The sequence below is a fragment of the Engystomops pustulosus genome, chromosome 6 (assembly GCF_040894005.1).
Source record: "Engystomops pustulosus chromosome 6, aEngPut4.maternal, whole genome shotgun sequence".
Classification (NCBI taxonomy): Eukaryota; Metazoa; Chordata; class Amphibia; order Anura; family Leptodactylidae; genus Engystomops; species Engystomops pustulosus.
Genome location: NC_092416.1, coordinates 83,772,040 through 84,060,397, shown reverse-complemented (window position 1 = coordinate 84,060,397; position 288,358 = coordinate 83,772,040). Strand labels below are relative to the sequence as shown.

The following is a 288,358-nucleotide window of genomic DNA, read 5'->3' as shown; positions in this document are numbered from 1 at the left end:
CATTCCTGGAGAACCTTCCTGTAGAAAAAAGAAAATAAAGTAAGTTTATCTGTGTATATGTATGTAATATGTATATGTATGTAATGAGTATATGTATGTGTATATGTATGTAATATGTATATGTATGTAATGAGTATATTAATATGTATATGTATGTAATGAGTATGTGTATATGTATGTAATGTGTATATGTATGTGTATATGTATGTGATGTGTATATGTATGTGATGTGCATATGTGGGTGTATATGTATGTGATGTGTATATGTAGGTGTTTATATGTGTATACATATATATATTATATATATATATATATATATATATATATATATTCTGTATGTATTTTATACTACATGGCGATAAGCTGTACGCATTTTATCATACATGGCGGCATTCTGTATGCATTTTATACTACATGGCAAATTCTGTATGCATTTTATACTACATGGCAAATTCTGTATGCATTTTATACTACTTGGCGGCATTCTGTATGCATTTTATACTACATGGCAACATTCTGTATGCATTTTATACTACATGGCGACATTCTGTATGCATTTTATACTACTTGGCGACATTCTGTATGCATTTTATACTACATGGCGACATTCTGTATGCATTTTATACTACTTGGCGGCATTCTGTATGCATTTTATACTACATGGCGACAAGCTTTATGCATTTTATACTACATGGCGACAAGCTTTATGCATTTTATACTACATGACGACAAGCTGTATACATTTTATACTATATTACGTATATGGGGGGGGGGCGTCTCTCTATGGCTCGTTTTCTCAATTAAAACCTTGTTATTCTAGTTAAATTTTTGTGTTGGCACTTCACTTCAAGTCAGAAGGGTTTGGGTTGCATTTTGGGCACTCGGCCTCTAAAAGGTTCGCCATCACTGCCCTAGGGCTATTCATTGAAAATAGCTATACCTAAATAATTATTCTATCCATTTATTTGGTCTATAACACATAATAAATATTAACAATAACAACAGTGTTTTAATGCAAAAACAATTATTTAAAATGATAGCAACTGTAAAAATGCCAAAAAGTTTTCTAAAGATAACAGCACTCTGGCATAGCTAGAGCTAGATTAAGCTAATTTTGAACACAGGAATTTTAGTTTTTGCCTGGAATGCAGATTTTCCATTAATCTGATGTATAAAAGGTAGTCCCAATTTCACACCTTTTGCAACTGCTGAAGGGGCAGAGCCTCCAAACTTTGTTCTAGCCTATGGGGGTTATTTATCATACACTGGCGCACAAGCTATGATAGCCCCGCTGCTGCAACGGCACATACATCAAGAGGCTTCAACCGCTATGCTATGAAAATTCCCACAAACAAGGGATTATCTGCTGTGGACATTTCAGTAAAGGGGGGCATCTGCTGTGGACATTTCAGTAAAGGGGGGCACCTGATGTGAACATTTCTGTAAAGGAGGACTCTGTTGTGGACATTTCTCTAAACGGGAACTCTGCTGTGGAAATTTATATATAGGGGGACTCTGCTGTGCACATTTCTGTAAAGGGGGCCTCTGCTGTGGACATTTAATTAAAGGGGTATTCCCACAAAGACAAGTATCTGATTTAAGGGTGGGCCGCCATCTTGGATTAAGCTGTGCTGCTGATATTTCTGTCTCTCTGCTCTGTGCCTGTAGTCCCAACCCCTGCAGTAGAACATCGTGCAGAAAGAGAAGATGCAAATTAGAAGCAGATAAGTTATCCAGGGAAGGGGGAGGCAGGCACACCTGACAGTGTAAAAGTCTGTCAGCCTCTGTCATGCCTCTGTGTAATAGGCATCATTCATCTCTCATCTGTCTCATCTCTCTCTATGTGTCAGTACAATGTCAGAAGCCAGTTAAAAGTGTATATACACCTGTACCCTGATAATCTAACCACACTGTCACCTCATAAAACTAGATGGATAATACAGTAATGTGTCTGCTTATAGAAGCCTACACTATGGGATTTTACACTGACCAGCCTAGAGAGCTAAAACAGCAATAACACGGAGTAAAATTGTAAAGTAAGGGGTTAAAATTATCTTTATTGTGTAAACATCACTAGGGGATTGAGATTTGAGAATTTTCTTTTGTGGGAAAACCCTTTTAAGGAGGGCATCTGCTGCGTGGCTGCTGCTGCGCAGTTTATTAGAGTAGAAGCTGCATTTCCTATACTCAAGTCAATAACTTTTCCCAGTTTTTTGTGGTAAAATTAGGAGACTTGGCTTACATGTGAGTATTTACAGTATGGGGAGGGAGTTCAGCTGCAATGCGCACAGAGGCCGGGCCAGCCAAGGGTAGCATTCAGAGCACCAATTTGGCAAGCTCTGTGCAGCGCTGCATAATCGGTGTGCGCTATATAAATATGTCACGGGTGCTCCCGTGACCCACGTCTCAGAACGCAGGCTCACCCGGGTCCCTCTCTGTGGTGGTGCCACGCCACAACAAGTCCAACCCACGGCGGCCTTTGAAGTTCATCAATAAATTACAGTACAAGATTAAGGATATAGAGTAGTACTTAAGTCCTAACATCCAGACATAGGTTGGTTTGGCCGCTGTGGGGGCCCTAGTTGTGTGAACAGCCTGGCGCCAATGGGACACTTAATTGCCACTGCTGGAGAGGGTACAACGAAGAGCCATATGGGGTATGGAGAGTCTCTGTTATGAGGAAATCAAAATAATTTAGATTTATTTATTTAAGGGAAACACGATTAATTTATACAAATATATAATTGGTTCATAGAAAAAAAGACAAGGGGGCACTGAGCAAACAAGTTTTAATCACTGGACATGACAAGACTTTTTACTGTGAGAACTATAAATCTGTGGAATAGCCTGCCTCAGGTGCTGGTCACAGCAGGGGTAGCAGAGAACTTCTAGTAGGGTCTAAATGCCTTTTTACATCTTAATAACATTGACGGTTCTGTTATAATATAATTTTGGTTTTCCTTACATCCCTTCCTCATACAATCCCTTCCTTCCTTGCTTAAACTTGATGGATATATGTCTTTTTCAGCCATATTAAGTATGTAACTTTTCCGAGTCATAATAAATATATAGATAAATATATATAATGCACACACAAAAAGAATCAGACACTCTCAGTTTCCAAGATTCTTTATAATTAAACTACACAACTATTTATCTCTCTAAGGGGTAAGTGGCCTAACCCCCAGGTACTATGCAGGCTCATCTTAATTTGGACCAATGAGGAAACTAAAATCCTGGCAGCTGCAGGGCGCTCCCTCCCTTCTACGTCTTGCTGTGCGCCCATAAAACAAGTTACGCCCACATGTACTCAGGAGAAATTGCATAACAAATTTTAAGATGGGTTATCTCTTTTTATCTTTTGGAAAGTATAAATTTAGGGCTAAATGAACATATAACCGACAAAATTTTACCATTCTTAATTTCATCTCCATTTTTATTTAATTACTCAAGGGGTTAACAACCTTATTAAAAGCTGTTTCTAATAGTTTGATGGGTGCAGATTTGCAAATATGTTGATATATAGGTTATTTTTTAATGTTATAGATTTAAAATTTCATTAAAAACAGTAATTATCCCCAATAGTCAATTCTGAAAATACAGAAAACAGATATTCGATTTGTAAGCCGCGTGACATCAAAATAAATTATCCAGACATTTTAAAAATTATGAAAATGTAAAGCAATGTAATTGTAAATGTAATAACTGTTATTATTTAACCAGACAATTTCAGCCACTCACAACACTGATTTATCATTAATCTGGATCCCAAAAAGTCCCTCTTTACATAAACCTCTAAAACAAACACTCTTTACCAGTAAAAGTTAAAAAAAAAAGAGTTGTTGGGATTAAAATCCCTCATAATGAAATGAAAGAGTTACAGTTAATTGTAAATCACACTTAGACTTGTGTACTCCCCTGTGGGGGGCCACTGCCCAGAAGCCATTTTAATCTGCAAATGAATAAGAGGAGATTAGCTGAACATAGGAGGTCCTCTGAAGAGTGGTGGGTGGACCTGATTTATCTATATCAGTCAGTCACAAGTCTGTGGTTACCTACATCAATTGTTCAATTCATCGCTGCTTGTCATTGTAAATAATTAATGACAGAATAAAGTCTATGGAATGTGTATTAAATGGAAAGTGGTTGAGGGGCATTTTGTTAGTGTTCCAATAAACAAATGTATTAAGGGGATTGCTATCATATTGTAACAAGTGTGTACAATGGTGAAAGCATTAAAGTAAAGGTACCATCAAAGTCCAGCATGATAAACCAGGGACACCTACTTATAGATGCAGGCACAAAGACTGTGGTCATGTTCTTATATTTGTTATCCATATCCTCCTTCCTTCTAAAATCAACTATGCTAATGGTCCCTGTCATACCAGAAAAGGCAACGACATATATATCAGTGTACAATCTTTGAACCCAGTATGATCAGAACCCTGTAGCACTGGAACAGGAGTTCTTGTATCAGGTAAATAAATCTACTGTGCATGGGTAGCTATAGGGATATATTTACACATCTGTGCTGTCATATGACAACTTATGGCCTGTTCAACGTTTAAGACACAAGTCTCCTACCAATAGACAAAGCCATTGGCAGAAATAAACAATCCACATGTGTTATCAATGGGTCCCTGAAAGGATGACTGGTAGCATCATTTTAATAGCATACTTATATTTTAGGAAAAGGAAAAAAATGGCTCATAAAACAAAACTATACATTGTGAAGTATGTTCATAGTACCTATAGAGCTGTGAATGGAGGGATTGTGCACTTCCTCCCTGAAATCATAAGTTCAGGGACTACTGAGTGGCCTGGAATCCTTCTGAAATTAACTGGTTATTCGAAGTATAGGAGGTAAAAAGTTAATTTTACAAATTCATAGCACTTTAAGGGAACCTGTCATAAGGCTTAAGGCCCACAAGCTGTCACCAAACTGCTATGCAGGACAGCGACAAGATCAGACTGATGTACAAGTAGTCCCCTACTTAAGAATTCTAGACTTACAGACGACCCCTAGTTACAAACGGACCTCTGGATGTTGGAGATAAACTGGACTTTAGCCTTAGGCTACAATAAACAGCTGTAACAGTTATCAGAGGTGTCTGCAATTAAGCTTTATTGTTAGTCCTGGTTCTTATGACAATCCAACATTTTGGACCAAAAAAGATTTTGCTGGGGCTACAATTAAAAAATATACAGTTACGACTTGCATACATTTTCAACTTAAGAACAAGCCTACAGAACCTATCTTGTACGTAACCCGAGGACTGCCTATACTACGCTATTCTAGGAGATTCAGCATTACACAGATAAAAAAAAAAAACTTTAAAATGACCTAAAGAATCCCAGGGGCAGGGAAGACTCGTCCTGGCTAGACTAATGTGCTCTTGGACGAATTCATAGGACTTGTGATGATGTACAAAAACTATGGGACATCAATTAGGTCAGAAGGGAACATCCTAGCATCATACTTTCTTCTCCACCCTGTGACTCTTTACAGGTCATTTAAATACAGCAGTCATAGATCTATAACAATAATAATTATCTATTTTTGCATGAAGCATAATTTCCTAGAATATAGAAGAACATCATTGTGATCAGGTACACTTTAAATATATTCGTAATTATATGATTTTTTTAGGTTGTTGCATTGCCCAACATTCATTATTTAATTCCCTATGTAAAGTCCACTGACAACCTTGCCCTTATTATGTACCAATAAGAGTTCTAAGTGTGGGCTTCAGAGGCCATTGAGACCACTTCAATGATTACAAGAAACCCTGATTATGTACTTATAGGAATTTTAATATTGATTTTATATCCTTAGAATAGGTTAATAATATGAAATTGGTGGGTTGTAACATCTGTATTGAGGATCTGTTAACCCTATTATCAGATGCCGCGATCCCAGGAATTATACAAGAGCCGATTTATCATGCCTTTAAAGGGGGTGGCCCCTATACCTCATGTGTGTACAAGTGTGGGGGATAGGGTATTGGATAATTTACCAATATACATCTATTAAAAGTTATACACTAATTTCTTGATAGTATGCATGAAAAGTATCATAAGGTCCTGGTAGGGCGATTGTTCATGAACAGACAGATCACATGACCCTCCATCTGCAGCCATTTTATGGACAGGAATGTCTGGCTGATGAGGTAAAAGGCAGGAGGCTTCACTATACATATCAAGAAAGCGGAGCAGAACTTTTAATAGGTGTATATTGGTAAATTACCTAATATCCTGCCCCCCACACACATTACAAAAAACATGAGGAAAAGCGGCCAACCCCCCAGATAACTAGTGTACAAGGCATGGGAAAAAAATAACACATGTAGATCAATTTGGGGGGTTTGGGGTATTATATGATTGTTTACTATAGCCATAAAATAATACAGCTTATGTGTGATGTAATATGTGAAGACATATGTGAGGTGATATGCGTGGCAGGGGCGTAAATACAGTGGTAGCAGCCATAGCAGCTGCTATGGGGCCTGTAGTGTCAGGGGGCACCATCATCCCAACTGACACATTTAAGAGTGGAGGATGTGAACCATTATATACATATTATTCTGAATATTGAACAATATAATATACTATATATAACATATATGTGATGTATATATGTTGCTGCTGTGATGTGTAAATGGTGTATATATAGTGTGTATATACTGTATGTGTGTATTTATATTTTGCATATTTGTATATGATGCGGTGTGTGTGTATATGCTCTATATGTGTGCACATGAGTGTATAAATGAGTGATTGTAACTTGCATGTGTTAGTATATAAATATGTATAATTTTTCAAGTGGGAAAAGGGCCCACTTCCCTTAGTTACGTCCCTGATGCGTGGTGATATGTGAAGTAATATGCGAGCTGATATGTGAAGTAATATGCAAGGTGATATGAGGTAATATGTTCTTAATGATGCTTAGATCATCTGTTATACTCCAGTCACATCCAGAGCTGCAAGAATATATCTACAGTTAGAGCTTTAGTGCATATTGTACGGAGATGGGAATACTCCACTGTATTGAGGACAGGTATGGTTACTACAGCTCCGCTCATATCCACAGCTGATCGTGGTTGGTGCTGATGTTAGACTCCAAAGGATGTGTTATTTATGAATGACCCTAAAAAAAGTGATCAAAATCCTAAAAGGATTAAACTAGAATATGTTAGAATCTGTAGCAATGTCAGGACAGGGTAAACTGCCACAACTGTAGAATACTATTGTTATACCTGCCGGTACATCATCCGCCAGCCACCTGTGTGAAAAATAAAACGTAACAATAAAGAAGACATTGTGATTCTCAGGAGATCTGAGTCAGCGCGATATACTTTGTTTCTCAGACAGGTGAAGCCTGAGCACACTGACAAAACTCTTCAGGCAATGCTGCAGATCCAAGAATTTACCACTGGAATCTGAAGCCAACCCCAGTAAATCTGTCAGTGTCACGGCCATATTTCACCTGCCTTAGTGGCATTCCACAAGTAGTATTTTACTCACATCCTCCCGTAATTATTATCAGGAATCTTTCATAGTTTATTAGAGATTTCCATTATGATGTATTTATACCTCTGGGATTTAACTAATTCTTTGTGTAAGGTTACAGTGTATTAAAACATTCATATATATAATATATATTTACCATAATAATAGATATTATAACAATATTTTGCAACCCTTAAAAGTCACTACACAGAGAATGTTTCCAGCTGCTTTGTACTAATATAGAAACATGTCATAGACTATTTGGTAACTGCAGGTTTCCACGTCCAGACAAAGGTTTCTTTGCGAAACACAGGTTGGGTGTGTTGTAGGTCTCCTGTCCTCTAGGCTGCCAGCATTTTTCAGGTATGCTGCAGGCATGATATGATTGATATATATCTCTTCATTTGTTCTAGCTCTGGAATGAAGTTGTTTATTTATTTTAAGCATAAAGCACTTACCAGGCTACCGCCACACAAACATGTGCTGTTCTTGGTGGACTAACAAAGGATCCTGGTTCATTTCTACAGTCTGCATTTCATCCATATGTCATCAATTTTTGAGGGTCCACAACCCTTTGAAGGTTCACATGACTGTGTTACCTAGCAAGTGGTCCACAAATACACACCTATATTTTTGACATTAGACTTCTATGTGAAAGAGTGACCAGGGATAAGACCTAGGGCTCATTAACATGCGACCAGATAACTGCCCCCATAGATCCCTATGACTCCCGGTCACTGCACAGTAAGCACCAGGTCCATCACCACACCGTGACCAAGCCGGGTGCTCCCCTTGCAAAGTATAGTTCTTGTCTGCCTATGGAGGGAGGAGGGTTGAAGAGCACTCACCCCTCACCACTTCTCCTCCACACCCTGTGTTCGCCCAGGATCTGGGGGTGAGCACACGGCTGTGGGGATGAAGCCCTGCTCTGACTTTTCTACAGGCTCTTTACAGATCAGTGAAAAACATAAATTAGCAAACAGAACAAAACAACATTAGGGATTATAAAAAAGATCACATTTGGCTGGTGGTGTATTAAAGTACATTGATGTCAACGGGATTTTTAACTGAAAACTTTCTTTAATGGTGGTAAAGAACCGAGGTTTGAACAGCAGTGTGAACTTGGCCTAATACTTACCTCTCTCTGCACTCCTGTACACCCATGGCGCTAAGTATCACTGCTGGACTCTATTTGTATACATAAGCCAGTGATGGCGTCACTCCAACAGACACTGTGGATGCTGCATCACTGCCGGCCAAAGTATAAAAACAACGGCCAGTAGTGATATGATACACAGCGGGTGAACTGGAGTGGGTAGAGTGGCAAGTATAAGGCCCCTTTCAAACTTGCGGTGCAGATCACATCAGAGTCTGATCAGGTGCGATCAAGGTTTGGTCAGTGAAAAACTAACATTTTTCATCAGAGTTCAAACAGTTTTCAGTCAGAGTTCGTTCAGAGTCTCAGTTTTTCACGTATGTTTTTTTTAGTCTTTTCAATGTATTTTCAATGCATTTTTCACGCACAGATAACCTGAAAAAGAAACAGAACTGAGCTCTATCTTTTCTATGGCAAATGATCAGTGAAAAACACATCGCACTTGCATTGGACTTGCATGTGTGTCAGAGTGCAATGCGTTTTTGATGTGTCTCCATAGACTTGTATGGTGCGTTTTTCACGGGCGTGACTTGCAAAAGTAGAGCATGTCGAGATTTAAAAGAGTGTTTAAAAAAAACGCATGTGGATGAGGAAAAAATGCTGAAAAAACCATTGATTACAATGGGCCAGGGGGCAATGCAAGTTCTGCACATCAAAAGCACGCGCAGAACATGCATGTAAAAAAACGGAAGTGTGAAAGGGACCAAAGAGGTTTTTTTCTACTACACCCCCAGTCATCTTTTTTTCAATTCTGGCATCCAGTAAGAAACTTATATTTTTCTTTGTCCCAAACAAAGGCATTAGATTTTATTCTAATGCTTGTTATTATTCTCTAATCTGTGTATCATAAATGTGTGTTCAGTCCATATGGTTGGGACAAACATGGTATTACTATGGGTTGTAGTAGTACGTGCAGATTTTTTTCCATATGGATTAGGCATTAGGCTGCCTGCACACAAACATCAGCAATATTGTCTATATAAAACTTATTTTTTTCTTTAGCAGTTCTGAAAAAAAGATGATTATTACAGTCATTCAGTAGTGTATTAGATGCAAGGAGAGCATTGTCCCTTTTTTCCAAGTAACCATTGACTTGTATTGGACAACGGGTCAGTGATTAGGTCTTTTTGATTGAATTAGTACATAGTTCCTTGAAATAATGGTCATGTGCATTCTACCGTTAAAAATGATGGTATATAGTGTAGCTATTTTCCTGTCAAAAAATCACACAGCCCACTGCTGTTTTTCACAGTTGCATTCATCTGCCCTTAGGCTCAGTTCACACTACTATTCAAACCTATGCTTCTTACCTTCATTAAAAAAGTAAAGAACAAGGTTTAACGTATTAATTAAAAATCCCATTGTTGCCAATGTAAGTTATGTCATGTGTTGTGCTCAGTTAGGGTAAATTCACATGGCCGTCTGCGGGGACGTCTCCATAGATGGCAATAGCGGCATGGCGGGGATACTGTGCCACACATGTGTGGCACTGATCCGGGCCGCACACCGCAAAAAGATGAAGCTTGCTTTATCATTCGGCGAGTGTGCGGCCGTGCGCCGCTATTTTCTATGGAGGGAGGAGGGGCCACCTCCTCCTCCTCTCCTGCACACGGTGGTATGCCTGCACGGCTGGCATACCACATGTGAATTAGGTAGACATCTGTTATCAATGCAGTTTTTTGACGGAAAAAAATATGGTGGCTGCTGTTTGAAAAAAAAAAAAAACACATGTATAACAGATACCTGCCAACTACATTTTACATGAAAAATAACAGGATTTTTAAATGATACGTTAAATCTCGATTCTTCACATTTTAGATGGGGGTATGGTGTGAACTGGGCCTTTGTGCAGTGCTTTGTACACATGTCTGTCAGACAGACACACAATCGTGTATTCTAGAAAAGTAACTGATGCATCACTGGATGAGAATATACACAAGACAAACTCTACTTCCATCAATCCTGTTTTGTTGTTGCAGTTTTATCTGAACACTGGGGAAGAAACTGTCTTGGCTCCTTATACACAACCTCAAGGCATGAATCACAAAGCAGATCTCTCAATCTGGAAGAAATTACACTAAAAACAGTTTCAGGAAATACCAACAATGGTCTTTAGGGCAGGGGTCGAGCAAGACATGGAGGAATTTCTATCATTTCCTCTATTATTTGACAATCTGAATTTACACACATTTTTGTCCTTTCACATCACATGACAATGTCCACAACCTCTTATAGGGGCACAAACAGCCGATTGTTTTCTTGTATCCTCTGTCTGTTCTGCAGACATGCTGCCAGCTCCAACCAGAAAAGTTAGGAAACTTTCGGGATCAGTGACGTCATCCCGCCCCTTTAACTCTTCCCTGTGCTTGGTGCAGGAAGGGGGAGGAGAATGAGGAGTTTAGCTGAATCTGAGCTCGATGTGGATTGCATTATCCTCCCGTATGTCCAGGGTGACACAATCTCAGAGGTGTAGGCAGCAATACACACGAGAGGCGGCAAATGTGCCCGCAGAATGGACTCTGATCCCTACTGAATGTCAGGTAAATCCAGATCTGATCATAGGATTATACACTTAGTGGATTTTATTCCCTCTGTACTTTATGTTTATAGATGACTTCTACTATGTAATCTTGTAAGTACTTGTATATTATTGTATAGTGTGTATAATTATCTGTAGTTACAACGTATGACCATGATAATAAGGATCTTAAGTTTTCTAGTTTAATTTGTTTTATATTGATACTTTATTTTGTACTTTAGCCTTTACACTTGGTAACTAGAATATAATTGTTATTTTAACCATTACTTGTGGGATGAGTACATTAGGTCTGTGTCTGTTGATAACCCTTCTGAATTAGTTTTATCTGCTGCTTTTAGTAGATGTAGAATTCTCCTTGAAGCCCCCGCCCCAGTGATCAGGAAGAAGTAGAAGAGGGATATACTAGGCGCCTCTGCTGCTTGACATACAACACCCTCTGAAGAGGACACAGGCAGCTTGTGTTGGATAAACTCTTCTTATCTGAAAGCCCCTGGGAGTGTACAGACCTGGAATCCCCTCTGTGAGCTGCTGTTTGATCCTTGGATTACTAAAGAAAAGAAAAAGATTGGGATATCAAGATCAACCAGGAGTGAAATTCTAATAATAATTCCCCTACATTGCAATACTCTAGGAAAGGTGAGTAGGACTTCTAGAGATTTCTATAAATACTGCTTGTATGCACATAAGAGGAACCTACAGGTAAGGCTACCTCTGCAAGCATGTGTACAATGGTCATGATAGTGTTAACTATTGAAGGTCTTGTAGGCTGTGACAGCAGTTATTCAGGGTGGAAACCTCATTAGAATATTCTTTTTAACTCCTTCCTTTCCATAGTTTAGAAGAGATTGACTGACTATTAAAATACCCAGTGTGTATAGCTCGTGCACAGATACTCCTAATATAATAAATGGGGAGCTTTTTGGACCATGTGATGTCCATTAAATTAGTCCTGTTGTATTTCGGTGTAATAATCACATCAGCTCATTGTTGGGCCCTATGGGCGGCTCTGTGATTGCAGCCAGGGGGCTTCCTGAGTTCTGCAGTCTGGTGGGGCCCCACACAGGGAGTCAGACTGGGAGATCATTAACACAGGAAGTGAGTGGTGACGCGTGGTGCTGGGAATTGCTGATGCTGAAAGGGGGTGTAAAAGGTGTAATGCTATCAGCATCAATGGCTTGTACTACATGTGCCTCTAGATGACTTATTGTCCCTAGACTGGTCATGGATTGGCCCATCACATCCACGTAACCTGCATTTCGAAATGTTTTACTATGATTGTTAATGAGTAAAGACTGATGGCTACAATGATCGTAAGTCATTCTCAAAGTGAAACACATTTATTTTTCCCACTATGTTTTTTCAAGTTAAGTCCATGGAGTGACTCCGCATATTATGTAAAAAAAATGGTATCGGCTCACATAGCCAGATAATAGATACCTGTGCACGGAATAGCTGAGCCCGGAATCCATGGAAAGGGAGAAAGTAAATCCAGCAACCAGACAAAAATTGTCTTTAAAACTTCAATAGGTGATTTTTTTGCCTTGTTCTAATTGTATTGTATGTAGCAGATCTTAATGACCTGTTGATACAGCAAAGAACAAACTATCATTTGCATTTGTATCCTCCGTCTCCATCAATATCAGCCGATGTTATAGGTACACAGTGATTTGCACAAGGGTTAGGAGATAATGTAATTAAATCTATGCATAATTCTGGACTGGGTGACTGTTTGTTTTCTGTGCCCCAACTTGCCCCCATTGGCAGATGCCTGAGGGGGGGGGGGGGATTGGACATTATATAACACAATTGTTCCCAACTGAGATAAACCCCTGCCAAAGTAGTCTGGCAATGGCCTGACTACCCTCTCCTACCTGAAAACACATGCACACTTGGTTTGTAGGATTAGCTCTGTGTTAGCTGAGGCATATGTGCAGCTACAGTCCAAAGTCTGCTTTTAATTGCATACATTTTATGAGTGTTCATACAAAGTTATGCATAACTGTAGGAATTCCATAGGAACTAATAGCACACGGACCCTTCCTGCCAGTCACAAAGCAGAAGATTTTCAGCTTTTTAAAGTGTCAGACTTCTAAAAAGCCCTGAATCCTGCCCTTGAGATGTAACAGCCTGACTGTCGCCTTGAGATTCCTGTGCATGGTCCCATTGAAATGGAGATGAATTAATTCAGTGAATAAGCATATGTACATAAAGCAGCACACAATAAAACTGCACTGGGTGCGACGTGGGCTTCTTAAAGGATGTGCTTCCAGTGTATTGCTAGTCTGGCAGATGTTGGCATCAATGCATCTGCATTCTGGAGAGCTATAGAAAGTTATTGAGTCGTCCTTTTCTGTCAAGTTGGTAAAAATTCCATTCAGCCCTGATCCGGGCCTTGTACATTTGGCAGAACTGTGGCTGCTTCATGCGTCTCCTTATGATGCTGCATTACATGTATGCTCCACTAGTTGCATCAGATATCTCCAGAATAAAAAGAGAAAAAAATGGTTTTATTTTGTCATGTCCTTGTAACGCTATTGGTGAACGTTTGACCCTAAATTAGTCTTGCATAAATTTAATCCTTGACAAATGACATCCTCCAGAAAGGGAGGCTCCTAATCTCAGTGTAATTATTTGCTTTACTTTACCCTTCACACTAGTATTGCGTAAACTCGCTGAGATGAAAATGGTTTCCTGGATCCTTTTTATCAAAGTTTTCACTTTGATATACTTGCTTTTAGAAACTTTTAAGCAAATTTTTATCGGGAAGCAACAATTACATTTCTCCTAATAAATTAAGCAGCACGTCAAACATCTGCACTACCATTCACCATAGCACTATGGAGCTATATACTCAAATAGTTCAAATCCAATCCAAATTTCCCTTTAAGGGGCATTGGAGGGTAGCTAGGCTTTCAAGCCTAGCTACCCTCCAATGCCCCTTAAAGGGAAATTTGGATTGGATTTGAACTATTTGAGTATATAGCTCCATAGTGCTATGGTGAATGGTAGTGCAGATGTTTGACGTGCTGCTTAATTTATTAGGAGAAATGTGCTCATGATTGGTGGGGCATCCAGCAAGCTGTAGACCTGGTCATAGCATCTGATCACCTAGGCTTCTAGATGCTGAACCATAAGGTTTCTGATGATGAAACTAAATCTTCCTTTGCATAATAACTATCTATAAAGAAGTGTGTATATGGAAACTGGATGTCTTTATGTGACAACTCTATTAACCTAGATCCTGCAGCTGCTATCAGTGCGGAGATGAGGGGGATCCCTATTTATCCTTTTCACTCTTTTTCAACATAAACCCACAAGTAATACAATTGTGTGCTCACAAAAGAAGGGAAGCAAGGGGTCATGATTCCTTTCTATCCTACAATGGATGCATTAAATATGGCAAAAATAGGCCATTCTCTCTGAAATTTAGGGGTGAGTAGTAATGTGAACCTGAATGAGAAGAAAGCCCCATTTTGACTTTTGAAAAATAGTGGTGGCCCCACAGTCAAAGAGCCTTGGGTGGTGGAGGTCAAACATTTGCCATGTGGATCAGCAATTTCTTGGTCGTATCTTAGTAAGGTTTATTACAAGCCTTATAAAGCTTCAGAATCTATGTCCAAACTTGTATGAGCGTTTATGTGATGTGGAAGTGACACATGCGTGGGAAGAGTGTGTTTATAGCAAAGTGATATGGATTCTTTCCTAGTTGTCTTTACGTGTTCTAGTTGGGATTAAACCCAGTCATGTGTGTCAGTAAAAGGTGCATTTTCCATTGGTATAAACTGTTCCCATGGTTAAACCTGCTGTCATTGTGTATCATATAAACATATCTGTTGTGAGTTATTGCTCCCAGGATATGCTGCCTGCTAAGAGTCCCATAAGGAAACATTGTAAGGAGCATGAAAGCTGGGGGATGTTTTTCTTAACTATCTGAGTGAAACTTCTACCATCTGGCCAGTAACGTTTCATGTGTACCAGAACATGAGAAAGGAGCGATTGTTTATCATTATTCTGCCACTTATACTGATGAAATGAATGCAGATCCTCTTCCATGGGAAACATCTGATCTGAGGGAGAGCACATGCTGGGGTTCTCAGGGGTAGCTTTTATCTGGATGTGATTTAAATGCATTGTCTTACTAGTCAACCCTATTAGATTAGCGCCACTACAATAAACTGTTGAGCACCCCTGGTTCAGTCCTCGGCACCTTTTGGTGGATGGATGATTCTGCTTGTGTGAGCAACAATCATCCAGAAAGTTTGGCGCCTGGTTCTAACTTAAAAAGGAGGATCCTGAATCCTGGGTCCGCGCTTTGACATCCGTATACCCTAATGGAGACTATGGCTTTGAGGGCTAATGCACATGGCCTTATCATAGTTCTGTAAAAAAAATGATAGGACACCTATTACTTTCTGATTTATCCCTCTATACATATTGGTATGTTCCATCAGAACCCCTAATGTCAAGCAGGACACTGTTTAAATAATTTTATATAGAGGAAGCCAGACAGATTTTCCAGGTGCAGTGGTCTCCATGTACCGTATTTTTCGGACTATAAGGCGCACCGGATTATAAGTCACACCATCAATAAATGCCTGATAAAACAGCTGGGCTCATATAAGGCGCACCTGATTAAAAGGATGAATGACCAGCTGTAGTCTGTGAGGACAATTCATATACAAGGCGCACCTTTGATTTCTGAGAAAATCAAAGGATTTTTTGTGCACCTTATAGTCTGGAAAATATGGTATATCATTCATGTGGTTCAGGGCTGAGCTACCATTCATCCCAGCAGTTGGCTGCTGTATTCACGTGAATGATATACAAGAATTTCTCACTGCATTATTGGCAATTAGAATGAAAAGCCCCAGCAAACTGATCTGTTTGTCAATGCCAGTATCACCAACTACTTTCTCTAAAGTGCTTCACAATAAATGGAATTGTTTCTAAGTCATAGTCCGCTTGGGTTTTCTGCAGGTATCCTACATGGCATTTCCGTGCTGCTTCTCAGTGGTCATGTATATTAAGCATTGCTCTCATCTTAAAGCCTTCCCACTTTTTATTCAGAAAGGCCCCAAAATAACACATTGTTATACAAATTCCAACTCCATCTGTTACAGAATGCATACTCATTATAGTTAGTGAAATTGATTTGTAATGTTGGAGATTCACAGACCATAAGAGTCATTCACTTTGAAGAACACTAAGACGAGGGCCAAGACAGATCTGTACAAATCCTGAAATGTTGTAAATATGTAGGATACATGCAAGCACTGCAGTAAACGCTAAAGACGAGTACAAGTACTGATATATCTCCTGGTTGCCCTACTGAGTATCATAGATAGTATAGGTGTCCATAATAAATCCAGAGATTCCAGTGTACTGTGAGAACCCCCGAGGGCCGGCAGAGTGGCGGTGTGGTATAGCAACAAGGGGTCAAAGCTCAGGCTGCCTGATCTCTTATAGCATTGTCACAGCTGTCATCACTGTTCCAGAGGACTAGCTACAAAATAACCATAATAATATCTGCTTTAATATGTCACATATGCCACTCCTGCATACAAAATGTATCCCTTCCCTATGGGAAAAAAAATATTTGAAAGGGTTTTGGGCCTTCCAGATACTATACACTAAGCCAGATGCTTTTTATTCTCTTATACAACCCTAAACACTTATCAGTGCCTCTACAGCAGTTGCCTGGTGTAGAAGCACTGAAATAATCACAATTTCTTGCACACTACAAAAAATGGCGATTAATCCTACGACTACACCACCACAAGGTGTGGAGAGGTGTGGCCGCGGCAAGGGACGTTTTTACAGAAAACTATGAGGGGCCAGCCATAAGCACAGCACGGCCAGCAGGAGGTCTAAGCACGGGGCGCTTAATGCATGTTATATCATTATTATATTATTATAAATTAACAGTCATAATATATTGTATTCATAACCTGCAGAGTGGCAGGGAGATTACACAAGGTGCAAAAAGGTGCTTTCTAAGGAGGTGTTTTGTATAAAAAAAAAAAAAAAAAAAAAAAAAAAAGACTTCTTCTAGAAATCTGGAATGCCTCCACAACCAATGGATAGGCATGTGACTTTTTCTAAAAGACATTAGCAGTGTTTTCCATATTATGTCCAATGATTTCATCTTTTTTTTTTTTTTTTAATTATTATTGATTTTATACTTGTTGATGTAGTTCTAAAAGAGTTGACTTTGCTTACCTACATTCTTTGGTCCCTTAAATGATCAAGACACTTTCCTTTATTTTTCCCTGACTCATTACATCTATGTTTGGTGGTTCCTCCCTGTCTCCTATCTTCTTACTTATGCTTCCCTTTGAACATACTAGAACACTCAGCAAATCCTGTTATCTAGTGTGCAATTACCTTTAATCCCTGGAGTTGCTTAGTAGAACATATCTTCTATTATCCACAACACAAACTGAACTGAGCGACACTAAGTACCTGTATTACTTCTGATGACTGTACTAATCTCAGCAATGTCAAACAATATGTATATTTCATCATCAATATTGGGTCTGTAGGAGCCCTAGTGCTGAGGTCTCTCTTACATATACTAAAAAAGGGTTTTTTTTCACTAGTAAATATTGGTGATATCTTTGTTCTCATGATTGGGTTTGGTTTTTTTCTGTTCTCAACATTGGGAGCCATTTATATTAATGCTGAATATAGGTGCAGCTTTTCTGGGTAAGTATACTTAAGCATTGGGAGCTAAAGAAGTTGACATCTGCTATAGAGGATTACAAAGAGCTTGTACTTCAGAATTCCACACATACAGTTTATATTTTGAACCCCTATAAGATAAGGCTGTGTGAAATGTTTTCTAGCAGCATATGTCTGCACCCTACCAGAGGAGCCAAAAGCTTATGGTCTATGGCTGGCTAAGAAGCCAAATGCTACTCATGTGCCAAAGCAATATTGCTTTTTATTAGATGGCTTAAGTTGCTTCTAATAAGGGGTTGATGTTCCACCATCAGGATGTAGTGAATGAAAACAATGGAGCTAAAGGAACATTTTTGGTTTTCTCTCCTTTTGAAAAGAAAGTAATCCAAAAAGTTTGGTGTTTTAAGTACATTATTCAGTATTTTGACAATCGGGCTCGGTAAAATGGCCCAGCACCACCCTCAACAATACAAAATGTAACCACATATTAACAGTAGGGAGAAATGCTCTTTTATGCCACATTTACATGGACCTTTTGTTTTCTTGTTCCACTGTTCTTATAATCTAATTAATGGGATAGGATATTGGTTCGGACTATATTCTTTTAACAGAGGTGCTAATTCGTGAACTACTTGCACTTCAGAAGGGGTTATCAGACGCTAATCCCATTCCCTTAGCATAAAGTGTATTCCATGTGTAACGTCCACTAACAAAACTGCTAACTTTTGTTCTTTCATCATATAAACTTCTGATGCTTTTTTTAAGTATTGCTAAAAGTACCCTTGCACTGTGAGTGATTTTTGTAGAGGGTGCTGACTTTTGCTGATATCTGACAAGCGTAATTTGAGATGGTGGGGAGGGAAGCTGATCAGTTTCCCTCCTAAGTACAAGACACAAACTGTTTAAAAGTAGCTACTGAATTATTTAGATACCTGTTACTTTCCAGACTGTCATATTACCGTGTGTTACATAAAAGGTCGTTTTACTAGTGACATTGATGATATATTGACCAAAGTGTTTTGTGAATGTAATGTTCTTTGAAATGGTATTGTGCTGGGGCATAGTTTTTAATGTTTCTTATGTGATATATGAGGTGACCATAGAGTTTATATGTACTGTGTGTAATGCTAGGGCAGCAAATTTAATGCTCCCGTGTATTAGGTAGTCTCTACCTTCTACTGTAGCTGCTGATTTAAAGGGGTGGCCACTTTCCATATGTTTTTTTGTAATGTATGTGTAAGTGTGGAGGGCAGGATATTAAGGAATTTACAAATCTACATCTATAAAATGTTCTGCACCACTTAATTATTATGTAAAGTGAAGCCTCCTGTCTACCTCATCAGACATTCCTGACCATAAAATATTGGTCATGTGATCTGTGCATGAGCAATCGCCTTGCCAGGATCTTGATCTTGTATTCATTAATACTGTCATAAGGTCCTGGCAGAGTGATTGTTCATGGACAGACAAAGATCACACGATCCTCCATCTGTGACCATTTTATGGTTAGGAATGTCTGGCTGTTGAGGTACACTTCACAGGAGGCTTCACTTTACATATCAAGAAAGTGGTGAAGAACTTTGCATAGTTGTATATTGGTAAATTACCTAATATCCTGCCCTCTACACTTACTCACACATTACAAACAACATGCCGTATAGTAGCCAACCCATTTAAGGTGGTTTCTATAATAAAGTAGTCTAGGTTACTATTATCAGATTTGTGTTGGACCCACAGCATCCAGCTGTTTGAAGAGACGGCAGTATTTGAACAAGTGCTGCAGACTCTTCACTAAGGAGAGCAATGCATGTTTTATTGTGGTTGTGCTTGGCAATGCAGCTTGGCCCTGTTCACACTAATGGGACTGCGCTATGTGACCATTGGATGTGATGTCATTGTTCTGGGAAGCAATAGGGCATCCTAGTGAACCATTCCTGATTTTAAAAGCTTGGTGTTGGAGCTCCCCAGTCTTGTAATATTAATAGTACTAAGGATTTGTTTTTATTAATTAAAAAAACACTTTAACAAAAGAGTATAATCAACCAATTGGATGATGTCCCTCAGGAATCTACATCTTTTTCAAATTTGGGAATGTCATTGTCAGGAAAATCTATTCTGGACAATCACTTCAAGTTTCAAGTGAAGTCTTGGACACCATTTTAATACAATACCTTACTCATGGAAACATGAAAAATATGAGAAAATGAACATTATGTCATCTCCACTGATGTCCAAGACAAAGCCTCAAGCATGGAATAAAAGATGACGCACTGGCCAGCCCTTAAATGCCACCACCCCTTCCCTGCTCCATGCCACTCCTCAGCCTTACTAAGTTTTACTGAGACAGTTTAAAAATGAACTGTAATTCTTAGATAAGTCATGGCAGGAATGATAAAGCTGCTCGACAGGTTCTGGTGTTGGCTTCACCTGCTTTCACTTGTGCTTCCTTTGTGTAATACATTTTTGTGTTGACTTTGCTAGAGAAACGTGGCATGGAAACAGAAGAATATGATGTGACATGGCTTTGTGTTGTTTCTCAAATCTGGTCAATGAGGAATTCGAGGATTGTACAAAATCCAATATTTTTCAAGTTGTGAATCGTTATTACAAAATCGGAATGTCAGCAGTCTCGTAAATGACCACTAATAGATTTTAATAAAATTATAGTTCATGTGTTTCCTTGGACAAGACAGCTGAGGAACAAAAATCACTGCTCTCGTTGGATTTGTAGAGAAAGGAGCAAATTAAAGGGCCCTTTAGAAGTTGGATACAACTGTGGGAAAAGCTAATGCATTGGGGTGTTTTTAACATGCAAAACTGAATTTTCATTTTCATACTTGCCAGTTTGCATGGCTTAAATTTTACAAAACAAGAACAATGATGGTTATGTCCATATAGTAGCTGGGTTAAAAAAAAACAATAATTGTCTATTGTTTTAACTGTTGTATGATTTTATAATTGGCCAATTGCTTTCAATTACAGAATTTTTTTGAAATGGTTATTCACACATCTAAAGGAGTAACTCTTGACTCCTTTTAGAGTCTCAATTTATAAAACCATTTGGAAAAATGCATTTGGAATGGTAGTTGCATGGATACTGAAAAGGCCTTTGTACGATAGGATAACTGCCATAAGAATACATTGATTTCATATAGATTTTGAGTCCTTCTACATGTGCCGGTTTAGTCTAGCTTTGTGTAGTTTGTACATATTGGTGCTTTGTTTTTATGTAATGTATGTGAACTAATTTTCAAATCTTAAGAACCTTGCAATTAATGGGATTATTATGTCTGAAGATTCTTGTATCTTGAAATTGTAGTACTAGCATTCTATACAGGTAGTCTTTTAGGTTTGTTTTTAAGTTGAATTTGTATGTAAGGCGGAACTGGTATATTTTAGAATCATAGCTATTTTAGAATCATATATTTTTTTTTTTTCCCAGTGACAACTGGATTTTCAAAATTTTTGTTAGCTGTCTTGGGAACAAGAATTATCACTTAAAGGAAACCTACCACTTAAAAGTGGTAGGTTTAGACACATATACATGGCACCAGCTCAGGGTGAGCTGGTGCCAGAGCATATTTTTGTTAGGGGAACAAAGCCCCTATCGCCGTTTTATAGGTTATATTAACTTATAACTCGGCGCACCGCACTTGGGCACGGCGCACCATGCGCGTGCCCGTGCGTGCGCCGGATTCTAAAGTGCTGGAGAGCCGGTGACGTCACCGAGCTCTCCGGCACACGCGCGCCTGCGCAACTTAGCACGGCCTGTTTCCCCGTGCTAAGTTGTGCAGGCGCGCGTGTGCCGGGGAGATCGGTGACGTCACCGCCTCTCCAGCACGTTAGAATCCGGCGCACACACGGGCATGCGCATGGTGCGCCGTGCTCAAGTGCGGTGCACCAAGTTATAAGTTAATATAACTTATAAAACGGCGATAGGGGCTTTGTTCCCCTAACAAAAATATGATCTGGCACCAGCTCACCCTGAGCTGGTGCCATGTATATGTGTCTAAACCTACCACTTGTAAGTGGTAGGTTTCCTTTAAACTTCATTACAAACACCTTACAGCTGATTGTTGCAGCCTGGAACTAAAGAAAAGCATCCAGGGATCTTCACCAGAGGTCATAGTGGGGAGAGAGGTCTGTCTGTAACTAGAGGTCATCTGTAAATTGTGTGTCCTTAAGTCGGGGACCACCTGTATATGAAATATTGTTTAATGGTGAAAAACAAAATTCAAATGCTTATTTTAAAGTAAAAATCAGATATAGAGAAATTTAAATTGGGCATCTGTGGACAAGAAAAGGATGAGAGTAAGAGATTATTTACATGAACTTATTCTGATAGATTTCTACATTCCACCAAGAATTATAGTTAAACGTGTTGGGTTTTTGCTTTCCCACTGTATCACTAGACAGGATAGAAATGTATGTATTCAGCACAGTGCAGTTTTCCTGGTGGTAATAAGGGGACTCATTACAACTACCATGCTTGGAATCCTGTGTCTGGTCTATTTGTGTTTCATGGACTAAACACATTAATGAGAATAAGCTCTAAGCCCGTAGAAGTTATGGGCCACTGTATTCATGAACTGAAGTGGGGAGGGCTTAAAGCGTTGCTCTGCTTTCTCATCCTTCTCTGTTTCTCCACGTGGTCTGGTCTGTGCTGGTCTGGGTTCTAGATATGCCATCCATACTAATATTTTTTCATTTCTATAGCTGGGTATAAAGGAAAGTAGCTCATGTCCTAAGCTTATTACTAAAGCCCTACTTTAAATATGTTCTTGATCTGGGCAGCTGGAAAAGCTGCTGCACTCTTCCTTGATTTCCCAGGTATGCGAATCAGTATTATATGTACAGTTTACAGACAATAGCATGAACCACCATAAAAGAGCAACTTCACTGTTAATGTTTTATTTACTACAAAGCTGCTATAAATATCTGAATATTTTTGTGTTATCCAGATAACACATATATAGATAAGTATGACTTGTAACTTATAAACATTTAAACATTACTGTGTTCTAGGACCATTTTGGTAACACAGCATTAATATTTGTAAGCACCGTAGGGAATTGTGAAAACATCACTGTCTGTATCCATCAAGGAACAGAACTTGGCATAGTATGTCCTCGTTATCTAAAAATGAACACATTTGGCACATCTTATTTATGGACGTTTGAGATTAAGATCAGCTCAAGAAACACCATTCTTAATAAATTCCCCTACAGATATTTAACTGACCTTCAAAGCAAGAGTTCCTCTGTACTTAAGATGGTGGGAGGAAGGGTGTGATGGCTTAAAATACAGCTAGAACTGAGTAAACTTGTAAATTTATCATTTGAGTGGTTGTGCACTTTTTATGATTTTCAATAAATTCCTATTGTTATGTCATAGTAAAATATATAGGCATACAAAATAAGACTGCAAAATGCCAGCAGTGATCTACTACATTAAGAGTATTCACAGATAAATAAAGGCTTTAAACAAAATGCCATAGAGATTCTTCTGGTAATCTCATTGCTTCTGAACATGTGCTGTCCTTAATTTGGCTCTGTGGAGGCAGATTAGCATGTCTTTGAAGTTATCCACTTGTAATGATTTATACTGGTCAACTTTAACAACATCACATACCCCACTGATGAAGTCCATCAAGCGTGGCAGACACTGGCAAGCCATGTGCCAAGCATTATCACTGCACTGTTTGCTCTAATGATGGGTTCAAAAGCATGAATCTCCTTGTTCCAAAGGATCCTTTAGTTACCAAACCATTCTGTGATATTATAAGGATTTATTTATTTATTTTTGTTATTCCCAAAACAATGGATAACGAATCAATGGCTGGCAAGTACTAGCATGGAGCTGGCCAAATATTAGGTCATCAAAGCCCACCTGTACTGTAGCAAAGATATTTTCTGCTTGGTTTTCTACTCTGCTTGTAAAGCTGGTCTGCCCTGAACATCAGCTGTTGAGACTAAAAGGAAATCTGTAATAAGGATCTGATTAACTACTGCCCTTCCTTCCTTCCTCTCTCACTCCATCTGGACCTTAGATGTTCATGTAATACTGTAAGGCTTCATACTGAGCAGATACAGACCAAAAGGACTAAGTGATTGCATTTAAAAGGGACATACCCTACCCCTAATAAGGACCCCTTAGAGTAGTCATGTAGCAAAAATATTGCATTAAAAGGGTTATTCTGGTCACAAGAAGTTTCTGATCAGTGAGGGCCCAAAAAAAAATCTAATCATTTTATACACACCATATGGTCCCTTTATAAGCCTAGCTGTTGGGCACTGTAGACAGTCCCCTTAGTGTCATTTTTTGAACAACCCCTTTAAATTTAATACATCAATATAAAAAAACCTTTGGATCTTTTTATGTATTTTTGGTCATTGAAATTTGTGTCACTTTGACCTGCTGAAATTTTGTGATATGTGTAGAGTAAGTCAAGTATTTTCCAGATGACTGTTTGCCCTCATTTCTTCCAGGCATCAGCAAGAACTGATGACAAAAGCCATCAACAATTGTTTTAACTCCCCCTCAAGGGCCATGATTGTTTAACATGAAGACAGTGAGGGCCACCAGTCTTCTCCTCATAATGTAGAGATTAGCATGTTTTTTTTTTTTTTCACCTTTTACATTTTGAGCTACTTTTAAAGTTACCATGATTAGTACTTCACTCCTTGCCAGAACATTTAAACATTCTTCCAGTATAAATAATCTTTCCCCTTGAAGAATTTGAAATAGGATTCCAGTATGTCTTTCTAGCCATGGTTGACGTAGGACAGATGATTAATGCAACAAACTAGGAACCATAGTAAGGTATTGTATTGTCATAGAAAAGTAGACAATATAAATCTTCACTTCTACTTTAATAAATTAAAGAGGTTTTCTGAGATTTCATTGTATTTTTTAACTCCAGTGATTTGGCTCTTTTAAGATGCATATAAAAAGTTCATACAAGGACCCTCAGTTGAAGCTCTTTCGGCTGTATGTAAACTCTATGTGGCCTGCTAGAAGAGTCATACTTGGCAACATCTACACATGTTTGGCTCTATTCAATAATGCTCAATGCAACCACACTTAAGATAAGCTAGGGAAACGGGTGCTCTTTAATATTTGCTTAAATATTTTTCCAATAGTGACACAGGGGGTAAACAAGAAAGCAGCTCCCTCCCTATGGTGCTTCGAACCAGCACTGTGCCTCAGGTCGCCACCAGTCTCTGTATTTACACAGAGCTTTATTGTTTATCCAGTTCACAAAGCTGGTCTTAGAAATATAATTTTTTTAATCAAGTTTAACAGAGTTTAGATAAAAATAGTTGTTTAGCTATTTGGTAAATGCATTGTATTTCTATAGTTAAAGTCCATATTCTCCACAATATTCCGGACATCAGAGACTAAATCTCTTACACTTTCCTATAGTTTTGTTTCTAGCATAGTTTGATTCTAGGTTTGTCTGGAATTGTGTTTTCCAGCTTATAAATGCTGATCTGAACTGTTATACATGCCTGTAAGCTGTATAGATAGTAGTAGCCAAATGTTTGTTTGGTTGGCAGCCATCTTTACTGACTTCCATTACTGAAAAGTACTGCTAAAAAGAGTAAGGAGCCTGACAAAAAAAAAACATAATGTGTATATAAAAAAAACTATTATCCGGCTTGGGGGGTGGGGGGGATAAGTGATACAATATGCATACGAAATTGCTCAGTTTGTTACTGTGTTGTTTTAATCTACATGGAAAATGTATAATACTAATGAAAAGATTCGGATTATAGTTGATGGAAAGAGAGGAGTGTTCTACCCAGAGAGGCTACACACTTATGCTGGGAAGGGGATGTTGTCTCATTTCTGAGAATAGAAGAAAAGGGGGGATTCGGGTCTCATCTGAAGTTGTAATTCATGTGCCAAAGCCAGACAGAAGGAGCTTTGTTCCCTATTCAAGTGTCAGACACTATTCTGCAGCCAGAATCTGTTAAATATTTAGTTTTGGGGTGGGGGGAATTTTATTGTAACCGTACAGAGCAAATGGTGCTAACACAGATCTGTCTGATATACTCTATGTAATTATAAAACTTTCTGATACCTGAAATTCAGTTTGTGTAAATTGGGGAAAAAAGATGTCAGGGATTTATCATAAAGCAGGCTTCTTGTAATAGATTTTAGGTTTTTAGGAGCTTTTTGTCAGATGTATCATAGTGGCCTAGACTGGCATATGAGATATTAATGTTAGTATTCGATTTTTGGGTGAAAATAATACTGATTCCTAAGAATTACTTGCGCTAGGAGACAACTGGAGTAAATTTGCGCCTAAATCTGTCTTCCATATCTGGATTCATTTTATAAATCTGTTGTTAGTAGGTTAAAGTGAAAAGTGAAGTAGCTTGGCAGATGACACAAAAAAGACTACTTTTATAATCTAGAAGTTGTAAGTCTTCAGGTGATCATATAGTCAGCGGAATTCTGAATGGCTTATTTTAGGTATATATGTATAGTCCTATAATATTAAAGGACATCCTACCACCCGGATCAAGGCTTGTAAATTAACCACACTGAACTGTTGTTGTGTGCCCCCTATGGCAGGATATGCTCTTCTGTTAGCTTCTTTTGCCCTTGTTTTTACAAATAAAGGCTTAAAAAAATTCTGTAAATTATGTAGCTGTTAATGGGGCCAGGAGCCCTTGAGGCTCATTTGCACAATTTTTAAAGCCTTTAAGCTTCCTATGCCTTTGCGTGAGGGGGCACATAACAGCATGTCAGTGTACTTGGTTTACTGTTCTTGAAAATGAACACTCAAAAAAAGGGTTCTGTTCAAAACAAATATTGCCACACTTTTGTAAGTAAATAAAACAAGTTATTCAACTCCTCACAATTACTTTTATTTTCCACAATCACTTGAAAACACCTGAGGGAAGAAGAAGAGAAAAAAATAAAGTACCGTAATATTTGCTGTGCTCCAGCTCCCCATTCCCAGAACATAACGTCCACACTCATCAGGGGGGCATATATCCTAGGATTTTCATGACTTTTTGCCATATAAAAAAAGTGTCAAAAAAACAAAATAGTACCCTAAACATTGAACCACTGCTTGTACAATACCGTGTTATGGAAGATTTATGATTTTATTTTTTTAAATAATTGCAAAATCACTCCTTTCCCCTCCTGGCTGCTGCCTGACAAATCTGACAGGCAGCTGAGCTCCAAAGGTAGCCCTAAAACTATTGCAGGGAGCCTGCCTAATATAGGCAAAAGTCTTCCTATAATCTGGTATTTTCAGAAATGCAATTTTTATCTTTTGAAGTTACTAGGGCTCAACTATGATATCGGACACAGACAGTAGTTAGGTTTTCTGGAAAAAAAACAGCTTTCCATTTTTTTTCTAATTTTGGACACCTCAGCTGTTCTGTATTAGATCTGTGGTTATGTATAAAATATAATTCTACATATTATACTCATTAGGTGAGGTCCAGATGATTACATCAGTAACATGCTATTGTGACTGTGCATTTCTGTTCTTTCCTTCTATTTCTGCTGTTACCTTAGAGACCTCTCCTTCATTCCTATAGAATGCCTTGCAGTCTGCACATACTTAGCACATGCGTCTCACATCAGATATGCTCTAAATATGCTGGTGACTCACTTTAGGAGGTTACAGCTGTGGTGGAGGCTATGATAAATGAGCTATTTTCTATGTCTGTTCTACGTTCCATGTGGTTGTGTGTTTTTTTTTTTTTTTTCCCAATTGGTGCTTCATAAATTTTGCCCCATAACTAGAGGAAAATATTGAAACCTTCAACTACTGAGTTATTGGTTGATGTAACCTAAGAACACCTAAGGCCATGTCTTACTAGTAGTGTGAGCGGATTACCCAGATAGGGGAGTAGACTTGTCAAATGCTCTCGGCAGAGCTGCCTGGAGTGTTTAAAGGAAACCTACCGCTTGAAGTGGTAGGTGTAAGAAGGAAATACCAAAGCTGCTTCGGCTATAAAGTTTAAAAAGTGTTTTAAACCGCGATACAGCGGTTTAAAACACTAACAAAAAATAAGCTCCGGCACCAGCTCACCCTGAGCTGGTGCTCGGTATTTCCTTCTTACACTTACCACTTCAAGTTTAAATTAATGTAGCGAGTGGAGGATCATCGCATGCCCACTGATGTTTGAGGCCGAACATGCAAAGTAAAAGTATACAGTATAACAATTTGTTGACGTTAGGGACATTACGCATTATTGGGATTGATTATTGCAGTGGGCAGAATATTCATTAAATATACTATGTGTACATATATGTGTGTGTGTGTGTGTGTGTATGTATCATAAAAAAGTAGTCAGCACTCCAAAGATTTCAAGTGTAAATGTGAGTTTGTATATTTTCCTTTATACAGGCAGTGGTTGGGACACTTCTCAAGCCTTGATAATAATAATTATATTCCATTTTTTTTATGTAGTCCACCTGTGATAATCCTATGCATTTCCAAATCATACAATATACTCTTAATGTAGTATTTTATGTAGAAGTATAGAATAAGGCAATTTTGTCATGGTTGTACAAATACTTTTTAACATTGGGGACTACAACATCCATTGATACTTTTTCATGTCCTTTGAAGTAGCTTGTTTTTGAGTTGGACCTGATCTCGCAATTAGAAGACGTGTAATTTGTAGAGAGAACACATGGATTACATAGGTAGGGCTTGAGGCTGTACTTTCAAGGCTTTACAGCTGGCATCATTGGAGTCTTATCCTTGTGTTCCAGCCAGCCGCAGCACATGCTATTTATTGTAGGGAAAACTGTGCACATTATATAAGAGGAATATGTCAGATATACAGGATAAAAAAACTTTTCAGTAAAGTACCGGTGTTTTAGGTGATCCCAAACACATTTCACTTTTCTTTTTTCAGGCTGCGTGCTATCTTCCTATTTGGCAACACTGAACCTAGAATCATTGAACTGAACTCTGCATGTCTAGGTTTGGTCTAGGTAATCCGGCAAGTACACATGTTTTTCAGGCCAAACTCAATTGCAGGCAACAGGTTCTAAGGTGCTTTGTTAATGGGATATTGCCAAATTTATAACTTGCCTATGAATAATATAGGTAATAAGTGTCTGATGTGTGACATCAACTAATCACAAAAATAGGGTTTAGTATTCCTACAAAACTTAGGCTTGAATACTGTTACATAGGCTTTGGATGGCCTGAAAAACATCATGTGCTGTACTCCTGAAAATAGTTTTTATAGAGGACTATGGTGCTATACAAACCCCATACATTGCAAAAAAACAAGCACAAAAAGTAAAAATCACACAAAAGTAGACTGAACTGGCACAAGTAAGAGGAGGACCCAGACCATGACAGCGCACAATGGAAGAATCATAGAAAGTATGGAGAGGTCTCATTGTTAGTGGGTATAAAATATTAAAAGAATGTCCGTAGCGCATAATAAACAAGGGGTTTCCTAATGACAACAGTGTAAGCACATGAGAGGAGGGGGTTTCAACAAATGATCATTCATTCAAAACCTTCTGGAATGTAGTGACAATGTCAACCAATTGACTTACTATATGAACATCTGGCACTTATTAGGGTGCGGTCACACATTCGGTTGGCAATGCGTTTTGAAATGCAAATGCAATGCAATCTGTAAAGGGAGAGGCTTGTGCCAATCGCATGTGATCAGTAACTAGCAGCACGTGTTTTGTGTCGTTTACATGCAAAATGGGACCTCTGCTCCTCTGAAACACAGATGTGATTGGTACAAATCTCTCCCCTTTCTGACTGCAGAATGCATTGCTGAAGAAACGTGTGACCTCACCCTTACAAATAAACTTGCTGGTTCCTTATGCTGGTGATGTTTCAACATTGTATGTAGATCTTTAGATTATTCTGGAATGTATGATTGTATGAGCCAGACTCTTAGGCCGAACTTACATGAATGTACCATATTTTTCGGACTATAAGGAGCACCATCAATAAATGCCTGCTAAAATGTCTAGGTTCATATATAAGGCGCACCGCATTATAAGGATAAATGACCAGCAGGTGGCAGACCTGTGCACAGTTCAAGGCAGCTGTTGTCTGTAAGTACGGTTCATATTTAAGGCACACTGGACTATAAGGCGCTCCTTTGATTTCTGAGAAAATCAGAGGATTTTTGTGCGCCTAATAGTCCAAAAAATATGGTATGCCCGCCGGGCCATAGCCGTGCGGGCAGGAGAGGAGGGGTGACGCCTCCCCTCTCTATAGAAATGCACAACGTACGGGCCGACACACATGGAAAGACGGGACATGTTCTATCTTTTTCTCTTGTACGAAGCGGTATGGTGCCACACGTGTTCTCCGTGTGGCCAGCTTGTGGCCGTACATACGCCCTCATACAGCCATGTGAATGCAGCCTTGGGGAGATTTTTCAGAAATGTCTGAGAGCTCAAATATGATTTTCTCACAGCTGATTATAAAATTTTAAAGCTGAGCTCTGATTGGTTTCCATGAGCAATTAGAACAGTTTTATCTCAGACATTTCTGAGAAATCTCCCCTAGTAAGTTTTATCAGTCATTATTGACTATCTCCTTAAGGGTTCATTCACATGGCCGCAAATTTGCGGCCACATGTACGTCCCCATAGACGGCAATAGTGGCACAGCGCCGATCCGGGCCGCACACCGCAAAAAGATTGAGTATGCTCTATCTTTCTGTGAGTGTGCGGCAGTGCGCCGCTGTTTTCTATGGAGGGAGAAGGGGCCACCTCCTCCTCCTCTCCAGCACACGGCAGTATCCCCGTGTGGACATACTGCGTGGGAATGCACCCTAATTATCTGTGTTTGATTAGTTTTTATTTCAATTGCTTAAATGGTTTAAAAATATACTTGTATTCTATTTGTAATCGTGTATTTAATGGATTGCCATTAATGCAATAAATGCATTATAAAGAGAACCTGTCACCAGGTGTTAGTCCACTAAACTACTAGTCCCCCTCAGATAAGGTATTAAATGAACTTTTTAGAAATGTATCTTTTTTATGTGAAATCTCACCTGTTTTCCTACTAAAAATCTCCCCCTATGTCAGGTAAATATGACTCTTCTAAACTCATTCTCACATGAGATGAATCAAGTTTAGAGGCTGCAGAGACAAGGGGCTTATTTATAGTTGGTCTTTTTCTGTTTTGTGTTGCTTGAAGTATATAATAAGCATACTTGGATATTACCAGTGTAGGACACTGACTGTATTTTACTGGTAACAGAAAAATCGGACTACATAATATTTGAGACTCTAACTGAGATCAATTTGTGACAGTTAAAGTGGTAACTACTAATAATTTCTTTCTGTGTTTTTCTTATAGATTTCATCTCAAGATGCCTATCCTCAAGCAATCCAGCTCTCACTCCAAAAAGCGAACCCGCATTGATCGAGAGATGATCAGTGCCCCATTGGGGGATTTTAGACACACCATGCATGTTGGAAGAGGAGGTGATGCGTTTGGGGATACCTCCTTTCTCAGTAACCATGGTCCTTCTTCCGCCCCACCAGTAGAAGTGCCAAAGAAAAATGGACTCGTGAAAATGGCAGGTGACCATGAAGAAAACAAAATGGCAGATTCTTTAAGCCAACTCTCACAGTCCTCAGGAATTGGCTCTGGGGCAGGAAGTGTTTCCTCAAGTCCTGTCAATAATGTATCATCTAAAGAAGACAGTTTGTGGAATAACAGCAACACTGTAAAAAATTCAGATCAGTTTGACTGGATTTCCGCTGGTGACTGTGGCCTGAAACATGCAGAATCCATGTTATCCTTCCACCTTGATTTGGGCCCATCTTTTTTGGATGATGTTTTAGGTGTGATGGACAGAGATCCTCCAGCTTCTGAGTGGAACAATGACCAGCGAGATTTGGACTTCAAATTTGCTTCAGTCCATACAACAGATGGTGATAAATACACACAATCCTCTGGAATAGAGCCACAGGCAAACCATTATAACCTATCCAGCACACTACCTATGACAAATCCTGAATTTGAAAATATTTCTGTTGCCACTCCTAGCCATCCAGAAGGAAACAGATCACTGTATGAAGATGATAGTGAAGAAGAAAAACGGTCCATCTATGAAGGTATTGCAGATAGTCCAGAGCAACATGATAGCAGTCTACACATCAGCCATCGCACAGGGGTAGATGATGAGGACGACAACGATGATGATGATGATGATGAAGAAGAAGGTCAAGGTTACACATTTGATGATGACCTTGATGACGAGATCAGAGTATAAGAGTAGAACGTACAATGCAAAAAGAACTTTCTAGTGTCCAAAATGTACTTGTCTCTTGACCATAAATTGAGGGTTGATTGGTCAACAAACAGATGGTATAAATGTAATATAACAGACTTTTTAAGAAGAAAAACAGAAGATCACAAAAAAGAATATAAGACTCCTAGGTTATTCAAATATTCAGAAAACATATACTGGTTACAGAGGCAAAGTTATGTATTTGATCTGCTCCCACAGTAAGAACTCTACATTGGACTTCAAACGGAAGTGGATTAATTTGTTTTAGTTGGACACGGCATGAGAAATTGGGGATTTTTAAAAAAAGACATTGTAAATGGTTTATTATAATTGATCTGAGGAAGTGAAATTGTCCAATGTTGTATGTCCTTTTTATATTAAAAGGTAATTTATAGCGTTATTATGATGAGAATGGGTACATCCTACATACCCTAAGCTAAAGAAATGCAACTTTGCAAAGCATCAACTGCTCTTGTAGAATGCACACGGAAGTATATATTAACTGTTTTTCACTTAATATTTTTAAGAATACAATTTAAACGAGATCTACCAACAGGATGAAAGCCTGTATGCAAATGAGCCTGAGGGGCTCCAGGCCCCATTAACACGTATGGAGCCTAGAGCCCCTCGGGCTCATTTGTAGACAGTCCTTCATCCTAGTGGTAAATGCCCTTTAAAAAAAAGTCTGCAACAAAAGTTTTTTCCCTGGAAAGTGCCTTGTGACTGTTTATTCCACATGTATCTTATATAATAATTCCTCCTTTTAAGAATGTTGTCAAAAAAGGTTTTGTAATTGTTTTTTAAATAAATGAAAAGGGTTGTAATTTTTTGTTCCTGGGAATTTTTCAAGTAATCATAATATTAAATGTACATAGTATTTTTCTTTTTGTAATTCTTTCAACACAAGGTTAGACTACATATCCACAGTTAGGAGATACCTCCTTGTACGATGTGTTCTGTTGGGGCAAACATCATACTCTGCATACGGACACTATGCCTCGGTGGATATCCTGAACTATACTTTATATTTCCTACATTCATTTGTTATTCTTTTGGTGGTTGCTTGTCTTATTGGGATCAACCAAATTGATTGATTTATTATTATGTTGACTTTTCTGTTCCACAGGGATTGACCAGAAAGTATTTTCTATGCAGTACAATAGAGCTTTATGTGCTGTGCGTTCATGCATGTGACTATGCTATTGATGAAAAAACTTGATACAATGGTGGACTGACAGCTTGCAGATTTCTTGAGGAATTTGGTTATATAAATGTGTGTCTTGGTGCCATGGTCAATATTTCTTTGTACACTACAGGTGTTTCACATTATTTGCACTCTTTCTCACTCTGAATTATACCCTTTGTCATTTATTTCAATAACTGATGTCAACATACCTAAAAAACTGGTGTCCTGTACCTGCAGCCTGTTTTAACATGTAAAAATAAGCAATTTTTTTGTTTCTTTTATTCTATGCATTTCTTTTCAGCCTATGTATAGTAAAAAAAAATGCTTCACAAAATGTATTTCATATAGTATAATTTTTATAAATATTTTTCTGCAATAAACTAGTTTGCAGCCTTTTCAATTTTGATTGTGTTTGTTTTTTTTTTCTATTTGTACAATGGTTTTGAAAGATAATTTTTCCTTGAAGCAGCTGTTATATAGGGGGATTCACCTCACACTGGATAGGGGCTTTTAATTGTGTATATTGCCCTGGACGACCTGTTGCCTCTATGCTATGTGTTTTCAAAGAAAACGGTAGAGCAGCACTTTAGAGTTCCTCCACACGGTTGCTTGCAATAAAAACCTTCTTTATTGAAAAAACATGGATGGATGCACAATGGACCTACGCGTTTCAACGCTATCGCGTCTTAGTCACAACTAAGATGCGATCTCATTGAAACACGTAGGTCCATTGTGTATCCATCCATGTTTTATCTGTAATAAAGATAGGTTTTTATTGCAAGCCACCGTGTGGACGAACTCTAAAGTGCTGCTCTACCGTTTTGTTTGAATACACTTTTGGATCGGGAGTCTGAGGATCTTGGAAGCGTGCACCCCCCACACGACATGGACATTAAGAGGAGGAACAGCGTGATTGGGTTCCCTATGTTATGTGATCCTACTATTAAAAGAATTTTTTCATCTTATGTATTGTTTTTTATTTTCTCTTAAATGGGAACTGAGCTGCAGTTACACAGTCTATCCACTACACAGAGAACGGAGGTGTTCGCTGTGCTGCTTCTGAAGCTGGAAACAGAATCAACTGACTCCGTTAAAAAAAAGCCTTTGTGTGAAGCTGGAGCACAGTGTGACTACATGAGAAGTAACACAACTAATGTTTCAACAATCTGTAACGGATTATTACATTATGGTGTTGCTAAGGGTGTATGTATTCAAATATAACAAAAACTATCAATTTGGTTTCTACATGGTCATAATATGCATAAAGACTAAAGGGTTAGTGCATCACATTGTGTAAAATATTTAGTTTAGCAGCATGAAGCCTTTCTGATACATGGCCTTGGATAACTTGGTACACAATTAAAGACAGGATCTATGATCGATAGTGTATGAAAATAACCTGTTTGCCCTGACCAGATTCCAGTGGGGTCACACATTCCTGGCTTAAAGGAGCGGGATCAAGTACTTCACCAGTTCATTCTATGACCTTGTAAAGAACCAACATTGAACAATTACTTTTAAGGCTGTAAATACAATTGACTCTTCTGTCTCTATTTTGTCATTTAAGATCACTGGAGGACATTCAGAAACTTAGGGAGACTTCGGATAATGTTTGCTGGAAAAAATATACACTTCTTACAAATATGAGATAAAACTTTAGTCACATTAAGGGTAGATATTAAGCCCACTAGAAACCATCAACAAGGATGTTGACAAATACCCGTAAAGCGGCCCTAATTATAAGAATGAAGTTGGCAAACCTGACTTATTTCATTGGGTCCAGACGACTATCCTGTGCATGGGGTGTGAAAACTCTTCCTGACATATGGTGCTGAGGGGCAAAATAATCATGTTAATGTTAATTTCAACAGATCAGTACCACTTGTTTTCACAGGAGATAAGTCCTCTTTAAAAGATGTCTGGCAGCGACTCTTTCGCCATTGGTAAGACATGTATGCTTGCTTGAACTAAGTGTGCATGTGTATGGAAGATGAGCTGGACTTATAATTCTAGAAAAAAAAAGCAAATATCTAGCACTTCTAATCCTATTTAGAAACATATTGTAGCACATTTACTTACAGGGTCACCGGTGTTCACTGAAAGTGCATTGTCCGTCTATAATGCTGTGTGCAGCTATTCACTAAGATTGTGTGCCTGAAATCATAAATGTGTCACTTCCCCGCTCAGGTCCTACAGATTTCAGCATCTTTTTTGTGGTGCGTAGAGGATGCCTTCTTGTCCTGCTCACAGCCCTAGCTATAACGTGGGTTTTTGGTGCACGCGATCGGATTTTGGTGGAATCGCGCAGACTTTCATGCAACACAAATCTGGGGGTGGGGGGGTGGCCGTCGGACTACCCGACTGATTCGGACTAAGCGTGGGATTTAAAATTCAAATTGTGTCGCAAGACATGCACTCACATAAACCGGGAAGAAGATGGTGAACTCCGGCGGACCTCAGCAGGTAAGCGACGCATGCAGGTTTCGGGCACACAATCTTAGTGAATTGCGCCGGACTTCATCCTCATCGGACAATGCATCTCGGGGATCTGGACAGGACCGGGTAAGTAAATGTGCCCCATAGAGTTCCTCCCATTGCATCATATAAATATTTGCAAGTAACCGAGAAAACTTGACTCCTATAGGGGCCACTTGCACATCAAAGTGATCATCAAAAATGATGTTCCAACAGGAATTTGGTTACCATCACAATATATGCCTTCAGAGCTGGACTATATGAGCTAAACATATATAGATGCCTTGTAAATAAATGAATACCCAAATAACGAGGTATAGAAGGATACAATGCTACTACATCACACACGGCTAGGCTACAATCTGTGAGCTGCCCACATAGCTTTTTGTTTTGGAACTTACTTTGGAAACATAATAGGATATAGTAATTTTAGCTGTGAGATTTTCAGAAAGCTCGTGTTGCCTTGCTATTGCCATTAAATCAGATTAAAATAAAACCTAACCTTACATTTTGTCACCTCAGATGATTTAGGGGTCACTTATTACTATTTGTTTTCTATGTAATAGCTTTATTCATTCCCCTATAGGCATCGCTCCTTGCAGTCTGTACCTGCTATAGTTTTTATAGGTCTTTTGTACTACAAATCACACACCTCATCATTACTTACTCATAAAGCAAAGTACAAAGCCTACTTAGCCTAGCATAAACTGCCCTTTACAGTAATTGATGCTGGTTTTAGGATATCCTTTGTAATGTGGTTCCCACAGCTGGAGCTTTCTTGTCAGAGTAGATTAGAACTATTTTCCCCAGTTTTATGGAAGTTCACATTTTAGTAACCATGATTTTGTCGTAACTATACTGAGTGAACGCTACTCCACAGGTCAATCTCACACTCAGCTCAAGCCCTTTAAGGATGACACACAAACCAAACTGCCAACACCCAGGAACACCAATTTTGTCCCCACTTATTCACTATAGGTGACCATAAACAATTTACTTACGGGTACAAACTAGATGAACAAAACAACATTTTTACCTCGCCTGAGAGCAACAGGACAAAACGACTTAGGCCTTGTCAGGCACCAGGGGTAGTGGACCCCCTGGACCACCGTGGACGATGACGTAAGTCGACACCTGGGAGCGGAGTCTAAGTGGCACCCGGCTTTCACCAGAACCTGCCACAAAGCGGGTTGGACTTGCTGCAGCGTGGTACCAGCAGGTCGCTCCACTGGCGCGACTTTGTCTGTGGTGGCGGCAATGGCCTAGTACAAAGTCGTAAGGCAAGAGGTTGAGACAGGCAGCACAGAATCCAAGTTGGAACATAGCAGAAGGTCAGGACAGGCAGCATGGGATCAATAACAGAAGTCAATAACAGAACCGGGGTCACAACAGGAATTTCAGGATACTAGCACAGGGCATCAGACAAGCTTTTTCTCTAGGGCTGTGAGGCACAGGGGACACAGGAAGGGGCTGGAAATTTAACAGAATTGGCGGCAGGCCAGCTCCAATTATCGGCCACTGTGGCCTGTGATCATATCCAGCTTCTTCTAGGACAGGAATAAGACCTGTGTGGATGTCACACATAGAAATGGACCTCGGAAAAAAAATGGCTTTGTGCATGACTACATTTATTAACTTTGAATTGTATATGAGAAGTGTAAAAAACTGAGGCTGAGGAAGTTCAAATAAGAACTGCTTGCGGCGGTGAGAGTCCTGATGGAGGGCAAGCACTCTCAGGGGAGACAGCCGCAATATACTGCCAGTCTCTGCAGGCTTTGTGTTCTGAACTCCACGCTTAGAATGATCTGTAAAATCTGCCAGAGGGAATATTTATAAACTTCCACTCTGAGTGGAATCCAGGATTCCAACCAATGGCTGACCTTGCTGTAGAGAAGGATGAACATATTAGATACATTTATTATAAACATGGTAAACTTTAACCCTTCCTTCACAGGAATATGGAAAAAGCAGCTGCAATAATGTAAATCGACAGTAAATGACAATAAAGACTAATGAATAGTTCCCTAAAAATAGTGAATTATCCCTTTGATCATGTACATAGGTGCTCTACCTAGTATATAGGAAACTAAAGGAGGTTTAGTTTGTAAGGCCATTACACTTGTCCTTTGTTTAATATAATTTGCATCACTGTTTCTATTACAGCATTCAAGCAAAAACTTGCTCTAGATATTCTAGCAAATATTAGCAAAGCGCTATTGTGGTCTAAGAATGGACCCACCACATTGCAAGAAGGCCACAGATCACCTATTTTCCACTTTTTGTTATCTAAAAGATAATAACATGCTTTAAATACTTGTGTTACCCAAGGGTTAAAGGACACCTGTCATCAGGTTTCTGTCACTAGTCCTGTCACCACTACTTGTTTAAGCAGCTCACAAGGATCCCATCCCAGCCTTTATCTAGTCAATTCATACATGTATCATTCTAAAATCATCTTTTCTTTATTATGTAAATGGGGATGGGCACATGGAGAGAGAAAGCGATGTCACCCCTGTTAGCCCTTCCCTCTGTATGTAATATATAGTAAAGCATTGCTAGTGTCTGTGCTTTATCTGCTGACATGCTCTCCCTCCTATACACATGTGTGAGGCACAGACATCAGCTACACAAGTGCCTGACATGTCCTGCTATAACATGCATCCTGGAGCAGTTGTATCTTTAGTATACACACAGGCTGCAGGGGGTGTGGCCACCTACTCCAGGAAGCTCAAAGAGGAGCCAGCACCAGGAGTGTCACATCATTATACAGGCTGTCAGTCATGTGTATAGGAGTATCTCATACACATGCAGGCTGCAGGGGGCATGTCCGCCAGAACCAGGAAGCACATAGAGAAGCCAGCACCAGGAGCGTCACATCATTATACAGGCTGTCAGTCATGTGTATAGGAGTATCTCATACACACACAGGCTTCAGGGGGCATGGTCTACAGCACCAGGAAGTATAGAGAGGCAGCACCAGGAGTGTCACATCATTATACAGGCTGTCAGTTATGTGTATAGGAGTATCTCATACACATGCAGGCTGCAGGGGGCGTGTCCGCCAGAACCAGGAAGCACATAGAGAAGCCAGCACCAGGAGTGTCACATCATTATACAGGCTGTCAGTCATGTGTATAGGAGTATCTCATACACACACAGGCTGCAGGGGGCATGGCCTGCAGCAACAGGAAGTATAGAGAAGCAGCACCAGGAGTGTCACATCATTATACTGTCTGTCAGTCATGTGTATAAAAGTTAGTGATGGGTCATTCGAGAACAAGCCGGCACAAAAAGCCGGGCTCCTTCGTGTGAAAGACAGGAGTCGGCTCCCTGCAGTGAGCCGATGACTGACTTAAGTCGCCCCTAAACAGCTCACCACGCCCCCTTTAACCTGATAATATGGGGGAAAAAGTGGAGTGGCATGTGGTAACTGGCTGGACTGAGGCACCCTATTGCATATTTAACTAGAAGCCATTGAGGAGCCAGAAGAGCCAGCTCTTCTTAGTGAGCGGAGCCGAAAGATCAAGCTCACTAAGAAGAGCCGGACTTCCCATCACTAATAGGAGTATCTCATACACACAGGCTGCAGGGTGGCATGGCCGCCAGAACCAGGAAGTACATTGAGGAGCCAGCACCAGGGGGGTCACATCATTATATAGGCTATCAGTCATGTGTATCTCATACACACACAGGCTGCAGGGGGCGTGGCAGCCAGCACCAGGAAGCACGTAGAGGGGCCATTACACCATTATATCGGCTGTCAGTCAAGCATTGGGGGGTGTCATCTTCTCAGGTCATTTGCATACAGCATTAGTACCTGATTGCTTATAGGAGTATTCCCATCTAAGCATTCACATTTATTTCATTTGCCATATGTAAACATTTTTTCAATGATGTTATTAAAAAAAATGTTCCTGTGTGAAGATAATTTCTCATAAATGTTGTCCCTTAAAAATAATATAGCTTTCTCGGATACAACCACTGGCAGTGGTGGCCAGATATGCACTATTGAGTCCTGCCTGACCACTTGGATTCAGCTTTCTTTACCATAGGACAGCTATAGGATATGCAGTAACTCTCTGACATTTAATATACAAAAACATTTTGTTTCTTTGTGTAATTATGCCAGCAGAGGTGGTTGTATCCAAGGACACAGTCTTGATCTAAGGGGCCATATAATTACATTTATTAGAAATTATCTTCACAAAGGTAAATTTTTTAAATATCTTATTAAAGAAATGTTTATATATATGGCAGATTAATGAAGATGAATGTGAATGCCCAGACGAGAATACCCCTTCCCAATGGCAGTTTATGAAAATATATTTTGTTTAGGGTGTTAATTTGCCGGAAGGGTTTTCTTTAAATAAAAAACAGGATGTGATACTGCACTAATGATTCACAATACAGTATATCAAAATATTTAACAGTGTATTCGTTTTGTACAACCTTATACCGTATATGATGTTTATTTACTGATATACATGTCTTATGTACTTACTTGGTTGTGCAATACCTGTTTGTAATACTTTGGTAACACTGTTGTATGTAATACTTACAAAGTAAAGAATGCACCTGTTCAATTCCCAAGGGATGTGGAAGAGTGTGGTTTGAAGTCAGGAGAGTGTGAGACCACGTTCAGCCGTGAGTAAGGTTTAAAAACCAAAACATCTTTCTACCATACTTTTATTTACCAGTGCTGAACTATTTCCAATGTTTTTTAAGGGATACGATAAAATCATAGAAGTTTTATTGTTTTCTTAATTGGAGTTGCTTTGAGCTGTGGCCCATTAAAGGGCACCTACCACCACAAATCTACCTATAAAGGTAGATCGGGTGGTAGGTGAATCAATGGGACGTGAGGATAGCCCTTTTAAGGGCTAATCCTCACGTCCCCGCACTTTTTTGTAAACTTTTATTACCCTAATATGTTAATTTTGTTATGCGGCTACTTGGGCGTGGAGTAGCCGCATCTGAGGTTACACGAGGCGGCTACTCCACGCCCCGGTAGCCACTTTACCCCTCCTACTCACCATGTTCGGCGCGCAGCTGCTCGTAGCTGCGCGCCCTCGTCCGCCGATCCTGCCGTCTGCGCATGCGCAGAACAGCAGGCCCGCGCCTGTGCAGCCCCGGCTTCGGAGCAGTGTCCGCGCAGGCGCGGGCCTGCTGTTCTGCGCATGCGCAGACGGCAGGATCGGCGGACGAGGGCGCGCAGCTACGAGCAGCTGCGCGCAGAACATGGTGAGTAGGAGGGGTAAAGTGGCTACCGGGGCGTGGAGTAGCCGCCTCGTGTAACCTCAAATGCGGCTACTCCACGCCCCAGTAGCCGCATAACAAAATTAACATATTAGGGTAACAAAAGTTTACAAAAAAGTGCGGGGACGTGAGGATTAGCCCTTAAAAGGGCTATCCTCACGTCCCATTGATTCACCTACCACCCGATCTATCTTTATAGGTAGATTTGTGGTGGTAGGTTTCCTTTAAATAAAAGACATTAAATAAACAGGCACATAACCATATCATTTCAACCATGTAAATGGACATTAATGCTGTATGTTAATTTAACTATTCATGGAATTATAAAAGTTATTTATTAATTAAAAACCAAAGAAATTGTTGTGAATGTTATGAATGTCATACATGTTGAACCTTAAGTAATTCCAGGGATGACTACCATGCCACGAGAAAGGGTTAAAGAGCTTTGAACTCCCCAGAATAGTAGTCTCATTTCAAAATGCACTTGTTGTAGTCGATCACAGTTCACACACTTTTGTCACTTAATGACTCTCCCAGATCTCCCCTTAAAGGGGTTGTCCAGGCTTTAAACTATTTTCAAGTGTGGTGTGGGGGGGTGTGAAAATAAGAAAGAAGCTATACTTACCTCCCTCTGGGGTTGTGGCCCAGCACTGAGCTTCCCACCACCGTTAGTCTGTATTAACAGGAAGGCAGTGGTGACGTTATTTCCGTAGTTGGCACCTGCTGCAGGTAATGGTTGCTGTTTGTGTAAGCAATACTCAGTGCTGGCTATGGAAATGATGTCACTGTGCCTTGCTAGATATAGTATATAAACTACATGACACTGACAGTCATACAATGGACACTCTTTAAAAATGTTGGATTTTTAAAGACAAGTGTTTAACTAAAATATGGGGGAAAAGTGAAGGAATGTAATCTTAAATATAATCTATTGCTTTATGTTTCAGATGAGTAATGTCACTGCTAACATTATTAGTCACCATAGAGCGTTAGAGGCAGGACCATATGGAAAACATCTTCCAGCTGCCATCCATCAGAAGCCAACCTATTTAATAGTTCAGGAGTGAAGAGTGAGGACAACAGCTTGTACTGCTTGTGTCCTACAGCCCCTATCATGTTACCCTTTACCAACAATAAAAGGAAGCCTACTAACCTAATTAAATATAATAATCCTCAACATATATTCACTTTAACCGGTGCTTTAGTGGGATAACTTTGAATTATTTCAGAAGCCTTAATAATAATAGAATTGGTAGTATTTAGTAAAATTGTAAGTCAAGGTGTATTTGGTTGTTTTGTACCTTTGATAGCCAAGAAAAAAACTAAATTGGAGGGAAATAAATTATATTAAACAGTATACAGTGTTTCCAGACCCAACTAAACAGGTATACAAGCCATGATAATATTAATAATAAATAATAATTCCTTTTATTTATTTGGTGAACACAGATTACACAGTACTAGACAAAGCTTGCCAAATCAGTCCCTGTCCCCAATGGGGCTCACCTTATAATCAACCTACCAGTGTGTTTTGGAGTGTGGTAGGAAACCCACGGAAACACAGAGAGAACATAGGACCCCAGTGCTAAAAGTTTTAGTTTAGTTTAGTTCTAGTTGCAGTTCTCAGCACAGAGCCGGAATTGCCCCTATTCCTCATCCTACCACTCTTGGGTTGGGAGGGGGCAAAACTTGGCCATGTAGTGGGGCGGTAGCAATAGCAATATAGGCAGTTTGGGTGGTAACCCAGGACCTAAGCCTTCTACCAACCACCTTCTATCAAGCACCCACCATATACTATACTGAGAAGGTCTTTATCCATGATTCTTGGTACATCTGTTCCTGCTGTCAATACACATGTACACCAATCATTTATGGACCTTTGTAGGTCCTCCAAAGGTCCTCAAACCGCAGATTGGAAAAAGGCAGAAAAGATGCATCCTCCATTCCCAAAGAAGCTTGATTCTTGTACCATATGTAGGAAGTAAATTCCAGATGTGTAGGGGCTATAATAGTTATACAGCCCAGAGCCCATGGCAATTAATCTGCCCCTGGATGGAAGCATGGAGCAAGTATTGTCATTACCATGATAAAAGAAGGTGATAGCATCAACCAAAGTCCAACGTTTCCTGCTGTCCCTTGGGTCATCTGAAGCTGTATAGTACAGTGCAGGGCTGTAACTATGGTGATAGCAGGCATTACAACTCTTATGGGGCCCACCGTGTCAGGGGGCCCAGTACCCAACCTGCCACACTAGAAAATGGAGATGTATGAGTGTATACCTGTATGGATGTGTATATGCTGTATGTGTGTGTAAATGTGATGTGTATATCCTCTATATGTGTGTGTGTGTATGTGATGTGTATATGCTGTGTGTATTGTGACACAGTCAGGGGTTTGTTGCTGGATGGGAGGTATTATCCTCTCAGCTTGTGTTGCTCAGAGTAATGCAGCAAGCTGAAATCAAGCACCGGACCAAACTTCAAGCACCGGTCCAAACCGGGTTTTCAGGGTGTTCCAGCTAACAAAGCTGAGCTGGAAGTGTGCACAAGAGTGTGGAGTGAGCTCTAGTCTCAGAGGGAGAAGCTTGTTCCAAGAGCAAACACGTGTCCTGTCTATGGAGGACAGGTTGGCTGTTTTGGACTTTAAATGGACTAAGTGCTATGCAGCAGTTTCTGCAAGGTGTGAACATACACCAACAATTTGGACTATTTGTGAAGACCCTGCTACTGGGTGAGAAGGCCAAGCCTGGTCTGTATGTTTATGTTTTAAACAAGCATGAAGACAATGCTGGATTTTTGTTCCATTTGTTTTGTGGTGTGAATAAACACTGAACTGATCTGAGAACTGTCTCTTTCCCTCTGTCTGCGACCGCTACCTAGCTTATACCTGAGCAATACCCCACAATTGGTGGCTTGGAGCGGGCAAAACGCAGTGAGGGTGGTGCAAAACCGGAGTTTCTTTTTTTTTTTCCTGGGCACCATTGCATGTCGTGGATTAAACCTGCAAAGTTTCAGCTAGCATCACCGGACAAGATGGAGGAGCTGATTAAACAACTTGTGCAAGCTAATGTTCAACAGCAGATGGCACACTCTGAGGCTATGCAGGCCCAGCAACAGACTAACGACTTACTGCTACAACAAATAAAGGCGCTGCGTGAGACTCCAACAGTGGTGACCCAGCTACAGCCTGCGGCCAGAGAGAGAGTCCGAACTGCGCTGAGAAAGCTGACAGCGGAGGATGACGTAGAGGCCTTCCTGGCGGTGTTCGAGAGAACGGCAGAGCGTGAGGGGCTGCAGCCTGACCAGTGGGCTGAAGTGGTGGCCCCGTTCCTGACTGGCGATGCGTTAAAGGCATATTTTGACCTCACTCAGGAGGATGCCCTGGACTACAAGAAGTTGAAAGGTGAGATCCTGGCACGCATGGGGGTCAATGTTTATGTGCGGGCCCAACGTGTATATCAGTGGGGGTTTGTGGAATCCCGAGCTGCCAGGTCTCAAGCTTATGACCTACTGCACCTGGTAAAAAGGTGGCTTCAGCCTGAGACTTTAACCCCAGCCCAAATAGTGGAGAGGGTGGTGGTAGACCGTTTTGTGCGCACTCTGCCGGTTGCCATTCAGCGCTGGGTAGGTCAAGGTGACCCAGGTAATTTAGACCAGCTGGTTGGTCTGGTGGAACGTTACATAGCCACCCAGGACTTTGTGCGGGACTGTACCCCTACACGTAAGCCACCCCGTCCCTCACCCCCACTTGCAGTGACTGAGGAAAAGCCCCGACCTTCTGCTGGGAGTAGCTCCCCAACGATGTCCAAACAACGTTCCACAAAGATTCGTGAGGTCCCCACACTCCGCTGTTGGCGCTGTCATGTCCTGGGACATGTGGCTGCAAATTGCCCCTTGGCCTCCGAACCTATGGACTGTGGGTACACTCGCCGTACTTCCTTCTATGCACGGCCTGTATGTACCGCTGACGTCCTGGATGCAGATAGGGCACCTCCCATGTGCCCAGTGTCCGTTGATGGGTGCAGGGCTAATGCACTACTTGACTCAGGGAGCCTAGTGACCATAGTACGGGATACCCTGGCGCTACCCTCTCAGTTCACTAGTCGCAAGGTTCGAGTATTGTGTATTCATGGAGACTTAAAAGATTATCCAACCGCACTGGTGGTCATAAAAACACCTGCTGGGAGGAAAGTCCACGAGGTGGCAGTAGCATCAAATCTGCCCTATGACCTAATTATAGGAAGAGACTTTCCATTATTCTCTGCACTATGGCCATCGTTACTGCATGTCAGTCCCCAGGGGTCAGGGAGAGCAATAGCTGAAGGTCATGTTCCAGACCTAGAACCAGAACCTTGGGAACCCGAGGCGGAAGGGCCAGCGGTAGGGGTGACCGCCACTTCGGTGGATGATGGGAAGACACTACCAATGAATGTAATGGTTGGGGAAGTAGAGGACTTGCCGCCAGGCCCTGAATTGTCAGACTTAAACGTCTCTGGTGACAATTTTGGTACGGCGCAACTCCGGGACCAGACTCTGTCCCGAGCCTGGGGGAATGTGTTAATGGTTGAAGGTGAGCCACAACAACCAGGAGCTGAGGCAGTTTTTCCTCGTTTTGTGGTTCACCATAATTTACTGTATCGGGTCACCCAACTACGGGGTGAGAATGTTGAACAATTAATAGTGCCTCAGGCATATCGTAGGATGGTACTGGATCTTGCTCACCAACATGTTTTAGGTGGACACCTTGGGCCGCAGAAAACCCAGGACCGTATACTGCAGCGATTTTACTGGCCCAGTGTGTTCAAAGAGGTGGAAGAGTTTTGTAAGTCCTGTCCGACCTGTCAAATAACTAGCCCCCAGCAGCACTTCCGCAGTCCCCTAGTACCCCTCCCAATTATCGAGGTACCTTTTGAGAGAATTGCCATGGACCTTGTGGGTCCAGTACCTAAATCTGCTAGGGGTCACCAACATATTTTAGTTGTCCTTGATTACGCAACCCGGTATCCAGAAGCAGTGCCACTGCGTCATACCTCTGCCAAACTTATAGCTAAGGAGTTAATGGAGATGTTTTCAAGGGTTGGGATACCTAAGGAGATTCTGACAGACCAGGGGACTCCCTTCATGTCGAAGGTCATGAAGGAACTCTGCAAGTTGCTGGGGATTAAACAGTTAAGGACTTCAGTTTACCACCCCCAAACAGACGGCCTGGTGGAGAGATTTAATCAAACTTTGAAAAATATGCTGAAAAGAGCAGTGTCCAAGGATGGAAGGGACTGGGATCTGCTTCTGCCCTATCTTATGTTCGCAGTGCGAGAGGTGCCCCAGGCCTCTACTGGGTTCTCGCCCTTTGAATTACTATATGGCAGACATCCCCGAGGTTTGCTGGACGTGGCCAAAGAAGCATGGGAGCAACAGCCCACTCCGCATAAGAGTGTCATTGAATATGTCACTAAGATGCAGGAGCGGATGGAGACAGTGTTGCCCCTTGTCAGGGAACATATGGAGGCGGCTCAGCGAGCCCAAAGTCAGGTCTACAATAGAGTAGCTAAGGTACGGAGCTTTAACCCAGGAGACAGAGTCTTGGTTTTAGTTCCAACGGTAGACAGTAAGTTCCTCGCAAGGTGGCAAGGCCCTTACGAAATTCTGGAAAAAGTAAGCAATGTAAATTACAAGGTACATCAGCCCGGGCGGCGGAAGCCAGAGCAGGTCTACCATGTCAATTTGCTAAAGCCTTGGAGAGATAGGGAGACCTGCGTTGGGAGCACCCCGCAGCCGGTATGTTTAGGGGAAGGGAAACCAGTACCTCCAACTGTTCCCGGGGAAGCGGCTGCCACAGTGCGCATTGCTGACAGCCTTTCCCCTAAACAGGCTCAAGAGGCCAAGGAGTTCATTAGTCGGAACACGGACGTGTTCTCTGACCTCCCTGGACGTACTTCCGTAATCCAACATGACATTGTCACGGAGCCCCAGGCAAAAGTCCGGCTAAAGCCGTACCGGGTGCCCGAAGCTCGGCGACAAGCCATCACGGAGGAAGTACAGTTGATGCTGCGGCTGGACGTAATTGAAGAGTCAAGAAGTGAGTGGGCAAGCCCAATAGTTTTGATACCCAAACCAGATGGGACGCTACGTTTCTGTAACGATTTTCGTAAACTGAACGAAGTGTCCAAATTTGATGCTTATCCCATGCCCCGGGTGGACGAGCTAATTGAGCGCTTAGGACAGGCCAGGTATTTTTCTACCTTGGACCTCACTAAAGGGTACTGGCAAGTGCCCTTGACGGAGGCTGCCAAGGAGAAAACTGCCTTTATCACACCTGAGGGACTATTTCAGTATAAAGTGTTACCCTTTGGCCTGCATGGCGCCCCGGCCACGTTCCAGCGTTTAATGGACATTGTGCTTCGTCCACATCGGCGTTACGCGTCAGCGTACCTCGATGATATTGTCATTTTCAGTGCTGACTGGGAGAGTCATCTGGCAAAAGTGCAGGCTGTAGTAGACTCCCTCCGTAGGGCCGGGCTAACTGCTAACCCAAAGAAATGTGCCATAGGGCTAGAGGAGGCACGGTACTTAGGCTATATCATTGGGCGTGGAGTCATCAAACCCCAGATGAATAAGGTAGAGGCAATACGGAGTTGGCCACGGCCTGTCACCACCAGGAAAATAAAGTCATTCCTGGGGATGGTGGGGTATTATATGAGATTTATTCCCCATTTTGCTACTGTAGCAGCTCCATTGACAGGACTCCTGAAGGGACGTAAGACAGTGATGGTTCGCTGGAATGACCAAGCGGAGAAGGCTTTTTCCGCTTTGAAGTCGGCCTTGTGCGGGTCACCAGTCCTGGTGACACCCGACTTCAAGAGGGAGTTTGTAGTACAGACCGATGCCTCTGAAGTGGGCCTCGGTGCTGTACTATCTCAGGAAATTAATGGGGAAGAGCATCCTGTTGGGTTCCTGAGTCGCAAGCTCACCCCAGCCGAAACCAGGTACAGTATAGTGGAGAGGGAGTGCCTAGCCATCAAGTGGGCACTCGAGTCTCTCCGCTATTATCTGTTGGGGAGGAAGTTCCGACTGGTGACTGACCATTCACCTCTCAAGTGGATGAGCCAGGCCAAGGAGAGGAATGCTCGGGTCACCAGATGGTTCTTGTCTCTACAGAACTTCAAATTCACAGTGGAACACAGAGCAGGCCGGCTACAGGGGAATGCAGATGCCCTGTCCCGGGTGCACTGTCTGGCGAGTGTTCATCCCCTCAAGGTTGAACAAAGGGAGGGGGTATGTGACACAGTCAGGGGTTTGTTGCTGGATGGGAGGTATTATCCTCTCAGCTTGTGTTGCTCAGAGTAATGCAGCAAGCTGAAATCAAGCACCGGACCAAACTTCAAGCACCGGTCCAAACCGGGTTTTCAGGGTGTTCCAGCTAACAAAGCTGAGCTGGAAGTGTGCACAAGAGTGTGGAGTGAGCTCTAGTCTCAGAGGGAGAAGCTTGTTCCAAGAGCAAACACGTGTCCTGTCTATGGAGGACAGGTTGGCTGTTTTGGACTTTAAATGGACTAAGTGCTATGCAGCAGTTTCTGCAAGGTGTGAACATACACCAACAATTTGGACTATTTGTGAAGACCCTGCTACTGGGTGAGAAGGCCAAGCCTGGTCTGTATGTTTATGTTTTAAACAAGCATGAAGACAATGCTGGATTTTTGTTCCATTTGTTTTGTGGTGTGAATAAACACTGAACTGATCTGAGAACTGTCTCTTTCCCTCTGTCTGCGACCGCTACCTAGCTTATACCTGAGCAATACCCCACAGTATATACTTATGTATATGCATGCTGTATGCTATATATATAATTGTATAAATGTATATGTGTGCGCATGACTATATAAATGCGTGTGTGATTGTATAAACATGTGTAAGGAATTGGGTGCCCCATGAAGAAGTCTGATATGGGACCCAGCCTCTCTTAGTTATGCCCCTGGGAGAGTGATAGCATCATAGGTCACAAATCCTTCTACTATACATGGACATTGTTGGAATACCTACTGAACTACACCACTCGGCCACACACAACTCCCACTCCGGTGTGAACGGGTGCAGATACCTGGCAGGTGAGGTTGGCCAAAACGCACAGCTCAGACTGGTGGTGCTCTGCTGGAGCAATCCAACGGCATAAAACAATGAAAAAGATGAAGCGGCACTCACCGATGGCGTGCAGGAAAATCTTTATTGCCGTTTCGCGCTCATCTAGCGCATCATCAAGCCAAAAAATATTTTTTGGCTTGATGATGCGCTAGATCAGCGCGAAACGGCCCGTCGCCAGGCCCCGCACTGCCTATGTACACCGCAATAAAGATTTTCCTGCACGCCATCGGTGAGTGCCGCTTCATCTTTTTCTACTGAACTACAACATACACAAAACTTTCATGCAGGTCAAACAAGGCCATCTGGCTAATATTTTGGGGTTCTGGAGGCATAGTTTACCTTTATTCAGATTTATTAAAAAAATAAGCAATGTATTTAACAATGTTCAGGATTAGAGATGAGCGGGCCTGACCTTCCCGTTCGGGGGTTCAAAATTCGCCCACATGACCCAAATGTATTGCCTGATTGTTGGATGAACAGCAAATGTTGCATGGCTAAACCCGAATGGGAATGTCGGTTCTGCTCATCTATATTCAGATGAGTTATTTCACCCAGATTCACCCTCATAATGGCTTCAATAGGTAATTGATTGACTGGCCCTATTGCCTAAACACTTAATTAACCTTTATAAATCCCATATCATATGTTTAAATTTCCCATCCGTTTATCATCTACCTTTGACCTCTTATTACATGTATGAACTTTTTCTGCTCGGACAACTTGTTTGCTTGTACATAGTACACTAAGTGCTACCCTTCAATTTTTAAAAATACCTTTTGTAACCCATCTCTATAATCAAGGTTCACTGAAGAAATGTAACAGCACCAGCATGACAAGTTCTAACACCACACAGGACCGGCCTCTACTATAATTAACTAAAAGTGCATGTGAAAATAAAGACACAAAAACTGTTGCACTTCACTTGAAAAGAAAAAATTCAGGGCTACATTTACCATTTCGAGCCAGCTCTGTGTTCAAGGCTGTTAAGACATCACCCCAGTCTCTCTTAAAGGTCACTAGACAGAGGAATAGAAAAACATGTCTACAGTCTCTTATCTTAGCGCACAGTTGAAGGCTGGTTCATAACCTGCCCTGAAGATGAATTCTCCTATATCTTTGATTAAAAAGCTGCTTTCATGGCTCGTAGGACATTTAGAATAATAGCTTACGATTAACATCCTTAGTTGTCAGGTGGATGACACAACAAAGACCTTTTTTGTTTAGTGACATGACATTAGGTAGCTTTGTATAAAGTATTTTTGAGCTTCAGATCCCCTGGACAAAATGTGTGATCATCTACAATACAAGCTATTACATACATTCAAATCCAGTTCATTTCTTAATATGCAATATCAGGGAATAATTCAGTACTGAAAGTATTTTCTATATAAATAAAGATTATCATTATTAAAAACACAGGTTATACTGCAGGGGTATTATGCATTGTAAAATGTCAAATTACCAGTCTCCATTCTCATTTCCATCTCTAAACTCTTTCTAATGTCTCTAATGATCCTCACTCAAAATCCAAAGATGACTATTCTCTCCACATTCTTCTGGATCTCTCAGCAGCATTTGATATCATGGACCATCTCCTCTTTCTCAGGAGGCTTTGCTCTACTGGCTTTAATGACATTGTACTCTCTTGGTTTGCTCTCTCTGACTTTTTAGTATTTCTTTTTCTGTAGCTCACTCTTCTCCTCTTCGCCCTCCTGCACACTATCATTTTGTCCAAAGGTAATATGGACATTTTTTTTTTTGCGACTGTTTAATGGGTCCATGTATTGCTACTGGAATCCTCAGCACCATGTCCAACCCTCTTAAAGGAACCTGTCACCCGGAACCTGTCACCCGGTGGGGAGTGACAGCTGCAGCCTATGTGTGCCTATGTCCCAGTCTCCTCTCTTCCACATTTATGCAGCTCCTTCACACCTCCCCACTTTCTGCCATGTGCATTGAGAGAAGAGAGGGGGATGGTGAGGAGAAGAGGAAGAATGCATGAGGAGACACAGGCTGTAGCTGCTCCCTTACCCCCTGGGACTTACTACATGCTGCTGGCCGGTTGGCGGGTAATGTAAATCAAACTATTATAAACTACTGAATTGATTCAGAAAGCTAACAAAGTCATTTTTAAAATCAGCATAGGCTACTGGAACCTGTTACCAGCTAAAATGACATTCCTGGTGATAGGTTGACTTTAACTTAACATGTAACCCATGGAATAGAAGAGTCCGTAGGAGCACCAAAGGACCTGAGGTGACAATTACATTACTCATACAGACCAATGAGCAGGTCCCACACCTGACATATACTTCACTAGATGTGCTTCCTTTTGGGAGTAGTCTTTATTAAATATGTGTTATAAATATAACACAAATATAAATATAAGTGTATATATAGTGCATGCATGTTTGCATGTATGTGTTTGTATGTGTTTATGCATGTAAGTATGTATCTCTCTGTATATATGTGTGTTTGTACATATTAATGGGTGTGTGAAATAATTTGAATGTGTAATTGTAGGTAATTTAAGATTATATGGGGATATTATTCTCCCATATGGTCCATTTTTTTATATTTCCACTGTTTTATGTTCTTAGATAGAAAGATTTCATAGTGCATCTGTTCTTTGACTCTGTTACAGACTATATTGGGGGACTTTGTGGACCTCCAAAGCTTGGTGATGCACAATCTCGCTGCTATAAAGATATGCAACATTGGCCATCTTACGGATTAATCAAAATTCTCCATTCCTATATGCAGTAATGCTGTTGTTGGAGTGGGATCTACCTTCTTTCCTCCTATCAGGGAAATTAGGTAAAAAGACTTGGTACCAGAACATTCCCACCATACATGCATTGTTGCACCCTTCCTTTGGCACCCTTATTATTGAATAATTCTCCGCCCCATTTGATATCCTGTCTGGACAAAGGTACCATCTGGTATGTACATTTGCATACCACTTCCTCAGTGTCAGAATCCTCTGAACAGGATTGGGTTTGAGGCTTTTGTGCTTGAGAACAACTCAAAGGGCTGCTTTTGATTGACAGCTGGCTTCCAGGATCAGTTCTTTGGGGAAAGTTAGGCTGTCATTTTAAGTTCAGTTTGATGTAGATTGAGCGATGAACAGCAACTGGGGTGGTGTCTAGGAACTCCTTTACATATATGCCCAATTCTGTTTACAAGTGGCTGGTTACTTCAGTCATCTGACACTTGTTGTCTATCCCCTGCTATTTCTATTGCTTTTCTATACTGTGTAACTGACCTCTGCTATGTTTATTTGACCATCTCTTGCTTCTTAATTTTGCACCTTGCTGCCATCTTGATTTTGACCTGGTTCTACCTGACTTTGCTTGTCTGTCTTCTATGTTGTTTTGTCATTCAGTGTTGTATCATCTTTCCTGTGCACCCATTCAGTGTAGGGAATGTCCACTTTGGCATGTATTGGACTGGCAGAACCACAAACATGGCCAAAAAGAAGACTTTCCCCGATAATAAGCCATGAAGCTGAGGAATCCTGGAATCATTAAGAATTGCAATTATTTCCCCCTTATGCACCTCCTTGCCATAGACATAGCCATAGACATAGAGGGGAATGAAGGGGGCTCTAACCCTCTGAACTAAGCAAAATAAGCAATTATCTACTCAAATTAGCTATCTGCAGGTGTTCAGTTGCTAGCAGAGGTTTTACCTTGTCCCACCAGCCTAATCTCCATTTGCCATTCTTCCCGGTAACCATGGAAAACTGTATAGGACAGCTAGAGATGAGAGGAGGCTTGTTGGGAGGGGCTGTAGGAGATGAGTGCAAGAAAAAAAGACCTTAAGTGATGTCACAAGCTTGTGACTCATCACATGCTTCAAGTCGTCCACTTACTAACATGCTGTCCTGATTCATGTGAAAAACCTTAATGTTCTGGCAAAGGACCTTAAGTGATGTCACAAGCATGAGATGAGTCGGCCAATTACAGACATGCTGTCCTGATTTATATTAGTGATGGGAATTCCGGCTCTTCTTAGTGAGCTGGCTCATTTGGCTCCACTCACTAAGAAGAGCGGCTCCTCTGGCTTCTGAACGGCTCCCTATTAAATATATAATAGGGAGCCCTAGGCCAGTCAATCACCCCACATCACTCCACTTTTAACCCAATTGTATTGGGTTAAAGGGGGCATGGTGAGCTGGATAGTGCCAGGTTTAAGTGAGCCATAATATTTGCCTAGGGCCCTATATCTTAAGTGGGCCCCCTGCAGGTGGACTTTTGTGCGCAGATGATGTTTTGCTCCTTTAATACCTCTTGGTTGAATGCCCGGTTCATCTCTATATATCTGTCATCTATCTGTCTAGTTATCTATCTCCTATAATTTGTCTATTTCTTATATACACTCACCGGCCACTTTATTAGGTACACCATGCTAGTAACGGGTTGGACCCCCTTTTGCCTTCAGAACTGCCTCAATTCTTCGTGGCATAGATTCAACAAGGTGCTGGAAGCATTCCTCAGAGATTTTGGTCCATATTGACATGATGGCATCACACAGTTGCCGCAGATTTGTCGGCTGCACATCCATGATGCCAATCTCCCGTTCAACCACATCCCAAAGACGCTCTATTGGATTGAGATCTGGTGACTGTGGAGGCCATTTGAGTACAGTGAACTCATTGTCATGTTCAAGAAACCAGTCTGAAATGATTCCAGCTTTATGACATGGCGCATTATCCTGCTGAAAGTAGCCATCAGATGTTGGGTACATTGTGGTCATAAAGGGATGGACATGGTCAGCAACAATACTCAGGTAGGCTGTGGCGTTGCAACGATGCTCAATTGGTACCAAGGGGCCCAAAGAGTGCCAAGAAAATATTCTCCACACCATGACACCAGCACCACCAGCCTGAATTGTTGATACAAGGCAGGATGGATCCATGCTTTCATGTTGTTGACGCCAAATTCTGACCCTACCATCCGAATGTCGCAGCAGAAATCAAGACTCATCAGACCAGGCAATGTTTTTCCAATCTTCTACTGTCCAATTTCAATGAGCTTGTGCAAATTGTAGCCTAAGTTTCCTGTTCTTAGCTGATAGGAGTGGCACCCGGTGTGGTCTTCTACTGCTGTAGCCCATCTGCCTCGAATTTCGATGTACTGTGCATTCAGAGATGCTCTTCTGCCTACCTTGGTTGTAACGGGTGGCGATTTGAGTCAATGTTGCCTTTCTATCAGCTCAAACTAGTATGCCCATTCTCCTCTGACCTCTGGCATCAACAAGGCATTTCCGCCTATAGAACTGCCGCTCACTGGATGTTTTTTCTTTTTCGGACCATTCTCTGTAAACCCTAGAGATGGTTGTGCGTGAAAATCCCAGTAGATCAGCAGTTTCTGAAATACTCAGACCAGCCCTTCTGGCACCAACAACCATGCCACGTTCAAAGGCACTCAAATCACCTTTCTTCCCCATACTGATGCTCGGTTTGAACTGCAGGAGATTGTCTTGACCATGTCTACATGCCTAAATGCACTGCGTAGCCGCCATGTGATTGGCTGATTAGAAATTAAGTGTTAACGAGCAGTTGGACAGGTGTACCTAATAAAGTGGCCGGTGAGTGTATATATCTTCTAATTATTATCTATCATATTCCTCTATTTAACTATCTATCCATCTATCTATCCATCGATCTTCTCTCTTTCCTACTGTATCTAAATATCTCTCATATCTATTTATCTATCTCCTATCATCTATATAGCAATCTATATATAATCTACTTTATATTTCAGCATCTATAGATATATCTATCATCTATCTATAAATCTATATCATATTTCATTTTTATCTTCTATCATTCATCTACCTATCATCTATCTTCTATAACAGTGGTGGCGAACCTATGGCACTGGTGCCAGAGGTGGCACACGGAGCCCTTTATGTGGGCACCCTTGCCATCACCCCGGGGGATGGTTCGCCAGACAGGACTCAAGGCCTCTTGCAGTCCCAGGCAGCCCAGGACCCTAGAAGGAAGCTACAATGATGATCCAAACTTCTTCTCCTACTTTCTACTGTATTGGTGTCCTCAGGTGCCTATACAATTTAAACCTGTGACAGAGCAGGGAGTAATAAGTTACTGCTTAAATTGTGGCTTTGGCACTTCACGAAAAATATGTGGGTTTTGGTTGTAGTTTGGGCACTCGGTGTCTAAAAGGTTTGCCGTCACTGTTCTATAACATTCTCCTACAGTCCCATAGAACAGATTGCTTTACCATACTACTGTTTGTAACTATAAAGTGTTATTATCGTGCAGGGCTATGACTGTGACTGCTCATTAAATAGTTTTATTTTGATGCCCCAATTTTGTCTTTTGTCTAAGTTTGTCTTAGTTTTGCCTAGGGCCCACCTTTTCTTAAAACCGGCCCTGTCCATTCTCACCCCCCAATACTTTATTAAATGGCAGTCCTCTTGCAAGGGTATATAGTGGACATAAGGGGTAGAGGTATTTTTAAGAAAATATTAAAACAGATAATGAAGTCATACTTCTCAACTCAAACCATTACTGGGTCTGTAAGAGTTAGGAATCCTCATTAGGATCCTATTGTTTGTGATGACATTCTAAATTCTCATGGGATTATAACTGTAAGTTTATTTGTGTGCATTTAAATCTCTGTAAATATACGCTGCAAATAAAACAACGCCTAACTACAGGAATGACTGCATATGCTGTTAAACAAACACATACACTACTCAGGATCATACTGTCATGGATCATTGCGCCAGAAAGTTTTTGAAAAACTGTTGGAGTCAAGTGTCTAGCTAACAAAGCTGACAGTGAGACTTCTTTCACTTTTAAAATATGTGATAATACTAAAAGATGACAAGGAGAAGAAATAGTTCCTCAAATGTTAAAATGTTATGTGGGGAAGTAATGGCAGACAATGCTCACCTGGAATTGTTGTGCTATGACAGTACCCATCCTTGTGTTCATGTTCAGATCTTCTTATATATAATTTGCCCCTCCTCTTTCTCCAATGTAGGCCCTTGTTGTCAGCCTTAGGCAACCGTATGGGTGCCTGTGATACTGCTTCACAATTTGCACAGCTCGCATAGAGGTCCATGACACACAATCACAGTGCGGTGAGCACACAGAATCTCACTGCTCCGTTATTATGGAGAGGGGAGCAATCACCCCGTCCGCTCCTGGCTGTGTGGTCACCTTGGTCACGGCCTGGGCGAGCACACCTGCAGACCAAAGCCTGTGACCTCTCTTTATGCAAGATTAGAGTCCTATCCCATATATGTTTACAGATTCATGTCATTAAAACGTTAAACTGCTATGGTTGCTGGTGCTCATTGCGCCGTTTTTTATAATTCCCCCAACTGCCACAGTGGATAGAACATGAGGCTTAGGCTACATTCACACGAACCTATGAGGGACCTATATATGGCCGACGTATAAACGACGTTTATATGTCCCCCACCGTAATGGCCTCGTGGCGCCATACGGGAGCGGTACGGTGCCGCACACATGCGGCACCGTACCATTCCGCAACCCGTAGAAAGATAGGGCATGTCCTATCTTTCGACAGAATACGGTGCCTGGCCCCATGTTACTCTATGGAGAGGGGCGGGGGTGAGCGGCGCACTCCCCCTCCTCCTCTCCACTGCGCAGATGTATGCCCGCCGTACTACGCTACAGAGGGCATATACATCGTGTGAATGTAGCCTTAGACATAAGAAAGTACCTAGGCACGGGGCAGGAATACTCTGTGGCTGCCCACTCCGCCAGCGGCTGTTCCTTCACGCTCCCACCACAAAATTAATCACAATTTCTTGCAGTGTTTACAATTATTTCAGTGTTTCTACACCAGAAAACTGGCATAAAAGCACTTATAAATATATTGCATAGTGTTTTGGACCCAGATTTTGGAGTGTTCTGTGTCAGATTCAGCTAGTAAAGAATTTATCTGCATAATAGAGTTCACTTCCTTCACACCAGTAAAAAAAAAAGTTCTAAAGTTTAGTTTATGCAGTCATTTTTCATTTTTATTCACATAGCATTTTAACCATGAAAATATCTTCATTTCTGTGGTTTAAAGGAATGTTACCACAGAATAATACCACAGTTGCAGTAACTTAGTATGAGAATGTGGTTCTCATTATAGTACAGTAGTCCTTATACTGCTTCATCTATAGAGACATTTCATGGTTGGCTGTGACAAAGTGATCCCAGCTTCAGTATAAAGGCAGAAATGTAAAGAATGCAAATTGGCCACATACAGAAGATCGGACCCACATCCCTGCTGAATGTTGCATAAAAGATCTATGTAAAATCCATTTTCAGCACTTTTTTAGCTTTGTGGCACTACATGTTTTTAATAGCTTAGTACAAAGCTTGTCATTTTGAACAAAGTGTACCTACAGTACCTATGAAAGAAAACAAAGATTATAGTTTAGTTCCTCCAATTACCTAACGATAGTTGCCATGCGTGACAGAAGAAAATATTCTCTGATGGACTTTCACCCCGTACATAATAAACTATACATTTACGTAATCACTGGGAGGTAACACAAAAATTCTATGTATGTTTTTGTTTGTTTAAAAGGAAATCTACCGCATGGGTGCAGTGCTTCTAAGCCAAGCACACTTAGATGCTGGCATATCCCTGCTGAAACAAGATTCATTAAAATTATGCAATTGATAAATTAAGTATTTTTTTCATATTTTTAATACCTTATTTTACGGACCCCTCAGGATCTATCTGAAAACTGGCTCATCATCCCGTAGAGGTAATGAGCATACCTTAGGGGACAGCCTACCACCAATAAACTGGTAGTCCTTTAAAGCGTCCCAAAACACTAGCCCATTTACCGACCCGGAATTGTCGCTAATGTATTCCCCAACATCCCTAGGAAAAGTATCGGTATGATGCAAAATTTACAGCCAAAATGGGTTCAGCTTCCAAAAGCCCCCCTTCCCCCTGTGTCTGCAGTCAAAACTACATAACGGCGTAACTACAACTGCATAATCAACACAGGAGAGTGATCAGATACACTGCTCAGATTATAATCCACGTCCTCTACCAGTCTTATCATGCTATAATTTCCCAATAGAAAGAATTTTCGCAATAGAAAGTTGCAGGAGAATGAATAGCATGAGAATCGTCTGATTCAACACATCCGCAAATCCAACCTCCACTAGGACCCCGGCATAAAGTGTATTGGGGCTATTTGGTGCCATAGAGCCCCAGTGGTATTTGTCTAAATACGGGTTTATACAGTTATTAAAATCCCTGATCAGAAGTATAGGAAGGCTGGTGAACTCCGCAGTTAGCGCCAGTATCTTATTTATCAACACAGAGAAATATGCCAGAGGGATATAGACAGCTACTAAGAGCAAATCCACCAAATGCATTTTGCAGTGCATATAGATTGTCTAGTATCTACCACACTGCAGATACACTGAAATGGGGCCAATTTGTGAACTAAAATGCTGACTCTTCTAGAATGAGAGAAAAATATTGAGTGATATGCGGGAGTACACGATCCATTGGCGGGTGAAGGTAAGTGCGTGTCCACTTACCTTTTTTTTTTTTAAATGCAGCGGTTTCTCCAAATCCGTCGGGTTTTCGTACAGCCACGGCCCCCGATTTCCGTCGCGTGCATGCTGGCGGCGATCGCGTGCGCGGAAATCCCGGGGCAATACAGGGAAAACTGGCGCAAAACGGAAAAAGTCGGTTGACCCGACGCAAAAACGCGAATCGGGCCCTTAGTAAATGACCCCCAGTATATTGAATGCTGCACTGCTAGTAGGTAGAAAATTGAGATCCAGTGCTCGGGCAAACTTCTAGGCAGGACACCACCACCGCAGGGTCTATGCTGTTCCTGTGCTCCACCTGCTCAGATGCGGCCATGTTCTCCTCCGGCACAGCCATCGCCCTGTAAGAGCTGTGGTGCGTATAGAGAGTTGGAGAGGGCTCCATTTTGTTTTGGGCAGGGTGCAGGATAAGATGGGGTGCTAAGTGTACATTGATGAGCAAACAAAAATAACTTTTTTGATCTTGCCAATTGTAATGCATAACATCTTATCAATTAGGGAGGACTGTGAGGACACCCCACTGAATAGGGCTGTCACAATCAGGGTTAGTGGATCCTCTGTACCACCGCGGGCGATGAAGAAAGCCGACACTTGGACCGGAGTCTAAGTAGTATTCAGTTTTCACCAGAGCCCGCCGCAAAGCAGGTTGGACCTATTGCGGCACGGTACCACCAGGTCTTTCCACAGGCACGAATTTGCCCAAGGTGGCGGTCAAGGCTTCAGAATCGTGAGGCAAACTCGTGGTCAGGGACAGACAAGAGGTCAAGACAGGCAGCACAGGTTCAGAGTCGGGGACAGAGCAATAGGTCAGGACAGGCAGCACAGAATTGGAGTCAGGAACAAAATCGAGGTCACAACGGGAAATCTGAATAAACACAGAGGGCTTGAAATACAGTTTTCTCTCAAGGCATGGAAGCACAAAGATCTGGCACATGGAATATCAAGTATTCAACTACTACATAATATTATAGGCAGTATTTCTGTAAAACAACCAGGGTGAATATGGTAGTTATTAACCCATTCTCATCCCTAACTATGTAGTTCATAATCAAAAATTTCAGCTTCAATCAGAGAGGCTATATTTAGAACAATAAAAGGGTATCATAAAGAGGAATGTATGTAGACTTTTTGAATCTCAATAGATGAGTATATGTGTATATATGAGGTCTATAATACAGAGAATGTATAAGACATATAAAAAACATGTAAGGTAATGATTTTACACCCAATACTTTGTGCACGACACACTGACATTTGAAAACCATAAGAAGTAATGTAATGTAGCTCAAAGAAACATGATCATGCCCAATCTATCCCAACCCAACAGGTTCAATTGCTTTAGGGTTTGCTCCATGTTCTTAATGTTAGATTTGTCATGAGTGTGTTTCTTTGAGCTTTTTAAGTATCAAAGTCTTTAAAAAAAATTGGGTTCACACTAGTATGCATTCTTGAACAATAATGCATTGGGCTGGAAAATGTGTAAAATAATAAAGTTACATGTAGTATGGTTTTAAAATGCCAGCATGTCGTACATAGAGTATTGGGTGTAAAACAACTACCCATATATGTTTTTTATGTGTGTTATATACATGTATCCCTTGTGAGTACATGCAAAAATAAACAATTTTTTATATGAAGAATTAAAGTCACCTTAAAAGGTGGCCAGTAAGTAGGCGATAGTCCCTACCTACACTACAGTGCAAATACGTAAGAAAACAAACACCAAAAACAGAAGAAAAGTTGACAGCTCTGGTCACAACAGAGAAAAGAAGTACCAAAAATGCAGATGCAGAAGAGTAGTCTGAACAGAGCCGAAATCAGAATGCCAAAAACACAATGAACTAAATCACCAACAAGAAAATCAATCAGACTCTCTTCAGTTGCATATCACAGACAGGGCAAGATAGAGACACATGTTAGACCTATAATCTAATACAGCCTTATGACTACTGTAAACACTACCTGCTAAAATGGATGTGTCACTAGGCTGTCACCAGCAGATGATATCACTCTTTCCTCTTCCCAGGACATTGTGGGAGGGTATACATACACAAAACCATAAAAATGCAGCTGCAGAGATGCAGGATGATGGAGGAGACAGAGCACACACAGTTAAATAGTATTCATCCTGGGTATCATACTGTTAAGCTAACCCTCCGCCCTTTTCTTCAATGACCCAACTGTAGTCTTGTCAAAGCCTAGAGAGAAGTGGTTGGTGTGCACATCAGGCTTATGGATGAAACTCTGCATACTACATTCTTCTGTAGACTGTCCAGTTATCTCCTGTTTCAACCTATGGATTATTCTTGTAAACCAGAATGCAGGGCTGACAGCAAAGATGTTAATGCAGGCAGAAAGCTGAGCTCATGTGTAATAAAAGCACTAACTATAAATCTGGTGATAGATGAGGTCTTTAAGTAGAGAATTTTCCTTTTCGTCTTATTGTATATCACCACCAAGTCAGCTTCTCTCGGCCATGACTCGTCTCTGCAGATTAATCAATATAAAACACACATACTTGATACTGTTCTGCTCACAGAAACAAAACATGAACAAGAGCCTCTTAGTAGATCCGGTTGGTGTAGCGATGATGGGGGAAATTTTAAGACTTGTCTTTAAAATGTATTAATAAATGCCCTCCTCTGTCTCCAGATGTTACCTCTATAACATTACAAACACAATTTAACAGGATAATAACTAATATAGGAAAATACTAAATAGTAGTCGTGGCAAAGGGCTAAGGAACAGACAGTATGGAAGAGATAAGAATGTTTACAGTATGAATCACCTCTCTGAGAAACATAGTCATAAAAAGGCTTCACTAATAGAGCATCAGGTCAGACTTTAACGGCTTTACCTGCATATAATACTAATGAATCACAAAATATTTGTAAAGTTCCAGTAAGTTGAAGTAAACATCATAACTGGATTCCATGCATCTTACAAACAATGCATAGGTGATTGGAAGTTATCGTCATTCAGGCATATGTCCTGAGGCTCTGAAACCAGTTCTTCTTCACCTTTCAGTGACAATTACATAACCAACATTTGTAAATCATAATTTATATGAATAATCATGACTAGATGAAATAAATTCCCCTTTTTTCAGGTTAAATAGAATTCTACTGAATGTAGAGAAATATGTCTAGTTCACTGGAGGTTTATTAAAAGATATATTTATAGAATCACATAGCCCACTCTAGTAATTACCATATAAGATTATAGAATTCTATGACAATATAAAAACTTGGATAAAAGATTTCTAGACATGGCAATTTTTTATAACAATTTAACCCAATAGTAAAATGTATTTTGCCATAGACTGCTAAAAAAGGTTTTAAAAGTGTGAAATAAATGAAAATAATAAATGAAACTAATGAAATAAATGAAACTAAGAATGTACTCACATAATTTTCTTGAAAGTAACTATAGAAGACATTGGCACCCTTCAGTCCCCATAGGGTATAGGACATACACTGCCAAAGAGTTTTTGTATAAAAAAAATAGGTGTTACTAAAGCCTGGAGCCCCTCAGGCTCAGATGCGTAATTTTTAAACCCTTTTTTTCTTAAAAGCAAGGGCTAGGGTAAGGTAGATGTCCTTTAATGCAGTAAACAGTAATATAACCAATGTTACCACCAGAAACAAGTTTACTACATAGATACTACTGGAACCAAACTTATGACATAGATATGTTACCAGAACTTATTTTACTACATAAATACAGCACCAGAAACAAGATCACAGCATACATTCAGCACTGGAACTAAACTTACTACAAGTATATGTTATTGAAACCAAGCTGCCTCCATAACAACAGCATCTGACACAAGATTACAGTCGGGATCAGAGGTAGTGGACCCACTCAACCACTGCGAGCGTTGATGTAAGCAGACAACTGGGAGCGTAGTCCAAGTATCCCGCCGCAGAGTTGTGGTCAGGCAGAAGGTCAGGACAGGCAGCACAGAATCGAACTCAGGAACAAGAATCAAGGTCACGATGGGAAATCACTATAAACACAGGAACAACAACTGGAAAGCTTTCTCTGATGCAAAAAAAATCCGTCAGGGGACACAGGAAGAGGCCGACTATCTATTGCTGGGGCGAGGGAAAGTTAGAAATGCTGCGACCGGGCTCCAGAGACACATGGAGGTACACGGGTGCGCCCGCGACCCGGGACATGGGTCGCAGAAGCAGCTGTGACAATTACTACATAGATAAGTCACATAGAAACAGAACCTGAACCAACAGAGAGTGACAGTGCGGAGGAGATGCTGCAGTATTGTGAGCTCATGGGTGATACCAGCACTTACTATAAGTCTGAGTCTAAAGAATTTCTCCTTTTCCCTTTCTTCCAGCCATGACTTGTCTCTGAAGATTTAGAAGTACAAAAACTTTAGCAACTTCATATTAACCTCATAACAAATTTGAGTTTTGCTCATAGGAACCCTGCCCGCACAATAGCCAATATAGTTACACAGGTCCCACCAAAGCAGACATAGTAACAGTGCCCCCACAGTGGCCAAAAGTCACAGTTCCCTCCCAACAGTAGCCAAGTCACTGTGCCCACCACAGTAACCAAACCACAGCATATGGTATTATAATCAAGCTTCTTGGAGAATGCAGGATTTGTCACTGCTTCCAATCTGCAGTTTCATGCTTGTGTACATACAAAGTATTGAGAGCATAAACAAATGTGCAAGGATTTCATGTGTGAAGGTAAGGTACAGCACACCATTTTTGTTTTCAATAGTCAGTGAAAACTGGAAAGTTAGGCTCCTAGTTAAATAGGGTTTGTCAGATAATGAACACCTTTGTGACCTAAGGTCATTGGTGCCTGAATGTCAAGGTCGATTATTGCACTTCTGTTTCTTTTTATTCTTTTTATTAATACCATTTTCCTTTTTTTTTTATAGAATTAGCAGACAAATTAGTATTTGAAAAATAAACTTTTTATAATTTTTCGCATTAAAAACTTTTAAATAAGCGATTAATTTTATAAAACCTTACCAAAATATGTAATAAATATGTTCAGTGTCAATCAATCAGCATTTTGCAGGTTCGGAAACAGAGGCAGAGGAGTTATTTATCATTAGACCAGCTCTATGGGGCAGATTTATCAAGCTGTCTAAAAGTCAGAATATTTCTACTTGCCCATGGAAACCAATCACAGCTTAGCTTTCATTTTACCGGTGCTTATGAATATTTTAAAGTGGAGCTGCGATTGGTTGCCATGGGCAACTAGAAATACTCTGACTTTCAGACAGCTTGATAAATCTGTGTATTTCTGGAGCTTCTCTGCCCATCAGATTGGCTTTCGCCCTTTAATAAAAGTTCTTATGGTCTATTTTTTTTTTCAAAAAGTCTCAAAATGCAAAAAAAGTCAAATCACATAAACCAGCAGGGGACGTTTTAGTAAGGTTGTGACTTTTTAAGATACTCTTTGCAAAAGTCTCAAGTCATGAATCTGGCTTTGCACGTTGTTACACTAGCAGTAGTTCCGTGTTTAGGCCAGATTAATGATGAGGTGTATATAGTCCTGTGAGACCTTTTAGCAGTGAATATAACTACTTTGAGAATTTTTTCGAACGGTCATATCTCTGGAACTGTCATACCTAGAAACATGTTTCTGATGCTAATTTAAGAACAGAATCTCCCCTTTTTTATGATATAAAGAGTATCTATCTAGGTCATAAGAAACTCGAGATATCCACTGTTAAACTTACAGGAATGAAGATCTGTTTTTAAAAATTTCTAATTTTTTTATTTCAGCTTTAACAGTAAATATATCCGGTTCAGTTTCACTTAGAAAAAGAATGACATTATATTAAAGAGATTTTTCCCTTTAATATGATGCCATAATTGTGTTTCTAGGTGCCACGGTTCTGGAGATATGATCATTCAAGACCAGGATTTTTTCAGGTTTTTGCCTTTATGTTTTATCACTTTCTCCTCCTCAAAAGCCCTTTTTCCCTCATTTACAGAAATGTATGAGGAACAATTGTACTTGGAACAATTTGTACTTTCTAGTGGCACCATTTTATATTGTGTACCATGTACTGGGTAGCTGAAAAAAAAATTAAGTGGAATTGAAAAAACTATTTTTGCCATCTTGTGGATTTTCTTTTATGGCTTTCACTGTTTGGTTCAAACAACACCTCCCCTTTATTATTTGTGTCAGTACGATCAGTACGATCACAGAGTTAACAAATTTATATAGTTGTGTTTGCAGGAATGCGTTAAAAAAAACATCTTTAAAGGAAACCTACCACCACAGATCTACTATTAAGGTCGATCCGGTGGTAGATCCATCTAATCTATAGTAGGATAGTTGTTTTTCAGGGCTATTCCTTTAGTCCCACGTATATTTTATAATTTTTAATTGCCCTGGAATGAAAATTTGCCAAAGGGGCTACTGGGGCAGGGAGTAGCTGCAACTGACACAATACGGTGCGGCTACTCCATGCTCCAGTAGCCTCCACCTACAAAGCCATCTTCAGCACGTATCTATGAGGAGTATGAAGGATCCGGCTTAGCTGTCAAGTGCATGCAGCATCCTCCGTGTGCTGAAGATCGCTTGGTAGGCTCGTCCATAATTGTTTCAAATGCTTCAGGTAGAGAACGTCCTACTTGTGACTTATACCTGCAGCCAACGAGCTCCATAGTATAGAGCCAGCCAGTCCCCTCCCGCAGCATATAGCCAGCCTGTCCCACAGTATATACCAGACAGTTCCCTGCCCCCAGTATATAGCCAACCCCCAGTAGTATATAGCCGGCCCCATAGTATATAGCCGTCCAACCCCATACTATATAGCAAGCCAGCTCTCAGTAGTATATAGCCATCTCCCAGTAGTATACAGCCAGCCATTCCCCAGTAGTATACAGCCATCCCTCAGTAGTATAAAGCCACCCCCATTAAGTATATAGCTAGCTCCAAGTAGTATATAGCCATCTACCAGTAATATATAGCCCGCCCAAGTAGTATATAGCCAGCCCCAAAGTATAAAGCCAGCCACAAGTAGTATATAGCCAGCCATTTAGTAAATAGCCAACCAGATTCAAGTAGTATATAGCCAGCCCCCAGTATTATATTGTCACCCACAGTAGTTTATAGCCAGCCCCCTGTAGTATATAGCCAACCAGCCCCCTGTAGTATATAGCCACCCTCCAGTAGTATATAGTCATCCCCCAGTAGTATTTAGCCAGCCCTCTGTATCATATAGCCAGACCCCCTGTAGTATATAGCCAGCCCCCAGTAATATATAGCCAGCCACCTCCCCAGTAGTATACAGCCATCCTGCCCCCTGTAGTATATAGCCAGCCAGCTCCCCAGTAGTATATAACCTGCCTCCCCATAGTATATAGCCCCCCTCCTGTATTAAATAGCCAGCCAGCCCCTTGTCCAAAGTATATATCCAGCCTGCCCCGTCTGTAGCCAGCCAGCTCCTCGGTAGTATATAGCCAGCCTGCCTCCCTGTAATATATACTCAACCCCAAAGTATATAGCCAGCCCCCATTGGTATATAGCCATCCTGCAGTAGAATATAGCCATCCCCCTGTAGTATATAACCAGCTCCCCATTAGTATATAGCCAGCCCGTCCCCTTATAGCATATAGCCAGCATCCCCTGTAGTATATAACCAGCTTGCCCCCTGTAGGATATAGCCAGTCTGCCCCCCCTGTAGTATATAGCCACCCTGTCCCCCCTGTAGTAGTCACTCCCCTTTATATTTTGCAAGCCTGCCCCCTGTAGTATATAGCCAGCCTGCCCCCTGTAGTATATAGCCAGCATGCCCCCGTATCATATAGCCAGCATGCCCACCCTGTAGTATATAGCCAGCCTGCCCCCCGGAGTATATAGCCAGCCAGCTCCTTAATAGTACATAGCCAGCCTGCCCACTGTAGTATATAGCCAGCTAGAACCCTGTAGTATATAGTCAGTCAGCCCCAAAGTAATATATAGCCAGCCTTGCCCTCTTGTAGTATATAGCCAGCCTGCCCCCGTAGTATATAGCCAACCCCCCTGTAGTATATCGCCTGCCTGCTTCCCCATAGTATATTGCCAGCCAACCCCCCCCTGCAGTATATATCCAGCCCTTGCAAGAAAAATAAGAAAATAATACCTAGCCGCGATCCATGCAATCGCATGGTCTCTCCCACGTCTTCTCACTCTATACCCAGGCGGCGCTGGCGCAAAAACAATGAAATTGGCAGCCATGCACCTGGGTCATAGAGGGCGCTGGGTGTGTACAGCAACCAGCAATATGTGTATCTCAAAGATACACATATTGCTGATCGCTAGTGGTGGCCGAGACTGCTTTCCTGTCCTGTGTTCCACTGTTAATTTTTAATTTGCAAAGTAAGAAACCCCCTTGTAACTCTTTTTTTATCCTTTGCTTGACACATCCATGTAATGGGAGAGGGGTAAGTAATTCATCTGAACTGTCAGCCTTATTGGCCATATCAACAGGTATTCCTCACTACTTACCTCCTGGGAATGGACTACTCCTTGTGCCACATTGGAAGAATCGGTTTGGACAATACATTTTTTTTTAATTAGAACTGTCCGGTTCTACCATATCACAGACTTGCTTCCCTTAGTCAGGTCATTAAAGGATTTACTGATGGTAGATATTCCAAACTTACAGGCTCAATGGTGCACATTTACTTACCTAGTCCCTGCACGATCCTCGATCCGGACTGTCCAACGAGATTGTGTGCCTGATTTCCTGCATGTGTCGCTTCCCTGATCAAGTCCGCCGAAGTTCACCTTCTTCCCGGTGCATGTGATCGCTTCGGTTCCAACCAACTAAATTGTGTGAAAGCCGGCGCAATTGCAGCACAAAATGATTGCGTGTGACACAATCCCCGAAGTCTGGAAAACTGACGAAAATGCAGCCGCAGGACCCTTAGTATATAAGCCCCATTACGCCTGTCAGGGGACTTTGCTTTTGCTATTTCTAGTAACAACCACAATCTTTTCAAAAAGACTTTATTAAAATATTCAAATTAGCTGGAGGCACTCTGTTCTATGTCATCTGAGCGCCTCTCTACTCCACCTAATGCGGATATATGCCACCCCCTCCTTGTTCGTGGCAGCCTGGCCCGCTCGCTGATCTGCTAACGTCACGATTGGTGGGCTGGACCAGGCTGCCATGAACACGGATGGCGCAGCTTATATTAGTGGCCTTGGAAATGTGAGGCGCTCCAGTGACTCTTTTTTTAAAAGAATGTGGCTGTTCCTGGAGATACCAAAAACAAGGTCATCCCCTAATCGATGTAACAAGTGTCAGGATTCGGGATGTGTGGATCCACTGGAAAACCGTGGGAGGTGTTACTAGCTTACACCTGGAACCGGAGTCTAAGTGGCACCTGGTCTTCACCAGAGCCCGCCGCAAAGCGTCGTTCCACAGGGGCAACTAGCCCATGGTGACAGCCGAGGTCGAGGTACCTTAACGGAAGACAGTCTTGTGGTCGGGTCCAGGCACAGGGTCAAGGCAGGCAGCAGAGATGCTGGGTTAAGTCCAATACGGGGTAAGCAACGGAAGGTCCAGGCAGATGGGAAGGGGAACACAGCAACACGGAGGAGCACTGGTAGCACGGCCACACGGAGGAACACTAGTAACACGGCAACACAGGACTCAGGAGCAGGAACACAGGAATACACAGGAACGCGGGAATACACAGGAACGCAGGAATACACAGGAAAACTTGCTAAGAAGCTTTCTCTCAGGCTGTGAGGCACAAAGATCCGGCAAGGGTCACAGGAAGGGGCAGGAACTTATTGCAGGATAGCACCAATTATCGGGGCGCTGGGCCTTTAAATCTTCGTGAGCCAGCGTGTGCGCCCTAGGAGACGGGGACACGCACACCGAGCTGCGAGAGCCAGAGAGTCCGCCGCTGGAGCCAGGGGAGTTAAGTTGTGCCGGGCTCCGGGGAGACACGCTGGGACATGGATGTTATCGCTGGAGCACCAGTGACAACAAGCAAGTTTGGGACATCTTCCATCAGTAGATCTGATGGTAGATCTCCTTTAAAGGACACCTGTCATCAGGTCTGTGTCACTAGTCCTGTCACTACTACCTGTTAGAGCAGCTCACAAGGATCCATCCCAGCCTTTATCTAGTTATTTCATACATTAGTCATTGTAAAATCATCTTTTCTTTATCATGTAAATGAGGCTGGTCACATGGTCAGAGGCAGTGATGTCACCCCTGTTACCCCTCCCCTCTCCTCCCCCTGCTCATGTCTGTGTGTAATGTATAGTAAAGCATGGCTAGTGTGTGTATGTCATCTGCTGACATGCTGCATCCTCCTAATACACAGGTGAGAGACACAGACATCAGCTACACATGAATCTGACATGTTCTGCTGTAACATGGCTGCCTGGAGCTGCTGTATCTCTCCTAAACACACACACATGTACACACACGCTGCAGGGGGCGTGGCCACCAGCACCAGGCAGCACATCATTATACAGCCTCACATCATTATACAGGCTGTCAGTCATGCACTGGGGGTGTGGCTGTGCCTCCCACTCATGAATAGAGTGGACAGCTTGAATATGCTAATGCTTCATTGGACATTTCACAGGTCATTTGCATACAGCTTTAGGACCTCATTGCTTAGGTTTACAGGCATGTAGAGGGACAATGAAGGGATAGAGGCAATGCTCTCTAATGGTAGTTTATGAAAATATATTTAGTTTAGGGGGGTTATTTTGCATGACGGGTTCTCTTTAAGGGGACCATTATACTAACTGTTAAAACCTGTGGTAATACCCAACAATTCCTAGGAATGCTCTAACCTGTGTTTTTGTTAATGACAATTTTATTGACTTGGCTTGATCGCCCCTCTTCCAATTCTGTAGCCTATATATTGTGTTTCTTCTAGACCTATGGAACACTTTTAGGCTGTTAACCCCTGGCCCTGAGGGAATTCAGCATGGCTTATATCTTTGGCAGATGGCTTTCCCCTTCCGCACTGAAGATAATGATATTGTCCAGATATGCAGAAGCATACTGATAGTGTGGTAAATTGTCCATCTCTCCACAATCTCTGCAAAGCTTGACTCCTCTGGCTGTAGCCACTTCCCCATAATCTGACCTTCTTGACTGTCCCAACGCTGAAATTTAGATAGTAGGGAACGAAGGTACTTGTCCAACACAACTCTCTCCACAATCTCTGAGAAGCTAGACTCCTCTAGCTCTAGCCACTTTGCCACAAGTTGAATGAGGTCATACATTTGTGATTAGATGTTCAGCAAAAGTTCAGTTTTGCAACACACATTCATATGGAATATCGACTGTCAATCTGTTTGCTTCCATCGGCAGAGTGATGGTCTCATGACTTCCTCATGCACTCTTTGCTGATTTTTAGAGGCCGTTAGCAGAAACATGCTAACCTCTGTCTGGTCTGGAGTATGATACTTCACAAGAAAAGTCCATGGGGCAAGTGTTTCTTGAAGGAAATCCTTACACCTGTGAGCATTTGGTGATCCTCCCAGTCCTCTTGAAAGTGCAAAAGGATACACCCTCTGGTTGCAGGGTGCTCATCGATTTTATATGATGATTTAATAAAGAAGCAAGAAGTGTTGGATCGTTTTAATCTTTTTCATTGTATGATACTTCACCTCTATAGAGTTTCAAAAAAAGGACTGGCATGTGCTTTATTAACTCATCCCTGACCGCCCACCGACAAAAGACATCAGCGAGTGAAGGTCCTTAGTCTGCAGCAACGTCTTTTGACGTTACATCAGTTATCTTCTTAGGGTGAAGACACACATGGCGTTTTTGGGCCGTTTTTACTAAGTGCGTTTTCAGATCGTTAAAAACGCATACGTTTTTTGAAAACGCATACGTTTTTTGAAAACGCATGCGTTTTTGTCCGTTTTTTAATTGCGCAATTTCGGAAAAATGGACAAAAACGCATGCGTTTTCAAAAAACGGATGCGTTTTTAAAAAACGGATGCGTTTTTTAACGCATACGTTTTTAACGATCTGAAAACGCACTTAGTAAAAACGGCCCAAAAACGCCATGTGTGTCTTCACCCTTAGATGTGTAGCACTTAAATGCACATTTCACTGTGGAAATGTTCTTAGTGAATAAAGAAACAATACGCTTACAAAGAAAAAAAGTTTTAAAAAATATGTAAATTAGCCAGAGGCGCTCAGGCTGACATCACCTGACCGCCTCTCAGCATCGTCTGCTTTTAATCTATTAATTCCCCGCACTGAAGAAGCACCACCTGCTCCCAGCCGCGGAGCTATAAGAGAGCTTCTGCCCTGATCTCTCCAGGCACTGGCTCTCTGACATCAGGGCCGGCTCCTAGCTCCTCGGGTGAGAGCAGGCAGTACTATTACAGGGCAAGCAGTGAATAAATTAAAATCCAGGGATGCCAAGAGGCACTCAGGAAACATCGGCCTGAGTGCCTCTAGCTAATTTACATATTTTTTAAAACTCTTTTTCTTTGAAAGTGTGCTGTTTCCTTATTCACTAAGAACAGTTCCACTGATGGTAGATGTCCTTTAATTTTATTCTTTCTCTGTGCTACAGTCATTGCTGTTACCTAATTATGATCATTAGAATTTTTTGCAAAATAAAGGTTCTATGTTGATATACTTTGGTAATTTTATAAAACACTGTTCTAGCGGCAGGGTGTTGCCATTTAAATGTTAAATAGTTAAATGATAAATAGAGATTACATTATTTTGGAAAAAATCAAGTTATCATAAATTGTTCTCTAATTTTGATCTCCAGTGTATATTTACATCAGCAGTGGTGGATTAAGTGTCCTCGTTGGTCTGTACTGTATAATGGGGCGCATTTACTTACAGGGTCACTGGAGTTCACTGAAAGTGCATTGTCCATCTATAATGCATCATGCGGCGATTCACTAAGGTCGTGCGCCTGAAATCATGAATATGTACCTTCCCCGCTGAGGTCCAACAGAGTTTACCATCTTTTTTGTGGTGCATTTTAAACATAGGGCTTGCAACACAATTTAAGTTAAATCCCGCGCTCAGTCTGAATCAGTTGGACTGTCCGATGGCACTCCCCCTAATTTGTGTCGCATGGAAGCCAGCCAAGCCGCACCACAATCGCAGCACACACACTGAAATACCTGTGTAAGACGTTTTAGCCCTGAAAAAGGTGCACTTTCCGACAAAAGAGCGCAGTGCAACATCCTAAATAAATGAGCCCCAATATATTTAGCCTTGGGCAATTGGGGTGACTATGGCAATGTTTTTTAGAGTGTAAAGAAGTATTTTTTAAATTTTTTTTCTTTTTTCTTACAAGTTTTCATCTATTACTGAGTCAATCACGTGACCGCTGGCACTCACTGCAAAGTGCTACGCTACGAAAGTAGAAGGTAGTGGATAAGTGTTGGGAATTCTGGCTTTTCTTAGTGAGCTGGCTCATTAGGCTCCACTCGCTAAGTGAAGAGCAGCTCTTTTGGCTCCGCAGGCCAGTCAGGCGCACTGCACCACTCCACTCCACTTTTAACTCAATATTATTGGGTTAAAGGGGGTGTGGTGAGCCGGTTAGGGGAGGGGTTTGATGAGCCGTCTCCTTTTTTTCATGCGAATGAGTCTACTCTTTGTGCCGGCTCGTTCACGGACGACCCATCACTATAGTGGATCTCTCAGACTGGAGTATGACTGCGCAATGCAACCAAATTAAGATTTGCAGACTGCCAGTCCTTATTTTCAAGTATGCCAGCGTTCAGGAATGAAAATAACAATGCCCTCCCCTAGACTACACAACAAGCAGGTAAGTTACAGGAGATGACCATCATAATGATAGGGGGTGAGGGGCACCAATTCCTTGTCTGCCAAGGTAACCAAAATGCCTCTACCAGTCCTGATACCACAGATTGAAGACCATTGTCTGTAGGGGATACAAGAAGTGTCTGGGAGCAAAACTGTATTTGCTTATGGCAACCAATCAGAGCTCAGTTCATTTTCCCACAGCAGTTTATATAAAATGCAAGCTGGGTTCTGATTGGTTGTTAGAACAGTTTTGCTCTCAGAGGCTTCTGATAAGTTCATTTTTCGTTCTTTCGATCTCTCCGCTCTCTCTTCCCCCTCAATCTCTTCTCTAACATCTCTCCTTCTTCCATCATCTCTCTCCTTCCTCCATCTTTTCTCCTTCTTCTATCCGCCATCACTGCTGCTTGTCATGCGCAGTTGCGCTCAGTCCTGTAATGTCGTAAGGCCCCACAGTTCTCCGAGAATCTCCGCCCTTTCCCGTGACGACATCGCGAGAACGACGCCATCCTAGGCACGATCTCGGGCGCAGGCCTGGCACTGAGCGCGGCGCTCCTGGCATCTGAGTGGTCAGAGAAGGCTTCGCGCCTGGTAAACACGTTATATCGGCTCGCATCGTCCACGTTTCCTGGATGAGCTGTGCGGCTGAGGTTACTCCGCTGACTACACGGTAATGGCGGGCAGGGCCCTGTGTAGGGAGTGGTAGCCTGCTGCTAGATGTAGATGGCGGCTGCCGCCGTTGTGGCTGTGGTGTTATGACGCGTGCACTGAGAGCCTCCGTTACCGGGGCCCTGTGTCCCGGCCAGACATGGCTGTACGGTAATGTGGGGTCAGATGACAGGGCTCTGCCTGCGGCCGCTGTGTGAGTGGGGCTGTAACATACGAGGAATATAAATATCCCACCTCTTCCTTCCTGCCCGCGATGGCGGCTGCAGCTCTCTAGTCTTTGGGCTTGTGGTTCTGCAGGATGGCAATGTACATTGTTCTGACCCAACATGAGCCCCAGTACCCACAGATCCAGCACTGTCTGGCAGCTTTGTCCCATTCAATTGACCCATCATAGCAGTACATGGTGCATGTATTATATACACTACAAATAGCTGAGGATTGGGATGGCCCTGCAGGTCAGATAGTGATGGTTCCCAAAATTCTCATCTCCCTTACACTACAGATTGTGTAAACACAACAGATTCCAAAATCAATAGAAGCACCATGTGCTGTATCCAGGGCAGGTTGTCACCCATTACTTGTCTCAGGGTTTTCTATTGCACACTATCAGGTAAAGCCACCCTAATGACCTACAGGTCGCAAGCTCTGGTTGTCCTGACCAATGTGCCACCTTGTAAACTTGTAAGTACCATAGTCAGTCCTACAGAGACAAATGGGGGTGCGCGTGCCTCCGTGACCTGTCTCTTCATTTATATTGGGAACACTGGCCTGGGCTCGTGGACCCCAGTAAATAGTTATGGGTAAGAACGTATGAAGTTGGTCCAAGCTCTTTTGAGTCCTCAGGATATAAGTGGATGACTTGTCATTTCACATCAAGAGGATTGGGGATGGCTTATTTAAGATATAGGTGGGAAACGCATATCTGTACTAGTCATATCCAATGACTTGTATGACAGTGAAAATTTTCTTGGAATTTTGATTGTGGAACAGTTAGAAGATGTTTCCTCTTAGGCACGGTCACACGGTCCACTAGCATTGCGTTTATAATGAGACGCTAGCACACAGGGTGCGTTTATAACGAGACGCTAGCACACAGGGGCAGGCCTCGGCCCGATTGCGTATGTGTTTCCAGGAAAACACATGCGATGGGTAGCCAGGGCCCCAGTGTCTTGTGTTTAAACAACACAAGACACTGGGGCTTGATTACCGACTGCCTGCTTTTCCCTGGAAATGCTCATGCGATCGTGCCGAGGCCCGTCCCTTGTGTGCTAGTGTCGCATTTTGAACGCAATTCTAGCAGAGCGTTTTTTCTTCGGCTTTAAAGGACATCTGCCATCAGTTTAGTGATGGCAGATATGTCCTAGTTAGTAAGAAGCTCCTGAGAAACTTCGTTCTTTATGACTTATTTTATTATATCTCCGTTTGCCCTATATTCAGAGCAGAATATGCAATAAAATAGGACATTTTATCAAAATATTTATCAACATGTAAAGGGACGCAAGGTTTTTTTTCGTTTTAAGTGCCGCCGGCGACAAAGAAGAGGTTAATCGGGTGATGGCGATGGGTCTTTGCTACAATATTCAGCAAAGTCCATCTCTGTATGAAGCCCTCTGAGCCCGTGAGCCCTCTTCATACACCCTTCATAGCTCTGCGGCGGATATATCCGTCGCAGAGCGTGCAGGGGTTAACATGCCATGAAGATGCCCATTTGGTGTTTATAGGAGGTTTAAAGTGTGTCATCAGCTTACCGCAAAGTTATATAGGGATTGTATATGTCTGAATTGGCAGTACAATTGTGTGTCTGTGTGTGAGTATGTGTACTTGTACGGAAGTGTATGTTTGTGTATGAGTTTGAGAGCGTTACCACAATGGATAAAACTACTTGTTTCGTATGTAGAGAGGAATATTTCTGTTATGTCTATGTCTAATGTTGACTCTTCTATGTACAGGTTACACGTGAGCGCTGCAATGTCTAACAACCATGGAGACCAACTGAACCCTGAATGGTAGGTGTTAGGTGCTCTTATTCTCTTCTATATTCTGTTCATGATATATATATATCTTATTATATCTCTGTGCTGTACAGGGCTCAGCAGTACAATGCTGGGAGAGAGGGCGGTTTAGAATCCCCAATGCATGAGAATCCAGAATGGGAGAAGGCACGGCAAGCTTTGGCAAACATAAGTAAAGCCAATGCAGGAGCTGGTAACAAAGGATCAAATGATGGGCAAGCCAATGCACAGGTAATAATCAAATTCACCTTTACTTGACCTAACGTTGAGGCATTCTCTACTCCTAGAGGAGAGGCCGTTCTACCATTACCGTAGACAGGGATTCTTTACTGTAAGAGCAGTGAGACTGTGGAACTCAGTCGCAAGGTGTCGTAAAAAGCAGTACAGATAGTAATGCAAAGCTGCACCACTAGTCTAGTTAAAACCATGAAGTGTTCTTTATTCAACCCAGGGCAGCATTATGAATGCCTTTGAAATGTTGCAATGTATTTTGTAAATAGTTGATGTCACTACAGGGAATAATTTGGACTGCCATATTTGGGAAGGAATTTTCTGAATGCTTCAATTACAGGCAGTCCCCGGGTTACATACAAGATAGGGTCTGTAGGTTTGTTCTTAAGTTGAGTTTGTATGCAAGTTGGAACCGTATACTTTATTATTGTAACCCCAGTCAAATTTTTTTTGGTCTCTGTGACCAATTGGATTTTAAAAATGTTGGATTGTAAAAAGAACCAGGATTAACAGTACATCTTAATTACAGTCACCATTGATAACTGTTAAAGCTGATTATTGTAGCCTAGGACTAAAGTACAGTAAATTGCCAAAATCCAGAGGTAACTAGGGGTCGTATGTAAGTCAGGTGTTCTTAAGTAGGGGACCGCCTGTACTTTTCTTTATTACACTTTTTTAAATGGAAGTCCAGTAAACATTTTTGCTTTTACATCATTGTGGAGTTACCTTCAATATATGATTTTGGGTTTTTGCCTTCCTTTCTTTGTAGTCTAGGAAAGTAGCCATAACAACTGTGCACCACAATTTTGCAGTATTGTTCTGGCAAAACCAAGCCAATTTATAGGACATATCAGGTTAGATTGTATGTATAGTTTTAACCTGTGCTAGATTTATCATCCAGCATCACACTGACCCATCTGATGCAGTTTAACTTGTAATACTTTTAGATACTATTTGCCAATGTACCTGAATGTGTGTTATATTAAAGGGGTATTCTGGGAATATGAACGTCTGACACAAGAACCCATGATGGTATAAATAAATGAATATAACAATACTCAATGTCATTAGTCACAAAATGGAGCTGAAATAATTTTATTTTATGATTTACAAAATTTATGGCCTCTCTAAAGTAGGTGGAGTTATCACTAAGATGGCCGCCACTGGAAACTACAAGTTCCATGATCCTTTAGTTCTCAGTAACTCCTCCTCCCTCTTATGCTCTGCTCCCAGTGATGATGTAACAGGTTTCCTTGCTCTGTTACCATAGTAATGATGTGTAACTACCATCACCACAACACTGGCCATACTGGCTGCACTGCAACCAACAGACTACAGACAAACATAGTGGTGATCACATGACCTGCCCAGGCAGGTGCAGGACATGTGATGTGGACATGTGACCAGCGGCCATTTTCTATCCTGTGTCTTCTCCGCAACGTACCGCGCAGAGGAAATTAACGGACTGATTAAAGGACCAGTAGTATTTTAATTCTTCATTACAGTCTATGTCACCAGCATTTTCAGCTAAGGGCAGCAAAATTTTAAATAACTAATTACATATTAGCTTATATTTTAAGGACCCATTTGTATATGAATTATGCTGATTCCTGGAGTAAGTGCATCTACAATGTTATTTCACTATACTACTTTTATCCTTTCTTTGCACACTGTACAAGTTATACTTTCTTGTTCTTTTCCAGTATTCAGCATCACCGAATGATGCAGCGATGCAACAGCAGTATTATCAGTGGTATTCACAGTACAATTACCCATATGCCTACAACTACTATTACCCTATGGTAAGTATAAAGTTTAGTTTACCATTTGTGTTCACTTTTTTGAACTCTAAGGCTACATTCACACACATGTATGGGGGACGTATATACGGCCGATATACGTCCCCCATACACTTCTATGGGCTCACGGCCCTGTACGGGAGCGGTACGATGCAGCACACGTGCGGCACTGTACTGCTCCGTAGCCCGGGAAAAGATAGGACATGTCCTATCTTTTCCTGTGATACGGCTCCGTGCGCTGTATCTTCCTATGGAGAGGGGCGGGGCTGAGCAGCGCTCATCCCCTGCTCCTCTCCGCAGCGCCGATGTATACCCGCCGTGCTACAGTACGGCGTGAATGTAGCCTAAGGGATTGTAGCACATTTCCTAACAATAGGTGTGTAACTGTCTGAACATTGGGGGCTCCTCTTAAATGTACTCTTTAATATTAAATATTTGTATATGTGCTTTATGATTTGTGAAGCGCTGAAGAATTTGGCATTGTATAAAGATTATTATTAATTGAGGATATCTTAAGTTTGTGCAGTGCTGCTTTAGTCGTTTCTACGGCAGGGCTCGAGTGGAGCTTCTTGCTCTGCTTTACAACATTTTAATTTTTTTCATAGAATGTGTATGGTGGATATAACAGCCCGGGTCAGTATGGCATGTCTGGCACTTACCAAGGACCAGCATCACAGCAAAGTCAACAAGCTGGGCAGCTCCAGGGAACTCTAAATCAGGTATGGTGGATTCTTCATCGCTGTATAAATAAAGATGCAGTATAATTTTTTTCCATAATGTTAGACGGGATTCATAGTGGTGCCCATTTTATTTATTGTATGCTGTTAAACATTAATTGAATTCAGTTCTGTTATCTCTTCTCATCACTAGGTTATGCCTTATATTATTGATTGTTGGGGTAACAGTGCAGTTGAACTGCACCATATGCTTTTGATTTCAGAATGGCTTTTTTGCAGTTCCCTGCTCTTATGAAACTACATTTAGCAGAGCAAGGGCTCATTTGCAACCAGATTGAGGCCCCTGTAGATTTCAATCGGTCATGGCGGGCCAAGCACAGGATGCTGCCTTTGGAGGGGAGAGGGGGTGACAAGCACTCTCCCCTCCTACCACCTCCTCCTGGCCCTGTGCTCGCCTAGGTTCTGCTCCGGGCGAGCGCATGGCAGTGTGAATGAGCCCTAAAATAGTGAGAGACTCGGCATTGCTGCTGTTTCACTCAATACTTGAGTAGATCCAGTGGAGAACCCTCAACAATACAAATGTCATAAAATATGAATAACTTTTTAGCCTGCTGCTGATCTCTGACTTTGACAATTTTCTTCCTATTGTAGCCTGGTGTTCCTGGTCTAGAGGATGGGATGCCGTACTCTAATATCCAGTCTCAAGTTTCTTCCCCCAATAACCAAGCAACATCACATCACCAGCACATTGGCCATAATTTGCCACAAAACACAACAGCAAACACCCAACCATCTCCCCAGCATTCATCTAGCAATGCCAGCAACTACAATCAGCATTCTTACCATGAATCTCCCAAGCCAAAGAAAGGCCAACAACTATGGAACCGTATGAAACGTAAGTTGTCACTTCTTTTGTGCACATCTTTTCATTGTTGAATGAACACTAAAATATTTAAACTTAGTTTCCCAACGTGCATGTTGCTGTCAAGTTTTCCAATGTGGATTTTGACTGACTTTCCGTTATTTCAAGCAGAAGGCGTCTGAAATGTTAAGGAGGTCAGCACTGCACCCTGCTATTGATTTCCGTTTTTGTAGGGAGATTTTACCACATTTTTTTCAGGAAAAACCTGTAGTGTGAACAGTGCTTAAACATAACGCACAGCCTTCCATGAACATAGAAATCAGATAAAAGGTTCTATTCTGAGTTGGTGCAAATAATCTTGATTTCATACATTGCTTTTCACTTTTTTACAAATGGGATCTATTTTGCCACTTTATTTTTGTTCATAACATCTATGTGTAGTTATACTTTTTAACACTGTTTTGCAGAAGCTCCTGGAGCTGGTGGTCTGAAGTTTAATATCCAGAAGCGTCCCCTTGTGGCATCTAATCAGAACTTTGCATCTAATGAACAACATGGTAACAAAGTTGGGCTGTTGCAGCAAGCACGCATGCACCACCACATGCTGCAGCAACCGCAAGCAGAGAAGAGCCATGAGCACAGGTATATCTTATTGTCTATGTTGCGCATTTCCCTGTTACATTAAGGGACTACCTTAGGCTACACTTATAATTTGCACTTTTTAGTTAGTTTTTTCTTTTTTTCTAACTTGGTATATGTTGCCGGAAGCAGATGACTGTAAATTGTGTAGTGTCCTGGCTGCAATATTGTAGTTTGTCTTGTATCAGAGTTTATAGAGCTGTCTGGTTTCTATACCTTCTAAGAGAAACCAATCCTTTTAAATCTCCAATTAATGACTTATACTAAATATTCAAAGTTGTTTTAAACTAAAGTCCCCTAGTAATCCTAACACATGATACAGAGAAGTTTTTTACTTTGCAATTTTACTCAGTCTTATGCTTCTATTACTGCTTCAGATCACTGTAGCATTCAGCTCTGTGGGCATTCATTGAGAGACCTGCTCTGCTCATTGCAGCAGTCTTTGCAGCTGCAGCACTGAGGGGCGCTGGAATTCCTCCTCCTCCCCCCCCCCCCCCCCCCCCCCCCCAAAAAAAAGCCATTCTGGCTCATTAGTAAAGCTTTTAAAGTTTACTTTAGAAGGAAGGAGACCATGGGGAACAAATACAAGAAGATTACCACACTCACAGTGCCTAGATCTTATGAGTAAGTTGTGGTGTGTGTTTTTTTTTTTTTTTTTTTGGAGCAGTAATCCTTCCAAAAAGCCAGAGGATTGGCCACCAGCCATGAAAGAATATGTCCAACGTTGCTTTACTGCCTGTGAAAGTGAGGAAGACAAGGATCGAACTGAAAAACTACTAAAAGAAGTCTTGCAAGCCAGATTACAGGACGGATCAGCCTACACCATTGATTGGAGTAGGGAGCCTTTGCCAGGGTATGTTCCTATAGAATATTTCAAAATTACACCTAACCATGCTTAGAAATGATTGTCGTAGATTAAACAGTGTAAAGTCACAAACAAATGTTCGTCTTGTATTGTATTACAAAGTGTGACAATGACCAATGCCCTAACCCCTAAATGTCTTAGCCTTTTTTTTAGTTAATATCGTGTGTGAATTTGAAATTCTTTTCGTGTGAGCTCAATGGTCTCATTTTTCTAGGATGGAGGTGCAACTTTGAAATTCTTTCCTTTTTTTTTTGTCTAAATTAATGTGACCTTTTTCCTAGCACCAATTACATCACTGGTCATGAAAGGGTGGTCTGATACCTGTGGGAAACTGTCAAAAATCCCTTGTATACACTGACAGTCAGATGTAACACATTAATACGCACATGGTTGAATTTATCTCCGGTGTGGTTGTTAGAGGCTGGTGTAATATACATCTGACATCCTCCACTTGTTAGCTAGTGCCAAAAGCATGACATAATAGTACTGCATGGGTAAGGAAGTTGCCTCTCTTCATGCAGTACTATTACACCCTGCGTCTGGAAGGTGTTAAATAGTTTTTTGCTGTTCAATGTTTATTTTCTGTACCCTTAAAAATGAAACTAAAGCTGGGCATAATTTAATTTTTTGCTCTGTATATTTTTTTAATTTTCAGTAAGGATAGTGTAAAGGAAAGTCCAAAGAAAAAGCGCTGGGAGCAGACTACTTTGCAGTCTTCGCTTGGCAGCACTATAACTGTCACGCAGCCTTCACGTGTTGGTGTCAGTAACCATACAAATTCTCTAAGAGGTCGGGGTAGCGGGTTTCCAGCAAGATTTTGTAATAGGAATGTGTTCATGAAAGACTCCAGCTCATCTTCAAGTGCTGGTTCAAGGTCAAGATCAAGGTCATCCTCACGCTCTCCCCACAGAAGGTTCCACCGCAGGTAAGAAACCACGACTAGATCCAGTGAGGATGGATTTTCTGTTGGAGATCTGTACTACTGTAATTCATCTGTTGTCTTTTCAGTGATTCAGACTCTGAAAGCAGTTCTGGAGGTGAAAGTCGAACAGGTAGTCGCAGGAACTTTCAAAAGGGACGTGGACGAGGAGGACATACTGAACGTGGCCGTGGAAGAAATCAGCGAGGCAAAAGGTGTGTAACGCCTAGGTATCTGTGTTTTAAGTTAACAGGTTATTAGCTGATATAACTTACTAAACTATGTTAAATCTCACATGCACTTGCACATGTTAAGTCCCTTGAAGAGGCACTTTAAAGGACACCTGTCAACAGTTCTGTCACTATTTCTGTCACCTCTACCTGTTGGAGCAGCTCACAAGGATTCCATCCCAGCCTTCATCTAGTCAATTCATACATTAATCATTATAAAATCATCTATTCTTTATTATGTAAATTAGGTTGGTGACATGGTCAGAGGCAGTGATGTCACCCCTGTCCCCCCTGCTCATGTCTGTGTGTAATGTATAGTAAAGCATTGCTAAAGTCTTTATCTGCTGACATGCTGCATCCTCCTAATACACATGTGTGAGACACAGACATCAGCTACACAAGTACCTGCCATGTTCTGTTATAACATGGCTGCCTGGAGCTGTTGTATCTCTCCTATACACACAGACTGCAGGGGGGTACCAGGAAGCACATGGATGAGCCATTACACCATTATACATCACACCAGTGTACAGGCTGTCAGTCAAGCACTGTGGCTGTGCCTCCCACTCATGAATAAGCTGAACAGCTTGAATATGATAATGACTCATTGGACATCTCACAGGTCATTTGCATACAGCTTTAGGACCTCATTGCTTAGGTTTACAGGCATGTAGAGGGACAATGAAGGAATAGAGGCAATGCCTGACAGGTTCTATTTAATTTTAAAGAATAGTTTATTATCCTTAGTTTTGTTTCTTATTAGTGTTGTGGTGTGTGTGTTTGTATTTATTTACTTAAACACCCAGTACTTTTATTCCTTTAGGAATGAACAAAACCAGAACAAACGGAACCGCAAAAAGAATATGACTATGGATTTTGAAGACCCAGAAAAAGATTTCAAAAAAGAAAAGCGAGCTGCACGCTTCCAGCATGGGCACAGTCCTAAAAAGCTTCGTATTGAACCTTTAGTTCTACAGATTAATAATTTAGATCCTAATGATTCAGGGAATTTGGACTGGAATGAGCTGAAGATTGTAGGAACTTCACAGGAGATTACAAAAACCTACTTACGATTGACATGTGCTCCAGATCCATCAACTGTTCGACCAGTTTCTGTAAGGCTTTAAGTTTTTGGGTTTGCAACGCATATTGTTTTGAACCTGGAGAATCTATATAGTATATGTATATCCAAATTGATATATACGGGCAGTCCTCGACTTAAGAAAACCTGTCTTGTGTACGATTCCTAGTTACACATAGATCTCTCTGGCCACTGTGACCTCTGCTGAAGGTCTCTAGGTGCTATAAATTTGCTGACATTTAGTTCCAGCGTGCAATGCTCAGCTGTATTAAGCTTTATTAATCCTGGTTTCCTTTACTACCCAAAATCTTGAAAATCATTTTTTCAGTCCTCATGTCCGACTACTCCACGCCCCAGTAGCCGCTTAAAAAAATTTACATATCCGCTGATTAAAGTTTTCTTAAAGATAGCCGGGAAGTGAGGATTAGCCCAAAAAAGGGCTATCCTCACGTCCCATTCATCCACCTACCACCCGATCTACCTTTAAGAACAGCAGTTTTGTAAAAATGACAGATCATATAAGAATATCTTTATTGAATAAACGTAAAGTACTTTTAGTAGTATGAGCATTTACACAACCTTTTTTCATTTTAAGGTTTTGAGAAAATCTTTGACAATGGTGAAAGGACACTTTAAGGAGAAACAAGACTATGCATTCGCTTGTGAGCAGTTGAAATCAATTCGTCAAGACTTAACAGTATGTACCTATAAGTTCTCCTTCACAACCTTGTTTTAACATTTTAAACAATTTAAAGAATGAAAGGGGCAGCAGTACTCTCCAAAATGCCTTCGACTACCCACCGCCACCAGTTTAATATTGATGGCCTATGCTAAAGTGAGGCCATAGGTTCTAGAAAGACTGAAATCTCATATTTTCTGGCCCCATTTTTTTTTTTCTTAATTTTTTTCCCTTTAATATGTGTTCTTACAGGTCCAGGGCATTCGCACAGAGTTCACTGTCGAGGTGTACGAGACCCATGCGCGCATTGCTCTAGAAAAGGTAAATTTTTATGTTAAATTAAAATGATTGTTTGGATACTAAGTTTTGATTGTGCCCAAATTAGTGGATCTGTATGAGGGTGGCTTGTGATGGAGGAGAAACCAGGAAACAAATGGCCTATATTAGAAAATGGAACCGCTTACTCTGTCTGCAAGCCTGCGTGGTGTGAGAGTGGCAAAGCGGGCTCAGGCTTTCTTTCTATATCAATTCTAAAACTAAATATTATAAAAGGGTCTTTTAAACTTCGATTAAAAACTCAAGAGGTGGACTTGGGGGAAGGGTGGTTAAAAAAACCCGAAACTGTACTTAACACCTTTGCCGCTACCTGTTTCTTGCACCGCCATTTCTCAAAGCTGTGTGCCTCTTTACAGGGTATGGCACCTTCTCTCCGACTTCTTCCGCCTGCCTGGCATGCCCAACCGTCCCATGTTCCCGCACCTGATACAGAGGACAGTCAGGTGACGTTGGCCAGGAACGTTTGGAGCAGAGGTGCCATATTCCTGTAAACAGATGCATGGCTCAGATTGACTGTGGAGACCAGTAGCACTGGAGAATTGTAATAGGCCCCAGCCCACCTCTACAGTTTAAAATTGTTCTGCCTCCTGTCCTGAGATGGAAGACCCAACATCTGCATTGTCATAATTAATTCTGTGTATTTACGTTTCTTTTACTTCCCTTGTAGGGAGACCATGAGGAATTTAACCAGTGCCAGGCCCAGCTCAAATCTCTCTACGCAGAAAATATTACTGGAAACGTTGGAGAGTTTACGGCCTATCGGATTTTATATTATATTTTTACGAAAAACACAGGGGGTAAGAAAATACACAGCGTCCACTTGGCCACTGTACACCCCATGTTTGTTGAGACATGTTTAGGTCTTCTACTGCTATGTTTGTTATGGCATATGTCCAGCTGTGTTGAGGTATCAGTAATCAAAGTCCGACTCCTCTGTTTAGTTACACACAGCTTCAAGTTTTGACATTTTCTCTCTTCTAAACATAATGTGTAGATTGACAGAAATTAACATTATAATCTAGTCGTGCTAATGAAATGTTTAGTTCCACAACTGCCCTAGTTTAAGGGGTTTTCCATGTGGTTTGGAAAACCCTAATATTGTAGTCCAGTACATTTCTGCTGACTGAAACAGAACTGACCTGATGTCTGCAATGCTAATATGGTTTGAACTGTCCTTTTAGACATGTTTTTAGTCTTTTGGCTTTTTTTAAAAAAAATTCTTTTCTTCCCTCTTACAGATCTAACGACAGAGCTGGTATATTTGACCAAAGAGCTGAAGGAAGATGCTTGTGTTGCACACGCTCTTGCTCTTCGGAGTGCTTGGGCCCTTTCAAATTATCACCGTTTTTTCAAGCTTTATAGAGGCGCCCCCCGCATGTCTGCTTATCTCATCGACAAGTTTGCAGAGAGGGAGAGGAAGGAAGCCCTTAAGGCCATGATTAAAACGTATGTGCAGGTCGCCCAAGTAGTCTACTTAATCCAGCCTTCTCTTTTCAGCTTCTTTGGCATGCGTTATTTGTCATCTGTGTTTGTAAAAGTAGGTGTGCACAGGTAGAGACCTGGCAATGCATGGAATCATCGCTAACCATGTCCTAAGCATTGTGCTAGTGATGGACACAAGGCAAATCTATTCCTCACTAATAACAAGATAATTTACATACAGAATAAATCAAGGACCCACCCTAGGGGTGATACTATTCTCAAAGAAGCTGTTACCTGGGCCTGTAATAGTATGACTTTATATGCCATGATTGAGAAATATTCAAGTTCTTGAAAGTGCTGAATCGTATCAGAAATGATTAATTAGTTCCACAATACCTAAGAGGTTTTGTGAGCAAAAAACTCTTGAGATTATCTAGAACATTTCTTCTAAACAGATTTATTCTCTGCCATTCTAAATATTGATGAGATAAATTCAGATGTGAAAACGTACTGGAATAATTCCCCAGAAATTTTTAAAACCATGTTTTTTGGCATGGTTTCTAAAACCATGTCACTTTGATCCTTTCCTTTGATAATGAGTATTTGTGTGTGTGTGTGTGTGTGTGCGCGCGCGCGAGTGTGATTTCTTAAGGGATATTTTTGATATAAAGGTAAGTTGTTACATGGAATAGGATTGTGTACAGTTACTTCTCTATAAGAAAGCATTAAGGCCCCTTCTAAAGTCTTCTGCTGGGCAAGCTCCTGAGGCATGCTGTTCCATAGTTCTTATTGTAAAATAATCTTTTTTTCCCTTTTGGAGATTATCGAACCCACCACCCCATAAAGTAAAAGATTGCTCTATTGTATTTTTGGGGGGAACTTTAGATCATGCAGCCTTGAGCCACATATTTAGTACTGGCTATTTCCATACTTGTATCACTAAATGATATCCCTCTAAGTTGTATCTGCTCTTACAGAGTTTTAATTTAAATCTTTCCTAATTGAGGATTATTTATATTTGCATTTAGCAAGTGTGTATACTAATTCGTCAAGTGCTCTGGGGGCATTGCTGCTCTTTTACAGTCTCCCTCAGAACAGTGGGGGGAGTGCTTCTGCATAGTGTAACAGCCTGTAAATCAGCAGAACGGGGCTGCTGTGGTAAGAACCTCGGAGCACTTCAAGCTGATTAGCCTTAATTTTAGAGCATCGAAGGCCATGGATAACAAATCCTTAGAATAATAAATTTTTAAGCCTTAAAGGATGTGTACAGGGGTTAGATAGCGCTGAAGGGTGTACAATCTTATAGGCAAAGAAACCTGAGAGAAGTCTGAGCTTTGCCATTTAACCCAGAATCGTATAACAACCACATTATCAGTCTAGTTGATGTGATCACATAGGAAATCAAAGCATCAATATGTTGTCTGGATGTCTGTGGTGTATGGACCACCAAGAGGGACCATATTCAGGAGTGTCTAGCACTCACATAGCAAATCCAGTGGAAATCTCATTTTATTAAATACATTTAAAACCTGCAGATAATGTATCCTGTAAAATGGGAGAGCTGCTTCAGAAAAAAAAGCATGCCTATGTTCACATCTGCTGTCTTTATTTTCCACTATTAATGGGAAGTAACGTTCTGTACATTGAAGTCAATGGGGCATGGCTGGTAAACAGAAAATTTCCCATTCGCCCTCCGTTTTTAGATTTTGCGCTTTTATAAAAATGGAAATTGTAATGAAAAGCCCAGCTGCAGTTGTGAACTAAGCCCTAACCCTTTTGCCCTAGTCCCAGGTACCTACAGCATAGGAACATCTAGTAGTGCTCTAATAGTTTAAGGAAATGTCCTCCTAAAGTCCCCCAATGTAGAGCTATCTAAATAGACCGTTACTTTTTATTGCTGCAGGTCCCTATTGCTCAGGCTTGTCCAAGTGTAAATGCAGTTTTTCCAGACTGAGACCTGCTTAATATTGACAGCTTTGAATATATTAATCTCTTGGTGCTTTGAAACCCCTTTGACTACAGGTTGTGAGTGACTACTCTTCCAGTGTATAGAAAGTTTGGGGTTTTGCTCCGTTCACTTCTGTGTTGTCATTTCTGGTTTTCTGTTCCACTATGGGGACAAACTGGTTTATCACTGGACATACTGTATGTTAAGTGTTTTACTGGTAAAAATAGCTGCATGCTGGTAAATGTAACTGGATCTGCGACACAGATGAGAACTCTGCCTCAGATGTTGGCTCCAGGTGCGTATATGTTCTTGTGGTTATCTGTCTGAACTGTATATTGTAAAGGTAAAGTCAATGTTATCATTACTGTTCTAACATGTCTTTTTTCTTTGCTCCTTTTTCCCTCTGCTGCTTTTTTGTTTTGACTTATAGTTTTCGGCCGGTGCTACCAGTTTCCTACGTTCAGTCAGAGTTGGCCTTCGAGAGTGAGGAAGAGTGCCAGAGTTTCCTGGCGTCTCTGTCTATTGTGTTTGCAGGGACTGACGCCAGCAAGATTGACTGCAAGCAAAGCGTAGCAGTCTTGCCTAACTTCTAAAGCAGGCACCTTTTTTTTTTACCAGAAACTACCAATGTGTTTCATGACACATGATTGCCGCTCACACTGTGTGCATGTACAGTTCTACAATTCTCTATTGGATCTGTTTGTTCCGTATTGAATGCCTCTGGATCAGAGGGTATAGGACAAGACTGGGCATCCCAAACAAGACTGTGTTGGGGTTCTCCGTTTTGCCTGAATATGAGCAATTTACATAGCCACATAACGTCAGATATTGGCGATTTCCTTTGTGGTGTTGACAGATGTGCTATCTTAGTATTTGTATATATATTTATATATAGCACTTTCAACATGAAATTACCAAACATAAAACGACAAGAAGTCGTCAAAAATGTTTAACTTATGTTCTGGATGTCTTGGGTTCAGATGGAATCTACAAGTAGCTCTAGGAGACATGTGGACCACCACCTTTTCAGAGCACTTGTCAACAGTACATGCTTGTCTTCACTCTGTAACTAGAATATTAGATGTCAGATGGGATGTGCAAGCTTTTTAGTAAGATGTGTATATATGTGAATAGATTCTTCATTTTGAAGTGGGCACAAGGGATTTTTCTACTTGACTTTGTTGTTTTGTTCAGCCTTTTGACATCCTGTTATAATGAGAAACTAACAATGTCTCAGTTTCTTTTCTCTTTACCACCCGTGCACAAAGCTTCTGTCCACATGCTGCACAAGACACAACATCTATGTGGCTCTGGGGAGAAGGCACCAAACACCGGAAAAGTCAACTCAAAAAAATGGGAGAAGTGACACAAGCTCCATATGCTGCTCTGCCTTGACAGAAAATTGAGAGACTTTGTAAAGTAAAGAACTTTGATTTTTAACATCCTACAAGTCTAATAAGTGAAGAAAGAAGCTCACAGTAAAGTAGAAGAGAATCCTCTGCCTGCTGCTGGAACCTGTGAGAAGATGTTTGTACAATTACTCATTCATTAGAGATCTCCCCCCTCCCCTCCCCTTTTCATTTTCTTTTTCCCCTTCCTCTTGCTGATTTTTTTTTTTTATACATCAGGTAAATATTAGGTAATAGTTATTTGGTCCTGCTTTCCCCACATTTTTCCCCTTTCACTGGCTCTTCTGTTTTTTGTTTTTATTTTATTTCGTCTCCTTTCACCACCCATCTTCAGTCCTCCTTCCCATTCTTTTCTCTCATGTTGAGGATGTAATAGTGAGATAATGTGCAATAATGAGCAGTTGTCGATCAAGTGCTCCTTTTTGTTTGCAGATCTTTGCTTTTAATTTTCCTTTCTCCCCCAAATAAATACATTCTTTGAGTTGCAAGTCACTTTGTATTCTGTCATTTACGTTCATTTTCAGACTATGAGATTTGTCCCATTAACAACTTTACCCTTATATACAGGAATGCCCCTCTTTTTATATGAAGGATGGTGAATGATGCAACACAAATGGGTGTTCCATTTGACTCCTTGGGATTAGTAAAGGTTTTAGAGTACACAATTTTGCTGTCTTTGTCAGTCCCATAGATGGTCAATAGAGTAGCAGCACATTTGGGAGACTGAGGATTGTTTCTCACACATCGTGATTAGCTTGTGATCCTGATGTATATTCCTGTGTCATTGGCTGACCACGCTGAAGGAATGGGATTCCCTGCATCCTATTGATTTGATGCAAGGAATCCCCTGCTTCCAGTTAGTCTTTGACAACGCTGTGTTAATTTGCGCCTGGGCTCCAGATGACAAACAAGAACAACAGCAAATTTAAAATGTATCATGTAATGCGTATCCTATGACACGGTTGGGACAGGAAGACTGATAAGGATTGAGAAAGCTAAATGGAGCAATATATACTGAATGAAACCATAATGCTGTGGGATGAAAGTCTTATCATAGGTCATGACTCAAAGCATAAAGACACAACAACATATTTGCAACATACGGAAACTGAATGTTCTTTATTGGCCAAGCCAGTGTCTTTAACCAGGTCAAACATCCGTGAAAGGACCACCTAGAAATGGCTATGCTCTGATGGTCCATAACCAACTTGAGAACTGCAGTGAAGAATGGCAGAAATTCCCTCCAATACAGGTGTCCAAACATGTGGCTTCATACCCAAGGTGATGCATGTTAATGTAGTACAGGGACTTTACTTCAAATTAATTTTGGCACACTGAATGCATTGAATGTTGTAGTTCAATATAGGGAGAGTACTTCGCTGTAAAAAGTTGATTTAACTTTTTTTTTAACTTTTAAATTGAAGCAACTTGGTAAGATCAAAAAAAAGTTTTTTTTACTGTATTGTGCTGTAGTGATTTCTGCTCCTCTCCTCAGGGTGTTCGTTTAGGGGTATCTGTATACCCCAAATAGCAGTTCTTTTTTTGTTACTGAAGTGACTAGGAAGAAATCTGTTTCATATCCACACAGCTGCTGCAGTGATTGCTGGACCTCTCCCAGGGTGTGCTTTTTGGGGCATGTGTATAATGAAAATATTTTTTTGCTGCTAAAGTGGAGAGCAAGAAAGACGTGTCAAATCCACGTAGTTTATAGTGATTTTAGCTCCAATTACACGGTGTCCGTTGTGGAGTATCTGTATAACGCAAATTCCAATACTTTTTTTGTTGCTAAAGTTGAGCGCAAGAAATATGTGTCAAATCCACGTAGTTGATTAACCACTAGGTCAGACAGAAAGGTGGCAGGTGGAGTAGGCAGAGGTCGCAGCACAGTAAGGTGACGTCGCAGCAGGGGTGGCTCTGTGAGGCCAGAACTGCCGTTGTCATCTAGCGGCAGTGTGTTGATCAACAGCCCAAAGGTTGTTGATTGGTTAACTAGGTCATCCAATTCCTCAAATATAACATCTGACAACCCAAGCCAAGAGTCCGTGGATTCGTCAGATACAACAATTTGTGGCATGGAGCAGGTCAGCGGTCCTCACCTGTCCTCAACCAGACTTTGTCTGTTCATTTCCCTCAGCCAGAGCGCTACTAGGTGGTCTGGGCTCAGTGCCACTATACAGCGAGGACGAAGTCTTTGAGGACAGTCAGCAGCTGCTTGGCAGTGTAGAGGTGGGGCAGACATCCGTTGATTCGTGCAGTGGACAAGCTGTTCATAGTGACACCATTGAGGAGAGTAGCAGTGACACAAAAACGCAAATTGACGATGATGTAGCTGATTGCACTTGGGAGCCGGGTGTAGCAAGGGATTCAGCATCATCGGGCGAAGAGTGTCAGCTTGTGCGTCAGGCAGCAGGTTGCTACTGTGGCCACGAGTCAGCAGGGTGGCAGCAGTGCGAGGACGGGAGCCAAATGGCCGCGGGGTACAAATCCTGATTCGCAGTTCCAAGTAAGCAGTGGCACAGGGCTCAGCGAGGCAGCGGCGGTAGTAGTCACTCAGAGTAGTGCAGAGTGTTGTAGGTAAAATCACCATCTCGGCGGTGTGGCTGTTTTTTGTTAAGACACCAGAGGAGCTGAGCGTCTGTATTTGTCGAATCTGCGGGCAGAAAGTGAAGCGTGGTCAGCGAACGTTGGCACCACGGCCCTGCATCAATACATGCAGCATTGCCATCCAATGGCCTGGGAGAAATGGGTCTTAGATGTGGCCCATCCTGCCGGCGCAGCAACAGCAGCAGCATCTAGTGGCACACATGCTGTTTCAGCCAGTCAAGGCTCCAGCACCTCGTTGAGCGAGGCGATTACAAAGAGGCAACTGTATGCGTCCAGCCATCCTAAGATGCAGAAGCTGACCGCCCCTCTGTGCAAGTTTTGGTACTGCAGTCCCTCCCTTTCCAAGTCGTGGACTCTGCACCCTTCAGAGAACTAATGGCTTGTGCCAAACTGAGGTGGAGAGTTCCAAGCCAAAATTTCTTTTCCAAAAAGGCAGAACCAGCCCTTCACAAATATGTAGAACAGAAGGTGGGCCAGTCCTTGAGCTTATCAGTTTCTTCCGAGGTGCACGGCAGCGCGGACGTGTGGAGCTGTAACTACGGTTAGGGCCAGTACATGTCCTTTTACAGCAACTCGATGCATGTGCTTCCCGCCCAGCCACACCAACAACTTGAACAAGAGACGCCGCTTTCTCCTCCACGTTGTCAAACTGCTGCTCCCGCGCCAATGTCCGCAGCCTCCTCCACCACCTCCTCAGCCTCCACAAGTGCTGCTCCATCATACCACATGTGCAGGGCACAGCGGTGTCACGCAGTTCTACACCTGGTTTGCCTGGATGAACTGAGTCACACAGGGGAGGAACTGCTCCACATCATGCAACAAGAAATCAATGTGTGGCGTTCTCCACGACAACTGCAAATCGGAACCATGGTGACAGACAATGGGAGGAACAGGCTGATATGTGATGTTTCCACCAATTGGAATTCCAGCCTCCATATGTTAGACCGTCTGTATGAACAGAGAAAAGCCATTAATGATTTTTTGATGATGCAAGCAGACAGGAGTACTCCCCTGTGTTGGTTTGATGTCAGGCACTGGCAGCTCAGGCGTGACACTTGCCGTTTGCTCAGGACCTTTGAAGAGACTACATCTCATGGCCACATGAGTCTGGTGGGGGCTGAACTAGAGGAGGAGGTGGACATTGAAACACATGCAGAATTTGTGGTTTTTCTATTCAGGTGACAGGAGAGGAGGAGCAGGAGCATCCGGAGGAGGTAGAAGACGAGGCAGATGACCCAGAAGCACTGTGGCAATATACAGTGGAGATGGAAGCCAGGAGTCTCTCAGATTCACTTGCGCAGATGGCCCACAGCATGCTGCTTTGCCTAACTAGTGAAAGCCGAATAGTCAACATACGGCATAGGGATGACTTTTGGCTCTCCACCCTCTTGGACCCTCGCTACCAGTCAAAAATCAGCAGCAGCTTAAGTCTGGAGTCCTTAATGAGCAGCTACCTTCACCCATCTAGTGAGGAGGGCAGCTGCCACCAGCAGCGGGACATGGAGCAGACCCTGCGCCAGCAGGTGGTGGCCTACTTGGACAGCACTCTACCACCCCAGGTAAAGGATCCACTGGACTACTGGGCAGCCAAACTTGATGTGTGGCCGCAACCTGCGGAGTTTACATTAGAGAAGCTGTCCTGTCCGGCCAGTAGTGTGGCATCAGAGCGGGAGTTCAGTGCGGCAGGGGCCATCGTTACCCCAAGGAGAACCTGCTTGTCCACCCGTAATGTGGAGAGACTGACCTTTGTCAAGATGAAACAGGCGTGGATCAGCCAGGATTTCAACACACCAATGCCTTATGCATCAAATTAGATCAGTCGTGATGCCTCCCCCAAACGTTGAGAAATGATCTGGATTCTAACTACCTGCCTCAGCCACTATTCTGATGCTGCCTCCCACCTGATGCCACACATCTGCTCCATCTGCCTCCCACCATCTTTACCAGGGACTGGAATTGTCACCCACCTCCACACTTTATGACCTCCTGCTGCTGCAGGCACCTCCATGCTCTATCATTGTGCCACTCTGTGGCCTACCATATTGCTGCCACCTCCAGAATTGTTCATATTGCCACTCTCTACTTTTTTTTGCTGCTGCCACTTCCGCCTCCACACTCTAAGGTTGTGCCACACTGTGGCCTACTATGTTGCTGCCACCTAAAGAATTTGTCATCGTGCCACTTTCTGACCTCATGCTGCTGCCACTGCCACCTTTTGAAGTTCTTTTTTGGCAAAGACATAATATTTTCAGGGAAATTGTAATGGATGATGCATGTTGGACTCATGCGCGTGTTCATGTGCGTGTGTCCGGCGCGTGTTCATGTGCGTGTGTATGTATAGTGTGTCCGGCGCGTGTTCATGTGCGTGTGTATGTATAGTGTGTCCGGCGCGTGTTCATGTGCGTGTGTATGTATAGTGTGTCCGGCGCGTGTTCATGTGCGTGTGTATGTATAGTGTGTCCGGCGCGTGTTCATGTGCGTGTGTATGTATAGTGTGTCCGGCGCGTGTTCATGTGCGTGTGTATGTATAGTGTGTCCGGCGCGTGTTCATGTGCGTGTGTATGTATAGTGTGTCCGGCGCGTGTTCATGTGCGTGTGTATGTATAGTGTGTCCGGCGCGTGTTCATGTGCGTGTGTATGTATAGTGTGTCCGGCGCGTGTTCATGTGCGTGTGTATGTATAGTGTGTCCGGCGCGTGTTCATGTGCGTGTGTATGTATAGTGTGTCCGGCGCGTGTTCATGTGCGTGTGTATGTATAGTGTGTCCGGCGCGTGTTCATGTGCGTGTGTATGTATAGTGTGTCCGGCGCGTGTTCATGTGCGTGTGTATGTATAGTGTGTCCGGCGCGTGTTCATGTGCGTGTGTATGTATAGTGTGTCCGGCGCGTGTTCATGTGCGTGTGTATGTATAGTGTGTCCGGCGCGTGTTCATGTGCGTGTGTATGTATAGTGTGTCCGGCGCGTGTTCATGTGCGTGTGTATGTATAGTGTGTCCGGCGCGTGTTCATGTGCGTGTGTATGTATAGTGTGTCCGGCGCGTGTTCATGTGCGTGTGTATGTATAGTGTGTCCGGCGCGTGTTCATGTGCGTGTGTATGTATAGTGTGTCCGGCGCGTGTTCATGTGCGTGTGTATGTATAGTGTGTCCGGCGCGTGTTCATGTGCGTGTGTATGTATAGTGTGTCCGGCGCGTGTTCATGTGCGTGTGTATGTATAGTGTGTCCGGCGCGTGTTCATGTGCGTGTGTATGTATAGTGTGTCCGGCGCGTGTTCATGTGCGTGTGTATGTATAGTGTGTCCGGCGCGTGTTCATGTGCGTGTGTATGTATAGTGTGTCCGGCGCGTGTTCATGTGCGTGTGTATGTATAGTGTGTCCGGCGCGTGTTCATGTGCGTGTGTATGTATAGTGTGTCCGGCGCGTGTTCATGTGCGTGTGTATGTATAGTGTGTCCGGCGCGTGTTCATGTGCGTGTGTATGTATAGTGTGTCCGGCGCGTGTTCATGTGCGTGTGTATGTATAGTGTGTCCGGCGCGTGTTCATGTGCGTGTGTATGTATAGTGTGTCCGGCGCGTGTTCATGTGCGTGTGTATGTATAGTGTGTCCGGCGCGTGTTCATGTGCGTGTGTATGTATAGTGTGTCCGGCGCGTGTTCATGTGCGTGTGTATGTATAGTGTGTCCGGCGCGTGTTCATGTGCGTGTGTATGTATAGTGTGTCCGGCGCGTGTTCATGTGCGTGTGTATGTATAGTGTGTCCGGCGCGTGTTCATGTGCGTGTGTATGTATAGTGTGTCCGGCGCGTGTTCATGTGCGTGTGTATGTATAGTGTGTCCGGCGCGTGTTCATGTGCGTGTGTATGTATAGTGTGTCCGGCGCGTGTTCATGTGCGTGTGTATGTATAGTGTGTCCGGCGCGTGTTCATGTGCGTGTGTATGTATAGTGTGTCCGGCGCGTGTTCATGTGCGTGTGTATGTATAGTGTGTCCGGCGCGTGTTCATGTGCGTGTGTATGTATAGTGTGTCCGGCGCGTGTTCATGTGCGTGTGTATGTATAGTGTGTCCGGCGCGTGTTCATGTGCGTGTGTATGTATAGTGTGTCCGGCGCGTGTTCATGTGCGTGTGTATGTATAGTGTGTCCGGCGCGTGTTCATGTGCGTGTGTATGTATAGTGTGTCCGGCGCGTGTTCATGTGCGTGTGTATGTATAGTGTGTCCGGCGCGTGTTCATGTGCGTGTGTATGTATAGTGTGTCCGGCGCGTGTTCATGTGCGTGTGTATGTATAGTGTGTCCGGCGCGTGTTCATGTGCGTGTGTATGTATAGTGTGTCCGGCGCGTGTTCATGTGCGTGTGTATGTATAGTGTGTCCGGCGCGTGTTCATGTGCGTGTGTATGTATAGTGTGTCCGGCGCGTGTTCATGTGCGTGTGTATGTATAGTGTGTCCGGCGCGTGTTCATGTGCGTGTGTATGTATAGTGTGTCCGGCGCGTGTTCATGTGCGTGTGTATGTATAGTGTGTCCGGCGCGTGTTCATGTGCGTGTGTATGTATAGTGTGTCCGGCGCGTGTTCATGTGCGTGTGTATGTATAGTGTGTCCGGCGCGTGTTCATGTGCGTGTGTATGTATAGTGTGTCCGGCGCGTGTTCATGTGCGTGTGTATGTATAGTGTGTCCGGCGCGTGTTCATGTGCGTGTGTATATATAGTGTGTCCGGCGCGTGTTCATGTGCGTGTGTATATAGTGTGTCCGGCGCGCGTTCATGTGTGTGTGTGTATATAGTGTGTCCGGCGCGCGTTCATGTGTGTGTGTGTATATAGTGTGTCCGGCGCGTGTTCATGTGCGTGTGTATATAGTGTGTCCGGCGCGTGTTCATGTGCGTGTGTATATAGTGTGTCCGGCGCGCGTTCGTGTGTGTGTATATAGTGTGTCCGGCGCGCGTTCATGTGTGTGTGTGTATATAGTGTGTCCAGCGCGTGTTCATGTGTGTGTGTGTATATAGTGTGTCCAGCGCGTGTTCATGTGCGTGTGTACATAGTGTGTCCAGCGTGTGTTCATGTGCGTGTGTACATAGTGTGTCCAGCGTGTGTTCGTGTGTACATAGTGTGTCCAGCGCGTGTTCATGTGTATATAGTGTGTCCAGCGCGTGTTCGTGTGCGTGTGTATATAGTGTGTCCAGCGCGTGTCCGTGTGTATATAGTGTGTCCAGTGCGTGTTCATGTGTGTGTGTATATATATAGTGTGTCCAGCGGTTGTTCATGTGTGTGTATATAGTGTGTCCAGCGGTTGTTCATGTGTGTGTATATAGTGTGTCCAGCGCGTGTTCATGTGCGTGTGTATATAGTGTGTCCAGCGCGTGTGCGTGTGTATATAGTGTGTCCAGCGCGTGTTCGTGTGCGTGTGTATATAGTGTGTCCAGCGCGTGTGTGTGCGTGTGTATATAGTGTGTCCAGCGCGTGTTCGTGTGTATATAGTGTGTCCAGCGCGTGTTCATGTGCGTGTGTATATAGTGTGTCCAGCGCGTGTTCATGTGCGTGTGTATATAGTGTGTCCAGCGCGTGTTCATGTGCGTGTGTATATAGTGTGTCCAGCGCGTGTTCATGTGCGTGTGTATATAGTGTGTCCAGCGCGTGTTCATGTGCGTGTGTATATAGTGTGTCCAGCGCGTGTTCATGTGCGTGTGTATATAGTGTGTCCAGCGCGTGTTCATGTGCGTGTGTATATAGTGTGTCCAGCGCGTGTTCGTGTGCGTGTGTATATAGTGTGTCCAGCACGTGTTCATGTGTGTGTATAGTGTCTAGTAAACATTTCTATGAAGGTGGACTTATGCGTGTAAATAGACTGTGATATGTATATACATACATTATACGTAGTTGGAGTGTTAGTGGCGTAACAATCAGGCCTCGTGATAGAAGGGGCCGCTACCTGTGGGTCCATTACGGGACACTTACAATTGATTATTAGAGTTCACAGGCAGATGCATGTGCGCTCTGCCCATGCACACTGTGTGACATTATACAGTATGCACTGGGATAGCGCTGGACACACTATATACACACATGAACACGCACTGGACACACTATTTACACACATGAACACAAATACATTTTTTATGTATGCATGGCATGAAATATAAAATGCTGACACTAGGAAGTACAATGTTTAGCAGAAAACAAGCCCTCATAGAGCTCCATATACAGCAAACTAAAATAGTTTTGGAATTTTGATAGTGGAGGAGAAAAAACTAATGTAAAATAGATATAGTCCATTAGTGGCAAGGGATTACAAGCGGAATTGCAGTTATTCAATTCATTGCTTCAGTGGATTGATTTAGTCAATGGGTAAAGCATTTTAATTTATGTATTTTTCTGTATTGATTTCCTTATAAATACTCTACGTTTTATTATTACATAGCTCTCGGGGATATCTACTTTGGACAAAATAATACAAAATAAATAAATCAATATCTTACATATAAAGTATTTAGATAATATTTCACTTCATTTGCACTGATCATTGCTTACAACTTGTACATCAGCTTAGACTTATATTCCGTTAGCTGCATGTGTGTAGACAAAGGGGGATACAACTGGAAATACATGTATAATCAATATATTAGTACCCACTATATAATCAATGAATAGGGTAGAAAATTAAATTTTAGAGTTTGGGGTTGATAAAATTAAAGCTACACAATAGAGCAGCTACTAATATACAGTAAACAGGGCACTAATGTTAAATAACATCTACCACCAGAATCATGGATTGTAAACCAAGCTATCTTACATTATGTTATGTGCACCGCCTTTCCCCCCAATGGCAGGATTCACTCTTCATTTAGCTTCGTATGACCTTGTTTTTACAAAAAAAAAGAGGCTCTCTCTGCTCTGAGCCTGTAGCCACGCCCCCTGCACAGAGCTCAGAGACACTCACTGATACTTCCTGCCAGGAGATTGTAAGCAGAGAGAGGCTGCAAACTAAAAGGAGATAAGTGATCCGGGGGAAGGGGGAGGCAGGCACATATCTGTGAGATGAAGCAGAGCTAAAAGTGTAACAGTGTAAAAGTCTGTCAGCCGCTGTGTAATAGGCATCATGCATCTCATCATCTCTGATCTGTCTCATCTCTTTGTGTCAGTGGGTTAGTACAATGTCAGATGCCAGATGAAAGTGTATATACACCTGTACCCTGATAATGTAACCAAATTGCCAGCACATAGAACTAGATGGATCATTATGTGTCTGCTAAGACAGTCTCTGCCCACACCCTGGGATTTTGCACTGAGCGGCCTAGAGAGTGATAGGAGCTACAACAGCAATAAAACTTAATAAAACTGTAAAGTAAGGGTTTTAAATGATTTTTGTTGTGTTAACATCATTAGGGGATTGAAATGTGAGAATTTTCTTTCGTGTGAAAACCACTTTAAATAAATTTTGGGTTCTGGGTTTAAAGAGCAGCACTGGAGCACAGTCATTTGCATAATTTTTAAAGCCTTTTTTTGGGCAAGGGCATAAAAAGCTAAATGAAGAGCAGATCCTGCCAGAGGAGACACACACCTGCGTATAAATGTGTTTGGTTTACAATTCTTGATCCTGATGATAGATCTCCTTAATTATTTGGAAAAGAAACAATTACTGCTATTACCATCATACTCTCAGTACAGAGGTAATTCTAGAAGTGTTGTATAAAAACCATCAGACCCTCTTGAGCTTCCAGTACAACAAAAACTAAGCCAATCAATATGTTGAGCCCCAAAATGGTTCACTTGAACAGTGTTGTACACCTCAGGGAGGAATAGGAGGTTTGGGTTTCTACCTGCCACATTCCTAGGGACTTTTGCTACGGTTACATGGAAGCTGTTAGCTTGTGGTGGATCAATTATTTTCAAGCCTTTACTGAGAAAGCCTTGATTTAGCCTGCTTACAAAACTTTGTAACCCTGGAACGGACACAGGTTCCAAATACAGCACACGAGAATGAAAGTCCTTAAGTCCATCAAAGCTTAAGATAAGGCTAGGGGGAAGAATACGTTGACTGTCGCCTTTTATTTCATGAAGCACTGTGTAAGCAGCATCAATATCTTCTGGTGATTCCAAATGCAGAAGGCACAAGGTTAAGTGAAGTTCTGGTAATGGGATACAAAATTCAGACATATCAGAGTTGTGCTTTAGAAGGGCATTTTGTACCTCCTTAACAGAATGTCTTATATCTTCACTGCTGATACGGACTGCTATAAAATGTGTAGGTCTTAATTTTTTCGTTCTGTCTTGATCTAAGAATTCACAGTTCTTTTCTTCAGGCTCTTCTTCATAATCAATGGACACTTCTCCTTGATCTTCTCTGTTGGTATCCAGATTGGTTCTTTCTGCTTGGAACAATATTTCATACTGATCGATGATATCTAGGATTGTCAAGCCACTTCCTGTTGACCCAAATACGTTGTCGATACGGCTAGCCTTGTCCCACACAACCAAATTCTGGTATTTAAAATACTGAATGCGATGTTTGGGTATGGCAAGAACATCTACCCCTATTGATGCTAAATCTTCCCAACAAAAAGCGGAAAAAGGTTTCTCAATAGTTCCCAAGAATCTATCAAGATAACCAACTATAAAATGTTCTTTTGGCAACTGTGTGTCCCATTGAATGCGAGAAATGACATCACTGGCGGTCTTCATGGGAGGCTTTTTCCCCTTTGGTTTAGACTCTTGGTGCACTTTGTCTTTATTATATTTGGTCACACATTTGTCAATGGCAGCTCCAGATGCTCCTGTATGTGAATTTCTACATTTATCCCCAAACCTGCAGCGTCCTAACAGAAAAAATTGGCATATTGTGCTTTCAGGCGATTCTTCAACCTCTGGTTTCATACATTCCTCGCTCTGTGAGGCCACTTCTTCCAGACTGACTTCATTTTCCACCTTTGTAGACTGCTTGATGGTGTCTCCATCACTGTCTGTGTTCTCCATGGTTGAATTACTGTAGAAAGTCAGGATGACAGTATAAGTTGTGTTAATTAAACAAAGTTTATTCAATAGTTGTTACAAAAAGGCCTATATTATGGACTATAAACCCAATGTGTCCATATCCCTTACAGCTCATGAAATTTAACTTTGAAAACCTGATGATAGGTTCCCTTATGAAAGTTAAACTTAATGGCAGCGCTTGCACACTCCACAGTTCAGTATGACAGCACCTGTCTTGTGTCCCTTTCCAATGATTACTGCGCATGACACAAGCTGGAAGGGTGTACAAGTGTGGGACTTGCAATTTGAAAGAGGATGAAGTCAGCAGAAGGAAGGGGCCAGAGGAAACGGCTAGAGACACCCCCATGATTCGGGGAGTGTTCTTATAGAGTGCCAGCTACTTTTTAAAACTTTGGGGGCCACATTTATCAGGGCTTGTACGCCATAAATCTATTTCCCCATTACGCCTTCTCCACGCCAAGTGGGCATGGAGAGATGTTAATGGGGGCACGCCCTGTGGATCAGTGGGTATAGCCTGGGTCAGGTCAGACCTGCCGTAGAAATGCCCTGCTGAAGACGGTGGATAGATCCAGTGACTTCCAAGGAGTGGGGGCACCATCATACACTGTTACATATGATAAATGTGCCCCTTTATTATATGGGAACATAAGCTATGGATTTTTAAGATAAAACAGATTTGTAAAATATTTGAAGACTGCTGCAGGAACTTGCCATTAGGTTTAAAGGTGAAATCCTGATAAATAGCTCTATTTAAATACATGCCATTACTGCAAGTGTAAAACATATACAGTTTTGTGGGGTCTGTTCCAAAGACCAAATTCCAAATTATTTCCTTTCCTAAAATTCTATCGATCCTGTACAGTGTGAAACCTAGTAATTTGTGAATCTCTACTATGCTAAGTTAATTTTAGCCAATACAAGAGAAATAAGTTATAAATATCCCCCAGCCTTTATTTTATGTATTCAGGACTAACAGTCTGGTGCAAGCATAGGTCCCAACAGTCCCCGATTTGCCGTGTACTTCCCCTATGTGGTCAGCAGCTACTAGGACAGATCTGTGTAAATGTATATATCAGTGCATAAATATGTCCACATACGTGTATCTGCCTCTCCTAGATAAGCCCCTGTCATGAAGGCCACTGTATGACAGGGGAGATGGAGACAGGAGGCCACAATATGAGGGAGGATGTAGGGCAGGAGGCCACAAAAGTAAAGGGAGGATAAAATTAAAGAGGGGTTTTATATGGATCCTTAGGGGGAATTATCACAGGAAAGGGGGCTTTATACTATGTGGGGGCCATTAAGGTCGATATTATACTATGTTTGGAGGTGGGACAAGGGGTGGGGCAATGAGTGAGTTTCTAAAAAAGGGGAGCAACTTTTCCCCACTCTTTCTCTAGCTCAAAAGTTGGGAGGTATACAGTAGCTGTTACATGTGGCGCAACCTGACCTAAATGTTGTGACAATGGTTGTAGAGGGCCCTGGTCAAGAAACAAAGCACTTACCTCTTTCTATCCCATATCTTGCCACAAGGCATTATCCTTATTGATAACATTTACATAAATTCCTATATAAAGTGGAAAGTGGCTTTAGGGATGACACTGCCAGCTTGACAGGTTGCACTATTGGTATGTTATCCCATGTGTTCCTTGCTACATGACTTTGATATTACCCACAAAGTGTTAATACATTACTCAGGGAACAAATAAGATGTTATTTTAAAGCTCCCAAAGCACTTACAGGTGGGGCTCTGGCCAAGTGCAGTATCCCTTTACCCACAAGTTTTATTGGTTCAGTTCCTGCCCACACAATGGTCTACTGACAAATACCACTATTACAGGGATCTGAAAGTCCCAGTTTCAGAAAACAGAAGGTTCTAGTTCAGTGATGGCTAACCTATGGCACTGGTGCCAGAGGTGGCACTCAGAGCCCTTTCTGCGGGCACTCAGGCCATCACCAGAGATGACTCCAGGTAACTTCCTGCAGTCCCAGATAGCTCAGGACTTGCAGTGCACAGACCTATTTTAAAGTGACAGCTCTACCTGGGACTATTTTCTGCTTTATTGGTGTCCTCAGGTGCTGGTATCAATGAAAACTGTATCAGAGCAGGGAGTATAAATCACAAATTAAATTTCTGTGTTGGCACTTTGCGATAAATAAGCGGGTCTTTGTTGAAGTTTGGGCACTCGGTCTCTAAGAGGTTTGCCATCACTGTTCTAGTTTATATAATGGGGCAGATTTACGAGAAGTGTTGTAAAGGGCCGTTAGACAAGATTCAGATGTTGGATGTAAAAACTGTCATAGTATAAGACTAATCTAGTATTACTTTGCACAGACTTTTTGTCATGAAGCTATACCCCTTTTCATAGACCGCGCCCCTTTTGCCATACTAGTCGTGGAAGTGCCCGAAAAATATCTAAAACCATTCATAAATGTGGTTCAGATATTTTTTCATGCAAATTACTTCAGAATCCCCTAATAAACAAATTACAACATCTATTTCTCACAGTTTTCTAGATCTCTGCTTGTTGTCACTAATTGCTCCCAGTAGATAGACGTCCATAACAGCTCTTACTACTTTTTGAAACTGTAACCAGCCAAAGAGCTTTGTATCCATCACATCACCTTGAATGACACCAAGCACTTTCATCACATATTGTTTTATTTTCTGATATTGGACAACCCCTTTAATTATGCAAAGAGGATGACTGATTTACATCACAAAATTCAGTAATAAAGGTTACTATATTGTAAAGATGCTTAATAAAAAGTCACAGGACCTATATTGTACCTTCTAGGGAGGGTTGTGATGTACGCCAGTATATAGGCACCGTCCCATTATAAATACAACATACACTTTGTGGTATACTTCTTTATAAATGCTCTCTATATTAACACGTAGCAGAATACAAAAGCAAAATACTAAAGAACAGAGACTCAGAAGTATAAACTTGTATGTTATATATTGTATAAACTTAGTAAATAAGATCTTTTCTAATAGATAAAGTAGAAAAATGAGTTTGCGTCTCACAAGAACATTTGGTAACAGCGTCTTTCGGGTGGGAGCGGCAGTGAAGTACCTGCCAGTAATTAAAGGGGTAGATCAATAATAAATGTGTCTAGAATTAATAATCACAATAATGTCACCTCTTACAGCAGTGTCTGTACTTCCTCCCTCTTCTTGCTCTCCTCACCTTCTAACCAGACGCACTGAACCTTGGGAGATAGAGACATGTACATGACTCACCTGACATGATGTCACTGTCCTGGTCACTACAAACAATGTAACACAACATAGGAAGCAGTGTAGTCACGTGTCATAAGACTGGAGTCATAGAGATGACTGTGCTCACAGAGTGCCTCTCCCTGCAAGGTTTTCTGGGATTCATGTTGTACTAACTTTCCCCACTAGGTGGCAGACCATTCATGTGAGCGGAAAGTCTATCCTTGTAGTGTGATTCTTCTTACAGGCCATAATGATAATAATAATTCTTTATTTATAGATCTATGCAAACAAAATCAGATCTATAATTTTTACGCTATAATGTTTTTCTCTACATCGAGCTCAATATTTATAGAAATACAACCTATCAGCAATATATGTAGAAGTGAGAGAGAGAGTCATATCGCTTTAAGCACTGCTACATCAGTTCTAATGTTTGCTCCATTGTAATATAAGGTGGGAGAATTTTAAAGGGCCTGGATAAGTGAAAAGCGTACCTGTTGAGCTGCCTAAACTCCATCTACTCTACTCCAAATATGTAGCACTTGACTATGTTCATGCAGACAGTTTAGAATATTCTAGTTGGGATTAATGTCGCACAGGCATATGACAACCAATCAGAGCTCAGCTTTCATAATAAAATTAGACTTGAGCTCTAATTGGTATCCATGGGCATCTAGTTTTGCTCTTAGGCACGGATCTTAACCTAAGAACATTTACATGCTGGCGCTTGCCCACTGGAACTAGAACTGTTCCTCATTAGCCATCAAATTGTTTCTTTTCCCTGAAAAACTAGGTTTAAAAATATGTAAATTAGCCTCAGGGGTTGTACGTCACAGTAGCCCCTTCTGTCTCCATCTGCAGATAATTATTTGTTTATGTCCTCCTCCTCCCTCCCCTGCCAGAAGGTTGTCAGCCGGCTCATGACAATTCCCGCACATGTGTGGTTGTATGCTTGATCTGGTTTGATTTCTAGATCACATATATTGCAATACTGCAATGCTGCGTTCACACTTTGCATTGCCATTTAAAAAACTTTGCAAACACATTGGGAAAAACACAAAGTGCATCATTGTGAACAATGAAGTGTCCTGGGGTGTGATTTGCCAAATGCATTTCAAAACACAATGCAAATGCATGATGTGAACACAGCCTAAAAGTGTACATGTAATATTCTCATGTAGCAGTTGGTGAGCCCCAGAATCTCTTTCTCTGGTGGGCACTAGGCAACCCTGTTTGACACCCGTAGAAATGCTTACCTGCTACATTTAATAATTCATCATATAGCTAATATAAAAAGGGATGAACTACAAGTTTACACAATTTCAAAAAATACTTTATTCAATATCAAAAATGCAAAAAAGGGAAAATGATGGAGATGATCTCTTGTGTCAGATCACTAGATAAAGATAATAAAACTGTTGTTAATACTGATAAAAAATTGCAGCCCTCTTATATGAAAATACACTAATCCCTAACAATGCAGACAGCACTGCTCCTCCTCCAATGTGTAGGTGCATAAGCTCATATTCTGATTCCTGAGCCCTAACATACAGGACACCAAAACTTTGTTTTTAATTACCGTACATCTAGTAGAAGAAATGTATATATAAATGGCAGATGAATTCAATTAAATGTGAATGTTCAGATGAGAATACCCCTTTAACACTAGGGCATTGGGGGTTATTTATTATTAGGCCGCCTCCGTGGGACTGTTCTATGTCCATCTTTGGAGCTCCTCTGGTATCAAATTCATTAAAGTGACTTTAAAAAAACAAAAAATCCCAGAGAGCAAGTACAACATGAGAACACTTATTAAAATCACAAAATGCATAAAAAGTCCCAGCACATGGAGTGACTGGAGTGATTTTTTATGGGACTTTTTTTTCTGCACTATTTGTAGTTCTATATTTGCACCAGTATAGTGAAGTGGCGGAAATAACTTTTAGCAGTGGAAGAAGTTGAAAAAAAATCCTCAATGCTGCTTTTTTGAGATTTTTTTTAACACCAAAAAAGCCTGACAAAACCATTCCTAATTAACCCACATTGGGGCATTTTAATCAAGCTGTCTGAAAGTCAGAATATTTCTAGTGGCCCATGGCAACCAATCACAGCTCCCCTTTAAAACATTCTTGATAAATCTACCCTATTATCTTTAATCTACTCTCTGGCAGCATCTGCATACCGTATACACAATAGTCCTGAGTGTTAGGGGATCCAGAATTCTAACAGTATACAGTATGAGATTATGTACCTTCCCATTGGAAGAGGAGCAGTGTCTGCAATGTATGGGATTAGTAAATTGTATTATCCGATGCCATTTTATCAGAAGTAATAAAAGTTCTTTTTAGGGATCCAATGACCAGATCCCTGTATTGGGGTACAAAAGTGAAGCACAGTGATAACGCCATTATAGGCGACTCTAGGTGAAACACATAGAATAGCACAGTGGGTTCACCTGCACCAGTCTTTACAGTTTGATTGACTTGGACTAGGCTGCTTGTTTTTGGGACGGCTCTGGCCGTTTCCTGTACTTTTTAGGAAATTGCTTTTAAAGGGAGTCTACCACCCACCAAACCAACCAACAAGTAAAAATCAGCGTAGAGTATGAGACAAGCTGTCCAGACCTACTTTAACTTCTTTTTGCATCGGATGTCAACCATTAAAAACTTTTAAAAAGTCCCCTCATTGGTGAACAGAGACTCATGGCTGACTAGGACTTTTAAAAGCCTTTATGAGAAAACCGTCAGCGATGGAGGAACCTTCAGGAGTTGGTTCCCAGCTTCCGGGATCTGTTTCTTTGTGACGCACTCTTTAAACATTTTTAAGGGTGATATGAATCTTGGGACAGGACTTATAAGGGTTGATACCCATGGCATTTGTTTACACATGAAGTTATTGGGGCACATTTACTAAGAACAGTGCACTAAATGCAGCTTGCCTGTGTAGGGAGCACCAGATTCAGGATTTCTGGTGCAGGTTTTTCATAAATCTTTGCTCCGCCCTGAGCGCACCAACTTTTTTTAGGGCTTGAGACACAATTCTGTCGGACTTTGCATGTTAAATCTGGCACATGGTCCAACGGAATGCCCCCTAATTTGTGCATCACATGATGCCTAGTGTGCCACAAAAGCGTCTTGTGCTACACAATTGTGGTACTGGCACTTCTTAAATACCTGTGCAAGCAGTTTGCTCCTAAAAGAATGTGCAGTCTGAGGGAAAACTGGTCTTAGTAAATATGCCCCATTGTCTTTGAATGTACATCCTACGATGCATTATATGCCATTTAATACATACATGGATTATGGTTGTTATCAGATCCTATGCACTTACTGTGTGACATATTCCATTTTTTAGAAATCAGGGGCCTCCCGATGGAAAGCCTCCCAGGTGATCAGCGCAGGACCCCGAGAGAACAGTCAAAACTCCCATCCATGAATTGAAAGCAAGAATTAATTCACGGATCGGAGTTTTGACTTCTTCGTGGTGTCCTGCGCTGATCGCCTGGGAGGCTTTTCATGGTGAGGCCCCTGATTTCTAGCTACACACAGAGACCGTCTCGCAGATGTGCAAGTCCAGTCTACACCTCCAAACGGCAGTGGACAGCCCTCTTTTTCTCATATATATACGTTTTACAAGTTGTGTCTGTCAACATAACTCGATCAGGTGAGCGGACACCTTTTACACTATGAACCTTCCCCTCTTTTATTGGTTTACACATGATTATGCTTGTCTCTCTTTCTTAGCCTTAGAAAATATTTTTATATTCCAATTTTTTACTTTTAATGAGATATTAAATAAAATTGTACATTGTATAATGTACATTGCATAACATTTTAATATGTATTATTCAATATATATATAAATAAACATATGTAGCACGTAACCTGAAATGTGTCAAGTGTAGGCCACCATTACCCACTAATAACTGAGAAACCTCAAATGAAAATGGCACTATACTGTAGGTAGCATCAAGTACTGCTTATGAGTTATGTGTCTGAAAACATTAATATAGTGTGGATGGGGGCTCAGAATTAATTTTTCAAATCTCACATTTACCGACAACAATTACTTCAAAGCAAATTAAATTAAAAGAATCACATTGAATTGAATCTTTATCTACAGCTTGTATTCCTGAATGTCCATATCTCTATAGCACAGAAAAGTGCAATTTTGAATTCTTAAAAGAAATCTGTCTGGGCGATTCAGGACACTGAAGCACCCGTGGGTGGTCCTTATAGTCTGTCCTCAATCATCCTTTATGAGTTCCAGGGGGGTCGGTAAACAAAAAATAAACATTAACACTTACCTTCCCTGGAGTTCCTCGTGCTTGCGTGGTGCTGCAATGAAGCAGAAGTTGTACACCCCAGTTTCACTACTATAGCACAGTGGGTACAGCGCATGCGCAATGAAGACAAGGTCGTCTCCTATCTTTATCCTACATCGTGAGAGGAGGCGCACGTCTGAAATTTTTTTTTTTGTTGGCCTCATCGGACTTGCATCTAGGTAAGTATATATGTTTATTTTTTTACATTGCTCAAAAGTGGTGACAGGTCCTCTTTGAAGCTGAGATTTTGACATAAAAGACACTGGAAGCATGGTTCAAGGTGTTACAGAGACCATGATCGGGGAATTTAGCTGCCATCCACTGTGTGACACTTCCCACCTATCTTTTTTGCTTTAAAAATAAGAGTAAATCTCTTGCCCAAATATAGCTGATGTTAATATTTTCTTTACATATTTGAATGTAAAGGGAGCTCAGGCAGAACAAGAATAACATTTTTTTTAATAAATTGTGTTTTTCCCTTTTATTTCAAGTCAGTGTAAAATATGAGTTAGTGTTAAAATTTTCTAATTAAAAACAGATCCATCTGTGGAGGAAAGTTTTTCAGCAGCGGTGTCCTTTGTCGTTAACTCTACATTTCATTCTACATCTTCCTCATTAAACATCGCACACAAAGCGCAGTATGTACTCCTCATCCTGGTCAGTGTCATGGTCTCTGTATCTTATCATCCAGTCATTCTTTCTTTGATATTTAATTTCCTTCTGTTCATAACAGTATTATATCTAACAGTATCTACTTAGGTTCTTCCATGTCCTTCCATGAAATTCTGTACAGACTCCCCATGGTGCCCCCTTTGGAGTCAATGGCAAGGTCCAATGCATGGTTGAAGAAATATGGAAACATGTTTGCTGGGTAAAAAGTACACAAACCAATACAAAAAAATATAAAACTGACGGAAGAGGGGCAGTTCAGAGAAAGTTACCCTGGCAACACAATATGGTAAGGGTTCAATACCAAGCACAGGGACGCTAAAGGGGTTTAGCACCCAAGTCTCCTTGCCAAAAGAGGTTAAAGAGCCAAGGCTCAGTCTTGTTTTTTATTTTGTTTTGTCTCTGTTAGTCATCTTTATAGCTTGGAGGAAAAGGAAGGATAGCAAAAGGAATCTTCTAAGATACAACTTCTGTTCGGCAATAAGTATCAGTCTCTTCTTGGGTTGCACTGATGAAGGATGTCCGCATGCTAGGAGAATACTGGTGGTTTCCAGGATAAATGTGGAGAAGAAAAAGGACAAGTTATATTTATAAAATCCTTTCAATGACTGGATTTTATCATAAGGTGCAGGTTCAAACGTAAGGTTCTAGTTTCTACTTTTTCTACTTTTAAATGTTAATTTAATTTAAATGTAATTTTAAATGTTACCAAGCTTCAAAGAGGTATTCTTGTCAAAACATTTAATACCCATCTGGAGAAAGGTGCTAGAACAGGAAACCCCCACCCAATTCCTCCCATTTATTCTAAGATTTCAGTTTGCTGTTGCTCCTTTACCAACACTTCTCAGGTACTCAAACTATAGATTGTTCTCCGGCTCAACACCAAGTTAGGTATTGGTCAGTCACCCAATCGGTGTTTAGTGACCTGCCACAGCCACCTACCATTTGCTGTACTTTAAGAAGACCAAGAAGTAGAGACTAGCGAGTAATCACAGAATGTTGGAATGGCAGTGGTTGGAAATTGATGAGAGAAGTCTTACATTTTATTATTTTGCACAATTCTTAAAAGATGAATCATCTATCTAGTTAACCCATATCTCTATCTATGTATCAATCTATCTATCTGTTGCATTGAATGATATCTAATGCCCCCCAAGCCCATGAAATTTATTTTATGTTGCGGTTTCATGACTCAAAGATTACATTTCACTCCATACACAATTCTCGTCACGCAATTCATTCCCTCTGCCTCTGCATGGTGTTCTCCATTTGACCTTGTTGATACATCCCATCTCTGTACCTCCCATCTGTCACACTGCCAGCTCTGTGATTTCCAGCTCAGCTATGCTCATTATCTGCTGCTTGGTACTGCTCTGCTAGATTGCATTCTGAAACTGTTTAGATCTGTGCTTCCAACAGATACATACACGTAAAAAATCATAGAAAATAAACAGTTAAATTTACAATCTGTTGTGTTTTCTTTAACAACTGCTCGATTTTAAACTCTAAACATCACAATTTTCCAATATTTAAGGAAAGGAGTATTTTATTGACGTATTGTGTAAGAGAAGGTTGCAAATCAATTAACTGGGCAGAATGTTTTCAATTTTTAGCAAAAAGATGTTAGGGAAAAAGTCCCAATTTCCCAATTACTGTGACCAGAAATATCATAGATTGAAAAATATCTGAAATCACTGAAAGACCAGTAACCTGCTCCCTGTTCATTGATACAGGCAGTCCCGGGTTACGTACAAGATAGGTTCTATAAATTTGTTCTTAAGTTGAATTTGTATGTAAGGCGGAACTGTATATTTTATAATTGTAACCCCAGCCAAAAATTTTTTTGGTCTCTGTGACATTTAGATTTTAAAAATGTTGGATGGTAATAAGAACCAGGATTAACACTAAAGCTTCATTACAGACACCTGTGATAACTGTTATAGCTGATCATTGTAGCCTAGGACTAAAGTACAGTAAATTACCAACATCCAGAGGTCCGTTTGTAACTAGCGGTCATCTGTAAGTCGGGTGTTCTTAAGTAGGGGGCTGCCCGTATTCTTAAATAATATTATCATACCTTTTCAGATTCCCTACAATATATTTAAAAAGTTGCCAATTTTTTACTAAAACAGAAGAGCTGAGCAGTCTCCTTTAATGCACTATTACTGAGCTAAGTCAGATATATCATCTCAGCTATGACAATTTAAATCTTAAAATACTTCTGATAAATTGAGCCATTGTTCTAATTACATTATCATGGAATTTCTAGTTGTATATCCATATTGTATCTGCATATATTGTTCAATAATTCATCTTTGTTGTTGTGTATATTACAATTTTGCAAATGTACTACCAACTTACCGAAGGGGGTGGGGACTGCCTGTCAATCAAGGGGACATTTTCATATCGAGGATTGCCACTGAACAAACCGTTTTGATTCCTGGAGGAAGAATAAAGAGAAGACACAAAAGCTCGTAACAAAGCAGGAAAACACATTCCTAGGCTATGCCGCGTATAAAAGTTTGTTATGTTTTTAACCCCTTACCATCATGTGACGTACTATTACGGAGGTACAAGGTGGGTGTTTGCTACATATTGTAGGTAACACCCGTGGTCGGTGCTGGCATAAGTGTTAACCATGTAACTGCGTCCTGGAGGAATTTAAATCCCGGCGGGGTGTGGGCATCTTGGATTCGATCGCCGCCCCTGTGAGGTAATCAAGGGGGGGGGAGGGGCGTTGGCTATCTGGTTTTAGCCCATTCATTACAAAGCAATTTTTTTGGGGAGGCTTGGATTTTACGGTTTTCACTGTACAATCAGGGGATAACAAATATATATATATATATATATATATATATAGGTTTTATAATATTTTCATACATTTACAAGAATTAAAACCTCCTGTACAAAAAAAAAGTTCATTTTGCCATCTTCTGGCACTAATAACTTTTTCATACTTCAGTGTACGGAGCTGTGTGTGGTGATGAGATGAGATTTTTAATGCTACTATTTTGAGGAATGTACGGCCATTTGATCACTTTTTATACATTTTTTATATGCTGCAGAGTGGCATTTTCAACTTTGTGTGCTATTTTCTGTTATCGGGTTAACTGGGAATATCTGTTATTATATTTTGATAGAATGGACATTTTGGGATGCAGCGACAATGCAGCTAACATGTTTATGATTTCTATAGTTTAATTTTTCATTTAATTATTTTTTATAACTTTTTAAAATTAATTTTCACTACTTTTCAGACCCTAGGGCACTATAACCTTAGGTTGTCTGATTTATCCTACCATATACTGCCATACTACAGTGTATGGGGATTTTGCGCATTATCTATTACAATGTGCAAATTGCACATTGTAATAGATTGGTTGAAATCAAATAACCTCGGGTCTTTGTATGACCCGAGGCTGCCATAGTAACAGATCGCCACTCCCGATGACAGCAGGGGAAGCGGCGCTTTAAGCCTATATGGCAGCACCCACTCTAGCACTGATCCCGGGTGTTACCTGCAGTATGCAGCAAACTCCCTCTTTGTATGGAGAGGGCTCAGCCCATGAGCCCTCTCCATATACCCATAGCTGATGTGTGACAAGTCAATAAGGGGTTAAAAATGCCTTTGTCAGCATTCTGAATCATTTCAGTATGTTATTATAGTTTTTTTTACATCAGTTGGCTCTCTGCCATGTGATGAGTCCCGAAAAGGGGGGAGCTGTAGCCTGTGTTTGCCTTTGTATCCTCATGCATTCTTCCTCTACATCATCCCCCTCCCCAGCCTGCTCAATGCACATGATAGGAAGTGTGGAGATGTAATGAAGCTGCATGAGTGTATAGGAGAGAAGACACAGGGTCCACCTACCCCCTCCCTGAGACTCACCACATGCTGCTGGCAGGGAGCCAGGTAATGTAAAATACAGTAAACAGTTATAAACTAATGAACAAATCAGAATGCTGACAAAGGTATTTTTAAAATCAGCATAGGCTATTGGAACCTGCCACAAGCTAAAAATCACTTTCCTAGTGACTGGTTCGCTTTAAATTGACATAATCTTCAGCAAAATTGACTTCAAATCCCATGATGTGTGCATAATAATATAGCATGGAAGAGACAGTTTATGCAACTATTGCATATACTATCTCTTACACGAATATATGTATGTACATATATACATACAGTTAGGTCCCTAAATATCTGGATAGAGACAAGATTTTTCTAATTTTGGATCTGTACAACAATAAAATTGGAAGTTCAGACTTTCAGCTTTAATTCAGTGGGTTGAACAAAATGTTTGCATATGAAGAACTAAAGCATTTTAAACAAAACCCCTTAATTTCAGGGATACAAAAGTAAATGGACAAATGAACTAGTTGTAAATGAAATATTAATTTCTAATACTTGGTTGGCAATGACTGCCTGAAGTCTTGAACTGATGAACATCCCAAGATGTAGCATTTCCTGCTTTTTAATGCTTGGCCAGTTTTCTGTTTTGTGTTTGTTTGTGGGTCTTTGGGTGAATTGGACTGAGGTCAGGTGACTGACTTAGCCATTCAAGAATATTTCACTTCTTTGCTTTGATAAACTCCTGGGTTGCTTTGGCTTTATGTTTTGCGTAGATGTATCACAAAACACTGATCAATCAGTTTGGCTGAAATTGAGCACAAAGTATGTCTCTGGATACCTCAGAATTCATCCGGCTGCTTCTGTCCTGTGTCACATCAATAAACACCAGTACCCAAGTGCCAGTGGCAACCATATATGCCCATGCCATCACATTACCTGATGTGGTAAGCTTTGGATCATGGGATGTACCATACATATTTCTTTCCATCGTTCTGGTAGAGGATGATCTTGGTTGCATCTGTCCAGAGAATATTATTAATACTAATAATAATAATATGCAGTCTTCACTGTAGGGTAGATTTGGATATTGATACACTTGCATCCTGGAGAGTATTGTTCACTTTGTTGGCTGTGGCTCTTACTTAGGAAATTATTTGGCAATTATCCACCACTGTTGTCTTCCATGGGTGTCCAGCTCTTTTTTCATTGATGAATTCACCCGTGCTTTCTTTCTCAGGATGTACCAAACTGTAAAACTTGCCATAACTGTTATTGTAGCAATTTCTCACATGTGTTTTTTTCTGTTTTCCAAGCTCAAGTATACAACATTTTCACTGTATGGAGAGCTCCTTTGACTACATGTTTTCCTCACTGCAAAATTTCCAAATACAAATACCAGACCTTAAATCAACTCCAGGCTTTTTATCTGCTTAATTAAGAATGACATAATGAAGGAATTGCCCACACCTACCCATAAAACAATTGTCCAAATAATTTTGGTCCCTTTAAAAAAAAGGTGGCACATGTTCCCTTCATCCAATGTTAATGTGGATGCCCTCAAATATAAACTGAAAGTCTGGACTCCAGTATATAACTATAACTTGAATATCTTTCAGGAAACAGATAAAAAAACAAAAATTGTCAGTGTCCGAATATTTATGGACCTAATTGTGTATACACACACACACACACACACACACACACACACACACATACATACATATATATATATATATATGGATAATAGAAAAATAGTTTTGTACATTCCTATTAGACAGCAGTGGTATTCCCACTAATGATACTTCTCCTCTATCCACAGGATAGTGGATTGCCTTCTCACTCCTAAGGGCTCGACTGTTGGGACCCCAGTGATCATGGGAACAATTGACTCTGATAGACCTATTTGAATGGAGCAGTGGTGTGCATGCCCTGCCAGATGTCCTTTCACTTCTCAAATACAGATATCTAAACTCCATAAATGTAAATGAAGCACTGGCTTAACATGCTCACCAGCCTCTCACATACGACTTCCCATTGTTTCTGGAAACAGATTGTTGGGGGTTACTGTGGATTGGGGATACACAGCTATTGTAGAAAACTTCTCAAATGCATGTGACATTGCAGACCTATAAAATTGTATTTTAAAGGGTCAGAGCCATGGCTATAAGGGATGCATTGTGTGGGGTGCGGTAAAGAGAAATCCCGATTCTGTGGGTGGGAATCTAAAGGGTCCTACCTCATTTTCTGTAGTTAGTTCCTCTACATGATATTGTAATCCAGTGAATGATAAAAGGACTCTCCCCCCACTCTGCATTGTAATCCTGTGAATTATAAAATGACTCTCCCCCCACTCTGCATTGTAATCCTGTGAATTATAAAATGACTCTCCCCCCACTCTGCATTGTAATCCTGGGAATTATAAAATGACTCTCCCCACCACTGTGCATTGTAATCCTGGGAATTATAAAATGACTCTCCCACCACTGTGCATTGTAATCCTGGGAATTATAAAATGACTCTCCCACCACTGTGCATTGTAATCCTGGGAATTATAAAATGACTCTCCCCCCACTCTGCATTGTAATCCTGGGAATTATAAAATGACTCTCCCCACCACTGTGCATTGTAATCCTGTGAATTATAAAATGACTCTCCCCCCACTCTGCATTGTAATCCTGGGAATTATAAAATGATTTTCCCCACCACTGTGCATTGTAATCCTGTGAATTATAAAATGACTCTCCCCCCACTCTGCATTGTAATCCTGTGACTAATAAAATAAGTCTCCCCCCACTCTGCATTGTAATCCTGTGAATTATAAAATTACTCTCCCCTACTCTGCATTGTAATCCTGGGAATTATAAAATGACTTTCCCCACCACTGTGCATTGTAATCCTGGGAATTATAAAATGACTCTCCCCCCACTCTGCATTGTAATCCTGTGACTAATAAAAGAAGTCTCCCCCCACTCTGCATTGTAATCCCGTGAATTATAAAATGACTCTCCCCCCACTCTGCATTGTAATCCTGGGAATTATAAAATTACTCTCCCCCTACTCTGCATTGTAATCCTGTGAATTATAAAATTACTCTCCCCCCACTCTGCATTGTAATCCTGGGAATTATAAAATGACTCTCCCCCTACTCTGCATTGTAATCCTGTGAATTATAAAATGACTCTCCCCCCACTCTGCATTGTAATCCTGTGAATTATAAAATGACTCTCCCCCCACTCAGCATTGTAATCCTGTGAATTATAAAATTATTCTCCCCCCACTCTGCATTGAAATCCTGTGAATTGAGTCAGCCGGGTGTTCCTGAGCCGTCCTGAGTCACCTTCCTCTGTCCTCTTGCATACCCCCTGCATCCCTGTGGCGTGTTTACAAGAGCTGGCTGACTCAATTCACAGGATTACAATGCAGAGTGTGTGTGGGGGGGGGCATTTTATAATTCACAGGAACCACTGGCTCATTACAATATCATCATGCAGAGCAACTGACTATAGAAAATGAAGCAGGACCTTTAGGGATGGGGAGATGTTTCTGTTTCTTTATTAACATGTCGTTGTATAAAGCCTACTATTCTAGAATTCTTATATATACCGTAAGTTTCAGTTTTTTTAATAATATTGTTCTAACGTTTTGTGCAGAGCACAGCAGCATTCAACTGCGGGTCTCTCTGCAACCATAAAATATAAAAAAACGATTTTAAATTTTGTAATTGTAATGGCTTTTTTAAATGAAAAAAGCCCCCATGTGGCTGCCGGCCTGTGTGTGCGGCTACTCACATGTACTGTGAGACGGGGGCGTTGGAAATAGGCGGGGCCGAGACCCGCAGGCTGTTGTGGCTGCCGCAGCTACTGCTGTAACTATAGAAACTGGGCAGGTGAGGTCTGCCCGCTGTGCGCAGCATCTCTCTACGTGCCTGGGGGTTAAAAGGGTCATCCTCGTCCATATCATCATAATCCAGATCCCTATAATGAAGAAAAAATTATTTTTGTTACTAAAAGGTTACTGTAAGTGTAAGTTATTTACATTGTTTCAAGATCATTTGCGTCAAAACTATATTTTCTTAAACACAAAAGTTGTACGGAATGGCATGGTCCACAAAATATTGGCGTGGTCCACAAAATATCTACCTCTACTTGTTTTTTTAGAATGTACTGGTACAGGTTTAAGAATAACTCAGATTACAACAAAACATAATCAGGATAGTAAGTTTACATGATCGATCACACTGTTTATAGGCATTTTCCACCCTCTTTTTCAAGCAACTTTTTTCTGCCACTTCTATCTATATAATATTGAAGTTGTCTCAAAGCTGGTAGTAGGAGATCTGACTACTCGTACTTGCTTGCCCATACCATAGAACTTCTGTCTCCTCTTGCATGAGATCTAATTGATAACTACCAGTTATTAGTTGATAACACATTTCAAGAGTAATAGCAGAATAATTCTCCAGAATAAGGAAATGGTGAATACAGACAGTCCCTGGCTTACATACAAGATAGGGCCTGTAGGTTTGTTCTTAAGTTGAATTTGTATGTAAGTTGGAACTGTATATTTTATCATTGTAATCCCAGACAGAACTTTTTTGGTCTCTGTGACAATTGGATTTTAAAAATGTTGGGTTGTCATAAGAACCAGGATTAACACTAAAGCTTCATTACAGACACCACTGATAACTGTTACAGCTGATTATTGTAGCCTAGGACTAAAGTACAATAAATTACCAAAATCCAGAGGTCTGTTTGTAACTAGGGGTTGTATGTTAGTCGAGTGTTCTTAAGTAGGGGACCGCCTGTACAAATATCTACTGACATGCCAGAAAAGATATGTGTTGCAAGATAAAAATTGATAGAATCAAATAAAAATTACAGTCCATGTATTTGGAATGACCTTTGTCTTGTGATGCTTTACATATGCTTAAAACTGCATTTCCATTCATCCTTTAATCTAATAATCCTGGTCTGCATTAATAAAGTAATCTGGGAGATGACTGCATGCACTTTCATTTATTAGATAAAGAATATCTGGGGGAATTGCAGTCAGTCACGCCATGGACTGTGGCAGTGCTTACCAAGCCAACGCATAAATCAAGCAATTTAGAAGTGTCATTAATAAGGGGGGTAATGAAAGTTATTAGATCTCTGGATGCCACTCACCTGTTCTGAAACCGTTTCCATGCCCGGGGCAGACTGCATACAGCAGCAGTGAAAGAAAGAGCCGAAAGGAAAGAGAATAGTAAGAGAAATAGGATTCCTTCCATCCCATCATAACAGAGGCCTTTGAGGGCATCCACATAGTCCTAAAATGAAATGCAGACATTCAAGACACCTATATTTATACTGCGCAGTACATATAGGGAGGGACCTTATAGTAGGGTATAGTAGAGATAAACACACTTGATAAAACTGATGTTTTAGTTATTTTCATTGGATACTCTTACCTTATGGAGCCCACGACAATTCAACAGAGCTACTAGATGGTGGAAATTCCCCTCTGTTGTATTCAGCATGGCTTGGACCACTAGTAAGTGTCTCTGTTTGGAAAGAAAAAGATAAAAATAAAAATAGTCTATATATCACTCTTTCTGAAAAAAACATTCTACCAGTGGATGAATATTGTGTGGCGTAGACCCCCTGTACAGTAGTATCTTGGATCATATTGTAAAAGTACTCCTCGACCAACTTACTTCTGCTGCTGGAAACTGTGGTATTGCTTCTCTTTCCAATCCATGAAGTTGTGGATGGATGTTGGACAGTGCTCTCTGTGACATGGTAAGCCTCTATATACAAAAATAAATATATACAAAAATGTGTATTGATCATCGCATACAAGTCATACATTGTCAAAAACTTTATTCAAATAACTGTGCTTAGTTAGGACTTCAAGAGGTGGACCAAGATGTTGATAAAGGCTTCATGCACGATCACAAAAAAGTTGTATGATGGTACAAGGAGTTATCTTTGCCTCAGTACTACCTACTGTATGGTGATGTCATGATGTGTCATAAAGGAGAGATAAAGGAGTGTAAACCAATTTGAGTATTACACATTGTAGCCTTCATACTTTGGGGTCTTTTTTTCTTCATCTTGATAATGGTAATTAATGTCTCTTTTAGAGTCCGTGTGATTTAAGAGCTGCCCCACAATGCCTATGGTCCTCATGCTCTTTACTAGACAATGAAGATGAATGGGAAGCTGCATCTCCCCCCCCCCCATCTTTTCTGTATTCTATTTGCTGTTCTATACTAAAAGGTTTTTTTGTTGAATTAGGCTGCATGCAGATGAAGGTGGTCCACAGGTAGCTGGAAGGTGAGGAAGAAGTCACTTTTTCCTAATGTATTCACATAATTCCAACCATATTGTCAGGGTTTTGATAAATGTTGTGGATCGATATCTGTACCTGGCGGAAGGGGTTTGTAACTTCCTGGTTACAAGAGATGTAGTACTGTAAAATTTCTGAAATAGATAAAAAAATAAAAAATTGTAGGTTAAATCATTTTCAGAAATCAAAGATGTTAGGCCTGACTTCGGTAAAACTAAATTAAAGTGTACCATGCACAAAAAAATCAGAATTTTATAGACTCATTCACTAAACCGGACATTTTAAGGTACTCTATTTTCCATTAGAACAAGTAATATTCCCTTAACCATACAACTAAGGCTCACTAAATGCAAGAATATAAAAGAAATGTTGTTGTTTTCCTAGCTCTTATGTAGACCTATCCTTACATGTATATGTATAGTAGGTTAGTAAAAAGAAGAGAATAAATGGAAGGGCATGGGGACACATTTCTGATTCTGATTCAGAAAATCAGCTGCCCTTATCAGTTAATACACAGAGAATGGCATAGGACACAGTGTAGTTGTTGAACCGAGTCATTGCAGCTGAGCCCCATTCAAATAAAAAAGAGCCAATTTGCAGTAAGCTGGACTAACCACTAAACTGATAATGGAGCTGTCTGCTTTATGTTCTGCACAGTATTAGCTGCTGGGAGTAGCTGATCAGTGTGGGTGCTAGAAGTGTGCGCAACTCTGATATTGATGATTCTGGAAACCACATACTTTTTTATTCTGGATGGATATTTGTATTTAGGATCCTCACAATAAAACTGAGACAATGGGGAACATTTACTAAGGGTCCGCACCCGCAAATCCGTCGGGTTTTTCCCGAATATTTCTGTTTTGCGCTGTATTTCAAGGGATTGTGGCGCACGCAATCCATTTTTGGCGCAATCGCGCCGACTTTCGCGCGACAGAAATCGGGGGGCGTGGCCACTGGACAACCCGAAGGATTCGGAAAAACCGCGGAATTTAAAAAGCCATTTGTGTCGCAAGATCAAGCACTCACATACACCAGAAAAAAGCAGGTGAACTTCGGCGGACCTCGGTGCAGCAGCGAAACATGGTGAATATCGGCGCACAGACCTTAGTGAATCCCGGCAGAACCCGAATCAGCGCCCGGAGAACCCGCCGCTGGATCGCGACTGGATCGGGTAAGTAAATGTGCCCCAATATTCTGTTCAAGTCTCAGGTCTCATTGAAGTGGCACAATTCAAACATACTGATAAAGCAAAGCAACAACTTTATACACTAAGCTCTATACATTGTACAACATATTGTATCAGGACACAAAGAAAAAGTCACACTGGGAATATTATATCCGGATGAAAGTTATTTTCTAGTGTTACATGGGAGTAGTTATGAATGTGTCTTACCTGGACTAATATTTGTGATCACTTGAGTTTGGTTTAACACATATGCATCTGGATCAGAGCAGAAGTCACTCAGCCCCTAAACAGAGACAAAATATTCGATTAAAATTTTTTAAAAAAAGGATTTACATTTTGTGTCCAAATAATCCACTGCAAATAACAATTAAAAATGCTGAAACTTGGCAAGTAGTCCTGGTAAAGTGCAATTTGGGACACTAAACCACAGATCCGTGAGATCCTTTTTAAGATTCATTGAACCAGCAACAATGGTTGTAAATGGACTGAATTTAATAAACTTAGTGATATGTGGAAAGGTTTTGACTATACTTATATTTCTATTGCAGAGCATCACGGCCCATCGTCTTTGAATATCATTTTAGACATCTTGTAAAATCCATGTCAATTTAGCATTTAGGCCATTTTAATGCTAAAATACAGTGCAACTTTCTAAATTGTGCATATTGGGGCACATTTACTACTGGCTGTGCGCCAGTTTTCTGACGGACCTTGCACGTTTTTTCTAGTGCAAGCTGCTTGCACAGGTATTTAAGAAGTGTCTGCACCACTTTTGTCTGCACTATGCATCATGCAACACAAATTGAGGGGCATTCCGGTGGTCAGTCGGACCATGCGCCAGATTTATCAAGCAAAATCCGGCAGAAGTGTGTTGCAAACCCTATGTTAAAATTACCACAAAAAAGTTGGTGCAATCTGTCAGGGAAGTGCAGGGAGTGCTAGATTCATGAAGAATGGGCACCAGAAATCATGAATCTGGCGCACTCTGCATTATACACAGGTAAACTGCATTTAGTGAATTTAGTAAATGTGCCCCAAAATGTATCTTCTAATTTAAATGCCATTTGTAGTATAGTTTCTGTCCATAGATCAGTAAAGCACAGTTCACACCTTTGTTCAGCAGGTTCTATTTCCCCTTTTGTAATCAAATAGTGGAAAAAATAGCACCAAAGCCCATTTTTTCTGCTATTTTAACAGAAGTATAATGGAAGGCAAACTATACATTTAAGTCAATGTGGTACAGAGGGTGAATGGAACACTTTACGTTGAACTTTTTAGAACAAAGAGAGTAACAGAAACCACTGACGCAGTTGTGAACAAAGCCTAAGATCCTTAATAATGAAGAAAGAAATGGGCCTTTAATGTTTCCAAAAAAGTTTTTGGGTCATTTTTTAATACAAAAAATATGTAATTCCTACAATTATATATAATATATATATATATATTCTGTATCCCTTTGTTACTATTTCAAGACAGGTAAGAAAAAATGGCACTGTACAACAATGAATGGCCATTCCTGAATCCATAACTATGTGCTCTGTGCATGCTGGAGAACATCTCATCCGGCTGTTTTCCCAATAGACTAAGCAGACGAACGCTTTCACAGTTGAGTATGCGTTGGATGAAAGTACTTTTATTTTACTATTCCCATAATAGTAATGAACTTGAACTCCAGACCCATAGAGAGTTAAACATGGCTGGGGGAGGTAGAGGAGGTGTCTGTGAATTGGGCAACGTAATTCTGGTTCAACAGAACTAGATTAATACCTAGTTTTGGAGGCTAATTAAAGCTGACAGATGTGACAGAGGGTGAGGGGTGGGGGAAACCACTGACCCAGCAGATAAAATGGACCAATTAAATTATCTCGCTTCACAGGACTTGATGGGCATGCGGGCAGGACAAAGAATAGAATAGAGGCGGGAGGGCCCTCAAGCAGAGAGCAAATGAAAGACACAGCACAGTTACTGACAATTGATTCATGCAAAACAGAGGATTAGACTTATATCTACAGTTTAGAGAACACTCCAGGAGGTTGTCTTGAAGGCAGAAGAAGCCTTGATATTGGAGGATCTGATTGTAATAAATCTTTCACTGGATACATGCCATAAACAAAGCCTAAAAAATTGAGCAGCTCTATGTTGAAAAATAATATTTCTTAGTGATGAGGACAAGTATAAGTGAAGCCCGTAGGCTGTTTACCAAGTAGAGGGGTTTGGAACCACCCACAGGGCTGTGGAGTCAGTAAGCCAGACTTTCTCCAAACTCCTCAATTTCCCTAAATACAGCTCCACCAAAATGTTCACTGACTACACTGCCATTTTTTCCTGGTCACTCTAGCAGTTTTAAGATGGGTTCAGGCATTCCTTCTCAGTGCCTTATTCTTCTGATCTGTAGCAGAGGAGCTTCACTACTGAGCATGTACATAGAGTGCAGCCACATTCATCTCAACTAAAAGCCTAGAAGAGGGATGCACAAACCATGCCACATGCATCCTGTCCAGCCTCAAGTCCCATGAGCACCTTCATAACTGCTGGATGAGTTCATTCTTGCAGGAGGCCAGGTAGTGTTGAGGTCAGGTGAGAAGTCTTCTCCACTCTAGGGAACTCAACTGCTGCTATCCTCTGAATCCTGATGCTGGTTGTATGTGCTGGTGTCAGGACCCAGAACAGAGAAGCCCCTGTAGAGGATCTAGGAGTGGTAAGTACTAGTCAGCTGTTTTGTATTGGGGGTCTCAAGTTGTTGTCTTCTATGGGGGTCTCCAGTATTATTGAACTGCTATGGGGTCTCCAGTTTTATTATTGTCTACTCTGAGGTCTCACCATTGTTAACATAATCTGCTCTGGGGTTTCCACTCTTATTGCCTGCTCTAAATGCAGTATTTGGTTGCTGGAGTGGTATTTATTCCTGTACTGTGGTACTTATAATTTAGGGTGTTGGTTACTGGTGCGGACCATCACAGTTGAGCAGTTTGACAATGTGGCCTATGAATGTTGTTCACCCCTAGCCTAAATCCTTAGATCAGGAATAGAACAGACATTTATAGGAAACTGCATAACTTAAAGGGAACCTGTCAGGGGTGATTGGGACACTAAACCACCCTTAAACAACGGTGGTTACGTATCCCAAATAACCCTCTATCATTTTAAAGCTTACGGCAAAAAAAAAAAAAATCTTTATACGAGTACTTACATTGTCGCCTCATTTCCTCAATGCGGTCCATCAAGTGAAGCCAGGGTCTTACACCCGGCTTCATTGTGCAAGCTGCTAAGGTTCAGCACATGCACAGTGCAGCCGGGATACTGTCCCAACTTAACTTCCTGCTTCACGAGAGGAGGCGGCAGTGGTTAATGTAAATATTTGAGTCCGATGTACCTTATGCAACTTACATCTAGGTAGGTATAAAAGTTCATTTTTTTTACACCTAAAGACTTCATAAAGGTCATTTGGAACACTAAACCACAGGTCCATAAGAACCTGTAGTTGGTTTGGGGTCATAAATCGAGGATAATATAAAAACAAACATAACAAATATAATAACAAACTGGAACGCTCATCCCCACCAGTAACACCTGCAACTGCTGCTGACACCACTTTGCCAGCGGCATGTAAAGAGTCCATAGCAGCTTGCAAAAATGCAAAAATAAAAAATGATTATTTAAAAAAAATGTGACTAAAGATAATTGTTTAAACCTAGCATTCACATTACACAGTGTAATAACCTACCACAGCAGTGGCCATCTCCAGTCCCATTGATCCCCAGCTGAGTAAGAGGACGAAGAAGCTGATTACTGTCATTCTGCAATAGGAGATAAAAGCCGAGCAGGATATTACATATATAACAATTTACATGGACATTATATTATATTGTGTGTATTCTGTGCAGGGCGCTTATCATCATATGTTTCAGTCTCTTGAGTATAAATTGTTCTTCCACAGGTATCATCCACTTATTGGAGTAACATCTTAGAACAGACATATTAAGCTTCACTGACAGACACTAGCAAGACTAAATTTAAGTCGCAGGAAGGAAATATGCAAATATATTTTCCAGGATGGGATAAGGAAAACTTTGCAACAAGCATGACTTTCAAGAAGCTTAGTGACATGATTTGGGATAATATTCTTTTTTTCAAAAGAAAAAGACTCCTAACTCTTGACAGAGCTGCTTCAATGTTTTTTAATCTTATCAGCACAGTATGGGGAATTGGTTTAGTTAGGTGAAGGAAAAAGGTCCCCTCATAATAAATGTTCCTTATTATGTTTTCACACCCCGTACATGAGCCAAATGCCCAAGATGCAAATTATAGATCAGGTCCTATTCCTGCTTGAGTTTGTGGCCCAGGAAGTCTTTTTGGTACATTTCAACACAGGCCATATTCACAAAACCATTCCCTTTCCATTACCTTTAAAAAGTTGTAAAAGTGTCACAAAAAATGTGCTAAATAATCCAAACTAGGCTTATACTGGAGTAAAGTAAAAAAAAGAAGGTCATTACTTACCTTTCCGACCCCCCCCCCCCCCGCAGGTCTTCTCTTCTTCGGTCCAGAAGCGCACAAGCTGTGACGTCAGCAGCTGCTGACATCAGAGTGTGTGCCGGCACACACAATATTATGGAAGCAGCGGCTGGCATCACAGCTGGTTCGTCAGACAGGCCTGCTGCTGCTTGAATGAAGAACAAAATACATGCGGGGGGCATTGGTAAGGTGAGCATTGACTTTCTTTTTTATGAATTGGGCAAACTGGGGCTGGCTACATATTTGGGTAGGAGCTAGTGATATTGGGGGAATGCTGGCTGGCTATCTAGACTGGCAGGGCTGGCTATTTTCAGGGGCAGGGGGCTGGCTATATATTGGGGCAGGTGGATGGCTATAAATTGAGCCAGGGGTCTGGCTATTAACAGGGGCATGGGGCTGGCTATATATTGGGGAAATGCTGGCTGGCTATGTACTTGGGCAGGAGGCTTGCTGGGTATAAACTGGGGCAGGGGGCTTTCTGGCTATATACTGGGGCAGGGGGGCTGTCAGGCTATATACCTGGGCAGGGGGCCTGGCTACATAATGGGAGAATTCTGGCTGGGTATATACTTGGGAGGGGGCAGGCTATATACTGGGGACTGGGGCTGCTGGCTATATACCGGGGCAGGGGGCTGGCTATATAATAGGGAAGGGAGCTGGCCACGTACTGGGGGAATTCTGGCTGGCTATATACTTGGGCAGGGGGCTGGCTATATACTGGGGACAGGGGCTGGATGGCTATATATTAGGGGGAGGGGGACTGACTAGCTATATACTGGCTGTGACCAATGCATTTCCCACCCTAGGATTATACTCAAGTCAATAGGCTTTCCCAGTTTTTTGTAGTAAAATTAGGGGCCTCGGCTTATATTCGGGTTGGCTTATACTCAAGTATATATGGTATGTTGCAGACTTATTTAAGCACATAAGGCAAAAGGTACATTTTGGTTATTTATCCCACTTTTCTCCTGACTGCAACATTTGGTAAGCTAAGTCGTTGTGAATGTTGCACATCAACTGACAGGCAACAGTAACTGTAGAGATTAGTGTTTAGGAAATGAATAGGGATCATGGTATTGACTATTGGTACAACAAACAAATGACTGTGTCTATTGGTCATACATCACATGATCCATTTAATAATCCAATAGTTCTTAGTAAGCATGTATTTGACATGGAAGTCAAATTGGTTCAGAATTAAAGTCTCAGCAAAAGACAAATTGTACACAACATTCAAGATTTTTATTAGAATTAATTAGGTTCTTTAAGCTAAAAAAAGAATTGCATTTGATATCCCTATTATTGGCTTATGGGATGTTGGCAATATCAATATTAATCAAAGCAGTCTTTAGGGACTGCTCCAAATTGTCTAAAGACATTAGAAGCAGTCACACTCATTATATATTCAATCTTTTAAGCCCTCACCAAGTCAAGAAAGGTGATAGAAAGGAGACAGAAAGACACCACAATGCCAAGCTCCAAATCACTCCTCGTATGGTCTTAACATCTGCCATAGCCTGCAGTATTGTGGGTTGTCTCCTATTATGCACATCTGGCAAAGATCACCTATATGCTTGGCGCTCTGGGCTGCTAATTATGCAAGCTCCCGCACCTCCCTCTTCCATGCTGGGGAGGGACATGGTGAGGATGTGCATTATTAGCAGCCCAGCGCCGGACATCTTGTCCCCATGCTCCGTGCTGCTAATTATAAATTTGTTTTCTAGGTTATCTCGGCATGTCAAGACTAGTGATGGACAGTGCCTGGATCAAGATGAAAAGGAGTGGAGTCGAGTATTTCTAGGCTTTTCTTGTGATTGATTTTCTTTTAATATTTTGTCTCCAATTTTACATCATTATTCATATTAACAGGTCTTATGATATCAATAATTCCATGAATTTTACTGCTTGAATTTGTGTAGAAATTTTTATGTTAAAGAGTAACTGTAAAGCTATAATGATTTTACTAAATTATTTAAATAGAACCCGTCATGCAAAATAACCCCCCTAATCTATTTTCAAAAACTGCCATTAGAGAGCATTGGCTCTATCCCTTCATTGTCCCTCTACATGCCTGTAAATTTAAGCAATGAGGTCCTAAAGCTGTATGCAAATGACCTGTGAAATGTCCAATGAGTCATTATCATATTCAAGCTGTCCAGCTTATTCATGAGTGGGAGGCACAGCCACACTCCCAGTGCTTGACTGACAGCCTGTATAATGCTGTAAAGGCTGCTCCATGTGCTTGCTGGTGGCCACGCCCCCTAAAGCCTATGTGTGTATGTGTATAGGAGAGATACAACAGCTCCAGGATGCAGCCATGTTATAGCAGAACATGTCAGGTACTTGTGTAGCTGATGTCCGTGTCTCTTACATGTGTATTAGGAGGATGCAGCATGTCAGCAGATGCAGCACACACACTAGCAATGCTGTACTATACATTACACACAGACATGAGCAGGGGGAGGAGAGGGGAGGGGTAACAGGGGTGACATCACTGCCTCTGACCATGTGACCAGCCTCATTTACAGAATAAAGAATAGATGATTTTATAATGATTAATGTATGAATTGACTAGATAAAGGCTGGGGTGGGATCCTTGTGAGCTGATAGAAAAAGTGATGAGACCTGATGACAGGTGTCCTTTAATGTAATTCCCCCCTTAAAAACAGAATAATGCCTACTTGGTGCTGCTTGTCCTTTTCTTTCCAAAGTATGGCATTTTCTGTTCTGAAAGTGTTTGACAAAAATCTTTGTTACCAGAGGTGAAGTGTGCAGAGACTAATGTATGCCTGTCTATGCCTTCAAGCTGAGGCCAGGTAGCTTGCCCACAGATCCCATGATTCCTTGTGTTCTCTCTCAATGTAATTTAGCATTAAATACGATCAGTTTTAGAACATTTTTCATAAAGCAATTTGTTAAAAAAATGTACATTTTGGCAAGTTTTTCAGTGTTTTTTTTTTACAGCGTTCACCGAGCGGGTCCAATTACCAAATACTTTTTTTTGTGATTTAGTGTTTTTGTACTTTATTAGTTGTGTATAGGGAATTTTGGTGTTTGGGGGACTTTTACTTCCTTAATTATTTATTTATTTTTTAAAAAACTTTATTTATTGTTTTTTTAATTTTTACTGACATGTTGGCTTGACCAAGTGATCTTCTGATCACTTGTTCAAGCTCAAATAGAGCTAACACAGTAGAATACAGATGTATTGTACTGTGTTATTTAATCCACTGAGCATGCTGCCCAGGAGGCAGGACCCGGCTCCTGGAAGAGATCGCACAGCCCCTGGGCACTGGCAGACCCCGGATGTTTGACTGCGACATGTAAGAGGTTATCACCCATGATCGGAAGAATCTCCATTTGCAGGTGTAACAGCAGGGTGTCAGCTGTGATCTGCAACTGACATCTGTTCTGTATGTGGCACCTACCGCGCACCGTACTATTATGTACTATTAAGTACCTTCTCGCCACGCCGTACTATTATGGTGCACGTCGGGAAGGGGTTAAGGACTCGTGTTTTTTTTAAATAAAAGCATACAGTTTGTTTTTCCCATAACATTCAGCAGTCTGTCTGAATGGTAACAATGGCAACATCTCGCCTCAATGTGGTTGTCCTCAGAACTCAATATTCCTTTGTTAGATAGTACAGATAAATACTTTGTGTGAATGGAGACAGTTGTGCAAACAAGACAATGACAGCAGTGAATATATAAAAAGACAGAAGTTTGCTGGGAACACACAGAAAATCCTCAGTGGGAAGTCAATCTGTCAGCTGCAAAAGTAGTAGCCCCTGTCCCTGATAGAATGGAAGGAGGAACATTATATAATGCCCTGATCATCACTCTTTTCCATCATATTCCGGTGCACAGAGCAAAGGAATTTACAGAGATCCATTAGAAGAACATGTAATGATGTATTGTATTAGATCTAGCACAAGTCACTTCTTACATGGAAAAAGCCTAAAAGAATAAACCATATTGAATTCATGATTGAAGTAATTCTGTGCAAAATTTCTTGCATAAAAATGGTTGTCCATCTTTGTGTTCAGTAGGTCCATAAACCAGAACTTATAGGGACACTGTTACCAGATTTTACTCTATTAAATTACTAATATAGACTAATATTTGGCCTGAGATTAGACAAGTAGACAAGTTTACAGGCTGCAGATGAAGTATCACTTCAGACATCTCTGTCTTCGGTTCTATTGTACCTACAAACATGCTTTTGGTCTCATATTAAGGATAAACAAATCCTTTTACAGATCAGGGCTAGACAGACAATTAAAATAAAGGGAATTGTATTTCCATCAGCAGCTCACATTCCTACTATGTCTTTAAGTTTCTGTATATCCGGGTTCTGTAGCTCACAGGACAGAGATTCATCTATAAGATCGGATTCTTATTTTCAAGATAACACCTAAAACATATTTATAGATAGAATAAAGCCAAAGACTTCTGAAGTGACTTTACTACTACAACTTGTATTTGCAATGTACATGATTTATACTAAAACCATGTCCTATTACATCTGTAGATTATGGAATGCTTAATGTACAGATTTATGGGCAGTCAATGGTTTCCTATAACGAGGGAAGTAGTGATGATGACTAAGGTTGGTTGATACCAGGAGAACTGAAGCTTGAATGATTAATACATCACATTAGACCCATACATTGTTACTGTACCAGCTAAACTCCATTTTTTTTGACCGGGAAAGCAAATAGATTTATAAGCTGATCCCATCCCCCATTTTCCAATCAAGCATCTCACTGATTGAATGACCGTGTCATCGATTTTGTAATGGGTAAAACGTTTCCTTCAACCTCATTTATTTTCTTATGAGGATGTAAATGTGATATGGAATTGTTTTCATCCTTGAGTTTGTTGCCTTTAAACATTTAAATCATGCTTGGTTGGACCCTACTTTGTCAGCTAATGCATAGTCCCAATAATATGAGAGATTGGGAAATGGCCATGCATGAGTCAGTATGAGCGGCACAGCAGAGACATCTCTCCTGTGTCACGCTGCAGGTTCCTGGGAAGAAGAGTTTGAAGGCAGAGTGAGAGCCTTCTCAGGTAATTATCTGTATGTTAATAAAAATTAGGTTGGGCATCTAAATAGATACACTTGGGGGTTGCTACCCCTAAAATTAATTGGGGTGCTGCATATAAATGAATTGGACGGTGCAGCACATAAGTAAATTGGTACTGCTTAGAAGTAAAATTATAAAATTAATTAGGGTGAGTATTGCAGCATATAACTAAATAAAGGGATTCTTCATATAAATTAGGGGGCACTGTATTTAACTTGAGGGGTGCAGTGTATACAGCAAGTAATGGTTGCTATGTATAATATATAGTTAGGGTGATGGCATATATAATATAACAGGGGGTTCGACTGGGGTACATCGGACCCCCGATCTTGTGATCTGTGGGGATCGTATAACTGAGACTCCCACCGATCAGCAAGGTACGCTCTATCCTGTGCATAGGGTGTAACTTGTCTTGTGAGAAATCCCCTTTAAGAGCAAAGTGTGTGAAATTAGACTGTAAATGACCATAGTATTTTCATGGGGGAGTGTGAAGTGTCTGCTAAAGCCAGACCTACAACCAAGTGGAACATTTGGAATAAATCATCAGTATGTCCTATACTTATCACATATGAGTTGATAAATAGATTGGTGTATTTTTTTAAGATTTGCCTTTTAATTGTTTGTGGACCAAAGCGGTTGGGGTCTGTATCTATGTATTCAAAAGCATAAGACTGTTGGGGGCTCTCAATCTCTATACAGGGGCACATGGTTGCCTTAAGGTGTGACTCAAAATTCATAATGACTTTTACCAAATAGTCATGTGACAATTGATTCAAGGGAATCGTGTGATTATATAAAAACACTATAAAAACAAACAGGATGATGCTCATATTTTGTTGTTTGTCATTTTATTTCCAGAGCTATGGCATTTTCTGAAGATACTTGTTAGAAATCTTCCTCAGCAGGAGTGATGTGGGCAGAGACTAACTTCTTCCTGTATACACCCTGAAGCTGAGTAAAATTTAGGCTGTCCACAGTTTCAATGATACCCTGTATTCTAATATCTAATATTTAGCTGTGAGTTTCCTTCAAGTAAATCCATTAAACACTGTATATAGTACTTATATGCCTGCTAAAAAAAATTAAGGGAACACATCCTATATCTGAATGAAATATTCTCATTGAATATTTTGTTCTGTACAAAGTTAAATGTGCTGACCCCAAAAGCACAAAAATATCATCAATGGAAATCAAATTTATTAACCTATGGAGGCCTGGATTTGGAGTCAACCTCAAAATGAAAGTGGAAAAACACACTACAGGCTGATCCAACTTTGATGCAATGTCCGTAAAACAAGACAAAGTGAGGCTCAGTATTGTGTGTGGCCTCCACATGCCTGTATGACCTCCATATAATGCCTCGGCATGCTGCCGATGAGGTTGCAGATGGTCTCCAGAGGAATCTCCTCCCAGACCTGGACTAAAGCATCTGCCAACTCCTGGACAGTCTGTGGTGCAATGTGACATTCCTGGATGGAGCGAGATATGATGTTCCAGATGTGCTCAATCGGATTCAGGTCTGGCGATTGAGCGGGCCAGTCCATAGCTTCAATGCCTTCATTTTGCCATAACTGCTGACACACTCCAGTCACATAAGGTCTAGTATTGTCCTGCATTAGGAGGAAAGTAGGGTCAACTGCACCAGCACATGGTCTTACAAGAGGTCTGAGGATCTCATCTTGGCAGGGTCGGCTCCAGGATTCAGTGGGCCCCTGGGCGACAGAACCTCAGTGGGCCCCTTAGCAGTAAACTCATGTGGCGGCATTAAAACACAGAGTTTAATGAATAAATAGACAGCTGCCCCAAGAATTAACCTCTTAGGGCTCTACACCATACATTTACACATTGTAACGAATCCCTTGTAAAAATGCCATATACTGCAATACAGTAGTTTCATCACCGCGTCTCAAAATGCCTGATCAAAATATAAAAATACTTATTCCTGATGGTGAACTCCATAATGGAAGATTATGCAATTATGCAAAATGCCACCTTTACACCATTTTACATCACATATAATTTTTTATAAAATGTGATCAAAAAGTGGCATAAAGTCATCATGTCCCCGGCCAGCGTCCTGCACAGTAATAGATGCTCTGTGTGTGTATTGCCCAAAGCAATTGAGTCCTCCGAGGGTCCACAAGGATGCCGTTGTAATTCAGTTTTATCATCTTGCCAGCGTTTGCTGAGGGTCCCTCCGGGAGCTCTGGGGCCCTGGCACTTGCTCGGGTAAGCGAGGTGCTGGCCCGGCCATGCATCTTGGTAACTAATGGCAGTCAGGCTACCTATGGTGAGCACATGAAGGGCTGTGTGGCTCTCCAAAGAAATCCACCCAATACCATTACTGATCCACTGCCAAACCGGTCATCCTAAGGTATGTTGCAGGCAGCAGATCGCTCTCCATGGCATCTCCAGACTGCCAGCTTGTGAGCCCACTTTCATCTGTAAAGAGCGCAGGGCATCAATGGCGAATTTCCAAATCCTGGTGTTCTTTGGCAAATACTAAGTGTCATGCATGATATTGGGCTTTGAGCACAACCCCCATCTGGGGACATCGGGCCCTCATTCCATCATCATGGAGTCAGTTTCTAACAGTTTGTGCAGACACATGCACATTTGTGGCCAGCTGGAGGTCATTTTGCAGGGCTCTTGCAGTGCTCCTCCTGTTTCTCTTTGCAAGAGGTGGAGTTAGCGGTCCTGCTTCTGGGTTGTTTCCCTCCTACGGCACTGACCTGTCTCCTGGTGGTGCCTAGAGCCTCTGGACACTATGCTGACAGACACAGCAAACCTTCTTGCCACAGCTTGCATTGATGTACCATCCTGGATGAGCTGCACTAACTGAGCCACTTGTGTGGGTTGCTGAGGCATTGTAGGCCATACAGGCACGTAGAGGCCACAAATTTTATTTTTTTGAGCAGTGTATATAGTGACTAGTCTGGCAGCATGGAAGGACATGGAGCATGGAATATGTAGTGAAAACCAGCAGTGAAATAGTTAAATGAAGTTTATATGTGCTGTGTAAGAACTGACGGTTAACAGCTTCCATTCTCTGTAGATAGTGTCTGAAGAGCAGAAGATGGGGAGGGGGTTGCAGAAGATTCTGTGACATAGCTTGAGGTGAAGAGAGAAACAGAGAAAGTTTTGTAGAATCACAGACTGGGGAGAACTTGTACCTCACTATTATGTGTTGTATTCTGTATCCTGTAGGAGTATATACTCAACACTCCTATCAGCTACACACAAAGAGCAATGTCACATGACCTCACTCTCCTTACTCCAGGGAGCAGTAGCCCCTCCCTTCTGTGAAGCCATCCTATAAACAACTCCACAGACTCACAGATATACTCAACACAGCTGCTGCAAGAGTAGGCTAAACTGAGGAAGAAAGCAAAGAAACACTGCACATAGGTCACCAAGTTAGTAGTCAAAGTTGTTCAACATCCAAAGCTTTTTATTTGTGAAAAAAGTATGAGTGTTGCGCTTTAATCATCCACCTATATGCCTGACAAGTTGTTTTAGAGGTAAAAAGAAATATCAATGAAAAACATTTGATTCTAGCTGGGTCTACTCGCTTCTGGCTCAAAAACTACTTCAACCTTGCATTGTAATTTTTCTTAGAAGAACATGCCAACATTACTACTGTGATTTTAACAGTTTTCTGGCATCACTAGGCAATTTTATTTTGAGCATTGTGACGATGGGTGGAGATGGAACAGGCCTTCATTACCTTATCACCTAACTCATTTACTGTCATCTGCTGAAGAAAAATTTCATGAAAGTGACAATGAAAGTCTAATACAGCCGAAGGTTCCTCTGGGCTTCTCCTACTCATTGGGGCATATTTATCGTACGTTGGTGCTCGTGTGCCAGCATATGATAGCCCCGCCGCTGCATTTCCACAGCACGATACATCAAGAGGAGGAAGTCTGAGGGCGTGTTCACACGTTGCCTTTTGGTTGCATTTTCATTGCGGTTGAAACGCATATACAACAGCTGATGAGAGGTAATTTGCCTAATTACATTACCGTTTACGTTTGTAAACGCAATGTTAACGCATGCATTAACAAATTGCATGCGTTAACGCATGCATTAACATCGTGTTTACGATGCATTTTGTTAACGGAAATGTTAACAGTGATGTAATTAGGCAAATCACCTCTCCTCAGCTGTTGTATATGCATTTCAAACGCAATGAAAACGCAGGTCAAAATGCAACATGTGAACGCGCCCTGATAAATATGCCCCATTATCTCTAACTGAAAGCTGTGGAAACACGGTCGGGCCACTCAACTACTAAAGTATGGAGAAACTGGCAGAGAGGAGATCTGCAGGAAAGTACACTGCCGTCTGTCATTTCTCCAACAAGGGGAAAGAGGAATGTGCACAGAGCAAATTGTAAACTATTAGGCATTTTGGGGAGCACATATTTGTTTATGAGGTTCTTTATTGCTGCCAATGATGCATCTCAAATCTCCTAGAAAAGAAGCTGTTCAGGAGCCAAAGATGTAAAGCACTGGCCTCTAACAGCTGATAAATGATAAAACAGTACAATAAACGTGCCCCAACATGTATACAGAGGTAGCAACACCATGAGGGAGATTTAACAAAGTAAAGGTGAAAAGAGACTACATAGGGGGAGATCTGTTAATGTGTCAGTCATTAGACCAGTGCAGCGTGGAACTAGACTAGTCTTCTGCTGCGCCAAATTTATCAGTGGGGGAATTTATTATGACTGTTGTTTTGGAGTGCCTGCAAGTGCACTGCAACCCGTATCTACTAAGTGGTTCCAGCCTCTTAGCAGTATGAAAGCGATATCCGCCAGGGCAGACCGGTTTAGAGCAGTTATAGTCTTGACCAGTTTTCTGGCGGAGACTATGGTAAACACGGTGGGTTCCCATGCACCTCCCATCCTCGAGATGGGACTTATTATATATGCCTTTTCCACCAGAAAGTCTGCCTTTCTTGTGCCTGATGATAAATCTGGTGCAGTAGAGGACTGTTGAGTGGTACTTTTCACCTCCTATTAGTTGCGCCAATTTCTTTATATTCCTCTGAACTTCTGGGGGGAGATGTATCATTGCAGTAATGTCATTTTATTTTTCTGTCTTTGTCACATTTGTGACTTTTCCCAACTCTACACTTTTCAATTCTGTCTACTACAGTTGGATTCATGCGATAATTCGGATTTATAAAATGCAACTATCAAATTTAGGCGCAAATTCACTCCAGTCCCTGCTAAGAAAGAACTTAAAGGGAGATATTTATAAGGACCTCTGCGCAACGCCAGTGGCGCAGAGGCCCTGAAATAATCGCAAATGCTAGCTTATTGCTAGCTTCTGCGATTATTTGCCCCGATCCGCCACCTTCACGCCAATCGGGAGTGGGTCGGCGCAGGGCGTTACTGTCTGTGAAAAAGTCGTGAAAATTTGCCGGCCTGGCGTAGGATAAGCGCTTCGTAGCCTCCCGCCCCGAAACGTCAAGAGTCGGAAGCCTCTTGATGTATCGGGCTGCGAATTTGCAGCAGCAGGGAACGAGCGCCAGCGTATGATAAATATCCCCCAAAATTTGCATAACCACTGCAAACATTAACGCCTCATGTGCTACAGTTATCAAGCTGTCTAAGCCACTACAGTACAGTATATCCGATGTGCAAAAGAGCTCGAAAACAGTATAAAAACTTGAGTAAAAAGAAGTCTAATACCCCCCCCCCCCATATTTCATGTCATGAGACAAACCAGTGCTCCCCCCAATAGATTGCTATTTATATTTATAACCGCGCTTACATCTTGATTGCATTGCTTCTTCTAACTGCATTATACTAATATAACACAAGGGGGCATACTCACACAATCACAAGCCACTTGATCTGCTTGGCCAGGCCGAGTAAGGTGAACAGACAGATAATCAGATCCAAGAGAAGCAGTAGTATATAAGCCAGCCACCTGCAGATAGACAAAGCAAAGGAAAAAGATCAGCACGGGACAGACGGGTGTGTGGCTGGAATCAGCTTGCTTGCACACAGCCTGCCGGATTTAGATTGAGGCCTGGTGTATTAGAATGAAAAAGTATATATTCATGCTCTACATGATATTTCTTATTAAGAACAAATAAGGCCTCTTCCACACTTGCAGATCAGTTCAGAGTCTGATCAGGGTTTGGCATCAGAGTTCAAAGGGGCCTGAGGGTGCTGTCACACGTCGCGTTTACTGCATGCGTTTAAAAACGCATTGCTACAGCTGAAGGGATATTTCCCTAATTAAACAGCTGTTAATGCTTGCGTTTACAAAACGCATGCGTTAACATCGCGGTTAACGCATGCATTAACAATGCGTTAACAACCGCATGCGTTAACCGCGATGTTAACGCATGCGTTAACAATGCGTTAACACTTGAGTTTTGTAAACGCAAGCGTTAACAGCTGTTTAATTAGGGAAATACCCCTTCAGCTGTAGCAATGCGTTTTTAAACGCATGCAGTAAACGCGACGTGTGACAGCACCCTGAGGCTGCAAAAACAGTAATTGATTCTAACAGGAATTTCTTTTTATAACAAGCAGACCTCAGGTGTGAGATCTATTCAGTGAACACATAGCAGTCCTTCAACTGTGATCAAACTTCTGTCAATCCTAGATTATACATCCACTTTTCACAGCCTATTTTCGGAGGGTAAGGTTACACAGCTCTCTAGGGCTACAGCCTGTCTGAAGCTTTGTGTATTTCATTTGCTTAAACTAGTTAGAATTAGGGTAGTGGGGGTCCACTATGATACATATCCTATATATAGATAATAAACTGTGATTTCTGAAGAAATGTAATTGCATTGTAATAAAATGGATCATAAACTATGGGAAGCCACCTGCTTTGGTAACCATTTCTCTCAAGTAGACACATTAAAGGAAACCTACCACTTGTAGTGGCAGGTTTCCGATGGAAATACCGGGCACCAGCTCAGGGTGAGCTGGTGCCAGAGCTTATTTTAGTTAGTGTTTTAAACCGCGGTATCGCGGTTTAAAACACTTTTTAAACGTTATAGCCGGTGCAGGCAGGTACGCGCTCGGCGCTTACCGTGCACGCGGCTCTCATTCACTTCCTATGTAGCCGCGCGCACGGTAAGCGCCGAGCGCGTACCTCCCTGCGCCGGCTATAAAGTTTAAAAAGTGTTTTAAACCGCGATACCGCGGTTTAAAACACTAACTAAAATAAGCTCCGGCACCAGCTCACCCTGAGCTGGTGCCCGGTATTGCCATCGGAAACCTGCCACTACAAGTGGTAGGTTTCCTTTAAACTATATTCTTCCTCTGAAAGTCAGGGATACAGCCTTTGCAAAAGCCTAAGTCACATTGTCCTTATTTTCATAATGTGCCTGAAGCATATGTTCACCTTTAAGTGTCAGTTCATAAATATAGGCATTATTTACATAATCCTTCTGTTTTTAACACAGTACATTAATTATTACATATTGCGCTGACCTTGGGTGCCAGTCTGTGTTATACCCCAGAGCTGAAATCTCAATTCTGCTGGTTGTGAATAGGATAGTTATTAAGTGTGCTAACAGTCCTATCTGTGAAAGTTCTATCTCACAGTGAGGCAGATATATAAAAAGTGTCTAAAAGGCAAGTGCAGGGCCAGTTCACACCTTAGGGTGAAGACACACGTGCTGTTTTTGGGCCGGTTTTAGTTAGTGCGTTTTCACATAGTTAAAAACGCATCTGTTTTTGTCCGTTTTTATTGCGCAATTTAAAAAAAATCTGACAAAAACGCATGCGTTTAAAAAAACAGATGCATTTTTAACGCGTTTTTAACCCCTTAACGCTCTGCGCCGTAGCTCTACGGCGCAGAGGTATAAGGGATGTATGAAGAGGGCTCACGGGCTGAGTCCTCTTCATACAGAGGTGGGGGTTTTTGCATTTTGCACAAAACCCCCACCGCTAATAACCGCGGTCGGTGCTTGCACCGATCGCGGCTATTAACCCTCTAAACGCCGCCCGTAAAGTCGCGGGCGGCGTTTAAAAGACGGCGGCACGTAGGCGCCGCCATCTTTTTTTCGATCGCCACGCCCCCGAACGTCATCGGGGGGCGGCGATCGGTTACCATGGTTGCCTCGGGTCTTCTCTTGACACGAGGCTACATGGTTCATGCAGGTTCGTTACAATGAGCCAGTGGCTCATTGTAATGTAAGACCTGCAAAAACGCCATATATTGCAATACTGTAGTATTGCAGTATATGGTAGGAGCGATCTGATCATCTAGGGTTAATGTACCCTAGATGGTCTAAAAAATAGTGAAAAAAAAAAGAAAAAAAAAAGTTTAAAAAATAAAAAAAATTAATAAAATATTAAAAGTTCAAATCACCCCCCTTTCCCTAGAACGGATATAAAACATAACAAACAGTAAAAATCACAGACATATTAGGTATCGCCGCGTCCCAAAATGCCCGATCTATCAAAATATAAAAACGGTTACGGCCGGCGGTGACCTCCGAGGCGGGAAATGGCGCCCAAATGTCCGAAATGCGACTTTTACACCTTTTTACATAACATAAAAAATGAAATAAAAAATTATCAAAATGTCGCACAGACCTCAAAATGGTAGCAATGAAAACGTCGCCTCATTTCGCAAAAAATGACCCCTCACACATTTCCGTGCGCCAAAGTATGAAAAAGTTATTAGCGTCAGAAGATGGCAAAAAAATTTTTTTCTTTTTTGTACACATTCGTTTAATTTTTGAAAATGTATTAAAACACAATAAAACCTATATAAATTTGGTATCACCGCGATCGCACCGAACCAAAGAATAAAGTAGGCGTGTTATTTGGAGCGAAGAGTGAAAGTCGTAAAAACTGAGCCCACAAGAACGTGACGCACGTGCGGTTTTTTTTCAATTTTTCCACATTTTTTTTCAGCTTCGCAGTACACGGCATGTTAAAATAAATAACATTACGGGAAAGTAAAATTTGTTACGCACAAAATAAGCCCTCACACAGGTCTGTACACGTAAAAATGAAAAAGTTATGGATTTTTGAAGTTGGAGAGCGAGAAATTAGCCGAAAAACCCTCCGTCCTTAAGGGGTTAAACGTACTAACGAACTAACGTTTTTAGTTAGTACGTTTTCACATTGTTAAGAACGCATGCGTTTTTGACCAGTTTGAATTAAGATAATTGGTCAAACCTGTCAAAAACGCATGCGTTTTTCACGATCTGAAAACGCACTAACTAGCGCTTTGTCTGCGCTTGCGATCGGGCCGAGGCCCGCCGAGTGGGCGCGACTTTGTCTGCGTTTGCAAGCGCAGACAAAGCGCTACGTGTGGCGCCAGCCTTAGTGTGAGCCAGGTGTGATCAAACACGAAAACACAAGCAAATCTTGTATCTTATCTGTTTGGTTCACAATAATTGATGCAAAAGTCTGATGAAATAACTGACCCATAAATGGTGCGGTCATACGTGGCATTTTCAAATACCGAGGGGCAGTGCATGATCTGATCGCATTAGTAACCAATACCCGGGTACAATAAAATGAAAAACCCTCAGATTGTGCTTTAAAGGAAACGCATATGCGACCAGGCTGAGTCCCGCCCCTGGGCGTTTGTAAACTTGCAAGTAAATGTCATCAATTTTTTTTTGTAGTCCCATAGACTTCTTTTGCCCTCTGTGATACTCAAGGTTAAAAAAATAGGACAGGTTTTAATAATTTTTTTTTTTTTTAATGGACAATGCATCAGCGTAAAACACCCATAGAAAAGAATCATACAGTGAGGGCGCGTTCACACGTTGTGTTTTGACTTGCGTTTTCATTGCGTTTGAAACGCATATACAACAGTTGAGCAGAGGTGATTTGCTTAATTACATCACTGTTAACATTTCAGTTTACAAAACGCATCGTAAACACGATGTTAAGGCAGGGTTAACACATGCATTTTGTTAACGCATGTGTTAACATTGCTTTACAAACGTAAACGGTAATGTAATTAGGCAAATTACCTCTCATAAGCTGTTGTATATGCATTTCAAATGCAATGAAACCGCAACAAAAACGCAACGTGTGAACGTGCCCTAAGGGTGCATTCACACGAGGCGTTAAAGCATGAAGTTTTAAAAGCATCACAGCAGCTGATAAGAGGAGATGTGCCTAATTACATTGCTGTCAACACATGCATTTTATAAACGCTATGTTGACACAATGGGGGACATTTACTATGGTGTTTCTGCCAGTTTTGTGGCGCTCTCACCACATGTTCTGCTCTCCTACCTATTTATTAGCTGTCGGGGACAGAAAAAATGACTTTTTCCGTCTGCTCCGACTCTTCTCCGAAAAGGGGCGTGGCTTTGGCGGAGTGGAAACTCAGACACAATTAATATGTGTCACAGCCATTTTTGGGCGCTGTAAACTGGCGGAAAGTAGACCAAAAGAAAACTGGTCTAGCAGGGACTGTTGGACACATTTCTGGTGCTCGGGACAGATTTTGGTCCCAGGGACAGAAAATGGTCTCGGGGACAGAAAATGGTCTCGGCGCCAGAAATGTCTCTGCACAGCTCTACAATATTAAATGTGTATCTTCGTTCCGAGAGCAGGTCGGTAACAAAGCCAATGCAGACACCGACACTTTAAGTAAATGTCCCCCAATGTGATTAGGAAAAGTACATTTGTGTTTGTTAACACAATGTTAATGCATGTGTTAACAGCTGTTTAATTAGGCATATCTCTCTTTAGCTGTTGCAATGCAATGCATGTGACTGGACGTCAGACTGCAGACGTTGCACAGAACCCTTAAAAAAGGGTTTTAAATATAATGCAAATGAGTCTGAGGGGTTCCAGGCTCCATTAACACCCAAGAAGCACAAGGACTCCCATGCTCATTTTCATAATTTTAAAAAGCCTTTTTTTTTGGAAAAACAAGGAAAGGAGAAGCTAAAAGAATATCCTACTAGGGGGTACACACCTGCATGTAAGTGTGCTTGGTTTACAATCCTTGATCCTGGTGGTAGATGCCCTTTAACCCCTTAGGGTGAAGACACACGTGGCGTTTTTAGGCCCTTTTTTGGCCGTTTTTAGCTTGAATTAAGATAATTGGTCAAACCTCCCAAAAATGCATGCGTTTTAAAAAAACACATTCGTTTTTTACGATCTGAAAATGCACTAAACGAACTAAAAACGGCCTAAAAAAGCCACGTGTGTCTTCACCCTAACCGACATATGACGTAGGATCACATCAAATGCCGGCAGCAGGGGTATGGAGAGGGCCCACGGGCTCTCCATACAAGGTGGGCATTTGCTGCATATTGCAAACACCCACCAGTAACATCCCCCCGATTGCGGGTGTTAACACCGCCGGCAAAGCTCCTGGTGGCATTTAAAACCTTGGATACGACCGCCACCTCCCTTGACGTGATATATCAAAATATAACGGTTATTCACTGCGCTTAATCCGTAATGGAAAACAGCGGCCAAAGTGGACTTTTTTGCCATTTTGAAAAATACAAAAAAATTCTATAAATCATCAAAAGGCCAAACAGTGCTAAAAGTCATCAAAATTCTCAAAAATGACACCACCCACAGCTCCGTACAACAAAGTATGAAAAAGTTATTAGCGCCAGAAGAATTTTTTTTGTTGTACAGGAGGTTTTGATTTTTGTAAATGTATGAAAACATTATAAAACCTATACAAACTTGGTATCCCCGTGATCGTGCCGATCCAAAGAATGAAGAAGACATGTCATTTGGGGCGCACAGTGAAAATAAAGGTATTTATAAGAACTACAAATTTCACGCTCAAACTGAGCGCTTCATCCGGTTCATGACATACCAACAGAATATGATTTGGGCAGTACAGTGAAAGCCCTAAAATCCAAGCCCGAAAGAAAATGTTGCAAATGCATTTTTCCACCAATTTGGAATTTTTTCCCGTTTCCCAGTACACGCTATGGAATATTAAATGCTGTCTCTAGGAAGTGCCATTTGTTACACAGAAAGCAAGCCTTCACCCGGCGCTTTACATGTAAAAATAAAAAAGTTACACATTTTTGGTTGGGGAGCGAAAAATGGAAATGCAAAAATGAAAAAACTAGTTGGTTGTTTAGAGGTTAAAGGTCAGAAAAACTCACCTATAATCTTCAATAAAATTAACCTGTTCAGCCACAGCATTTGGATTCAGCTCAGCTCCCTTCCAGAAGGACATCTCTGCCAAGTGCTGAGCCACTGATTCCACTTCTCTTCTCGTGTTCCGAACAATGACCAAATAATCTGTGCGTTTGGTAAAAATCTCTTCCAGCTGTGTCAGGTCGCTCCTCACTACAGAGGTGAGAAGTTGTACAGTGTCTGCGATCTGTGAAAACAAATTCTTTATCATTTTGCTAAAGAAAAGCAGATAAACAGAAGATTTTTTTTCAAATTCTCATAACCATAACAGTCATAACTTTTTTGATTTTTCCTTGACATAGCTGTATGAAGTCCATTGTTTCAAGGCAACATAAAACAAAGTTTAAAAAAAATAAAATAAAATAATTCCTTTATTTATATTTTGCACACAGATTATTAGTCACCTGTCCTGTAGCATTTTGGATTTTCTTTGGATTTCACAGAATCAGCAATTCATCCTTAGCAGTGGAAATAGTTTTGCAGGAATTTTAGTCCAAGCAGAGAGCATAGTTACTTGCCGCCAATTTCTTTAGGTGGAGTTAGTGACATGCTCTGAACAGCATGTTATTCAAACACATTGGGGGAGATTAATTATGGCTTCTCTAAGGCTGGAGCCACACGCACCACTTTGTCTGCGTTTGAAAACGCAAACGCAGACAAAGCCGCGCCTACCGGGGCAGGCCGCGGCCCGTAAAATTAACGCGAAACACTGATGGCTCGTTCCCGATCGCAGGCGTTTCCATAGAAACGCTGATGCGATCGGGCCGAGGCCCGCCCCGGTGGGCGCGACTTTGTCTGCGTTTGCAAGCGCAGACAAAGCGCTACGTGTGGCGCCAGCCTAAGGCACATGAAACTCCCCGCCAGTTTTCCTGTTTCCCCCATTTTCCCGACCTACATGCCACTCGGCATGTGTGGTAGCGGAGGCAGGGAACAGGAGGGATCAGGATGAGCAGGGGCTCAAAACGCACGTTTACAAAACATTTACAAAACGCACTGTAAACGCGATGTTAACGCATGCGTTAGTATTGTAATTAGGCAAATCACCTCTCCACAGCTGTTGTAATGCGCTTTAAAACGCAATGAAAACGCAACCAAAGCGCAATGTGTGAACACGCCCTTAGTGTCTGCCTGAAAACAGACGGAGACTATAGCAAAATACTCAGCCAGTTTGGACCTTGTCTACAGGTCCAAACCAGCGGAGTTGGCGCCCGTATTTACTAAGAGGTCGGTACAAAGTTTGTTGAATAATAGTTAGATTTATGTAGTGGGCCAAGGTCAATGCAGAGTCAGGAATATCCACTGCAGACAAAAATTGTTACTTGTAGAGTTACAGTATAGCTTCTTTCTGTAAAAGAAACTACACCATGTACGTAATATAACACTTATAAGATATTAGCAATGGGCCACCTGGCTACACAAACAGGGACGAACATGTTTTTTGGTGTGAAACACCCAACCTGAGTATTGGTTATTGGTTATCATTTAGCATAATTTCATTTATTCTTATTGCCCCACCAGATTCCTTGTGTCCAATATTGTACCACAAAATCTCTCTCCTGTAGGAAGTTGTAATATAATAATCACTGAGATTAGGAAGCCATTCTTGTTTACAACTCAACGCTAGAAACCTGTCCCTATTCTGGAATGATTGTTGCTGTGAACAGTGTTTGTGTTGGGGGTAGATGAATTATTGCCCAATTTTGTTACATTTTTCTATATATAGCAAAATGGTGAAAAAGTGGCATTTTGGATATTTGTGCGCTATTTTCTGGGTTCAACACCAAGTATAACCATTATCATATTTTTGAAAATGTAACATTTTTTTACTATTTTTCAGACCCCTAGGGTACTTCCCCCTAGGTTGTCTGATTGATGCATAACATATACCGCCATACTACAACACACCAAAGACTTGAGGCTGTCATGGCAACAGATAGCTGCTCCTATGACATCATGAGATGCAACAATCACAACAAAGTTGGTGGCGCCCAAGCACCACCGTCTTTTAAATGCTGCCTCTGTCAATCAAAGGGTTAACACCCCCAATAGGTGATAGCACCAATCACAGGTGTTGGCGGTGGGTGCTTTATGCAGCAAACCCAATGTCTGTATGATGAGGGCTCAGCTTTATACATCCTTCACATCTATGTTATGGAGTTTTAAGCGCTTTGAGGACATTACTGGGGGCTGTGAAGACTTTGGGGGGTGTTGTATGGCACATTACTTGTGGGCTGTGAAGACATTGAGGGGGGCTGTGGGGGACATTACTCAGGGCTGTGGAGACATTGGGAACATTACAGGGGACTTTGGGGACATTACTAAGGACTGTGAAGACATTCAGACATTCGGGGGGCTGTTGGAGACATTACTGGGTGGTTGTGAAGACATAGGGGGCTCTGTGGGGGACAGTACTGGGGGCTGTGGGGGCCTTGTTAGTGGGGCTGTGGGGTTAATTACAGTGGGTTGTGGGGGAGATCGGGGGCCATGATGACATTGGGGGGTTGTGGGGAACATTGCAGGGCACTGTTAGGGACTTCTTAGTCGGGGCTGTGGGGAACATTACAGGAGGCTCTGGGGAATTTCTTATTGGGGGCTGTGGGACATTATTGTGAGGTGTGTGGACATTACTTAGTGTAGCTATTATGTGAGGGGCTCATTTATGTGGGTATGATTAGACAGGGAATTATTTAGTTTAGGGTTGAGAGCTAATTAGTGGGGGGCCACAGGTATTAAGTTTAGATTACATTCTTACTTGTTAGCTCTAAATTAGGGAACATTATTCAGTGGTTGGAACAATGACCCTTATACCATGGTGGGCCAGTAATTGCAATTTTCATTATGAAGTATGGCCACAATGGGGTCCATGTACTGTGTGTAAACTAGAATGTATGTGTATATATATATATATATATATATATATATATATATATATATATATATATATATATATATATATAGGTTTTATGGCTGTTAGAACATGTTATACTAGGTATTTCTGTGTTAACAGTATTTTCAGGAGGACTTTCTGTCCATCTCTTTTAGGCTCCTTTTCACATTATGGTATATGGCAGTTGTATGCTAGCCATAGTGGCTAGCATACAGCCACCATAGGAGTGCATTGTGCAATGTAGGGTGAGCACAGTCATGTCTCACCAAGTCATTGCCAGAAAAAATATCTTTTTCTGTAAGAATGGCCCAGTTGTAGGGCTTCTTATGGAGGGGGAAGGAGTGTGGAGCAGTCACTCATCCACCTCCCCAGCCAAGCAGTCCTGGCTTGGGTGTAGCATGTGTGTGTGAAAAGGGGCATTACAGTAAAGGAGGGCGAGTGTTTGTGGTAGGTAGGACACTTGTCCCGCTGTCCGGGCAAATTTTCCCACTGTCGTTGCTATCTACGCCCTCAGTACACAGATAGCGATGAGCTTTGTAGTGGTGTAGTGGGTACACTCTCTTCTGCTGGATATCAGATGTATTATAGTGGAATAGACTGCTTCATACATTTCACATATAAGGTGTTAATGGCTGTAATGGATTTCAAGTAGAAAGTTGCACAGAAGAAACAGATTTTGGAGTAAGAAGTTCAATACACTGGCCGGAGAATACTGGAGTTAATTTGTGTCAAAATTTGCAAGTCTTTATTGCCTTTCTAAATCTGGAAAATTAGGAGAAATTAAGGAGAAAGAATTGCAACTGGAAGGTTTGAAAAAGTCTCAGAAAAGGTGTGAATATGGCACAACATGGCCAATGCTGTTCTGCAAGTTTTATACTAAACCGCAATGATACATTCCCCCAATGTTTTTGATAATTCAAAAATGATTCTACTATTGAATTGGTAGTAACTAGGGTTAGGCCCAAACTGCAAAGTCTGGGTTTGTTCCAACCCAGGATTTAGCTGACCCCCCCCACCACCACCACCGTTAACGACTGCGATCGGCAGTGATAAAGCCTGAATCGCCATTTAAATAGCAGTGGCTGCTCACGCCTCACTAACCTGTCGGTGTCACAGTCATTTTGGTGAGGATTGTTGATCCCTGATGACATCGCTGGGAGCGACGACCCTTTTTAAAATGGCAGAATGCAGTAGTGCTGGCATGTTAGTGCAGTGTGCGTGGGCGCAGTAATTTATATGCCACTGACAACTTTGCCAGCAGCATCTAAACTGTCCGATCGCAGATGTTTCTGTTTTGGGTCCCGAACCCAGTCAGGTTTTTAGAATTTTAACCCTGTCAATCATCACTAGTAGTGACTTTAGTAGTTTGCCAGATCAACAAAAAGGGATATTTAAAGTGTCTTGTTGCCTAGTTGATAAAAAAATGGAGTGCTTAAATTCCCATGGGACCGCCCTAATCTGAACAGTGAACTTCTACTTTCCAATCCTAGAAAATCCCATCTGTTGGCATGTGCTTGAGCCGATCAGCTGTAAAGTGTCAGGAATCCAGGTACCAAGTGACATCATAGCTGAAATTACACATTAAATTCTGTCTAGGTACTTTATTTTCAGCTTCATCCATAACAAGGTGGAGCATTTCCCATACAAATCGAGAATTGCCTTCTTACCTCAACCATTCTTGGAGCTGGGTGGGCTTATATTACAATATGAAATTCACCATGGAATTGTTCTTTAAGTACAGCAAAGAAATTATGGCTTTGCTTCAAATATTAATATGTCACAGTCCTGAAAACACCTAAAGGCACTAAGGCTACTGCAGTCCACATCAGTATTACAGAAAACAAACCCACAACCCCCTGCAATCGTAAAGCAGAGCTTTTTTTGCCAGAGGCTTATGATACACAATAAGCCAACACAGTTCTGCATGAATGACTTGCTGTGTAAATGTATTGTGACAACTAACCCCCCTGGGATAATAGAGGAGGCAGGAGCTCTGCAGCAGACAGGGCCACTTTCAACACTGTCATAGAGCATACGGGTTACAGGTTCTAAGAATTAGAGTGGACACAACAAATATTGGAACTTGACAATAAAGAGGAGGATGAGGATGGAATCCCTGGATTAAAATGCTATAGATAGCTCACATCTGGAGGAACATGTTGGGATTACCAAAAATTCCCTACTGATGCAATAAGTCTGTTGGGTTCAGTACTTAACTTGTGGTTATCTTCCAACATACATCAAGCAATCTGTTTTTACAATGTCTATGAAAGGGGTATGAGAAATAAACACCTCTGTGAGGGGTCTCTGTAACTCACATCTGTGTTTTAGATGTCATGGGTTGAAGAGGGCTCTTTTCTTCACATTGTTTGGGAACATTGGGAATGACTCTACCTCTATTTGGTACCTAATGTTGACACTTACAGTTTACCGATCAAATAAGTTCTTTGGGTTCATGATATTGATGGCATAATGATCCTTAGAGAATAGGGCATCATTAATGAATTAGTAGGGTTCCTACTCTTGGAACAACAGGTGTTTAGGTGATTGAAGGTCCCGTAACATGTGTAAGGTTCTCCAACAACCTTACATGGTCTTACAACACTAACTAGACTAACCACACTAACGCACAGCAACAAATACAGTTCTTTATTCTCATTTTGCGCCATTTTTGCACAGCAACGCTCACACCTACAGCACCAACAGTTTTGGGCACAGGATAACATGGTTCTATAAAATATATGCATATACATAGAACACACACAGAATATATTTCTAGTATGTGACAGCGCTATTATATATATATTTTTTTGCAACTTCCATTTATACATTTTGTTAGAAAATTGTTGCAACCTGCTGATTTATCTATGACTCACTTTTTACTCTGCAGTCTGAACTGTGTTTTAGTGCTTGGCTGCTGATTGATCTCACCACGGCCAGCTCTCCTCAACTTGGTTCTGGATTGGGTGAACTCCCTCTGATTGTCATAGGCTGGCCCTTTTCTCCTGGATAAGTGGCAGAGGCAAGCAGGCAGGGCTATTGGGGGGCTGGAGAGTTAGGGTGCACTGTCATATATGTCACCCAGTGTCCCGATTTTATATATCTAATTACAATATTTATTATTGTGCCAGAAATGTTCTTATTAAAATATGGAAATCTCTGAATGTCCTGAGTTAGTTACAGAGGATGTATCATTGCCATTGTGATTTTTCTTCTGGAGTTTCGTGCCATTTTTTTTTGTCAACTCACTCCACTGTAGTCAACTTACTCGCGATCATACAAATATGAAGTAGATAGAAATATGAAGTGCAAATTTTCAAAAAATCCCAGAAAAAAAGAAAAACCTACAAACTAGTTGTACCAAATGAATGACTTTATTGTGACTTTCTAGTTAGTGAGCCACAAGTCTACTCTAGATATTAACAACAATGTGCCACATTTATGAAGTAAAAAATCCAATTTCAAAAACATCAAAAAATTCACAAAAAACACATTTCAAAACTGGAGGGATATAACTGTTTATTAATAAATCTGCTACTATGGGGCTTATTTACTAAGGTCCCGCGGCCACATTTCCGTCGGGTTTTCAGACGTTTTCGGGCATCGCCTCGGGGATTGTGTCACACGCGATTGTTTAGTGGCACAATCGCGCTGGCTTTCACGCAACACAAATCGCGGGGGTGGCCATCGGATGAGCCGACGGATTCGGACTACGTGCGGGATTTAACAAATCAAATTGTGTTGCAAGACATGCACTCACATACACCGGGAAGGAGAAGGTGATGAATCGCGGCAGACTTCATCCTCGTTGGACAACGCGCCTCGGGGATCACGCAGGGACCAGTTAAGTAAATGTGCCCCTATATATTTTTGTGGTTGATTGAAGGGTAATAACGGATAAACAAATACAATTAGATTTTCCATTTAAATATGTTCTCCAAAGTATTTAAGTTATCCCGTAAGCAACTAATACACCTTCCCACTCCTCTTGTAGTCCCAGGCGGCGCTATTGCTTTAAAATAGCAACGAGCATGGCAAGTTCTGGGCTATCTGGGACTACATGAAGATACGTTCCTCTCTGATAGAGTCCTCTCTGGTGATTGCCTGGGTGCCCACAGAAAGGGGTCTGAGTGCCACCTCTGCCACCCGTGCCATAGGTTCAACATCACTGCCTTAGATGATGTCACTAAACATCTTTTAGCAATCCCGATCTTGAGAGCAAGTTGCTAGTAAGGGAAGAGTTGGTTATGTTCAGGAATAAATGAAGCTGTCTTAAGAACGTTAGATGTTGAGGAATTAAGAGATTAAAATAAGTCCAGCTTTGAAGTCTATCTTGTTTTTTTTTAGAATGAAAGTTTTACCAAACACAATCCTGGGATTACCTAAATGGCAACCTAGGTCAACTTTTAGGTCCCAGATATAGGTTATAGAATAGGATGCTTAATCTATTTGTGTATTTAACCATGCACAGTCAAATGTTTAATTAAAGGTACAAACTGTAGACTTTAAATGACTGAGCTCCATTTGAAGTTTCTTCTTTCATAATTGATTATTTTCCAATACAAAAGTTAGTTTTTCAATCTTGTTTTTTTTCAGTGTGTGCCATTTAATGTTTTTCAGTGTATGCCATAAATAGCTCTATATAGCCTTGTGACTAGCAACTATTACATACTGTATATTAGTGGTCACACAAAAGCACACAGAGGGTTTTAGGCATCCTATGAGAATCTGTGAGTAAGAACAAATAATAACATGCAGCATTGGATGTGGGATTGCAGTCGTAGAGATGCAAATGATGGAGGAAGGTAAGAAGTTATTTCTTGTATTTGGCAAAGGATTGTAATAGGCAGTGTAATAAACACAAGGGGGGATTGACATTTTTAACATGTTCCTAATATCTCACAGCTGCTTTCCCTATTCCAATGTCCATCATTGTGTGATACTACCACCATTCCAATACTTTACAGTCAATATAAACTTAGCAGCAAATACTAGCTCCACAAAGTGATTAATTTTACCACCACACTGTAACCATAATGCAAAGCACAATAGCTGTGATATTAGGACCAGATAATACTGCGACAACATGCCCAGTACCCTTTTCACTACAATTTTTTTCAGTTTATTTACATTCAGCCCATAAAATAGGTGCATAGTGCTTGGTAGTTTAGAGTAGACCTGGGTAGTCTTTACAGTAGCCCCGTAGTCTACAGTCTATGACACCGGTTCTCAACCTACCTAACGCTCATGTTGAGATGAACCCTAACCATATAACTATTTAATTAAAATTATAAGGGGGAGGTACTTTAAATATATTGGGGTGGTGTATTATAACAATTCATTGTTACAGTGCCCCCCAATTTGTAAATTAATATATTTCCCCTAGTACGACTCCACATCCAAACTGCACTCCCAGGCCATAATATAATGGTTTCTAAAATAAGTCCCCCCATATTGGACCCAGGGCTTATGCAGAGAGGTGCCAGTAGGTGTCAATGAAAATGAGCATAAAAGGGAAACAAAAACTGCCAATATAGTCGGTGCTGGTGGTGTTTTGTCAAAGGAGGGTCCAATGATGATAATCACAAATATTTTCATTTGGGCCATATGCCTTAATGTTTATGTAATCGAACTATATACCTCTCTTTCATTATTTTTATTTTTAATAAAATATTTGTGATTATCATCATTGAACCTGCATTTGACAACTTACAACCATATTGCCATTTTTTTTTTTCTTTTATGCCTGTTTATCGGGCCCCCTTTCACTTTGGGCAGTTCAGTTGTTAGCGACAGGTTGAGGTTAGTGGTGTTCTCTGGCATTCCACAGAGCACTTGGATCTGCATCAGGATTAACCTCCATCTTGATCCCATATGGGGTTATAAGCACCAAACCAAGTGGTGGTCAGGTAAGTGCCCATCTAGATCTGTTGTTATTTACTCCTCTTCCTTACAATATCACCCGGGGGGCTGTTCGCTATGTTTGTTTCTTTTTCTTGATTTGTGCAATAATGAGAGAGTGGAGACAGGTGTCTCTGCTGCATTTCTCTATGAATCGATGGTATTTGCACTGTGAAGACACAGATCCCATTAATGATATATTTGCCAGTACGGACTTTACAGAGTGTTTTCCTACAATATGTTATAGGAATAAATATGTGTTTTCCTATAATCTTAGCAAACCCCTGTGAAAGGGTCATTCAACCCCCAAAGGGGTCACGACCCACAGCTCGAGGAGCGCTGGTCTATATGTAACCCATGTGGTATGGCACTTCCTGATGTATACTGGGTACATAGGTCCTGGGTATGCATCCTGCTTTTTCTCTGTTGCTTAAACAGCTATTTCAGGACAAACAGAAGGATCTGTCTAGATCCAATCCTTGAAAACCTGTGAATCAACATTATTTATTGTATGTCAGTGTTGATCTTAAAACTCACCAGCAAGTCAATGGAGGTCAACGTGTGGTTGGCATTCATGAGGGAGTAGGTCACTTGATAAACACCATCATTTGTTTCACTATTTCCATAGAAACCAATGCCAATACCAGCACTGTGAAAAAAGAAAAAGTTAGAAAAGTGTTGTCTCTATAAATCCCAAGATAACATTAACAAGGAATTAATTTACACTGCCTAAAAGTCTCAATTAACTTGTAACTTAAAAGGAATTTTTAAGTGGCTCAGTGTGATATCTCTAAGGAGTTCGTATCTAGGTCTGCCTTGCCTAGAATACTTTTGATAGCCTAGAAAAATGAAAAATAATCTTCTTTTGATGTATAATCAACCTGTGTTCTTAAAAAACATTATAATTCATGTAATTTACATATTATACAAATGATTTTGACTGTGTATATTACCAAGGCATCCTTCAGAAGGGGCCAGGCTCCAACAAAATAATGGACCTCAAAGGTGAATAAGTAAGGAACCAAGGAATGGATTAGTAGGTACAACCGTTGTGTCCAACATCCCCCTGAATAAATTGCAATACAGGCGGTCCCCTACTTAACACCCAACATACAGATGACCCCTAGTTACAATCGGATATCTGGATTTTGGGAATTAACTGTAGCCCCAGGCTACAATAAACAGCTGTAACAGTTATTAAAGGTGTCTGCGACTAAGCTTTATTGTTAATCCTGGTTCTTATGACAACAACATTTTTAATATCCAATTGTCAAAGAGACCAAAAGAATTCTGACTGGGATTACAATTATAAATATACAGTTCCGACTTACATACAAATTCAACCTAAGAACAAACCTACAGAACCTATCTTGTACGTAACCCGGGACGGCCTGTAGTCAACTTCAAGAGTTATAAAAGGTGCCTGCAATGAAGTTTTATTGTTAATCCTTATTTCCTTAAAGGGGTTTGCCCATGAAAGAAACTTTTCAAATTTAAATCCCCTAGTGATGTTTACAAAGACATTTTTTTAACCCCTTACTTTCCAATTTTCCATTCCAATTACTTTCCGTTTTATTGCTATTTGAGCTCCTATCACTCAGTCAAGGTCATAAAATGTGAGTGTGAGAAGGCTCTCTCCAACTTGACACATCATTATTACTCTATTGCTATAAGATGCTGTGTGCTGACAATGTGCTTAGATTATCAAGGTCCAGGTTTATCTAAATTTTTATTTAGCTTCTGAACATTCTACTAGTATCTGAAACAGAGAAAGACGAGACAGATCAGAGATGAAAGATGATGAGATCCATGAGATGCATATAACACACAATGGTACACAATGATACACCTGAGCCATAACAAACACGGTCAGCTCTCCCTCCTGCATAACGACCTTATCTTGCATGTAGCTTGTAGAGTAAATCTATGCATGCTGCTTGCTGGCAGGAAGTGTCTGTGGTGAACCTATTTTGTAATGGAGGGGGAGGGGTAGAGATTGCACTGCATTGCGCAGAGAGGAGAAACTATTCATGAGAAGAATTTGCAATTGTATACAGGACTGTCAGAGACAGGTTGCAGTTATATCTGTGAAATGCAGTATTTTTGTTAATAACATTGAATTAGAGAATTTTAATTTAATTTAACTACCTACAATTTTTGGCCTGGAGTTACAATTACAAAATATTACTGTTCCAGCTTACATACAATTAGACTGCTAGTCCACCCAAGCAAAATCCTTTTTGGCATAGAGAAGGTCTTGAGAGTATTCTCCCTTCCTTCAAATGAAGGGATAAATTCCACTTATGGGGGCGCAGTCTATTTGCCAGCACTTAGCATACAGTTTAACATGCATATTTAAGAGGGAAATCGGTTTATGGTATGCGCATGAGGTAGAGAGATGACCACTTTAGGTGTAGTGGACACACTCGACCACTGCAAACGATAACGTAAGCCGACACATGGGACAGGAATCTAAGTGGCATCCGTTCTTGTCCGCTGTGGCAGCCAAGGCGAGGTACAGTGACGTTGAGCAGAATCGCTGTTGGGGACAGCCAGGAGGTCAGGACGGGCAGCACGGAATCCGAGTCTGGGACGTAGCAATAGGTCAAGGCAGGCAGCAGAGGAGCGTAGTCAGGAACGGAACCGGAGTCACAACAGGAAAGCACAATAACAGCACAGAACATGGAACAAAGCTTTCTCTAGGGCACAAGGCACAGAGATCCGTCAGGGTGTGCAGGGAGAGGCAGGGTTATATAGAATTCTGGGAAATGACCAGCACCAATTAACGGTGTACTGACCTTTTAAACTTCCTGAAGCCGGCGTGCGGCGACATATTGTATCACTCCAGGACACTAGCATGGACTCAAATATTGTCAATGTGATGGACTCACTCTATGATGAGAAGGTGGAATACTTGTCTGGGGTGCTTGGTAGGAATAAGTTGATTGTCTTGGTGGATGGTTTAGAAGAAAGTAGTTTCATGAAACAAAATAGCATCCTGTCTAGCCAGACAATAATTGCTCAGTTTTCTTCAATTGTACCACTGTATCTGATCTAGTCTTGGTCTTCTTGGTCATCACTCCCTGGTCCTTCTTTATCTACCCTCTACCAAGTGATCTTTCTGAAAATAACTAATGGATTGTTCCTTGTATATGACAGCAGTTTTCTGTTCATCAATTGTACCACTGTTTTTGATCTAGTCTTGGTCTTCATCTAAGTGGCATCACTTATGAGAATGGTCTTACTCACTGGGCATTTACTTTAGAGAGGAGCAATTAACCGCAAGAGAACATCTAGATTAAATAAAATAAAAACAGAAGCAGCTCGATTGGGGAATAGGAAGATGAGAGATTGACAAATACTTATATGAATTCATTTGTAATCCCTCATAGATTTGTATGCGGAGATAAAATGAGGACTGGGATCATTCTATTCTTTGAGATTACGGAGTCTCCTTTACATTCTCACAAATGCACACTCTGCATATTAATCAGATAAAAAAAAACATCCTCTCACATATTTATGCTTTATGTTGTAGCTGTAAATCACAGGTTTTTATATGTGGTGCAATGAGGGTGGAGTTGATGGTTGGAAGTCTTGAATTAGAGGGTTGAGGGAAGAATTTTCATAGTTAACATTTAATTGAGCAAAATAAGCCTTCAACCAACGTTGTAGTCGGAAACCTCTCAGATGTTCTTTACTCTTGACAACTCTATTCCCCACTAAATGTTAGTCCGCTGGCACCTCTGTAGGGGACAAATGATAATAGATCTTAAAATTGCAGAGCGGAAATATATTAATACTCTTCTTGCTTGTATGTGACAGACCATTTCTATAGTTGGTAAAGGGAATCAGCAAAGGGGTGGGGTCTAACAACAAATGATAACAGCCAAAAGATGCTGTAATGATGTACAAAAGATGGGAAACATACATGTAGAACATAATTTTCGGCTGATATGTAAAGAGTTAAAGGGGGTTTCTTTGGCTATTGATATTGATAAACTATGCTTGTGATAGATCATTAATATGAAAATTTGCTGGGCTCAACACTTATTGACAATTGTTAAAGCATAATCTTACCCTACTCCTTCACATCACCTTACAAATTTACCCTATAAAGACTATTGCCCACTTTACCTCATGTTTTTGTAATGTGTGTGTAAGTGTGGGGGGCAGGATATTAGGTAAATTACCAATATATATCTATTAATAGTTCTGCTATGCTTTCTTGATATGTAAAGTGAAGCCTCCTGTCTTTTACCTCATCAGCAAGACATCCCTGTCCATAAAATGGCTGCAGATGGAGGGTCATGTGATCTCTAACTGTCCATGAGCAATGACCAGTTAGAGATCCCATGACCCTCCATCTGCAGCCATTTTATGGACAGGAATGTCTGGCTGATGAGGTAAAAGACAGGAGGCTTCACTTTACATATCAAGAAAGCGGAGCAGAACTATAAATAGATGTACAAAGGTAAATTACCTAATATCCTGCCCCCCACACTTACACACATTACAAAAAATATGAGGTAAAGTGGCCAACCTATTAAAATCATTTGTAGCAGTTTTCTGTCTGACTTTGCACTAGAAAGAACATTCAACCTAGTTGCACATTTATTTATAAAGTGTCTGCATCAGTTTTGTGTGGCGGTTCCACTGTAGGGGGCGCCAGATTCATGAAGACCGTGTGCCAGTTTTGATTAATTTGGTGCGCCCTCTGCACACTCCTCAGGCAAACTGCACATAGAACAGACTGCACTAGTTTTGATAAATGTGGGCCAATGTATACATAATGAAGGTGCTGGATAGTTGACATCCTAATTGAAAGCATTTATTTAAGAAGACTTGTGTGCTATGAATGAAGACCTGAATTTCTGTCTTCCTCAACTTACTTCAGCAATAGACCATTTAATTTATCCAGCACTTTAAGGAAGATAACAGAGGAAATAATTATTGCCTTTCTTTGTTTTAATTACTGACTAGCCTCTTCACCCAGATTTTGTTTCTATGTTCTCTTCTCCTTCCAACTTTCTCTATCATTAACAAAGCCTGAACAAGATAATTACAGATCTTTGTCTGACAACATAGAGAACTTCAGAGACAAAGCACCTGATACATCTCTAGCAGCGCTGTTGGAAAGAAATTGACCCAGATGTTGCTACAAAGACTTACATGCATCTTTATAATGTTGTCAGAAAATGGTTTAGATTTATGGAAACATCAGATCCGCAGAAGACATGTTTAAAACAAATCCAATTTCTTTACACCATACATATTAACTGTGTAGGTGACTGAATAGGGCATAGGTAGGTAAGCAGGGGCAATAACTACAGCGGTAGTTGCCATAGCAGCTGCTTTGAGGCCCACAGTGTCAGGGGGCCCAAGCATCTGACCTGACACACTATAGAATAGAGGATGTGCACCATTGTACGGCATCATATGTATATAAGAGTCCACATCTTTCACAGTACACAGCATGAATCGGCAGTCAAGGGAAGGGAAAGCAAAAAGACAGGACTAGGGATCTTTCATCTCTAATTCCTGCAGTGCACTTCCCATATGTGGTCAGAAGCTACTGGGATAGATCTGTGTAAGTGTATAAATGTATATATCAGTGCATAAATGTGTGTATCAGTGAATAAATGTGTATACAAATATTCATATTTTCTGAGGTGGTAGGGAACACCCATTCAGGAGGCAAGGGGGATTTTCCTGAAGGTAAGGGGTTTTTATAGGCCATTGATGACCTATATTAGTTCGGCAGTTGCTCAGAAGAATGAATACAGAGATGTAGTAACACAGATCTGCCACTACTCAGGAAACAGAGATGTACTTTCTGTTTTGTCCTCTGTTTCTATACCAAAACCTAAAGCAACTGGAATCCCTGACCAGGGCACTGCATAAACTCCATTCTCTAAGGTTGTTTATTGGGTTTGTTCCCTTCAGAATATGAGCCAAATCCTTTCCTGATGGATCACTTTGGCTTTCGTGGGATCTGCTTTTCACTAAAGCCTGACATAATGGTCCCACTTGAGTGAATTTGATAATGATGTTATTATTGGGAATTACTGTAATATTAAATTGTTAATTTCCCACTTGATATTATACAGCCAGATACAAATGATCAGAACATTGATCACAGAATATTGCACATTAAGGCTAGTAGGTCGCCTATCCAGAGGCGGTTTGTCCTTTCTAGGGCTACCCCATGCTGACTAGTTATGTATTCCATTGAATGGATAGATAAATCTACAAGGGGCACAATGACATTGGAAGGAATGCCTATAGGCTGCCTATAATCCACTGCCTGGGAAAGAGCCTAGAGCAGCCTCTCCAAGCAAGTCTTTATCTTACAGTGTAACAATATGCTACACAGCAATTTTGGATTGATACTTTCTGCATTATAAGTAAATCCCTGACTGTGGCTATGTTATCAACTCATTCTCAGTTACTCTGGGAAAATTCTCACGTGTACACTAAATGTAACCATGGGCCCAAATTCACACAATAGTGACCTTGAGTGTCCTCTTTGTGTACATCTACATGCAACATTTTCGCCTGACTATTAACAACTTAAAGTGGACCTGTCACCCAATTTATCGGCACTAGGAGCTGCTTACTAAAGTAAGCAGCTCCTGGTGCTTGATCAAACGCCGGTAACGCTATCAAACACTGCGGCGTGGTACAATGTAATTGTCGGACAGCTCGCAAAGCTGTCCGACGTATTCATGAGGGGGCGGGGTTGGGGCTTGGCTAGGGGCGGTGACTGTCGCTTAGCGTGCGGCAGTCACTGCCGGCCTATGGAGCGAGCGGGGCGGTCCGGGGAAGAGGCAGCGCCTCGGACTGCCCACTCATGAATACATCGGACAGCTTTGCGAGCTGTCCGATGATTACACTGTACCCCGACCGCAGTGTTTGATAGCGTTACCAGAGGTTTCCGGTAACGCTATCACTCTAACACTGCGGCGTTTGATCAAGCAGTAGGAGCTGCTTACTTTAGTAAGCAGCTACTAGTGCCGAAAATTTAGGTGACAGGTCCTCTTTAAGGACACAGTCCTTTTTCGTTTTTGTGTTTCCAGTTTTCATACCCCACTTTCAAAATTCCATTACTTTTTAATTTTTCTACTTTGCCAGTCTCCAGACCTTAATCCCATAGAAAACTTGTGTAGAGAGCAGAATCTCTGAGTTGCCAAGCGACAGCCTTAAAATCTTTTATGATTTAGAGATGATTTGCAAAGAAGAGTGAACCAAAATTCCTCCTGACACGTGCGCAAACCTCAACTAAAAAAATTACGGACTGCTGTGCCTGTCCTTGTCCACTTTCAGCAAATTATTGATATTGTTTGTGTAATGAAAAGTTATACAGTCTTCCAATATACTTTCTGTATTAATTTCTTGAAGTTTTCCAGCTTGCTATAGAAAGCTTCTGGCCCACATTTACTAAAAACTGTGCACTAGTGCAGTTATCCTGTGTAGTGTGCAGAGGGCGCCAGATTCATGATTTGTGAGATGTATCAACCTGTATCTGCCAGAATACTGGAGTTATTTGCACCTGAAATGCTGTGCTCCACTGTGCTCAGGCTTTGGACATCCAGGTATGGTGCAGGTAATGCTGAGTGCTGAACCACTAGTGTGAAAAAGGTGATCAATGTATTAAAAAGGTGCAATCAGTCTAACAAGGTTTTGCAAATTCACACCTCCCAGATATTACATGAACAGTAAGAGAAGGTTTATTCCCCAAAACAATTCATAGAGAGAAGTGAAGTTATATCAGACAGAACATTCAGAGCGGTCACATAAACATAAAGAGCTGTGGTGAACTTCCATTCTTTGAATCCAGTGGTGGGAAGTGACCTATGACCTGTAAAGGTCCTCTCCGGAGACATTTACCTCTTCTCCCTCCATATTTCTTTTATATCAGGTTCCCTCCCAACATCTTTTGGTCTCCATGGAGACAAGCTTCACCACTGTAAGAAAGCAGCCATTATCATGCTAATGGGACCCTTTTCTTTCACTGGAGGAATTCTTGGTGGGAAAATGATAGTGCTTTAAAGATGGGAGGGGTAGTGGAAAAAAGCTCCTTTTCATCTCCTCTAGACAGTCAAACTGTACACCCAGTATACAGGACACTGTATGTTCTAAATTCATCCCATCATGTAAATGTTAATGGCACAATCAGTTGTGGGAAGCAGGGAGGCAAAAACATGCTTCTTTAAATGGTCACGAAAGTTTCAACAACATTTTATTAAATCAATATAACAGAGGATAATAGTACACTTTGTATTGTACTGTAAAGGAAATCTACCATCAAAATCCATCATGATAGAACCAGGGGCACCTTACTCATAGATCCAGGCACCATGACCGTGGTAATCTTCTTATATTTGTTATCTATGGCCTCCTTCCTTCCTAAAATACTCCTTTACAAATTATGCTAATTAGTTCGAGGGGTTACCCTAGTCCCTCTGAGATCTTGTTCTACAGGCTGTCAGTGTGCCAAATTTGTCACAGTAAACTAGAAACTAGAGAAACTATTACAAGGTGCAAAGTATGGCTTAAAGGGGTTTACCCACGAATACAAGTTAGGCCCTATCCACATCTCTATGGAGCAGACGGAGATCGTCGAGCACGGTGCTCGGCAATTTCTGTCGGCTCCATTGAGATGTATGGAGCTGAACGCTCCTGCATGGCTGTCTGTTCCATTACTCTCTTGGAGCGACAAGGGGTCCAACTGAGGTACGTGGGACCCCATCGGACCCCTTGTTTTCATGATCTGTGGGGGTCTTATCACTGAGACGATTAGCAAGTTAGGCCCTATCCATGTATTTGTGGGAAAACCACCTTCAACTCAAACTACTCCAGATTTATCATCCAGCATCAGGTAGTGGGCCACATTTATCAATAGTGATGCCAACTGCAATTGCCTCACCAATGTGCAGAACGCGCCAGATTATCAAATACTGGTGAACGGTTTTCAGTAACACGCCGATCATGTTTAAACTAAGCACACCAGTTTGTATTAGGTGCGCCACATTTCCATCGAGTCGCTGTAATAAATGTGGTCAAGATCTGACTCTGCACTGACATACCCCTTTAGGTGCAGAATTTTGTTGTGAAGCATACACAGTACAGCCGTACCACAAAACTGGCACAGACACTTACTTAAATACATGTGCAAGCTCAAAAGATGTTCTTTTCAGTGCCAAATCAGACAGAAAACTTTAATAGATCTGGCCCAGTGTGATAAATCTGGTGCAGCAGAAAACTGGTCTACTCATACTCTGCACTAGTCTAATATGCGCTTTGACAAATCTCTATTCCACAAAGATTCATGCAGAAATACCACTAACACTACACCCCCCAGGCGGAGAGTAAGACTCAGACTCATTAGCACACATTTAAAAGTTGTTTTTAGATGGAAGGAGCAGAAATGAATAACAAATATAAGAATATTGCCACAGTCATGGTGCCAGTATATACAGTATCTGTAAGTGTCCCTGGTTTATTTATTGTGATGGTAGATTTTATTTTGATGGTAAATTTCCTTTAATAAAGAAATAAGAGAGAAGAAACTTTCTCCAGGTATGGAAACAGCTAATCTTCTTACACACTGCTCACTATAAGGGAAAGTGCAGAAGAAGGGCACAGAGATGCTGCTTTACTTAATTAAATATTGCAATATTACAAAGTTAACTGTGCTCTCCTAAGTTGCACTCTGAGAAATAAAAGTTAAAATCTTCATTGTGTTAAAAGGTGAGATTTGCTTTAGGCTTTGCTTTATAGCAATTTATATATGAAATAGCTTATAATTGATTTAAAAGAGCAATGGATCACTCAACCTGTGTAGGTTGGAGAGCACTTCCGTATTGTGACATGCTCTAGGTATGGGAATATTTCACACTTCATCTTTTTTTTAAATTCTAAGTTCAAAACAAGTAAAGAAAGCAAATATCCGCTTTGCATATATAGCCAGTGGCAGATTAAAGGGAACCTGTCACCAGGAAACCCATTTTGAGCAGTTCCCCCCACCCTTGGGGAACAGCTACTCCATGTGACCTTTTCAAATATATGAAAACACCCATCACCTGGCTTAGCGACGCCCCCTGCTCCTCTACAGCCAATCCCGAGTGTGGGGAGTTATTCATATATTTGAAAAGGTCACATGTCTCCCAAGGGTGGGGGGGGAATGCTCCTTTCCAGCCCCTCCCATTAGGCAACTGCCTAGTCACACAGCAGATGCTAATGAAAGGTACAATATAACATATCTTTTTTTCTGCAAAACCAATTTTTAATACAAAAACACTTTAGCAGTGTATGTACTATGCTCTGTGGGGACTGGGGGAGTGCTAAAATGGGTCTCCTGGTGAAAGGTTCCCTTTAAGTACCCGATGGGCCCCCCTGCGTCCAAACCAACATGTACCTGGATGTTAAGACTTAAAGCGTAACTGTCATTTTAAATAATAATTTAGATTGTGTATGTGAGGATGCAGTGAACATTTTTGTAATACACTTTATTAACAAATTTTGCTTTGTTTGTAAAATAAATCAAGCTACTTCCTCCCATAGAGATACGTATTCCAGCATGTAATAGTGTGTGTCCCCCTTTAATAAAATGTCCAGAGCAGATGCCCTCTTTACATATGTGTCCAGAGCAGATGCCCCCTTTACATAAATGTCCACAGCAGATCCTCTTTTAATAAAATGTCCACAGCAGATGTCTCCCTTTAAAAAATGTCCACAGCTGATGCACCCTTTACATAAATATTCCCCCACCCTATTCATGAAATGTTCAGAGCAGGACCCTCTTGAAAAAAAATCTCTATACTCACCTACAGCTTCTTCTCCCCGGCCCAGCGGCTCCGTCTCCTCTCTTCCTGCCTGTGTGGTGCATACACTATGACATCACCCGGCTGCAGCACCATCACGTCATAGTCATCAGCGGAAGTGGGATCCGTGGGGCCGGGGAGAAAAAGACGAAGTTGAGTCTAGATTTCTTTTTTAAGACTGATGGTGGGTCTTCATATAGGGCCTGGGAATGGGCCTCTCGGAAGCCAAATGGCCCGGGCTCCTGCCCATACTGCCTATATGAAGATCCACCATTATATATAGCAGTGTTCCCTAAGTCCCTGAATAGCTTCCATACTTGAATCCAGATTTATTAAAAAGTCACAAAACAATACTTGCTCTTGTCAGGCATAGCACATAGCTTCCATTTTCTTGTTACCTTTGTGGGATTTTTTCGCTCCTTTAGTTCAAAAAGTCACAAACTCATTAAAGACCTTAACACATGTCTATCAAAAAGGGAAAAAATTCTTAGAAACATCTGAGCCTCAGAGCAATAGAAAAATAACAAAGCCAGAATTGAGATACATGTGTCATTGTTCAGTAAACTGGAACAAACATATAATACGGGTAAATTTATTACTGTTGTTAAGGTGCAAAATGCTGTCACAAGTCGCATGACTAAGTATTAAGGTTTTTAAAAGCAGGGTTCGAAGTGCAGCCCATTTACGACAATGAGTGAAGCGACATGAAATATTGCATGCAGCGCACCACAAACACAGACTCACCACTATACAAAGTTACTTTTTGTTGCAAGTGCAAAAAATATTCCAGGTTTCTTGTAAAAATCTACTGGAAAGTTTTTTGCACAGCTTGAAGCTTCTGGGTCACAATGCAAAACTGCACTGACCCCTAAACTTCCACCTGCCAATACTGGAGTCCTATGTCTAGGGTAGCCATCTCAGGCTCCAGGGCCCAGTAGCAATTGCCATCTCTTTACCCCCGTTAGCTATGCCCTGATTTTACATATAAATAAGGGGGTACATAATGGAACAGTCCCCTTAGCTGTTCCCCATATCTTAGTCCATGAAGATACTAAATGTAAGCAGATAAGCCAATGTAAATATAGGCACACTGCTGCATAGCTAAGCCTAAGCACTAGTATAATCATGTGCATCCATGTGTAAACCACTGATTTAGAAAATGTCCCCAAATATTAAATGCGACAAAGGAATGAGAGTTTTTTCTTTTCTGCTTTCATTCATTTAAATTCAGCCACTGCCTGCATCAGCCCTCTGGTCCCTTTAGGCTGGTTGGACAGAGAAGGCATTGTCTCTGCCTGTGAATATTCTGCTGTCATGTGAATGAGGCTCTTGTTCATGCAGAAGGCTAAACATTCACTCCCTATCACTCTTTCAGTTGTAGCACATTTCGGTGCAACGCTCTTCATGACCCAATCCATTCCCCTATAACCTCCACTCCTTCTAATATAGGCCTTAGAGTACAATGGAGATTCTCTTCCCCAATGTCTATTTCTGACTGGTTCTAATCTGAATTGCAACCCCATCTGCCCTACTGCTGAATAGGCACAGACAATACAAGTTCACAATGCACCAAATATAGAACAAAGCCTGGAGGCAGGAGCAGAGCAGAAGTCTGAGGAGATGACTGCTGAATTAAGTGACATTTGTAATCTGGTCACATCACTTGTTGTTCCACCTGAAGCTCCAGACCTGCAGTACCACCAGTAGATATTCACTGTAATGATGACCCTTTCAGAATAAATACCGGACTATTTAACCCTTTGATAGGGCAGCCCACACCGGTCTTCAGGACACAGCCTCATAATATCCTAACTCTCTGTTTATCCAGTAATATAAGGTAGAAATATGGATTATAAGATGTTGCGTGAAAACAAAGAGAAAGCTTACACTATTCATTTAGAAAATAATTGTTCTGGATATAACAGTGCTCAGACATGAAAAGACTTACGTCCCATATTGTTATATTCTGTGAAAATCCTTTTTTTAACTTCAGTCTTTACATTGCCTGAGGAGGCATCCAGAAATGGGTCTCTTAGTTTTTGTGCTCTGCTTTATCAGTTTATGAAATCTGTTCTGGCATCACAATTTAGAGGTCTGCGGTTTGTGTAAATTCTTATGCCTCGTACACATTATATTGGTGCTTTACACCTTTAAATGGTCATTCCAGGATTCATGGTTGACTTTTTTTTAGATAATAGTAAATGAGAATAGGGGCATGGATTCAACTTCCATCAGGACAACCACCCTAAACATACAGAAAAAGCTGCAATGCTTTAAAGATGTCCTGTCACCTCCGAAAAATACCCCCATCAAATATGTTCCCCCTAATCCTGTCCCCAGACCCTTTATATTTATTCAATTTTTATTACGATTTGTGTGTGCAAACATAGTTTTAATCGAACCGACCTCTTACCAAATAAGAGTTCGGAACGTCGTACAGGTCCCCTGGCAGTCGGCTGTATTCATGAGAGGGTGGGCCGACACACCCCCTCCACGCCCCTGTCAGTGGGGAACTGTTAGAATAGCCGTCAGCAGCGCATATATTACACAATTGCTGCTGGCTGTATGCGATGCGGCGCTGCTGGCGCCCGTTGTGCTCTGCTGCCAGCGGCCGAGAGGGGGTTTATTCACAGCGCCGGCTGAATAAGCGCTGTGAATAAGCGCAGCACAGCCGCTGTCAGCGCACCACATCGCATAGAGCCGGTAGCGATTGCCCAATACATGCGCTACTGCCAGCGATTCTTACAGGTCCCTGACTGACAGGAGGGTGGAGGGGGGTGTCGTCCAGGGGACCTGTATGACGATCCGACCTATTTGGATCGATTAAAACTATGTTTGCACACACAAATTGTAATAAAAATTGAATAAATATAAAGGGGCTGGGGACAGGATTAGAGGGAACATATTTGGTGGGGGTATTTTTCAGGGGTGACAGGTCCTTTTTAAATCAACTTAAATCCATGTGTTAAAATGTCACAGTAAAAGTCTATGCCTAAATTTGATGATCTGCAGCTAAAGGAAGTACTGTAAAGTATTGCCTTACGGGGCTCAATAGATATGCATGCCATACTTTTCCCTTTTTTTAATTTGCAAAAATGGTCAAAAGGTTTTATTTTCTTTATACTTCACATCTTTTTGATACTGTATATCAATAAAATGAATTCAACCCCTTGGGGACACAGCATTTTTTCATTCATTTCTTTCTCTCCCCCTTCAAAATTCCATAACTTTTTCATTTTTCTGTATACAGAGCTGTATGAGGGCTTATTTTATGCGTAACAAATGTTACTTCTCAATGACGTTATTTATTATTCCACGCCATGTACTGGGAAGCTGGAAATAGTTCCACATGTTGTGAAAATGCATTTGCGTCATATTTTTGTGGGCTAGGTTTTTATGATTTTCACTATGTGCTCCAAATGATACATTTACTTTATTTTTATGGTTCGGTCCAATCACTGGGATACCAAATTTATATAGGTTTTATTTTGTCTCAATCATTCAAAAATTAAACAAGTGTATAAAAAAAAATTGTTCTTAGGCTAAAGACTTTTTCATACTGTAAAGAAACTGTGTGAGGTGTGAATTTTTGAGAAATGAGCTGACGTTTTCATGGATACCATTTTGAGGACTGTGCGACCTTTTGGTCACTTTTACTACATTTTTTATGTGATATAAAATGGTGTAAAAGTAGTGTTTGGGTCATTTGGGCGCTATTTTCTATTATGGCGCTCACCGTTGGGGGGGACCGGTTTTATATTTTGATAGGTCGGGCATTTTGAGACATGGTGATTCGTGATTTTTGTGCGGTGTTTGTGATTTTTAGTGTTTATTATCTTTTATATCAGCTCTAGGGAAAGTGGGGTGAACTTTTAGGTTTTTTTGTATTTTTTATTATTATTTTTTAAAACTTTTTTTCACAATTTTTTTAGACCCTCAAGGGTACTGTAACGCTAGATGGTCTCATTGTTCCTACCATATACTGCAATACTACTATATTGCAGTATATTGAATTTTACACAGTATTAATTACAATGAGCCACTGGCTCATTGTAACAAAACTGCAGATGCATTTCAGCCTCGGGTCTGATGAAGAAACAAGGCAGCCATGGCAACCAATCGCCGTTCCCAATGACATCCAAGGAAACAAAGATGGTGCTTTTTAAGTGCACCGATTGCTGGTATTAGTGGTGAGTGTTTGCTGCAATATGCAGCAAACCTCACCTCTGTAGGAAGAGAGCCCTCTTCATACTTCCTCAGCACCTTTGTCCCATAAATGTACAGTGCAGGGCATGAAAAGGTTAAAGGGAATTTATTACAGCTTTTTATGGTGGAGCAAATCCTCAAAGAGGCTTTGGTAATGCCAAATGAAAAACTTCAGAACTTAGCATGTAAACAGATTTTTGGGGGTCTACTAAATTGGGATATTATAGAAAAGGTATGCCTGGATTATCTTTAAAAAGAGCTACATGTTATGATGTTATATTGGTTTGGGAGGCAACAAAACTATGATAGATTCCCTTTAACCCCTTATCTCCTCACCCATTTTCCACAGCTGTATGGGGTCTTGATTTTTTGGAATGGAATGTAGTTTTTCATAGAACAATTTTGGGTTTCATATGTCCTACTGTTGTACTCTTATTCTGTGCAGTTTATTAAAAAAAATGCAAATCTAGTTTTTTCTTAGAAAAAGTTGCAGCATTTATTGTGGAACCTAAATAAGATAAAAAACTTTATTCTCTGGCTCATTACGCATACAGCGCTACTAAAAGAAATGCTTTTGGGGGAAAAAAATCTTTCAATGTTTTTGTGTGATGGATGATTAAAAAATGTCACACAACGGTCCATGATTGCAGCTTTTACGACCCCAGGTCTTGTTAGTGCCAGGGCTGGTCTGTTATAACCCAATTTTCTGCAATCTTTTTCTGATACAGTGCCATAGAAAGGTGTCGCATCAGAAGAATCAGAAGCATCAGCCTTATTGGTAACTTTCATTCCTTAGAGCAATGGTGGGCAATTAGTGCCACATGATAAAATTGTAATGGTTCTCGAGGGCCAGACTAAAATACTTAACTTAGTTCTACCCAATACCTATATACTGTATGCAGTATATACGGTAACCTCTCACTACATAAAAAAAACAGTAAATAAAACATCACAATGAGTCAACGAAAATCTGGAGGAGGGGAGTTCAAAGTTTTCAGTGATCTCATGCCACTGTCACTGGTCACAGGCAGTTGGAGGGCCGCAAGTGGCCCTCGGGTGGTACAATGCCAGGTCTGTTTGTTTTTCAGCTACCATGTTTTACTATGTTATTTCAGGAATACTTCATATTCAGCCCTCACATGCTGTACTGAGATAATAATGCAGAACAAGTGTTTCTCTACCATTTATGTAACGTTGGGCAGACTATTTCCTCTGTGAAAATATTGCCCATAAAATTGCCATGTACTGTGATTTGCTTTTTCCAGACTGTAGAAAAGCAACAAGAAAGTGTAAAGCATACACAGCATATATTTAAAGAGCAATTTTCTTTCCTTTAAATCACATGGTTTGCCTCTTTAGCTGTCTGTAAAGCAGATTTATCAATTGTCATTTTTGAAAGTTTCAAAATTTGTTGCAAACTTATAACAATAAGTGGGAGCAATAGAAAGCATAGTAAGGCCCCTTCCACACTAGCGAGTGTGATGCGATGAACTCGCATCACACTCGCAACGCAAGCTGCCGGGAACGCACGGCCCGAACGCTGCACCGCGGGAGTGAACTGACATGCTGAGTTCACTCCCGCGGTGCAGCGTTCGGGCCGTGCGTTCCCGGCAGCTTGCGTTGCGAGTGTGATGCGAGTTCATCGCATCACACTCGCTAGTGTGGAAGGGGCCTAAAACCTCAGACCAGAAGAGTTAGGCCTACTGTTTTTCTTCCAATATTCCATTTTTTGCTTATTTAATAACAGGAACTGGGCCAAAAAAGGAATTAGATCATGTAATCTTCACCAACAGAAATAGTAATTTTTGGGAAATTCTTAAATGTTCCAATTTTGGCCACTGAACTAGCAGTAAAATGGATAAAAGAGTTACTTTGATGCATAAGAATGAAAAGGAAGCCATGCCGGTGCCCAGAGAGTGGAACCATGCAGAGTATCAAAAAAGGGAAGGCTTCCTGTAAATCAACATTTAGAGGGGAACAATCTGGCAAATTAGCATAATTTTAAAGGTTGATTTTAGAAGGAAGGAGGAAAAGGGATAACTAATATAATAAGATATCCACAGTCACAGTGTCTGGATCTATGAGTAAGTGTCCCTGGTTTATGATGCTTGATTTTGATGATGAATGTGACCCCTAGTTACAGACGGACCTCTCTGTACACTGTGGCCTCTGGTTAAGTTCTTTGGATGCTGCCAAGTTACTGTGCTTTATCCCCAGGCTGTTATGATAAACTCTGTGAAGCTTCATTGTTCATCTTTGTCCATTTTTGGCAACTCCAAATGTTTTAAATCCAATTGTCACAGGGTCAAAAACTTTATTTGGCTGGAGTAACACTTACCAACTATACCTCTTCTAATCAACTTTTAAAATGAAGCTAATGAACCAGAGGGACTCTGGGGGGCTTATTGCCAGAGCCCCTCAGTAATGTCTTTTCATTGTTTGTTACAATGAGCAGAGCAGATCTCCCCTCGCCCTGCACTTCTTGCTGCAGCTAGATTACACAGGCAGACATGTCCTGCTCATTGTAAACAGCCTGTGAATCTATAGCACTGAGGGGCTCTGGAAACACCCACCAGAGCCCCTCAGACACATTAGAATAATTTTAAAAGTTGATTTTAAAAGGAAACCATAGATACGTAAAACCTACTTTCACATGGAGTTGCCGGGCGGGCATACCTCTGCTGCGCTGTAAAGGAGGAGGGATGACCCCTCTCCATAGGGATGTATGCCGCATGGCCGTACAAATGGGGAAAGACAGGACATGTTTTATGTTTTCCCTGTGTATGTAGCGGTACAGTGCCACACGTATCCTGCACCATATGGCTCTGTGCCCCAATTGCCGTCTATGGGGATGTATAAACAGCCACAAGCTTGAGGACATATATACATCCCAAATACGGTTGTGTGAATGCAGCCTAACAAATATAAGAAGATTACCACAGTCACAGTGTCTGGATCTATGAGTAAGTTTATCATGATTGATTTTGATGATAGATTTCCTTTCAGAACAAATCTATAGAACCTATTGTGTACATAACTCAAACACTGCCTGTAATTACTGGAACATTTTGATAAAAATGTATATAAAAGATGTGAATAGGTTAAGGGGTTAGAGGCACAACTCATACAGGTAGATGCCATGGCCCAGTGATTCATGGAGTTCCCAGAATATCTACCAGATTTCAGTCTTCATCAGGGATTCCCTAAAGTAGAGCATAAAACTCTGCCATTCTTATGACACAAGGAAAATACCTCATGAGGGATCCCTGCAGCTGACTGTGCAAGGGAACACATAACTTGTGTCAGGGGGAAAGCCCTATGTGTTAATATTTTTTTCAAGTATTCAACAGCTTGTTCTTTGACAGGACTCCACAGCTACTGAATACCTGAGTGAAGTTGGCCCCCCCACCTTGTTCAAATCAAACAAAATTGGTGTCAAATGTTTGTGCTACGTTTGTGCTGGTTTGTGCAGCAGAAATTTTTGTTTGTGCCGCCATCGTTTTCGAGATTTTAATGAAAGTTTCCAGAGGTCATCAGAGGTCAACCAGCCCCCCCCCCTCCCACATTGCCCAAATCAAACAAAACTGGTGCCGAACAATTCTGCTACGTTTGTGCTGGTTTGTGCTGCGCAAATTTTTGTTTGTGCTGCTTTTGTTTTGAATATATGAACAAAAAATTAAAGTTCAAAAGTTCAAGCAGCCCCCCCACATTAACTGAATCAAACAAAACTGGTGTCAAACGTTAGTGCTACGTTTGTGCTGGTTTGTGCAGCAAAAAATTTTAGTTTGTGCCGCTATAATTTTTAAGGTATGTTCAGGTGTTTGAGGTGTTTAGGATGAACAGGTAAAAAACAAACCTAGTGACACTTCCCTGGTTTGATCACCAGGGGAAGCTAGCAAACACATTGTAGTTTGGAAGAAATGAACTCTGATGACCTCTGCAAAAAAGTATGAATATATTAAAAATGATAGCGGCACAAACGAAAATTTTTGCTGCACAAACCAGCACAAACCAGCGCAACGTGGGGGGGTTGGTTGACCTCTGATGACCTCTGGAAACTTTCATTAAATTCTTAAAAACGATAGCGGCACAAAAGAAAATTTCTGCTGCACAAACCAGCACAAACCAGCGCAACGTGGGGGGGGGGGGGGGGGTTGGTTGACCTCTGATGACCTCTGGAAACTTTCATTAAATTCTTAAAAACGATAGCGGCACAAAAGAAAATTTCTGCTGCACAAACAAGTAAAAACGTAGCACAAACGTTTGACACCAATTTTGTTTGATTTGAACAAGGTGGGGGGGGCCAACTTCACTCAGGTCTACTTGAATGGGGTGAAGGTACATTAACAGTGAGCTGCTAATCTATACTGCTTTCTAGGGTATCCATTAATATTCGTGACAGTGTGTCCTGATGTTGATCCTCTTCTATATGACCACTACATCACTACACTACATCAGTAGGTATAGTGCCAGAATACCTGCTTTCAGTGCAAGTGGGACTTAAAAGTAATATAACTGGAGTGACAGATCCCAAGCTTTGAAGACATAATTTTATTTAATGTAAGTTGTGATGTAAGGACTCAGAAGAAGGATTTATCCTCTAGAGTTGATACGTTTAATCTCTTCAGATGGGATTGCACACAGTGGCTTTGTGTTGTATTGTATACTAGGTAGGTTATGATGAGATATTCTAGTCAAGGGGCAAACATCTTAGAGAATCATCAAAGACTCCAACACGCAATCATCAACTCCAAGGAAAAAGCATTTCTAATCATTACTGCTTGGCAACTGACTGGCAGAGGGTAACATAGAAATGACATGCTATTTAGCCTCATTCCATATTGTTATCACTTGGTATAAGCCCAAAGATCCTCCACATAGACATATAAAGCACAATCATCTATAGTAGAATATATATATTGTGTATTGGAGTGTATTGTTGGCAATGGGGGAAGGAATTAAAGAGAACCTGTCAGTAGTCACATGGCTGCTAAACCCCCAGACATACCATACAGGGTGTATTAAATGTTGTCCAAGCATGTCCTTATAATGATGGTTTGCTGGTCTCATGCTGAAATATCAACTTATATTCACAGGCAGATAGCAGTCAGGGGGGTGGGATTAGGTTAGAGCAGTTATGCATTCACCAACCCCCCAGGCAGCTTTGTCATGAAAACTCCTCCTATAGGCGATCCTGCCCTGCCTCCCCTCTAGTAGAGAGGAGTGGAAACCCCGATGCCAGCGTTCATTCCTCTCTATGACCCAGATGCCTTCGCCTAAGCAATGATGGCGGTGCCTGGGCCATAGAGAACAGCAAGATAGTGACAAGTAGCCAGTTGCAGGAAGCATAGGTAGGTTAGTATTAAAAAATTTTTTTCTGTGACTACCTATCTACTGGGGGGCATGTGCTGTGACTACCTTCCTACTGGGGGACATGTGCTGCGACTACCTATCTACTGGGGGGGCATGTGCTGTGACTACCTACCTACTGGGGGGCATGTGCTGTGGCTACCTATCTACTAAGGGGCATATTCAAATTGTATGGCTCCCATGAATTACACTTTAAAATATGTGGCATTCATGGCTCTCCTAGCCAAAAATGCTCCCTAACCCTGCCCTAGACTGAACAAGCAGTCTAATGAGGACACTCTGCCACCAGTAAACTGGTGCAAAATTGCAATAAAAAGTGATCAAAAGATCGTACAGTTCCCAAAATGGCAGGAAAGATGTCAAGGTATTAAACTATAACAAAATCTATAAAAATGTGGTATCTCTGTCATTGAACTGATTCAAAGAATGAAGGGAATGAATAATGTGGGCTGCTCAGTGAAAAACATAAATAAAACTCGCAAGAAAATGGTACAACTGCACATTTTCTTTTCAATTTTACTGAATTTGGAATTTTTTCCCTGCTTTTCAGTACATTACACAAAATATTACATTGGGCCAATTTTCCCTGCAGAAAACAATCCTTGTACAGGCGGCCCCAACTTACAGACAACCCCCATTTACAAACGGACCTTTGGTAATTGGTAATTTACTGCACTTTTGTCCTAGGCTACAATAAACAGCTCTAACAGTTATTAAAGGTGTCTTTAATTAAGCTTCATTGTTAATTCTGGTTCTTATGACCATTAAAATCCATTTGTCACAGAGGCCAAAAAAAAATTGTCTGGAGTTACAATTCTAAAATATACAGTTCCTAATTACATACAAATTCAACTTGTGTGTATACCTATATACATAGATAACAAAATATATCTTGGGAGAAAGTTTCTAAAGCGGTAAACAACTTTCTCACCTCAAGCTGTCTAATAGCTCTCGAAATAACTAACTTTTCCCTCGTTAGAGATATACTACAACAAATGTTTGTCAGTGTTCATTAACCCTTTCTAAAGGTCTTTACAGGAAAAGTACTAATAAACAGAATGTATATAACAAAACACTATAGATTATAGCCAGTTAACCTTTTATGTAAAATAAAAAATTTTGGACAAATGTCCACAAAAAGTTCAATGCTCCTCCACGGGCACTACAGAAGCTTCATCCACAGCTATCAACAGGTCCCAAGCAAGAAGAAGGGGGGGCCACGTGTCAATGATGCTTACTCCCTGGGGCACTCCCGGTGAATGTGAATAGTCCCTGGCAGGTGTTATAAGGGAGGCCCATGATGCTAGTGGCAGGCCAAGGACACAAAGACTAGGGTGGAGAATCTTAAACAGCACACAGTTACTTTATTGGCAGGCTAAGAACAGCAGCAAACAGCATACTGGAGGGCTAGCAAAGCTATAGATTGGACCAGTGGTTAGCTTTGCTGAGAAGAATCTTAGAAGAGCCTAAGAACCCTTTCAGATTAAAAACGGCTATATAATGATACAAATGAAGGACTTGTATGTAGTGTCCTATTCCTGACACTTGGTGCATGTTCTTTGGTGGAATGCAGCCTAACTATGGGTTTTCAATGCAATTAAAGGGATCTTGAGTGTGAATGAAGCCTTAAGCACCTGGATTACCTTGAGTTGGGAAGCTAATAGGGTGATCAGGCCCACTAGATCTTTAAGGCAAGAATTCTAGTTAAAAGATTTAGTAATGGCCCAACTCCAGGATATTAGAGAATGACAGTAAGAGGAGTGTATTTTCTTATAGTACTACACAAAAACCTTAATAACTATTGCCTGGTGTGAACTACTGTGATGAAAAGCCTTTCAATAGGGGTGCCCTGGTAATTGTAAAGCGGCTCAAAGTGCTACAAGATGTTTTATGCTGGATATACTGCTTACCACAGCTTTCAAGTCTGCTGTTGTAAACTATAACATGGTTTAATGCTCTCTGAAACCATTGGTGGGACTGTCCATGTTTTGAAGACCAAAGAAGAGATCAAACTACTCAAATCAACACTGCGGTCTCTTCACTTTCTTCCAAGTTCACTGCAGTACATTGTTCTTGTACAGCAAAAAGAGGTGCTCACTTCAAGGAGCTGTTAAATGGGGAAGGGGGGGGGGGGGTGGCTAAAAAAATCTATTTTTTCAGCTTTTTGCCCTACATGAGAGACATGAAACTGCTAAGCTCTGTGTCCTCACTTGAAGACCTGTAACTGGTTGCCAAATAGACAAGAGACTGTAATTCCAGTGCCACCAAGCTCAGAGCCTATAAGAGGCTCCGCAACCACCAAGCATTATATCAACTGTATTTGAAAGCATAGTAGTGCCTACTTTTGGAGTAAAGTTTATATTCTCATTACATTTAAGAGACATATTAGGGGGCATTCATTATTTACTTTCAGAACGAAAACTGGTGTTTTTTTCATATTTTTTAAGTGCTGGCGCCACAATATTGGTGCTTTTCCAACACATGGGCACACATTTTGGTTGCTCCTTAGGTATTCAACACTTTTCCTATTCATTAAATTTCCTGACATTGTTTTTGGCGCACACTTAGAGCTGCAAAAAGCTGGTTCTATTTCACCTTCATAAATGGGGAGACAGTTCTGACCCTTTTCAGTCATGCGCCAATTCATTAACCCCTTGCCCCACAATCTAACAATCTAATTTTCACTTTCTCAGTGAAAATTTTGCCCGCTTTGTGCACCAAAAACACGGACCATGTGCCAAAATTGATAAATACCCCACATTAAGATCGGACCCTCTTACAAGTAGTAAGCAATGTAATAGTAATACCACAGTCATGTTCATTGAAGCTGGTAACACATCTCTCTTTCCCTCTATTGTACAGCTTACATTTCATCTAAAAAAAGAAATGTAGTTTTAAGGAATCTAATAGGAAATATATGTCAGGGATCTGAATATGGATTCCATTAGACATAACATGCATGCTGTAATTTGATAAATCAGAGACATGGCACCTACATTTTGCCTTTGGGCCAAAAATATGTGCAACAAAACCCTATATTTCAGACCCTAATAATCACTGATAATCCAGCACGGGTCAAAATAGTTTTTATGGCTACCTTGGGAGGCAGTCCATGGCATGGTCCCAGTCTGGGACTTCATTATTCCTGTTTTCAGGTTTTACAGCATTGCAGTAGATAAAAGGTGCATGGAAAATTGGATTACAATAGCGAAATCAGAAGAAACTAAGGGGAAATAAATATAATTAACTCATATACCTGCTGTAGCTGTCCAACAATTATATAATCTAGAACCAGTTATCATTGGATTATAATGTATCCTCCTTAATTACAATTAACAAAATGTATTAACTTTATATAACAGTTAGTTTTGGACACTCACCAGCATATGATGACAGCCGCGACACAGCTCCAGGTGACGCAGCAGACACGATTGCTCTTAGAGTCATCTTCTTCCTGAGGACTGCAGCAGCAAAATCTGATTAAATACACACAGATTAAGACAAGGCTGATGGCCAGGCAGAGTCCTGCAATGCCAGCTAAGAAAAGAAGAGCCTAGAGGAAAGATGAGAGAACAATATTAAGGATCCAGAACCACTGATGCAGAATATAATATGCGCCATGCATGCTTTTATACTCATATATACCTTTGTAGGACAATAATGAATAGCTTCCAGAAGCTAAGGGGTGTCCCATACAATAGGTTAGGTCATCTGTTGAATACAGTCTTGCAATAAATCCAGGCTATAAAATAGCAACAAAATCTGTGTAGCCGAACCTTTGATTTATGGCACAACATAACGTAAACAAGTCCTCCCTATACCCTGCAGCAGAAGACATCAATACCTGACCTTTTCAGGGCCTTCTGGTCTAGAGAGTCATAAAAAGGTTTATGGGGCCAAGGAAAAATCACGGTCCTGGGCTATCCTTACTGAAAAGAACCTGTGTAGATATAATTTGTAATCCAGAAAACTCTGGCACTTTCAAACCTTTTGCATAGCAATGAACATGATGAAAGATCACTAAAATCGACAATTGAACAAAAGCAGTGGATAGAGGTTCCAAGTTGTTCCAAGGTTTTGAAGCAAAGTGGTTCAATCAAAGGACCTTGAATACCCTCTAGAATACCATGAAATTCACCTTTAATGGTCGAGATGTCAAGGCTACAGAAAATATGAATTTTATGCTATGATTCACAAGGTTTTGGATATACATGGCAGCTACCGAGGTTTAATTAAAACATCTGTACAGCCTGAAAGTTTTGAGTTATTGACTCCAATTAGATGAATAACTTGACAGCTGCAAGGTTATAGCGTCTGTTGTCTCACACATTTCCTGCCAAAGATATCATGTAGTTAGTCTGCTAAGTCTTTTACATAAATATTAAAGGAGTTGGTCACTTCATAAAACATTTTGGAAAACCATAAAAAAACAAGATCCAAAAGTAATTGGTAAACGAGATGTTATTGGTCATAAGATTTAACTCCTGTTCCCAGGTGCATACTCTTCTGTACAGGTACTGGATGGCACTATAATGTGTCCTATGGTGGTCATACTCTTCAACAGAGATAATGGACTACACTTTAATGTGTCCTATGGTGGTTGTACTCTTCTGCACAGATACTGGACACTAATAGAATGAGGCCTATGGTGGTCATACTCTTTTGCAGAGGTAGTAGACAACAATAGAATGTGTCCTATGGTGGTCAGACTCTTTAACAGAGATACTTGCCTACATTATAATGTGTCCTGTTGTGGTCATACTCTTCTTTACAGGTACTAGACAGCAGTAGTATATGTCCTTTGGTGATCATACCCTTCAGCCCAGGTATTGGACAACACTAGAATGTGTAGAATGTATCCTATGGCTGCCAGGACAGTAGGTCTCCACAGTTATCCACTGTAGTCAATCAGACTAAAATTCCAATAATTCACAAGTAACTTGTGCAACCAAATGAGGATTACAGTGACATGTATTTATGGTAAACTACTAGGGTGGGGAACTAAGGGCTCTCCTAATGGAGACTCTGCCGATTAAGGCACCTTAAGACTTACAGCCTTTAAAGCTCCACTGGGGAATTCTGGAAAATATGCAGCTCCCTATGGTGGTCATAGGGACCACCATAATGACTTTCAAGAAGCCTAATACACGATGTGGGATAAAAGCCAAATCAGTATATCTATTCCTAAAGGAACAGATTCCCAACTGTAGACAGCACTGTTTTGGTGTGTTTGCATCTCTTTAGTACAATGTAGGGAACTGTTTTAGCTTAGTGAGAGACTTTTGAATAGGGACAGGAAGTAAGAGATCTCCTAAAGAAGACTATGACAATTAAGGCCACCTTGCAGGCATGTGGAGACTTACAACCGTTGATGCTCCACTGAGAAATATGCAGATTCATTTTGTAGCATGGGATAAGGAAAACAATGCCTCTAAACTAGCTTGTAAGGCAGCCTCCTTAGTCCCCCTACTCAGGAAGAATAGGGGAGAAGATACCTTTTGTAAAAGATAAACCCATATAGACCCAAAAATGCTTAACCACTCTCATTTAAATGTCCATTTTCAGATGGACCACATTATTTCACATGGTAACAGTAAACATTATAAAAATAAATAAGAAGTCATTGGGTCGTCTGTTCAGGCAGCATTTGATGGCACGGTCGATACTATAACTGTGAATAATAGGGTAGAGGATAGATGGATATAAGATCATCCTACCATATGTTCCACTGGTTTTATAAAATTAATGTGCATAATCTTTCAGCAAATTTTGAAGAAAGTGATTTTGAAAGAAAATAAGCGACCATTTTAGAAGAAAGACAGAAGGCAAATTGAATGACTGAAGTTTTGCCCATATTGCGGAGAAAACATGTTCAAACAGAAGTTTGACAATCAACCATATTTTTAGATATGAAAAGTAGTAAACTAGTGGTCACCTAAGGGTAAAATGGTTGCTAGGCAACTTCATCTAATTAAGATCCATTTACGGTAATTTTATATACTATTGGCAACTACATCTAACTACAGAGGAACAAAAAGTTCAGAACTCAGTGCTGGAGACTATGTACCCCTGTCTCCATGTCAGTGTAATTTATTAGATCGTATTGATGCCTTCTGATTTCACAGGAATGGCTATGAGTATAAGTAATGCTGATTTTTAGTGATTCAGACTTAACACATTATTAAATGGGCTGCTTGGAGCACTGAGTAACTTCAGACAGTGAGGTCACCCTCTGAATCACCCAAAATACTCCTCATATCTCTGATTGTAAATAGAGAACGTATCTGACAACTACAGCATATATAATTGCATCCAGAAAGCTGTCTGCTGCAAAACTGGGTCAGCATTGTAGTGTGGAAGCCATAAGATAATCACTGCACCCAAAGGCTCTCTGTATAGCCAAGAGATGTTTCGGCTAATTATACTACATGCTCCACTTTTGAAAAGACACATCCTCAGTTGGAAATGCACTAATATCTGCTTAAAGGGGTTGTATAACAAAGATGATTTGCCCTATTGAAGCATATAGATGGCATAGAGAGGGGAGATTGTTGAGTACTGGGTGACTACTATGGACCAATGACATCAACAACTTGGAAATACAGGCAGTCCCCGGGTTACGTACAAGATAGGGTCCGGAGGTTTGTTCTTAAGTTGAATTTGTATGTAAGTTGAAACTGTATATTTTATATTTTGTAGATCCAGACAAAAAAAAAAATTTGACCCCAGAGACATTTGGAGTTTAAACTTTTTTTGCTGTAATGGGACCAAGGATTTTCAATAAAGCTTCATTACAGACACCTTACAGCTGATTAATGCAATCTGGGACTATAGTAAATCATTCAGAAAGCTTCACCAGAGGTCAGAGGGGTCTGCCTGTAACTTTGGGTTGTCTGTAAGTCGGGTGTCCTTAAGTAGGGGACCGCCTGTATATAATTTGCACCATGTTTATAAATATATGAATGCCAGTTCACATATAAACCCATTTCTTCTATATTAATGAATCAATAGTTGTGTACGTGCATTGCATTTGCATTTAGATCTGTACTACTGGATTATCCCATAGCGCCAATCCCTTAGCAAATAAGATTTACAATCAACAGGGCAGTGGGACTCCAACTTTTCAAACACTACTCTACATTGAGATATAATTTCAATGTGGGACAACTTTTTATTGAGTCTTCAACCACTACAAAACTTTAAAAACCTGCATTAGGATTAATATTACTAGTAGTTATCATTTGTGAGGCTGTAAGACATTCACTTGTGAATATCCTGAGTCCTTGGAGAATTAGACCTTGGAGAACAGATCCTTAGCAACATTACAACATCATCGTGATCATGATCTCAAAGCACCGAGGTACAACACAACTAAAACTTTACTAAACAATTGGACATTTAGTGAAATAGGCCTGTACTCAACCAGCGCTGTTTTTAGGTTGGAGAGTTGACTATGTAGAATCTATCACTGGTGCCATATACATTAAACTGTTTATGGTTTGAATGACTTAGGATTAGAGATGAGCGAGCATTAAAATGCTCGGGTACTCGTTATTCGAGCCGAACATTTCCTGATGCTCGAGTGCTCGTTTCGAGTAACGAGCCCCATTGAAATCAATGGGAGACCCGAGCATTTTTTAGTAAAATTAAAAACTGAACGAGCACAGTGAAAGAACAAAGTGCGAATCTGCGATCTGTTCCGGAGACACGCGTGCAGAACGATGTTCTCTGCAATAGTATTTGAAGAACAATATGTGTGAAGAACAACTTGCAGATGTTTGGAAACATCTGCAAGTTGTTCTTCACACATATTGTTCTTCAAATACTATTGCGGAGAACACCGTTCTGCACGCGTGTCTCCGGGACATCTGCGATCTGCTCCGGAGACACGGTGTTCTCCGCAATAGTATTCGAAGAACAATATGTGTAGAGAACAACTTGCAGATGTTGTCAAACATCTGCAAGTTGTTCTTCACACATATTGTTCTTCAAATACTATTGCACCGTGCAAGCGTGTCTCCGGAACATCTGCGATCTGCTCCGGAGACACGCGTGCAGAACGGTGTTCTCCGCAATAGTATTTGAAGAACAATATGTGTGAAGAACAACTTGCAGATGTTTGACAACATCTGCAAGTTGTTCTCTACACATATTGTTCTTCGAATACTATTGCGGAGAACACCGTTCTGCACGCGTGTCTCCGGAGCAGATCGCAGATGTTCGCGAACATCTGCAATCTATTCTGCACAGTGTTCTTTCACTGTGTTCTTCAATTAAATGATTAAATTAAATGATTAAATTGTATTTTTTTACTGTTCTTTACTTTTTTTTTTTAAAATTAAATGCTCGTTATCGAGCAGGGCAAATACTCGCCCGAGCAACGAGCCGGTCCGAGTATGCTAATACTCGACCGAGCATTAAGCTCGGACGAGTATACTCGCTCATCACTACTTAGGATTATCACCTATCCAGTGAGAGGATATGTGCTTGTATGAGGGATAATGCTTTATTTCAATTGCCATTTGTATACAATTAATAGTCTTCGTTATAGTACTCTAGTAGTTGTAGCAGTAGAAGTAACATTAATAATATCAGGAAAATAGGGATTCAGCAAATTACAAATAAATTGAGGTATTTTAAGTGACAGATGATGATTGTGATTAATGAAAGCAGCAGCACTAGATCATGTTGTATAAACAAGATTTCCATATTGATGTATTAAAATGCAGATAAATCCAAAATATGGTAATCCATCTGTTTCTGAGACTGTCTGCTTCTACTTAGATTAAGTATGCAAAAACAGAAAGGTTTAGTAGAGAAACGCCAGTCGTCAATATGTGCAGCTATGACAGTCGGCTGTTTATTTGGTGACTGGTAGATGGAACATGAGGTATGTAACAAATGGCAAATAGTAAACCTGGAAAAAAATCTGTAACAAAACTGCTAAATTACTTAAAATGTAGTTAATCTGTTATTTTTGGCCAAGTATATTTCCTAATATAAATGTAATAATACTATAATATAACATATTACTTCCCTCCTTAATTTGTGATAAAGAAACTGCTGGGTAAAGAATAGGAATATTGTCTGAATGCTTTTGTAATAGTAACATTATATTCAATGTTAGACTGGACCATCGGGTTCTAACCCAACACTGGACAGCAGAATCAATCTAATTTCTATGCTAGCAGGGTGTACATCTTAGGGGATCATGAACTGTGGGCCCACAGAACCCCTGTCTTACACTAATTATATTATTGCTATTTATACAGAGCTTTACAAAATGTTAAGAAGCTTGAGATGTATGAAAACTGGTGCAGTGGTAATTTGATGCCTTTCACTGTGGCACCCAATCCTTCCTATTGACAAAAGTTAAGCTTAAATATGATATCTGTAATCTGATTGGTTGTTAAAGGGGTATTCCCATGAAGACAAGTTTTTTAAAAATGTACTCAGGATAACAAAATCACACATTCTCTAATTCAATTAAAATAATACAGCATTTCACAGATGTAATTCCAATCTGTCTCGATCAGTGCTGGTGTACACAATTTTGGTTGCACCTGAACCCAGCCCCTGATCTTTTGAGTTTAAGGTCAGCAAACATATTGTTCTTCTGTCTGACGCTGCACTGATCTGTTCTCTGCTCTGTCTGCATCTAGCCCCCACCCTTGCATTCCAGGATGAGCTCACACACACTTACTTCCTGCTAGCAAACAACACATCTTGAGGAGAGTAAAGATAAGATCTCTATCCAGGGCAGAAAGGTATATAGCAGTGCTGTGTATGCTATGGCTGTGATAGTAGAGCTAAGATTGTCATGTGTAATATGCATCTCATGGATATCAGTATCTTTCATCTCTGATCTGTCTCATCTCTCTTTCTATGTGTCAGATACTAGTACAGTGTCCAGAAACTAAGTGTATATAAACCTGTAAACTGATAATCTAACCACACTGTCAGCACAAAGAACTAGAGCAGTGATGGCTAACCTATGGCACTGGTGCCAGAGGTGGCACTCAGAGCCCTTTCTGTGGGCACTCAGGCCATCACCAGAGATGACTCCAGGTATCTTCCTGTAGTCCCAGACAGCCCAGGACTTGCTATGCACAGAGCTATTTTAAAGTGACAGCTCTAACTGGGACTATTTTCTGCTTTATTGGTGTCTTCAGGGTGCTGGTATCAATGAAAACTGTGACAGAGAAGGGAGTATAAATAACAAATTAAATTTCTGTGTTGGCACTTTGCGATAAATAAGCGGGTCTTTGTTGTAGTTTGGGCACTCGGCCTCTAAAAGGTTTGCCATCACTGAACTAGAGGAATCATGAATTGTCTGCTTAGAGAGTCCTGCCCACACTCTGGAATTTTGCACTGACCATCACTGAGTGGTAGGAACTAAAACACCAATAAAACTGAGTAAAATTGTAAAGTAAGGGATAAGATGATCTGTATTGTGTAAACATCACTCATGGGAAAAACCTCTTTAAGGCAACTTTTCCTAGACGCTTTTCCACTAAATTTTATTAAACAGAGGTAGGGTAGTATAGTGATTTGAATTCTAGCCCTTCTTAGTGAGCTAGCTCATTAGGCTCAGTTCACTAAGAAGAGTGGCTCTTCCTTCTGGCTCCTGAACGACTCCCTATTAAATATATAATAAGGAGCCGCTGGCCAGTCAGTCACCCCACAGCACTCTACTTTAACCCGATTGTATTGGGTTAAAGGGGGCATGGTGAGCCGATTAGGGAAGCAGCTTCCGTCGTTCACAGACAGGAGCAGGCTCCTAGAGCCAGCTCGTTCGCGAACTACACATCAATACAGCACTAAGTCCTGACCACCAGAGAGTGTGTCACAGAACAGTCTTAACTGACTGTTTTCAGACATAACTTAAATCCTCACAGTGGGTTCTTTACATATTTCTCCTTTTTTAATACGAATTCCAATAAAGTAGACCTGAAGGTTTGGAAAAGATATAAGGATATAAAATGAAATATTTATGTGTATTTTTTGTTCCTTTGGTAGAAGATTTTCATTTTTATAAAAAATCTACCATTTGATTTCATGCATTATAAACCGAACAAACCATGAGAATGCTGTTATTACAATGATGCAGGCACATTTCTTGTTTAATCCCTGATAGTTATAATAGTTTTTTCAACAAAACTACTCAGCTCAGGGATTAAACAAGATATGTCTGCATTAGTGTAGCTACAGCATTCTCAAGGTATGTTTGCTTCATAATGCATGAAATTAAATGGTAGATTTTCTTTAAAAACTCTCTTTTTAACAAACTTTGCATCAATAAGTAGTCCAGTGTGTGAACATGAGGAATTAAACTGTTTTGGGACACATTTACTAAGGGCCATGCATCAGTTATATAACGAACTTTGTATGTTCTTTTCAGTGCAAACTGCTTTCACATGTATTCAAGAAGAGCCAGCGCCACATTTGTGCCGCACAAGTCTTTTCTGTGTCGTGGCTGCACTATTCTTCATGTGACACAAAAAGGGCACTTAAAAGGGCATTCCAGTGCTCAGTCGGACTGTGCGCCACATTTATCATGCAGGCGTAATTTTCAGTTTTTTCTGAGGATGCCAGGCTGCCATTATTGAAGACTGCAGGCTGGGAATTTGTGAAGCAGAGCAGAGATCTTCCTTAATAAAGTGGGTGTGGTGTCAGCAGCTGATTGGAGTAGTCCAGGCTGCTACTGCAATGTTAATTGAGGAATTTATATACATAGAACTTCAGTGATACCTGATAAAATATATTACAGTGCTCAGGGGTAGATTAAGACTGTCATGGGCCCTGGGCTAAATGAATATTATAGCCCCTCCAAGTACGGAATTCAATTCCTACATACGGTACTTGAATCAAGCTTCTTGAAGATTGGAGGATGCGTCCCTTCTGCCTGCTTTTAATCAGCTATTTCAGGACCTTTGGAGGACCTTGAAAGGTCCTGAAATAGCTCTTTCATTTCATGGGGCAAGGCTCTTCTCAGTATAATAGTAATAATTAGTAATAATTGACTTTATTTATAAAGCTCACACAGATTACGCTGCACTGCACAGAGCTCAGTCCTAACATTTGATGGGTGCTTTGGGTGGCAAGGGCCCTGAGCTACCTTCCAAATTGCCTATATTGTAATCCATTACTGACAGTGCTTCTTGTATTAAATGTGAAAGATATTTTTAATGCTGTATTTACATACAATGATCAGAATTTCAAACAACCCTGAAAGATAGAATAAGCACAATACCAAATCCTTTGAAGCCAGTACCGCATATCTATGACTATGCATATTAAGTAATAAAAGTTACTGGACAGAACTTCCAAAAAAAGAAAAATTTGCAGCTTTTGCTATGTTATATTAGATGTATTTTTCTAAAAATGTTACAATGTCACTCAGCATTATGTATGTATTATAGCTTTGTTCACTTACATGTCCTCATGTCTAGGTCATTATGTTTTAGAAGCTCTAATTAGGCCATGTTAATGAATGGTAACAGTTCAAATATAGTTTGATGGCGACAGATTGTGCTGCCATTTTGCCTTTAACGGTTTCTCACAAACATGAATTCCCACAAGAACCAAGCTGTCCACATTATTCCTCATTTAAATCCACTTTCAGACCTAGTTTTGAAATGATAAGGCTCCCATGTACTTGCTGAATGAATTGTACACATTCATTGCCATGTCTGTAATAACCCTATTACCATGATGAAGGCCAAGGGTTACAGAGAACAAAGTTGTGATCAAGCTCTTGATGTGACAGATGATCAATAGATGAAAAAAGATAAAGAATAGAGATATTAGTCTTAACTCAACATTAATGAGGGTGTCCAGATGTCATTTTATGAATGGACTGCTTTATTGGAACATTGGGGAAGAAAATAATATGTAGGTCCAGAAAGCACTTCAAAGTTCATGAGAACATGGGAAATTTAGGAGGTAAACTTAGGTCATCTGTAGACCATGATTTGTTTGAAATCCACTATATTCAGACTTCCATAAACATGAATTTATGGCCAATATACATTAGAAAATATAGTCCACTGCAATCCAGTAGTTTTTGCAGTATTCTCTGTATAGAAAGATATTGATAATTGATAAATCTATTTAGAGAACAACTGCACTGCTCTGTCAGCAAACCTGTGAAGAACTAATGACATCCTGAGAACTTGACCTGTTGGGGTTCTTTATAGTAGGAGTTCAATGGTTAATTGGTTTGATAGGTAACAGTAAATATAATCCACCACGGACTGATATTAAATGTTCATTCATTTCATCTAGAAAATACATCTTTACGCTCAGTTCACATTTCAGTGAAAAACTTCCATTAGAAGAACATTCCTGCAGAAGAACATAACAGATGCTAAATACTAATGACAAGTAGAAAACCTTTTTATATAACCAGTTGTTCCCCAAGACTTACATGTACACAAAACCCCCACTTCGTGAACTAAGTTTACCACAGTTATTAGTCAAATAGTAGTAGTAGCTTGTCTATATTTTGTCTTAATTCTCTCTCTCTATATAAATATATTTAAATATATAAATCGGACTGTTTGCTATACCGTATATATTTACTCTACTGAGTATGTCCTTGCTAAATGAATGACAGATAACAGGTAAATAATGGCAGCAGCGATCCTTTCAGCTGTGGGTAATGCCAGGAGAGCTGGATCCTGCAGAACAGCTAGACAGACAATTGGCATGTGAAGAGGAAAAGAGCCTTTCAGACAGCAGGAATCTGACATGGGGTGAGGGGGAAGAATAGAAGGAAAAGTGAGAGACAGGCTCCAAGTGTGGGAAACTGGGGGAAGGGAGTTAAAAACACACTCAAAACAAACATCACCAGGGGCAGAGAATAAGAATCAGTCTGGGGATGAGGCAGGAGGGGCAGTCTGGGCCTGGCAGTGGGAAGAGATGCTCATAATATGAGAGATGCATGAAGAAATCATGGGCAGATGTGCAGACTGCAGTTCCCAGGGATGAGCTTCATTGTATTATTTGTAGCTTTAAATGGCTGGAGTTCATTGCTTTTGGGACATGGATAAACATGGACTATAGGAAAATATCTGATTCACTACATAACACACATGTGAGAGGTATATGAAGGTATATAGACTTCTAGTGAATCAGGAATCTATTGTCCATTCCATGCCACAAAAACAATTACAGCAGTTCATAGTTTGCTGAGGAATAACAAGGGAAAATTGGAGAATTGGTGCATAAGAAATCAATGGGTCCACTACAGAATTCTGTTGTAGTTTGCACTAAAAAACTGCACCACATTTATAAAGGGTTTTAGACCCTCCTACGACTAGCTAGACAAAAGGGGCATGGCCTAAGAAAAGGGTTGTGGCCTCGCACCAAAAATAAGCCAAATAATAGGAGGTGCACAGTCTCATACTAGGAAAGATTTATCATCCAGCATTAGACACTTTTATAAAGCTGGTGCAGAATAAGACTGTCTAGTCATATTCTGTCTGTATATTCATTGGGAAGCTAGAATTGACAGGTTTGACTTTTTTTCATTCAAGGTTAACAGAGAGGTCACAAGGGTGATGTGCTCTTTACTCATATTAATGTCATCCTGTGCTAGGCAGAACACAACTAAATGGGAAATACAGTGTATGTCTTATGCTCAATGGTATCACTGTGGGTATAAGGCAGAATATCATCTAGACAAGGTCCTATTACTGAAGCTGATGGATTATGGTGAACAACCCAAGGCTGGGTTTCCATGTAATGGGTTTATCATGTTTTTTTGCCAAGATCATTGCACAATTTTACAGCTTTTTTCTACAATAAGGAAAAAACACTTACCTAGATTTAAAGGTGTAATTTTCCTCTCCTATCTACATTGCCCGCTTATTGGTGGATTGGCAGGTTAAAGGGAATAGCACCGACATATAGTTGACATGTCGACCCAGATTCTGAAAATCACTGATTTTTTATAAGTTTCTACTTTCTACGAAGGGGCCAGCATCACTTCATTAGGTAAGGCGTCTAATATAGAAACACATCAAATTGTCATTATGGCTTTAGAATCAATATGATCATTCTAAAGTACAGGTGTCAGAAATGTTGGCAGTAATATAACTAATGTTGCTCATTGATGAATCTGTGTGGTTTAATACATAGGTAGTTTAGTAAGGAAAGGTTTCCACAACACAGCCAGGGTTAACTCAGCAGCAGGTTGTCACTCATCTGCTTCTACAGAAAATAGATTATAGAAAATCCTACAATTTGGTGGAGGCTTAACACGCTAAATCCATGGGCATGAGCTGCAGGGCTGTCTCAGCCAGAGACAAAGCTGCAATTGCTGGAAAAGCGGAAGGAGGAGGACAGGAAGGGGGCATAAGCAGATTTCTTATAAAATGTTTGAGGCAAGGAAAAAGAGTTAGGGGTTGTCAAGTTTGGTTTAGTCGATCACATGAGCAGCACTTTATTAAGCCAAATCTCATAGGCCATGGCACAGATTTATAAAAGCCCCTGCGCCAGTTTTCTGTCTGACTTTGCACATTCTTTTCAGTGCACACTGCTTGCACAGTATTTATGAAGTGTCCGTGACTCATTTGTGTCACGGCTGCATTATACCTGACGTGACAGAAAATTCTGCACTAAGTAGGTCGTCCCAGTGCACAGTCGGATCGTGCGACACATTTATCAAGCAGAGTCCGACATTATTGTGTTGTACGTCCTATGTTAAAGGTGCACCAAAAAAAAGCTGGTGGCAGCACAGTGCTGGGAGCGCCAGAATCACACAGCCAGAAATCCTGAATCTAGAGTCCTCTAGAGTCCTTTGCACTGTTTTTGTGGGCCCATGAGTGGAGTTGTTCTATGCAGCATGTCTATGATCACTTCTATAGTTACGGTAAATTAAAATGTACATTCTCTACCAGTGCACTACTAGGGTCACATAGTAGCTGATTAGACATTGTAATAGTAACTCACATGTGACTAATTCCACATTTCTTGATCACATCTGACTAGGTTTAAGCATACAGTCAGTGTGGTAGTTATTGGAATGCCTTAAGAAAATGCTGACATTGAACTAAGATATGACAAAACTTTTACATGTAATTGCAATTCAGGAGCTTGTTAGAGGTTACAGTGTTGGTCTGGCCTCAAAACAACAAGAGGCCTACTACAAAAAGATCCATTTGGACTACTATTAAACTACTATGGTCTATTTCCTAGGGGTTTATAGAGGGGTTACCAAAAATATTTTGTCTGGTGGGCCTAAGGAACCCTATAAAGACACCAATGGATTCACAAATTCTTAAAGTGAACCACAGGGCTATTTTTCACTGGTGACAGGTTCCCATAGACATTTTATTGTACAGACATGGTTTCATAATAACTATGTATTAATGGGTTCAAGAAAAAAGTGCTTTTAAATTGTACCTGGCTCCCTGCCAGCAACTTCCTTGACGTCCTGGGGGTGTTGCATTTCCTCTTTATTAGCATATGTAATTCCCTTGGTGACCAAGCAGAGCCAGTGCTTGCACGGTGTGCCTTCTACCTCTGTTGTGCTAAGTGAGCAGCAATGCAGCTTGCCACGTTTTGCTGCTCACTTTACATGCGTTGCTTCCCTATTTTTTGGTACTACTGCTTTGCAGCTAAGTGCAAGGAGGCAAAGTGTGCGCAGTGAGTAGCAGGGCAACAAGCCCATTCACATGACAGAGGTAGAAGGCTCACTGTGCAATCACAGGTTTTGTGTGTGTGATAAACTGACGCCGGGGAGGGTGTGTGTGGGTGATGAGGAGGGCACGGAGGGAATTACACATGCTAATGAGGAGGCGTCCGTTATATTTTGAAATGCAACATCCCTGGGTCTTGAAGGAAGATGCTGGTAGGGAGAAAAGTAAAGCTTAAGAGAAGCAGTTTTTTTCCTCAATACCTCAACACATAGTTATTATAAAACCATGTCTATTCCCTAAATAACAGTTTCTGTGGGAACCTATCAGCAGTAGCCCTCTGGAGATAGGTTCCCATTACAGCCAGTTAATAATATGGTATTAGAAGGGTAATGATGTTATGCATTTATTTATGCTCAAAATAATGATAACGCGTAAATCCACTGAGATTATAGTTGCTATGTCAAGCATTTGTGCACAATTAAGCCCATTTCTACACAGCTGTAACATTGGCACACCACTATTATACAGCAGGACAGATTTCCTGTAAATTTGGGTAACGGTCATGCAGTGTTATATAACTGCTGCTCCCACTGTTTCCACCTAATGGATACTCGAATTTACTAAACGCAGCTGCCAGTGGATGCCCAAGTCCCTGAGATATCATTGAAAAACATTCCCAGCCGCCATAGAATGAGATGAAACCTGACTGCAGCGAAGAAATTGGAAAACAGTTTGCTTTAAACTCTTCTTGTTAAGCCAACCTTGAAATTAAACTGTGTATTTTTTCTCACTCTCCTCCCGCCCACACCAAATCATTTCCTTCTCCCACTCCATCTTTTTAACACTTTCTATGTGATGTATATTACAGTTTGAAAAAAAAGATCCATCATCCATGCTGTGGACGTTGAAACCTTAATAAACTTATATTTTTTACACATTAGTCAGATATTGCCTCAAACTGCCCCATACATACTTTGTAAATGCCTATTTCCTGTGAGAATCCAATATGTCTAATTCTGGCATAGGGGCATGTCATCTTGCCACTCTACATGTTAAATAGATGGTTGATGCTTTCAAAATTGTCTGGTTCATTTGGTCTTAAAGGGGTTGGCCACTACCTCATGTTTTTTGTAATGTGTGTGTAAGTGTGAAGAGCAGGATATTAGGTAATTTACCAATATACATCTATTAATAGTTCTGCCCCACTTTAATGATATGTAAATTGAAGCCTCCTGTCTTTTACCTCATCAGCCAGACACTCCTGACCATAAAATGACCACGAATGGAGGGTCATGTGATCTCTATCTGGCAATTGTTCATGGACAGGCTTCACTTTACTTTGACAGTGCCAGTGTCTGCTGTATAATCGGCTGACTTAATTGACTGGTTTATTCTGAGAATATGTTTAGTTTGGACTTGGATGTAAATACTCAGCTCTATCCATAAACAGCAAACAGACTTTCTGATACATAACGCTTAGTGGTTATTTGGAATCTGGTAGAAACCCTTTTCATTTTAATGGATCCTTCTGTTAATTATTTGAAAAGACCCTGAGACAAGATAATCCTACAGTTTTTAGTTAGAGTTTTTATGTAGATTACTTTACTAAGTAGATTTTAATTTATCCAGACTAATGACCTTATTCTCCATTTTTCAGCTGACTCAGCATGAATGATACAGAACTGCTAATGACTTATTTCTCACAAACACATTTTGCGATCATGTAACTGCATCTTGAGATTGCAGCAAATTACACTCTACAGTTTTATTGGGGAATAAATAGAAGAGATTTCATGTATGATGACCCCTTTTGAGGTCTTACTTTCTTTAGCACAGATGAAATAATACCAACATATGATATCAGTCTACATAATAGCTTCCTACAGGGACTTAAGGGGTTTTCAGTTGTACTCGCACAGCATTGTGGCAGTTTTTAGTTCCCTAGCAATGTTAACTAGGCCAGAATAGTTTGGGGTCATGGCACTTGCTTTGGGCAATCAGTGCCCACTTATTGGCTGTAGTGAGTCTCCTTTGAACCCCACAATTCCAGCCAGGGGCGTAACTTGGAAAGGATGGGTCCCATAGCAGACTTCTGAATGTGGTCCCCTTCCTCTTATAAAAATACACACATTTGCACACACACACACACATATTTATATAATCACACACATTTATACACTCATATATATACACACATTTATATACACACACATACAGTTCTACACTCATACATACACAGTTATGCACTCTGACATACACCCATTTATACACTAAGTGCACACATTTCTGCACCCATATATACATTTATACAGTTATACATACATTATATACACATCTTATACAGACCTACAGTAAACAGACATCAAATATACACGCTTAGAGTATCCAGACATCATATTATTACACACACGGTGTATACACCCATACAGCATAAACACACATACATACACTATATAGACACATACACGTTATAAACATCACGCCATATACACACACACATAAAGGATATACACACCTTACACCATATACACACACATAAAGGATATATACACCATGCACCATATACAGCATATACACACATACATGAAGTGCCATATACAGACATAGAGCATATATATACACACACTATATACACTTCATATATCATATATACAAACACATATATACATCACATACACACATACAGCATATGCTTATCACAAACACATACATATACACATCACATTTACACATCCATACATTTATCCACTTCCCTCCCCCAACTTTTCTTATCTGAGTGTCTGGATCAGGTGTGTACTGTGGATGATGTGCATTGTTATATACATATTATGCTGAACAGTGTGCAGCATAATTTGTGTGTTTTGGTGCACATCCCTCATTGTTTAATGTAACAGGTTGATTGGTTGGGCTCCCTGAAACTGCGTGCCCCATAGCAGCTGCCATGCCTACTACACCTGTAGTTATGCCCCTGCTTCCTGCTTACAATGCTGAAATGAGTAGCAATTCATTTTTTATTTATTTTTTGCCTACAGTTGTCCCATCACTTTAAAACATATCAAGATGATTTGACACACTAATAATTATGGGACTAGTATATAGGACCCTTATATGGGTGCTGTAAGTGACCATGTTAAAAATCACACACCTACACCGTACAGTCATCGGGAGCATCCAAAGATGTGTCCGATGAGGCTCAACACACTCAACTCTTGATAAGCGTGACATTTTTTTTTTACTCAATTAGGGACACTGGTCCTTTAGTGACCCAAAAAACCTGAACAGTAGTAAACACTCAGTTTCAATGAAAGCCTTTAGATTAATTAGGTTTTTTAAAGAAACTGAAAAAAATCCCAGTCACACGGAGAACATACAATGCCTTTACTGTCTTAAGTCTTATGTTGCAATAATACTACTAATGATTAAACCACTGCTTTGCCAACTATAATCCCCATCCTCCTTCTGCTTATAAGTGTTACTTATTGATTGTGGCCAATATGGAATTTGAAAAACTGTTTATTTTAATTATGCTGTATGATTTGGATAATACCACATTTATCAAGAGTTTTATGTACAGTATTTAGACAGCTTTAACTCTAAAAAAAGGTGATATGACCTTGATAAATGTGGACATGGCCTAAATTGCGCCAAAAGTGTAATAAAAATTAAATTTAGAATTTTCTGGTAAAAACAAAGACGACTAATAGGAGATGCAAAACTAGAATACATTTGCAACAACCCTGCTGATACATAGGATAGGTAGTTGTTGGAAATAGCGCCCCCTCTCCATTTTAGCAGCTGCCAAGAAAGACTGATCAACTCTTTAGGATGTCTCCAAAGATGGGTAACTTTGTAATTGCAGCTGGAACAACTGCCTCGGAGGGAAACAGTTAACATAATAATTGTCTGTAACCAATGATATGCTATGTTGTTATTTTGAAGCAAGCTGTAAGCTGATTGGAGAGTGCTGTCACCTCAGAGTGAGTCAGGTCAGTCCTGCAGATTCAGTTTGAGTGAGCAGAGGAGAGTGCAGCATCTGTCTGTGCTGCACAAGCCAGTGTCACACTACCAGAAGCAGAGGTGTCTCGGGCCAGCTGCCTGATACCTTGGGCAAGTCAGGAGACTAAGCCCCAGAGCAGAGGTCCACTATCTGGATTCGGCTCCACGCACCAGCCCAGCCGGAACCTAGTACCAGGCTGCAAGCAACCCTTCCGAACCGGCTTTCTTCTACCAGCTTCCCTACCTACTGTTGATGTTGCCGTTGCCTGCTGTTCCAGTTCAAATAAAGAACCGTGAGTTGGTTTGCACAACATGCCTCCGTGTGATCCCTGGATCAGGCTGCTTCACCATCACGGGCTCCCCATCCTCCAATACCCAGGGACTCCTATATACACCTCAGGCGTTGCCCCAGGGAAAAACCTCTTCCATCAGCCTAGCACAAATCACCTGTTGGAGACCTGACAGGTTGTAGGCCCTTCCTCCAGTCCCAATACCAAGCACCGTGACCATAGTGTGCCCAAGGTCGCATAAGCCATCCACTACAGTATACTGGGCCCAGGTTGTCTACAACCACCGAACAAAGACTAGGCACCGATGGGGGATGTTGCACATCATCAATACACTTTCTGATACAGTTTACGACTGATCATCAGGATTCGCTAGTGAATGGTATAGAAAGTTACTAGATGATAATACTGTCGTATTGCTACTCCTGTCCGCAACCCTCGCTGACAGGTTACTGCTGTCAACGATGCTTGAAAGCAGCAACTGTGTTGCCAGCCCCGTCCTTATTACATCTCCTTCTTTCTTCTTGCAACCTCACTCTCTAGTGCCTTCTCTTTTCCCTCCTGTTCACATATCTCTGTCTCTTAAAGGGACAATTTGAACCAACTAATGTATCTTAGGAAAATAATGTGTCTCATGGAAATATCTAATTCCATGAGTTTGATACTTTGCTTGTTGACTGACTACACACCTGATACTTTTTTGTAATTCTCTGTGTACAATCCTGGCTTTATACTGTACACATCAACTCAATATAATGCCTGTTTCCTGACTTTGCTAGTTAGTTGTCTGTCCTGACCCTGAATTTTCTCTATACCTTGTCAGATCATTTGATGCTTTACACCAGTTTCTTCTGTTTAATTGGACCAGCTAATGTTCCCACCATCACTGGTTGCTCTATAGTTGACCCCAGGGCCACATCTGCCATGAGGCTGGGTGAAGTCCTCAGGATGCAGATTGCGGACCCTTTTTAGGAGCGACATTTTGCTGCCCGGCAGCACGGACCTGGCTCTGGCTGGCAAGTCCATGCTACCTAAAAAATAAGTTTAAAGACGAACCGCTCTACAGGACACAGGCCGGCGTGCGTGATGACGTCATCATGCACACCCGCCTCTGTCCCTTTACAGACATCGCGGCTGGAGGCAGGGGAGCAGCAGGGGAGCGCAGGGCACAAGGCTGTGTATACTGGGGGGAACAAGAGGCTGTGTATGCAAGGAGGGCAAGGGGCTATATATACAGGAGGATCAAGAGACTGTGTATGGGGGGGGGGGGGGGACACAAGGCTGTGTAAACAGGGAGGAACAAGAAGCTGTGTATACAGGGGGAGCGGGAGGTGCTGTATACAGGGGGGAACAAGAGGCTGTGTATCCAGGGGCTGGCAACAGGCTGTGAACACAGGGGGAAAGAAGAGGCTGTGTATACAGGGAGGAAGAAGCAGCTTTATATACGGGGGAACAAGAACCTGTGTATACAGGATGGGGGAAAAGGCTGTGTATACTGGGAGAACAAGAGGTTGTGTATAGAGGGGGATCAAGAGGCTGTGTACACAGGGGGGCAAGAGGCTGTGTATACAGGGGGGCAAGAGGCTGTGTATACAGGAGGGGACAAGGGGCTGTGCACACAGGGGGGAGAGGCTTTGCATACAAGGGGGGAGATACTGTGTATACAGGGGGAAGATGCTGTGTATACAGGTGGGGAGTGGCAGTTCATTTCTGGGGAAGGCTGTGTGCTGCCACGGGAGGCTAAATTAGGGCACCTAATAGATTGTGTGTGATTGTGGGCAATCAAAGAGTGATTGCAGACAACCAGTTCCAGATAATCATTCTTAATTTTACAAAAATATTCTAAATTGATTATTTACTGACCTTTGTAGTATTGTCCACTGATCAAGCAATAATTATGTGCCACAATACCATGACAGTCTTTGTAATTTGCTCATTCTCTTCAACTATTTGTTCTACATAATAACTGATAGCTGCTTGTCCATTGGGCTTAAACAGGTTGTAACCAGATCATCTTTCTCCAAAAAGCAGCATTCCAACTGTTTATAGTTTGTATCTATTATTGCAGCCTAGATCTATTCACTTCCTTGGAGCCAAGCTGCTGTACTGGTTACACCCCATGGATAGGTGAAGCACTGTTTCTGGGGGGAAACAGACACATATTTTTTTTCATCCAGGTTCAAAACAGGAGTAAAACCCTATATTGTACAGTATGTCACATGCACCTCTCCAACTACAGCAACCAGAATACGAAAGAAAAGAGCTGCAATACTTACCATAAAAATGTCCTTTATTATAATGCCAATGCATTATGCAAAAATATATATATATACACAAATGTATACCATATGAAATGGGAAAATCAAAGAAAATTTAAGAACCCAATGATCTTAAAAAAAAAACAGTGGAAATAGATGAAAATTCAATCCAAAAATGTAAAGCAATCAAAGGTAAGGTGACCATTGCTCAACATAGCATAGTGAAAATCGGAGGTACCATCCGGTGTTAAAGTGTCCACGTGCCAACAGTCCACTTACCTAAAATCATAATGATGGGCGATCAAAAAGGCTAATTAGGGGGGCCAATGGTACACCCCAAAGAAGCATCTGTGCGAAACGCGTGTCGCATTTTTGGATTGAATTTTCACCTATTTCCACAGGATTTTTTAGATCATTGGACATTATGAGGGGGTTTATGTACTCTGTGGGGGCCCGATTCCATCTAGGGCCACTTGTTTTTCTCCCCTGTCTTTGATTTTCCCATTTTATATGGTATACATTTCTGTATAGATATTTTTAGTGCATTGGCATTATTATAAAGGACATTTTTATGGATAGTTTTGCAGCTCTTTTGTACAAAACCTTCAATACTCTAGTACAATCTAGTACATAATACTTTATAATAAGATGGCAATTCATACAGTACGCAGCAAGTCAAATGAAGGGAATTATTATAACATATATATTATAATAAGTTTGATGACTCGAAGAACTCACACAATGGGAGATGGAGGAGATACCATTGATATAACTACAGTATGACTAAACCAAAAAACAATTCACTAAATGTAATCATTCCCATGAGGTAATACAAGAATCATCCAGCATCATCCATATTCCTGTGTTGAATCTAATTCAGTATTACCTCACACTACTAGTTTTAGAAGCTTTTGTGTTAACTTACACTACTATTCTTGAACCTATTTGCATCAATGTTACCTCACAACACCAGTCTAAGACCTATTTGCATGAGTGTTAACTTACACTACCTGTGTTGGAGCTACTTGCATCATTATTACCTGGATGATGCTGAAAATGAAAATTGTGTCGTTTAGATATTGCAGAATGATGCTGGAATTGCAAACTGTACTAAGATTGCACCTTTAAGATATTGATGGATGATACTGGAATGAGGGGTCTGATGGTGTCCCAGGTACCTCTGTCGGACCCCTTGTCATTCCCGAGATTAATGGAGCAGAATGGTCATGCATGGTCGTCTGCTTCATTAATCTTAGGGAGTGACGAGGGGTCTGACGGAGGTACCTGGGACCACATCGGACCACTTGTTTTCATCACTGATACCTCCATGATCTGCCAGTTAGGCCCTATCCCAGTGATTTTCAACCTGTGTGCCGCGGCACACTAGTGTGCTGCGACACATGGTTGAGTGTGCCGCGGGGAAAGTTCCCCGAACTATGGTGCCCCTGTGCAGCTGTGCCGCAGCGCCCAGAGTCGGACTGGCCCGCCGGGGTGCCGGTGTGGGCCCCGACGCCTGTTGGCTCCGCCCACTGATTAGACTGCGATATGCAGTGCCTCCTGCCAGGCATCTGCACAAGTCCATATGTGCCTGCTACCTAGATCGCTTGAAGTACAAGCGAGCAGGCACATTTATTGAGCTATAGGAGGGGGAGGTGAACTTCGTGGGGGGAGCGAGAGACAGATTCACTGAGCCGGAACCAGGTCTCTGCTCTCCCCGCAGCAGCGCTCGAGCAGTGAGGAGTAACCACTCACATGTACTCCTCACTGCACGAGCAGCACCTCAGCCCTGCTGTGTGACTGTGCTGCTGCCACATGAACTCCAGCCACATGTCTCCCTGAATACAGGGTATGGGCCCACTGAACGTCACTGTGGGCCCTCTTCCTGTTCCTGACAGCCAGCAGCGGCCACCAATGGAAAAGCAGCTGCTGAAGTGTCAGTCTGCTCTTCATAAAGTGGCCCGCCTGAAGTACGCAGCGGCGGGACCCCAGAGAAGACTGGAGGAGCTGCTGCTGCTCTGCTGCCCTTATAGGAAAAATAGGTAAATGTGCATTACATTCACACACATATCTACAGTCTGTACACCCTGATAAGTAAATCTACATTCATACAAAATTGCAGTTAGCTGAAGGACTACAACTCCAAGCAGTTGAATGAGCTGCTGGATGTTGTGGGTTTTCAAAGGACTGCATTTTGTATTGATGCAGATTTACTTTTACCAACAAACCTCCTGTCAGAGCAGCCACAGTGCAGATTTCAACACACACAAATATTTCAATAAAAAGTGATTGAACATTTTACAAACTGATAGCAAAGAAAATGTCCAGCTCCATACATCAAAGTATAAAAAAGGTGTGTTAGGGTTAACATGGTAAATATGGTAAAGTGGAGCCTGTAATAAAACTGAGCCTTTTTAAGGTTTCCATTTTTAACTCCATAACTCTTTTATATTTATGTGCATGAGGATTGTTTTCTGCATAACAAAAGTCGTACTTCCTAGTGGCGATATTTAATATTCCATACTGTGTCCGGAGAAGCAGAAAAAATTCCAAATGCAGTAAAATTGACGGTAAAACACATTTGCACCACTCTGCTGTGAGATTTCACTGTGCGCTCCAAATTACACCTCCCCTTAATTTTTTGTGTTGCTACGTTCACAAAGATATCAACTATATTAAGGTTCTATTGGGCTTTGAAAGATCTAAAAAAATGTAAAACCTTTGGTACAAAAGATTTTTTCTTTGTTTCGCCACCTTCTGACGCTAATAACTTTCTCATAATTCATTGTACGTAGCTGTTACTTTTTGCAGCACGTGATAGCGGTATCAATGTTACCATTTTGGGTGCAAACTACACTACACATGAATCTGGCACCCCCTGCACTGCCTAACAGAGGACACCACTTTTTGTGGTACACCAGAACGCCCCCTAATTTGTGTCACATGATGACTAGTGCAGCTGCACCGCAAAAGGGTCGCATGTGACACAAATGTAGCGCGGACGCTTCTTATATCCATGTACAAGCAGTGTACACTAGAAAGAATGTGCAAAGTCAGACAAAAAAACTTGCGCAAAGCCCTTAGTCATTGTGCCCCATTGTAAACATTGGGGGTCATTTACTAAGGGCCCGATTCGCGTTTTCCCGACGTGTTACCCGAATATTTCCGATTTGCGCCGATTGTACCTGAATTCCCCCGGGATTTTGGCGCACGCGATCAGATTGTGGCGCATCGGCGCTCACATGCCGATGACCAACAAGCCTGAGACAATGGTCCGCGGGACCACTGTTTGGAGCCACAGAACTACATGTGTAGTACATGGAAAGCCTAAATCTGTGTCTAAATCCCACTGCCACAAAAGGGGAAAGGGGGGAAAAAAAGCAGAATTCCACTTTTACAATGCTAAGGTTGACCATGAGCCCCCCAGCGCGGCCCATGTCACGTGACTGACGCGACCTGACGTCAGGTCGCGTAAGTCACGTGACCAGAGGCGTGCGGTGCAGGAGCTACAGAAGATGGGCGGATCGCCATTAGGAGTGAAGGTACACGGAAGTAGACATCAAGGGTAAGTATATAAGGTTATTATTTGTATAGGGAAGGAAGCTAGGGTCTTTTTTTTATTATTAGTAAAGGGAGGCTGGGGCTTTTTATTAGTTAAGGGAGGCCTCTAGGGCCTTTTAATTAGTAAAGGGGCGCCTTTAGGGCCTTTTAATTAGTAAAGGGAGGCCGCGAGGGGCTCTTAATTAGTAAAGGGAGGCCGATAGGGGCTCTTAATTAGTAAAGGGAGGCCGATAGGGGCTCTTAATTAGTAAAGGGAGGCCGCTAGGGGCTCTTAATTAGTAAAGGGAGGCCGCTAGGGGCTCTTAATTAGTAAAGGGAGGCCGCTAGGGGCTCTTAATTAGTAAAGGGAGGCCGCTAGGGGCTCTTAATTAGTAAAGGGAGGCCGCTAGGGGCTCTTAATTAGTAAAGGGAGGCCGCTAGGGTCTTTTAATTAGTAAAGGGAGGCCGCTAGGGTCTTTTAATTAGTAAAGGGAGGCCGCTAGGGTCTTTTAATTAGTAAAGGGAGGCCGCTAAAAGTTTTTTTTAGTAAAGGGAGGCCGCTAGAGTTTTTTATTAGTAAAGGGAGGCTGCTAGGGGTTTTTTATTAGTAAAGAGAGGCCTTTTATGACTGCTTTAGTGTCATTTTGTGCTATTTTGATTGGTGGTGTGCCCCAGGATTTTCTAAGTATAAAAAGTGTGCCGCGGCTCAAAAAAGGTTGAAAATCACTGCCCTATCCTATGGTTAGCGCCTAACTTGTTTTGTGTGAAAACCCCTTTAAAATAAATTTACTAAGGTATATAGAATATAAATAGGTAATCAGGGGGTGACGAGATGTAATGCAATACAATTTATTTTTTACTGGTGGTCTTAGCAGCTGATATTGACATTGTATAAAGAAAATTGACAGTCAGTGAAGTGTAGAGAAAGAGTGGGCAATTTACCACAAAAAGTCCCTTTTTACTACACCTTATTTCATCAACTAACTGTCAATATGACTTCAGCAATGGTTGCTTATTTGTGCCACATATACCAAAAACTTTGAAATCCCCTCTAAATACAGGCAGTCCCCGGGTTACATACAAGATAGGGTCTGTAGGTTTGTTCTTAAGTTGAGTTTGTATGTAAGTCGGAACTGTATATTTTATCACTGTAATCCCTGCCAGAACTTTTTTGGTCTCTGTGACAATTGGATTTTAAAAATGTTGGGTTGTCATAAGAATCAGGATTAACAATAAAGCTTCATTACAGACACATTTGATAACTGTTACAGCTGTTTATTGTAGCCTAGCACTAAAGTACAATAAAATACCAATATCCAAAGGTCCGTTTGTAACTATGGGTCGTATGTAAGTCGAGTGTTCTTAAGTAGGGGACCGCCTGTAGTCTACATATGATACAAAACCCACTGACATCCCAACATCCCAGTAGTAAAAGTACCCTAGAAAATGAATAGGATAAATAATTTCCAATAGGCTAAGCACCACTGGAGACAAACTAGATTTGTGATTTTATAGTGGCAATGAATATTTAATGGCAAGTTGTTCTGCTTAATAAATAGGTCTTCAATGTTGTCTATAAGATATATGTGTAGTAATAATCTTTCCTAGCTGCTAATCGATATATAGAGACAGATATTACATGGGTGATCGCACATTCTCATTGCCACCAAAATATTTCACACTTATAATTCTCCTCAATAGTTTATGGTCATGTTGTTTCAGAGACAATAAATTCATGGACAAACCATCACAACTAATGAAGATCATGGCAGATTAGTATTGTTCTGAAACTCATAAAAATTTAACCTGGGCTATTTTGCTTATGAAGAGTTGCACAAAAGGATTTTACTTGTATTGTGAGATCTGAGGTTACATACCTAACAATACACGAGATCCTATTACGTTTAGATCAGTTTCCTTCCTTTCTAGGATCAATGAAGGTTTTTGGTTTCCAGGAGTATGTATTACATTACTCAGGGGCTGTAACCTAACAACCTATCCATCTAATTGTTTTGAATAAAAGGGTAATTTCTAAAATCTGATCCAATGCACCTTATCCTATTGATGCTATACCATACCTTGTATTGGAAATGGGCATGGCTAGCGAGGGGCAAGCTTGACAAAACATTTGCCTTAACCCCACCAAAAGGAATGTCAACAATTCACTCTGTCTTGGTCAAGATATTGAGATATAGAAGAACCAAAGCCTAAAAAGTGAATCTCTTCTCGAGATGATGAAAAACCTTAGTATAAAAACCACACAGAGCATAAACTTTCCATATTAATAGAAGTACATTAATAAATTGGCCTATTAGTTTTGCCACTGCAATTAGGCTGCATTTACACAAACCTATGTCTGCCGGGCCGTAGCCGGGCCGACATACATCTGGCACTATGGAGAGGAGGAGGGTTGACCCCACGCCATGTCCTATCTTTTCCCCATGTACGGAGCAGTATGGCGCCTCACGCGTGCTGCACCGTACTGCTCTGTGCGCCCATTACCGGCCTATGGGGAACGTATATACGGCAGCAAGCTTGCCACCGTATATACGTCCCCCAAGGGTCGTGTGAATGCAGTCCTACTCTGACAACAGTTGTCACCCAGATGGCCAAGACAAGTTATATCAATATATATCCCCCTCTTTCATATTACTGTATAACCAGTGAGATGTACAAAAGACCATGGAAAGCTCTGTTACCATAGGAGTCAGCTTAAATAATAGGTTTTTACCCCAACCTTACATAATACTGGTATTATTTTAAGAAACTTATCTTTAAGGTTAAAGTTCACCTCTTGCATACATATAATCCCCAATTCGGTACCCAGAGTTGTTCTGTGATTTGAAACCCATAACAACCCCCACCTAAGTGCCATTTATAATAATAGTGGATTTTTCAGTGGCACAGAGGCCATTTGGTCCCCTTCAGAACCATGACCAGGGGGGACTTTAACCTCTACTGCCCCTGTAGCTGTAACCCTGTTGGGAACCATTCCAAGCTAACTAGATTGTCATTATTTGCTTAAATATAAAGTTGAAGGCTATAGGATTGATAAACCCATTATATTAGAGGTTTGGTAAGATCAACATCTGCCTCTTGACATTTTTCCAAATTTTAAAGTTGCCAGAAGGTCAGAATGGGTCTTACCCGAGATGAGTTTATGGAATAGAGATGACCTTACCAGACTGCAACTAGATTATACAAGAAAATTTCACACTTTAAAATATCAGCTAGAATTATGTTATACACATTTACATTTTTTTTTTACATTTTTTAACAGCTCTTTAACACATTGCACTTAAGTTCTGCACTCCTTGAATTCATTAAAAATGCATACTGTATATAATGTCTTTGTGTCCACTTATATTTGAATAGCCAATTGTATTCTGAAATATATTTATGCAGACAAATGTTTCCAAAATGGACATCACACAAAATTTGCATTTTACAACCAATCAATCAATCAATGACAAGTATGTGCATATGTATAGGCATTCAGTTGTATAGTTTCATCTTATGTTTTTTGTTAACTTCCCCATATTTTACAAGCTAAAATTAATGTAAAGTGGTAACAGATAAAAATTTTAACTTAGTATAAGCAGAAGGCGCTTGAATAAACCAATAATAATAATAATAATAGTAATAGCATAGCGGCTGTAGTAGAAGAAGTAGTAGGAATAGTAAAGGTAATAGAAATTGTAATAGTAGCTGCAATATTAATATACTTTGTCAATTATTTTTACCTACTGCTTTTCATTAATATCTTCAACTAATATTTTATATATTAGTACTAATATTCACAACCACCAATTGTACTTAACCTAAGTACTGATTCCATTCATTGTACATCACGGAACATTACACCATATATTATACAACTTCAGAATACATTTCATTTTGTGTCCAAGGAAACTTGGAGTTAAACTTTTCTTCTTTTCATTGACACGTTTCCACAATAATTTTAGATTATAATCCTACTGATTTAAGAATAATTGTGACTATATATATATAGATATCTATCTATCTATCTATCTATCTATCTCTCTCTCTCTCTATATATATATATATATATATATATATATATATATATATATATATATATATATATATATGTTCTTCCCAACATTATGGCACCCTAGTTTAACTCGGTGCAGTCTTCTGATTTTGTATTTCTTTCAATATAAAACTTTAAGTTAACCACTTCCACTCCTGTTTGCCTATTCAATGTCTTCCTCCTGTGATCCTGCAAATGCACCTGTTATTCTCTACACTACATTGTAATATTTGCATCCTTACCTGCTGATAGTTCCATTCCTGGGGAGCAAAATTGCTGTCCACCACTTCAAACTGGAAATTGGTGTGTGGCACCTGGTGCAGAATGTACGTCCACCAAGATGCCCGGTACCCATGACTTAAGCTCATGGCTCCTTTGCAACCACAAATAAATAAAAGGCAAAAAGAAAAATGAAAAATAAAAAGCAGCACAACTAAGAATATAGTCCTTTGAGGAGGCTGCGCTGACGGTGTTGTGCTGTTCTCAGTGCACAGTATTCATCTTGTTAGGAGCAATTCCAGCCAGCAGACATGGTGGGAACTGATGCATCTGGAGTGTAATTGCTTAAAGCAGGCAGAAGCAAGAAACATAGGGGGAGGAGGCAAACATGTAGGTCTATCCCTATCCATTGACATGATATGAAGATGGAGGAATATGGAAGGGCGTTGCAGCACCCCCCAGTGGTGTATTAACAAATCTTCTATTAATTAGTTTGCCTTTGTGGTCTTTCATACCAAGTTACAAAGACCATTTAGGAAGACATTTGACCTCTCCCAGGGGCTGATGAACAAAGTCTCAGTGTGAGTTTTATACCGGAGACTGAAGACTAAATGGAACCTAGAAATGTTCAGATGCACTAAAAGTCTCACTGCAGAGAATGCATTTCAGACCTTTAGAAAAGTTATTAGAGCCAACTGTGCAGCACCCATAAAAGAAGGTACAGCGCCTGAAAAGATTGAATGAAAATAGAAAGTATATAAAAGAGCAAAAAGGAGCCAATTACACAACCTTGCTATAATTATCACCCAAACTCGAATCATAGTCTCCCATAATAAAAGGAGAAAAGGATGAAAACAACAAACAAAATCCAAAAGTATTAGAACTGGAGATTTATGCAGAATTATTATTTAAATAAAGTCATACTTTACAAATATCATTGTATACATTGCAGCTTCAATATTTTGATACACAGCTAAATAGTGTGCTTCTCTCATAATGTTATAGCACTTGACACCTTGAAAATGCACTTCTTTCACCCAGCATGTATTAATGCAAGAGGTGCTGAGCAGCCTGTAACTCATGGAGCGTGGCATAGAGCAGTAAGAGCTGAGCCGATTGTAAATAGTATCCTGTCTGCAGGCAGTATAGGGGCTGTGCTGTTTGTCAGTGACAATTGGTGGAGTCGAAGTTGTGATAAAATGCACATACATACATTTTTTAAAAATTCTAAATTTCCTTTAAATTTCCTTTAAATGATATAAGGATTTAGGCCAGGGATGAGCAACATTAATTGGTCCAATGGCCATACTATCCTACTGCTCAGCTTTTAAAGGGGGTGCATCAGTAACCAGCCCCCTTGATGCACCAACAACCACAGTACAGCACAAAATGCCACCCCAGGAATTATAAATACCACAGTACAGCAATTAATACCACCAAATAATGATAGTACTGGAGACCCTCACAGGAGGCTAACAACACTGGAGACCCCCACAGCAGACTAACAATACTGAAGACACCCAGAAATACTGGAGACCCCCCTATAAGGGGACCCACACTCTCTGTTTTTAGTTTCTTTTCAAGTATATAAATGATAAGAAACTAAAAACAGAGAGTGTGGGTCCCCTTAGAAATAACATGGGTGTCATTGTGGAAGGAGATGAGGAAAGGGCCAATCTACTGAATGTCGCCTTCTCAGCTGTCTTTACCCAGGAAAATCCCCTGGTGGAAGACACAATGAGGAATAATGTAAATTCTTTTTGGAATGTCAACAGTTTAACCCAGGAAGAGGTACGGCGCCGCCTCGCAACCACTAAGATAGATAAATCACCGGGGCCAGATGGCATACACCCCCGGGTTCTGCATGAACTATGTACTGTGATAGACAGACCGTTATTTTTAATATTTGAAGATTCACTGAGGACTGGTTATGTTCCACAGGACTGGCGCATAACAAATGTGGTACCAATATATAAAAAAGGATCAAAAAGCGATCCTGGAAACTACAGACCCGTGAGTCTAACTTCTGTGGTGGGGAAATTTGAGGGGTTTGTTAGAGATGCTATCCTGGAGTATCTCACTGTGCACAACCTTATAACCCAGCGTCAGCATGGGTTTATGAGAGATCGGTCCTGTCAGACTAATCTGATTGGAGGAGGTAAGTTCAAGACTGGATCTGGGCGACGCTGTGGATGTTGTATATCTGGACTTTTCAAAGGCATTTGACACTGTGCCGCATAAAAGGTTGGTATATAAAATGAAACAGCTGGGAATAGGGGAAAATCTGTGTATTTGGGTAAGTAATTGGCTTAGTGATAGAAAACAGAGGGTCGTCATTAATGGCACATTCTCAGATTGGGTTGATGTTACCAGTGGAGTGCCACAGGGGTCAGTATTGGGGCCACTTCTTTTTAATATTTTTATTAATGACCTTGTAGTGGGTTTACACAGTCAAGTTTCAATATTTGCAGATGATACTAAGCTGTGTAAAGTTATAAATACTGAGGTCGATAGTTTAGCATTACAGAGGGATTTGTGGAAGCTTGAGGAGTGGGCAGAGAAATGGTTGATGAGGTTTAATGTAGATAAATGTAAAGTTATGCACTTGGGCCAGGGAAACAAAAAGTATAATTATGTTCTAAACAGTCAATTACTTGGTAAAACTGGAGCTGAAAAGGACTTGGGGGTATTGGTGGATGGTAAACTTAATTTTAGTGACCAGAGCCAGGCGGCTGCTGCTAAAGCAAATAAAATGATAGGATGTATCAAGAGAGGAATTGATTCTCATGATAAAGACATAGTTTTGCCCTTATACAAATCCCTGGTCAGACCACACATGGAATATTGTGTACAGTTTTAGGCACCAGTGTATAAAAAGGATATAGTAGAGCTGGAACGGGTGCAGAGGAGAGCAACCAGGATTATTAGGAGAATGGGGGGATTAGAATACACTGACAGATTACAAAATTTGGGATTATTCAATTTAGAAAAAAGACGACTGAGGGGAGACCTCATTACAATGTACAAATACCTGAACAAGATCTCCCCAAAGATCTTTTCATACCCAGGCCTGTGACCAGGACAAGGGGGCGTCCTCTGTGCCTGGAGGAGAGGCGATTTTACCATCAACATAGACAAAGGTTCTTTACTGTAAGAGCAGTGAGACTGTGGAACTCTCTGCCGCAGGAGGTTGTTATGGCGGACTCTATGTACATGTTCAAGAGAGGCCTGGATGCCTTTCTGGAGAGAAAAAATACCACGGGTTATGGGGATAAAACATTTATTTAATTCTTAAAGGTTGGACTTGATGAACTTGTGTCTTTTTCCAGCCTTATATACTATGATAAGACAATACTGGAGACCCCCAGAGCATAAAACTACTAATACTAAAACTACTAATACTGGAAACCCTGAATATGGACAAATATTGGAGACCCAATAGCATAATAATAATAATAATAATAATAATAATAATAATAAATCCTTTATTTATGTAGTGCACACAGATTACGCAGAGATCCCTAGAGCATAAAAATAATTAATTCTTTTATTTCCTGGCTTTTCTTTTCTTCCCCACACAACACTGAAGGTTCTTCTCTTCTCCATAAGCCACTCTGCTTCATGGCCCACGTTGGATGCATCAGCATCTGCCCACAGAATCAGTACAATACAGCCGACTAGCACTCACCACTCCTGGGTCATCTCCTGTGGGCCCTTTGCTCCTTGGTCCTGACCTTGACACATACAACCAGTAGTCAGGAGACAGAGTGGAGTGTCAGGAGAGGACCCGGGAGCAGTGAGAACAACTCAGCTGCACTCACCGCTACCCAGCCTCCTGCACCAATGAATGCTTCCATCAGTTGTTGTTACATCAGTTATGGAAGTGCTTATTGGACTCTGACAGTCAGCAGAGTGCCTCCGCAACTTATGGCTTGACAGGCATGTCGGCGTGGCATGTGCACCCCTGATCCCCCTTTCCCTTTACACTAAAAGTGTATGTATGACTATATATATATATATATATATATATATATATATGTATATGTAAAAGTGTATACATTGTGTGATTGTATAAACTTTTGTGGGTGTACAGATATCTACATATTTTTTAAGGGGAAGGGGGGCTCTATTTATAAATCTGCTATGTGGCTCTGCCTCTTCTAGTTACATCCCTGTTACTTTCTTCAAAGTTAAAAGTTTACATACATTTCATTAGTATTTGATAGCATTGCCCTTAAGCTGTATGACTTTGGTCAAACATTTTCAATATCCTTACATAAGCTTCTCACCAGTGCACCACTCCCTCCTGCAGCAAAAAAAATCCAGACAACATCATGCTACCACCCCTATTCTCAGGCTTGCAAGTTTCTCCCTTTTTCCTCCAAACGTAACCATACATTTTAGTTCACCAGTCCAAAGGACATGCTTCCAAAAAGTAAGGTCTTTGTTCTGGTGTACATTTGCAAACATAGATCTGGCTTTTTTATGTTTCTTTTCTATTCAGTCCATGCCAATACAGTACTTGCTCCATTATGCCTCTGTGAATAATAACACACTCTTGTCAGTTTCAGCCAGAATCTTTGAAAGGTCTTTTGGTCTTGGTTTGATATGCATATTTTGGACCAAAGTACTTAAAACTTTTGGACACAGAACCTGTTTCTTTTCTGATTGGTATGATGCCTATACATTCCCAACTTGTTTGTACTTGCGTATAATTGTTTGTACAGATGAACAGGGCACCTTAAGATATCTAAAAATTGCACCCAAGGATGAACTAGACTAAAGCATTGGACCTTACTAGAGTATTCGGTCTCTTCCATGTACTCCAGCCCTCCATTTCCTACATACAATTGTGTTTCCCAGTCCCTGTGTTTGTGTCCGCAACCTGTTTCTGATCCTGCCTCTGACTCTGATTTGCTCCGCCATCTTCTAAGTCCTATCCTAGGTCTCATACCAGTCACCACCTGTCAAAGTTTTTAACTATCTAACTCTTCCCTACAGGCTAAGTGTCCTGCATGTCCCTCGCAGCAAAATTCATCCTGCCTTGCGGCAGGCTCTGGTACAGACTGGGAGGACTTATAGTCTTTGCACATATTTTTCTATTTGCGCTATATTTGGCTAATCGGGGATAATTGGGTGCAGTTTTGCTAAAATTTTACAGGGTGGGGGGTTAGGGTGGGGTTTGTGTCACAATCTTGTTTTTATACTCAGAGCACCAAAATGCTGCTTCCTGACTCTGATCATATGAGCTGTCCCAAATTGTTTAAAGGCATAGTAAAAATAGTAAAAGTAAAAAATATATATTTGTACACACATTTAAATACTTAAATACACACACTCCTACATACACTTTTATACATGTATTCACTAATACCCAAACATTTATGCACTGAGATAAATTTATACACTTATATCAAACAGTATATACACACAGTGGTCCACATGTATTAAAGTGTTTGTCTCACTTTGCTCTGAAAAGAACGTGCAAACTGCAGACAAAAACCTGGCGCAGGGGCTTTAAAAAATGTGGGCCTTGTATAAGCCGACCCGAGTATAAGCCGAGACCCCTAATTTCAACACAAAAAACTGGGAAAACCTATTGACTCGAGTATAAGCCGAGGGTGGGAAATGCATTGGTTACAGCCTCCCAGTATATAGTCTGCCAGCCCCTGTAGCATACAGCCTGCCCAGCCCCTGTAGTAGGAAAAAAAATAACACTGTACTCATCTTTCCGACGTCCCCCATAGGTCCTCTTCTGTCTCAGACTGTCTCAGACAGAAGAGGACCTATGGGTGACGTCAGAAAGATGAGTTTTGTCTTTATGTTTTTAGTTGACTCGAGTATAAGCCGAGTTAGGGTTTTTGAGCACAAATTTTGTGCTGAAAAACTAGGCTTATACTCGAGTATATAAGGTACCTCATATACTTAGACATACAGTATAAACACACCATATACACACACCAGCATATGATGCTCCCCTACCCCCAGAAGTCCTGAACAGGCGCAGGCTATAAGAAATGTGCAGGCGAGGCAGGGCAAGAATGCAACACAGTGCAGCAACTCCACCTCCCCACCCAACTAGTGTACAGGAGGAGAAGTCACTATTCCCGGCCTCTGTGCCTAGAATTGCAACTAAATCACAGTTTGTACACATATTTCAGGTGTACGAGCTGTTATAAATGTGCCCTATACTGCGTAAACACACTTACAGCATATATACACACACACACAAAGCGGATATGAATACATACAGTACATACAGCATATAAACAGATTATACATACAGATGCAGCAGATACACACATGCACATCATAAGCACACATACAGCATAGACATATATACACAGATGCATATAAGCATAAAAATATATATATATATATATATATATATATATATATATACACACTCACCGGCCACTTTATTAGGTACACCTGTCCAACTGCTCGTTAACACTTAATTTCTAATGAGCCAATCACATGGCGGAAACTCAGTGCATTTAGGCATGTAGACATGGTCAAGACAATCTCCTGCAGTTCAAACCGAGCATCAGTATGGGGAAGAAAGGTGATTTGAGTGCCTTTGAACGTGGCATGGTTGTTGGTGTCAGAAGGGCTGGTCTGAGTATTTCAGAAACTGCTGATCTACTGGGATTTTCACACACAACCATCTCTAGGGTTTACAGAGAATGGTCCGAAAAAGAAAAAACATCCAGTGAGCGGCAGTTCTGTGGGCGGAAATGCCTTGTTGCTGCCAGAGGTCAGAGGAGAATGGGCAGACTGGTTCGAGCTGATAGAAAGGCAACAGTGACTCAAATCACCACCCGTTACAACCAAGGTAGGCAGAAGAGCATCTCTGAATGCACAGTACATCAAACTTTGAGGCAGATGGGCTACAGCAGCAGAAGACCACACCGGGTGCCACTCCTTTCAGCTAAGAACAGGAAACTGAGGCTACAATTTGCACAAGCTCATCGAAGTTGGACAGTGGAAGTTTGGAAAAACGTTGCCTGGTCTGATGAGTCTCGATTTCTGCTGCGACATTCGGATGGTAGGGTCAGAATTTGGCGTCAACAACATGAAAGCATGGATCCATCCTGCCTTGTATCAACGGTTCAGGCTGGTGGTGGTGGTGTCATGGTGTGGGGAATATTTTCTTGGCACTCTTTGGGCCCCTTGGTACCAATGGAGCATCATTGCAACGCCACAGCCTACCTGAGTATTGTTGCTGACCATGTCCATCCCTTTATGACCACAATGTACCCAACATCTGATGGCTACTTTCAGATGGATAATGCGCCATGTCATAAAGCTGGAATCATCTCAGACTGGTTTCTTGAACATGACAATGAGTTCACTGTACTCAAATGGCCTCCACAGTCACCAGATCTCAATCCAATAGAGCATCTTTGGGATGTGGTGGAACGGGAGATTCACATCATGGATGTGCAGCCGACAAATCTGCGGCAACTGTGTGATGCCATCATGTCAATATGGACCAAAATCTCTGAGGAATGCTTCCAGCACCTTGTTGAATCTATGCCACGAAGAATTGAGGCAGTTCTGAAGGCAAAAGGGGGTCCAACCCGTTACTAGCATGGTGTACCTAATAAAGAGCCGGTGAGTGTATATATATATATACACACACACATCTAAAGTTTCAAGGTACTTCCTTTTTTGGGCGTGCAGGCAGGCGAGGTTTGGCTGCAGATATTGCTATGCTGATAGCTGCAGATGAGCAGGGCAGAAACATATGAGGTGGGCCGCGTATGGGGCGGGCCAGCGGTCGATTGCGTTGAGGATTGTGCCACAGATGAGGCAAGCCAGCGGATTGGACGGGCCGCCAGTGATTGCGCACCTGATTATGCGGCTAAAGTGGCGGGCTGGCGGCCCGGGAGGATGGAGGGAGATTGGACGGGCAGATGGGCACAGACGAGGTGTGTGGGTGCCTGTTACTATGCCCCACCACTCATGTCAGCAGGGAGAGATGGGCCGGGAGAACGGCATGTATAAATTTAAGGTCTGCCGTTCATCCTGGGCCCCTGTGTCACACGGGTTTGGGCCGCAACGGCTGCTACGGCTGTTGTTATGCTCCTAGTGATCTTAATGTATGTGAATTCCTGGAGCCACAATCATTATTGAGGGCAGCTGGTCTAAGTATTTAGGTGGTCTGGTCTAAAAACTCCATTTTTTTTTAATCTATTGCACAAGTCTATAGTGTGTAGCTATTGTGGGGTCTGACATTCTGGGCTTTTTAATATAGTTTCTGATTGCAGACATGAACTTATTTTGACATAGAAAATTTTCCAGTTTTGACAACATGGGGCACATTTACTTACCCGGTCCCTTCGCAATCCCCAATCCGGACTCTCTGACGTGGATGAACTCTGACGCGATTCATGAAGATCGTGCGCCCAATTTCCTGCATGTGACGCTTCCCCAATCAGGTCAGCCAGAGTTCACCCTCTTTTTCCTGGTGCATGTAAGTGTTAGGCTTGCGACACAAATTAAAATGTTAAATCCCACGCGTAGTCCGAATCCGTCCGATCATCCGACGGCCAGCCCCCCCTGGCTTGAAAAAGGCTCACACCGAGCCGAAACATTCCTCAAAAGAGGAATTTCTTTTGATTTTTACTGAAACCTTGGATTCCTGCCTTTTATTTCCAATTATATACCTTTATAGGTAGATATGTGGTGGTAGGTTCCCTTTAATTGACAACATCATTAAAATGTATGTCACCCGTGATGTGAAAGAGCAGTTTTTCACAACCTATGGCTGGGCTGTGTCATTTCATCTAAAAGCCACAAAGTAATTATTCATAATTATTAAAATTATTTACGGTGGTACCATAGAAATACCATAGACATATCAGATTCCAATGTTGATAACAAAGTGTAGCCCGCCACCTAGTGGTAAAGTAATATTTACTGAGTTAAGTACACATTACTATATACTATATTATATAGATTATTCAAAATGATTGTGAAAGAATAAACAAAACTGGTTCATGCCTACAATAATCCAGGAATGGGCAGGCACTTCTGGCACAGAACTGCATGTTATGTTGAATTTTAGAATACCGCAGCAGAAGGGCTAAATAAAGTTTAGAATACAATAAAGTAGCAGATTTTCTACTAACTTTATTTCGAGTTCTGTTGCAGAAGTTTTCTATCCTTTTATATAGTTTTCTACAACTGTTAGAGAGTTTAGAATATTTTGTCTTTCTGCACCCATTTAGTTTTATAAATTTACTTGTAAGCAGACATGGGGGCACATTTACTTACATTGCCGCTGTAGTTCACAGAAAGTGCATTGTCCTACGATAATGCACTGTGCCGCGTATCACCAAGATCGTGCCCCTGATATCCTGAATGTGTCGCTTCTCTACACAGGTCCGACATAGTTTATCCTCTTTTTAGTGGTGCATGTAGATTTGAAAGTTAAATCCCGCAGTCAGATCGACCAACGGCACCCCCCCCCCCCCCCCCAATTTGAGTCGCATGGAAGCCAGCGCAGCTGCAGCACAAAAGGATAACAGGTGCCAAAATCCCAGCGTAGACACTTGTTAAATACTTGTGCAAGCCATGTAATTCCCGACAAAAAGCTGAACAATCCGATGAAAGTGAGCAGCGCGACCGTTAGTAAATGAGCACCATGGTTTTTAGTTCTCATTTGGCATGTGTTAGTGGTTACACAGTATGTTCCTGTGCCATCTGATGGGGACCCATCACATTTAACCCATTTTTAGAGTCTCCTCTAAAGTGAGAAGGGTAAAAAAGTTAATTAGTTAACCTTAACCCCTTAAGGCTACCATCAGGAATCTAATATCAGAAGTAGATCTGCCGTGCCCTAATCTGTAATTTAATTTAACCCTGGAACCTAACCCAACTTGTTATAATTTTTATTTTAGTAATTTGTAAATTTACTGCAGAGGCTACTGGGGCAAAGAGTAGCCTTAGCTCTAAGTGCCTGGCCAAGCTAGTACATACCCCAGTAGCCTCTACAGTTAATTTAAATATTAAAATAAAGTTTTTAACAAGTTAGGTTAGGTTCCAGGATTATTAAATTACAGGTTAGGGCAGAGGCAGACAGGAGGAATCTACCATCAGATCTACTTCTGATAGTGGAATCCTCATGGGAGGTTTCCTTTAACAACTTGTAATATATCATTAGGAGCTGAGGCCTCTCTGTACGCATTTGTAAGTTGCCCTTACTTCTCATCATACTGTGTGTTCTCTTTTTCAGTAATTGAGCAGTGAGATTCCTACAAGTAAATCCACTGAACAACGCATAGTATACATAAAAGATCTGTATGGCAGCTTTCATCACATGGATGTGCATGGAACATGTTATGAGTAGAAGAAGTCACCAGTAAAACTGTTACATGAAGTGTATAGACTGTGCTGTGTGATCACTAAGGGTTGATAGTTCCCCTGCACTGTGTACAAAGTGCCCATTAGAAGGTGGAGGAGGGGGTGCAGTATGAGATGCAGAAATAGATAAAGTTCTGTAGAATCACACAATGTGATTAAGGGAACAAGGGAGATCTTGTACCTCGCTGTTCTGTGTAGGTGGCTTCTGCATCTACAGCACTGAATACACTCAGCTCTGTCACATGACCTCCCCCTGATTCCTCCTCATTTTTTAGCTTAAAGGGGTTTTCCCATGAAAGTAAATTCTCACATTTCTATCCCTAGTTTTTATGTTAACACAATAAAGATAATTTTAACCCCTTACTTTACAATTTCACTCATCTTTATTGCTGTTTTAGCTCCTATCTCTCCCTCGGCTGCTCAATGCAAAATCCCAGGGTGTGGACGGCGCCTCTCTGAGCAGACACATTATTACCCATCTAGTTCTGTGATCTGACAATGTGGTTTAGATTATCAGGGTACAAGGTATAATGCACTTTCATCTGGCTTCTGACATTGTACTAACACAGAGATGCATGAGATGATAACACAGAGGCTGACAGACCATTACACTGTTACACTATGAGCTCTGCTACATCTCACAGATGATGCCGATGACAAGCACAAATGTCTTAGTTGCTGTGTCCAAAGGTTTTAAGATACTGGCAAAGCTCTTCATCCTGCTTCTTGTTTTGCCAAGCATGCAACAACCCCCAAGCTAGTGCTTTTCAGTAAATAAAATTATTCAATCAATCCAGCTCACCTGGTGTTGCACGGTTCCAAAAGGCTGAAGTGCTGACAGCACACAAACAATAGGAGAAGCTTGTTGAAACATCTTACGCATTTCGAGTCCTTGTGACTCTTAATCATAAGTCTATGATTAAGAGTTGCAAGGACTTGAAACACGTAAGATGTGTGGATCTACTACTCTCTGATGTTGCCAATTTGTCTGTTATTGGTTTTATGAGGAAGAAATAAAGAAAAAGTTTTATTGAGAATTGGTTTTCAGTAAATCAATCAGGCAGCTTGCATGCTTCTCCATCAGTAGTAAAACATTTGGCCCTTGGATATTGCTCATCCTCCATTGTGTGTACACTGGATATAAATCATCAAAGAAAACTGTAATGAATGATGCATGTGGTGTCTATAATGTCCCGGAGTGGAGCATGGTCACTTGTAACTGCCACTAGGCCATCAATGTCAGATGGCAACTGCACCACTAATGGAGTTCCTCTCACTGCGATTAAAGACTCAATGGAAAACTCTGGGTCCTTCCTCTAACTGACTGCCAACACTAAGTGAGTATGGCCACAATGTGGAATGCCATGTTTATCAATATCGGATGGGGCACTTAATACCGCAAGGCAGAATGTGACTCACATGGTGGAGGATTATCTGTCCACACTTCTCCTGGTACTGAAGGATGGATCCTCCCTGTTCAATTTTTGGGTGGGACAAATTGGCCAGAGCTTGCCCTATATGCCCTGCAGGTGCTGTCCTGTCCTGCCCTCCATCTAGTGTGCTGTCAGAGCACTTGTTCAGTACTGCTGATGGTGTCATTACTTGTCCCCTGGGAGTGGCTATAGAGGAGCAGGGGGCGTCGCTAAGACAAGAGATGGGTGGTTTCATATATTTGAAATGGACACATGGAGGGGCGGATTCCCAAGGATGGGGGAACTGTTCCTCTGAACACATGGCATTGAAAGGTACTATATAACATATCTTTTTTTTCTGTAGAACCAATTTTTTATACAAAAAGTCTTTGGCACTGTTTGTACTATACTCTGTGGGGACTGGGGAAGTGCTAAAATGGGTCATTTGGTGACAGGTTCCCTTTAAGATGAACAAAGCATGTATCCCACGCAACGTGGTTTTGACTTTGTCTGAATAAGTAACACATTCTTGGACCGTCAACTTAAAATTTTCATTTCCAGATTAATGGAACTTCAAATTTAAAAAAATTCAATTTAAACATTTTTTAGTTCCTGGATTCATGGAACTTCAATTCTGTTCGAATTTCAGATAAATGGAACATCAAATTTAAAATTTTTCAATTCCGGATTAATGTAACTGCAAATTCATTTACTTTTTAATTACAGCTTAATGGAACTTCAAATTCAATTATTTTTCAATTTCGGATTGTTTGGCTTTTCCAAAGCTTGCTTTTTTGATGTTTTTGCATCTCATAAGAGATGCAGCAATCACCTTATTTTCAAACTTCTGTATTGTGCTTCTGTTATTCCTATGTGTATGTATGAATAAATTGACAACTAGACATCACAATGTCCCCTATCAAAGAGCTGTGATTGATACACAGGGGCTCATTTTGCGCTGAATTCCGCCGGGATTTTGGTGCACGCGATCGGATTTGCGCAATTGCGGCAGAAATCGAGTGTGGCCAACGGAAAACCCAATGGATTCGGAAAAAACGCGGAATTTAAACAACGAAGTGTGTCGCAAAATCAGCACTTACATGCACTGAGAAGAACCAGGTGAACTCTGGCGGACCTCGGCGCAGCAGCGACACCTGGTGGACATCGGGCGCACGACCTTAGTGAATCACCGTAAGACACGAATCATCGTCGGGTAAGTAAATCTGCCCCACAGTGTCCAATAATTGGTACGATTGAGTGTGATTAGGAAAAAAACGGGAGGGGAAGCTAACGTGGGGCGCTAATAAGCCAATTTCTATAGAGGTATCACCAATAGTGGCGAGTGGAAGAGATTACTCCAAAAAGTAGTGATTCAATGGACGTACTTTTATTGAAATAAAATAATGAACAAGAGTAGCATAATATTGGCAAAAGCACTAATAAAATTTGTATATATCTAGGTAACGCGTTTTGGTTAACCCCTTCACGCAGTGACTTAGCGCTCAGTGGCGGATAACACGGGGTGCCGGCTGTAACTAATAGCCGGCACCCCAGTGTAACACCCGTGGTCGGAGTGGTCTCCGATCGCGGGTGTGTAACCCGTTAAATGCCGCGGTCAGCACGACCGCGGCATCTAACATGTCTCTGGGGGGTCTTTCCCCCACGATCGCCCCCCCCGAACCGTTTTCGGGGGGCACCGATCGCTGCTTTGGAAGTGCTGGGGTCCGATCTGGTCCCCAGCACTGCCTGCAGGCACTGCCAGTAAGATGGCGTCTGTGACGTCATCTTACTGGCATAGTGCCAGCCTATGCAAGTGCATAGGCTAACACTGATAATACCCTGCAATGCATGATTATTGCAGAGTATTATCATGAACAAGCAATCAGATGATTGCTTGGTCATTTCCCATGGTGGAAAAAGTGAAAAAGTAAAAAAAAATGTTATTCAATAAAAAATAAAGTAATAAATCAATAAAAATGCCCATAAGCCCCATAACATATAAAGAGACATATAACCCCAAAAAAGTCTAAATCATAACAAAAACCCCACATATATAGTATCACCGCGTCTGTAACAACCCGTAGAATACAAGTAAATCATTATTGAACCCGTACGATGAACGCCGTTAAAAAAAACTATTGAAAACCCACCAAAAATTAACATTTTTACCTATTCAATCTTACAAAAAATGCCATCAAAAGTGATAAAAAAAACATATGTACTCCATAATGATACTGCTGCAAAGTACAGCATGTCCCGCAAAAAACAAGCCATCAACCAGCTCCCAAGTCAAAAAAGTAAAAATGTTATGCCACTTGGAAGACGGCAATGCAAAAATGATAGATTTTTTCCCACATTAAGGTTTTATTTGACAAATTTAGTAAAATGTAAGAAAATATATTCAAGTCTGGTATCCCCGTAATCGTATCGTCCCATAGAATAAAGCTAACATGATTATTAGGCTAAACGGTGAACACGAAAAAAAGGCAAAAATCCAGTACAGAATTGATGCTTTTCTACTCATACCCTCAAAAACGAGTTCCTAAATTTTCAACAATAGGTGATACCAACCCCAACATGGCAACACTGGAAAAAGCATCTCATCCTGCAAAAAAAAAAATGCCAGCACATGGCCCCAATAACGAAAAAGCAAAAATTTATAGCCTACAAAAGGGACCAAAGAGGAAACTAAAATCCTGGCAGCTGCAGGTCCCTCCTTCCATTCTGCGCATCACTGTGTACCCATAAAACAAGTAACGTCCACATATGGGGGGTCTCTGCACTCGGGAGAAATTGCAGAACAAATTGTATGGTGGGTTTTCTATTTTTATCTTTTGGAAATGTGTAAATTTTAGGGCTAAATGAGCATATAACCGGAACAATTTGACCAATCTAAATTTCACCTCCATTTTGATTAAATTACTATGAAGATCTCAAGGGGTTAACAATCTTCCTAAAAGCTGTTTCTTATAGCTTGAGGGGTGCAGATTTGAAAATGGGTTGATTATATACGGGGGTTTTGATACTAAATATGTAACATTTCATTCAAAACTGTATTTATCCGCAAAAGAGTAAATTCTGAAAATACGGAAAATCGCTATTCGATTTGTAAGCCGAGCGACATCAAAATATATTATCCAGACATTTCAAAAATTATGAAAATGTAAAGTAGACACATGGGAAATGTTATGCAGCAACTTATTTAGGTGGTAAATCTATCTACCTGAAAATGTAATGATTTTGAATTTCAAAAAAGTGAGATTTTTAAAAAAATTCATCATTTTTTCTTTTTTTGGAAAATAAACGCAAAACTTATCAGCCAACATTTACCACTAAATTGAAGGGGGAAAAAACAATCTCAGAATCGCTTTGATAAGTAACAGTGTTCAAAAGTTATAACCATATAAAGTGACGCAAGTCAGAATCCAAAAAATGGGGCTGAGCCTTAAGCTGTAAAATGGCTGCGTCCTTAAGGGGTTAAACAACCTTCTTCAGACCAAAATTAGACAAGTGTCACAACCGGCAGACAGCAAATTAGCGTGGTGTCTGTGATGTGCTGGCGGTTGTTAAAATGAGATGATTGGTAAGGGCACGTGCAATTGACAAGGCGAATGGTGACCTCTGGTTGATGAGTAGTTGTTGGTAATACAAAGACTCTGTGGCACTACTGCTGGACTTTTAATTATTGAATGACAGTGGTAGTCCACAAGCGAAACTCCATGTGAAACTCCACATTTGGCTATGTACAGCAGCTGTAGCTCCAATTATGGCTGTGTATTGTAGCTGTAGCTTTAGTTCCATATGATGGTAGCACCATCGGTAAAATGAATTGCAAAAAGTCTCCATGTAGCCAACGTCAAAGAAAAAATAAAGAATAAAGAATGTCAAAGCACAGGAGAGATGGCAATTATGCTCCACAGTAGTCAATATAGTTACAGTGCCCCCACAGTAACTAATGTACACAGAACCTCCACAGCCAACAGTAGCTAATAGTCACAGTGTCCACAGTAGTCAATAGTCACAGCAGCCAGGAAAAAAAGTTAATGCTGACCTTCTGGCACCTCCATCACTGCTTCTGCAGATTAGCAAGATTAGCATGTGTCATTGCTATGATGACACCACATACACCTTTGGAGGGATACAGAAAGGGAGCTTTACAAGTTGGAGCTAAAGGAAGGGGTTTTATATCTATGAGTTACAGAAAGGGGGACTTTATCAGTTGGTAGATCATATTAGGTGACACTAAAAGAAGGGTCCACTGGGGACATTGGGGGGGGGGGGGAGGCTGCACAGGACAGTAAGTTTTATACAATAAACAAAGTAAGACAGCACTGTTTGCATCACCCATTAGGGTCCTCTAGAGATTTAAGTAGATCAGGGCGCACACAGCAATCACTCCCTGTTCCTAGGATCAAATACAATCCACAGCACTCCTGAGTAGTTTAGTGAAACAAAAGATGTCTCTATTCTCAGAATCATGCAACGTTTTGACATGGTGTCTATTTCAAGGCTTGAAACAGACACCATTTGAAACGTTTCATGATTCTGATTAAGCATTCCTGTACTGTTTGCAGGCCCTCCATTCTTCCTTCTTTACATCTCAGAGCTCTGCTGAATAGGTGGAGCCCGAAACAGGAGAACATTAGACATCTTACTCCCTCCCCTTCCCTGTCAGTATGGATGGACTGTGAGGAGAGAGGGGGTGACGTCATATGAATGTCTTGGAGCATAGATGGAGACTGCAACTGTGTGTGTATGCATAGGTCACATGTACATACACAAGCAAAAACATGTCTAATAGAGGATAGTTATTAAAACCCCTTCAATAATATCAGTCACAATTTGCTTTCTTACATTACTCCTGCTAGTTCCCTCCAGCTATTGTAAACTTTATACAGAAACATAAAACTCTTTATTCAAAACATTTAACAGGGGCTAAAACATATTACCTTGCTCGGTCTATGAATCCCAGAGAGTAACTGGATTGTATAGACCAAAATCAGTGCTCTAAGCCTAAAGCATAGCTGTAAATATAATGATCACCAAATTATATGTATATCCCCTTTAAAAACAAACAGAATGATGCCCATATTGTGCTTCTCGCCCCTTTTCTTCCCAAAGTAATGCAACATTTTTTGTTCTGAAAGAGTTTGACAAAAATCTTTCTCACCAGTTGTGAAGTGGTTGGAGACTAACTTCTTCATGTATCTGCCTTGAAGTTGAGTCCATTTTAATATGTGCACAGATCCCATGAAACCTTGTGTTCTCTCATTCAGTAATTTAGCAGCAAATTCAGTAAGTTACCTACAAGAAAATCCACTGAACATTGCATAGAATAGGATTAAGGATGTATATGGTGACTAGCCTGGCAGCTTTCATCACATGTAGGAGTATGAAACATGTAATAAGTGGTAGAAAGTATAAGTAAAGCAGTTACATGAATTGTATAGTATGTACTGTTTGAACACTAAGGGCTAATGGCTTCACTGCACAGAGCTAATCATGCCGAGTGCAAAGTGGGGGAAGGAGAGCAGTATGAAGTGAAGAGGAAGACAGAAAAAGTTCTGTAGAATCACAGACTGGAATGGAGGTACTGATAAGGAACAGGGGAAATCTTGTACCTCACTATTCTATGTAGGAGACATCTGTATCCACAGTTCTGAACATGCTCAACCCTGCTATACACACAGAGAGCATTGTCCCATGACCTCCTCCTCTGTAAGCAGGGAGCAGTAGCCCTTCCCTTTCTGTAAGACCATAGATTTGTTCACAGAGCTGTCAGCATAAGCAGAGGAAGTTGCCAGCACAAGCAGAAGAAAGATAATCTGAGGAGTATAGCAAAGAAACTGCTGGATATAGGTAACAAAGATAATAGTCAAAGTTGTTCTACTGTACATCCCAAGAGGGATTTGTGGAAAACATACTTTATAGTTGTTCTTCAAGTTTTAGCTACTTTGGGGACACTGTTACTATATTGGCTACAGTGGGGGCCCTGTGACTATAAAGACTGCTGTGGGGGCCATGTGACAATATTGGCTACTTTGTGGACACTATGGGGGACATGTATCTTTATCTTTGCGTGCTGAATTGTCTAATTTTTGCAACTTTTTGCATTTTTGCCACTTTTCACTGCGACATTTTGTTGGTGCTTTTCAAGTGCAATTCGGTCTGCACCTTGTGCAGTGTGCCATATGTATCATTACTTAGCATATGTTCCGTGCAACTTTTCACTTATGTATCACTTATTTTGCTTGCTTTAACGACTTTTTAGGTGCAAATCTGCACCTGATCCATGGCAGGTGCAAAGGAAGGATTTTTTTCATGGATCCTATTTTAACATGTAAATTGGAATTATTTCACATGCTTTAATTATTTATTGGTTACTTCTAAGGGTGAGGTCACACATTGCGTTTTGAAACCTATTACAGCAGCTGAGGAGAGGTGATTTGCCTAATTACATTACTGTTAACATTTGCGTTTACAAAATGCAATATAAACGTGATGTTAATGCATGTGCTAACATTGCGTTTACTATGTGTTTTGCAAATGCAAATGTTAACAGTATTGTGATTAGGCAAATCACCTCTCCTCAGCTGTTGTAATAGGTTTCAAAACGCAATCAAAACGAAACGTGTTACTGCAGCCTCATATGTCGTCATCTCCCTGAGGTGTGTGACTAGAGCGCTTAAAAATGCAGGACACGGCCTCAAATCCCAAATTATCAGTAGTGTCCACTCCTGTATATAACCCCCTCACGTGGCTTTTGTCCATGTGGATTTGAGACATTTGCAACAAGAAGTCTCAAAAAGAAGCCAAAATTGGCTATTGTGGGAGCCCTGTTAATGTTTTGGCTACAATGGGCTCCAGTGACTAGTTTGGCCATAGTGGGGCCCTTTTAAACAATTTGGATACAGTGGGGGTCAAATATATGCTCTCTAGAAGCCAAGAAGTACTCTTTCCCTTCCGATCTCGACTTTTAGTTGGAGATCGGTTTCCATCCACTAGTGAGGTATTGCCACGTCCAGGAGAAATTGTATAACAAATTGTGGGTTGTATTTTCTCCTTTAACGCCTAGTGAAAAAGCCTTGTTTATTAGGTTATTTTTACCACACATCCCTAGTGATTGTTATTTAGTTTCTCTTTACATTCAGAAATCATTCAGAAATGAGTTATTTTATATCTACTAAAATACCAGGAGGAGCAAGATGGGTCCAGTCATTTACTATATCACTATTGCCGTCTGTAAGTATTTCTCCTTGGGTCTATTTATGGGATGTTATTCATTTCTCTGCCACATAAAAAGTATCCTAATGTATACAGAAAAACTGTAACAGATTTGGTATTGTGACCAGTATGCTTCATGTCATTACTTTGTATTTGATATTTTGTCTGCCTTATTGGAACAAGTCAGAATTCAGTTCAGTTTACTATAATTTTATAGCTTTTCAAATGAATATTTCTGAGATAAGTTTTATGACTAGAGATGAGCGAACACTAAAATGCTCGGGTACTCGTTATTCGAGACGAACTTTTCCCGATGCTCGAGTGCTCGTCTCGAATAACGAACCCCATTGAAGTCAATGGGAGACTCGAGCATTTTTCAAGGGGACCAAGGCTCTGCACAGGGAAGCTTGGCCAAACACCTGGGAACCTCAGAAAAGGATGGAAACACCACGGAAATGGACAGGAAACAGCAGGGGCAGCATGCATGGATGCCTCTGAGGCTGCTTAAACGCACCATTATGCCAAAATTATGGGCAACAGCATGGCCATGACAGAGTGACAGAATGAAGCTAGATAGCATCTAAAACATGCAATAATTGACCCTGACACTATAGGGGACGGCATGCAGAGGCAGCGGCAGCAGGCTAGAGAGTGTCATGGCGACATACCCTAAATGGACTCAGGCTTCAAACCAATGGGTGGCAGAGAGGAACCAAAGGAGGTGAGCAAGAAGTGCTCAAATAATATCGGTACATGATAAAAGTTTGCCAGTATATTTTGTGGATTACACAGCAGGGTGGCGACAAAGTTAACATGGAAGCCATGAAAACAACCCAAAATTCTGCCTGACACAGCTCGTTTGATAAGGGGACCATGTATGGAGGCAGTGAACTAGTAGTAGATTAAAGGTGCTGCAGTTAAAACTATGTTAGTTGGATCTTGGCATGGAGCTGGCGCTCCGCTGCCAGGCGAGCTTTCGCCAATCCAAGCCCCTGTCTCTAGGCTACTCCCCAAACAGCACTTTTGTATAAGATCAAGTGTAGTAGCGTTCTTATAAGTTTAGGATATGCCGGGTGAGGGGAATGTAAACAGATACGCAAGAAGCGCATGATGCGCATGGAGCTGGCGCTCCGCTGCCAGGCGAGCTTTCGCCAATCCAAGCCCCTGTCTCTAGGCTACTCCCCAAACAGCACTTTTGTATAAGATCAAGTGTAGTAGCGTTCTTATAAGTTTAGGATATGCCGGGTGAGGGGAATGTAAACAGATGCGCAAGAAGCGCATGATGCGCATGGAGCTGGCGCTCCGCTGCCAGGCGAGCTTTCGCAAATCCAAGCCCCTGTCTCTAGGCTACTCCCCAAACAGCACTTTTGTATAAGATCAAGTGTAGTAGCGTTCTTATAAGTTTAGGATATGCCGGGTGAGGGGAATGTAAACAGATGCGCAAGAAGCGCATGATGCGCATGGAGCTGGCGCTCCGCTGCCAGGCGAGCTTTCGCAAATCCAAGCCCCTGTCTCTAGGCTACTCCCCAAACAGCACTTTTGTATAAGATCAAGTGTAGTAGCGTTCTTATAAGTTTAGGATATGGCGGGTGAGGGGAATGTAAACAGATGCGCAAGAAGCGCTGAAATAATATCCCTAAATGGTAAAAGTTTGCAAGTATATTTTGTGGATTACACAGCAGGGTGGCGACAAAGTTAACAACTTTGATGTGGAATCCATGAAAACAACCCAAATTTCTGCCTGACACACCTCGTTTGATAAAGGGACGATGTATGGAGGCAGCTATATGGACGACTTTTGGAGGTAGCAATGGAGACAACGTGTGGAGGCTGCTATGGAGACAATTTAATTTGGATAGTGCCTGTATGTGGCAGTCCCAAACATTTTTCAAACCAGAGGAGCAGGTAGGTGGCCCTCCAGTAAAATGGGATAGATTGAGTGCCTGTATGTGGCAGTCCCAAAAATTGTTCAAACCAGAGGAGCAGGTAGGTGGCCCTCCAGTAAAATGGGATAGATTGAGTGCCTGTATGTGGCAGTCCCAAAAATTCTTCAAACCAGAGGAGCAGGTAGGTGGCCCTCCAGTAAAATGGAATAGATTGAGTGCCTGTATGTGGCAGTCCCAAAAATTCTTCAAACCAGAGGAGCAGGTAGGTGGCCCTGCAGTAAAATGGAATAGATTGAGTGCCTGTATGTGGCAGTCCCAAAAATTGTTCAAACCAGAGGACCGGGTAGGTGGCCCTCCAGAAAAATGGAATAGATTGAGTGCCTGTATGTGGCACTCACAAAAATTGTTTCAAACAGAGGACCGGGTAGGTGGCCCTCCAGAAAAATTAAATGCATGAAGTATAGCAAGAGCCAGTGGGCCCTGTCAAAAAATAGCCATTTTCCTCTGCTTTACTGTACAAAGAGGAGGAGAAGGAGGAAAATGAGGAGGAGGAGGAGGAGGAGTGGATCAATTATTCAGGTTGAGCTTCCTTCACCTGGTGGAGATTGGAAATTCTGAGAAATCCAGCCTTTATTCATTTTAATAAGCGTCAGCCTGTCAGCGCTGTCAGTCGACAGGCGTGTACGCTTATCGGTGATGATGCCACCAGCTGCACTGAAAACCCGCTCGGACAAGACGCTAGCGGCAGGGCAGGCAAGAACCTCCAAGGCGTACAGCGCCAGTTCGTGCCACATGTCCAGCTTTGAAACCCAGTAGTTGTAGGGAGCTGTGTGATCATTTAGGACGATGGTATGGTCAGCTACGTACTCCCTCACCATCTTTCTGTAAAGATCAGCCCTACTCTGCCGAGACTGGGGACAGGTGACAGTGTCTTGCTGGGGTGACATAAAGCTGGCAAAAGCCTTGTAAAGCGTACCCTTGCCAGTGCTGGACAAGCTGCCTGCTCGCCTACTCTCCCTCGCTACTTGTCCCGCAGAACTACGCACTCTGCCGCTAGCGCTGTCAGAAGGGAAATACTGTTTCAGCTTGTGCACCAGGGCCTGCTGGTATTCATGCATTCTCACACTCCTTTCCTCTGCAGGGATGAGAGTGGCAAGATTTTGCTTGTACCGTGGGTCCAGGAGAGTGAACACCCAGTAATCGGTGCTGGAATAAATTCTTTGAACGCGAGGGTCACGGGATAGACACCCTAGCATGAAATCTGCCATATGCGCCAGAGTACCAACGCGTAAGAATTCACTCCCCTCACTGGCCTGACTGTCCATTTCCTCCTCCTCCAACTCCTCCAACTCCTCTTCTTCTGCCCATACACGCTGAACAGTGAAGGACTCAACAATGGTCCCCTCTTGTGTCTCGCCAACATTCTCCTCCTCTTCCTCCTCATCCTCCTCCACCTCCACCTCCTCCGATATGCGCTGAGAAACAGACCTCAGGGTGCTTTGGCTATCAACAAGGGAATATTCTTCCCCCGTCTCTTGTGACGAGCGCAAAGCTTCCGACTTCATGCTGACCAGAGAGTTTTTCAACAGGCCAAGCAGCGGGATGGTGAGGCTGATGATGGCGGCATCGCCACTGACCATCTGTGTTGACTCCTCAAAGTTACTCAGCACCTGACAGATATCAGACATCCACGTCCACTCCTCATTGTAGACTTGAGGAAGCTGACTGACCTGACTACCAGTTCTGGTGGAAGTTGACATCTGGCAGTCTACAATCGCTCTGCGCTGCTGGTAAACTCTGGATAACATGGTCAGTGTTGAATTCCACCTCGTGGGCACGTCGCACAACAGTCGGTGAGCGGGCAGTTGGAGGCGGCGCTGCGCTGCCCTGAGAGTGGCAGCATCTGGGCTGGACTTCCTGAAATGCGCACAGATGCGGCGCACCTTCGTGAGCAAATCAGACAGATTGGGGTATGTCTTGAGGAAACGCTGAACTATCAGATTTAACACATGGGCCAGGCATGGCACATGTGTCAGTCTGCCGAGTTGCAGAGCCGCCACCAGGTTACGGCCGTTGTCACACACAACCATTCCCGGCTTGAGGTTCAGCGGTGCCAGCCACAGATCAGTCTGCGCCGTGATGCCCTGTAATAGCTCTTGGGCGGTGTGCCTTTTGTCGCCTAGGCTCAGCAGTTTGAGCACCGCCTGCTGTCGCTTAGCGACGGCACTGCTGCTGTGCCTAGAGCTACCGACTGATGGCGCCGTGCCCACGGATGGTAGTTCGGAGGAGGAGGTGGAGGAGGGGTGGGAGGAGGAGGAGGCATAGTAGGCCTGAAACACCTGGACCGAGGTAGGCCCCGCAATCCTCGGCGTCGGCAGTATATGAGCAGCCCCAGGGTCAGTCTCGGTCCCAGCCTCCACCAAGTTAACCCAATGTGCCGTCAGCGATATATAGTGGCCCTGCCCGGCAGCACTCGTCCACGTGTCCGTGGTCAGGTGGACCTTGTCAGAAACGGCGTTGGTCAGGGCACGGATGATGTTGTCTGACACGTGCTGGTGCAGGGCTGGGACGGCACATCGGGAAAAGTAGTGGCGGCTGGGGACCGAATACCGAGGGGCGGCCGCCGCCATGAGGTTGCGAAAGGCCTCGGTCTCTACTAGCCTATAGGGCAGCATCTCCAGGCTAAGCAATCTGGAGATGTGCACATTAAGGGCTTGGGCGTGCGGGTGGGTTGCACTATATTTGCGTTTCCGCTCCAGCGTCTGGGGTATGGAGAGCTGAACGCTGGTGGATGCTGTGGAGGATCGTGGAGGCGACGATGGGGTTTTTGGGCCAGGGTCCTGGGCAGGGGGCTGACTAGCAGCTGACACAGGGGAAGGAGCAGTGGTGTGCACGGCCGGAGGTGAACGGGCTTGTTGCCACTGAGTGGGGTGCTTAGCATTCATATGCCTGCGCATACTGGTGGTAGTTAAGCTAGTAGTGGTGGAACCCCTGCTGAGCCTGGTTTGGCAAATGTTGCACACCACAGTCCGTCGGTCATCCGGTGTTTCCTTAAAGAACCTCCACACTTCTGAAGATCTAGCCCTCGCCGCAAGAGCCCTCACCACGGGAGCTTCACTAGTTGACAGTGGCGCTGATGCACCAGCTCTGGCCCTGCCTCTCCGTCTGGCCCCACCACTGCCTCTTCCAACCTGTTCAGGTCGAGGACTCTCCTCCGTCTCAGAAGCACTGTGTTCACCCGGCCTCTCAACCCAGCTTGGGTCTGTCACCTCATCATCCTCCGATCCCTCAGTCTGCTCCCCCCTCGGACTTCCTGCCCTGACAACAACTTCCCCACTGTCTGACAACCGTGTCTCCTCATCGTCGGACACCTCTTTACACACTTCCACTACGTCAAGAAGGTCATCATCACCCACAGACTGTGACTGGTGGAAAACCTGGGCATCGGAAAATTGCTCAGCAGCAACCGGACAAGTGGTTTGTGACTGTGGGAAGGGTCCAGAAAACAGTTCCTCAGAGTATGCCGGTTCAAATGGCAAATTTTCCTGGGAGGGGGCAGACTGGGGGGGAGGAGGCTGAGGTGCAGGAGCTGGAGGAGTGGGGATTTCGGTGACATGGGTGGACTGCGTGGAAGACTGACTGGTGGTGGACAAATTGCTCGAAGCATTGTCAGCAATCCACGACATCACCTGTTCGCACTGTTCTGGCCTCAACAGTGCTCTACCACGAGTCCCAGTAACTTCAGACATGAACCTAGGGAGTGTAGCTCTGCGGCGTTCCCCTGCTCCCTCATCAGCAGGTGGTGTCTCACCCCGCCCAGGACCACGGCCTCTGACCCCTGCAGTAGTTGGACGCCCACGTCCCCGCCCTCGTCCTCTACCCCTAGCCCTGGGGTTAAACATTTTTAAAATGAGAGTTATAACTTTTTTTTTTTTTTTACTTTTTTTTTTTTTTTTGTGTGTTTTTTTGTGTTTTTTGTTTTTTTTTGTGTTTTTTGTTTTTTTTTGAGTTTTTAGAACCAAACAATCCTATCCTATTGCTATGGCTATTTTCTAGCCAAGTATCAAAGGAAGCACACTACTATGCCAGATGAGATGACACTGAGTTATTGCCTAATAGAAATCCAACCCCTACTGAATTTTGCCACTTCAGCCTTTGCTATGGATATGTGCGCCACTAAGCGCAGAACACAGCGGTCGCAAGTCTCACTACAAATTGCTCAGAATTGGCAAGTACATGCACTGCAGAAACTACAGCCACCAGCAGATCAACCAGAAATCAAATATATAGAACGCTACTGTAGGCTTCAAGAAGCTATTTGTATTCTCCTATGGCTATTTTCTAGCCAAGTATCAAAGGAAGCACACTACTATGCCAGATGAGATGACACTGAGTTATTGCCTAATAGAAATCCAACCCCTACTGAATTTTGCCACTTCAGACTTTGCTATGGATATGTGCGCCACTAAGCGCAGAACACAGCGGTCGCAAGTCTCACTACAAATTGCTCAGAATTGGCAAGTACATGCACTGCAGAAACTACAGCCACCAGCAGATCAACCAGAAATCAAATATATAGAACGCTACTGTAGGCTTCAAGAAGCTATTTGTATTCTCCTATGGCTATTTTCTAGCCAAGTATCAAAGGAAGCACACTACTATGCCAGATGAGATGACACTGAGTTATTGCCTAATAGAAATCCAACCCCTACTGAATTTTGCCACTTCAGCCTTTGCTATGGATATGTGCGCCACTAAGCGCAGAACACAGCGGTCGCAAGTCTCACTACAAATTGCTCAGAATTGGCAAGTACATGCACTGCAGAAACTACAGCCACCAGCAGATCAACCAGAAATCAAATATATAGAACGCTACTGTAGGCTTCAAGAAGCTATTTGTATTCTCCTATGGCTATTTTCTAGCCAAGTATCAAAGGAAGCACACTACTATGCCAGATGAGATGACACTGAGTTATTGCCTAATAGAAATCCAACCCCTACTGAATTTTGCCACTTCAGCCTTTGCTATGGATATGTGCGCCACTAAGCGCAGAACACAGCGGTCGCAAGTCTCACTACAAATTGCTCAGAATTGGCAAGTACATGCACTGCAGAAACTACAGCCACCAGCAGATCAACCAGAAATCAAATATATAGAACGCTACTGTAGGCTTCAAGAAGCTATTTGTATTCTCCTATGGCTATTTTCTAGCCAAGTATCAAAGGAAGCACACTACTATGCCAGATGAGATGACACTGAGTTATTGCCTAATAGAAATCCAACCCCTACTGAATTTTCCCACTTCAGCCTTTGCTATGGATATGTGCGCCACTAAGCGCAGAACACAGCGGTCGCAAGTCTCACTACAAATTGCTCAGAATTGGCAAGTACATGCACTGCAGAAACTACAGCCACCAGCAGATCAACCAGAAATCAAATATATAGAACGCTACTGTAGGCTTCAAGAAGCTATTTGTATTCTCCTATGGCTATTTTCTAGCCAAGTATCAAAGGAAGCACACTACTATGCCAGATGAGATGACACTGAGTTATTGCCTAATAGAAATCCAACCCCTACTGAATTTTCCCACTTCAGCCTTTGCTATGGATATGTGCGCCACTAAGCGCAGAACACAGCGGTCGCAAGTCTCACTACAAATTGCTCAGAATTGGCAAGTACATGCACTGCAGAAACTACAGCCACCAGCAGATCAACCAGAAATCAAATATATAGAACGCTACTGTAGGCTTCAAGAAGCTATTTGTATTCTCCTATGGCTATTTTCTAGCCAAGTATCAAAGGAAGCACACTACTATGCCAGATGAGATGACACTGAGTTATTGCCTAATAGAAATCCAACCCCTACTGAATTTTGCCACTTCAGCCTTTGCTATGGATATGTGCGCCACTAAGCGCAGAACACAGCGGTCGCAAGTCTCACTACAAATTGCTCAGAATTGGCAAGTACATGCACTGCAGAAACTACAGCCACCAGCAGATCAACCAGAAATCAAATATATAGAACGCTACTGTAGGCTTCAAGAAGCTATTTGTATTCTCCTATGGCTATTTTCTAGCCAAGTATCAAAGGAAGCACACTACTATGCCAGATGAGATGACACTGAGTTATTGCCTAATAGAAATCCAACCCCTACTGAATTTTCCCACTTCAGCCTTTGCTATGGATATGTGCGCCACTAAGCGCAGAACACAGCGGTCGCAAGTCTCACTACAAATTGCTCAGAATTGGCAAGTACATGCACTGCAGAAACTACAGCCACCAGCAGATCAACCAGAAATCAAATATATAGAACGCTACTGTAGGCTTCAAGAAGCTATTTGTATTCTCCTATGGCTATTTTCTAGCCAAGTATCAAAGGAAGCACACTACTATGCCAGATGAGATGACACTGAGTTATTGCCTAATAGAAATCCAACCCCTACTGAATTTTGCCACTTCAGCCTTTGCTATGGATATGTGTGCCACTAAGAGCTAAACACAACGGTAGCAAGTCCCCCTGCTAATTCCTCACAAAATGGTAAAAGATGCAAATTAAAATAAAAAAAGTAGAACGTTATTGTAGCCCTAAGAAGGGCTGTTGGGTTCTTTGAGAATCACTCCTGCCTAACAGTAAGCTAATAGAACACCCTAACGCTTTCCCTGACCAGCAGCAGCTCTCTCCCTAGCGGCATCCAGAGACAGAATGATCCGAGCAGCGCGGCCAGCGGCTAGTCTATCCCAGGGTCACCTGATCTGGCCAGCCAACCACTGCTATCGACGTGTAAGGGTACCACGTCATGCTGGGTGGAGTGCAGAGTCTCCTGGCTTGTGATTGGCTCTGTTTCTGGCCGCCAAAAAGCAAAACGGCGGGAGCTGCCATTTTCTCGAGCGGGCAAAGTATTCGTCCGAGCAACGAGCAGTTTCGAGTACCCTAATGCTCGACCGAGCATCAAGCTCGGACGAGCATGTTCGCTCATCTCTATTTATGACGTTTTTTATTTGTACAAAAATTAAGAAAACCAAATGGAAATTTTTCTTGTGAAAGATTCCCATTGCTTAACTATTACACTATTTTTACTCCCCTCATTCCAAAAGTGATAACTTTTTTATTTTAACGTTTACAGAGATGTGTAAAGGCTTGTTATCTGTGAGACAAATTGTGCTTTTTAGTGATGCCATTTAATACACCCCCCCGCAGCACCAGAATGTTATAGTACATCCTGGTGCATGAAGGGGTTAAAGGAAATCTACCATCAAAATAAAGCATGATAAACCTCTTTCCAAAACAGCAAACAAAAGGACCAGCTTTCTGAACCAGATGCCATTTAAAAATGTTTCTACATATTTATTGCTTCATTGACATAAGAATACAAACAGAATGACCAAAAGGTGAAAGGCTGGCCTATGCGTTTCAAGCATTTGACATGCTCCTAATCATGGCTAACAGAGGTATGACAGACACATTAACATATACTCACACCTCTATAATAATTATAATAATAATAATTCCTTTATTTATATAGTGCACACAGATTATGCACAAAGCTTGCCAAATCGGTTTCTGCCCCCAATTGGACTCACATTCTTAGCAACCTACCTGTATGTTTTTGGAGTGTGGGAGGAAACCGGAGGACCCGGAGGAACCCCACACAAACATGGAGAGAACATACAAACTCTTTGCAGATGTTGACATGGATGAGACTTGAACCTCTATCCACATCATTACTATGTATGTGGATAGGTGGAGTAAACTTATAAACTTTATTTTTGTAATCAATCAAATTTTTAAAAAAACTTTAAAATCTAAAGCATGGCCAGAGTTACACACCTATACTTCTACTATATGTTCTAATTTTTCCAGAGAAAGGTATCCCCAGGGTAATGGTAGTCTTTTGGAGGAGCAATTGGACACAAAAACACACTCTCAAAATGAGTGCTTTTTATGACATATTATAAACGAACAATACTCTACTCCTTTTTATCATTCAGCAATAAGTTAGATTGGACGTTTCTCTCACCGCACCAGTATAATCAGGGATGGATAATTTCTTCATGGTATTTCATGCACATCATGAAAAAGTATAAATACGAGGAAATTATCCATCTCTGTCTATACTGGTGATGTGAGAGAAACATCCAATCTAACTTATTGCCGATTGATAAAAAGGAGTAGAGCATTGTTTGTTTACTATATATGTTCTCATTGCAAGAAAACAACAGGATTATAATCTCAGTATAGAAAAGTACATACCCCAAACACTCACAGACAAACAACACGCCCTTAATTTGCATGCGTTGGGATCATCTCTCTTAACACAGGTGCCACAAGGGGACAAAAACCCCACCAAAGACTATGGGGCACATTTACTTACCCGTCCCTGCGCGATCCCTGAGGTGCTTTGTGCGACAATCCGGCAAAGCTGCCGAGAATTGACGAAGATCGCGCGACCGATTTCCTGCATGTGCCGCTTCCCGGCTCAGGTCCTCCGGAGTTCACCTTCTTCTTCCCGGTGCATGTAAGTGCTTGTTACTGCGACACAATTAAAATGTTAAATCCCGCGCGTTGTCCGAATCTGTCGGATCGTCCGACGGCCCGCCCCCGTTTTTTGTCGCGTGAAACCCTGCGGTGAAGCGCCAAAATCCGATCTATACGCAATCCCCGGCCCGATCCCCGAAAACGACGTAAAACCCAACAGAAATGCAGCCGTGGGCCCTTAGTAAATAAGCCCCTATGTATGCGTTAAACTACACTCAATCATGATTGTGTGAAGCAAATATAAATGACCAGTCTATTCTTAAGTTACAACCTTATAAGAGGAACTAACAAAATAAATTGAGGGTTCATTTTAGCTCCTATGAGCTTGAGACATCGTACGTTGACACAGAAGTTTCTGACTGAAACTTCAAATCTAAAAAGGATCCTCAAACAATAAATATCATGCAAAAAACAACCTAGATGTGGAGGAAGGAAAGACCCAGGAAACTTTGGAGTCAACAATACAAAAAAGTCATTACTCTGCGGGGGGGGGGGGGGGTAGATGTATTGAACATGTCAGACTCCCCTTTACCTGCCGAAAACATTGGAGTCCTGTCTTTGGGCTAGAATTTTTCTATTTCCACAAATTTTGATCTTTTTGCTACCCCAGAAGACCGTAACTGTAAAAAAACTATTTTTTCCATATGATGTTACACATAGGAACGCAATCAGACCGATGGTGGAAAAAAAATATTGTTATTTAGATTTTGATCTAAATTTGATATTTTAAGATGTCTGAGAAAAACCAACATATTGAAGATAAAATGAATATTGTGGAATCATCATCTATTTTTGAGGTCCCGAATCCTCTTACACTTTACAGTCCAGAGTTAATGTGATGGACAGGTTTCAAGACATAGTAGAATGGGAACTAAACATAATACATGATGATAAACTAAATAATTATCACAATCTTACCAAGAAACAGTGATTAGCATTACAGGAATTGAAAAATGATATGTCCAAAGTTTTAAAAATGGCGGACAAGGCAGGGACAGTGGTGGTGATGAGTAGAGATGGGCGAATTTGTTAAAATTAGTTTAGTCCCGATTTGCCGAATTTTTGAAAAAAAACCTGAATCGAATCAAAACGGATCATGTTAAAAAACAGGCATTTCCTGGCTGCAGAGAGCCTTTAGGGTGTTGTAGAACGTTGTGCCATGCTTAAATATGCATAGGGAGCGTGGTTTGGTCTTCAAACAATGCTGTGTTTTAGTATGACACGCACATGACAGCCGTGGCTCTTTGAATCGCTTCCCTCTTCACTTCCATGTGCACTTACATAGGCCAACTTCCCCAAATAAGCGAAGCGGGAACGCAGCCTGACAAGGTAACGTCTGTGCCAGCTCGAAAGGACTGAGCTGAGGGCCAAGATCCCACTATAACATCAAAGAGTGCACTCTTTTTACACTGACATCAGATGATTCCATAGATTACAACAGAACCTGTTCTGTTAAATGCGGATACATGTGGAAAGCCACCATTCAGACCAGAAACCGTCAATATTATCACTCCTGTCCTAGTCTCCTCCACTCACTGCATATAAGAGACATATCCAGACATAGTGTAGACAGTTTCAAACTTTTCAAACTTGTATTTCCAGTTCTACTCACATATGTAGATAAAAAATGCGCATATCACAAATAACTCCACGAGGACGCCAATCCTTGCCCGACCCAGGGTTTCGCCTCTGTGCTTCTTCTGGGGCATGATTAGCGTCCGTCCTCTAGCTTTATTTATACAAAACTGTTTCTCCATAAAATACGTTTTCAATTTCATACATAAATCACATACATTTAAAAAACATACATTTAAAAAACAAGGAACACGGATTACATCTGATTTGAACAAGGTATCTAAATAAGGAAAACACTTTAAGCATACATACACATCAGGCTAAAAAATCCATGTTTGCTAGTTTCTCCAAACCACCTGGAGGGCAATCTCTGTTTTCAAACTATCCTCCAATCACAGGGAGTTCTGAGCCAAGCCCCTCAACCTGTCATTCAAAGTCACGTGGGTATTACCCAATTAACCCAAAAATGTGCTTCACTCATTACATAGGGAGTTGGAGAAAAACAAAACCTCCTTTTGTTTTCATTGTGTCTGGGAGATGTTGAGCTAGAGATGTTGTATAAACTCCAGCGTATTAATAACAGAAAAACATTTTTTACTTTTATATACATATTTTCTTAATACAAAGATTACTACAAATACATTTTGCACATATTCCTATTTTTACAACCTGTGATCACAGACATCCTTAATGTCTAGTGCTACATTATAAAACTAAATTCCTTTACGTCTACCCATCATGATACTAAGCGAATATTAAAGTGCATTAGATAAAGTGCTTCATTCATTTCTACCTATATTTTGTAAAGGTGCTTTTTTTATCCCTACCTATATCACTGTTGAAGTGTTAAAGTGCTTCAATGTGGACTAGGTCCCTACCTATATCAGTGTGAACTAGGTCCCTACCTATATCTCCATTCAAATGTTAAGGTGCTTCAGTGTGAACTAGGTCCAATTTATATATCACTGACTCTACTTAGACACATTCAAACGATGTGTCACTCAAAACCCATAGACCTTGATGCATATAGTGAAATCTAGTACTTCTACCATATCACTATACTCCAATAGATATATTGCTAGGCAGAAATATTTATGTGTCTCTCAAAAAACATTTTAATTCAAAGTCTATATTCATACCTCCTGGTGTTAACGTATGAATATAGACACGTTTGAATGTGTCTAAGTAGAGTCAGTGATATATAAATTGGACCTAGTTCACACTGAAGCACCTTAACATTTGAATGGAGATATAGGTAGGGACCTAGTTCACACTGATATAGGTAGGGACCTAGTCCACATTGAAGCACTTTAACACTTCAACAGTGGATGTCAGGATGTCTGTGATCACAGGTTGTAAAAATAGGAATATGTGCAAAATGTATTTGTAGTAATCTTTGTATTAAGAAAATATGTATATAAAAGTAAAAAATGTTTTTCTGTTATTAATACGCTAGAGTTTATACAACATCTCTAGCTCAACATCTCCCAGACACAATGAAAACAAAAGGAGGTTTTGTTTTTCTCCAACTCCCTATGTAATGAGTGAAGCACATTTTTGGGTTAATTGGGTAATACCCACGTGACTTTGAATGACAGGTTGAGGGGCTTGGCTCAGAACTCCCTGTGATTGGAGGATAGTTTGAAAACAGAGATTGCCCTCCAGGTGGTTTGGAGAAACTAGCAAACATGGATTTTTTAGCCTGATGTGTATGTATGCTTAAAGTGTTTTCCTTATTTAGATACCTTGTTCAAATCAGATGTAATCCGTGTTCCTTGTTTTTTAAATGTATGTTTTTTAAATGTATGTGATTTATGTATGAAATTGAAAACATATTTTATGGAGAAACAGTGTTGTATAAATAAAGCTAGAGGACGGACGCTAATCATGCCCCAGAAGAAGCACAGAGGCGAAACCCTGGGTCGGGCAAGGATTGGCGTCCTCGTGGAGTTATTTGTGATATGCGCATTTTTTATCTACATATGTGAGTAGAACTGGAAATAAAAGTTTGAAAAGTTTGAAACTGTCTACACTATGTCTGGATATGTCTCTTATATGCAGTGAGTGGAGGAGACTAGGACAGGAGTGATAATATTGACGGTTTCTGGTCTGAATGGTGACTTATCCCTGAAAGTGATCCTTTGTGTTTGGTGCACAAATAAGGAGGAAACCTGCATGGATCGTCTTTTTCGTTTTTGAGCTCCGGTCACAAAAGAGTTTCTTATACTGGATTATTGAATAGTGGATGTTTGCTGGATCCATCTAGGACCGTTAAGGACAGCTCATAAGAGGGAAGGTGCAGCACCACGCAATTTTTTGTTGGTTTTTACATGTGGAAAGCCCTCCAAAAGAGTGCAGAGGGTGTCGGCAGTAATTTTGCATTGACGTCACTGATCATTTTGCCCTTTTCTTCACTGTATAAACTATGTGGATTTTACACGTAAATCTGGCTGTAAACTAGAGCCCCCAAAAGGTATGGCAATGTGCGTTATACAGATAACCCACAACTGACAGCTAACTACTGCAGAAGCATGAATGTCAAACAGATTTCTTCCTATTTGATTTTGTCACTAAATAGAACTGCTATTTGGGGTATACAGATCCCCCTTAAAGAACAACCAGGGATTGGTCCACCAATCGCTACTACAGATGCATGAAAGTCAAACAGATTTCTTCCTATTCGATTTTGTCACTAAATAGAACTGCTATTTGGGGTATACAGATCCCCCTTAGAGAACAGCGAGGGATTGCAGAAAGAATCGCACAGTACAATAGCAGCAGCTGGACCCTACAACATGAAGTGTGAAGTGCTGAGATAGAAAATGGCTGGGTTTTATAGGGCTGTGTGCAGGGGTGAACCAAGCCTTTCTGCTGCCTGTGGCTAGCCATAGACCAATGCCCCCCCCCCCCCCACCATATATGTAATATATCAGATACAGCGTAAAAATCAGATACAGCGCGCCGCCATGTAGTGTAAAATGCATACAGCGTGCTGACATGTAGTATAAGATAGATACAGTGTGCCGCCATGTAGTGTTAAATGCATACAGCGTTCCGCCATGTAGTGTTAAATGCATACAGCGTGCCACCAAGTAGTATTAAATGCATACAGCGTGCCGCCGTGTGGTGTAAAATGCATACAGCGTGGCGCCGTGTGGTGTAAAATGCATACAGCGTGGCGCCGTGTGGTGTACAATGCATACAGCGTGGCGCCGTGTGGTGTACAATGCATACAGCGTGGCGCCGTGTGGTGTACAATGCATACAGCGTGGCGCCGTGTGGTGTACAATGCATACAGCGTGGCGCCGTGTGGTGTACAATGCATACAGCGTGGCGCCGTGTGGTGTACAATGCATACAGCGTGGCGCCGTGTGGTGTACAATGCATACAGCGTGGCGCCGTGTGGTGTACAATGCATACAGCGTGGCGCCGTGTGGTGTACAATGCATACAGCGTGGCGCCGTGTGGTGTACAATGCATACAGCGTGGCGCCGTGTGGTGTACAATGCATACAGCGTGGCGCCGTGTGGTGTACAATGCATACAGCGTGGCGCCGTGTGGTGTACAATGCATACAGCGTGGCGCCGTGTGGTGTACAATGCATACAGCGTGGCGCCGTGTGGTGTACAATGCATACAGCGTGGCGCCGTGTGGTGTACAATGCATACAGCGTGGCGCCGTGTGGTGTACAATGCATACAGCGTGGCGCCGTGTGGTGTACAATGCATACAGCGTGGCGCCGTGTGGTGTACAATGCATACAGCGTGGCGCCGTGTGGTGTACAATGCATACAGCGTGGCGCCGTGTGGTGTACAATGCATACAGCGTGGCGCCGTGTGGTGTACAATGCATACAGCGTGGCGCCGTGTGGTGTACAATGCATACAGCGTGGCGCCGTGTGGTGTACAATGCATACAGCGTGGCGCCGTGTGGTGTACAATGCATACAGCGTGGCGCCGTGTGGTGTACAATGCATACAGCGTGGCGCCGTGTGGTGTACAATGCATACAGCGTGGCGCCGTGTGGTGTAAAATGCATACAGCGTGGCGCCGTGTGGTGTAAAATGCATACAGCGTGGCGCCGTGTGGTGTAAAATGCATACAGCGTGGCGCCGTGTGGTGTAAAATGCATACAGCGTGGCGCCGTGTGGTGTAAAATGCATACAGCGTGGCGCCGTGTGGTGTAAAATGCATACAGCGTGGCGCCGTGTGGTGTAAAATGCATACAGCGTGGCGCCGTGTGGTGTAAAATGCATACAGCGTGGCGCCGTGTGGTGTAAAATGCATACAGCGTGGCGCCGTGTGGTGTAAAATGCATACAGCGTGGCGCCGTGTGGTGTAAAATGCATACAGCGTGGCGCCGTGTGGTGTAAAATGCATACAGCGTGGCGCCGTGTGGTGTAAAATGCATACAGCGTGGCGCCGTGTGGTGTAAAATGCATACAGCGTGGCGCCGTGTGGTGTAAAATGCATACAGCGTGGCGCCGTGTGGTGTAAAATGCATACAGCGTGGCGCCGTGTGGTGTAAAATGCATACAGCGTGGCGCCGTGTGGTGTAAAATGCATACAGCGTGGCGCCGTGTGGTGTAAAATGCATACAGCGTGGCGCCGTGTGGTGTAAAATGCATACAGCGTGGCGCCGTGTGGTGTAAAATGCATACAGCGTGGCGCCGTGTGGTGTAAAATGCATACAGCGTGGCGCCGTGTGGTGTAAAATGCATACAGCGTGGCGCCGTGTGGTGTAAAATGCATACAGCGTGGCGCCGTGTGGTGTAAAATGCATACAGCGTGGCGCCGTGTGGTGTAAAATGCATACAGCGTGGCGCCGTGTGGTGTAAAATGCATACAGCGTGGCGCCGTGTGGTGTAAAATGCATACAGCGTGGCGCCGTGTGGTGTAAAATGCATACAGCGTGGCGCCGTGTGGTGTAAAATGCATACAGCGTGCCGCCGTGTGGTGTAAAATGCATACAGCGTGCCGCCGTGTGGTGTAAAATTAAAATTGACATGGTGCAGAAGCCCTAATAAATATCCCCAATACTGCATAAAAATATATATTCACACACATACAGTATATACAACATCTACGCACATACTGAGTATACATACAGCAAATACACATATATAAACAGTATATAGAGCAAATATACACACACGCCTATACACACACCCATACATACCAACACACACCCCTACGGAACACACCCCAGCGGAGATCAGGTAGCAGGGTGCTGGGAGCGGAGACCAGGTAGCTGGGAGCAGAGACCGGGGAGTGGAGTGCTGGGAGCGGAGAGCGGGGTGATGAGAGCGGAGACTGAGGACCGGGGAGCGGAGACCAGGGAGCTGAGACCAGGGAGCTGGGAGCGGAGACCGGGGAGCAGAGATCGTGGAGCGGAGAGCGTGGTTCTGGGAGCAGAGACCGGGGAGCAGAGTGCTAAGAGTGGAGAGCGGTGAGCAGAGACCAGGGAGCTGGGAGCGGAAACCTGGAAGCGGAGACCGAGGAGCTGGGAGCGGAGACCAGGGAGCGGAGAGCAGAAAAATGTGGGGGAAAAAAATCAACTTCGTTCCCCCGAATCAGCATAAACTTCGGCTTCGTGACGAATCGAATTTTTCCTGAAATTCTAACCAAAGTTAGAATCATTAGAATCGATTCGCCCATCTCTAGTGATTTTTTTTTAAGTTTATATTTATTCAAGTTTTTAAATTTTGTACAAGTACAGGCGGTCCCCTACTTAAGAACACCTGACTTATATACGACCCCTAGTTACAAACGGACCACTGGATGTTGGCAATTTACTGTACTTTAGCCTTAGGCTACAATAAACAGCTATAACAGTTGTCACAGGTGTCTACAATGAAGCTTTATTACTAATCCTGGCTCTCATGACAATCCAACATTTTTAAAATCCAATTGTCACAGAACCCAAAAAAAATTTGGCTGGGGTTACAATGATAAAGTATACAGTTCCGACTTACATACAAATTCAACTTAAGAACAAACCTACAGACCCTATCTTGTATGTAACCCGGGGACTGCCTGTACAATAAACAAAACTGAATAACAAGAAAGCTTTCTACCACTTCACCACATTACAGCAGTAATACATGGCATTAAAAAGTCACTGACAGGGTATTACATTTCTGATAGATTACATGAGGTATATTGTACAAGCTTCAGGAAAGAAATCAAAATATTGTAGCCAGACCACTAAACCAGAAACTTGCTAAACCAGAAACTAACGTTGACGCTTAGACAATGAGACACTCACACACACATACCAACACACTCAGTCTCCTTTGATATAGGAATAAACAAAGACCAGAGAGATTTATTAAGCAGTATGGGGATTCACACATCATCTGGACCAGAAGCGCTCAAATTTCTGGGGGTACTTCCTGTTAGCATACAGGAACCTCCTGTGCAAAAATGTTTTTTTTTTTTTATTTTGCCATCTTTTGGCTTTAATAACTTTTTCATACTTTGCACGGTAGTGTCATTTTGTGGTACTTTTGATGACGTTTTCAATGCTACTATTTTTAGGACCATACGTCCTTTTGGTCACTTTGTGGTGAGCTCTGTTAAAGACCAGGTGCCGCTTAGACTCCGGTCCCAGGTGTCGGCTAGTACCATCTCCCGTGGTGTTCCAGAGGGTCCAGAGACTCTGAATCCTGACAGCCATAGTTATTGTGATCTAAAACCAGGTGTAATTGCACACATAGAACAGGAACAAACCTATCCAGCAACTATATAAAGTTAAGGTATAATGGAACGACTTGCACTTGCTCTGTGTGTTCAAGCACACTTGACTTTGGCTCACAATAACTGAATAAAAAAACTGAAGACCACAGAGAGATGTGAACTGGGCCTAACAGCTAGTTCATTGTCAGGGCCGGTTCTAGACAAAGTGGGGCCTTGGGCAAAACTAAAAGTGGGGCCCCAAAATAAAACTATTTTATGACCAGTCACAGTCAGTAAGAGGCTCCTTTAGTATGGTAAAACAAACTGTAATATGGGAGAATTTTATAGGAGATAGATAAATGATAGGGAGATTTATGGGCAGCATTTATGGGCAGCTAATAACGGAGCACTACAGCCTTGCAGTGCTGGTCAACATCTGCAAAGATTTTGTATGCGTGTGTCTGCGTGGGTTTCCTCCGGGTCCTCCGGTTTCCTCCCACACTCCAAAAAATTACTGGTAGGTTGATTAGACTGTGAGGCCCATTGGGGAGAGGGAGCGATATTTTCTTTAAGCAGACACTTGCCCCATTTTCAAAATTGCATCAAAGATTTTATAGACATAGGCACCTTCATGCAATTTTGATTCTAATTGAAACATTTTATTAAAATACTTAAAATTTGACTTTGATGGCAAAAAATTTGATCCAAACAGAAAATGTTTACCTTCACATCTCCTAAATGTAAGACATGGACATTTGTAGAGTTCACAAATGTGCCCTATTGATATGTTCACATAAATAAATCCACATAATATCACTAAAACTGTAATAACTAGATATCTGCTTTTCAGCTAGACATTTTTAGACAGTCACAACCTGCAAAATATATCAATAAAACAGAATAAAACAGTAAATGTGCCATAAATCCTATATAATTTTGAAAGCAGACAACCAGGCGATGCATTTGGCAATCAACATTCAAAATTTCCTCTAAAATATGTACAAATTCAGAATACAGTAAGATGTGAGGAGAGCAGACATACCCCACACCAATATATTCACCAAAATATGCAGCAGAGGGAACTGCAGAAAATTCACACAGATGTATCATTGTCTGTTCCTTACACAATGGTAACCTAAATAAATAACTATATATGCATAAACCTCTCTAATGAGATAATAAAAGTCACGTTTAGATGTGCACCATTGTATTATCCGCACAATAACAGAGCCCTCCGCGCTTCATAAGAATGAGAGTGAGAACGTCATAACACAGGTGTAAATAATGGAGGATGATGGGAAATAAAAACTTTATTCCAGGACATGTGTGTGTTTTTGGTGTTACATATAACTTTTCGGACATGTTCTGGTCGCGGTGTAGTCACATTAGGCGAAGAGGATTGAATGTTCGTCGTATCAGTCAATTTTCCCAACAAAAAATAACTATCACAAAATAAAAGGGAATAAGAGAGAAAGGGCCACATTTATCACTTTTGTGCGCCTAAGTGTAGTAGTTGCGCCTAAATTCTGGCGCACTGTTTTCCAGAATTATCACAAGCTACAACCATCTGTGATAAGTTAATTTCCTGCCTCTTATTAATCACTTTACTTTAACACAGTTTAGGTGCAATGTTAGATTCGGGCACTTACATGTGATCCTGCTACAAGCTCCTCTCTGCTTCTCCCACATCCCAGAATGAAGATAACACTCATAGCAGCACCCAGGTGTGTGACACCCAGCACCCAGTGACCTCCTCAGCAGGGGCTTCTCCTGGAGGGGATCCCCCACTGCTGATCTCCTGCTGCACCCCTGTAATTCTGCACAGTATCCCCCTCAGACAGGGCCGATTCTAGCCTTTTTGCTGCCTGAGGCGAAAATTCAAATAGCGCCCCCCCCCCCAACGCTGTATACACAGGCCTATTTAAATGTTTATTTCCACACTCTTTGTATATAGACAATCACTCACACAAATACCCATATGTATCAATTGTTTACCTCCTGAGATCAGTATTTTAAATAAAATTTTTGAACAAATAGTTATAACACAAAAATGACTTAATAAATAACATTCGCCATATGTCTGCTTTGCGTTGGCAACATTTTTAAAAATTCTTTTGTATCTTTAGGATGGTAGAAGTTTAGTAGATATTTTTTTTTTAATTTCCAAATTCATTTTATTAAGGGCAATTTCAAGTGATTTCAATGGACCTAAACAACAGATACAAACACATAAATTACACCATTTAAGAAACTACACCTTCAATTATTCAAAATGTCTTTAAGGAGCTTTATTAACCCTTTAGGTTTTCTTCAAAGTTAAATCAAAATGTAGAGGAGAGCACAGATGGGAGAGGTATGCAGCTGGGCAGTGAAGGGGTTAATTGTGTGTGGTGTGCAGGTGATTTATGGTGTGGAGGGTCTGTGAAGGAAAATGAGGAGATAGGATACTGATAAGGTATGATGAGCTCAGCCAGGGAATGCTTCTTTCTTCTGGGATTTGTCTGGCTGTACTAAATGACCAGTCACAGCAATCGCTGCATATTGTCAGAGTAACAGAAGTCATGACGTTCCACAATGTCATGGTGTCTTTATGCACTGCTGCCCATAACGTTGGGGTACGTCATGGTGGCTTGAGGGGTTAATTGTCTGCTAGCTAAAAGGATCCTAACTAAATAGTGTATGACCTGTGCAGGGGGGAACAGAGAGCAGCCAGCAGAAACTTCTGCTGGGTGATAGATCAGGTCACGAGCTGCCTCCTAAATCATCCAGGCTGCCATTCTGCCGCCTCTGATGTCCGCCGCCTGAAACAAGATTTTCATCCTGCCTCATGGCAGATGCGGCCCTGCCCTCAGATACTGTGCAGAATTACATGGGGGACACTTCTCAGTACTATCTGCAACATTCTGTAACGTTCTCTTCTGTTTTGCTTTGAGCTCAGGATTTTGCAGAATGTTTTGTAAATAGAAGGTGATGAACTGTAAATAGTCTGCAGCTCCTATCTGCAGAGTATCTCATGTCTGTACTATGTCTACTAGTGTCTGCAGAGTATCTCATGTCTGTATGATCAGTTCTAGTGTCTGCAGTGTCTGGATGAGCTTTGCTGCTAGAAATGAGCTGTTCTGCAAAGGGGCTCAGTGCTTTCTTCTCAGATAACGCCACCTTCGGGCTGGAGTGTTTTTGCGCCCGTTTTTGCACCTAAATTAAAAGTCGCAAGTGATGAATATCATTAGTCGCAGCAAAACATCTGGATTGCTAGGATAAATGAGGAAAAGCTGGTTATTTTTGCTGCGCAGCTAGTTTGGCAAAAATGAATGAATGAAAAAGCGCAAAAACAACAGAAAAAAACGATTGATACATGTGGCCCAAAGTGTGTACTTAGATAGTTCTGCATAGAGAAGGGTTAAAATCATGAATATTAGTTGATATTATCCCTTCTCTGAATGTAGTAACATATAAAGTGAATATTTCCATTATCTGTGAGGTGCAGCAGCTCCTGTGTGCAGCAAATGCTCCCTGCAGACTGATGGCTAAGAATCTGGATTGGGGGGGGGTTAATTTCAGAGGGCTGTATCTCTGGCTCTGTGACACATAGAACCTTACTTCTTTTTTCCTATGAAAGAAGAGAGTCTCCTCTCCTTAAATTTGTGTTTCTAAAATGTAGGAAAACGGAGATATTAACTGTTAAACTGCCGTTGGGAGTGATTTTTATGTATAAATATGGCACCTGATATTCTCACTTTAAACCTGAATATCTCTGGATCCAGGGCCCCTAGAAACACAATTCAAGATTCATTTGAAAGAAGAGATTCTCTTTCTTCACTTTCTCCCAGGGGCCCTTGGCAATTGCCACCTTTGCCTACCCATAGCGCCGGCCCTGTTCATTGTAACAGTCTATGGCAACGCCTTCAACAAAATCTCTAGTGTGAAGGTTCTTTAGTGAAACTTTAGTTTCACTTTATGCTCAGCTAGTAAACTTTAGTTTCACTTTATGCTCAGCTAGTCTAGACAGAGAAGATATTGGGAGGGAAGGGAACTAGGAAAAAGAAAGTGATGTTTTACTTCAAGATTCTGTCCAGAAATTTTTTATCTGATACCTATGAAATAACCAGGGGAATCAAGATGGGGCCAGTCACTTACTGCTTTACCAGTGTTGTCTGTAAGTATTCATTCATGGGTGTAATTTAGGGATTTTATTAACCTCTCTACCATATATACAGTTTCATGTCATTTGAACTTTTTATTTCTCCTTACAATGAAGATAACATGTCAATGAATTCAGTAAGAAAATAATGATACTATGGGGGTAATTTATCTTCTCTCTGGTTGTTTTGGTTAGTTTCTGTGTCTTTTTTCAGTCTGCTTCTATGGTAATTTATCAATCTCAATTTTTCCTTGTGTTAAATGTTTTTTTTTTCTTCAGATCTCTTTTTGAGACATTTGTAACAAATGTCTCAAAAATGTTGCACAAATGTCTCAGGTCACTTCTTTCCATTTTCAGTTTTCCTTAAGTATGGTTTCGGCAAATTTTAGACAATTTGAAATGATAAATGTTATTTGCGACATTTAGCACATCTGGAATAGAAGACAAATGTGTCTTACTGATGATAAACAAATGTCCATTTAAAAATGTCAAAATGTCCCCAAAAAGGAGGAAAAATTGCAATACACCAAAAAAAGTCTCTAAAAGACAGAAAATACAGGAAGAAAAATAAAGATAAATGACTTCCCTAACTTTTCAGACACATTTCTAAAATATTTTTGAATTAAAATAGATTTAACCCCTTCCCGACGCACGCCGAGCCCTCTCCATAGCCGGTAATTCTTTGCTGCATATTGCAGCAAAGGCTTACCGGTAACACCCTAGCACCGATCGCGGGTGTTCTCACCTCGATCGCCATCTTGTTGTGGATCGCTGCTCCCCGATGACGTCACTGGGAGCGGCGATCCGTCACCATGGTAACCTCGGGTGTTCCGAATACCAGAGGCTACTTCATTTTAACCCATGCATTACAATGTGCTAATTGCACATTGTAATGCATGGGGAGTAAAATCCACATATACTGCCATACTGTAGTATGGCAGTATATGATAGGATCGATCAGACTACCTAGGGTTAGAGTACCCTAGGGAGTCTGAAAAATAGTAAAAGTAAAAATAAAAAAAAGTTTAAAAAAAAAAAAATTATAATAAAAAAAAACTAAAAATTCAAATCACCCCCCTTTCCCTAGAACTGATATAAAAATAAATAAACAGTAAAAATCATAAACACATTAGGTATCGCCGCGTCTGAAAATGCCCGATCTATCAAAACATGATAATGTTTTCTCACTACGTTTAACCCCGTAACGGAAAATAGCGTCCAAAGTCGAAAATGGCATTTTTTTGCCATTTTGAAAAATATAAAAAAATTAAAAAGTGATCAAAAGGTCGCACAGTCCCAAAAATTATAGTAATGAAAACGCCATCAAAATTCGCAAAAAATGACACTATCCACAGCTCCGTACACCAAAGTATGAAAAAGTTATTGGCCCCAGAAGATGGCAAAATAAAAAAAAAATATTTTGTACAGGAGGTTTTAATTTTTTTAAATGTATGAAAACATTATAAAACCTATACAAATTTGGTATCCACGTGATCGTACCGACCCAAAGAATAAAGTAGACATGTCATTTGGGACGCAGAGTGAAAGCTGTAAAATCCAAGCCCACAAGAAAACGTCACAAATGTGGTTTTTCACCATTTTCACTGCATTTGGAATTTTTTTCCCGCTTCCCAGTACACGCCATGGAATATTAAATACCGTCACTATGAAGTGCAATTTGTTACGCAGAAAATAAGCCATAACACAGCTCTTTATGTGGAAAAATAAAGTTATAGATTTTTGAAGTTGGTGAGTGAAAAATGGAAGTGAAAAAACTAAAAAAGGCCAAGTCGTTAAGGGGTTAAAAACCGGTAATAAATTAAGTAGAGGTCTTTGTTGTGCAAGTTAAAGTTTATGTTGCTTAATGTCTGAAGCTATAGATTCCTTTCCTATTTCTTTTGCATCTTTTCTCATTTATTGTTCATGTCTTGTGATCAGATCCATGTTACTAGATGAGAAAAAGCCGTAAGTGGCTTTCAAACAGTCTTTTTTTTCTTGTTTATTGCGTTTATACTCCTCTAATCACTCCCTTCAAGAAGTGAAACCCAAGTTACACAAGGAATGTATTGTTTTAGGTGATGGCAGGAAAGTGATTTCACCAGCAGCTGTGTTTTTCAATACAAAGTTATTTCCTTTAAAATTCACAAAGAATGTTCTGGGAAATAAAAATGCTAATACATTTGCATTTTAGGATAAGGTAAACCATGCCTCAGTGCTACCCTTGAAAGGCAGCTCCCTATACACCAATGCATGACAAGCTGTATATTTTTTCCAAAAGTAACTGACTCCCAACTGCAGACAGCACTTATCCAATATTTTCTCATCAGTACAAACTAGAGAACTAGTTTGGCTGGGTGAGAAGCTGTAGATTTAAGTCAGGGAAGAAAACAAACTCTTCTTGGAGAATTTGCATTTGAAGGCCACCTTTGCAAATGTAAGGAGACTTTCAAAATATGGCAATCATTTTCATGGGTATACTCCATGAAATACTCCATATATACTCGAGTATAAGCCTAGTTTTTCAGCACAAAAAATATGCTGGAAACCCCTAACTCGGCTTATACTCGAGTCAAAGAAAAAAACCCCAAAAAGTAAACTCACCTTCTGACGCTCCCCGGCATCCGGGAGGGGCTGGCAGACTATATACTCGAGGGGGCAGGCAGGCAGGTTATATACTCCAGGGGGCTGGCAGGCTATATACTTGAGGGGGCTGGCAGGCTATATACTACAGGGCTGGCTGGCTATATACTACAGGGGACTGGAAGGCTATATACTCCAGGGGGGTGGCAGGCTACATACTGTGGGGCCTGTGACCAATGCATTTCTCACCCTCGGCTTATACTCGAGTCAATAGGTTTTCTAGTTTTTTGTGTCAAAATTAGGGGTCTCGGCTTATACTCGGGTCGGCTTATACTCGAGTATATACGGTAATTGTCTTGTAACTCTTTAGCCAGCATTATCCTCTGTACGTAGAGTATGGCTGAGAAGCAGCTCAGTATTCCAATTCAATCACCATCCGGACCCAATCATGATTCTGTTATTGGCTCCTCTTGATCAATACTGTGTGCCTGCTATAGATCCAACTTGTAGTAAGTTCCTGGTATCCTGACCTTCTGCCTCTATTCAGTCTACTTTCTGCCTTGCAATTTTGTACAGCATTTGCCCTTCTTTATTGTGACCTTTCTCTTGGGACTATTAATCTGTGTTTGTATTTTCTCCACTTTGTATTGTCTCTGTGTTTTGCAGGGATAGTTTTCTTGTTGTCACTTATTGCCTATCGTAAGTGAGGAAAGTAGGCAGGGATAGTTGGGAAGGGGGTTAAGCCTTAGGGCCCACTGTATCTACCTGTTTTATCCATCGTTCCCCGAGTCTACATTATAAGGACTGTATTTCACACAAATGCTTTTTGTGAAAAGTTAAGATAAATTGTAGTCTGCAAATTGATACTTAAACCCCAAATGCCTTCCCCATCTAGCATATAATACCTGAGAACACACATAATGGAATGATTGGGAGAGTATAATGCCTTAATGTTAATGCCAGTTTTTACCATTCTGAAAGAGCCCTATTTTTGGAATCTGGCATGAGTCTCTATATGTGGTGATAACTTACAAGTCAATGGAATATGGGAGAAAAAATAGTCCATGGGAGATTTCTCTCCCTAATATTTCCTATTATGATGTTCTTGCTATTTATTGTTGTGCTTTGTTTCTGGTCTATGCTTTGCCTGGCTGAAATAAAATTAATGGGGATAATTTATCATTGGGTTTTTCGTCTATGTTTGGCTATTTTTGGGCAAAGTTGTAGTACAAATGCTGTTTTGCGACTTTTCATTGCGCCAAATGAACATAGCATTTGTTGCATAGACTAGTTTTTACAATACAACTTATTCATGATTTTTTGAATTGACACACATTTCTGTTTAGGAGTAAGTTGTGGCACAAATTTACGCCAGTCCCCAACCTGGTTTACGTTGTGACTTTTGATTTTTTTTTTTTTAGACTTTTCATGCCACAGCCGCAAACAATCCATACACATACAGCAAAAGAACATACACATTTATCGAGGGCCAAAGACACTTTTATGAATCTGACTGCAGCAGAGCTCCAAAGACAGACATAGAACTGTTGTAGTCCAATGATAACTTACCCCCACTTACCCAGAGTACATTGGGTACACCAAATCCCATATCCAATACCATTTTGCCACCAACACCAAGGTTAAGGGGTACTTTGGGGGTTGTCAATTTGGGTGCCTATGTGGTGTTCCCTAATGTACAACTTATGCAGTTCGATGCAGCCATCTCTTTATGTTTCCAGTTATGCCCTAGACAACTTACAGATATTGAGGTTATACATTGGGGCATTGTACACATGTTAATATGTCTCTTATTTGGTACATGTGGTTACAGGGCTTATTATTTGTGTGATGAGATGCATTTTTTCAAATACGTTTGATGCCTCCAAATCTTTTTGATGATATTTTATTAAGTCTTTCTGTGGTGAGGTGTGATAGAAAACATCAATTGTGTTGATATTTTAAAAATTGTTGAATTTTTATTTTGTTATTTTTTTGCTGTTACATTTGCATTAGAGGTTCCCGCTATTCTGTGGGCTACTACTATAACAGCAATATCTAGTTTATTTTTATTTTTACTTATTTAGCAAAATTAAAACCTGTTTGGGAAAAGGTCATAGTTTTTGCATCACCATTAGAGATGAGCGAGCACTAAAATGCTCGGGTACTCGTTATTCGAGACGAACTTTTCCCACCACGGAAATGGACAGGAAACAGCAGGGGCAGCATGCATGGATGCCTCTGAGGCTGCTTAATCGCACCATTATGCCAAAATTATGGGCAACAGCATGGCCATGACAGAGTGACAGAATGAAGCTAGATAGCATCTAAAACATCCAATAATTGACCCTGACACTATAGGGGACGGCATGCAGAGGCAGCGGCAGCAGCGGCAGGCTAGAGAGTGGCATGGCGACATACCCTAAATGGACTCAGGCTTCAAACCAATGGGTGGCAGAGAGGAACCAAAGGAGGTGAGCAAGAAGCGCTCAAATAATATCGGTACATGATAAAAGTTTGCCAGTATATTTTGTGGATTACACAGCAGGGTGGCGACAAAGTTAACATGGAAGCCATGAAAACAACCCAAAATTCTGCCTGACACAGCTCGTTTGATAAGGGGACCATGTATGGAGGCAGTGAACTAGTAGTAGATTAAAGGTGCTGCAGTTCAAACTATGTTAGTTGGATCTTGGAATGGAGCTGGCGCTCCGCTGCCAGGCGAGCTTTCGCCAATCCAAGCCCCTGTCTCTAGGCTACACCCCAAACAGCACTTCTAAGAACCTTTTGTATAAGATCAAGTGTAGTAGCGTTCTTATAAGTTTAGGATATGGCGGGTGAGGGGAATGTAAACATCTGCGCAAGAAGCGCTGAAATAATATCCGTAAATGGTAAAAGTTGGCCAGTGTATTTTGTGGATAACACAGCAGGGTGGCGACAAAGTTAACAACTTTGATGTGGAATCCATGAAAACAACCCAAATTTCGGCCTGACACACCTCGTTTGATAAAGGGATGATGTATGGAGGCAGCTATATGGACGACTTTTGGAGGTAGCAATGGAGACAACGTGTGGAGGCTGCTATGGAGACAATTTAATTTGGATAGTGCCTGTATGTGGCAGTCCAAAAAAGTTTTCAAACCAGAGGAGCAGGTAGGTGGCCCTCCATAAAAATGGAATAGATTGAGTGCCTGTATGTGGCAGTCCAAAAAAGTTTTCAAACCAGAGGAGCAGGTAGGTGGCCCTCCAGAAAAATTGAATAGATTGAGTGCCTGTATGTGGCACTCCCAAAAATTGTTTAAAACAGAGGACCGGGTCGGTGGCCCTCCAGAAAAATTAAATGCATAAAGTACTATAGCTAGAGCCAGTGGGCCCTGTCAAAAAATAGCCAGTTTCCTCTGCTTTACTGTACAAAGAGGAGGAGAAGGAGGAAAATGAGGAGGAGGAGTGGATAAATTATTCAGGTTGAGCTTCCTTCACCTGGTGGAGATTGGAAATTAGGAGAAATCCAGGCTTTATTCATCTTGATAAGCGTCAGCCTGTCAGCGCTGTCAGTCGACAGGCGTGTACGCTTATCGGTGATGATGCCACCAGCTGCACTGAAAACCCGCTCGGACAAGACGCTAGCCGCAGGGCAGGCAAGAACCTCCAAGGCGTACAGCGCCAGTTCGTGCCACATGTCCAGCTTTGAAACCCAGTAGTTGTAGGGAGCTGTGTGATCATTTAGGACGATGGTATGGTCAGCTACGTACTCCCTCACCATCTTTCTGTAAAGATCAGCCCTACTCTGCCGAGACTGGGGACAGGTGACAGTGTCTTGCTGGGGTGACATAAAGCTGGCAAAAGCCTTGTAAAGCGTAACCTTGCCAGTGCTGGACAAGCTGCCTGCTCGCCTACTCTCCCTCGCTACTTGTCCCGCAGAACTACGCACTCTGCCGCTAGCGCTGTCAGAAGGGAAATACCGTTTCAGCTTGTGCACCAGGGCCTGCTGGTATTCATGCATTCTCACACTCCTTTCCTCTCCAGGGATGAGAGTGGAAAGATTTTGCTTGTACCGTGGGTCCAGGAGAGTGAACACCCAGTAATCGGTGCTGGAATAAATTCTTTGAACGCGAGGGTCACGGGATAGGCAGCCTAGCATGAAATCTGCCATATGCGCCAGAGTACCAACGCGTAAGAATTCACTCCCCTCACTGGCCTGACTGTCCATTTCCTCCTCCTCCAACTCCTCCAACTCCTCTTCTTCTGCCCATACACGCTCAACAGTGAAGGACTCAACAATGGTCCCCTCTTGTGTCTCGCCAACATTCTCCTCCTCTTCCTCCTCATCCTCCTCCACCTCCTCCGATATGCGCTGAGAAACAGACCTAAGGGTGCTTTGGCTATCAACAAGGGAATCTTCTTCCCCCGTCTCTTGTGAGGAGCGCAAAGCTTCCGACTTCATGCTGACCAGAGAGTTTTTCAACAGGCCAAGCAGCGGGATGGTGAGGCTGATGATGGCGGCATCGCCACTGACCATCTGTGTTGACTCCTCAAAGTTACTCAGCACCTGACAGATATCAGACATCCACGTCCACTCCTCATTGTAGACTTGAGGAAGCTGACTGACCTGACTACCAGTTCTGGTGGAAGTTGACATCTGGCAGTCTACAATCGCTCGGCGCTGCTGGTAAACTCTGGATAACATGGTCAGTGTTGAATTCCACCTCGTGGGCACGTCGCACAACAGTCGGTGAGCGGGCAGTTGGAGGCGGCGCTGCGCTGCCCTGAGAGTGGCAGCATCTGTGCTGGACTTCCTGAAATGCGCACAGATGCGGCGCACCTTCGTGAGCAAATCAGACAGATTGGGGTATGTCTTGAGGAAACGCTGAACTATCAGATTTAACACATGGGCCAGGCATGGCACATGTGTCAGTCTGCCGAGTTGCAGAGCCGCCACCAGGTTACGGCCGTTGTCACACACAACCATGCCTGGCTTCAGGTTCAGCGGTGCCAGCCACAGATCAGTCTGCGCCGTGATGCCCTGTAATAGTTCTTGGGCGGTGTGCCTTTTATCGCCTAGGCTCAGCAGTTTCAGCACCGCCTGCTGTCGCTTAGCGACTGCACTGCTGCTGTGCCTAGAGCTACCGACTGATGGCGCCATGCCCACGGATGGTCGTTCGGAGGAGGAGGTGGAGGAGGGGTGGGAGGAGGAGGAGGCATAGTAGGCCTGAAACACCTGGACCGAGGTAGGCCCCGCAATCCTCGGCGTCGGCAGTATATGACCAGCCGCAGGGTCAGACTCGGTCCCAGCCTCCACCAAGTTAACCCAATGTGCCGTCAGCGATATATAGTGGCCCTGCCCGGCAGCACTCGTCCACGTGTCCGTGGTCAGGTGGACCTTGTCAGAAACGGCGTTGGTCAGGGCACGGATTATGTTGTCTGACACGTGCTGGTGCAGGGCTGGGACGGCACATCGGGAAAAGTAGTGGCGGCTGGGGACCGAATACCGAGGGGCGGCCGAAAGGCCTCGGTCTCTACTAGCCTATAGGGCAGCATCTCCAGGCTTAGCAATCTGGAGATGTGCACATTAAGGGCTTGGGCGTGCGGGTGGGTTGCACTATATTTGCGTTTCCGCTCCAGCGTCTGGGGTATGGAGAGCTGAACGCTGGTGGATGCTGTGGAGGATCGTGGAGGCGACGATGGGGTTTTTGTGGCAGGGTCCTGGGCAGGGGGCTGACTATCAGCTGACACAGGGGAAGGAGCAGTGGTGTGCACGGCCGGAGGTGAACGCGCTTGTTGCCACTGAGTGGGGTGTTTAGCATTCATATGCCTGCGCATACTGGTGGTAGTTAAGCTAGTAGTGGTGGAACCCCTGCTGATCCTGGTTTGGCAAATGTGGCACACCACAGTCCGTCGGTCATCCGGTGTTTCCTTAAAGAACCTCCAGACTTCGGAAAATCTAGCCCTCGCCGCAGGAGCCCTCGCCACGGGAGCTTCACTAGTTGACACATTTGGCGCTGATGCACCAGCTCTGGCCCTGCCTCTCCGTCTGGCCCCACCACTGCCTCTTCCAACCTGTTCTGGTCGAGGACTCTCCTCCGTCTCAGAAGCACTGTGTTCACCCGGCCTCTCAACCCAGCTTGGGTCTGTCACCTCATCATCCTCCGATCCCTCAGTCTGCTCCCCCCTCGGACTTCCTGCCCTGACAACAACTTCCCCACTGTCTGACAACCGTGTCTCCTCATCGTCGGACACCTCTTTACACACTTCTTCCACTACGTCAAGAAGGTCATCATCACCCACAGACTGCGACTGGTGGAAAACCTGGGCATCGGAAAATTGCTCATCAGCAACCAGACAAGTGGTTTGTGACTGTGGGAAGGGTCCAGAAAACAGTTCCTCAGAGTATGCCGGTTCAAATGGCAAATTTTGCTGGGAGGGGGCAGACTGGGGGGGAGGAGGCTGAGGTGCAGGAGCTGGAGGAGTGCCGATTTCGGTGACATGGGTGGACTGCGTGGAAGACTGACTGGTGGACAAATTGCTCGAAGCATTGTCGGCAATCCACGACATCACCTGTTCGCACTGTTCTGGCCTCAACAGTGCTCTACCACGAGTCCCAGTAACTTGAGACATGAACCTAGGGAGTGTAGCTCTGCGGCGTTCCCCTGCTCCCTCATCAGCAGGTGGTGTCTCACCCCGCCCAGGACCACGGCCTCTGACCCCTGCAGTAGTTGGACGCCCACGTCCCCGCCCTCGTCCTCTACCCCTAGCCCTCGGGTTAAACATTTTGAAAATGAGAGTTATAACTTTAATTTTTTTTTTACCTTTTTTTTGTGTTTTTTAGTTTTTAAAACCAAACGATGCTATCCTATTGCTATGGCTATTTTCTAGCCAAGTATGAAAGCACACTGCTATGCCAGATGAGATGACGCTGAGTTATGAAAAAAATAAACGTAAAATAAAAAAGGAAATGGCAGACTGTGCCTAATTGAAATCCAACCCCGGGCCCTAATAAATTTTCCCACTTCGGTCTTTGCGATGGATATGTGCGTCACTAAGCGCAAAACACAGTGGTCGCAAGTCTCACTCCAAATTGCTCACAATTTGCTAGTAGATGCACTGCAACAACTACAGCCACCAGCAGATCAACCAGAAATCAAATATATATAACGCTACTGTAGGCGTAAGTAAGCCGTTTGGATTCTCCTATGGCTATTTTCTAGGCAAGTATTAAAGCACACTACTATGCCAGATGAGATGACGCTGAGTTATGAAAAAAATAAACGTAAAATAAAAAGAAACTGGCAGACTGTGCCTAATTGAAATCCAACCCCTAATAAATTTTCCCACTTTGGTGTTTGAGGTGGATATGTGTGTCACTAAGAGCTAAACACAACGGTAGCAAGTCCCCCTGCTAATTCCTCACAATATGGTACTACTACCACACTACTAGTGCCAGCAAGCCCAGCCACAAGCAAATAAAAAAAAAAGGATAACGTTATTGTAGCCCTAAGAAGGGCTGTTGTAGAATCACTCCTGCCTAACAGTAAGCTAATAGAACACCCTAACGCTTTCCCTGACCAGCAGCAGCTCTCTCCCTAGCGGCATCCAGACAGAGAATGATCCGAGCAGCGCGGGCAGCGGCTAGTCTATCCCAGGGTCACCTGATCTGGCCAGCCAACCACTGCTATCGACGTGTAAGGGTACCACGTCATGCTGGGTGGAGTGCAGAGTCTCCTGGCTTGTGATTGGCTCTGTTTCTGGCCGCCAAAAAGCAAAACGGCGGGAGCTGCCATTTTCTCGAGCGGGCGAAATACTCGTCCGAGCAACGAGCAGTTACGAGTACGCTAATGCTCGAACGAGCATCAAGCTCGGACGAGTATGTTCGCTCATCTCTAATCACCATCTTTCCAAACTTTTTATTTTTCTCTAACAGCACTGATTAATGGTTGTTGTTGTTTTTGGGAAGAATTTGCTCTTTTTATTTTGGAATACAACTTTTTTTTATTACTTTTTATATTTTTATATAACATAAAGACAAATCATAATTTCTGGCAATTTATTGGGCCTCAATCAAGCAAGTCCAGTAACAATTCATGTTTATTGGCATAGCAAAATATAATGGGCACATTTGCGCCACTTTGCTCCACACTTTCGTGGGGCTTTTCATCTACTTAATGGCTAAAACAGCTTGCACAAGTATTTAAGAAGTGTCGGTGCTGCGATTGTGTTGCACGTTACCTTTTTGTGGCGCAGCTGCTCTGGCTTCCATGCGTGACAAATTAGGGGTTGTGCCGTCGGACAGTCCATCTAATTCGGACCGAGTGTGGTATTTAACTTTCAAATTGTGTTGCGCGCACTATGTTAAAGATGCACCACAAAAAAAGATGGTGAACTCTGGCGGACCTGTGTGGGAAAGCAACACATCCTTGATTTCTGGTGCACGATCTTAGTGAATGGCCGCATGCTGCATTATTGACGGACAATGCACTTTCAGTGAACTCGAGTGACCTGGTAAGTAAATGTGCCCCAATATGTGCAATTTTTCTTACTTAATTTTAAATTTTCTACAGTTAAAGTGTTTTTAACACTGATGCAAATACTACTGACTAGTACTGTAAGGTAACACCAATAAAAATACTACTAAGTTCAGTACTAGAAGTTAACATTCATTCAAATAGTTTGAAACTGGTAGTTTAACTTAACACTATATGGTGCGGTAAATGCAAATAGTATTAACACTGTTCTTTAAGATATTGCTGTATGATAGTGAAATTGCAAATAGTACTAACATTGGTTCTTTAAAATATTGCTATTAATGTTTAAATTTTTTCATGTAAAAAGCTGTATGAGGGTTTGTTTTCTGCATAACAAATTGCAGAGAACAGTAAGCAGCTCCTAGTGCCAAAATTATGGGTGACAGGTCCTCTTTAATTCTTAAAGATGTTGCTGTATGATGCTAGAACGGCAAATAGTACTTACACCTGCTCCTTTAAGATATTGATTTAGGATACTGGAACTACAAATAGTATTAACACTGCATGTGTAAAGTATTGCTGTTTGATGATGGAACTGGGACTAGCACTAACATAAGTCCTTTAAGATACTGATTTATGATACCGGAACTTCAAACAGTATTAACACTGCATGTTTAAAGTATTGCTGTTTGATGAACTGCAATTAGTACTAACACTAGTCCTTTAAGATACTGCTGTATGACACTGGAACTATCGATAGTATTAAGATATTGCAGTTTGATGCTGGAACTGCAATTAGTATTAAGATATTGCTATACAATGTTTGAAATGCAAATAGTACTACCACTGGTCCTTTAAAATATGATACTGGAAATGCAAATGGTAATAAGACTGGCACTTCACTATAGCAACTTAAGACTAGCAGCATGCCCACAAAAGGGCAATTATTTCAGATTCCCACCTGTTCTAATCCCAGTAGCTTCCTCTACCTACCTAACTGTCCTGAAAAGGGAAATCGTTGGTTTTTGCAACTTCAAAATACCATACTTTCGTGATTTCAAGCAATCAGTTTTTTTTTAGTGGCCGTTGAGGGTAATTTTTCTGATGTGCTGAGTTTTTAAGGTGGCAAGTCAGAAAATGATAGCAGGATATGGGGTCCTGCACATGCCATAGTCCAGCTGTATTTTTACAGTGGGGGTCCGTCACTGATAACTAGGATTGGAAAAGCCACAATCCAAGGCGAATAACCCCTCAGAAACCAAGATCATCCATTGACTGGCGTGTCTAAGTCGCCTCGGAGGGAGGTGGCTCACTCAAAACATAGCCAGAACAAAGCAGGGAGCTTGGCTTACTAATGACTTAGCAACCAGGAGTCCATTGAAGAGCCCCAGATATCTGCCTATAGTATATGTCTCCTAGGCCATGCCAGATTCCTTGTAGAATGCCGGCCAGTCTCTGACAGTGTAATAGTATCATAGTATCATAGTATATAAGGCTGGAAGGAGACGCAAGTCCATCAAGTCCAACCTTCAAGAATTAAATAAATGTTTTATCCACATAACCTGTGATATTTTTTCTCTCCAGAAAGTCATCCAGGCCTCTCTTGAACATGTACATAGAGTCCGCCATAACAACCTCCTGCGGCAGAGAGTTCCATAGTCTCACTGCTCTTACAGTAAAGAACCTTTGTCTATGGTGATGGTAGAATCGCCTCTCCTCTAGGCGTAGAGGATGCCCCCTTGTTCTGGTCACAGGCCTAGGTATAAAAAGATCTTTGGAGAGATCCTTGTACTGTCCGTTCAGGTATTTGTACATTGTAATGAGGTCTCCCCTCAGTCGTCTTTTTTCTAAACTGAATAATCCCAAATTTTGTAATCTGTCATTGTATTCTAGTCCCCCCATTCCCCTAATAATCCTGGTTGCTCTCCTCTGCACCCGTTCCAGCTCTACTATATCCTTTTTATATACTGGTGCCCAAAACTGTACACAATATTCCATGTGTGGTCTGACCAGGGATTTGTATAAGGGCAAAACTATGTCTTTATCATGAGAATCTATTCCTCTCTTGATACATCCCATTATTTTATTTGCTTTAGCAGCAGCCGCCTGGCTCTGGTCACTAAAATTAAGTTTACCATCCACCAATACGCCCAAGTCCTTTTCAGCTTCAGTTTTACTAAGTAATTGACCGTTTAGAACATAATTATATTTTTTGTTTCCATGGCCCAAGTGCATAACTTTACATTTATCTACATTAAACCTCATCAACCATTTCTCTGCCCATCCCTCAAGCTTCCACAAATCCCTCTGTAATGCTAAACTATCGACCTCAGTATTTATTACTTTACACAGCTTAGTATCATCTGCAAATATTGAAACTTGACTGTGTAAACCCACTACAAGGTCATTAATAAAAATATTAAAAAGAAGTGGCCCCAATACTGACCCCTGTGGCACTCCACTGGTAACATCAACCCAATCTGAGAATGTACCATTAATGACCACCCTCTGTTTTCTATCACTAAGCCAATTACTTACCCAGATACACAGATTTTCTCCTACTCCCAGCAGTCTCATTTTATATACCAACCTTTTATGTGGCACGGTGTCAAATGCCTTTGAAAAGTCCAGATATACAACATCCACAGCGTCCCCCAGATCCAGTCTTGAACTTACCTCCTCGTAGAAACCAATCAGATTAGTCTGACAGGACCGATCTCTCATAAACCCATGCTGACGCTGGGTTATAAGGTTGTGCACAGTGAGATACTCCAGGATAGCATCTCTAATAAACCCCTCAAATATTTTCCCCACCACAGCAGTTAGACTTACGGGTCTGTAGTTTCCAGGATCGCTATTTGATCCTTTTTTGTATATTGGTACCACGGTCTGTCTATCACCGTACATAATTCATGCAGAACCCGGGGGTGTATGCCATCTGGCCCAGGTGATTTATCTATCTTAGTGGATGCGAGGCGGCGCCGTACCTCTTCCTGGGTTAAACTGTTGACATTATAAAAAGAATTTACATTATTCCTCATTGTGTCTTCCACCAGGGGATTTTCCTGGGTAAAAACAGTTGAGAAGGCGACATTCAGTAGATTGGCCCTTTCCTCATCTCCTTCCACCATGACCCCCATGTTATTTCTAAGGGGACCCACACTCTCTGTTTTTAGTTTCTTATCATTTATATACTTGAAAAATAATTTGGGATTATTTTTGCTCTCCCTGGCAATATTTCTCTCAGTCTCTATTTTTGCGGCCTTTATCTGCTTTTTACAGGATTTATTTTTCTCTATAATCCTGTAATGCCTCATCGCTACCTTCACGTTTTAGCACCTTAAACGCTTTATCTTTCTCGCTTATTGCTTTCCTTACAAGACTAGTTAGCCACATAGGCTTTTTCTTGTTCCTTTTATGCTTTTTCCCATAAGGTATGTGTTTCTCACAGGACTTTTTCAGAATATATGAGAAAAAGTCCCATTTTTGGGGGGGGGCTTTTGTCTTTGAGAGCATTATCCCAGTCTATGCCTTTAAGGTCTTCCCTTAGTTGATGAAAATTTGCCCTCCTGAAGTTTAGAGTGTTGGTTGCCCCTTCATTAACGTGCTTAGTAAAGCGTAATACAAAATCAATGATATTATGATCACTATTCCCCAGGTTCCCCCCAACCTGTAGTTTTGATACCCTATCAGGTCTGTTGGTAAAGATAAGGTCCAGCAGTGCCCCCCCTCTTGTTGGCTCCAGGACTAGTTGCGACAGGTAATTGTCTTTTGTTGTTGACAAGAACCTGCTACCTTTGAAGGACCTGCAGGTTTCTGCCCCCCAGTCAATATCTGGGTAATTGAAGTCCCCCATGATAAGTACTTCACCATGCTTTGAAGCCGCATCCATTTCACTTATCAGCATTTCCTCTGCTGCCTCCATTATATTTGGAGCCTTATAACAAACCCCTAGTAATATTTTATTATTCTTTTTCCCTCCTCTTATCTCCACCCATAGGGACTCCACATTTGCGTTACTGATGTCATCTCGCAGGACGGGCTTGAGGCAAGAATTTACATATAAACAAACCCCTCCCCCTTTTTTATTTATACGATCCTTTCTAAAAAGACTATAACCATCTATAGTAACAGCCCAGTCATAGCTACTGTCCAGCCATGTCTCGCTGATACCCACTATATCATATTTCCGTTCCAACATCAAGAGTTCCAGTTCCTCCATTTTGTTTGTGAGGCTTCTGGCATTTGTGTACATACACTTTATATGGTTTTCCCTGTCCGTATTCCTTTTTTCCTTATTCCCCAATCTCATTCCAGCCCCCCTTCCTCCCCCATGGACTATGGCTCTTCCCAGCTCTCTATGTACACCGTCTATTTGCCCTGCACAAGTGTAGTTGCCCTCCCCCCAGGTCTCTAGTTTAAACACTCCTCCAACCTTCTAGCCATTTTTTCCCCTAAAACAGCAGCCCCCTCCCCATTGAGGTGCAGCCCATCCCTACTGTAGAGCCTGTAGCCCACAGAAAAGTCAGCCCAGTTCTCCATGAACCCAAACCCCTCCTTCCTACACCAACTTTTGAGCCACTTATTTACCTCCTTGATCTCCCGCTGCCTTTCTGGTGTGGCACGTGGTACAGGCAGTATCTCGGAGAAAATTACCTTTGAGGTCCTTGCCCTGAGCTTATGGCCTAAATCTCTGAAATCATTTTTAAGGACCTTCCACCTACCTGTTACTTTGTCATTAGTGCCAATGTGGACCATGACCGCTGGTTCCTCACCAGCCCCTCCCAGTAATCCATCAACCCGGTCCGCAACATGCCGAACCCGAGCACCCGGCAAACAACACACTGTTCGGTATGCACGGTCTTTGTGACAGATTGCCCTGTGTGTTCCCCTAATAATCGAATCTCCCACTACCAGCACCTGTCTGACCTTGCCTCTGCTCCCATTACCCTTCTTACTGGAGCACACATTCCCCTGGTTGCTAGCGGCCACATCTTTCTGCAGCATTGCTACCCCAGAGCTGATATCCCCCTCATCCGCCAGCCTGGCAAACTTATTGGGGTGCACCAGATCAGGACTAGACTCTCTACAACTCTTCCCTCTACCCCGCCTTCTACATGTTACCCAACTAGCTGCCCCTTCACTCTGCACCTCCATACTTCCCTCCCCACAACCATCTTCCCCAGAGAGTTTGTGCTCCAGGAGCAGCAAACTTCGTTCCATATTATCAATTGCCCGCAGCCTTGAAACTTGCTCATTTAGATCCAGAATCTGGGCTTCCAGGTGAGCAATTTTCACACACCCCACACAGCAGTATTCCCCCTCGAACGGCTGTTCAAGGAATACATTAGTAGTGCAGTGTATTATAGAAGCCATTAAGTGATTGCATGTCAGTGTGCCCTTGTGGGAGCTGCTTCATGTAAAGGGAACTGCTTTACAAGTTTGCTAAAAGAGGCGTTGTTTTCCTTATCTCATAATGAAAAACTTTGTATATTTTCCCAGAATTCCCCTAGTGGAGCATCAATGGCTATAATGGCATCTGATAGAGGTAAAGCATCAACCTATCACTAGGGGAACAGTGACGCTTCCGCCAACTTTACTATAGATGTTGACAACCAGAACAATTGTAAGTAGACAACCAATATTATTCACAAAAATGGTGCACTCATATCCAAACAAGGTGTCAGTATAGCCCAGAATATATCATAATTCCAATAGGCATTCCTATGAACAACCTGCACTTATAAAAATGTAGAAAATGTGTATAATTCAATATTATTACCTAAACAAAGTGTCACATATGGAAGACACCTGTATTAGCCAGAAATATCCTGCATAGGAGATTAAAGTTTAATTCCCACTATGGTTCTATGAAGCACGCATAGGAGGGAAAATCATTAATACCATTTGGTTTTAACGAATCCAGATTGAATGCTCTATTTTACAGATCAGTTTGTCCCAATCACCACCTCTTGGTGACGGTTTTACAAGTTTGATCCATTGAAAAGTCAGCCATTTTGAATTCCCTTGATGATTCTGCCATATATGTTTGGCAAGGGGGATGTAATTTTCGTCTTTGATATATTCATTAATACGTATCCTAAAATTTCTGAAGGTTTTCCGTAAAATTTCCATTGGACATGAACATGTTGCCAGAAAGACCACCCCAACTGAGAAGCAGTAGATGAAGTATTCAATATCATATTCCTTTCCAGTATGGGCGCTTCTAATAACTTTAGAAGATCTCATATGTCTACACCTTGTTTGGATATGTGTACAACTTTTTTGTGAATCATATTGGTTGTCTTCCTACAATTGTTCTGGTTGTTATCATCTGTCGTAAAGGTGTTGATAGTGGGTGTGGCTCTGATTGCTGTCTAGTGGGACCATTGCCTCTGTCCCTTGCCCCCGCCCTCCCGAACATGTGACAATGCCATGTGATACCCCGGGGGGATCGGGGCGCTTGGTGATAATGCGAAGACTCACATGATGGACTGACATTCTGTGCGGATTGGGCAGATATGGATTTTTGGGCATTACCCGGAAGTGCATGAGGACTATAAAAACGGGCGGGCTGGTGGGCTTGCTTCCACCATGCAACCATGTGTTAATGTTTGTTTAAAACTAAATCTGTAGACCTACTTTAAAACCTGAACAACTCATGTCTGAGTGTAATACGTATAGGGTTATGAAGTATTAGGGATTTAGGGTCTAGATGTAGTGACACTACAAACCAGGGATCTGAATGGGGATGAGAATGGCTAGATATAATGAGTAATGAGATACTAGCACATACCCTTACTTTTTGATTTGCCCTCAGGCTTATGTGAGAATTAGGGGAGCTGTGAACAATGCACCTTAGTGACAAATAGGTCTACATTAGCCCTACCCTTTAAGTGTTGTGTTTGTGTATGTGTTTTTATCTTAGTGAGCTCATTTTAATAATTATTGATGAAAGAAAAGCTATGTCTTAGCATTATTATAAAGTGCCTCTAAGGTTTGCAGTGAAATTAGTAACATTACCATTGTTACCATATTATTACCAATATGATAAGAGTGGGCAAAATCGTAACAGTGCTCCACAGTAGCTTATTTACTAATAATTCTGCTACAGTAGCAAATATATAGTAAATAGGGCACATTCACTAAGGGTCCGCGGACCACATTTTCGTCGGGTTTCCAAGCTTTTTCCATTTTGTGCCGCATTTAACTGGGGTTTTTGGCACACGCAATCAGATTTTGGCACAATCCTGCCGACTTTCATGCGACAAAAATCGGGGGCGTGGCCGTCAGACAGCCTGACTGATTCGGACTAAGCGCGAGATTTAAAGTTCAAAATTGTGTCGCAAGCCATGCACTTACATGCACCGGGAAGAAGAGGGTGAACTCTGGCGGACCTCAGCAGGGAAGCGACACATGCAGGAAATTGGACGCTTGATTTTAGCGGCAGCTTCAAATCCTCGTCGGACAACGCACCTAGGGGATCGCGACGGGTAAGATAAGTACATGTGCCCCAAAGTCTGCACAATAGCCGATGTAGTAATAGTGGCACATAGTAAGGAAAATAGTATTAGTGTCCCCACACTGGCTGAAATAATAAGTGTCTGTGTTCTAAACAAAAAATGTATACCCCCTTCCTGCCTGTGCTACAATGCTGTATATGTTTACTATCTCAAAGGCCTACATTGGCCCATGGGATGTTAATGGCAGGGCACTGAACAGTCCTCTGCTCCTTTCCGCTCATTGCATATGGGAGGAGATTTTTTCTTTAGCTTTTAATAAAAAGGGAATTCTATAAAGGATATTTCATACCCAATCTAAGGGGTCTGCTAGTTTAGTGTAAAAGCTGATGTCCCTCTATGATGTGTTAATGAAATCCATATAAGTTTTTTTAAAGTTCTATTTCGTTATGCAAAATATTTGCTGGAAATCATGGTTTTGTTTCGAGATATGTAATCCCATATATTACATAATTTTGGCATATTCACATGCAGTACTCATGCTGACATTGTCTGGCTGCGCAACAAGTTAACTTCCTATTTTTTTTTTTCAGTTCCTTTTAAGTTTTTAATTTTATTTAAAGGTTTTTTTTTATTGTAAATAAGTAACGATAGTTGCCGTATGTTTTCTTCATGTGTGACGCTGGACAAAGGGATGTGGCCTTACAGGAAAAGAGTTATGTGCTAAAAACTTGATAAATCTTATATATTAACTTTGCACTTCCATTTCGATATCTTTGATAAATCTGCCCCATAATGTATACCATATATACTCGAGTATAAGCCGGCCCGAATATAAGCCGAGGCCCCTAATTTTACCACAAAAAACTGAGAAAACCTATTGACTCGAGTTTAAGGCGAGGGTGGGAAATGCATTGGTCACAGCCTCTCCAGTATGTAGCCAGCCAGCCCCTGCCCCAGTGTATATAGCCTGCCAGCCCCTGCCCCAGTGTATATAGCCTGCCAGCCCCTGCCCCAGTGTATATAGCCTGCTAGCCCCTGCCCCAGTGTATGTAGCCTGCCAGCCTCTGCCCCAGTGTATATAGCCCCCCCTTCCCCGTCGTGCAGCACAACAATACCGGATGGATCGCACAGAAGATCTACGGGTGCCGCCAGAAAGGCGAGTTTTGATTTATTTTTTTGACTCGAGTATAAGCCGAGTTTGGGTTTTTCAGCACATTTTTTGTGCTGAAAAACTAGGCTTATACTCGAGTATATAAGGTATATCCTGTATGATCATTGCCTAAGTTCAGAAGCATGAGTCCCAGGGCATATTGGGTGGAATTTATTAAGACTGACGTTTCAAATGCCAGTCTTTAAATTCCCCCACCGGTGCTTTTAGATTTGTGCACGTCTTAATAGATTTGGGTGCAATCTCTGTCACTTCGAACCTAAGACCAGGTGTGACCTGGCGCAGATTCCTGCTGTAGTCTCCGCCATCTTTCTGGTAGAATCTATAGAAAATTAGAGGGGCTGGGGTGTTCACACCCCTGCCTGTCCTGCTCATTTCCAACTCCAGAAAAGGCATAATAAATCTCCCCCAATGTTTGCTCCACACCAACAAAAATATACTAACATACTTTTAAGATAAGGCTACATACAAAACTTGACATCTTGAATATACTTATGTTGGCAGACGGAGGCATCCTTTTGACTTTGTCTCAACAGTATTGGCGATTGCGCCAAAATCCAATCACGTGCGCCAAAAACCCCTGTTATATGCGGCACAAATCAGAAATAGTTGGGAAACCCGATGGAAATGCGGTGTGCAGACCCTTAGTAAATGTGCCCTACTGTGTCCAAAAAAATCCTACAATTACTTTGAGGAAACTTGAAACAATTGGATCAGCACTCTCTTGTCCGTTAAAATGTGGTAGAATATTTTTGGTCCAGGATAAAAGCTTCAGATCTTAGCAGGTCTTTGTTCCTTTGATTATGGACCTGCAAAGGTCTGAATCGCATTAGGTGACATCCTGCAATTTCATGGCTGTTTATTTCTATTGCTTTTATCCTGGACCAATAAAGATTGTAACGGACCAGTGAGCGCTGATCTGATTGCTTCAAGTTTCCTGAAGGGAGTGGAAGGTTTCCTTCCTGATAGAGCATCTGGATATGTGCGGATCAGTGTTTTACAATTACTTTTAGTGAGGTGTCCTGTATAACATTAATGTCCCCCACAACGTTCCTAAATAAAATTAACCCCTCACAAAATTGACACTGATATGCTGCACACCCATCATACCACATCTGATGACACTGTGCTCCCCTGCATATGTAAAATATTCCCCTCACATTACAGCTCACCATGCTGAACCCCCAGCATATCTTAAGCATTACCCTCCCAATACAACTGACAACACTGTGTGGACATGTATTTCATATATACCCCTAAAAACACAATCACAATGTTCTGCTTGCTTATAATCGCTGTGATACGCTGTGACCCCTACATTTATAATAATATATATTAAATCCGGTAAAAATACAGTAAATAACCACTTTATTAAGAATACAGTGTGCTGTAATTTACAATTTATACACTTCACCACTATAATAAATATCCAGCGCCTCTGCATTATTTCTAATAAATAGTGCACTCACAATAAATTAATTACATGTTGTGCAGGCATATTTTACCATATAGTAACCTGCAGCTCATTTTTCCATGGATATTAAAGCTAGCTCTGTAGATCCTTCACAATTGTAGGTTGCTGTGGGTTCCAGCTGCTCCCATATATGCTCGATAGGTAATACATCTTGGTGCCTGCCAGGGAAGTTTAACCCCTTAGCGCTCCGCGCTGTAGCTGTACTGCGCAGCTTCCGACGATTAGCGCTCAGCGCAGTACAGCTACTGCGCGGAGACTATGCCGGTTCAGCGCTGCATAGCAGCCGAACCGGCATCGTTTGCCGCGGGATTTCAGCGGTAATCTACCGCTGACATCCCCGGCTAACACCCGCGGTCGGAGTGGGCTCCGATCGCGGGTGTTTAACCCGTTAAATGCCGCGGTCAACGCGACCGCGGCATTTAACATGCCTTCTGGGGGTCTTTTTACCCCACGATCGCCCCCCCCGCACCGTTTTCGGGGGGGGGGGGCGATCGCTGTTTTGGCTCCTCTGGGGTCCGATCGGGACCCCAGAGAAGCCTGGAGGGTTTACCTTTAAGATGGCGTCTGTGACGTCATCTTAAAGGCAAAGTGTCAGCCTATGCATCTGCATAGGCTGGCACTGATAATACCCTGCAATACATTAGTATTGCAGAGTATTATCAAGAACAAGCAATCAGATGATTGCTTGTTCATATCCCATGGTGGATCATGTAAAAAATGTACAAAATAATGTTTTTCAATAAAAAATTACTTTATAAATCACTAAAAATGCCCATAAGCCCCAAAACATATAAAGAGACATATAACGCTCAAAAAAGTCTAACTCATAACACAAACCCCACATATATTGTATCACCGCATCCGTAACAATCCATACAATAAAACTAAATAACTATTGAACCCATATGATGAACGCCGTAAAAAAAAACGTCAAAAACCCGCCAAAAATTATGATTTTTATCTATTGTATCCCACTAAAAATGCAATAAAAAGTGATCAACAAAACATATGTACTCCAGAATTATATTGCTGCAAAGAACAACATGTCCCGCAAAAAACAAGCCATCAACCAGCTCTGTAGCCAAAAACGTAACAATGTTATGCCACTTGGAAGACAGCGATGCAAAAATGATAGATTTTTCCCCACATTAGGGTTTTATTTGGCAAATTTAGTAAAACATAAGAAAAAATATTCATGTCTGGTATCCCCGTAATTGTATCGACCCATAAAATAAAGATAACAGAATTATTAGGATATACGGTGAACACGAAAAAAAAAAAAGTAAAAAATCCAGTACAGAATTGATGCTTTTCTACTCATGACCTCAAAAAAAGTTCCAAAATTTTCAACAATAGGTGATACCAACCCCAAAATGGTAACACTGGAAAAAGCATCTCGTCCCGCAAAAAAAATGCCATCACATGGCCCAAATAACGGAAAAGCGAAAATTTTATAGCCTTCATAAGGGGGCAACCAGAAAACTATAATCCTGGCAGCTGCAGGGTGCTTCTTCCCTTCTGCGCCTCGCTGTGCCCCCATAACACAAGTAACGGCCACGTGTGGGGGGTCGCTGCACTCAGGAAAAATTGTAGAACAAATTGTATGGTGAGTTTTCTCTTTTTATCTTTTGGAAAAGTTTAAATTTTAGGGCTAAATGAACGTATAACCGACAAAATTTGACAATTCTAAATTTCACCGCCATTTTGATTCAATTACTATGAAGATCTCAAGGGGTTAACAATATTTGTAAATGCTGTTTCTGATAGTTTGAGGGGTGCAGATTTGAAAATGGGTTGGTTATATAGGGGGTTTTGTTGCTAAATATGTAAAATTTGATATCAAACAGTATTTATCCCCAAAATAGTCAATTCCGAAAATACAGAAAAGCGCTATTCGATTTGTAGGCCGCGTGACGTCAAAATAAATTATCCAAACATTTCAAAAATTATGAAAATGTAAAGTAGACAAATGGGAAATGTTATTCTGCAAGTTATTTAGGTGGTAAATCTATCTGCCTGATTTAGAATTGCGAAAATGGCAAATTTTTCTAAAAATTCATCATTTTTTTTCTTTTTTTTGTAAATAAACGCAAAACTTATCAGCCAAAATTTACCACTAAAATGAAGTACAACATGTGGGGAAAAAACAATCTCAGAATCGCTTTAATAAGTAACAGCGTTCAAAAGTTATTACCACAGGAAGAGACACTGGTCAAATTTAAAAAAAAAGTTGCGAGCCTTAACCTGCAAACAGGCTGCGTCCTTAAGGGGTTAATGTTTCTGTCAATGTGGCTCCTGGGGAACTTGCTGTTTGTGGCCTTGCATTCTCTAGTTAAAAAAAACTGCCACTCAATACAGCCAAAGTTTAGGTCTAGATAGTAGATAACAAACTATGGGAGTGTTAATGATATATTCCTCTACAGTGGCCATCTTTAACCAAGAGAACCAAACAGAAGCCATTTTGAAAATCAAGCAGCCATTTTAAGTATTACCCGGGGGTCAAGCTGGGGGTCAAGCACTGTCCAGCTAATGTCATGATTCAAACTTAATTTTTTATGTAACCTGTTTGCTTGCCTGTTAGCTAATTCCCTTTGACATTTAATTAGAAGCAAGTCTGTTCTTCACTCTTGTCATATATCTTGGTTCTAGCACCTGCTTATTTCCTTTTTTGACTTGCCCGAGTCTTCTTCTCAGGGAAATTAGTATAAACAAGGCCTCTGAGAAGAAATAGTTAACCTTTTCTGAGAATGTCCTGGTCAATTGATTATGGCCAATAGCATTGCAGTATTCTATCTCCTTGCCACGCTTTCTTTCTTTTTTTATTCTCACAACTGCGGTTTTGAAGTAAACAGTGCGATTTGAGGGCAGCTGAAGACCGTGTTTGTGTCTTGTGTTTGTTCTCTCATCCTGGTACCGGGCAGCCATGAAAGAGTTAATTTGAAAGTCACCTCTACAACTGAAGTAAGGGCGGTTTAAGCCCTAGATAAAAATCGGAAGCTACTTGTTGGTAACTCACACTTTCCTCTTAACTAATAGCCTGGCCTGACAATACAGTCACAGTACAATAATTCTCCCCTTCCCAAAGTCTGTCAAATGGGTAACATGGCCCAACTGGCCTCTTGCCCATCATACACCATGATACATCAAACTTGCATCATACTCGTGGGCAGGAGGTCTAAGTGTCATGTAGAGGCAGACTTAAAAGGCAATAATAGTATTTCAATAAAAAGTTGCCACTGTAAGACTTTTTAAAGAGCAAGGAAGAAACACTTTTATCATTACTTACTTATTTGCCTATTCCACTAAAAAGTAACATAGTGGCTGTAAGTAGCGTGTCTGGTAGCCACAGCAGTCAAGCTCCATTCTGTCTATATGATATGGTCCAAAGCAATTCTATAGAAAGGTATAGGGACAGGTAGAAAGAAGGTCCAGATTTTTATTTACTCAATGCCTATATCATAATCATATAAATATATATAATCATATAATGCCTGAATTTATCACATTACCTGCAAACAAAGCCTTTACTTCAACCATATTGTGCAAATTATCTGAAATCCTTCTTCTGATTGAAACTGTTGAAAAACAGATGGTTACTTGATGTATTTAAATAAAGCACAAACCTTGCAATTATAATCATATGTTACGAAACAATACAATTCTTTTACTTCTGCATTTACGATTTAATTTTTAATATACATGTGAACACGTTATGGAATTGCAATGATCTCACATAGTCCTGTCTTCTGGATGCTGCTGTCACTACTAAGTTTTAAATTGTTCATCCCTTTGCATACATTTATGCCTGTTAGGACACATTACAGTAAGTTATCATACTGTCTGACCTTAGTATATTGTCTGTATCAATGGCAAAGCAATGTAATAGATAATTTCTTATGTTGTAGGTTCTATTTTGATGATAACACAAGGTGGTGTATACGGTGAGTAACAAAATAAAAAATGTATCTTGATCCCATGGTCAGAGTTCAGACCACTCTCATTTCCATCTATTGTGGGACTATAGCATTGTAGACATGTAACAGATTTTATGCAATCAAAATGTATGTATGGTTACAAAGAAAATACAAATGCAATTGGCGTTCAGTGCCGTATGGCTACGGCGCGGAGTCTATGCCGGCTTGCCTCTGCACCAAAGCCGAGCTGTCATGGGGAGTTGCGGGATGTCAGAGGTAATCTACCGCTGACATCCCCGGGTAACACCTGCGTTAAGGGTGTTCTCCAATCGCGGGTGTTTAACCCATTAAATGCCGTGGTCAGCAAGACTGTGGCATTTGACTTGCCTTTGCGGGGTCTTTCCCCCACGATCAGCCCCCCAGCGCCGTTTTCGGGGGCGCCGATCATTCCTATGGCATCTCTGGGGTCCGATCAAGACCCCAAAGATGCCTGCAGGCACTGCTAGTAAGATGGCATCAGTGACGTCATCTTAAAGGCACAGTGTCAGCCTATGCATGTGCACAGACTCTGCTAATACCCTGCAATACATTAGTGATGCAGAATATTATCATGAACAAGAAATCAGATGATTGCTTGCTCATGTTCCATGGTGGAAATAGTAAAAAAGTTAAAAAAAAATGTTATTCAATAAAAAATAAGTTTCTAAATCAATAAAATGCCCATAAGCCCCATAACATATAAAGAGACATATAACGCTCAAAAAAGTCTAAATCATAAAACAAACCCCACATATATAGTATCACCACGTTCGTAACAATCTGTAGAATAAAATTAAATAATTACTGAACCCGTACGATGAACGCTGTAAAAAAAACTTTAAAAAACCCACCAAAAATTATGATTTTTACCTATTGAATCCCACAAAAAATGCAATAAAAAGTGATTAACAAAACATATACTCCACAATGATACTGTTGCAAAGTACAACATGTCATGCACAAAACAACCCATCAACTGACTCTATACCTAAAAAAGTAAAATGTTATGCCATCTGAAAGACGGCGATGCAAAAATTATAGATTTTTCCCCACATTAGGGTTTTATTTGGCAAATTTAGTAAAACATTAAAAAAATATTCAAGTCTAGCATCCCTGTTATCATATGGACCCATGGAATAAAGATAACATGATTATTGGGCTATACGGTGAACACAAAAAAAAAAATCCAGTACAGAATTTATGCTTTTCTACTCCTGACCTCCAAAAAGTTCCAAAATTTTTAACAATAGGAGATACCAACCCCAAAATGGTAACACTGGAAAAAGCATCTCGCCCCGCAAAAAAAAATGCCATCACATGGCATAATGAAAAAGCTAAAATTTTACAGCCTACAAAATGGGCCAATGAGGAAAATAAAATCCTGGCAGCTGCAGGACTCTCCTTTACGCCTTGCTGTGAGCCCATAAAACAAGTCACGGCCACATGTGGGGGGTATCTGTAATCGAGATAAATTGTATAACAAATTGTATGGTGGGTTTTCTCTTTCTGTCTTTTGGAAATGTTAGGGCTAAATGAACATATAACTGACAAAATTTGACCTCCATTTTGATTCAATTATTATGAAGATCTCAAGGGGTTAACAAGGGGTCCTAAAAGCAGTTTCTGATAGTTTGTGGGGTGCTGATTTGAAAATCGGTTGGTAATATAGGGTGGTTTTAATGCTAAATATGTAAAATTTCATTAAGTATTTATCCCCAAAATAGTAAATTCTGAAAATAAGGAAAATCGATAATGTATTTGTAAGTCACGTGAAATCAAAATAAATTATCCAGACACTTAAAAAAATTAGGAAAATGTAAAGTAGGCATATGGGAAATGTTGTTCAGCAACTTATTTAGGTGGTAAATCTATCTGCCTGAAAACTGAAAACGCGATGATTTTTAATTTCGAAAATGGCAAATTTTTCAAAAAATTCAACATTTTTCTTTTTTTTGTAAATAAAACGCAAAACTTATCAGCCAAAATTTACCACCAAAATAATACAACATGTGGAGAAAAAAAAATCTCAAATCGCTTTCATAAGTAACAGAGTTCAAAAGTTATAACCATATAAAGAGACCCATGTCAGAATAAAAAAAAATGGGACTGAGACTTAAAGGGAACTTGTCACCAGGTGACCCATTTTTAGCACTCCCCCAGTCCCCACAGAGCATAGTACATACATTGCCAAAGTGTTTTTGTATAAAAAATAGGTTTTACAGAAAAAAAGATATGTTATATTGTACCTTTCATTAGCATCTGCTGTGTGACTAGGCAGTGGCTGTAAAGGAGCAGTCTCCCCCACCCTTGGGAAACAGCTACTCCATGTGACCTTTTCAAATATATGAAAACACCCATCACTGGGCTTAGTGACGCCCCCTGCTCCTCTACATCCAATCCCGAGTGTTGGGAGTTATTCATATATTTGAAAAGGTCACATGTTTCCCAAGGGTGGGGGGGAACTGCTCCTTTCCCGCCTCTCCCAATTGGCAACTGCCTAGTCACACAGCAGATGCTAATGAAAGGTACAATATAACATATCTTTTTTTATGTAAAACCTATTTTTTATACAAAAACACTTTGGCAGTGTATGTGGGGACTGGGGGAGTGCTAAAAATGGGACTCCTGGTGAAAGGTTCCCTTTAAGCTACAAAATGGCTGCGTCCTTAAGGAGTTAATTGTGGTGATGTATTTACTATGTCAGCAGTGAAAGAAAGCAACCCAATCTTACTGGATGGCTTCAGGAAACTATTGTATTTAAAGTAATACTATTAGCTTGGGACCTTTAGTTACTGACCCATTGCTTGATCTTTTACCCCTTCAGGACGTAGCCAGTTTGTAGGCTCAGCCCTATTTTTTATATTCTGATTTACGTCGCTTTGTATGGTTATAACTTTTGAACACTTTTACTTATCAAAGCGATTTTAAGATTGTTTATACATGTACTTCATTTTAGTTGTCAATTTTGAATGATAAGTTTTGATTTGATTTATAAGAAAAAAAATTTTGTAGCTTAAGGCCCAGTCACATTTTTTGGATTCTGACTTGCGTCGCTTTATATGGTTATAACTTGAACACTATTACTTATCAAAGTGATTCTGAGATTGTTTTTTCCCCACATGTTGTACTTCATTTTAGTGGTAAAAAAATTTGCCATTTTCGAAATTCAAAATCATTGCGTTTTCAGGCAGATAGATTTACCACCTAAATAAGTTGCTGAATAACATTTCCCATATGTCTACTTTACATTTTCATCATTTTCAATGTGTCTGGATAATTTATATTGTTATCACGCGCTTACAAATCGAATATCGATTTTCCGTATTTTCACAATTGACCTTTTTGGGGATAAATACCGTTTTGAATGAAATTTTACATATTTACCATCAAAACCCCCTATATAACCAACTCATTTTCAAATCTGCACAAACTATCAGAAACAGATTTTAGGAAGATCGTTAACCCCTTGAGATCTTCATAGTAATTGAATCAAAATGGAGGTGAAATTTAGAATGGTCAAATTGTGCCGGTTATACGTTCATTTATCCCTAAAATTTACACATTTCCAAAAGATAAAAAGAGAAAACTCACCATACAATTTGTTCTGCAAAGTACAAATACCACCCACATGTGGACGTTACTTGTTTTATGGGGGCAAGGCGAGGCGCAATAGGGAAGAAGCGCCCTGCAGCTGCCAGGATTTAATTTTTCTCGTTGCCTCCTTTTGTAGGCTATAAACTTTTTCGTTATTGGGGTCATGTGATGGTATTTTTTTTGCGCGATGAGATGCTTTTTCCAGTGTTGCCATTTTGGGGTTGGTATCACCTATTGTTGAAAATTTAGGAACTTTTTTTTGAGGGCAGGAGTAGAAAAGCATCAATTCTGTACTGGATTTTTGACATTTTTTTTTCATGTTCACCGTTCAGCCAATTAATCATGTTATCTTTATTGTATTGGTAGATACGATTACGGGGCTACCAGACTTGAATATATTTTCTTACATTTTGTGGGGAAAAATCTACTACCGTATATACTCGAGTATAAGCCGACCCGAGTATAAGCCGAGGCCCCTAATTTTACCACAAAAAAAAGGGAAAATATATCGACTCTAGTATAAGCCGGGGGTGGGAAATGCATTGGTCACAGCCTCCCCAGTATATAGCCTGCCAGCCCCTAACCCAGTGTATATAGCCTGCCAGCCCCTGCCCCAGTGTATATAGCCTGATAGGCCCTGCCCCAGTGTATATAACCCCCCCCTTTGTGCAACACAACAATACCATTGTAGCGGATGGGTCGCACAGAAGATCTAAGGGGGGCGCCGGAAAGGTGAGTTTTGATTTATTTTTTGACTCGAGTATAAGCCGAGTTTGATTTTTTCAGCACATTTTTTTGTGCTGAAAAACTAGGCTTATACTCGAGTATATAAGGTATTTTTGCATTGCCGACTTCCAAGTGGCATAACATTTTTACTTTTTTGGCTATAGAGCTGATTGACGGCTTGTTTTTTGCGGGGAATGTTGTACTTTAGACCAGTATCATTCTGGAGTACATATGTTTTTTTGATCACCTTTTATTACATTTTTTGTAAGATTGAATAGGTACAGATGATAATTTTTGTGGGTTTTTAACAGTTTTTTTTAATGGCGTTCATCATACGGATTCAATGATGATTTACTTTTATTCTACAGGTTGTTACGGACGCGATGATACTATATATGTGGTTTTTTTTAATGATTTGGACTTTTTTGGGGGGTTATATGTCTCTTTATACGTTATGGGGCATTGTGAATTTTTATTGATTTGTTACATTTTTTTAAATTTTTTTCCACTTTTTCCACCATGGAACATGAACAAGCAATCATCTGATTGCTTGTTCATAATAATACATAGGCTGGCACTGTGCCATTAAGACGACGTCATAGACGCCATCTTACTGGCAGTTCTTGCAGGCAACACTAGGGTCCAGATCGGACCCCAGTGATGCCACAGAAATGATCGGCGCCCCCGAAAATGGTTTGGGGGGGGGGAAGCGATTGTGGGCGAAAGACCCCCCCAGAGGCATGTTAGATGCCGTGGTCGTGCTGACCGCGGCATTTAACAGGTTACACACCCGCGATCGGAGCCCACTCCGATCACGGGTGTTACATTGGGGTGCCGGCTATATGTTACAGCCTACACCTCGTGTTTGCCGATGCCGGTTCAGCTCCGATACAGAGCCGAGCCGGTATCATCTCAGCGGCGGGAAGGGGTTAAAACTGATGAATTCTTTGAAAAATTTGCCATTTTCAAGATTTGAAATGTCTGGAATATTTATTTTGATGTTACACGGCTTACAAATTGAACATTCGGTTTTCCGTATTTTCAATGACATTTCAGAATTTTATTTCTTTGGGGATCATTACTCAAATATACAGTGGTGGCCCAAAGTATTGGCACCCCTCCAATTATGTCAGATAATACTTGTTTTCTTCCTAAAAATGATTGCAATCACAAATTCTTTGGTATTAATATCTTCATTTATTTTGCTTGCTATGAAAAAACACAAAAGAGAATGAAAAAAAAGGCAAATGATTGATCATTTTATACAAAACTCCAAAAATGGGCCGGACAAAAGAATTGGCACCCTCAGCCGAATACTTGGTAGCACAACCTTTAGACAAAATAACTGCTAACAACCGCTTCCGGTAACCATCAATGAGATTCTTACAATGCTCTGCTGGAATTTTAGACCATTCTTCTTTGGCAAACTGCTCCAGGTCCCTGAGATTTGAAGGTGCCTTCTCCAAACTGCCATATTGAGATTCAGGTCTGGACTTGATTGCTGGCCACTTTACAAGTCTCCAGTGCTTTCTCATAAACCATTTTCTAGTGCTTTTTGAAGTGTGTTTTGGGTCATTGTCCTGCTGGAAGACCTATGACATCTGAGGGAGACCCAGCTTTCTCACACTGGACCCTACATTATGCTGCAAAATTTGTTGGTAGTCTTTAGACTTCATAGTGCCATGCATATGGTCAAGCAGTCCAGTGCCAGAAGCAGCCAAGTAACCCCCAAACATCAGGGAACCTCTGCCATGTTTGACTGTAGGGACTGTGTTCTTTTCTTTGAAGCCCTCTTTTTTCCTGTTAACTCTATGTTGATGTCTTTTCCCAAAAAGCTCTACTTTTGTCTCATCTGACCAGGGAACATTCTCCCAAAACAATTTAAGCTTTCTCAAGTAAGTTGTGGCAAACTTCAGCCTGGTTTTTTTATGTTTCTGTGGAAGAAGTTGGGTCTTCCTGGGTATCCTACCATACAGTCCCTTTTCATTCAGACACAGAATTATAGTATATGGGTTGACACTGTTGTATCCTCGGATTGCAGGGCAGCGTGAACTTGTTTGGATGTAAGTCGAGGTTTATCCACCATCCGCACAATCTTGCGTTGAACTCTCTCGTAAATTTTTCTTTTCCGTCCACATCTAGGGAGTTTAGCCACAGGGCTTTAAACTTCTTGATGGAGATGGACTTGTAGCCTTGACATTGCTCATGCTTCCTCACAATTTTGAATCTCAAGTCCTCAGACTTTCTCAATGTGGTACACACAAGGACACAGGGCAGAGGTTGAGTCCACTTTAATCCATTTCATCTGACTGTAAGTGTGATTAAGTTATTGCCACCACCTGTTAGGGGCCACAGGTAAGTTACAGGTGCTGTTAATTACACAAATTACAGAAACATCACATGATTTTTCAAACCGTGCCAATACTTTTGTCCACCCCCTTTTTATGTTTGGTGAGGAATTATATCCAATTTGGCTTTGTGACAATTTTTTTGTGATTTCCAATTGAAGACAAATTAAATGAAAATAATACCAAAAAATTTCTGATTGCAATAATTTTTTGGAAAATTTGGAGTATTATCTGACAGAATTGCAGGGGTGCCAATACCTTTGGCCATCACTGTATAAAATTAGAAACCCTCTATATATCAACCCATTTTCAAATCTGCACCGCTCAAACTATCAGAAACAGGTTTTAGGAAGATTATTAACCCCTTGTGATCTTCATAGTAATTAAATGAAAATGGAAAAGAAATATAAATGGTCTAATTTTGTTGGTTATACGTATATTTAGCCCTAATATTTACACGTTTTCAAAAGATAAAAAGAAAACCCATCTTAAAATTTACAGAGATCCCCCCCCCACATGTGGCTGTTACTTGTATGGGTGCAAAGAGCAATGCAGCAGACAGGTTTTGTCCTATAAACATTGACGCCCTTTTGCAGGCTATAAAATTTTAGTATTTCTGTTAACCCCTTAACGCTCTGCGCCTTGGCTCTACGGCGCAGAGGTATAAGGGATGTATGAAGAGGGCTCACAGGCTGAGTCCTCTTCATACAGAGGTGGGGGTTTTTGCATTTTGCACAAAACCCCCACCGCTAATAACCGCGGTTGGTGCTTGCACCGATCACGGCTATTAACCCTCTAAACGCCGACGCCATCTTTTTTTCCAATCGCCACGCCCCCGAACGTCATCGGGGGGCGGCGATCGGTTACCATGGTAGCCTCGGGTCTTCTTTTGACACGAGGCTACATGGCTTATGCAGGTTCGTTACAATGAGCCAGTGGCTCATTGTAATGTCTGACCTGCAAAAATGCCATATATTGCAATACAGAAGTATTGCAGTATATGGTAGGAGTGATCTAACCATCTAGGGTTAATGTACCCTAGATGGTCTAAAAAATAGTGAAAAAAAAAGTTAAAAAAAATTAATAAAATATTAAAAGTTCAAATCACCCCCCTTTCCCTAGAACGGATATAAAACATAACAAACAGTAAAAATCACAGACATACTAGGTATCGCCGCGTCCCAAAATGCCCGATCTATCAAAATATAAAAACGGTTACGGCTGGCGGTGACCTCCGAGGCGGGAAATGGCGCCCAAATGTCCGAAATGCGACTTTTACACCTTTTTACATAACATAAAAAATGAAATAAAAAATGATCAAAATGTTGCACAGACCTCAAAATGGTAGCAATGAAAACATTGCCTCATTTCGCAAAAAATGACCCCTCACACATCTCCGTGCGCCAAAGTATGAAAAAGTAATTAGCGTCAGAAGATGGCAAAAAATTTTTTTTCTTTTTTGTACACATCCGTTTAATTTTTGAAAATGTATTAAAACACAATAAAACCTATATAAATTTGGTATCACCGCGATCGCACCGAACCAAAGAATAAAGTAGGCATGTTATTTGGAGCGAAGAGTGAAAGTCGTAAAAACTGAGCCCACAAGAACGTGCGTTTTTTTTTCAATTTTTCCACATTTGGAATTTTTTTTCAGCTTCGCAGTACACGGCATGTTAAAATAAATAACATTACGGAAAAGTAAAATTTGTTACGCACAAAATAAGCCCTCACACAGGTCTGTACACGTAAAAATGAAAAAGTTATGGATTTTTGAATTTGGAGAGCGAGAAATCAGCCGAAAAAACCCTTTGTCCTTAAGGGGTTAATGGGGTGACGTGTGGGCAGTTTATTTGCAGGATGAGATGTATTTTCCAGTGATACCATTTTGGGGTTACTATCTTCTATTGTTAAAAACATATTACCTTAGAGTAGAAAAGCATCAATTATGTAATTGATTTTTGACTTTATTTATTTCAGTGTTCACCGTATATCCTAAAATACATCTTATTTTTATTCTATGGGTCAATAAGATTACAGGGATAGTTAGTTACTTTTTCTTACGCTTTACTAAATTTCTCAAAATAAAACCCAATATGGGGAAAAATCTATTGTTTTTGCATCGCCATCTTCCAAGTGGCATAACATTTTTATATTTTTCTCCAAGGGTGCTGGTTGATGGCTTGTTTTTATTGGACATGCAGTACTTTGCACCAGTATTATTCTGGAGTAGATATGTTTTTTTTATCACTTTTTATTGCATTTTTAGTGGAATGAAATAGGTAAATATCATTTTTGGCAGGTTTTTAACAGTTTTTTTACGACGTTCATTGTGTGGATTTATTAATGATTTATTTTTATTCTATGGGTTGGATGCATTGAAACTATGTGAGTAGGGATTGTGTTATGATTTTGACCTTTTTCACATTATATATCATTTTATGTGTTTATGGGGATTCTGCACATTTTTATTCATTTATTAATGTATTTTTTAATTGAAAAAAAATATTCTTCCACCATGGAACATGAACAAGCAATGTTATCATCTAATCATCTAATTGCTTAGTCATGATAATACTCTACAATACTGATGTATTGCAGGGTATAAGCTCCGTCAGCCTATGCACATGCACTTTGCCTTTAAGATCCCATTACAGACAAGATCTTAAAGGCACTTCCTCGTCCCCCCCCCCCATGTGCCCAGTGTATGTAAGCATAACATCACAAATTTTGGGCTATAGAAAGCGATACAAGAAGCCCTTCTATTTTTTCTAAACCACACCCATTGTCCTGCCTCTTGTCTCACCCTCAAACATAGTATGATATAGTCCTTAATGACTGTCACATAGTATCGTATCTGTGGGCAACCCCCATACGGACCCATATAATACCCCATAATGCAACTTATAATAAACCCTCTTTAATGTTATCCTCCCTTTTTCCCCCACTTTTATTGTGGCCTCCTGTCCTTCATCCCCCTCATACTGTGGCCCTTTGTCCTCTTTCATACTGTGCCCCCTGTCCTCTTTCATACTATGCCCCCTGTCCTCTTTCATACTGTGGCACCTGTTCTCTCTTACTGTCACCCCTCTCATATGGTGGCCCTCTCCTTCTCTCATAATGTGGCCCCCTCCTCTCATACTGTGGTCCCCGTACTCTCTAATTCTGGTGTCCCTTTTCTATTTGTGTGTGTATATCAGGGCTGTGTGTGTGAATACATGGATATAGCAGAGCTGTGTGTGTAACTGTATGGTTTTAGATGAGATTTGTGTGCTTTGCTGGTGTGTGAATTTAAGGACATCTACTACCAGTATCAATTGTAAACTAAGCACACAGACATACTGGTGTGTGCCCTCTCTGACAAGATCCACTATTCCTTAAGCTTCCTATGCCCTTGTTTTAAAAATGATGCAAATAAGCATGAGGGGGTCCAGGCACCATTAAAACCTATGGAGCCTGGAGCACCTCAGGCTTATTTACATAATTTTAAAATACTTGTTTGTAAAAACCAGGGCACAAGAGGCTAAAAGAAGAGCAGACCTTGCCAGAGGAGACGCACACCAATAAGTAAGTATACATGGTTTACAATCCTTGATACTGGTGGTAGATGTCCTTTAAGTCTTGTGTATTACCAATACTTATGACTGTCCTTTTATGAATCTGCCAATAAATATGGACATTTCAAGAAATAATTTCATTAGTTTTCATTTCAGATTATCAAATTTTTTGATTCCCATGAGATTTCTAAATCACACTTTTTTAATTTAATGTTTTTTTTTTCTGACCCAGGCAATTTTCGAAAGCCTATACTCGAAATAGATACAGAAGACCCAAATGACGTCAATATGATTGGTATCACGGCCTATTTAAACTGCATAAGTTCATTGAATGCAGATCAATATTATTTGATGAAGGAAGGAATTCAAAATGCCATAAAAGAACAGCACACACCAGTATTTACAATCACAAACCTGACTGAAAGGGATAGCGGACTCTACACCTGCCGGTACCGCAAAAATTCTGAACTCTCAGAACATAGTGAACCAGTTTACCTATATGCAAGTGGTAAGCATAACACTACCTTATTTCAGGACGATTTAGCTTGATCACAGTTTGAGGACGCATGATAACAACAATAATAATAAAGGGTTAACATGTTCCATCCACTTGACTTTGCAAACCAGAGAGATCCTTACCAACTCCAAAGCTTAGACAAAAGCTCAATTAAATACAAAAGATCTGACCTTCACAAAAAGTAATGCCAGAAACCCAGGATTTACCTAACCTATTGCAAGAGAACTATGCAAATACATTTTCCTGGATGGGACAGGTACAGTGGGTTTGGATGAGTGGCTGAGTGGAGAGGTTGACCCTAACATTAACACAAAGATTAGCAACATTGTTAAAACCCCATCCAAGGCCATCCATCCATCACAAAACACTTACCTATACCACCTTCCAGTATAGGCCCACATCTACCTCTAAATGCTGTCTCACACAAATACGAACACCGAGGAGTCATTAGAAACATTGTAATTCAGTGAGTAACTAGCGCGTAATAAACCCCTTTCAATGCCACAATGTAATATACTGTGTATTTTATACAGACAGATACTACCCACCAACAATCATTGCTGAACCTAAAAGCATTGTCCAACCGGGACAGAATGTCACAATAATTTGCAATACTCCGTATCAAAATATTTTATTTACCCTTTTTAAGGGTGATACTGTCATAGAGGAAACTGAAGCAAATCCTTTCATCCATGTAATACACAATGCAAGTGAAGAGCATGCAGGGCAGTACTCCTGTAGATACAAGAAATTACAGTTGCAGTCATATTTCAGCTCCCCACTGATGATCATCATTAAAGGTAGGAACATATGGATTTATTTTACATTTGACTCTGAAAACGTAACTGTAAATTTTTTTTTTAAAAAATTTCTGTAGCTGCAATAGCTGAAAACAATACGCATTCATTACCTTTAAGCAGAGGAGCACAATTGAAACATTGAAGGGTGGGTATTAGTCCGAGTCTGGGGAAGGACATTCCAGAAATCTTTCTATACCTAGAAAAGGGGGCATCCACTACGCCTAGAGGAGAGGTGGTTCTACCAAAGGTTCTTTACTGTAAGAGCAGTGAGACTATGGAAGTCTCTGCAGCAGAAGCTTGTTATGGCAGATAAGTTGTGAATGTTTAAGAGAGCCCAGGAAACCTTTCTAGAGAGCAAAAATATTATGTTATGGGAAGAAAACATTTCGTTAAATTGATGTTGATTCAGGTAGTTATTCTGACTCCCATATTGAGATTAGGAAGGAATTTTCCCTAATTTTGGTCAATTGGAATTACCCTTGTAGGGTATTTTTTCCCTCCTCTGGATCAGCACTATATGAGTTTGATGAGTTATAGGTTGGACTTGACCTGTGGCTTTTTCCAACCTTATCTACTATGAAATAATAGCACTGATAATGGCTGTTAGCAGCAGTTGTCTGCGGAATGATATAGAAAATGCATGTTGTATATTTCAAGCGTTCAGTCCTACTACCTCTCCATAATCCTGGACAGAATGTGATAAAAGTCTGTCATGCTGTCAAGAAGGGGTTTATGAAACGCTACAGACTGCCTTATACATATGCAGACCCTGAGGCATCAGAGGCATTGGCACAGAAGTTATAGAACACTTTGTAATTTACAAACAGGAGAATTTTATAGGAGATAGATGATAGTTAGATTCATGACAGAAGATAGATATGATAGATTCATAGATAGATGATAGATCTATAAATATATATTTCAAATATAAAGTAGATTATATATAAATAGCTAGATAGATGATAGAAGAGAATTGAATATGAGAGATAGATCCAGTAGAATGGAAATAGAAGATCAGTTGATGGATGGATGGATGGATAGATAGATAGAAGATAGAGACAAAAGAAAAAAAGGCAGCACACCAGATTGTAGTGAAAAATGATAAATGGTAAAAATAAGATAGGAGATAGCTATGATAGATAATAAATAGAAGATATGTAGACATAGACAGATAAATGGTTAGATAGACAAATTATAAGAGATAGATAACTAGACGGATAGATGATAGATATTTAGACAGGAGATAGATTATAATCTTCTTCACCTGGGAATTCAGCCAAGGGGTATTAAAGAAGTAATACATCCTGAGCCCACAAAAGTCCACATGCAGGGGGCCCCTTTAGGATAGGAGGCCCTGGACAATTGTGACAGTTTTGATAAAGCTGTCAAGCTGTACTCAGCTTGGTAACATTAGGATAGTGGGGAGATTTTATTTTATAAATACACCTGCAGAATATAATACAGGCGGTGACAGAAACACAAATAGTTCATTTTAATATAGGAAATTAATTAATCAATTAGATTATAGCATATAACTTATTTTCTCCACATGTATATTTCACAGCTTTGCCCAGACCTTTAATCATTCTGGATGACTATATGAAAGGAAAGCTAAAAATAAACTGCAAGGCACCCGAGAAAGATAAAAAGATGTGGTTTCAGCTGTTTAATGGAAGCAATGATGTTGTAGATGAGATAAAAGCTGTCACAGAAAGTGCAGTGGATTTTATACTGCCATATCCTGAGGGATCTTACCAAAGATATTACTGTATGTATCGCATTCGGATGGGAAGTAACTTTGCAGATTCTCTCCCAAGTGATGAACTTATAATTGGAACAGGTATGATTAAGAAATTAAACATGCATTTACATTTTGTATACAGATGTCTATAGATATGCTGATGTAGACCATGACTATTATACTAGGTTTTTGGATCTGTTTATTCTAATTCATAAGTTTGTTGATGAGGTCTTGGCAAGGCTTAGACAAGGTTTTTTAGCCTCTACGGGTCCACTCATCTCTATTCAGAATCAGACTATTAGTATCATTGTCATTAGCATCATTGTCATCTAATGTGCTTATTCTTATGCACATTTGATTCAACTTTTTCTACTACATGTAACTAGAGTGTAATTATCTTTCCCTGCCACTAGATGCAGAATGATGAGAATTTTGGAATTGCACCTAATTTTGTATCCTGTAGTGAATGTGTGCACAATGGTCAAATATGACTGTGTTCCTATTTTCTTTTTCAAGACTCTTCAAGAAATCCAGATTTTACATTGAGAAATATGATTCGACTCCTCCTATCAGCAATAGTCGTCCTTATCTTAATTGCCATTGCTGTGATACATTTCCAAAGCATAAAGAGATGTCGTTCAATTCCCACCACACCAACAGCCCCCCGGCTGAAGCTAGCAGTAGAGTCTGAATATACTCAGGTAGAATTTTCCTTTCACTTTTATATGCAAGCGAATGTATTTGTTTTCATCTAAATGCACTATTATAAGTTAAATGTCTCTTTCCAGTTAAACTAGAGACACTGGGGCACATTTACTAAGGCCCTTACGCCACTTTTTTTGTCAGATTTTGCACGTTCTTTCTAGAGCAAACTGCTTTCACAGGTATTTAAGAAGTGTCTGAGACACTTTTGTGTGTCACACAAATTAGGGGGAGTTCCAGTGAATAGTCAGACCCTGCACCACATTTATCATGCAAAGTCAGATAGAAGTGTGTTATGTTAAAGGTGCACCAAAAAAAAGTGGTGAAATCTGTCGGTCAGTGCAGGGAAGTGCCAGATTCATGATTTCTGGCGCCCATTCTTCATAAATCTGGCACCCCCTGCACTATACACAGGCAAACTGCATTTTGTGCAGTTTGCACCACTCTGCTGTGGTAGCTGGATTTTTACCACAGTGTAATGTAGGGTGTTTGGTTTTCCCATTGCTCATTTTATGCCTTTAACTGCTTCACGGGTGCTCCTGGGACCAATGTCTCTGGTCGCAGGCGCACACTCTCCGTGCCCCAGCAGCCGGGCCATGGCCACACTCACCTATTCCTCTCTCCAGTGGCATCTCCAGGACTCGGCTTACATCACCGCCCGTGATGGTTCAGTGGGTCCACTACCCCTGACTCCTGATAAACCGCAATGAAATTATTTCTTTGTTTAATTTTTTTATATTATGTGATTATTTAAAGTTTTTTTCCCAAGCCCTTTTTTGCTAAGGCAACTGGACTGTTATTACCTCCATCTTTCAGCCCTCTACCCCTTACTACTCCCATTTTGCAATCATTTATGGTGGTCAAGTTCGGAGTCAAGTCCTGGTCTCTAACCAAATTTTATTACATTGTTTAGAAGACTTCAACAAACTTGAATTTCAACCAACCGGCTTATAATTACTTAGGACCTTACAGAGTTACATAGTTACATAATTAGCAAAATACATATGTCCATAAAGGTAAACCAAGGAAGGCAACAAAAATGGCCAAGGGGGAGGGATATAAGGATCACAATTCTATATGACGGTATAATGTAACCACCAATGTATATTGTAACCACCATCTAGACCCTTGTAACAAGATGTAATCAATTTATTGCTTTAAAATTAAATACATATTTATTTTTATCAAATTCTTATGTAGATGATGGAGATGAGAACTGACAATCCTTTGGAAAAAAGCTTGACCTCAAGTCCACATACTACTGTAGTTTCTGCTATGGTACAGATGGCTGATGCTCAAGAAGAAGAATCTCTCTAGAAAATTAAATGTTTGGTTATGGTTTTAAAAGCATATACATGAAATTTAGCATACCAAATTCCCCAGTGGTACCAGAAGTCCCAGCATGTAAGAACGTGCCTCACAAAGTATTTAGGAATTTGTATCATTAAAACTTTCTCTGTGTAACAATTGCCGGAACCCTATGTGCAAAATAATTTCCCCACAGGGGATCAATAAAGTTGCGTTTTATTGTTTGTAAGACAGAAATTAAGTAACAAAAGCCTGTATTTTAGATATATATTACATATCATATTTTATGCTGCATTGTATACTCCACAGTTAAATGCCATCAAGCTTACAATTATATTGATATTATTACTAGACTGGCTGAATGTAGACATGATCCAATCTAAGCTCAATAAAATCAATGTGTACAAGGCTCCTGGACCAGATGGGTTACACCCCAGAGTTCTTAAAGAACTCAGTTCTGTTATTGCTGTACCGCTGTCTAAAATCTTCAGGGATTCCGTAATGTCTGGTGTGGTGCCAAGTGACTGGTGCAAGGCAAATGTGGTGCCAATATATAAAAAAGGCTCTAGAACTTCGCAAGGCAATTACAGGCCTGTAATCTTAACTTCCATTGTGGGGAAAATACTGGAAGGGTTAGTAAAAGACTATATACTGGAGTATGTGACATCAAATAGTATAATAAGTGACAACCAGCATAGGTTTAGTAAGAATAGAAGTTGTCAAACTAACCTTATCTGCTTCTATGAAGAGGTGAGCAGGTGCCTGGATGGAGGAGCAGCTGTGGATATTGTGTTCTTGGACTTTGCAAAGGCATTTGACATTGTCCCTCATAGACGTCTGATGGGTAAAATTAGGGCTATTGGTTTGGCAGAAATAATTTGCAATTGGATTGAAAACTGGCTGAAGGATCGTATCCAGAGAGTTGTGGTCAATGATTCCTACTCGGAATGGTCAGCAGTTATGAGTGGTGTACCCCAGGGTTCTGTGCATGGCCCACTACTATTTAATATATTTATTAATGATATAGAGGTAGGAATTAATAGCACCGTGTCTAATTTTGCAGATGACACCAAACTGTGTAGTGTAATACAGTCTATGGAGGATGTTCATAGGCTGTAGGGTGACTTGGACAAACTGAATGTTTGGTCATCCACTTGGCAAATGAGGTTTAATGTGGATAAATGTAAGGTTATGCACCTGGGGGCCAATAATCCATAGGCAAAATATGTACTTGGGGGAGTAAATCTGGGAGAGTCCCTTGTTGAGAAGGACCTGGGGGTAACAGTAGATCATAAATATAACAGCATGCAATGTCAAGCAGCTGCCTCTAAAGCCAGCAAGAACTTGTCATGTATCAAAAGTGGTATGGACTCTCGGGATAGGGATGTAATATTACCACTGTACAAGGCATTGGTTTTGCCTCACCTGGAATATGCTGTCCAGTTCTGGGCACCGGTCCATAAAGAGGATGCCCTGGAGCTGGAGAGGGTTCAACGTAGAGCCACAAAAATAATAAGGGGTATGGAGGGTCTTAGTTATGAGGAAAGATTAAAAACAACTAGATTTATTTAGTCTGGAAAAGAGACGACTACGAGGGGACATGATTAATTTATTTAAATATATGAATGGTCCATACAAAAAATATGGTGGTAAGTTGTTTCAGATTAAGTCAAATCAAAAGATGAGGGGGCACTGTCTCCGTTTGGAGAAATCAAGGTTTAATCACTGGAGGCGACAGGGCTTTTTTACTATGAGAACTGTCAATCTGTGGAATAGCCTGCCTCAGGCGCTGGTCACAGCAGGGACGGCAGAGAGCTTCAAGAAGGGTCTGGATGCCTTTTTACACCTAAATAACATTGATGGTTATGTTATATAGAATTGTTTCCCCTAAATCCCTTCCTCATCCAATCCCTTCCCTTCCTTGGTTGAACTTGATGGACAAGTGTCTTTTTTTCAACCGTATAAACTATGAAACTATCATAAACAAATATCAAAGGAGACAGCAAAAGGATAATATTTTAACATACTGTAATAACAGGCAGTCCCCGGGTCAGGCACAAGATAGGTTCTTTTTACACTGACATCAGATGATTTCATAGATTACGACAGAACCTGTTCAGTTAAATGCGAATACTTGTAGAAACCCCCCAAAAGAGTGGAGAGGGTGTTGACAGTCATTTTACATGGACGTCACTAATCATTTTGCCCTTCTTTTATCCGTCAGTGTCAGCTTTTACTTGGTCATTAATCCATCAGTATTCCTAAAGCCAAAAACAAACAGGAGTGGATCCAGAACAGAGATGACCAGTAAATGTGATATTTGCATGTCCTCTGTGTTCTGTATCCACTCCTGCTTTTGACTTTCAATCCTGAAGCTTTTCATTCCTTTTGACAGATGTAATGAAGGGGAAAACCAAACATAGTGGCAACGTCATAGATTGGTGGAGGGTGAAAACAGCATTATGGAAATCACAGAGTGTTCCAGGGAGACAGCAGTCAGTTGACAAGAAGAATGAGTAGGCTGCAGAGTGGCACAGTGACAAATTATGGCAGCAACATGGTAGGCCACAGAGGAGCACAATGATTTTGAAGTTTGAAAATGAATTTGAAGTTTGAAAATGAATTTGAAGTTTGAAATGAATTTGAAGTTGAAAATTTGTATTTAAATTTGAAGATTAGAGATGCCACATGCATGATCCATTACAATTTCCCTGCAAATATTATGTCTTTGCCAAAAAAGAACTTCAAATGTGTCAGTGGCATCAGCAGCAGCAGCGGCATGAAGTCAGAGAGTGGCACGATGACAAATTCTTTAGGTGGCAGCAACAAGGTAGGCCACAGTGTGGCACAATGTTAGAGCGTGGAGGCGGCAGCAGCAGGAGGTCAGAGAGTGACTCAATGACAAATTCTGGAGCTGGCAGCAACATGGTAGGCCACAGTGTGGCACAATGTTACAGCGTGGAGGCGGCAGTGGCAGCAGCATGAGGTCAGAGATTGGCACAATGAAAAATTCAGGAGGTGACAGCAACATGGTAGGCCACAGTGTGGGGTCTGCTCCATATCCTGCTGCTGCTGGTGGCGGATGCCCTCATCACTAGACGGGTGAAGGAAGCTGCTCATTAAGGACTCCAGACTTAAACTGCTGCTGATGGAGCTGATACTGCCCCTAACACTCGTGGCAGTAGTATGTGAGCGACGACTGCCAGGAATCCCCTGGTCAGAACTGACAGAGGAGGGACAATGGCACACATAGGCAGCGGCCAACTGTCTGCACAGTATATCTCCATAGTATGCCAGTTGTTCCTCCCTCTCGGCCACTGGAAAAAAGTCACCCATTCTTGACTGGTAGCGAGGGTCCAAGAGGGTGCAGAGCCAAAAGTCATCCCTATGTCGGATGTTGACTATTCATCTGTCACTAGTTAGACAAAGCAGCAGGCTGTGGGCCATCTGCGCAAGTGACTCTGAGGGACTTCCTGCCTCCATCTCCAGTGTATACTGCCACTGTGCTTCTGGGTCATCTGCCTCGTCTTCTACCTCCTCCGGATGCTCCTGGCCCTCGTCTCCTGTCACCTGAGTAGAAAAATCACCAATTTCGACAGAATCTGATTGCGCTCCAATTTCCTCCTCCTCCAGTTCAGCCCCCATCGGACTCATGTGGCCATGAGATGTAGTCACCACTTCTCCAGTGCCCTGACCAGACGGATTTTGCAGCATCTGTTCAAGGACTTTGGACATTGGGTTCAAGCAGTGGAATGATGTTATTCATCCCGTAGTCCTGGCGACTGACAAATAACGTGGCCTCTTCAAAGGGCCTGAGCAAACAGCAGGTGTAACGCATGAGCTGCCAGTGGCTGACATCAAAGTTACACAGGGGAGTACTCCTCTCCAGTTGCATCATCAAAAAATCATTAATGGCTTTTCTCTGTTCATACGGTCTAATATATGGAGGCTGGAATTCCAACGCGTAGAAACATCGCATATCAGGGAGGCCATCCTGCCCCTTCCTGGCCATTTTTAGAATGTCTTGCAGATGGGTGGAAGACTTGAGGAACCTATTGACAACCAGATTGAACACGTGCGCCATGCAGGGCGCATGGACCATCCCTCCTTGGTGCAGCGCGGACACCATGTACCTCCCATTGTCGGTCACCATGGTTCCAATTTGCAGTTGTTGCGGAGAAAGCCACACATTAATTTCTTGTTGCATGACACGATGCATTTCCTCCCCTGTGTGACTTCGTTCGCCCAGGCAAACCAGGTGTAGAACGGCGTGACACCGATGTGCCCTGCACATGTGGTATGATGAAGCAGCACTTGGACTTGTGGAGGCTGAGGTGGTGGTGGAAAAGGAGGAGGAGGAGCTGGAGACTGGCGCATGAGCAGCAGTTTGACAATGTGGAGGAGAAAGCGGCGTGTTGGTGTTGTTGTGTGACTGGGCAGGAAGCACATTCACCAAGTGGGCCGTAAAGGACATGTACTTGCCCTGACCGTAGTTCCAGCTCCACACATCCTTGCTGCCATACACCTAGGAAGAAACCGATAAGCTCAAGGACTGGTCCACCTTCTGTTCTACATATTTGTGAAGGGCTGGTACTGCCATTTTGGAAAAGAAATTTTAACTTGGAACTTTTCACCTGGTTCGGCACAAGCCCTTAGTTCTCTGAACGGTGCAGAGTCCATGACTTGGAAAGGTAGAGACTGCAGTACCAACAGCTTTCACAG

General features: G+C 41.4%; 5 protein-coding genes across 18 annotated transcripts; 3 read left to right on the top strand and 2 right to left on the bottom strand.

Moving 5' to 3' along the window:
* Window positions 1-11,041: 11,041 nt before the first annotated feature.
* On the top strand, window positions 11,042-33,746 carry CDC42EP5 (CDC42 effector protein 5). 4 transcript variants are annotated; one of them, XM_072156859.1, is made up of 3 exons: window positions 11,042-11,205; window positions 11,546-11,840; window positions 31,221-33,746. In XM_072156859.1, exon 3 carries the CDS (start codon window positions 31,234-31,236, stop codon window positions 32,140-32,142), a length of 909 nt encoding a protein of 302 aa, XP_072012960.1. In that variant the 5' UTR covers window positions 11,042-11,205; window positions 11,546-11,840; window positions 31,221-31,233; the 3' UTR covers window positions 32,143-33,746. The 4 variants fall into 4 exon arrangements, with proteins under 4 accessions (XP_072012960.1, XP_072012959.1, XP_072012962.1 ...); XM_072156858.1 differs by having other exon boundaries at window positions 11,543-11,840; XM_072156861.1 differs by lacking the exons at window positions 11,042-11,205; window positions 11,546-11,840 and adding an exon at window positions 12,191-12,299.
* Window positions 33,747-72,965: 39,219 nt separating this feature from the next.
* Window positions 72,966-88,827, top strand: LENG8 (leukocyte receptor cluster member 8). Of its 2 annotated transcripts, none has more exons than XM_072156856.1 (16): window positions 72,966-73,148; window positions 75,176-75,232; window positions 75,313-75,469; window positions 77,173-77,271; window positions 77,874-77,987; window positions 78,597-78,840; window positions 79,275-79,449; window positions 80,114-80,299; window positions 80,967-81,236; window positions 81,320-81,445; window positions 82,284-82,575; window positions 83,137-83,238; window positions 83,473-83,541; window positions 84,224-84,353; window positions 84,795-85,002; window positions 87,357-88,827. In XM_072156856.1, exons 2-16 carry the CDS (start codon window positions 75,195-75,197, stop codon window positions 87,517-87,519), a joined length of 2,373 nt encoding a protein of 790 aa, XP_072012957.1. In that variant the 5' UTR covers window positions 72,966-73,148; window positions 75,176-75,194; the 3' UTR covers window positions 87,520-88,827. The 2 variants fall into 2 exon arrangements, with proteins under 2 accessions (XP_072012957.1, XP_072012956.1); XM_072156855.1 differs by having other exon boundaries at window positions 72,966-73,227.
* An 8,426-nt stretch (window positions 88,828-97,253) lies between these two features.
* Window positions 97,254-103,456, bottom strand: LENG9 (leukocyte receptor cluster member 9). 3 transcript variants are annotated; one of them, XM_072156845.1, is made up of 2 exons: window positions 103,067-103,456; window positions 97,254-99,904 (listed from the first exon to the last, which is right to left on the bottom strand). In XM_072156845.1, exons 1-2 carry the CDS (start codon window positions 103,150-103,152, stop codon window positions 98,581-98,583), a joined length of 1,410 nt encoding a protein of 469 aa, XP_072012946.1. In that variant the 5' UTR covers window positions 103,153-103,456; the 3' UTR covers window positions 97,254-98,580. The 3 variants fall into 3 exon arrangements, with proteins under 3 accessions (XP_072012946.1, XP_072012948.1, XP_072012947.1); XM_072156847.1 differs by having other exon boundaries at window positions 103,060-103,449; XM_072156846.1 differs by having other exon boundaries at window positions 103,160-103,448.
* A 4,446-nt stretch (window positions 103,457-107,902) lies between these two features.
* Window positions 107,903-201,785, bottom strand: TTYH1 (tweety family member 1). 2 transcript variants are annotated; one of them, XM_072156842.1, is made up of 14 exons: window positions 201,448-201,785; window positions 173,808-173,980; window positions 150,563-150,674; window positions 141,204-141,424; window positions 134,951-135,046; window positions 123,222-123,294; window positions 119,705-119,780; window positions 118,390-118,445; window positions 117,677-117,769; window positions 117,431-117,523; window positions 117,147-117,289; window positions 115,770-115,955; window positions 110,493-110,571; window positions 107,903-108,671 (listed from the first exon to the last, which is right to left on the bottom strand). In XM_072156842.1, the coding sequence occupies exons 1-14, from the start codon at window positions 201,571-201,573 to the stop codon at window positions 108,588-108,590; spliced, it is 1,611 nt and encodes a 536-aa protein (XP_072012943.1). In that variant the 5' UTR covers window positions 201,574-201,785; the 3' UTR covers window positions 107,903-108,587. The 2 variants fall into 2 exon arrangements, with proteins under 2 accessions (XP_072012943.1, XP_072012945.1); XM_072156844.1 differs by having other exon boundaries at window positions 115,907-115,955; window positions 201,448-201,784.
* Window positions 201,786-213,094: 11,309 nt separating this feature from the next.
* LOC140135387 (T-cell-interacting, activating receptor on myeloid cells protein 1-like) lies at window positions 213,095-283,860 on the top strand. Of its 7 annotated transcripts, none has more exons than XM_072156853.1 (7): window positions 213,095-213,132; window positions 268,296-268,331; window positions 278,801-279,076; window positions 279,619-279,885; window positions 281,450-281,725; window positions 282,143-282,327; window positions 283,529-283,860. In XM_072156853.1, exons 2-7 carry the CDS (start codon window positions 268,307-268,309, stop codon window positions 283,643-283,645), a joined length of 1,146 nt encoding a protein of 381 aa, XP_072012954.1. In that variant the 5' UTR covers window positions 213,095-213,132; window positions 268,296-268,306; the 3' UTR covers window positions 283,646-283,860. The 7 variants fall into 7 exon arrangements, with proteins under 7 accessions (XP_072012954.1, XP_072012955.1, XP_072012949.1 ...); XM_072156848.1 differs by lacking the exon at window positions 213,095-213,132 and adding an exon at window positions 234,159-234,415; XM_072156850.1 differs by lacking the exon at window positions 213,095-213,132 and adding an exon at window positions 243,106-243,264.
* Window positions 283,861-288,358: the final 4,498 nt, after the last annotated feature.

Coding starts and splice junctions, on each gene's coding strand:
- CDC42EP5 (XM_072156859.1), top strand. CDS start 31,234: ATGCCTATCCTCAAGCAATCCAGCTCTCACTCCAAAAAGCGAACCCGC.
- LENG8 (XM_072156855.1), top strand. CDS start 73,190: ATGAGCTGTGCGGCTGAGGTTACTCCGCTGACTACACG. Junction 77,272..77,873: donor ACAACTACTATTACCCTATG/GTAAGTATAAAG, acceptor TTTTTTTCATAG/AATGTGTATGGTGGATATAA. Junction 78,841..79,274: donor ACTATGGAACCGTATGAAAC/GTAAGTTGTCAC, acceptor ACTGTTTTGCAG/AAGCTCCTGGAGCTGGTGGT.
- LENG9 (XM_072156845.1), bottom strand. CDS start 103,152: ATGTACATGTCTCTATCTCCCAAGGTTCAGTGCGTCTGGTTAGAAGGT. Junction 99,905..103,066: donor GAGGAAGTACAGACACTGCT/GTAAGAGGTGAC, acceptor GACTTTCTACAG/TAATTCAACCATGGAGAACA.
- TTYH1 (XM_072156842.1), bottom strand. CDS start 201,573: ATGAGCTTAAGTCATGGGTACCGGGCATCTTGGTGGACGTACATTCTG. Junction 150,675..173,807: donor GCGGCTGTCATCATATGCTG/GTGAGTGTCCAA, acceptor CTTTTTTCACAG/TGCTGGTATTGGCATTGGTT. Junction 108,672..110,492: donor GGCAGTCCCCACCCCCTTCG/GTAAGTTGGTAG, acceptor GGAAACCACCAG/TATTCTCCTAGCATGCGGAC.
- LOC140135387 (XM_072156848.1), top strand. CDS start 234,250: ATGAAATTGAAAACATATTTTATGGAGAAACAGTGTTGTATAAATAAA. Junction 279,077..279,618: donor AGTTTACCTATATGCAAGTG/GTAAGCATAACA, acceptor TATTTTATACAG/ACAGATACTACCCACCAACA. Junction 282,328..283,528: donor TAGAGTCTGAATATACTCAG/GTAGAATTTTCC, acceptor ATTCTTATGTAG/ATGATGGAGATGAGAACTGA.